Source organism: Lontra canadensis, unplaced genomic scaffold (assembly GCF_010015895.1).
Source record: "Lontra canadensis isolate GAN:19392208 unplaced genomic scaffold, GSC_riverotter_1.0 scaffold134, whole genome shotgun sequence".
Taxonomy (NCBI): domain Eukaryota; kingdom Metazoa; phylum Chordata; class Mammalia; order Carnivora; family Mustelidae; genus Lontra; species Lontra canadensis.
Window position 1 is genome coordinate 2,826,151 of NW_022631128.1, and position 261,084 is coordinate 3,087,234.

The window sequence follows — 261,084 nt, forward strand, 5'->3', positions numbered from 1 at the left end:
CTGGATCAGACCCATGGGGCTTGGATCCACTGGCTCTGGTAAAAGGCTGGCCCCCCACCCTCACCCCTGGGGCTTCCCAAGTCTACTTTCTGGTCCACTCCTTTGGGAATACAGATTTATTTCTGTGGTTGTGGGTGCATCCCCAGTGGGCTCACAGATTTTTCTTTAGGACGGGGTTGTGGCTCTTCTCGTACCTGGAACTGCATACTCGGCCCTGGCCCAGAGTAAGAGATAGTCAAAACACTTAACTGGGTGACTCAATGAAGCAATACACCTTCCTTTCATAACCGAATTTTTGCCAACACCCAGGGCCCATGATCCTTCAGGAGAATATGTCAAAAGTGTTATTTTCGGTATCTTGTAGGATGGGGGAGATAAAACAATGAGAGGCCTCAGGTGTCGCTTGGCAACTTAATGCAGGGTATCTGACCACCTCTTGGGAAGACAGCCATGTCCTCACTCCTCATCTCTGTCACAGGAAGAGCTCAGGAAGCCATGTGCCACCAGCCTCTGATTGCTTGCAGAAACTCTCTTGCATTTTTCAGCTTGTTTAGTTGGAAATGGTTTAAACCCAGGGCTAAGTGGCAAAAGTAAAAATAGTATAGAGAACATCTGTATACCCTTTACCAGATTCACCGATTGCTAACACGTATGCACACTCCTAAGTAAGTGTGTGTGTGTGTGTGTGTGTGTGTGTGTGTCTGGACCATATGATGGTAAGTTACATGCATCGTAGCCCTTTGTGCCTAATGTACCTCAGCATGCATTGCCTACCAATGGGCATGTTCTCTACATCACGGTATATAGGTAAGCGCATCAGTAAATTTAACATTGATCTGGGGGCGCCTGGGTGGCTCAGTTGGTTGAGCAACTGCCTTCAGCTAAGGTCATGATCCCGAGGGCCTGGGATCGAGTCCCCACATCGGGCTCCCTGCTCAGTGGAGAGTCTGCTTCTCCCTCTGCCTCTGTGATCTCTCTTGCTTTCGTTCTCTCTCAGATAAATAATAAAATTTAAAAAAAATTAACACTGGTCCAATGCTATTATCTGATCTCCTGTCTGTACTTCAATTTTGTCTGTTGGCCCAACGACATCCTTAACAGCGCTCCCCTCTCCATCATAGGATCCGGTCTAGAGTGAGGTATTGCTTTTAGTTGTCATGTCTCTTTAGCCTCCTTTAGTCTGGAACACTTCCACAAACTTACTTTGTCTTGTATGGCATTAGCATTTTTAATAGACTGTTCCTCATTTTGGGTTTGTCTGAGACAAAGTGTCTTAAGTACCCTGCACTCAGGAATAGTCCTAGGAGCTAAGAATGGCGCGAGCCGGCTGGGGCTGACCCACCTGTCTCCGCTGGTGCAAAGCACGACCACCAGAGGGAGCAGCTGTGCCTGGCCCTTCCTAATGGAAGCACACACCTCCTCTAGGAAACACCCTTGTCCCTCAGCAACAGGGGAGCCATTCAAGCCCAGCCCTATGCCCCTACCTGTCACCAACCCCCAGATTGAGCCACTGAATGTAACAGCATCAGCCAGGGCCCGCTTGCGGATCACACCACCGTGGGACCCGGGGCACCAGTGTATTAGTCAGGTATGTGTTACCTTGATTTCCAGTGAAGAGTCAGGCATGTCTGGCCCCTTGGGTGGGTACCGCTGTGGTGGGGTCTTCTTGGCGGGGGGGCGGGGGGAAGACCAGGACGGAATGCCCTTGACGCCTTTATCAACGTCCCCCCCCCACCGTGGTGGGCACAGCAGCAGTGGGGAGGGGAGCAGGGAAGGGGTGAGTTCTTAAACAGCACCGGGGGCAGCAGGCAGGAAGCTGGGGCCCAGACTAAGTAAGGAAAAACATGGGTTGGGTCAACAACAGATGGGGTTGTGACTTATGGGTGACTTTCAGACACATCTGGGCTATTTTATGTGACGGCTGGGATTCCGGTGTGAGCAAATGTGGGCTAGAGCTGGTGAAACTCAAGCTAATGTTTAACTCTGACTCCATCTACTTCCACAAGCTGGGAAGGCCAGGGGAACTCGGTTCACATGTAGATTTATGATCTGGGCCCCGAAGGGCACAGACAGCAGGTGAGTGCTCATGACGGGGGTCTTATCCACCCAGCGAGCTCAGAATGAGAGACCAAACAATGCGGCCCTTCCCTTTCACCCCTTGTACATGCCTCCCACAGTTTTTTGGCCTAACCTGGTTGAAAATTCAGGACCCCACCAACTTCCCATTTCTTGGAGTAGCCAAATGCTGAGACTTAGTCTGGCCCACAGTTCACATATGCAACTGCCTCACTTCTTCCCCATCCACGGGGAATCCTGATCAGGGATGCCATCAACCAAGAGTTCTTTTCCAATCAAGAAAAAACAGAGTGGCCCCCATTACAACTCGTGTTGTCATAATGCAATAGAGTGGAAGCCAACAACCTGTGTTTGTGCCAAATGTATATTCACACCCGGAAGTGAAGGCCCATGTCCTCTGAAACTATGAAGGTCAGGGCCCACAGCTGTATGTCATTACACACTGACCTTTCCAGGCAGGTGATCTGATACCATTTTAAAACTCTTGTATTAACGTGTATCAATTATATAGGAGAATACATGTATCATAAGGGTACAATTCAATACATTTCTAGGAAATGAACAGATCCCTGCAAACAACATCCAGGTCAAGAAACAGAACATTGCCATAGTGAGGCCCTACTTCTGCTTCCTTCTAGTCAATAATAACCCCAAAGAGGAATCCCTATCCTGACTTCTTCCACTGTAGATACAGGGCTTGAGTATTGCTTTTTTTTTTAATGCCTTCTATAAATGGAATTGTTCAGTTTGTATAATTTTGTGTCTGGCTTCTTTTGCTCAACGTCTTAGGGGCTTCAGATCTGAAGTCCTTTTGTCAAGAAAAATTCTGGGGAGTGTCACTGTTTCTGTCTAATGAGCCAAAAGTGAGAATCTATACTCCTCCTAGTGATTGCTGACATACTGAATCCATTCAAAGGGACTCAGGCCATTGCAAAGTTGGATCTTGAGAGTATGTCTAATCTCAGGTATAAGAAGATGGTGGACAGAAAACAGTCTTCCAGAGAATCGTGGGATAATTTGCCCCAGAAATGTTGCTCTTGGGCCCTGTTCTGTTTAATAATCTTGGACCCCAGCCCCAGTCCAATAGCTCCTGAATGGGATACCCTATTCTGGTAAATCCTCAAACTTATATGGGCAGCAGAGTCACCTGGAGGGCTTAATACATAGATTATTTGGTCCTGCCCCCAAATTTATGATTTCAGTGGATCTGGGAGGTGGGGCTCTAGAATTTGTATTTCTTTTTTTTAATATTTTATTTATCTATGTGACACAGAGAGAGAGAGAGAGACAGCAAGAGAGGGAATACAAGCAGGGGGAGTGGGAGAGGGAGAAGCAGGCTTCCTACCAAGCAGGGAGCCCGATGTGGGGCTCCATCCAGGACCCTGGGATCATGACCCAAGCCAGGGGCAGACGCTTAACGACTGAGCCACTCCGGCACCCCAAGAATTTGTATTTTTAACACATTCCCTGGTGATGCCTCTGGTTCTGGGATGGCACTTTGAGAACCAGTCATCTATTCAGTTCGTTTTCACATTGTGGTCCTTGGAGCCCAAAGACTCTGTGAAGATACTCCAGTGAGCACCTTGAAGAGCACCCAAAGAACAAGGAGGAGGGTATATTGGTGAAAATCAGGAACTCTTAACCCCGCTTTTGACCAGAGCAGCTCCCCTGTTATTTATTTTAGATCTTGGGGTTCCAAGTAATACTTGAGGAAAAAGTTCTGCCCCTAAAATTTGTAAAAGTTGAAAATCGCAGCGCTAAGGAGCTGAATACCCTGAGGGAACAATGTCTTTAAACTACATGGGTGGTGTATCTGGGAAATAATCCAACATGCTCTGGAGACCTGGCCTCCTGTGTGCCCTTAAACTAGATGGCCCTGGGGGGGGAACTTGATTTCCTTGGAACTTAAAGAGGTGCAGATTTATGAGGATGGAAGTGATAAGGGAAAACGCTTAATTATAAATAAGGTGCCAAGTCATATGAATAAAGAGTTTTTTTTCTGGCAAGAGAGCACACTAAGATGACACGAACAGTGTAAGGGCCTGTTTAGCCAGAGACGCTCCATCCTGACCCTGCCCCTCCCCGCAGGGGAACTTACTTTAAAACAAGTCCCGGAAACCAGTCCCAGGTAACAAAGCCCAAATACAAGGGTCGGTCAGGCCAGGTGGAGGCATTCAATCAGTGGGGGCGCATGCTGTCTCCCTAGCTACCAAGGAGTATGGGCCCCGCCCTTTGGGTGACTTTTGGTCGCCCATTCTGACCAAGGTGATAGGCTAATTCAAATATCTACTATAGGGTAAATTGTAATTCAATTGGTCACTTATGTGTGACCTAGCAGGACTGTGCAGCTTTCTCTGTGTTACAATCTCATTGGTCACCTGTGAGTGGCCAGGCCCAACCACATGGCCTTTGCTCTATAAAAGCTAGTCTGTAAGGCAGAGGGTGGTCGCCTCTTTGCAAGAGACGTCCCTGGCCAGTCAGTTTGATTCTTGATGTTTGGTGCGAAATAAAGCTTTGTTTGACCTTTGCTTTGTATCAGTCTCACTCCTTTGACCATGGACCCAACAAACAGCACTCACCAACTCCGAACATATAGTAACACGAGATACATCATAACAAAAGTTTGCATTTATAGCTGACTGTGAAAAAAAAAGTAAAATCTGCAGAGAAACAATAAGGAAAAATTAAAACCAGGCTAGTTATTGTAAGCAGACATTGTAGTCGCCCATCCTGGTGTTGGTCCCTAGGGTCCGGGGCTTAGAGATGAGAATCTAAAGCCCACGTGGGTACTGGCAACTCCACCTCAAATCCACCAGAGCCCGAGAAGCTGTGACTCAAACCTCGCGATAAGGCCGTGGTAGCTCCTCTGTCTGTCACAACGTGTTTGGAAAGCGAGCAATGAAAAGACATACGCTTTCTCCAAAGCCACCATGAGAAATCAAAATCCCAGGCTTACGTTGTATGTGGATGTGAGGGTCTAAGCGCACCCTGTTGCGTGTTACAGAAACCACGTGCTGGAAGATTAAAATAAAAACGGGAGCAGAAGCATTCAAACCTCTAGAACCCCAGCAAGAGCCAAATATTGTACCTCTTTACAGCCCAGGGCAGGTGGAACCTCACGGAAAAAGACCAGAGCTGCGGGATAGGGGTTCAGAAACAGACAAGACAAATCTTGTATTTGGAAAGAAATGGCGCCGCGGTAAAGGAGAGTCACCAGTTGCCACAAGGAATAGAATGAGCATCCCCAAGAAATCCTGATGGGGACGCCTGGGTGACTCAGTCGTTAAGTGGCTGCCTTACGTGATCCCAGCGACCTGTGATCAAGCTACGCATGGGTCTCCCTGCTTGGTGGGGAGTCTGCTTCTCCCTCTCCCATGCCCCCTGCTTTTGTTCCCCGTCTCGCTGTCAAATAAATAAATAAAATCTTTAAAAAAATGAGAGAGAAGTCCTGATGGGAACTATTTCTCTCTCTCTCTCTCTTTTTTTTGAGAGGGAAATAAGGAGATTAAAAAAAAAAAAAAACAACTAACCAACCAACCTAAAAAAGTTTAGCAATAATAGACTGTCATTAAATAACCATTGAAAGAAGGGGACCCGGGGGGCTCAGTTGGTTGAGCAACAGATCAAGTCCTATCCTGCAATGGGCTCCCAGCTCCATGGGGAATCTGCTTCTCCCTTTGACTTTCTTTTTTTTTAAGATTTTATTTATTTATTTGACAGACAGAGATCACAAGTAGGCAGAGAGGCAGGCAGAGAGAGAGAGAGAGGAGGAAGCAGGCTCCCTGCTGAGCAGAGGGCCCGATGCGGGACTCGATCCCAGGACCCTGGGATCATGACCTGAGCCGAAGGCAGAGGCTTAACCCACTGAGCCACCAGGCGCCCTTCCCTCTGACCTTCTTCCCTCTTGTGCTCTCTATCACTCTCTCTCTCTCTCTCTCAAATAAATAAAATCTTAAAAAAAAGAGAGAACCTTTTTAAAAAATAACTATTGAAAGATATACTTCAGGAAGAAGGAAATTGAAATCAGGTAGAAGGGGTGAATAGGTGGCAAGGAACAGAGAACAAAAATTGGTAAATGTGTGGAAATCTGAGTAAGCATTAGGTGTATGAAACAGTAATAATGTCAAATGAGCTGGAGATATAAAAACAAGCTGGCACCAAAAACACTGGAGCAAAAAACATCTAAGACAGCAGGAGGTTATTAATATTTAAAGCATTTTAAAGCTCTCGTATTGTTTGAGAGAAAGGTACGGGTATTGCCTGAATTCAGACCTTGTTAAGTCAAGTATAAACGTTTAAACATTTAAGGATATGGGCTTCTAATTTCTGGCAATGGCAGGCTTGGTTCTTTGGTTCGACTTGCCTGTTGAAGTAATGGAATATGCTGCATAAAATCTTTCAAAGCGAATTTAAAGGCCTTGATGAGCTGATAGGACAGAGGGAAACTTCTAGGCCAAATTGGGATGAAAGCTTGTAACCACACAAGCAAGCAGAATATGGGCACACACACCACCCAAAGCCAATTTGCTTTGAGGGTGTTTGCCTCCATTGCTCACCTGAGCTTTGATTCAGTGGCCACACAGAGCTAGACAGAGAGAGAGAACTTAAGGCTTAGGGCCAGCCCAGGGTTGGAGTTTAACAAGAGAACCTCTCCACAATGAGCTGAGACCTCCAAGGGCCTACATCAGCTGCATGAGGGCAAACCAGAATGCACCAGCCCCCTGGCCTGACAATCCTAGAGAAATTGTACAAAAGGCTGCCTTGGCACCAAGCAGAAGTCTCTTGCTAAAAAGTAAGGGGAAAACAAGAGGAGGGGATGCATATGTCTTTTTGAATTGGTGTTTTCGTTTTCTTTGGGTAGATACCCAGTAGTGGGATTACAGGTTCATGTGGTACTTTTATTTTTAAGATTTTTATTTATTTATTTGACAGAGATCACAAGTAGGCAGAGAGGCAGGCAGAGAGAGAGGGGGAAGCAGGCTCCCTGCTGAGCAGGGAGCCTGATGCAGGGCTCGATCCCAAGATCCTGGGATCATGACCTGAGCTGAAGGCAGAGGCTTTAACCCACTGAGCCACCCAGGCGCCCCCGGTATTTTTATTTTTAATTTTTTTGAGGAAACTCCATACTATTTTCCCCAATGGCTGCACCAATTTACATTCCCACCAAGAGAGCACGAGGGTTTCTTTTTCTCTACATCCTCGCTGGCACTTGTTTCTTATGTTTTTGATTCTAGCCATTCTGGCAGGTATAAGGTGATATCTTGTTGCGATTTTGATTTGCCTTTCCATATGGTGATTAATGATGTTGGGCATCTTTTCATGTGTCTGTTAGTCATCTGGATGTCTTCTTTGGAAAAAATGTTTATTCAGGTCCTCTGCCCATTTGAAATTATTAATTTATTATTTTTTAAAAAGATTCTCCAGTAAGTTTATTTTGCAAACTATTTGTATTTTGAGTTTTATTGGCTTACATTGTTATACAGAGAAAAAATGTATGCAATTTTGAACACTGAGCTATTTATAATTTTAATATGATCTCACACATATTTTGTTTATTTGTAATTGACCTTCAGCTCTTAAGTTTATTATAAGTATTCTTGCCACCCCATTCCACCCTGTCAACTGAGTCAAAGAGTTCAAGATACATGCACAAAACACACACGTAAACAGACACAAACAAGCCTTTTGTAAAGTAAATAAATATTTTGCCAGCTTGTTTTTATATCTCCAGCTCATTTGACATTATTACTGTTTCATACACCTTTTGTAAAATAAATAAATAAATAAATAAAATAAATAAATAAAGTAAATAATTATTCCTTTTTGGAACTTTCTATACCCAGTTGAAGTCTCTTCTGAAATTGAGATATTCACACTTATTAGACACAATCTTTATAAAGCAAGGTGTTCATCTCCTTTTTAAAAAAGATCTTTTTATTTTTTTATTTGTGAGAGAGAGAGAGAGAGCACGCACAAACAAGGGGAAGGGTGGAGGGAGAGGGAGAAGCAGACTCCACACTGAGCAGGGAGCCCTGGGTGGGGCTCAGTCCTGGGACCCTGGGATCATGACCTGAGCCGAAGGCAGACATTTAACGGACAGAGCCACCCAGGTGCCCCAAGTGTTTATTGCTTTGAAACTCAAGTAATTCTTCTTCTTCTTTTTATTAAGATTTTCTTTATTTATTTGAGAAAGAGAAAGGGCACAAGCGGGGTGAGGGGCAGAGGGAGAAGGAGAAGCAGACTCCCTGCTGAGCAGAAAGCCCCATGTGGGACTCAATCCCAGGACCCTAAGATCATGACGTGAGCGGCAGGCAGATGCTTAACCAATTGAGCCACCCAGATGCCCCTCAAATAATTCTTGAGAGGAATATTTTTCTTATTGATCTAAAAAGAATGGCATGTGGAAGGCCAAAGAGGAAAAATCACTTCAAATGGTCAAAACAAAAGAAGACTGAAAAATAATATATTTACTAGCATAGGGAGACAAATTTTAAGTATAGATTCTATTGATAATACCGATATTCAAAGGAATAGCTTTGGATCCATTGCCAAAACTTAGATTTTTCTCGGTCAGTTAAGGCCAAGAGTGTTGGTTTTATTTAGGAAGATACATTAAGTCTTTGAAGTAAGAATGATTGGGTTATACAACTTAATTTCTATTTAAGTGATAGAATATACAAGGTATCAAATATAAACAGTAGTGTAGAAAGAAAATAAACTAGCAGAAACAGTTACTCAACCAATAGCAATAATTAAGACCACCATTTGAAAGACCTCCTCTACACAAAGAATGAAAACATACTGTTATAAGATTTTACAGCACACAACTGGATTCACCTAATTCATAACTGTTGCACTTCTTTCTTCTTCAGTATGAGAAGACCCATGTTGTTTCCTGTCAATTCCTTGTGTTGATTATGTGAACCATCACAGGCAGGAAAGTCTTTGAACACTAAAACCCACAATAAGCTGCTTTAGTAAGACACACATCTTTGGGGCACTTGGGTGACTCATTCGGTTTAGCATCTGCCTTCGGCTCAGGTCACGATCTCAGGATCCTGGGATCAAGTTCTGCATGTGGGTCTGTGCTCAGTGGAGAGTCTGCTTCTCCCTCTCCCTCTGTACTCTCTCTCTCTCTTACTCTCAAAAAAAAGATCTTAGAAAAAAAAAGACACAAGTCTTCAATTTTTTTAAATCATCATTTTGGGATTTTCCTTTTGTATATTAAGATGAATCAAGCTATCCTTCTGTCATTTTTTATTCTGGAGGAGTGGACAAATTGCAAGATAGCCAAGTAGTGCAAGTACACCGACGAAAGGCAATAATCGAAGCCATTCTAAAACTCTGAGCAGGGTGAACCTGGTAATGCTCTCGGGATGAGAGCTGTTTTAAAGATTTTTTTTAAGATTTATTTAAGAGAGGGAGAGAGAAAGAGAGCACACAGAGGGGCGGAAGGAGAGATGCAGACTCCCCGCTGAGTGTGGAGCCCAACGTGGGGCTCCATCCCAAGACCCATGAGATTGTGATCTGAGCCGAAATCAAGAGTGGGAAGCTTAACTGGCTGAGCCACTCAGATGCCCCTGGGGAGCTGCTTTAGATACACATGGAGCAGCACCTTCATGATAGGGGCCATGCTTTTCAGTACTGTCCTTGCCAGCAACGTCTACTCCTCTCCAGCCACCCGCCCCCCACTCTCCAGTGCAGCTGCCGGGTCTGCAGGGGGAGAACAGAAGTGGCAGGCATGCATCCTGGTCAGGGTTCTGGAGCAGGCAGATCTCTGCCCATTTTTAATCAGATTATTTGTTTCTTTTTGGTGTGAAGTTCTGTAAGTTCTTTATATATTGTAGCTATAAACCCCTTATCAGCTCTATCATCTGCAAATATCTTTTCCCATTCAGTAGGTTGTTTTTGTGTTTTGTTGGATAGTTTCTTTCTCTGTGCAGAAGCTTTTTACTATATGCATTGCAGCACTATTTGTAATAGTCAAGATATGGAAGCAGCCCAAGTGTCCATTGATAGATGAATGGAAAAAGAAGATGGCATATATATATGAAATGGAATATCATATATATATGAGATGGAATATCATGCAGCCATAAAAGGATGAAATCTTGCCATTTGCAGCAATATGGATGGAGCTAGAGGGCGTTATGCCAAGTGAAATAAGTCAGGCAGAGAAAGACAAATACCATATGATCTCACTTGTATGTGGAATCTAAAAAATAAAACGAATGAACAAACAGAATCAGACCTATAAACACAGAGAACAAACTGATGGTTGTCAGAAGAGAGGAGCATGGGGGATGGGCAAAAATAGATGAAAGAGAGTGGGAGATACAGACTCCCAGTTAGGGGATGAATAATTCATGGGATAAAAGATACAGCATAGGGAATAAAATTAATGACATTTTACACACACACATATATATTTCCTAGCACCTAAGTATTAATACATACATTTTTTTTCAAGCATAGTTGGAATACTAACCACATTCTAGGCTAGAAAACAAGTCTCAATACATACACGGCATTAGTTTCATTCAGAGTACCTTCCTTGATTACAATGAAATTAAGTTAGAACTAAAAAGCAACTATAACAGCAAAAACCTGTAAAAAGTTCTTTGGAATGTTTAAAAAACACTTTTGTATAACTCATGGATTAAAGGCAATTCATAATCTGAATTAAGAAGTATTTAGAATTGAATGGGGCACCTGGGTGGCTCAGTTGGTTAAGCGTCTGCCTTTGGCTTCCGTCATGATCCTGGAGTCCTAGGATCGAGCCCTGCATATACGGCTCCCTGCTCAGCGTGGAGCCTACTTCTCCCTCTCCCACTACCCTTGCTTATATTCCCTCTATTGCTCTCTCTTTCTCTGTCAAATAAGTAAATAAAATCTTTGTAAAACACCACAAACAACTTTCTACCAATAAATATAAAATTATAGATGAACAATTTTCTAGAAAATATAACTTTGCAAAACTTACTTAAGAAAAAATAGAAAGCCTAAAAGATATAGACAAATACAGGTCTTCTGCTGAGGTGGGAGACTGGCTGATGATGGGGGAGAGGAGGCAGGTTCTGGGTCTAATTGCTTCTTCTTTTCTGGGGAAGGAACTGACCCTTTATTTTATTGAGGGCTTATGACAATGTCAAGAATTGTGCCAATCCTTATACATGCATTATCTCTCTTTCTTTTTTGAAGATTTTATTTATTTATTTGACAGAGATCACAAGTAGGCAGAGATTCAGGCAGAGAGAGGAGAGGAAGCAGGCTCCCTGCTGAGCAGAGAGCCCGATGTGTGCCTCAATCCCAGGACTCTGGGACCATGACCTGAGCCGAAGGCAGAGGCTTTAACCCGATGAACCACCCAGGTGCCCTGCATTATCTCTTTGAATCTTAACAACTCTTTGAGATTCTATTATTATAATCTACATTTTAATTTATTATTATTATTTTTTATTATGTTATGTTATAATCTACATTTTTTAATTGAGACAGAATGCACATCCTATAACCCCCCCCCCTTTTAAAGTGTACAGTTTGGTGGATTTTAGTTTAATCACAGGATTACACAACAATCAGCATTATCTAATCCCAGAACATTTTTATCATCCCCAAAGGAGACCCTGTCCATTAGCAGTCACTACCATTCCCCTTTCCCCTCAACCCCATGCAACCGTTAATCTAAAACCTGGCTCTATGGATTTGCCCATTATGGACATCTCTTATGCATAGCATCATACAATATGTGGCATTTTGTGTCTGGCTTCTTTCACTTTGCATGTTTTCAGGATTCATCTATGTTGTAGCGTGTATCAATACTTCATTCCTTCTGTAGCTGAATAATGTTCCAGTGCATGTATTCGCCACATTTTATGTTTCCATCCATCAGTTTAGGGTCATCCCCTTCAAGTGGAAAGCAGTCAGCTTGACAAAAACTTTCTACCACAGTTGTAGAGGACCCAAATATGGGCCAAGTGGTATGGGACAGGGCATTAACATCACCCCATTCAAGAGAGTTAGCAGAACTAATAATAGATAGGGCAACTGTGTTGCTGGAGACAAGATCAGTATACAAAAATTAAGTATGCTTACCTACCAGCTACCACCTATTAGAATTTTTTTTTTAAACTTTAAGCAAAAAAATGCATAAGGTTTCGAAGGGATATCTAACAAAAGATGCAAAATGTATATGGAAGATGTTAAAATTTTCCTTGTAGGGGTGTGTGGGTGGCTCAGTTGGTTAAGTGTCCAAATCTTGGTTTTGGCTCAGGTCATTATGGTTGTGAGGTTGAGCTCCACATCGGGCACTGTGATCAGCGTGGAATCTGCTTCAGATTCTCTCTCCTTCTCCAGTTCCCCCCCTCGAATAAACAAATAAAATCTTAAAACAAATAAAATTTTTATTGTAACATGTAAATATTACCTTAAAAATGGAGAAATGTGGCATGTTCATGGATTTTAAAAATCTCACTAATGTAAAACTCAAAGTTAATCAATAAACATCCCCAAAGGTTTTTTCATCTAACTAGAAAAAAAAACTTTAGGATTCATATGAAAAAACAAAGGTCCATAGACAGCCAGAATAATTCTGAAGGAGAAGAAGGTACAGTACGTAGACAAATAGATCAATGGAGCAGAATAAATAAACCAGAAAAGAAAATCCACATATATATGGAAACTTGGTATTCAAAAGGGGTAGCATTACAAATTAGTGGGTAAAGATAGGTCATTTAATAGATCTGCTGGGCAACCAACATGGAAAAATTTAATTCAGCCAATAATTGTCATCATACCCCCCCCACACACAAACTTTCAGATAAAACCTGTATGTGAAGAAAACAGGATGTTTAAACTTTCAAAAGAAAATATAGGAGGGGGTGCCTGGGTGGCTCCGTCTGCCTTCAGCTCAGGTCATAATGCCAGGGTCGTGGGATCAAGCCCCAAGTCGGACTCCCTGCTCAGTGGAGAGCCTCAACCCGCTCACGCTCTACCTCTATCTCTCTCTCTCTCTCTCAATAAATAAATAAAATCTTTTAAAAAAGGAAATATAGGAGAATATTATAACCTCAGGTTCTCCTAAACAGAACACAGCAAGCAAAAAATGCAGCACAAAATATTTTTGATATAACTGGAAGCCAACAAAATCTTATTTGCTTTATATAGAAATTCTATACAAATTCCATCTTTTTATTTATATATGTTCTATCAGTTCTTTGAAGAATAAAGTTTTATTTATTATTGCAAGAGCAAATTCTGTTAATTTCATACAAGCTGTTAATTTTACGTCAAAAACCAATTAAGAAATTTCAAATAGTTAAATAGGTACTTAGGTTGGCCTTTAACGTCAATATAAAGAGAACATATTAGCTAGACAATTTTAGGAAAGTCATTATATGCTTTTTGAGCTAACTGATGTCTATGTTATTTTACATAATAGTCCAAGGCACAATAACAGATATTTGATTATATAATAATTTTATTATACAAAGATAAGAATTGTTTGCCTACAGAGCATTCATATTAAAATAATTTTTAAGATTATATTTAATTTTTAGCTGCTGAATTCCATTTAGACTATAAATCTTTTAAGAAAAAGCCTTATTTGAGAATTTCTCATATCTTGTGAAGATGGAATAAAAGCAAACTGTCATCTTTTCCATTGTCAAAATTTCACGTGATGGAAAAATCCCAAAACCTTGTGCAATATTCACCATAAATCTTCAGTTCATCCTTAATAAAGATTATAAAGAGTTCAAAGAAAGGGAAATAAGTTAGAGAAAAATGAGGATCCCCTCAAATATCTCATTCTTTCATTGATCTCAATTGAAAGTGAGTATTTAGTACTGAACATATGCGCTCTAGTCAGCATAGGAGTCCAGCTGCTGACAGTGTTGAGAAATTCGTATTCTTGCACTATGTCCAACTGTTAAAAGTCCATTAATAAAACTGTAATAGTAAAATGCTTACTGATAACATCTCAGAAGTATGGGACACCTGGGTGGCTCTGTCAGTTAAATATCTGCCTTTGGCTCAGGTCGTGATCTCAGGGTCCTGGGATGGAGCCCTGCATCAGGCCCTGCACTCAGTGGGGAGTCTGCTCCAGAATTCTCTCTCTTACTCTGTCCCTCCCCCTGCTCATCCTCTTACTTGTTCTCTCTCTCTCTCTTTCAAATAAATAAATCTTTTAAAAAATTAGAAGTATTCTTGTATTCCAGGAGTTTATTCTATGATAATGATACTTGGCTTTGGTTTTAACTTTGACTGAGTGTCATTCATATATGTTCTGTGTACCTCTATTATCCAGAATATAAAAATCTCTTTTATAAAGCAGTAAGAAGGATGCACAAGCCCATGGAAAAGATGAGCAACAGATGAATAGGCAATTTGTGGAAGAGGAAACCCAGCTGGACAATATTCAGTTGTACTAGCAATTAGGAAATGCCAACTGAACAATACCAATTAACCATTCTCATACTCATCAGATTGGAAAATTTTAAGTCTGAAAATACCGAGTTGGCATTGGCAAGGATGTTAGAGTAATTGGGATTTTCATATACTGCTGGTTGGAATCTATATTGGTACCCCTTTAGAGAACAGTTTGGAGGGGGGTTTTTGTTTTGTTATTTTTCTCTCACAGGTTTTGAGAGGGACATGGTACCAGCCAGCTACTGAGCTTCTAGGCATAAACCCTAGAGAACTCTTGCATTCAGAATATTGCTTTTTATAGTAAAATTTCCACCAGTGAGGGAAGGGATGAACAACTGTTGGTATCTTAACACAATTGAATGCTTTATAGAAATGAAAATCAATTAACTTGATCTATATGTACCACCTGGATAAACCCTACAGACATAATATTGAGGGGGAAAAAAAACCCAAGTTTGGAGTTGATATGTAGAGTTTGATGTTGTTTATGTAGATGTAAAAATTATACCAAACAGTACAGTTTTTATGGATGCATAGTGGAAGTATAGAAACATTGACAGGAAGAATAAAAACTAATTTCAGAATCATGGTTACCCTGGGAGAGGAGAGAGGGGAAGGTATCTGAAAGGAGTACAAAGGGGGCCTCATCGGTATCTTGAACATTTTATTTCTTTTTTAAAAAAAGATTTTATTTATTTATTTATTTGTCAGAGAAAGAGAGAGCACAAGCAGGCAGAGTGGCAGGCAGAGGCAGAGAGAGAAGCAGTCTCCCCTCCTGTGCAAGGAACCCGATGTGGGACTTGATCCCAGGACCCTTGGATCATGACCTGAGCTGAAGGCAGCGGCTCAACTGACTGAGCCTCCCAGGCATCCCATGGAACATTTTATTTCTTTAAAAAGAAAAACAGGGGCACCTGGGTGGCTCAGTGGGTTAAGGCCTCTGCCTTCGGCTCGGGTCATGATCCCAGGGTCCTGGGATAGAGCCCAGCATCGGGCTCTCTGCTTAGCAGGGAGTCTGCTTCCCTTCCTCTCTCTCTGCCTGCCTCTCTGCTTACTTGTGATCTCTGTCTGTCAAATAAATGAATAAAATCTTAAAAAAAATAAATAAAAAATAAAAAAGAAAAACAATTTCTGTAAACATGACCCAAATAACAAAATTCAAGGTACATAGGTATTTGTTACTGTGTTCTGTGCACTTCTCTGTATGTTTGAAATATTTCATTACAGAAATATGATTTATTGGTCTAACCCACATAAGCAATGCCAAAAGACTGATAACAAACTATGAAAAATAGTTACAACTCATATCACATAGGGCTTATTTTTCTGAAATACTAAGAACTCCTACAAATCTACACGAAAAAGAGCACAATAAAAATGCAGGCAAAGAATATTGACAGCTCACAGAGAAAGAAAAAAATTTGCTCTTACACATAAATGATTCTCAACCCCAGTCATAACGGGAGAAATGCAAATGAAGACCAAGTTGAGATGTCATATAAAGTGGTGAGGATGTGGACAGACAAGACAGAGGGATATCATTTGTAGCCATTAAACTGGTACAGCCTCTGTGTAGAGCCATTAGTCATCTATCAAAATTACACATTCACATACTTATACCAGGCAATTCCGTTGCATATACTTTACCCTGCTGATATACTTGCACACATGCAAAATGATGTATAAAGTTATTTATTGCAACACTGGGGACAACCTAAGTGTCTATCAACAGAAGTCTGGTTAAATAAATTATGGTACCTCCTTCCAATAGACTGAAACGCAGCTGTTATAAAACAAGTAAACTCTTGGGGCGCCTGGGTGTCCCGGTCAGTTAAGCGTCTGACTCTTGGTTTCTGCTCAGGTCTGAGTTCAAGGTTGTGAGATGGAGCCCTGCGTCAGGCTCTGCGCTTAGCGGGGAGTCTGCTTGACTTTCTCTTTCTCTTTCCCTCTGCTCCTCGCCCCTGCGTGCTCTCTCTCTCTCAAAGAAATAAAGAAGTCTTTAAAGAAACCCAAACTCTTTATGTATTCATATGGAATAACTGGCAAGACGTATTACATGAAAAAAAGCAGAGTGCAGAATAGTAAGCATGAAATGCCACCATCACCTGCGAATATATTATCTATCCCAGAGATCCGGTTTTAATTATGTAAGCTGTATATGTGTACCTAGCATTAATCTCTGTCCACAAACTTGTGTGAAATAAAGATAACTAGGTTTTCAATAATTCAGTCTAATTTCTGTCCCTGAGCCCTCACTTCCCCAGTAATCCTATTTTGGACCTATCCCCATCTACCACCCAAGCCCAGATATTTTTAGGTAGTGCCAGAATATTGGAGATTGGCAGTTGGTCCTCAGTCATTTGTCCACGTAGTTTGCCACTGAGTAAATCTTGGCCCTCACAGATCCAAGAATTCTCGTGGCTATCTGATGAATCTATGCCATGTTTGCGACATGTAACTTTCTTTCTTTTTTTTAAAAAAAGATTTTATTTGTTTATTTGACAGAGATAGAGAGAGCACAAGCAGGGGGAAGCGGCACACAGAGGCCGAGGGAGAAGCAGGCTTCCCGCCGAACAGGGAGCCTGATGTGGGACTCCGTCCCAGGACCCTGGGATCACGACCTTAGCTGAAGGCAGATGCTTAACCAACTGAGCCACTCAGGTGCCCTGGGACATGTAACTTTCATAATGTTCCTATCATACCATCTGCTGAGATGCACCACGCGGCAATATAGGAAAAAGTATGATCATGGCTCATTAGAGAGGTAGATGAATAGATAGATAGATAGATAGATAGGCAACTACTGTGTACCAGACACTATACTGAACACTGGGTATAGAGCAGTGAACAAAACATGTGAAAATTCCCAATTAAAGAGACTGTGTTCTAGAGGAAAACGAGAAACCTGGACTCCACAGTACTTTTATGAGGAAGCTGGAGTGGAGGTTGAAGCCTGTCTTTCCGGTGGAGTCCCAGACAGGATTTGGAGGTTGGTAGGAATGAAAAGTGAGATTGAAAGTAGGGGAATGAATTATAGCTGAGCCTGTTTCCCCACCCCGACCATGCCGGCTGCCCCTGGTTGCAAATAACACACAAGCAACCCAGCAAACACTGGGAGGCTCTTTTATAAAGATACTGTGTTGTCAAGGGCTTGAGTCACATGTATCTGATGAATCAGCGGCAAGGGCAGGCAAGAGGTGGGGGGAGGGCAAAGGAGCATTCCCTAGGGGGGGAGGAGTATTTTATCACCGATACTTTTTAGAATTGCTGATGCTTGGGGATAAAAAGCAGACTGACTTTTAGTTGTTTGTTATTATTATTTTTAAATTATCTAAGGACAATACACCCCTTTATTGCCTCACCGTCCTGTGCCGAAAGCTGTTCCCCACCTTTGCCCTTGGTAAGGAATGACAAAGATAGAGGAGAAATGTTCTCCTAGAACAAATAAGCTGATATAATTTGAGATAGACTATTTGGTACAATAAACCTATGTCAAGGATGTGGGATGCTTTACAGTATCTTCAACAGACAGCCCATCAAAATAGGAACAGTAATCCAAAAGCAACCCGTTGAAGACTATGTGTAGAAACTGGTGGAGAAGTGAGGAAAAGAGCAAGGAACATAAGAAACAGGCAAACGGGGGTGCCTGGATGCCTCAGTCCATTAAGCGTCTGCCTTTAGCTCAGGTCATGATCTCAGGGATCTGGGATATAGCCCAGCATTAGGCTCCCTGTTCAGCGGGGAGTCTGCTTCTCCCTCTCCCCTGCTGGTTCCCCCACTCATGTGCTCTCTCTCTCTCAAATAAATAAAATTTTAAAACAAACAAACAAAAAGAAACAGGCAAAAAAAAAAGAAACAGGCAAGTGAACAGTATACGTGATTAGAAGGTTTACCAAAGAAACATTAGAAGTATTACAGATATCATGATTGTATATAGCTATTATAAATATAATAATGATATGTAGTTATTATAGGTATCACAGTCAAGGGGCACCTGGGTGGCTCAGTCTGTTAAGCGTTTGCCTTTGGCTCAAGTCATGATCCCAGGGTCCTGGGATCGAGCCCCGCCCTGTAAGGGGAGAGAGAGCCTGCTTCTCTCTCTCCCCCGTCTGCTACTTCCGCTGCTTGTGCGAGCTCTCTCTCTCTCTCTTTCTGTCAAATAAATAAATATATACATATATATTTTTTTAAATAAAATATTTTAAAAAGGGGGGACATAGTCAAGAAATACAAGGGTTCAAAGAAGACACATCAGACAGGAGGGGTTTAAGAAAACAAGTTTATAAATCTCAAAACAAAATAGAAAAGAAAAATAAATTACAAAGCCACATAAGAAGCAAGCAAGTGATCAAACCCCACAACTGAAAAGATAGAAACATTGTGAAAGGCTCAAGGAAGTGACACTGAACAAAATTGAAAATATCAGTAGCTCCACGATGATAAAACTAAAGCTAATAATCAGGTAGAAGGCGCTGATGTGCGAAATTCTTCATCCCATCTTAGATACATAATGGCTGGACACATGGAAATAAAATATATATACCCATGTTCAGAATTAAGAAAGGGAAATCTCCAAGTACCAGAGACAAAAAGGGAAGGCAAAGTTAGATCAGCGACCTTGAGCTGAAGTGGAAAATGACTTAAGAGGGCATCAGATTTTGGCATACTCAAGCAGCAATAATGAAAGGGAGGTTTGGCGACCCCTGGGGATCTCCAAGACCCTTTCCAGGGCCCATAGAGTCAAAACTATTTTCACAATAATATTGAGACTGTATTTGAATTTATTACTCTCAAGTATACAGCAGAGGTTTCCTAAAGCTACTTGACCTATGATATTAACAACAGATTGAAGGGAGATTGACTCCAGCTGTCTTCTATTAAGCCAGACACGATAGAGATTTGCAAAAATGGAAAACAATGAGATTACGTGTTTCGCGCGTTTTGAGATATAAAGTTTATTTTTTATAAGTATGCTACTTATTTAACATGTTTTCAGCATTGTTTTTAAACAAATTGACAAATTAATATTAAAAAAATTTTAATCACTTTTAACTTCCACTGAGACAAACACTGATAGATATAACCCCACATAAAAATTATGTAGGATGTGTAAGAATTTTTTATTTTTATTTTAAATTGACATATAATAAAATTGGCTTTGCTGACACACCGTTTGGTGAATTTTAACACTCGTGTATGTTCATGTAAACATCACCACAACCAGAATAAAAAAAAAACAGTTCTTCTACCCCCAAAACTCCCTTGTGCTAAAAAAAACCAGACCCTTAACTATAGAGAGCAAGCTGATGGTTAGCAGAGGGGAGGTAAGTAAGGGATGGGTGAAATGGGTGGTGGGGATCTCCCTCTGTCCCTCCCCCGCCTCTCTAAAAGTATAAAATATGATAAAATAAAAACAAATGAGCCTATTAAAAAAAAAAAAACAAAACACCTCCCGTGTGTTATCCCTTTGTCATACTCCCCGCCCCAGAGGCTGACCCGGAAGCCCTGACAACTACTGATCCGTTCTCTGTCACTGTTGTTATCCCTTTTTGAAAATAGAATCATATAATACGTAACCCTGTGAGGCTTGATTCTTTCAGCATAATGCCTTTGAGATTCATTCAAATTGAGATCCATCAATAGTTCATTCTTTTTTATTGCCAAGTAGTACTGCAGTTTGTTTATCCCTTTACCTGCTGGAGAACATTTGGGTTATTCCTACCTTGGGGCTATTACAAATCAAGCTGCTATGAACATTCATGTACAGGTTTCATGTGAATATTTCTCTAAGGTAAATACCCAGGAATGAGAGGGCAGGATCATATGATGAGTATATGTTTAACTTCAGGAGGAAAAAAAAAAACCGTTTCAACTGTTTTCCCAAGTGGCTATAGAACATGTTACCATGCTGAAGAGCAATATAGAAAAGTTCCAGTTGCTCTGGATTCTTGCTGGCAGTTGGTTTTGCCAGTATTTTTTACTTTACTTTAAAATTTTTTTTATTTTTTATTTTTTTAAAGATTTTATTTATTTATTTGACAGAGAAAGATCACAAGTAGGCAGAGAGGCAGGCAGAGAGAGAGAGAGGGAAGCAGGCTCCCCGCCGAGCAGAGTCCAATGTGGGGCTGGATCCCAGGACCCTGAGACCATGACCTGAGCAGAAGGCAGAGGCTTAACCCACTGAGTCACCCAGGCGCTCTATTTTACTTAAAAAAAAAATTATTTCCTCTCTCTTTTTTAAAAATTTATTTTATTTTATTTTTTTGTGATTTATTTATTTATTTATTATTATTATTATTTTAGAGAGAGAGACCATGAGTCAACATGAGCAGGGGTGGGGCAGAAGGAGAGAGTGGGAGAGAATCTTAAGCAGGCTTCATGTCTGGAGCTCCGCCAGGGGCTCAATCTCAGGACGCTGAGGTCATGACCTGGGCTGAAACCAACAATGTGTTGCTGAATGACTGAGCCACCCAGGCACCTGCAGTATTTTTTTATTTTAGCCATTCTAATAAATGTGTAGTTGTAGCTCATCATGGTTTTAATATGTATTTTTCTAATGGTTAATGATGTTAAAAATCTTTTTATATGCTTATTTCTATTCATCTATCCTCTTTGCTGATGGACTTGTTTAAGTCTTTTGGGCATTTTCTAATGGAGTTTTAATTTTCTTACCGAGTTTTGACAGTTCTTTATATATGCTGGATACAAGTCCTTTGTCAGGTATGGGAATTGCAAATATTTCCTCTTGTCTGGAGCTCCTCTTATCATTTTTTTAACAGAATAGAACAAAATATTGTGATTTTTTAAAAAAGATTTTATTTATTTGTCAGAGAGAGAGAGAGTGCATAAGCAGGGGGAATGGCAGGCAGAGGGAGAAAGAAGCAGGCTTCCTGCTGAGCAAGGAGCCCAGTGCTCCATCCCAGGACCCTGGGATCATGGCCTGAGCCGAAGGCAGACGGTTAACAGACTGAGCCACCCAGGCATCCCAAAACTGTGATTTTCATGAAGTCTAATCTGACCTTTTTTCCCTTTTACGGATCATCCTTTTGGTGTCATGTGAAAAAAACTGCCTAACTCCAGGTCATGAAGCTATTTCTCCTATGTTTTCAGTTAGAAGTTTCATGTTTTATTTTTTATATTTACATCAATTTTTGATTTTTAGTTAATTTTTATGTAAGATGGGAGGTTAAGGTTGAGGTTCATTTTTTTTTTCAGTACATGGAAATTCAGTTTTTCCAATGTCATTTGTTGAAAAGACTTTGCTTTCTCAGGGCACTTGTTGGGATGAGCTCCGGGTGTTTTTTGGAAGGGATGAATCACTACATTTGACACCTGAAATGAATATTACACTGTATGTTAACTAATTGGAATTTTAATAAAAACTTGGTGAGAATGAAAACTCTATCCTTTTTCAATTGAATTGTCTTAACACCTTTGTCAACAATCAATTGGTCATACCGGTGTGGTTCTATGTCTGGATGCTGTTCTGCATTGATATGTGTGTGTGTCACCTCACCAGTACTGCACTGTCTTGATTTCTGCAACTTCATAGTAAGTTCATGAGGCCATGAGGCAGGAACTGATTTCCATCCATTAAGCCATGAGCCACCCTTTCACACAAAGGGAACTAGTAAAATGTCACCCACAAGACCAGAAATATGGCAAGGAAATTCACCATTTATTCAGGAAGATAAGCGGAAAATAGTCACCTCTGAAAAAAAAGGGCGGTGCTTATAATGAACAACTTCAAAATCATCAGAGAAATAGACAGGGATTTCTTTTTTAAGTGATTGATCCAAAAGGAGGGAGGAATGGAGCAGGGAAAAGAAGAAAATATGGTTCAAAGAAAACACAGGGACTCGTTTTTTTTCTGATCACGGTGGAGTAAAAGGGGCTGGGTTTAGCTTTTTGTCTTAAACAATTAAAAATAATGGATAAATTATAGAAAACAATGGTTTTCAGGCATTGGACATCAGGCAGCAAAGGACACTGGCCCTTGAGAGAAAGGAAGCAAACAAAGTGAACCCTATGATTACTTCTGCTTACTGTTTGGAGAGTTTTCAGGTCATAGCACAGGCAGGGAGATTCTAAAGAGAGCCTGGCAGTCTCCCTGAATCAAGAACACAGAATGGAAAATTCAAGGAGCACAAGGTTATTAGATTTGCAGCACAGAGTAGTGTGTGTGTGTGTGTGTGTGTGTGTGTGTGTGTAAAAGAGAGAGAATGCCACAAGCTCAAGCACTTTGGAAATATGCAGAAAGTTCTCCTTGGGTCTTCAGCTAGTACTGAGCAGCACAGGTATATAAGGAAACTACCTGAGGCTAGGGAATGCATCGCAAGAAATGAGCATGGAGAAAACATCCTGGAGCTCAAACAGGGCTGGGAGGGGTTCATCTCCCCCATATCCAGAGTGGAGAAACCTTGTAATGCACAGGGTTTTGGGTACAGTGCTCAGAAAATTAGTGCCTCCATAGAGAACACTATTAGCCATAAATGACTGATATGATCTACTGGGAAAAAAATTAAAAATAAAATTTCCTGCCAGTCCAGGAAATCCTCTGCTTGAATATAGAAAAGATAGAAAACAGGTTTATTATTGAATAAACATTAAACCAGACTGTGATACATTACAGACAATCTGCTAATGAGATTGCAAAGCCAGAAATAAATCCCATTCTTATGGATGTAATTTATTCATTACATACATGTTCTTAAAATAAATGGTAAATTGTCCTTATGTAAGAGGACCTGAAAGCACTGTTTGCTATACACTCTTCCATAGTTCATCTGAAGTTCACCTAGTAATTGGAGTAGCCATCTGTGCTGGTTAATTGCCTTTATCTAAAGGAAAAAGAAAACTTCTCTTATTTCTACAACACGCAGGTGCTTACGGCTTAGAGCAAGGTGCTTAGGCTAAAATCCCAGGATGACAGAGAAATATGGGGTCGCTATCTTCCTTGATGTGTACATTTCAAAGAGATGGCTCCCAGTCCCTTAAGAAAAACAGTTCTGGGTTCCAAGGCTGGCAAGAGGCTTATTCCGTCCTCAAAAAGATTTACATGCATATCAAAGGGACAGAGGAAGGATTCACAAACACCACATTTCTCAGGAAATACTCTAAGAAAAAGTAGGGAGAAAAGTGCTCTTTCCTTTTTGGCAACAGGGGAAGTTCCATTTTATTTTTATTTTTATTTACCCTTCCAGATTTTACCTTACAAAGGTTAAAAGCAAGACTCGAAAGGGTTAGACTCTTGCCAAATAACTTGCCTGCCTCCCAGAAAAAGCTAAAAATTATTCAAAGAAATACAAAAAAGTTCAGTACCAAACAACATGAAACTCACAATTTTGGCACCCAATAAAAATTTACCAGGTATACAAAGAAGCAGGAAAATATGACTTATAATAAGAAAACTATAATCAACAGTAATAGACCCCAAAATGACACAGATGATAAAATTAGTAGACAAAGCCATTAAAATAACTGTTAAAACATATTTCATATATGGAAAGCATATAGGAAAGCCTGAGTACATTAAATGGAGAAATGGAAGATATAAGTAAAAATCCACATTGAATTTGCAGAGATGAAAATATATGTTTATATTTTTTTATTTTTTTTAAAGATTTTTATTTATTTATTTGACAGAGAGAGATCACAAGTAGGCAGAGAGGCAGGCAGAGAGAGAGGAAGGGCGGGGGGCGGGGGAAGCAGGCTCCCTGCTGAGCAGAGAGCCCGATGCGGGACTCGATTCCAGGACCCTGAGATCATGACCTGAGCTAAACGCAGAGGCTTTAACCCACTGAGCCACCCAGGCGCCCGAAAATATATGTTTATAATATGAAAGCAACAATGGGACTCAAAAAGAAACACACAGAAGAAAAATCTGAAAATAAATGAACAGGACATTAGTGATCATGGGACAACTGCAAGCAACCTAATACAGTTAGGATTCTCAGGAGAGGAGAGAGAGAAGGGCAAAGAAAAACTATTAGGAGAAATAATGGCTAAAATGATCCCAAATATGATAAATCCTTAAGCTCACAAATCCAAGAAACAACAGACTCCAAGCACAAGAAACCCAAAGAAAACTACAGTAAGGCACACCAACGTCAAGTTGCTCAAAAAAAATACTGGTAAAGAAAAAAAAATTCCTAAAAGGAACCAGAAAAAAAGACACATTATGTGCAGAGGAACAAAAATTAAAATGATTCATATTTTTCACCAGAAACCAGATAAAGGCAGAAAACAGTGATGCAACATTTTTTTTTTATAAACATATATTTATTTTTTCCCCAGGGGTACAGGTCTGTGAATCGCCAGGTTTACACACTTCACAGCACTCACCATAGCACATACCCTCCCCAATGTCCATAACCCCACCCCCCCACCCCCCTCCCCCCAGCAACCCTCAGTTTGTTTTGTGAGATTAAGAGTCACTTATGGTTTGTCTCCCTCCCAATCCCAACTTGTTTCATTTACTCTTCTCCTACCCCATAAACCCCCATGTTGATGCAACATTTTTAAAGAGCCGAGAAAACATCAACAACAACAACAACAACAACAACAACAACAAAACCCTCAATCTAGAGTTGTATGCCTACCCAGCAGTAATATTTTCAAAAAGAAGGACAGATAAAAACCTTTGCAGACACAGAGAAGTGGAAATAATCCTTCACCAGCAGCAGTACTACAAAAAAATGCTAAAGGATGTTTTTCAGGGACGCCTGGGTGGCTCAGTCATTAAGAGTCTGCCTTCGGCTCAGGTCATGGTCCCAGGGTCCTGGGATCAAGCTCACATCCGGCTCCCTGCTCCTCAGGAAACCTGCTTCTCCCTCTCCCACTCCCCCTGCTTGTGTTCCCTCTCTCGCTGTCTCTCTCTCTGTCAAATGAATAGATAAAAATCTTAAAAAAATAAAAAATAAAAATAAATAAAAGGATGTCTTTCAGGAAGAAAGAAAATACCAGGTGGAAACCTCGATCTGCAAAAAGAAATTAAGAGGTTGAGGGGCACCTGGGTGGTTCAGTCAGTTAAGCGTCTGCCTTCAGGTCCCAGGGTCCTGAGATTGAGTCCCTCATTGGGCTCCCTGCTCAGTGAGGAGCCTGCTTCTCCCTCTGCCTGCTGCTTCCCCTGCTTGTGTTCTCTCTGACAAAAGAATAAATAAAATCTAAAAAAAATAGTAAAAAAAGAAAGGCCTCAAGTAAATAACCTAAGCTTCCATTTTAGGAAACTAGAAAAAGAGAAACAAATCAAACACATTAAACAGAAGAATAGAAATAATAAATATTAGGGAGGAAATCACTTATTATAAAATAAAAATAATAAGAAAAAAAATCAATGAAACCAAAAGCAGGCTCTTTCAAAAAAATTAGTATAATTAATAAGCCTCCATTCAGGGGCTCCTGGGTGGCTCAGTCGGTTAACCAACTGCCTTCAGCTCAGGTCATGATCCCAGGGTCCTGGGGTCAAACCCTGCATCGGGCTCCCTGCTTAGTGGGGAGACTGCTTTTTCCTCTACCTGCTACTCCCCATGCTTGTGCTCTCTCTCTCTCTCTGTCTCTGACAAATAAATAAATAAAAATCTTTAAAAAATGTTAATGAGGGAATATTATGAAAAACTTGATGCCAATAAATCCAGCCACATAGATAAAATGGACAAATAATATGAAAGATACAAACTACCAAAGTCCCTGCTAGAAGAAATAGTCTAAACTGACCCATTACTAATAAAGAAACTGAAGTTTTTTTTTTAATTTATTTTTATTTTGACAGACAAAGATCACAAGTAGGCAGAGAGGCAGGCAGAGAGAGAGGAGGAAGCAGGCTCCCTGCTGAGCAGAGAGCCTGATGCAGGGCTTGATCCCAGGACCCTGAGATCATGACCTGAGCTGAAGGCAGAGGCTTTAACCCACTAAGCCACCCAGGTGCCCCCCGAATTTTTTTAAAAGATTTTATTTATTTATTTGACAGACAGAGATCACAAGTAGGCAGAGAGGCAGGCAGAGAGAGAAGAAGGGAAGCAGGCTCCCCGCTGAGCAGAGAGCTCGATGCGGGGTTCGATCCCAGGACTCTGGGATCATGACCTGAACCGAAGGCAGAGGCTTTAACTCACTGAGCCACCCAGGTGCCCCGAAACTGAATTTTTGTTGACAAAGTTCTCTACAAAGTAATCTCCTGGCACAGATGGCTTCATTGATAAATTCTACCAAACATTTATGGGAAAAATAATACAAATTCTAAACAAACTCTTCTAGAATACAGAAGAGGGATACTCTCTAACTAATTATATATGACCAACATTACTCTAATGCCCAAATGAGGCAAAACAAAAACAAAACCAAACTATAGACCAATATCCCTTCTGAGAATAGATACAAAAAAAATAAAATATATCACGAACAAGTAATTCATTTCAAGAATACCAGGAGGGTTTACTTTTTGAAAATCAATCAATATAATTCACAATATTTAAAGATGAATAAAATAACAAGCCATATGATCATAGATTCAGAAAGAGTATTTTACAAAATCCAACATCCCTTCATGATAAAAATTCTCAGCAAACAAGCAAAAGAAAGGCACCTCCTCAATCTATTAGAGAATATCCACAGAAACCCTACATGCAACATCATACTTATGATGAAGAATGCAATACTTTGACCCCAAGTCTAGGAACAAGAGAAGAATATCTGCTCTCCAGTTAGATTCATTACTCTATTTGGGGTCCTAGCTGATGCAAGAAAGCAAGACAAAGAAATAAAAGGTATACAGAGTAGAAGCAAAGACGCAAAACTCTCTTTTTAAGTCAGATGACATGATAGTCTACAAAGACAATGCAGAGGAATTCACAAGAGGCTATTAGGACTAACGAGTTTAGCAATGTTTAGATCAATATACAAAATAGATCAATATACAAAAATCACTTGCATTTCTAATTATTATCTATAATATCAATACCAACATCAATCAGGAATTGAATTTAAAAATCTATACTATTAACTATGGCACAAAATACTTAGAGATAGAAATCTTACAAAGTATGGACCAGTTCTGTGCATTGAGAACAAGAAAACATCAGTGAAAGAAATTACAAATTACCTGAATAAATTGAAAGGTATATCGAGATCATGGATATGAAATCTCAATATTGTTAATTGTCCATTGTCTCCAAATGGAACTAATGATTCAATGTAATCTCAACCAAAATCCTGTCAGAATCTTTTTAGAAACTGACAAGCTGATTCTAAAACTCACATTAATTTCCAGAACTCCAAATAGTCACATACTTTTTTTTTTTAAAGGAAAATGCAACTGATTGATTGTGGGGTTGGATTTTTTTTTAAAGATTTTATTTATTTTACAGAGAGAGATGACAAGTAGACAGAGAGGCAGGCAGAGAGAGAGAGAAGCAGGCTCCCTGCTGAGCAGAGAGCCCGATGCGGAACTCGATCCCAGGACCCTGAGATCACGACCTGAGCCGAAGGCAGCGGCTTAACCCACTGAGCTACCCAGGCACGCTGTGGGGCTGGATCTTAACTTTATTTAAAATTTTATATTTTGTTCAATAGGGATTTTTTAAAAAAAGGTTTTATTTATTTATTTGACAGAGAGAAACACAGTGAGAGAGGGAACACAAGCAGGGGGAGAGGGAGAGGGAGAAGCAGGCTTCCCGAGGAGCAGGGAGTCTGATGTGGGGCTGGATCCCGGGACCCTGGGATCATAACCTGAGCTGAAGGCAGACGCTTAATGACTGAGCTACCCACGTGCCCCATCAATAGATACTTTTTACATTAATTCTGATTTTAAAAAATACTATATTAAACTATTATCTTATTATTGAGGTTTTGGTTTCTGTATAAATCTTCTAAATCTTTTTCCAGCTTGATTGAAATATAATTGATATATAACACTGTAAAAGTTTAAGGTTTACAAGGTAATGATTTGATGCACACAATTTTGGAAAAGGAAAATGAAGTTAGAATATTTATGATGAGTGACTTTAAGGCTTATTATAAAGATACAGTAATCAAGACGGTATGGTATTGGCATGAATATAGGTAAATAGATCAATGGAACAGATTAGAGTCCAAATATAGACCCAAAGAAATGATTTCTGACAAAAATGGAAAGGCAATTCATTAGAGAAAGGACAGTATTTTCAATAAATAGTGTTCAAATACTTAGATCTCCAAATGCAAAAAAAAAAAAAAAAGCTTTGATGCTTGCCTCTTTCCATTTATAAAAACTAACTCAAAATCTCCAGATGGTCATACACCTAAATGAAAAACCTAAAGCTTTAGAAAAACCTAAAACCCCCCAGAAGATATAAAACTTCTCTAAGAAAACATTGTAGAAAAAATGTTTTAACCTTGAGTTTGGCACATATTTCTCATATATAACACCGAAAGCATGGTTCACAGAGGAATAAATTGGACTCCATTAAATTTAAAGCTGTTCTTTAAATTTAGGAAATTTAAAGGAAATTTAAATTAGGAAATTTAGGAAAGTGAAATGTTAGGAAAGTGAACAGTCAAACCTCAGACGGGAGGGGCACCTGGGTGGCTCAGTGGGTTAAAGCCTCTGCCTTCGGCTCAGGTCATGATCCCAGGGTCCTGCGATCGAGCCCTGCATCGGGCTCTCTGCTCGGCAGGGAGCCTGCTTCCTCCTCTCTCTCTCTGCCTGCCTCTCTGCCTACTTGTGATCTCTGTCTGTCAAATAAATAAATAAAATCTTTAAAAAAAAACCAAAAAAACAAAAACAAAACAAAACAAAAAAAACCTCAGATGGGAATAAAATATTTGCAAGTCCATACTTAACAAAGGACTTGTATCCAAAATATATAAAGAACTTTCAAAGCTGAATAGACCAGTAACCATTAAATAAATCAAATTGATAGTTTAAAAAAAAAACACCAAAAAACACGGCTCCCCTTAGAGAAAGTCACAAGACCAAAATGACTTTACCATAGTTTTTTTTTTTTTTTAAACTAGCCTTCAAAAATATAACTTCAACTCTGGTGGTGAATAAGAAAAACGTATCTATTTTTTGAGCCTAGAATAATTCCTTTTTTTTTTAAATTTTATTTATTTATTTGACCGACAGAGACCACAAGTATGCAGAGAGGCAGGCAGAGAGAGAGAGAGCAGGAAGCAGGCTCCCTGCTGAGCAGAGAGCCTGATGCGGGGCTCAATCCCAGGACCCTGAGATCATGACCTGAGCCAAAGGCAGAGGCTTAACCCACTGAGCCACCCAGGTGCCCCTAGAATAATTCCTTTTTAAAGAGATTTGAGAGTGTGAGCAAGCCAGAGAGACTCTGAAGCAGGCTCCAGGCCCAGCTCAGAGCCCACCTGGGGCTCCACGTGGGGCTCAGTCTAAGGACCCTGAATTCATGACCTGAGCTGAAATCAAGAGTTGGATGTTTAACAGACTGAGACACCCAGGCGTCCCATGAGCCTAGAATAATCTTGATACCCAAACCTGACCACGACAGTGCATAAAAAATTTTTTATAGGCTAATCTTGATTTCAAGCATAAATAAAAACTCCTAGGTAAAATACAAATGGTTTTATTTCCTTACATACATTAAAAAAATATGAGCAAGTAGGGGTGCTTGGGTGGCTCAGTTGGCAAGTGTCTGCCTTTGGCTCAGGTCATGATCCCAGGGTCCTAGGAACAAGCCTTGGGCTCCCTGCTCAGCGGGAAGTCTGTTTCTCCCACTTCTACTCCCCCTGCTTGTGTTCCCTCTCTCACTGTGTCTCTCTTTGTCAAATAAATAAATAAAATCTTAAAAAATATATGAGCAAGTAGGGTTTATCCCATTATTTCAAGAGTAAGCTTAATTAAAGAATCTGTTAATGTAACTCACCACATTAATAGATAAAAAGAAGAAAAACCAAATGATCATCTTAGTTGTAGGAAAAGAAATCAGTAAAATTAAACACCCATTCATAATTTAAGAACAAACAACAAAATGCAACGATACAGAGGTGGAAAAGGGTATCTATCTTAAATTTACAAAAGTAGGCATTACCTAGTGTCATGGTCACCCAACATTATACTGCAGGTTCTAACAAATGCACTAAGATAATAAAAAGAAAGAAAACAGGAAGATTGGAAAAGGAGGTAAAAGTAATTTACAGACGACACGGCTGTCTATGTAAAAAATCTACAAGAATCTATAAATGAGCTATTAGAATAAGAAGTCAACAAAGTTGCTAGGTACAAGAGTTTCCTGTAAATGTCAATAGCATTCCTACAGTAGCAACTAGCAGTTAAAATATAATTGTAGGGGCGCCTGGGTGGCTCAGTAGGTTGAGCCACTGCCTTAGGCTCAGCTCATGATGCCGGGGTCCTAGGATTGAACCCCACATTGGGCTCCTTGCTCAGCAGGGGGGTCTGCTTCTCCCCCTCCCTCTGTCTGCTGCTCCCCCTGTTTGTGTTCTTTCTACCTCTGTCTGTCAAATAAATATACAAAATCTTTAGAAAAAAATGCAATTGTAAAGGAAGATCTCATTTGCAATGGAAAAAAACTATAGGAATAAATCCCAAACCGTTATTTTACTCAAAGTAATATATATGATTTCAAATTTATTTCTATCTAATTATCTATACTTTTATGTCCACTTAATCAAAATTTTTAGTACCTACTATGTGCCAGGCACTGTCGTTAGGACCAGAGATGTAGAGGTGAATGTAGAAGTTTTGTAGCTTCCACGAAACTTACATCCTAGCAGGAGTGAGTGATAATAAATAAGGTGAGTAAACTTTATAGCCTTGGAAAAAGTGCTTGAAGAAAAATAAATCAAGTTAAAGGAATAAATGACAAAGGCAGTGGTATTTTAGAAGGAGTGGTAGAAGGGAAGGAGAAGACATGAGCAGGGACCCAGGTGAAGTGGGAAGCTTGCCAAGGCACTGGGGTGAGTAGGGGAGGGAGAACTTTCCAGGCAGAGGGAGTGGCAAGTGCAAAGGCCCCAAGTTGGGAACAGCATGGCAGGTCTAAAAGTGCAACACAGGAGTGCCTGGGTGGCTCAGTCACTGGGCCTCTGCCTTCTGCTCAGGTCATGATCCCAGGGTTCTGGAATGGAGCCCCGCATCGGGCTCCTGGCTCGGTGGAGAGCATGCTTCTCCCTCTGCCTGCTGCTCCCCCTGCTTGTACTTGTTCACTCTCTCTCTCTGTCAAATAAATAAATAAAATCTTAAAAAAAAATAAAAGAGCAACACAAATTGAGTGTGTTTAGAGGAGAATTATGGAAGGAATAGGTCATAGAGCCTTTCTTTTTAAAAGTTATTTTAAAAATTCAAGTATAATTAACATATAGTGTTATATTAGTTTCAGGTGTGCAGTAATGATTCGACACTTCTATACAGGACTCAGTGCTCATCAAGGTAAGTTCACTCTTCATCCCCATCCCCTATTTCACCCATCCCCCACCCACCTCCCCTTTGGTAGCCACATTTGTTTTCTGCAGTTAAAAGGCTGGTTTTGTTTGCTTGTCTCTTTTTCCTTTGTACATTTATTTTGTTTCTTAGCTTGCACCTATGAGTGAAATCATATGCTTTTGACTTTCCATGGAGCTTTTCTTGTAAGCCATGGTAAGGAGTACATATTTTTGTTTGAGCGAGAGGGGTAAGCCATTAAAGGGTTTGGAACACAGCAGTAGCTCAGTTTGGTTTGTGTTATGAAAGGATCACTTTGACTTCTGTGTTGTGAATAGCATATAAGGTGGCAAGGGTAGAATCAGGGAGGCTAGTATAGAGAATATTACGGTAATCTGAGTTGGAAATCATGGTATTTAAGAACAGCAAGGTAGTGGTGGAGGAGATGAGAAGGGGGTAGGATTCTGGGTATATTTTGGAAAGCAAGCCAAAAGGATTTGCTCATAGATTGGATGTGGGGTGTGAGAATAACAAACAAACAAAAGAGAATCGGAGATAGAATTAGGGTTACAGTTATGGCCAAAGTATTTTGGCTTGAGTAACTGGAAGGGAGTTCCCCATCAACCGAGATGGGGCATGTTGGGGATAGAACAAATGTTCAAGGAAAATTCCTTGAAAAATCAGGGGTGCAGTGTTGAACATCCTAAGTTTGAGACATCTGCTAGACATCTGAGTCGAGATGTCAAGAAGGCAGTTAGATGCATGATCTGGAATTTAGGTGAGATACTAGGTTTAGGCAGAAAAGTTTGGAAGTCAGGGTCTATTAATGCTGAATAAAACCATGAGGCTGAATCAACTCACCTGGGGAACGAACACAGAAAAGAGGAATAAGAACCCTTAGGTAGTTGAGCACCCTCTTAACCATTTTGTTCTAGCACAAGTAGGTTTTGAGATCTAAGGGGTGGGCTCTACATTTTTTCCCCATTCACTTTGGGATTTTCTGTCTGTCAGTGTCAACATATTTCCCTACTTGTGTTGGAAATGCCACTGTGTCCCTTCTGTCTGCCATCTTCAGCCTCTCTTTGCTAGATCAATTAATTTCCTTACCTGCAGTCAGTCGTCAGCCCAGTCCCAGTTCCTGAAACATTTCATACTGGAAGCCCAAAGGGTTTCAGAAATATCAAGATCTTAAAAAAAATTGCAAGATCTTCCTCAGTGGGCCTTAGGACTGAGGGACTTCCCTGTTGGCTGGGAATAAAATGCCTTTCTCTGGGATGCTACATCTCCATTAGCAGGAGTGAAGGCCAGGGCCTGAACGCTTACCCATTTCTCCCTCTGAACACTCACACATTGGCCACCACTTACTGTCTTAATAGTACCAGAACCTAGTTCTTTACGCCCTTCAACCTTGTTTATGTCAGTCATCACAAGACCCTAGGACTCCTGGGTAACCCTCTACTCATCTCATGTTCTAATCCCATACAACTTTGTGTATTTACCTAACATATCCCCACCTCTTAGCCCCCTCCAGATCCTGAAATCTCCCTACTGTGCCTTCTGGAACCATAGTCCTGCTTTGCTCAGGACCATTCCAGTTTATCCATGGTATACCCTTGGCCTGACCAATTTTAACATGTGGCATTCTCAAATGTCCCAGATCAGATAATAAATTATACAGTCAAAATAGTTAGCAAAGTTTCCTCTAGTCTTTCGCTGTTTACCAAATGCTTCCCTCACCTTCTTGATCTGACTGAAATCTAGATCTACCCAAGGACCTTATAGCCCAATCCCACAGCTTGTGGACCATCACGGCCACTTCCAAAATCATTCTCCCTTTCTTCTAATTGAAAATCCCCATCTTTGAATTCCCTGTCACAGAATATATTATTTATATGATATAATATGTAATATATATATGACTATATTTTTGTATCCTACCTTGGGGTAGTTCCCTATAGACCCTTAGGTGCCACTCCAATTTCTCAAAGATTTTTGCTTCTGTCTCACTGTCACTTTCTCCAATGAATAATCCTGTTCTAATTCTTTGTGCTTTCAATATCTCAAAAACTGATCCTCCCAACAGCCCAGGCTCCAATTTCTTGAAATCCACTCTTCCAGTTTTGTCTTCTACCTAATCACAGTCATTTGCCTCCATCATGTTATTACCAATAATTTCTACTCCTCTCCTCTATCCCCGGAGCTGAACATGGTTGGAGAAAAACACAAAATGACATTTTCTCTTTAAATTCAAGACCACGAACCTGAAGTGGGCACTTAATGTTGCCAGGAAATCACATAATATTATCCTGGTCCATTTGCTCTCCCGGTTTCCTAGACAACTATTTCATATCTTCTCGTCTCCCTTCAAACCTCTAACACCTCCACACCCGTCCTCACTCTCAGCTCCTGACCTTGCTTCTGATTTCACTGAGCAAGCAGAGACAATTAGAAGACAAAGCCCATGAATTTCCACTGCTGCATCTACCCACCTGCCTAAATCTATGGGTATATTCTACCCTTTTCTCCTGTGACTGTGGATGAACTGTTCTGCTCCCAGCTGAGCCACCCCTCCACTTTTTGCTTGATCCCATCCTCTTCTGGCCGTTCTCTCCTCTGTTCCCCCCTCTCCCCCTCCACATGTTCTTTTCCATCAGCTTCACCATGCTATTAGTACTCCCACTAAAAGATTTAAAATGTCTTCTTTTGAGCCACTTTCCCTTGCTCACAATTGACCCTATGTCTCTCTTCTCCTTTATAGCAAGCTCCTCATTAGAATTATCTATGCTTGATGTCTGCAGTTCCTCTCCTGCCTCTTTATTTTATTTTTTAAAATATTTTATTTCTTTATTTGAGACAGAGAGAGAGAGCACGAGTAGGGCAAAGAGTAGGCAGAGGGAGAAGGAGAAGCAGGTTACCCACTGAGCAGAGAGCCCAGTGCCGGCCTTGATCCCAGGACTCTGGGATCATGACCTGAACCGAAGGCAGCCCCTTAACCAACTCAGGCACTCAGGATCCCCTCCCCTCTCTTTATTTTAAAGATTTTTTTTTAAAAGATTTTATTTATTTATTTGACAGACAGAGATCACAAGTAGACAGAGAGGCAGGCAGAGAGAGAGAGGGAAGCAGGCTCCCTGCTGAGTGGAGAGCCTGATGTGGGACTCAATCCCAGGACCCTGAGATCATGACCTGAGCCGAAAGCAGCGGCTTAACCCACTGAGCCACCCAGGCGCCCCTATTTTAAAGATTTGATTTATTCATTTCAGAGAGAGAGAGAGAGAGAGAGAGAGAGGAACACAAGTGGGGAAGAGGGGCAGAGGGAGAGAGAGAAACAGACTCCCCACTGAGCAGAGAGCCTGAGGCGGGGCTCCATCCCAGGACCTTGAGATCATGACCTTAGCCAAAGGCAGACAACTAACTGAGCCACTCAGGTGCCCCTCCCCTTCTTTTAAAGTATTTTTATTTTGAAATAATTATAGATTCACAGGAAGTTGTAAAATACTAGAGAGGTCCTTTGTAAACTTCGCCCAGATTCCCCCATGAGTCATATCTTACAAACCATAGTAGAATATCTAATCCAGGAAACTGACATTGGGACAAAGTATGTGAATAGTTCTATGACATTTTATCACATGTGTAGATTTGTGCAACCACTGCAACCAGGATACAGAACAGTTCCATCACCATGAAGATCTCTTTGCTACCACTCCTTTGTTGTCACACCCACTGCCCTCCCTCTACCATCCTTAGGTCCTGGCGACCAGTAATCTGTTCTCCATCTCTATATTAATTTTTTTTTCATTTTGAAAAAGTTAAGTAAACAGAATTCTATAATATGTGACCTTCTGAGATTGCCTTTTCACATTCACCATAATGTCCTTGAGATCCATTTAAGTTATTGCGTGTATGACCCATTTTCCCCCTTCCCTCCTCTTTCCATGTGTGTTACACAAAAAAGGGGTGGTGGGGCGCCTGGTGCCTCAGTAGGTTAAGCGTCTGCATTCGGCTCAGGTCATGATCCCAGAGTGCTGGGATCAAGTCCCCCATGGGGCTCCCTGCTCAGCAGCGAGCCTGCTTCTCCCTCTGCCACTCTTTCTCTCTCTCTGACAAATAAATAAATAAATAAAATCTTTTTTTAAAAAGGGCGTGGGGGTGCGGGTGGGAAGTAGCACACGGAGGTAGCAGTGGCAGCATCCATGGGCTCAGGATGAAGTGGGCTGTGACGACTTGGGTCTCCATCAGGGGGTCTTGTTGCTGATCTTTTGTCCAGCTCGAAGTGCTCCATGGTAGAGAGGTAAAGGTTGCAGCCCGGGTGAGGCTGGTCTGCAAGGAGCTCTGTGGGATGTCGTCGTCCACACGCTACAGCCAGCAGCAGCAGGTCTTGTCCTACATGGGCAGCGAGAGCCAGATGCCACCATCCAGTGTGAAGAACCACGCGGCGTGCCCTCTCCCTCACACCACTCACTTTTTGCTGGGCCCCACAGTGGACCCCCCTTCTGCCGGGGATCCTCCAGAACCGGGATCCTGCCGCCTTGGAATTCTGCCCCGTGCAGCAGGCACATGGCCCCAAACTGTCCTTGGCTTCCGACAGGTACATGTGCACCATGAAGTTACTGTCTCAAGCAGACACGCTGAAGCCCAGCTGGGTGTTGTCCACCAGGAAGTCCACGCTGACCACCTCCAGAGGCCTGGGGTCCCGGGACTGGAGGTTCGCCATCTTGCTGTCTTCTCGGTAGTGTAGCCGGGAGGTGCTCCGCATGACGCGAAGCGGGGTGAAGAGCTTCACGCTGATGCTCTGGTGGAAGGATCTCGGGATTTCAATGAAGCCCGTGTCTCTCCTGGCTAAGGACGCACACCAGGGGCCAGTGACAATGACACTGAGCAACGGGGCCCCGTCTGTTCCTTCTCATACAGGACCTTGAACTTTTTCTAGGTCACATGGTAAGCGTATGTTTAGTTTTTTTCAGAAACTGCTAAACTATTTTCCACAGCGGCCGGACCATTTTGCTTCCCACCAGAAATGTCTGAAACAGGGCTTCTGCGTATCCTTGCCAGCATTTAGTATTATTGCTGTTTACTTAGTCTGGCAGTCTCAGTAGGTATGCAGCGATCCTTCATCTAAGTCCTAATATGCATTTCCCTGAGGGCTGGTGTTGTCGACCATCTTTTCATTTGTTTATTTACCCTCTGCATATCCTTTTCAGTCAAATGCTTCTTCCTGTCTTTTGCTCCTTTTCTAATTGGGTTGTTTGTTTTCTTTTGCTGTTCAATTTTGAGTGTTCTTTATATATTCCATTCTTTTAGCCCTTGAAAAGTGCTGTGCCACTTTCTTCAGGCCTCCACGGTTTCTGCTGAGAAATATGCCAATGGTTTTGTCAGCCCAAGTAAGGTGTCCTTTCTCACTTGGTGCTTTCAAGATTTTTACTTTGTCTTTACTTTTCAAAAGTTTGATTACCATGTGTCTTGGCATGGATTTGTTTGGGTTTATTTTGTTTGTGATTTGCTCAGCTGCTGAACCTGTAGGTTGATGTCTTCCCCCAAATTTGGGAAATTTTTAGTTATTGTAGCTTTCTGTCCTTAAATTTCCATTTGGTTCTCCTTAATATCATCTGTTTTTTGGTTGAGACTTCCTATTTTTTCACTGATTTCAAATCTGTTCTGGAACCACTCTTTGAAGCATTTTTATGTCGAATGCTTTAGAAATCCTTGTAATATAATTCCAACATCAGCGTCACGTAGATCTTGGTGTCTGTTTACCGATTTTTATTAGTAAGATTTTCCTGTTTTTTGTTATGACAAGTGATTTTTATTTGTATCCTGGAAGTTTTGGTTGTTACGTTATGAGACTTTTGATCTTTTATTTAAAAATATTTTCTTTATGTATTTGAGAGCTGGAGCGAGAGAGAAAGCATGGGCGCGCTTGCACACGCGCAAGCAAGACAGGGCAGGGCAGAGGGAGAAGGGAATTCCTCGGTGAGCCGGGAGCTCAACCTGGGGCTTGATCCCAGGACCTCAAATTATGACCTGAGCTGAAGTTAGATACTTCACTGAACCACCTAGGTGCCCTGAGACTTTTGATCTTATTTAAATCTTGTTTAGCTGATCTCCCCGATACCCTGTCAGGAAGGGAGTGCCACATTGTTACAGCTAGTTGGATGTAGAAGACAATATTTCCTACCTTGTCTTCACCATGGTCAGGAGAGGCACCTGGTTACTATTGGGAATAGGTGAGAACTGAAGCTCCCCACTAGGCCTCCATTGACACCACTCAAGCACTGTGTCATTCATCAGGCTCCAAGGTCCCTAGTCAGTTTTCTTTCTGTTTCTTTTTCAAAACCTTTTTCACTTTGTTTTATATATACCATCCAGGGGTTTTACTTAGTTGGAAGAGGAGGGTTAGGTGTGTTTGCTTCATATTATGAACTGAAATGTCTCCTTTTCCATTTTCTCCTAAACCCATTCTTACCCAACTTCTATCTTTCATGGCACTACCAAAATTGGTCTTGTCAAAGTCACCAGTAATTTTCACATTGCCAAATCCAATGTTGTCTTTATTTTTACTTGACCCGTCAGCTATATTAAACTCGGTTGATCTCTCTCTTTTTTTTAAGATTTTATTTATTTATTTGAGAGAGAGAGAGAGAGAGCACAGGCAGGGGGATCAGCAGAGGGAGAGGGAGAAGTAGACTCCCTGCTGAGCAGGGAGCCCACCGCGGGACTCCATCCCAGGCCCCTGGGACCATGACCTGAGCCAAAGGCAGATGCTTAACTGACTGAGCCACCCAGGCGCCCCTAAACTTGGTTGATCTTTCTTCCTAAAACACTTTTTTCACTGGTGCCTGGGTGGTTCTGTTGGTTAAGCAGCCCACGCTTGATTTCGGCTCAGGTCAAGGTCTCAGAGTCCTGGGATCGCGTCCTGCATCTGGTACCCCCGCTCAGTGGGGGGTCTGCTCCCTCTCCTGCTGCCCCTTCACCCCCCTCTCTCTGTCTCAAATAAATAAAGAAATCTTAAAAAAAAACACAACACTTTCTTCACTTGTTTCCAGGACACCAAACCACTCAGGATTTTCTTCTATCGCATGGCTTTTCTTTCTTAGTTTTCTTTTCAGTTCCTTCTTGGCTTCCTGATTACTTCCTGTAGAAGTATTCCAGGGTTCCGTCTTGTCCTAGTCTCTCCTGTGTCTCTTTCTCCCTTGGTCATCTGATCCGATTTCATGGCTTTAAACGCCATCTACTGTCAGCTTTCAAATTTGTATCTTTGGTGCAAAACTTGGCCCTAAACTACTATACACAACTTGTATATCCAGCTGCCTATTTAATATCTCCACTTGGGCATATAACACATAATTCAAAATGTAAAATGTAAAAAACAAAACTTCTGATCTCCACCTTCCCCAGAGTTGCTTGTCCTTCATTATTCCTGGTTGCTCAGGCCACAAACCTTGGGCTCATTCTTGACATCCCTCTTTCTCTAACACCTCACATCTAATCCATCAGCAAATCCTGATGGTGCCACCTTGAAAGTAAATACACAGTCTGACCAGTTCTGATCATCCTCACTGCTATCTCTTTGGTCCAAGCTACCATTATCTCTTGTCCGGGTTGCTGAAAGAACCTCTTAACTTGTGCTTCTCCCTCTCACTGAACACAGTAACCACGGCAATCCTTTTAAGAGAGAAGTCAATCAAATCACCCCTTTTTTGAATCTTTCCCATGACTCCCAAGCCGAGGCTCAAGCAAGAGTAAAATCAAAGTCCTGTTCAGCCTCTATGATCCATCCCACCGTGAGTTCTCTGACCTCATCACCAACCAATCTATCTCTCCCATCACACTATCCTCCTCACTATTCCCAGTCACACCAGGCATCCTCCCTTCTAAGATCCTTCACACTTGCTTTCCCTCTGCCTGCTGTACCCTTTCTCTATGTTCCCGCATGAATTATTCTCATGCTTGCTAAAGGTTCTTTTTCAAGTGTCGACTTCTCTCAAAGCCTTCTCTGACTCCTCTATTTTAAATTGTAACCCACCCTCCAGATCTCTCCATACCCCTTTGCAGATTCTTTTTTACCTTACCTCCGACATATACTATATAATATTCTTATTTATCTTGTTCATCCTCTGTCTTCACTGCCCTCCAAAGAGTATAAGCTCAGTAAGGGCATGGACTTCGTTGTTGTTGTTCACTGCTGCATTTTCTGTATCTGGAACAGTATGGCACATGGTAAGTCCCAGTGTATAACAAATGAATATGTAGTCTGACTTTGGTTGCAGTGTCCCAGTTCTTTTTTTTTTATTTTTAAAGATTTTATTTATTTATTTGCAGGGAGAGGGAGAGAGATAGAACACAAGCAGGAGGGCGTGGCAGGCAGAGGGAGAAACAGGCAGGGAGCCTGATGTAGGACTCGATCCCTGGACCCTGGGATCATGACCTGAGCTGAAGGCAGATGCTTAACTGACTGAGCCACCCAAGCATCCCTGTAGTGTCCCAGTTCTAATTGGTAATGGCTGCTTCATTTTTCACGGACTTGGAATCTTATAGTTTTATTTTATTATTATTATTTTACCTCTGTGACATCTTAGAGTCAACTTATCTATTTTGCGACTGTTAGATTCTGAAGGTTGCCAGAATAATAGACCAGTAGTAACAAAAAGTAGAATGCATTCTTGTCATATTTGTATCTACTTTAATAAATCACCATTCTGCATATTATAAAGCACAGTCAGATAAAGACAAATACCATATAATTTCACTCAAAAGTGGAAGTTAAGAAAAAAAAAATGAACAAACGGAAAAAAGAGAGAAACAAACCCCAAAACAGACTCTTAACTACAGAGAACAAAGAGGTGGTTCCCAGGGGGTGGGGGCGGGGTGGGGAGATGGATGAAATAGTGAAGATCGAGAGTACATTTACCTTGATGAGCATTGAGTAATAAATGGAATTTTCGAATCACTATACTGTACACCTGAAACTAATATAACTCTGTGTTAACTATACTGGAACTAACATAAACAAATGAAGTGACTGACAAAAATATATTAAAAATGAGATAATCAAGCGAAGAGATAATACAGATAGGAAAAATAGAACGTAATTCGAGGTGAGGTTAATACAAAACGCAATCTGTAAGCTTCCATTCACTTTTTTTTAAAGGATTTTATTTATTTATTTGACAGAGAGAGGGCCATAGAACACAAGTGGGGGAAACAGTACAAGGAGCGGGAGAAGCATGTTTCCCACCGAGCAAGGAGCCTAATGCGGGGCCTGTTCCCAGGACCCTGGGATCATGACCCGAGCCGAAGGCAGCCGTTTAACCGACTGAGCCACCCAGGCCCCGCTTCCGTTCACTTTTGGCTCTGAGCTGTCTAGTAGCCAAGGCAAAAAGGGAAAGAGAACTGGCAAGCAGGATTCACCGATCCCATTCCTAACGGAGAGCAACGCCCTCCTCCGGGGAGCCATGTTCTTTAACCCACCAGTAGATGGCGGACATTTCACATAGATCACAGAGCCAGCCCTTTCATTCAAGCCTGCTATACTGAGCCTGGTGTCAATAACAACATCCATTCTCTGAATTACGGGCCTGGTTATATGGAGCATTTACTTCTTAGTGCAGTTCTGGGGAGACGCTATTATTATCCCCACTTTAGAGATATGGAGACTGGCTCAGAGATAAAATCTCTTGCTCAAGCCTGGATTCCACACTGGCTCTTGTTCCGGACTCTGCTTTTTCTGTTGCCACGCTGTCAATCTGCTGTCATTTGGAAAGCTAAGGCAGGTTTCCTTTTTTTCTGATTGGTGGAGCTCTTGGGAAGCTGTCTTTGACCCAAGGGCTTTCTTTGTGCCTAAATTCAGGCTCTGACCCTAAGTAGCTGTTTCAGACTAGGCAAATCACTTAATCTACTTGCCTCGGCTTCCTCCTCTGACAAATGGGAGTGCTAACATCTGCTCCATGGAATTCTGAAGGTGGTGTGAGGATAGAAGGGGGAAAGAGAGGTGAAAACGCTCTGCAAAATAGAAAACGCTGTAAGAATGATGAACCGAGCATTTATTTTACTTATTTAAAGACTTTATTTATTTGAAAGAGAGGGAAAAGGAAGAGAGAGAGGGGGAGAGAGAGAGAGAGAGAGAGAGAGAGAACAAATACATGAGTGAGGCGAAAGGCAGAGGGAGAAGCAGATTCTCCACTGAGCAGGGAGCTGGACATGGGGATCGATCCCAGGACTTAGGGATCATGACCTGAGCCGAAGGCAGATGCTCAACGGACTATGGCACCCCTAAACCCAGCGTTTATCAAGTGCCGACTATGAGCTGGGCACGGTGGCAGTGCTGGAAGGCAATACTACTCAAAGTGTGGTCTGTAGCCCAGTACCAGTCCACAAACTGTTTATTAGTGGTCTGTGACAAGAAATTGAGAATAAGTGTTTCAAAACCATAATGATTTGACAGAGTAATTCTATGTTGAATATAATCATGAAAACACTGGGCTTGAATTTTGTATGTGTGTATTTTGATTTGATATTGCTAGTATTTGGTTTCTATTGTATTTCACCAAAGTATTGGTACACGATGGGTTCAGGAGGAAAATGGTCCTTCCTCACAAATGGTTTGAAAAGTACTGCTTCGATGAATAGAAAGGAAATAGAGGATGTGGGCTGTGTCCTCAGGGAGCACTCATGCTCGTGGGTGAACAGGTGTCACAGTGGTTCTGAGACACCATTGCTGCCGTTCCACCTGCTTCAACTCCTTCACGGAACAGTAGGCTACACAGAGCTAGATGTACCTACAGATTTAGAGACCTGTGAGTTCTCAGATCAAACACACTCTCCTATTTGCCGTCTCAGAATACCAGCAGCTTGAATCTAGATAGAATCGGACTTCTCTCAAATAGAGAGCAATCTGATACATGATTTTTTTTTAAAAAAATTTTATTTGTTTATTTGTGTGTGTGTGTGTGAGAGAGAGAGAGAGAGAGAGAGAGAGAAGCAGGCAAAGAGAGAAGCAGGCTCCCTGTTGAGCCAGGAGCCCCATACAGGGCTCTATCCCAGGATCCTGGGATCATGACCTGAGCCGAAGGCAGACGCTTAACCAACTGAGCCATCCAGGCGTCCCTGATTTTTTAAGAGTAAAATTTTTTAAGAGTAAAATTTCTCATGGAAACCATCTGTGAAAAATTATGCTGGGCCCAATTAGAGAACTGTAAAAACTGGGTTTTTGTATATCATAGACTTTCCAGTATATGCTCACAGGCTAACGGCATCTTTCTGTAGCTGGTATTAAGGCAAAAAGCTAACCAACGGTCCTTCAGTCTAAACACTATTGTTGAGGGGCTATTCAAATGTTTTTCCACATTACTTTTCAGATATATAATCGAATAGGTAATACGCTTCCATGGCACAAAATTGAGAAAGTACTCGGCTCCACATCTTGCTTTTTCATAGATCTTTATGTATGAGTACATAAAGAGTTTTCTCATTGGGTAGACATACCAGTATTTATTTGGTCAATCTGCTATTGATAGATCTGGTTGCTTCTCATTTTTTGTTATTTTTTAAAAGATTTTATTTATTTATTTGAGAGAGAGGGAGAGAGCAAGAGAGCACAAGCAGGGGAGAGAGGCAGGCAGAGGGAGAAGCAGGCTTCTAGCCCAGCAGGACTCCATCCAGTACCCTGAGATCATGACCTGAGCCAAAGGTCATGATCCCAGGACCCTGATCATGACCTGAGCCGAAGGTCACTTATCTGAGTGAGCCACCCAGGCCCCCATCATTTTTTGTTAATCAACACAACGCTACAGTGAATAACCAGCCTTGCACACATAACAGTTTAGACCAATGCAAACATAACTGGAGGAGAAATTCCTAGAAATAGAATTTTGGTATGAAAGTCTCATGTATTTGTACTTCTTATAGTTACCGCAAAAATTGTCCTCAATTGACTAGTTGCCCTCCCATCAGCAATTTATGAGAGGACTTCCCCATCCCAGCTTTGTCAACGCAGTGCATTGCCAATGTTTTTATACTTTACCAATGGTATCTCACTGTAATTTTCATTAGTGTTTCTCCAGTCATGAAGTTAGTTACCATTATTGACATACAAACCCTTTGTTAATTTTGATGCTCAGCTGTCCAGATACAGAGCAATTACAAATGATCCCAGATTTGTCAGAATTTTCTAACCTACTGCTTCGATGGAGACCCCAAACTAGAGGACGTTGTTCATTTCCTTTCATTCTGCCCCATTTTTCCAGAACTATCTAAGGCGTTTCTGGGGCACCCCAGATATTTTATTTTAAAACCAGTATTTTAAAACCAGTATAAAAACATGGTGCCTGGCACAACAGGAAGGGTTCAAACAAACTGTGGAACAAATAAATTAAGAACACCACCAGAAACATTCACTCACTACTTCATATGGCTATGTACTTATGTAACTTTCAGTCTGTGTTTGCAATGACGATTTCAAAACTAAAGATAGGGCTGCTTTAGACATGACATTTGATATGCCACAGTGAGCTATTGTTCTGGGGCTTTTGCTTTTGCGAAATTCACTTTCAAGGGCTGCCTTTTATTTTATAGAGAAATTCACTGTTTTATTCTTTCTTTATAGTTAACTTCTAAGAGCACGTTGTGTTTACTTTTTGCTTTATAAGACCTGACATGGCATTTGACCCAATCTGTTGACCACTATGGGGGGAGGGGTGGGAACATTCTTAAAAATTCCTTCCACGGAGGTGGGAGGAAAGCAGAGGACTCATTTATGTTGATTTAGCTACACTCTTTTGGCCAGATTCCTTTGTGACCACGTACGCTCACTTGTGGGACACCTGGCCAAGGATCTCAGGGGGAAGAGAACACAGAGTGAACAGAATCTATAACTCTTGATTAAATTATTAACTTTGCTTCATTAGCACTACATTCTAACCACTTTACTTGGCAAGGTATTGTTGTATAGGTATTTATTACTCGCCACAGAATTAGCTCCTGCAAGTCTTGTGGAGCCAAAGGCTGAAGGAGAATTCATCATTATCATTATCATCATTAACAGTAATACTAACTGACATTTATTGAGTGTTAATCTTTTTCTATTTTACATCTATTAGTACCTTGTATCCTATTATCCCGTTTTACAAATAAAAACCCTGCAACAGAATGGAATTAGGTAACTTGAACGAGGTGACACAACTATTAAGTGTCTGAGTCTATTTGGTTCTGAGGCCAGGCAGTCTGGGTCCAGAGCCCTCTCTCATAACTGTTTTGTTTTGCAATTCACAAAAGGTGAAATAACCTTTTCCTCCAACCTGTCAGCAGTCAGTGGCGACACCAAGTGGTAATATTTGTGTACTGCAGCCCTCTCCAACTTGACAATCACTCTTGCCCAAGCTCTCCCAAATAAATTTATATTTGCTCACTCTACAGAGGTAGCTTCATGACAAGTCTCCTTCCAACCATATTGCTATCCTTCAACCTCTCCTTTTCTTGTCTCGGAGGGAAAGGCATTTTTTCCAAGGTTAGCTTCTGTTTTGCATCACATTTCTATCTCCACGTATTTTACTCCATTATTTATCCCTCCCTTTTCTTGCCTCTTCAGTTTCTGTTTCACCAGTGGCTCTTCCTGCTCAACCTACAAATAAGCTCTGGATTTTCCTATCTTGCAATGAGAAAACCAAACAAATGAACCTCTCTTTGAACAATCACCCCAGATTCACTTAAAAAAAGAAAGATTTTATTTATTTATTTAAGAGAGAGCAAGAGAGAGCGAGAGAGAGAGAAAGCATGAGCGGGGGGAGGTCAGAGGGAGAAGCAGACTCCCAGCTGAGCAGGGTGCCCAACTCGGGACTCAGAGCTTGGGACTCGATCCTGCGACTCCAGGATCATGACCTGAGCGAAAGGCAGATGCTCAACTGTCTGAGCCACCCAGGTGTACCCCCCCGCTGCCAGATTAACTTTTTAAAAAAAGGTTTCATTTATTCCTTTGTGTGTGTGTGAGAGAGAGAGAGAGAGAGAGAGAGAGCGTGAGCACACAAGCAGGCAGAGGGAGAAGCAGGCTTCCTGCCAAGCAGAGAGCCCAATGCGGGACTTGATCCCACAACCCTGGGATCATGACATGAGCCAAAGGCAGCCGCTTAACCGACTGAGCCACCCAGGCATACCCAGATTCAGTTTCTTAAAGAAGAGTTCCAATAATGGGATTCTCTTGCTCAAAAACCTTAATTCTTTCTCAATCACTTTCTGAATTAAGTACAAATCTCAGTCTGACATTCAGGATCCTCCAAAATTTGGCCTGAATTTCTGGCTGTTTCTCCCTGACACTTCCCTACCCTAAGCTTCAATCATACAGGACTACTCACATGTCCTCATAGGTGATTTCCTTTGCACAAGTTACTATCTCCACTTGGATTTACGTTTATCAGAGGACTCAGCATAACTTTCCCTGGATTCTTTCTAGTTACTTATGGGTATATCCCACGCACCCACCCACCCACCTGTTACACTGTGAGTGCCTGAAGGCAGGGACTAAATGCTACCAGGTGAGAAGGTAAAAATTAGCTTGGACCAAGAAAACAAAAATCTGGCTATTCATCAGGCTGGAGTAACAGACACAGATAAAGCCAGCTGCAGATTTTATAGGGAACAATATTTCTCCCAAAGACACAGTGCAGCTGTAAACTGATAACAACCCCCTTTGAGTGACCACCGCCTTTTCTTTATTCAGCAAGAAACTTTGTTCTCTATAATCACAGACTATCAGAGACTTTGCTGTTTGAAATCATATCAATGAGAATAAAACATCCCACATTTGTCTGGAGGACATAAGGTTCTTGGACCCGAAGAGGCAGCCTTGATTTCCTATCCAGGTGTAGAGCTTTGGATAAGGGGTATCTGGACACAACATTCCGCATCTATTTTTACTTTGTGGTTTCCAAGGAAACAGTCCTCTGGGTTCGTTTCACAGTCCAGACCTGATGTTGACCCCTTCACACAGTCCTGCTTCCCACTTCCCAAAAACAATCCTTCATTTAAAATCTATCTAAACTCGACCATTCCCTCAAATTCTGTAGTGACTGCTTTTCTTTGTTTGCTGAAGTGCCCCATGGTTTCTCTTGTGGGTGGTCTTCTTCATTGCAGTGGTCAAAAAGCCTGACTTTTAGATTACCTGGATTGATTATATGGATTCCGATCTCAGTTCTGCTGATAACTAATTAGCAGGATCACCTTAAAAAGCCAATGCACTCCTCTGGCCTATTTTCTTTTCTGTAAAATGAGGGGCTGTTTCTTACAATTCCAGGTAGACCTGGGTTGGACGCTCAGTTCTCCCACTTAAGTGAGGCCTGTGAATTTTTCTTTTTCATTTTCTTTTTTTTTTTTTTAAAGATTTTATTTATTTATTTGTCAGAGAGAGAGAGAGAGAGCGCGCACAAGCAGGCAGAGGCGGAGAGAAGCAGGCTCTCCGCCGAGCAAGGAGCCCGATGTGGGACTCGATCCCAGTATTCTGGGATCATGACCCGAGCTGAAGGCAGCGGCCCAACCGACTGTGCCACCCAGGCGTCTTGATTTTAGCTTTTTCTGAGCCTCCGTGAAAACCGCTGCGTAGATTATCGTGTTGCAATGAAGATCCAGTTGATTGTTAAAAGCATCACTATATTCCATCATTATTCTTACTCCTCTTATGTGAGCTCAGACAAGTTACTTAATCTTTCTGTGCCTCCGTTTTCTCATGAATAAAAGTGGAGAATAATAGTACGTACCCCAGTGCGATTATTGCGGGCATTAAATGAGATGAAAATGAGTTAAGGGCTTAGAGCAGTGCCTGGCACATAATTAGAGTCTCCAAATATGTGAGCTAATGTAACTAGTATTAGATTACTACTAGCTGTTCCGTGGACCAGAAGTTCAGGATAAACAGTTCCATTCTAAAGACAAAACCCCAAAGAACCGTAGCCCAGGCTGGAAACGGTGAAACATAATGGAGCGTTCCTTTTTCAAAAGCAATTGGCACGCCCAGCACTGGGTTAAGGACCCGCCCAGTCCTCATTAAATATGGCAGCAAGCGGGGCCGACCTACTGCGGCTGCGCACGCGGAAACTCCTCCTTCGCCGCTTTCTCCGCCGGGCCGTCTCCCCTGCTCGCCTCACCCCCTGCCCGGGCGGGGCAGAGGTGCGGGGAGAGGGCCGGCCGGGGCGCGCACGCGCAGACCTTGACTCTGCTTGGCCGACACTTGCGAGGCGTCTGTCACATGAGCCGCGCGCCCGCTCCGCTCCCCCTCCTCCCGGCTGGGCTGTGAATGAAGCTCTGCCGGCTACGTGGGGCGCTAGCTCAGCTGGGTGTCCTGGACGCCAGAGCCGTCTGAGCGCTCGGCCGGCCGGCGGCCGACACGGGCTCCGCCGCCCCCGACCTCGGCGACAGGTAAAGACAGATGGGCTGTCGCTTTCCCAACAGGTCCTTCGTGGGCCGCTGGCCCCCTGGCCGGCTCGCGGAGCACCCCCAGATCGCAGCGACACGGGGGAAGCGTTCCTCCGCTGGCTCGGCCCCCCGGAGATGGGGGTTCCCCTTGCCCGGCCGCCGCCGCCTGGCACTCGGAGGAGTTAGACAGGCTAGTTCTAGCCAGTGCAGGGCGGCATCTTCCCGCGAGCCCTGCCCTATTCTGCGAGCCGGGGTCCCTGCGCTGTCCCAGCGAAGTTTTCTCGAGGAGCGGCGCCAAGCCCGTCCCGCTTTTGAATGGGGGCGGGGGGAGGCTGGCTGCAAGGCGTCCCCTTTCCAGGACTGGGGCAGAGTGGTTTTGGTTGGTGAAGCTCTGTCGAGGCCCCGTTCTTCTTCCTCGTGCTCTGGACTCGCAGGTTTGTGTGGGTCTTTGCGAAGTGGACTCCGGGCTCTCAGAAAAGTCGGTGCTGCGCGTTTTCCTCCCCCCCCTCCCCAATTCACGCGGGTAGCTTGTTCTCTCCAGGCTTTCTAGGCTTGCACTGGAGCGCCTTCACCGCGAAGGCGAAAGCTTTACGTTCACGCTGATGCACGTTTACCTTTCTTAATATTTCAGAGCAAATCAGTTTCCTGGAGTGCCAAGCGAAGTTGTCCGTGTGCCCGTGAGATAACGTCAGTGTAAGCTACCCCGAATAAGTGAGGGAAATCGACAACCGTGGAGCATAAAAATCCAGTAAGAATCTGCTTTACAGTCATCTTCATACATTTATTAGCAGCTACCCGGCTTTAACTTCAGAGATGTTAAATTTCGCCTGGTCCCATGAGGCGCGGACCACTACTTAACTGTACACGAAATAAGGGGGGGCGGTGGGAAGACAAACCAAAACAAACTGTCCCAGGTTCCGGATAAGTCATCAGAGCGCTTTTTCCTGGTGAATTCATCATTGGACTTGTGAGTTCCTGAGTTTTCTTGGACTTTGCGAACCTTTCCTTATCCAAAGCATTGTTTTTTCTCTATGGGTGCTTTTGGGACTGTGTACACATTGACACTCTTGTCCTTAAAAAAAAAAAAGTCATTAAGAAAGACCAAAATGATGATTCTCAAGTTCGTATTAGTCTTTAGTGTATGTGCGTTAGCATTTTCACTTCGAGGGTGGAGGTGTTGCTGGTCTAAGTGATGGAAATCGCGAAGTGTAATTTCATGTTGACCAACTCAAAAAGGTGAGGACTTTTTCTTAGACAGAGCTGATGGCTTGTATGCTAAATAAGGAAGACCAGTTTATTAATTAAGAACTTAAGTGGCCAGGACTTTGTTTAATATATTAAGCCTCTGAATCAAATGAAGTAGATACTTCCTTCGCCCCCTTCTCATTCCTAGCTCCTTTCCTATCCTTGCAAATTGTGTTGTCCCTAAGACTGAATTGGACGCTGTAAATTTAGGAATTAGCTGAATTAATTTGGTTGTACTTAAATTAGCATTCTGTTTTTACTTTTTTTTTTTGTCTTTGGTTCTTCTTTCCCCTGAATATGAAAGCAATATATGCTTCCTATAGGACATTGGCAAAGTGTGGGAAAGTATAACGAAGCAGAGAGGAAGAACCATGACCCCAAGGGCATTGCTCTTTAACTTTTCTTTATTATGCTTCCTTTCTTTTCCATCCCGATACAGGGGTTATTATAAAACTTGAAATATTACAAAATTTGTTTTCCTTTCTACTAATTTTTTAATGTAAAGTTGGTTTGGGGGGGTAGGTGAGGGCATTGGATATTACGTGGCTCTTCATTCCCTTCACTGTGGAACTTCAGGGTAGGAAAGAAGATTTAGTGGTTATCTCACTCAACCACCCATCCTTTGAGATTCTGAAACCCATTTACTGAAGATCCAGTGTTTCATGCAGAATTGGACAGCACTCAGTGTCTATAGTAACTGACTCTAGAACTTCCCATTCTTTTTTTGTTTTAAAGATTTTATTTATTTTTTTGACAGAGATCACGAGTAGGCAGAGAGGCAGGCAGAGAGAGAGGGGGAAGCAGGTTCCCCCCTGAGCAGAGAGCCCGTTGCGGGGCTCGGCTTGGTCCCAGGACCCTGGGATCATGACCTGAGCTGAAGGCAGAGGCTTTAACCCACTGAGCCACCCAGGCACCCCCCATTCTGTCTTTTTAAAGTGATACTTTGCTGGGAGAAACTTGACATTGCCCTCGTCTGCATATCCTCAAAAGAGAGGTTCAAAGAGGGACAGGAGGTAACTTTTAAGGATTTGAAATTTTTTTTTCCATTTAGGTATTCATTTTTCTGTTCACATTTTCAGGTTCAGAGCGTGAGCTGCTTGCAGGAAACAAGGCCACGCAGCTGCTGTTCCATCTACATCCCATTCAAGCCTCCTTATAAAACTGGAGGAATTTGGGAAACTGAGTGTGTGACCCCCAACGTGGGAGAGGACAGGATCAAGATGGCCATGTGGCAGGGTAAGAGATCAGCACTTATTTCTCTGACTGGTTTTTCCTCCTTCTCTGTCCTCCATCCCAACCCAACCCCCCAAGCCAGTGGCAGGCAGCCAGCTGTTTCTTTAATTTAACCCTTTGTCTCCACAAGGACAAAGGATATTAATTTAAAAGAAGTTGCTGCTAGCTAGAAGTTTAATGAATTTTAAGGTAGGGGAGGAGGGGTAGGGAGAGGGAAGTAAGCTGGAAAATGTAATGCCAGAAGCATTTCAAAGAACTCCCTTCGTTTGAACATGTGCTTGTGGGGGGTTATATGTGAGGAAACAGAGGATTTTTTTTTTCATATTTGTGTTTTTCATTTGTTTCCGGCAAATTCCTATCATAAGGTTCCCGATAGTGGGGGAGACAGATGTCAGCACCTTTCTGGCTTCCTCTTCCCCATAAAGACTTTAAAGCATATTTACTGTTATAATGTTTATATTTGGTGATACAAGGAAAATTCCTATTTTAACAATGTGAACTACCCAAGAGCAAAACTCAACGATATCTTGCCTGATGGGTTTACATCTCTTGTGAACCTGAGAATTCCTACCACATACGAAGTTATTTTTTATTTTTGGTGGGGATGAGGATTGTGTCTTTGGGAGACTATCAGCATTTCTGGGAGTATGTGGGATTTTTATGTTTCTCCATAGGGCATGTGGGTTTAAGAAATGATAGACAAATGCTGCCCAAACTGGTTTATGACCCATAAAAGGTTAAGGACCACTTAGGTGGAGCAGAATATGCAAGAACTTGAATAGCTATAAATTTTCAACAGGTAGGTTTGTTGGTTGTCTGAAGTATCTGTCAAAACTGTCTCCTGCTGGTTATGACTTCAAGTGTGAAGGCACACAAATGTAACATAGTTTTGATGTACAAGGACTGTCGGTTTGAAGATGTTTATTGAAATGGGATTTGGGGATGCCTGGGTGGCTCAGTTGGTTAAGCATCTGCCTTCAGCTCAGGTCATGTGGGATTGAGTCCCACATCAGGCTCCTTGCTCAGCAGGGAGTCTGCTTCTCCATCGTCCTGTCCTTCTCCCTGCTTGTTTCCTCACACTTTCTCTCGGACAAATAAATAAAATCTTAAAAAAAGAAAAAAGGAATGGGATTTGGCCTGTATTGCTTTGCTTTGACGAACATAGTGGATGCTGATCAGGAGCAGTTTGGAAGTTCCTGTTCAAATCCTGAGACGTTCTTTTATTCAACAAGCATGGTACCGAGATGCATAAAACAGAGACCTAGAGGGCTCCTTGTCTTATGGGAAAGAGCGACATCTAAACAAATAATTGTGTTAGGTTGAATTAAGTGTCGGAATAGGGAGAGGTGCAAAATGTGACGGAAGCCTAGAGAAAAGCATGCCGAATTTTGAATTTTGAGCTCGTCTGAAAAAAATGAGTGGGAGTTTGCCAGATGGGCAAAATGAGAGAATTGCATTCTGGGCAGGACAGAGAAGCACTGTTTGGGAACTTCCAAGTTACTCCGTTTGTCTTGTGTGAGATGTGTGGGCCACGACCTCGGATGAAGCTGGGAAGGTAGTCGGAGGCCAGATAATAAAGAACCTTGTATGTTCTAGGAAGGATTTTACACTTTATCCGGGAGACAAAGATTCTAAACAGGGAAGTAACATAATCAGATTTTGTTTTAGAAAGATTACTTTGGCAGCAGTGTTAAGGTGGAGTTGGAGCTGGAGAGAAAGCAAGCCAAGAACCGGTTGGAAGGTTTCTGGTAGAGTAGTTGAGGGAAGGAGATGGTGGTCTGAGCAAAAGCGGGGGCAGCAGGGGCAGAGAGCCACGGGATGAATTCTAGAACTGTCCTGTGACTGGATGTGGCGGGGGGACAGCCCAGGCCGACACCCAGTTAGGGTGTTTGGGGCTGGTGATGCCAGCCACAGAGCTGACCATGGGAGGAGGTCGCAAGGGCATGGGGATGATGGGAAGTTAGGGTACTGACTTTGGTTTGGCCTCTTTTGCTTGGGACACCTGTGGGCTGTCAGGTCCATGATTAAAAGATAGTGCTGGGAGTAGAGAACTGAAGTTGGTGCAGGTGGGGATCTAAAGTTTTGTTCCAAATGACGCAGAAAGAGATTGTGTTTTTTTCTCTGTTTAATGGGAAACGTCGTTAGTAGTTAATGATTTATTTATTTTCTAATAAAAACATTTTAATGGGTGCCAGTTCTTAATAAAATGGCCCATTTTCTTAATAAATAATGTATTTTGCTCTCTCAGCCCTGAAACTGGATCTGCTTAAAATGACATTGGAATAAAACTGAATTTTCCTACCATTAGTGAAGAGGGGAGTATTCCCTATAATTGCGACTTATTCTTTGTTGTCGTGCAACCTCTGAAATGACAAGTGTAGTATAATGATAGTGTGGCTGGCTGTATGGTATGATAGTTAAAAATACGGTTTTAGGTTCGCTTCTGCTGGTTCTATCACGTGATAGCTGTGAGACCTTGGGCAAGTCCCTTAACCTCTCTGTTTCTCAGATTTCCCCCTTTGTAAAATGAGAATAATAATAGAACTGATCTTATAGGGTCATTTTGAAGATTAATCTACGCAAAGCACTTAGGACTTCGTAAGTGCTGTGTTAAGTGTATGCTTTTATTCTTAGTAGTAAGACATTTAGAATATTGCCCAGCATATAGTAAGTGGTCTTTAAAATTTAGCAGTAGCTGCTGTTGTTACTACCATTACTATGGCTACTACTTATATGACTACTGCTATTGTTGTCACTATTATTTTGCTCTAGCCTGAGGTGGGCCTGAGGCCCTGTTCTGTGGAGGGAGTTTCAGGTCGTCTTTGGAAGCCCTGCCCTGTGGTAATCTGTTTGGGTCTTTAGGTAGAGGTTTCAATTCTTAGAAAACCTCTAAAGCATCCTTAGAAAACATCTAGCCCAACCCCAGAGGTTAAGTGACATGCCCATACTCAGACAGGTTGATAGTGGTGACAGGACTAAAACCCAGGTGTCCTGGTTCCCTATTCCAGTTTTCTTTCCATGGGCTCATGGAAGAGGGAATGTGTGGGTCTGTTCTCAGCTCAAGGACGCTCTGAGTCAGTTTCTAGAGCTGGTTGAGGAACTCTAAGAGCCAGAGGAAGCCAAGTCTCAGCCTCTGGGGTCAATGTTGTCTAGCTCCTCCTTGGAGAATATTTTTTTTCTTTTTTTTAAAGATATTTATTTATTTATTTATTTGACAGAGATCACAAGTAGACAGAGAGGCAGGCAGAGGTGGGGGGAAGCAGGCTCCCTTCTGAGCAGAGAGCCCGGTTGTGGGGCTTGATCCCAGGACCTTGGGATCATGACCTGAGCCAAAGGCAGAGGCTTTAACCCACTGAGACACCCAGGGGCACCCTTCCTTGGAGAATTTTGTCAGAATTCCCATACCTCTTAGACATGGCCGACATTATTGACTTCATTCGATGAAGCCCACTAACACATTTCCTGGCTCCTTTAAACAGAGTCTACTGGGCCAAATTTAATATTTTTGGTAACTCAGGGTCATCATCAATACCATCAGTTTTCCTGGTCTAATGGTCAAGAATTATTGACAAGAGGACTAGCCAGTTTGGGGTGGGATGAGGTTGGAGATGTGTGGTCGGGTGTTATTTCTTTATTTGGTTGTCATTAGGCACCAGCTTGCACCAGGCACTGTGCTGAGCCCTGGAGGTGCTGTGGTTAGTAAAACGGGTACGGTCTCTGCTTTCATGGAGCTTGCCAACTAGGATAAAGGGAACATTTCAAATTCACGAAATGATTTATTGAACAAATGTCCCGAAGTAATTTGGAAAAAATGACACCAATATAAATTTAGAAGATGAAAATAGTGTTTCTTTTTAGGAGGGGGTGCCTCAGAATTGTCTGTAGTGCTTTTAGAAAGGTGCCTGCTCAGGTCTTAGGCCCCTAAATTGTGGTTCAGTCTTGAGACCTGAGCATTTAAAAAGACAAACAAACAACAAACCTCTGTAAGCAATTCTGCTCTGTAATTCTGTTTGGGAACGGCTACATTAAAGAATTAAAACTTTTTTTTTTAAATTTTATTTACTTATTTGACAGAGATCACAAGTAGGTGGAGAGGCAGGCAGAGAGAGAGAGAGAGGGAAGCAGGCTCCTCGATGAGCAGAGAGCCCGATGCAGGACTCGATCCCAGGACCCTGAGATCATGACCTGAGCCGAAGGCAGCAGCTTAACCCACTGAACCACCCAGGCGCCCAAGAATTAAAACTTTTTTAAAAAGAGATGGTAATGGAACTCAGAAATATAGGAGAATATATAATTGTGGGGTAGGGAAGGTATTTGTATGCATAATATTAAAGGTAAAATAATGAGTAAAACAATATAATCAACTATATGAAAATTTAAAAATTCCTCCAAAAACCGTACAGTTAATGAGAAAACTGGAAGCAATTGCAACAAGACTCATTATTCTTAATACATAAAGACTTACAGAGCAATAAGAAAAACATAAGTGTTCGACTAGCAAAGGATGGGAATAGGAAAATACATAAAAAAAAATCTAAATGGCCCATTAATGTGAAAAATGTTCTCAGTGGTAGTCAAAGGAGATTTAGGATGGCATACCATTTTCTCCAATATAATTTGCAAAAATTAAAAAGGAATGACAACTCAGTGCTGGCAAGGACATGAGGAAGCAGGCATTCTGATACACTTCTGGTGGGAACATGAGTTTGGCAGTGTTTATCAGAAGCTTTAAAAACCATATTTACCTTTTGACCCAGCATTGTTTTTTGGGGGGGGAATTTATCCCAAGGAAGTAATTAAGGATGTGCACAAAGGTATGTCAATAAGGATATTCATTGCACCATTTTTAGAGTGGGGAAAAATTGGTAATGTTTGCATTCTGAAAGAGCAATACAGTGGAATACTATAGTTACCAAAAAGGATAATGTTGAGCTCTTCTTATTAACATAGAACATAGGTCCATATTGTGATGTTATGTGAGTGGTGGTGGGGGAAGCAGGTCCCAGATTATCCATAGTTAAAAGTCTTGGTTCCGGGGATGAAAGGCACAGCATAGGGAATATAGTCAGTGGTATAGTAACACACCATTGCATAGTGATAGTTGCGTGGTGACAGTTGCGTGGTGATAGATGAGAGCTATACTTGAGGTGAAGCACAGCATAAGGGATAGACTTGTGGGCTCACTGTATTGTACACCTGAAACTAATGTAACATTGTGTGTCAACCATACTAAAAAAAAAAAAAAAAGAAAGAAAAGAAAAAAAAATGTTGGGACGCCTGGGTGGCTCAGTTGGCTGGGCGTTTGCCTTCTGCTCAGGTCATGATCCTGGGGTCCTGGGATCGAGTCCCGTATCAGGCTCCTTGCTCAGTGGGGAGCTTGCTTCTCCCTCTGCCTGCTGCTCCCCCTGTTTGCTTGCTCTCTCTCTCTCTGTCTCTCTCTCTCTGACAAATAAATAAATAGATCTTAAAAAAAAAAGTCTGGGCTTAGGGATGGGTTGAAATCCCAGCTTTAGCAGCTGGGTGATGTTTGTTAGTAAGAAAGGGAAAAAATAGCAGTGAACCCAATAGTTCCCAACTCGTACACCCACTAGGATCACCTGGGGAGCTCTTAAACCCTCCCAGGTGCAGGTCTCACCCAGCTGATTAAAAGCCATAATCTTTGGGGACTGGACGCAGCCTTCAGGAGTTTTGAAGCTCCCCAGGTGACTTCAGTGTGTAGACAAGTTTGGGAATGGTGGAGCTAACACAGAGAGGGTGGGTGGGAATATGAGGAAATCACAGTGGCTGGCATGTGGTAGTAGTCAATACATGGTAACTATTATTACTTAATAATATGACCCCATTTTTTATAAGATTTTATTTATTTATTAGAGAGAGAGAGAGAGAGGTCACAAGCAGGCAGAGAGGCAGGCAGAGAGACAGAGGGGGAAGCAGGCTCCCCGCTGAGCAGAAAGCCCAATGTGGGGCTCGATCCCAGGACCCCGGGATCATGACCTGAGCAGAAGGCAGAGGCTTTAACCTGCTGAGCCACCCAGGCGCCCAGTATGACCCCATTTTAATATATGTGTTTGTGTCTATGTGTGTTTGATATAAAGAAAAATCTGAGGGGATGTACACAAAAGTATTAAGAAATTACAGTTGACTTTTTTTTTGCTTATTTGACAGTTGTTTTTGCTTATTTGTATCTTCTAATTTTTCTGTAAATAATATGGATTCCTTGCTAATTTTTTTAAAAAAGTGTAACTTCTGAAGGAAATCTTTGATATATGTGCACAGCTTTACATACTGTCATATTTATAATAGTGAAAAACTGAAGACATAGTTTTCATAGTAGTGGAATGAGTAAATTATGGCACGTCCACATAGTAAAACATCTGGCCATTAAATATCAAGACTCATGCTGAGAAAAAGCTTCATGATACAGCAGAAAAATATGGTACTATTCCATTTCTGTCTTTTTAATTTAAGTGTGGTATTATATGTATTTCTGTGTGTTCACATGTTACATATATGCCTATGAATGTAATGATAAATGTGGAATGGAAGGAACCAAAGTTGTTAAAGTGGCTGTCTCCAGGTAGTTGGATGCACTTTTTTCCCCTCTTTTTCGGTCTTTTATTTTCCAGATTTTATACAATGAGTATGTATTACTTTTATAATAAAAAATAAGTTATTTGAAAATGCAATATACAGCAATAGCGTCACGAATGAGGAGTGAATTGTGTGGGCTTCTGGACAATTTCTTCAGGCACTCTCTGCCCTCCTCCAACATTAAAAAAAAATAAAAGAACCCAAGACCCCCAAGTGTTTGGTCAGAGCAGTTTTTTTGCTACTAGTACTTCCTCAAGTACTCTTGTGATTTTTGGCCGTCTCTCCTATTGACTCCAGAACCTCTTTTGGGAGTGAGAGTGGGGACAGGCAGGGAGATTGTGCAAAAATTGGGAAATTACCGTTCATCTGACGTGGGATTACATAATAAGGTGAGGTAGCAAAATATGTCACGGTAAGCATGAACATAAGGCAGAGGAAAACTGTAGTAAAACAGATAGTAGCAATGAGAAACTCCCGATCTAAAGGAAGTATGTTTTGACCTCACAGATTTTTTTTTTTCTTAGCACATCACAGTGTATTTGTAAACACGCTGGTGATTTAGTTAACACATGGAGGCCGGGGGAGCATCACAAAGCAGTTAGTGGATTGATGACAGAGCTTCAGTGTGAAATCAGGATCGCTTTGTGGCTTGAGAGTTGGACCACCATCATCTGGGAGAAGCCATCTGTTCCTGCCTGTTGACCAAAACATTAGTATCTACACAACTCTCAAACAGAAGTCGCGTTGTTAGAGCAGGAGTAAGGACACAGAGCAAACTGCCCCTTTCTCTCTTTATCTGGCAGAGTGTTTCACCTGTGGCAGGTCCAAGAGAAGGGTTCTTTAGTCTCTCTCCACTCTCACCTCCTACAGGTCCTTAGCGGGGCAGAAGAGGTGGGGGGATAGATGGGGGGGGTAGGCAAAAATAATCTTCCAGAAAATATTTCTCTAAGAGCCAGCCATTCCATCTCAAGCAGACAGCTGTGGAAGGAGCATGGGCCCTGGAATCTGATACATCTGAATCCGAACCCAATGCTGCCAGGTGGTGGCCGAAGTTACCAAACTCTGAAAGCCTCGCTTGTCTCATCAGCGGGTCAAGGGTAGCCTCGGGAGACAGACTCCCTGGGTTTGTATATTGGCTGTCACTGCTAGCTGTGGGCAAGTTATTTTATCTCTTCGTGTTTCACCTTCCTCATCTGTAAAATGCGTTAAGAATAATCATACCTACTCATAGGAGGATTGGGAGGGTGAAATGAGGTAATACATCTAGAACCTTGGTACACTGCTGGCCACTTGTTAAGCACTCACCTTTACTATTAAAACGTGCTAAAGGGTATGACAGTATTTGCCCCTCGTGGTCATGCACAAGAGTGAGAATCTCTAAAACACTCACCTGTTGTAGCTGTTCTGATTGTATTATAATTGTGGCAGAAAAAAAAAATCAACTTAGTCTTCAAGAGTTTTTTTTTTTTAATAAAGACTTTCATTTATCCACTTGACAGAGATCACAAGTAGTCAGAGAGGCAGGCAGAGAGAGAGGAAGGGAAGCAGGCTCCCTGCTGAGCAGAGAGCCTGACTCGGGGCTCGATCCCAGGACCCTGGGACCATGACCTGAGCCGAAGGCAGAGGCTTAACCCACTGAGCCACCCAGGCGCCTCTCAAGGGATGTTTTTAAACTGGAAAGGATCTTTCAAGGTGATCTGGTTCAAACGTCTCATCTTTCATGGGAGGAAACTGAGGCCTAGGGAAACCGATTCTGGGTCACAGAGCTGTCGCATGGTACATCGAGCCAGGACGAGGCCCCAGCTCCCGATAATCTGCTCGGCCTAGCGTGCTTGCTCTGTCAGTCTGTCTTCCTGTTTAGCCCTCCTACAGTTACACTGTCTCCCTTAGGCCTGGCTGTTTTATAATTTTCTGCTAAGTGTTAGCCTTCCCCTCCTGCACATTATTGTGACTTTGAAAATATTAAGGTAGTTCACCCTCCCCCAAAGAATTGTTTTCTTTCACTGAGGCTTCCAGAGTATGTATTTTTTTCTTCCAGTCAGTCTCTTGACATTTTTGAAATAAACTATAGGTTATGTTTTAACGAGAATTATGATTCAAAGCTTCTTGTTTCATGTAATGCTATTCTGTGTGTGGCAGGATGGGGGGGGACTAGAAAGTTTCACTCAGGGTGGCAGCAAATGCCAGATTCTCCTTCTTCTTTCTGCCTTCTGTATTTATCGACCCATGGCCAGACCAGAGAAGCTGTTGAGGAGTTAATAAGATGAGGTAACCCCCTTAGTAATGACATATTTTGATGCTTTTCAACCCAATACCATTCAGGCATTAGGTAGTATTTTATTATATTTATTTAGGACTTCTGCCCTGACTACTTCCATGAAGAGTAACCCAGAAATTACAACACAGAGCCATTAGAAATAAATCCAGGAAAGGGACTCTCCAGTGGAAATGAAATGGCTGTTATGAAGCATGCGAGATACTTAGGACACTGAGTTTTTTTCTTTTTCTTCCCTTCTTCTGGCTCACACACAAAAAGAGAAGCACACTAAATTACATTATTATTGTTATTTTTTTAAGTTTTTTATTTTAATCCTAGTTAATTATATAGTATCCTATTAGTTATTTTAGGTGTACAGTATAGTGATTTGATACTTCCATACCTTAAATTACATTATTGACATCTTCTGGCCCCAAAGAGTATTCAGATATAGAGAACCCTCCTGGCCCTGTCTGTGCTGAGCCTTCTGGTCCTTCCACCAGCCTCCTTTGCCCTGGCCTGTGCCTCCCTATGGCTCATCATTGAGTATTCCCAGGTCAAAATCATAGTTTTCCTATTTAGCTTGAGAGTGGCGAGGGGCAGGTGGGCACAGGGATCGCCACTGTCCAGATTTCCAGCTCTGCCAAGACCTCAGGTTCTGTACCCTGGCAGTAAGTAATAATAATAATAGAGCCTCATTCTTCCACTGAGTGATTGTGCCACCATCCACCTGGCTATCAGAGCCGGAAGTCTGAGAGGCACGGCACAGCCCTTTGCTCCTCTCTGCCTGCAGTCGCCTCCTGATGGCCTACATCATTTCAGTGGGTTTGCATTCCAGACAAGTGTCTACTTTTCAGCCATCAGCTCAGGGTCATCTCTTCTCTGTAGTCTTTCCCGTCCTCTGGTAAAATGAGCCTTCTTTCCCTTCCTTGTGTCTTTCTCCGCTGTATCATATACCCCTTGAGGGCATTGGCTGTATTTGTTCGGTACTTTTTTTTTCGGGTCTGCTGTGTGCCAGGCACAGCATTGGGCAGGTGCTGGGGTTTATAGCGGTGAACACAAAAGTCCCTTTTCTTGCCCTCCCTAAGCCTTGCAGCCGTGTGGGGGAGTTGCATTGCAAACAAATACACAAATATTTCACTACGAAGTATTATGAGCACTAGGAAATAAAATCCTATAAAAAGAATAGTAAAGGAAACATAACTTATTGGGAGGAGGAGTCTGGGACTAAGTGACAGGTTCAGCTGAGATCAAACGATGAGCAGGAGCTGTCTAGGCAAAGAGTTGGGGGTGTGTGTGGGTGTCCCAGGCAGAGGAAATGAAGGGGAAGTCCCTGAGGCGCAAGAACCTGGCTTTTTCCCCAGTGTGGTCCGCTGTGGCTGGATGATGGTGAATGAGAAATCCAGGGACATGGGATGAAGCTGGAAGGATGGGGAAGGCTCTGGGAACACAGGGTTTGTAGGCCATGTTACTAAGTATTCTCAGTGCAATGGGAAGGCTTTGGGGAAAGGTCGGATGGGGCAGGGCAACAGTGAATGAGGGGAGGGTCTCATTCATCTTCATATACTGACTACCTAGCAGAGAGTACCCAGCACATACTATGTGTTCATGGAATCTTTGTGAGTAATAATGAGTAATAATTACCTTGCCTTTCTGCCAGGATGGCCATGAAGATTAAATGAGGTAAGATATGCTAAGGTGTTTTGCAAAATAGAAAATGTTAAATAAGTGTCATTCTAGACATGAGTCACTGGATGCTGTGTGGTGATGCTTATCAATGTTCACTCTCAGGGGATGAACCCCGATTCTCTGTTAAACTAGCAATCTCTCAGTCAGATTATTCCATACCACAATATGCTGATGTACTGAGTCTTAAATATTCAAAGTGTGCCTATCATGGCCAGTGACTTTAATTACGCAGGAGTGGAAACCACCTTATATCCCATTATGTCGCACTTCTGATGTTAGTGATCATTGTGGGTGATGTTGCCAGGAGCTGTGTGGGTTTCTTTTCTACACTGAATTCACTCAGTAAGTCTCCAGACCTAAGGAATTCGTTATTTAGGACCTGGATTAATGCTGAGGAATAGCACTCTCTGAACTTGGCATTTGGATGAGGGCAGAGTTCATCACGGTGAGGTGAGGTGTGGGTGCTACCCACTGTGGTGTTTGGTTTTCTAGGGTGTGTTACAATAAAAGACATACCAAATCATCAGCGCTTCGCTATTTTTTTTAAGATTTTATTTATTTATTTGACAGAGAGAGAGATCACAAGTAGACAGAATAGCAGGCAGAGAGAGAGGGGGAAGCAGGCTTCCTGCTGAGCAGAGAGCCCGATGCGGGGCTCAATCCCAGGACCCTGAGATCATGACCTGAGCCGAAGGCAGAGGCTTAACCCACTGAGCCACCCAGGTACGCCAGTGCTTCGCTATTTTTGCATTAAACATCTAGTTCCCTATTTACAGTACAGCATCATTAGACCAGGTGACTGCTTTCAAAGCCCCTGTCTGTGCAGTCAGTGGGAGAATAAATTGTTAGGGCCCTTTTGGAGGACAGTTTGAAAGTTCTTATCAAAATGTAAGATGTGTATGTCTTTTGTCGCAGTGAATCTGTTCTAAAAAGGAACTGCACAAAAGTCACTGTCCATGAGGATGTTAGGTGTTGCGTTGTTGTAACTCTTTCACTCTTGACAGTCTTGGTGCCCATCACGAGAGACTGGTTGTGTTAATCATGGCATATGTACACACTCAGTGGGATGCCGAGCGTTGCGTTAAGATGAGGTAGATGTATAGATCATGAAAGGGAATGGTGTCCAAGATATATTTGAAGTGGAAAAATGGGTGCAGAATATTGTATGATCCCATCTGTACAATGGAAAGGGGGGGCTGAAAGGATAGACAGATATGAGTTTGTATATATGTATATTTACATATGCATAGACATTTTCTGGAAGGATACATGAGAAACAGTTATCAGTTATTACCTTGGAAATTAGGGGTTGGAAGGGCAAGGGGGTTTTCATTTTCACTTGATATCTTTCTATATTGCATGCCTTGTTTACAGCAAGCCAAAATGCCTTTAAATAATAAAATTGAAATAAAACCTATACCTCACTTGATTCTTTTCTTGAACTATTATACTAAGGAATAAAAAGTTATGATAATGGTTGAGGCAGAGTCTGGGCAAATCAAGGGCCTCTGTAAGTTGTCAGGGAATCATCATGGCCAGGGGGCTTAAGGGAGCTGTGGTTTTGTTAAAGCTTCATTTTAAGAAAGTAGGTGAGAGAAAATTAGGTAAAAAATCATGATTTTATTAGGTTTTCCTTTTTTTGATGAAGCAGTTTTAATTATGTCATTAGTTTTGATATGTGGGTATTTTAATACCTAAATTGCACAGTAGTTGTATTCTAGGCCACAATTAAACAATTAAGTGTCTTCGTGTCTAGATAAATAGCTGTTGTTCTTGTTTGACTTGTTTAAATATTGTTAAGTGAATGCTAGGCTACAATTTCTTGAGCTTTTTGCCCAAGGTCCTGATGAGGAATGCAGGTATAGTCTTAGTTTGAAATGAAGAAGATACAAGTTGCTATCTATTTACATAATAAAGTTTCTATTAAATCCTCAATTTTTTTAAGATTTTTTTAAATTTATTTGACAGAGAGAGATCACAAGTAGATGGAGAGGCAGGCAGAGAGAGAGAGAGAGGGAAGCAGGCTCCCTGCCGAGCAAAGAGCCCCATGCGGGACTCGATCCCAGGACCCCGAGATCATGACCCGAGCCGAAGGCAGCAGCTCAACCCACTGAGCCACCCAGGCGCCCCCAAATCCTCAAATGTTTTAAGCTCATTTTAGCTTACTCCCCCCACAAAAAGACCACTTTTCCCTGAGGTATGAGAAGAGGAATGTTCAAATGAATGTCCTCTTGATTTGCTATAATGAATAATTCCTTTACTCAGCTATATGTTTAGAGACCAGAGTCCCTAGGTTGTCTTAAATGACTTTGGTTTGCTAATATTTGGAATTTTAGCCCGTGGATTAAGAAGCAAGACAGGTTTTATTCTTGGATGTTTAATTGTACCTATAAGCTATAATTGGGCCGGTGGCAGAGACTGGAGTGATGGGAACAATTGTGAGAAAAGAGGCTAAGTAATTTCAGGCTGTAGATTGGTATAGAAAGAGGGGACCCATAAAGACTGTAACTTTTGAGAGATTTTCTGCATGTGGAAATGTAGAGCATGAGGAGCTGCCCGGAGTGTGGTTTGAGGTTGAACCTGAACCTGGACCTGGATGTTATGCCTAGAGAACCAGACAGGAAGGTTCTTGTCCTTGCTGGTGATCAGAGAAGCTGTTAGAAACGGCCCCAGCTTGGACTTGGCATAAATGAGGGAGGAACTGAGAGAAGAAAGCAGACATCCTAGAAAGAGACGACCCTGAACCATGAGCAGGCTGGACTTTGTATGTGCTGAGCCTGTACTTGGCTACCTCGTGTAGAGAATGTTGCTGACAGGCCTCACTTGATAGTAAAGTATTCTCATTTGACTGAGGTCAAGGAAGGGAAGAGAAAAATAATAGCTATCATTTATCGATTATTTACCATTTACTTTCCCCAAGTGCTTTATGTGGATTCTGAGCTTATAACTGATAGAGCCTGAGTCCAACCAAGGCTGTCTGCCTCAAGAAGCTGTGCTCTTGGCTCTTCTGTATTCCTAAGTCCATTGCTCCAAGAATTCCTGCTCTGCCATCACCCCCAAGACAGTCAGGGTGGCGGCCAGGTATGAAAGAGGAAAGCTTTCTATTAGAGTCCCCGTGGTACTCTAATGATGGTGCTAATAAGCAAGTACAATGATCTCAGGAGAGTAAGATAGCAGACGCTTAAATAAAGTGTGGATGGAGGAATGAAATGCAAGTCTGTGGCCAAAATTCTGGGTTATTTCTGAATTGGAGTAAGTCATTTAGTTGAGTATCTTCTGTGGGGAAGACACTACTAGGTGTCATGTGTGCGACTGAGAGAAACAGAAGCAGACACTGTCTTCCCCACAGCTAGTCTCTGAGGCAGTTAAAATGTGTGCATAAATTACCATGACCCAAACTAGTGTTAGATACACATTAGAAGAGAAGTTTAGGATGCCATAGGACTTAGACAAAGGGGAGGGGGAAGCAACTGAGGCAGACCATGTAGTAGGGGGAAAGTTCTTCTATAGTTGATGTTATAGATACAATTTCAGGCAGGAAAGCATAAGGTACATTTGAGGGAATGGGAAAAAAAGTATCATGCCAGGCCTGTTATATTTATGTGCATTGTCTCATTACATCCTTCTAACAACCCTTTACTGACCACACGATTTATTGTCAAAACTCAGACACTTCTGAGAGTGAAGTGTGGTTTGCTATTCACATGGGGTAGGCATATAGACAGGGACAGACTCAGAAAAACCAGGATAGATGAGGCAGTTGATACTATCCTTAGTTAACAAATGAGAGAAAGGAGGTTCTAAGTCACACAGCTAGGAAGCGATAGAACCAGAATTTGAAACCAACCGCAGCCCCCACACTAAGTGATCCGTACTTTATTCTGTAAGCAATGGGGGCAGTTGGGCTTGGAGCAGAGAATGCCACGGTTATTACTATGCAAGACAGGTGGGAGGTAGATACCACAAATGGGGTGATTAGTTAGGAGATTGCCCAGAGAGATTTAGACAGGACTTTACAAGGGTCTGGTTATAAGCTGTTGACTTTGGGGATTTAAAGGAGGGGATAAATGGGAGACACATCACAAAGGAAGAAGTGACAAACCTTGACTACTGGTCAGCTTTGGAAGGAGAAGAGTAAATTATGACTCAGGATCTCAAAATTCTTCTAGTGAAAACATCACGTTAGCCAAAAGTAGCCGTCGTAACCTGGAAAGTTTATGTGAGTTTTCATTAGCATTCTAGACTTAAGGGAAAATCTGTTTCTCAGTACAATTGACTTACTGACTTATAAATTATTTGATCCTCCTTTGCCTATATTTACTTATCTGTAAAATGTAATGTTGTCACTAAAAACTCTCCAAAATAGCAGAGATTGTCTGAATGTTTTTATAACCTCTTTAACCTTTATTTTCAAAATTTCAAGTAATGTGAAATTGAATCCCAGCGTTGAGTACAGTCACTTTTATATTCTATTGGCAAAGCAGTAATGATCATATCGGTAAGGATGTGTTGTCTCCTGCTTCTGTGAACACCTTTAACTAATTGCCAGATGAATTCTAATGCCTGCTTTATAACATTTTTTTCTGTAGTTGTTTTAAACTGCTTTTAAAAATATTATGGGGCACCTGGGTGGCTCAGTGGGTTAAGCCGCTGCCTTCGGCTCAGGTCATGATCTCAGGGTCCTGGGATCGAGCCCCACGTCAGGCTCTCTGCTCAGCAGGGAGCCTGCTTCCCTCTCTCTCTCTCTCTCTGCCTGCCTCTCTGTCTACTTGTGATCTCTCTCTGTCAAATAAATAAATAAAATCTTTAAAAAAATATATTATGATTTGACTTTTTATGATTTGACAGCTCCACAGATACTGTAAAAAATACTCGAGGGACGGGAACGTGTGTGTCCCTCTATTCTTCCTAATGCCTTGGAGACACACAGGAAATATTTATTAATTTGATTTGACCAGTTCATTTGGCACAATAAGACTGCTTCTACTTTTGTTTTATACATTATATTTTATTAATATGGTCTCAAATAGCATTGGGTTTTTGGTAGCTACATCTTACTCTGAGCTCATAATGAGCCCAAGGCCTACTTTGTTCTCCAAGTATGTGTCTGTCTCTTTCTTTTTCTTCTTCTTAAAAAACAAACAAACAAAAAAAACCTTTCTGTCTTGGCTTTTACTCTTTTTAAGCATTAATGTAGTTAAATTGTTATTTCTTGTTCCCCTTGTTAGGTTTAGCATTATCATACATATTTCATAAATATCTTTAAGTAATTAAAAAAATATTGCTTGGTGTATTAGTGTTCTGTTGTGGCATAATAACTGACCACAGATTTAGTGGCTCAAAACAGTACCCGCTTATCTCAGTTTCCATGGGTCATGAGTCTGTCATGGCTTAGCTGGGTCCTTGCTCAGTTTCTCAGGCTGCATTCAAGGTGTTGGCTGAGATCACAGTCTCATCTGAAGCTTGGCATCCTTTTCCAAGTTTACGTAGCTGTTGGCAGAATTTTGTTCTTTGCGGTTGGAGGATGAGGTTGGAGTATGGCTCCTTGAGGCCATCTGTTGTTCCCTGCCACATGGCCCTCTCCGTCGACACTTCCAGCACAGCAGCAAGGGATGGAGTCTGTGTCATGCCGGCAAGAAGGAATCCCATGCACAGTGGTCTCGCCTTACCTGTGGTTATGCCTTCTGTGGTTCCAGTTTTCTAGGATCAGCTCAGTTTGGAAGCAGATGATCTTCTTTCTGACATGTAGCCAGAAAGTCAGTTCACCTCCTTTCATCTCATCCTGTAGGCATGTTGTCATTTCATGACATCACAGGATAAAAGGGGTAAGTGTAGTACAGTAAGATACTTTGAGAGAGAGAACATTCACAAAACTTTTATTGTTGTATGTTGTTATAATTGTTCTTTCATTATTATTAACCTTTTATAATTATTAACCTCTTATTAACCTTATTCTTAACTATTAACCTCTATTGATACATTAAACTTTATCACAGGTATGTATGTATGTATAAGAAAGAATATAGTATATATAGGGTTTGGTACTATCCATAATTTCAGGCATCCATTGGGGGTTTGGAACATATCTCCCATAGATGAGAGGGGGGACTACTGTGTACACACACACACACACACACACACACACACATGCCTAATCATGGGGGTAATCTTGCATTGCCATTGCTGTATTCTGTGGGCTAGAAGCTAGTTACAAGGTCCCTCCACACTCAAGGCAAGGGGATTATATAAGGGCATGAACACAAGGAGGTGGGCATTATTAGGGGTCACTATTAGTGTCTGATACACTTGGCATAGAGCTGAAAGAGGCTAACTGAAGACTTAGCAGCTACTATTAATCCATTAATGGACACTCACTGGGTAAGGCTGTCTCTAGCAGCTGTGACTGTGACTTTACTGTCATCCAGCAAATTTTTTTTTATCTTGCTTACAAAGATATAATGAGAGATGATGTTCAGTAATCTGCTTAAAGTCATCATGTGGGGCCTTTGAGATAGAAAGCACTGGAGCAGGAGTAGAATTGTGGAGAGGAGAATTTCAGTTTGGATGCCTATAAATATCCAAGTATAGATTCATCTTCTCTGGGTCTGGGGCTTAGGAGAGGGTTTGGGCTTAAATAGAGATTTGGGACTCTTTCGTGTATAGATGGTTAATGGAGCCTAGGGTCTATGTAGAGTGTGAGAGAGGAAAGGTGGAGTTCTGGGGAAATCCAGGTACTCTGAGTGATTCCCCTGACCTTCAACAACCCCCCAAAAAGGAAGCAAATCATTTAGTTTCAGAGGAGAAGTTGGCTTATTTTTGTTTGCTTCTGTCTTCCTTTTTCCTGTCTTCTGTCTGTTCCAGGTACTACTTATCCCATTAGCCCCATTTTCTCCTGGTATCTTCCTTTCCACTGGACCCATTTGCTAGCCTGTCCATAAACATGTGATCTCCCTTTGCGGTGCCCCCTAGCTACCAATACCTGTCTAGCTAGCCACTTAACCTTTCTGGGCCTCGATTTTTTAAGATTGAGGGACATGACGTAGGGAGAAGGTTATGATTTTTAAGTAGCCTCTTTCAGATCTGAATTGTCTTGCCGTGTTGTTGTTCTCCCCCTTTCCCTTTTTGGTTCTGTTGACAGTTCAGTTCCTTTTTAAAACTTCCCTCCCTTGGCCACAGAGTTACTGTACTCTCCTAGTTCTCTTTCTGCCTGCCTTTCCTGCTGCTCCTTTGCTTTTGCTTTCTTCTGCCCGCTAATTCTTCCCATATTTGGGAGTGTCAGCTTCTTTGCCTTTTCTCTATATTCTCTGCCTCTGAGATTTCATCTTCTCTCCTGGCTTTAGCTTTTTTGGTTTTTAATTATAGAAGTAATACACAATTACATGTTTATCTTGAAAAGATGATATAGAAGCATCTTGAGCAAATAGTGAAAGTGTCCCTTCAACCTCCTCCTCACAGGTAACCACCATTGATCATGCTGGTGTACTTTCTTCTAGGGGTTGAGTCCCAGACCCATAAATTGAGCCCTAAACTGTATTTTTTTCATCTGTGGCTGCAATCAAGATACCGTTATGCCTCGCTCTTAGCATGACAGATTTAGTTAGCTGAATGAGTTTGGGCATGCAGTTGATGTGATTCTTTCTGTGGTTATTTCTATTCTGTGGTTCTTTTGTGTCTAATATGTATTTCTTTCTGTGTCCCCCATACATTAAAGAGTAGATCTTCCCTATATGTTTGGGTGAGCCTATTATTTTATGGCTGATGAGTTCTCAATTGGCTTGTATGAACAGACCCAAGAAAACAGAATAACACTGTCAAAACTTGAGATGAAAGGGTGGTTGAGTAGGCATAGGGCCCAGTCATTGGGAAGCAGACTTTGATCAGTAAATGAAAGCCAGGGTGCTACCATTAAAGGACTAAATCATGGGCTTTAAAACTTAAATATCTTAATCTAAAATATTAGCTGCCAGCACCACTGTTTGTGTGGAAACATTTTGACTCTGTAAAAGATGTATGGATAATCTCTGCACTGTAATGGGTCACTTTACAAAATTACTAGCCACTATATGTGTACTAACAGCAAATTAACTGGAAAGGTTATGCCTTTTGATGGTCCAGATTGCTAATGGATGTTGATCACTCCATATCCTATTAACGAGGCTGTGTGACCAGTAAGGATGCACCGAAAATTACAGGTCTCTGTATAATTTTTTTTTTTTTTGGTCTCTGTATAATCTTAATTACAAAGGTGTTCAGGGTATCCGTGGTGGGGGATCCATAGTAGTAGTTCTCACCTGGGAGCAGTTTTGCCTCTTCGCAATGTACGGAGGCATTATTGGTTGTCACAACTGTGGGGAATGTTACTGGCTTCTAGTGGGTAGAAGTTGGGGAAGCTGCTAAGTATCTTAAAATGCCCAGGCCAGTGCCCCTCCTCCCTGGACAAAGTTACCTGACCCAAGATGTCAGTGCTGCTGAAGTTGAGAAACCCTGCTCCAGGGCATTTGGGATTGGGGGGAGATCCATGGAGGTGGTCACTGATGCCCCTTTGTGTTTATGCTGATATCCTGTAGTTCTTAACCTCGGAGGATATGATGATTGGATCTCAGTGACAGCAGCATAAATATCACGTAGGTGAACGTTACTTTTCTAGGTATTTTAATTACTTGGTTATTAATGGAAATTATCTCCAAACTTTGTCCTCATCCTTTTTTTAAGAGGAACTTATCGCCAGAACACTTAAAGAGAGAAAAACAAGAATGCTAACACCTGATGCAATTTCATCTTGAGTTATTGCTCTGGCGTACTCCATTTTAATTCTTAGTCCTGAATATTACAGGTGACCTTATCTTAAACTGAGATTATAGCTCTGGAGTTTAAATGGGTTGTCTGAGGTCATATATTGATTGGATCATAGAACCTGGTCTAGAAATCAGATTTCTTGATTTCTTGATTTCTAGGCCATTGTTCCTTCAATTCTGCCGTTGTTTCTATATTGCTGCTTCTCTGCTTTGAGTCTCCTGAAGAGCCGGGTCAAGTATGTCAAAGATTGGGTGGTCTCAGGTGCTGGGCATTTTGCAGATGTATGCAAGAATATTCAATCTTACTGGTCATCTAAAACAACGACAGCAGCAACAGCAAAAATAACCCAAAATAAGGCAAAGTGAAACTTCAGGAGTCCTGCCTTTTTCACTGATTAGCATGGATGCAGTATGACAGCAAATGGGGGACAGAGCCTCAAGGAAGTGGTAGGGGTAAAAGGGTGTTAGCATAACACAGCTGGATGGCATTTCTCATAGCTGCCATTTTGAAGAATGTTGCCTTTTGGGTCAACTCCCAAACTCCATTTGGCTTGCACTTTGGAATCTTCAGTGGGAAAAAAAAGAAGATTTTCCATTGCTCCCAGCTGCCCTGCATGGTTTAATAGACAACTGTTTGAAAGAGAATAGAAGCAGCACTGATTTACTTCATGAGCTTGGAAAATACGCTTTGTGTCTTCATGTGCTCAGTTTCTTCAACTAGTAAATGGAGGATGATGATGATGAAGGTAGTTGATGTTTATGGAAGACTTATAATTTTCCAGGTACTATTCTTAAGCCCTTTTATGCATATTATTAAAATTCAGTACAGCTCTGTAAGGTAGATGCCGTTTTTCCCATTTTTAAATTGAGGACGCTGAGGCAGAGAGGTTAAGGTACTAGCTTTTATAGCTAATAAACAGAGCCTGCTATGAATCGAGGTATGCTGTTCATGAAAAATACACACCAGATTTCAAAGAATTAATATGACAAAAAGAATATATAGCATTTTAGTAATTTTTAAAGTATTGATTACATGTTGAAATGATAATGTTTTGGGTATATTGGGTTAAATGAAATTTATTTTTAAAATTAATATTACCCTGTTTCTTTTCACTTTTTAAAAAAGATATTAATTTATTAGAGCAAGAGAGTACAAGCAGGAAGAGCAGCGGAGGGAGCGGGAGAAGCAGGCTCCCTGTTGAGCAGGAAGCCCAATGCAAGACTTGATCCCAGGACCCTGGGATTATGACTTGAGCTGAAGGCAGATGCTTAACTGACTGAGCCACCCAGGCACCCCTCTTTTCCCTTTTCTTAATGTGGCTTCTGGGAAATTTAAAATTACACACATGGCTGGCGTTTTTATATTTCTTTTAGAAATGGCCCTTGTTTTATCAAGCTCCTGGAGGTGGGTGATCTCGTGCCCTATTGTGTAGTTGAGACTAAAAGCTGAGGGAGGTTTAAAACTTAAAGCTTTAGGCTAAAGTTTGCCGCTGTGGTCAGTAAATGTCTAAGGTAGATATCAGGCCAATTCTCTAATGCTTGCTTTATTCAGAGGTGGGGAGGGAGGGTGCTTTTAAACATATATAAATTCTAAAATTTCAATCTTGTACACATCTGTTGAATAACTGTGTAAGACGCTTGATAATGTGGCTCAGATAAAAATCAGTGACTTGGACTTCACCATCAAGGAGCTTATAATCTAGAAAGAGAACATGTACACACTCAACTCTACATTAAATCATATGTAATGAGTGGTAGAAACAAAGCACTTGGAATCCTAAGTGAACAAGAGGCCATTTGCCACTACGGTGAGGAGGGAAGGTATGGGAAGGAGGTGACATTTGAGCTGGTTGGAGAAAGATGGATAGGATTTTAATAGAGGTCCCCTCTGTATTCAAAGGGACTTGCAGAAATAGGGGACAGGTCATTGAGCTGGCATGGTTTTCTGCTTGCCAAAGGAAAGCTCTGTATCGTACAAGAGGGAGAGAGGCCTGATACATTGAAATGGAGATTTTTAAGGACCCATTTATGTTGTTACGCCTTGCACAGCAGACCCCTTCTTGCATATACATACAAATTTCCAGCATGAAACGGACTACTTACCTAAGTCTTTCTGGTTTCTGATCTCCTGGATCAGCCAGGCAGCAAGTGTCACTTAAGCACAGAGCTTGTCCCTATGCATATGCTTTTAGGTATGTATCGGCAGGCAGATAAATTGTGAACTATGGTTACAGTGGGCCAGCCTTGAAATTAGCTTTAACGTGAATTTATTCTTCTAAGTTGTTGTCTGATATCTCTAGCAAATAATTATAGCATGGGAGCAAGAAGTACAGGGGCAGAAAGAGTCCAGAAATGTTGTTCTAACAGAAGATTCTCCACCTTGAAATGGAGGAAGTGGAAAAAATACTCTCCTCACCCCCCCACCAATACTACTATATTGAATTCTGACCTTTCCTTCTACCTGCCAGTTCATTCATCAAATTGATTGGTTTAGGTTTGTGTGGAAGTCATTTGGCATGAAAAGACTTTGGGATATTACTTTCAAGATAAAATCCAGAAAGGAAAGAACTGTAGAGCCTTAAGTATGGGGACTGCAGACTCTGTATTTGCAGTGCCTTTGTCTTCTAGGTGGATTTTTGTTTGTTTTATGCTAATAGAGTTTTGTCCCATTAATGTTGAAGATGCTTCAGTGAGTCCTGCTTTCAGGAGATTATCATACAGTTCATTGGCTTTTCTTTTCCTAGAACCCTGAAGTGTTAAAGCTACAAAGGGATGCTCTTGTAGAAGGTTATGAAGTCCCTAGAAATGATAATCCATCTGTCCTCTTAAAAAAAATGTAATATGTTCTTACTATAACCAGGAAGAAGTGGGGTTGGGGGAGGGGGGATTGTGAACCTACAATTATTTCTTGTCTCTGGCTTCACAAATGTCGGGAACGGACCTGTTTCTCACAGTAATATTTATGATTTTAATGACATTTAAATCTTGACTCCATCTGGCATTTCTTTTGGGATGAGCTAAAGTAGGGGTGCCTGGGTGGCTCAGTCGGTTAAGCATCTGCCTTCAGCTCAGGTCATGATCCCGGGGTCCTGGGATTGAGACCGCTGTCAGACTCCCTGCTGAGCGGGGAGCCTGCTTCTCCCTCTGCCTGCTGCTCCCCTGCTTGTGTATGCACGCTCTCTCTCTCTCTCTGACAAATGAATAAATAAATAAAAACTTAAAAAAAAACCCAAAACCAAAAACGCATTCCACCCCCAAATGTCAACCCTCTTGTTTTATAAGTGGGGAAAGTGAGCCTTAAGTTGTAATTTATCCGGAGTCACTGGGCTGGCTAGTGGTAGAGCTGTTTCTTATGACTGACAGACTAGTGCTCATTCTTTTGAGACACATAGATTTGGGCTTGACTTTGGGGTCTGGTACTAACTGACCTTTCACTGGGTATGTAAAACCAGTCTCTGCTAATTAGACAGGAGAATCCTGCCCACCCATCTGCCCCTGCACACCACCCACTGTTTCACCCAGGGGGCTGCATTTTCTAGGTTCTGCCCCTTGTGGTCAGGCCAGACCTCATCCTCGTGCTGCAGCCTGGCTGTTGCCCATGTTTATAAAGCAGTCAAAACTTTACTGCCTTTTGTATCAAATTCTGCTTTTTTAAAAAAGGCTTATTTATTTATTAGAGGGGGGATGGGCAGAGGGAGAGGGAGGGAAAGAGGGAGAGTGAGAATTTTAAGCAGACTCCCCCTGAGTGCACAGCCTGCCACCCGCCTCAATCTCAGGGACCCATGAGCTGTGATCTCAGCCAAAATCAAGAGTCGGACGCTTAACGGACAGCCTCCCAGGCGCCCCACAAAGCTCTGCTTCTTAAACTCCAGCCAGAACCCAGGAGATGGGAACGCAAATGTCTGTAGAAACCCAACAAAGCCCTTCCCAAGATGAGTACTCTAACCCCTGAGCTGTGGAGCCTTCTCTTCAAAGCACTTTTATTTTACAGGATCGGCATGTTTGTTTGAAGGCTTCTGACAAGCTTTTCAGACAGTACCCGCCCCAGCTCCCTTGAGATGCCATAAACGTGGCCATTGGTAAAAGTCTGAAATAACTTGGCTGCTTCTGAAAACAGGTTGCTTATTTTCATGACCTTGGTTTATTTTCCTCTAATTTATTTCTCAGACATTTATCTAGATTTGACTCAGCGTTTTATCACCTGTCTCTTCTTTTAACCACGTACTGCATATTCCAAAGATAGTTCAAGTTAGCGACTGTTAAACTGACTTTCAACCTGGCAGGTTTCATTCTCTTTTTAATCTTTAATGAAGGAAAACCCTACTCTGTTTCCCCAGAGGTAGACATCTCAATTTATGTGGTTCAAGCAGAGAAAACCTGTTAATTAAAACTGTCAAAGCTTAGTGAGCTTTGAGATGTCAGGGTGTGTTGCATCAGTCGATGGGGAAGGGGTTGGGATAGGAAATAGTTCAGAACACTTTTGTGATTTGATTATGATGACACTAATCTTCTGGTGGATTTTCAAACTGCAGATTTTGGAAGCCAAAACTGACCCAGATGTGTCTAGAATTGAGCTGCTATCTCCACAGTCTGTCTTAGCTCTATTAATGCTGTTGCTTTCACTCTCAAACAGCCTATTTTAGGGCCTTATAGTTAATAGTTTCTGTTTGTTTTTCTTTGTCTTAGTTGTTTTCAGCCTATGGCCTTTGTAGACTGAATAGGCAACAACGTAGCTCATTTTATAACTACACATGTGGTATTGTGCCCCCCCACCCCACCCCGGCCTCTTAAATCTAGGATAAAACCAACACTGTGGAAGTATGGTGAAAAATACTCTGCAGGAAAAAGCAAAGGAGAGCAGAAGTTTAGGGAATCACATAAACAGCCATTACAAGACTAAATATAGATGTGGAATAAAGATTTTGGACAGCAATGTCCCTTACCTTCTTAGTAAACTATAAATTTTTAAAAATGGTTCTTCTTCAATGACGTGGAGGGAACTAGAGGGTATAATGCTAAGCAAAATAAGTCAGTCAGAGAAAGACAATTACCATATGATCTTTCTGATGTGAGGAATTTGAGAGGCAGGGTGGTATGGGGGGGCGGCAGTCGCGGGGGTGGGGGTAGGGAAGGAAAAATGAAACAAGATGGGACTGGGGAGAGAGACAAACCATAAAAGACTCCTAATCTCAGAGAACAAACTGAGGGTTGCTGGGGAGTGGTGGGGAGGCATAGGGTGGCTGGGTGATGGACATTGGGGAGGGTATGTGCTATGGTGAGTGCTGTGAAATGTGTAAGCCTGATGATTCACAGACCTGTACCCCTGAAGCAAATAATACAGTATATGTTAATTAAAAAATGGTTCTTCTTTTTGTTTTTGGACCAGAGCCATACCACTTCTAGGAGGGTATCAGTTTGTGTTTCCAGTCCAAACCAGCCCAGCCTCCAAAATTCCTAGAATCCTGTTAGCTTAGGTTTGATCTAGTGCAGCTGCTGACGCAGGCTAGCAGTCTGCTCAGCCTGCAGTGGCCTTACTGGGTCATCGTTTCTGTTACCCCACAAGTCGTGGTTCTCGAGTGGGGCTGCCTGAATTTGGATTCTGGCTCTGACACTTGACTAGCTGTGGTTATAGCCTTGGGCAGGTTATTTAACCCCTCTGTGCATTAGTTCTCTCGTCTGCAAGATGGGGATAATGGTACCCACCTTACAGGACTCTTGTGAAGATTAAGTCAGATAATGAATCCTTATTATGTTTACTAGCACAGTCTTGTTGCTGTTACCGTTACCGATATTCCATTGACATGAGGATTGAAATGTTTGAAAATCCTTCCTTATTCTGAGCTGCAGTCTCTTTGTGATTGCTAACCATTGTGCTGCCCAGAAAAAAAATCTACCCCTTCCCTGACTGGCCAGCTTTCAGGTATTTGGACAGGGAAGGAGACAAGTGTGAAAGCAAACCAAATTGTGAAGCATCGTGCTATCTACAATGGAGTATTTAGTATTAGTATATCATGGTCTATATTGCAGTTATTATCTAACCTGTCCCTTCCACCTGCCACATCTCATCTTTTCCAGGCTAAATATGTTGGGTTCCTTCTAGTGTTTTTCACCTGGCAGGATTTCCAGATAACCATCTTAGTTGCCATACTTGGGATAGAGTCTCCTTTCTTCATGTTTCCTTTAAAACGTGGCACCTAGGACTTGACTTGGGCCTGTATATGCAGTGAGAATCATGCAGAGCATAGCGATAATGTAATATTTACCTCCTCCCTCCCCTCCCTTAAAAACTTATACTTTGTTAATGAACTGGAGTATTGTGTCAGTGAAGGGAATATTATCATTCTTTTGGCTAAAGGCCCTTTTCAGATGAAGTCCCATTAAACCTGTTGAATATTTTAAAAACAGCATTCACTTATTTTTTTCACCAGCTAGTTTTTTGGACCCACTTCTTTGTGCCAGGCACTGTGCTGGGTGCTGGGGAATACAACGGTGGGTTCTACCTTTGTCTCTGTTATATTTAGTCCCCGACTAGCCTGTTGGTATTTTTGGATTCTAGTTCTATTTGAAAACAGATTCACTGGGTCTGTATTGTATATCATTCATGAACTTGGTGAACATGTGCTCTCTGTCTTCTTTAGCTTGTTGGGTTAAAAATGGCAAAGCAGTAGTGCCAAGTACAGAGCCCTGAGATGAGCAACTGAATCTCAGTTGTACCAAATTGCTGTTGGTATAATCCATAGAGCTTAGTTCAGATTGTGTGTAGGTGTGAGTGTGTGTGTGTATGGCTGTATGGAGTTTTAGCACATGTGTGAGTTTGTGTAACCACACCATCAGGATACTCAATTTTACCATGACTGTGAGACTCCTGTGTTCCACCCCTTTGTAGCCATATCCCTTCCCCTCCTCACGCCTACTCCCTGACAGCTGTTGGCCGTCTCTAAAATAATGTCATTTCACAAATGTCACATAAATGGAATCATGCGATATACATCCTTTTGAGATTGGTTTTTCTCACTGAGCACAATTTTCGCAGGTTCATCCAAGTTGTTGTATTTATCAGTAGTTTGTTCCTTCTTATTGCCGGGTAGCCCTCTCATAGCATTCTTTTTGAGTTAAGGTTATTCTGTCAGTCATGAGTCAGCCTTCCCGTATAACAGTGCAGGGCACGTCTCACTGCTTTAAATGCGTGTGTTTTATGGGGAGAAATGTCTTCAGTGACTTACTGAAGCTCAGAAACACTTAGTTGACAGCATTCTTTCAATCGACGCATCTTGCTACCTGATCACAGCTCATAACCACCAGCTGAGCACTCCACCGAAGACGGGTGGTTGTTGTTGTTTTTTTTTTTTTCATCAAGATCAGCAGGCTTTGATTTCTGAGCTGTCTTAGAAATGTCTGGGTTTTGAAAGTTGGGCTGTTGTCAAACTACAGTCTTCCTTCAGTTTGGTAGTAGGCCATGATTTTTCAGAGATTACCAGCAGTGGCTTCTCGATCAGGAATGTTGGTTATCTCAGTAACACAGGGTATCCTTGATGGGGGCCCATGGGCCCACATTCATCTTCAGCTGCTTGCTGTTCTCAATATCTCAGCATCTGTTGGGCCCCGAGGAACTATTATTCATGTTTATGCTACCGTTTCCAATTTGAAAATTATCCTTGTGATTTAAGTGGAGTAGAAATAGGAACCCAGTCATCTCACTGGTGGTGTTGCTTGCTTGCTTGTGCTCTCTGTCACCTGTTCGCATATATCTTCTATTTAGGGTCAGTGATCTTACCTTGAAAAATCCAGGGTTGCTGTAGCTACATTAGTTCCTGTAGCCTGCCAGCCGGTTTCCTGTGTTGCTCCATTGTGTTCGTTAGCTGTCTCTCCTTTTTTTTCCCCCCTCCAAGATCATGGAGAATTGATGATATTATGGAAAACTCCCCTCCCCCCTCACAGATGTTTTATTCTTAAACAGTAGTCCACCGAAGAGCCACTGTGGTCTCTTGTAGAAACTTTCACTCCCAGTATCTGGGGAATATCTTGGTACCTATCACTTTTTTTGTCCTTGGGCATTGCTGAATAGTAATTGAGACGACATGGCCCTATTTCCTAAATTTTCTTTCACTTCTACTTTTACCAGTCAGTTCTTCTTTCTTGATGAAACTCTATGTTGTAGTTCCCCTTGCTACTTCCTTGGCATCCTAAAGGATGAAATGTCCCTTTGTAAGTTCAGCATAGCCCTGTCCGTTTCATAGGCATATTGTCTCGTGGCTGACACTCCCTTCTAATATATCCTGTGCTTGGTCATTCTTTGGTCAATCAAGAAATGTCCATATATCCTCAACCCTTTTTCGGGATCTCTTTGTCTCGATGACGCTATTTTTTTCACAGAAGCTGCTCTTTGTTGTAATTTCTCAGCCTCAAAGCTAGCTTTGGGTGCCGGGACATTGTTCATCAACTTTCCTTTCTCCTTATTCTTTAATGTATGTGCCATCAAGTATTATGCTGACTCTCTTCGCTGGTGTAGACCAACCTTTGAGTTACTTGCTCACATTCTTTGAGGCCTCTGGCACCTAGGTTAGTATTCTGTGCTGTCCTGACTCCTGGCATCGTCCTAGACCATGTCAGCAGCCACACGGGTACTTCACCAGATGCTCCCACATAGCACTTCCTGGAACTGGAACTGGACCTTTTCTACTTCTGATATTTCAAACTCTGAAATGCAGCTTTTGACAATGTCTCTCTAGCCCTCCACATTGCCTGTTCTCTTGCTCTTACCTCATTGACACTTCCCAGTCCCTTTTCTTTTCTTCCTTGACTCTCAGTCCTCTCCTGCCTCGACCGTCTCCCCGATTCAATCCGCCATTTCCCACCCACATTCAACTCAGCTGGCCATTTGATATTAATCCCCACCAGTATCCTCAGTTCCCTTATGCCCCTCTTGTTTCCCTGCACCTGCCCTGCCAATCCCCAGACCTAGATGGACTTTAGCATCTGTTTTCTGCTGTCCCGTTCCCAGGCTGCCGAGTGGTACTCAGGGAAAATCGTCTCACCATGCTGATTATATCCATGACCAAATTGTGATTTCTAACCACAGCTGGATCCTCAACGGCTGCTCACTAATCCTTTTTTACACATTCCTAGTTGGTTCCTTTTCCAGTTTCCCACAGCATCTGTTGCATTTTCTTGCTATACCCCTTTGGTGCCCCAATTTAGCCCTCTATATCCCCAGCTCCCCTCAGTAGATAATGTAGTTACATACTTCCCTGAAAAGATAGAGCCTATTGGTTACAAAGTCTTCTCTTTCCCTCAGAAATGCTTATTTCCATGGCTACTTTTATCTTCATTTTTTTGGTATTGTCTTCTCCAAGGCTAACCCATCTTTTTGCATATCCCTGGATGCCTCCTTACAGATACTCTGTTCCATTAATCTCTCCTTTCTCTCTCTTAATATCTTTAGTACTTTCTCCTCAAAGAGCTCCTTTTCTTCTGTCTACAGACATACCTAAGAATCCCTCTTCTACCTACTTCCCAAGCATCTTTTAATCCTACCATCGTCATAGACTAATGGCATATTTTTTATACTTCATCTTTCTGTTGTCAACTTATAGAATTTGCCTTGTACACCCTTCCCTCTATTAAAGACTGACCTTTCGTAGGTCAACAGGGACTTCAAAATTCAGATTGGGTGGATTGGATGCCCTGTGATACAGAAAACAGAGGAGGGAATGGGTGTGTGTGTGTGTGTGTCTGTGTGTGTGAATGTACAGACGTATGTACATACATACACATACACAGAGTTGCCTATGCCTGTTTAAGAGAGGAAAAGAAGTATGAGGGAGGGGGATAGAATTCAATACTGTACCTTTCTTCTGTTCCATGGAAGTTCATAGCATGATCTAATAGCATCACTTCTTTCTCTTTGCTTTTATTCTCAATCAACTGTTATTCACCATGTTTTCACCATCTGGTTTGTTGAGGACCATAAGAAAGTACCACCATTTTACTATAAGTGGTGACGATGATGATGATGATGATGATGATGATATTGTCCACCTTTTGGGTGCCCACTGTGTATCGCACCCTGTGATAGATACTTAAATGCATTATAACCTTTCATCTTCATAAAAGCTAAGTATGGACTTAGTATTCTGATACCCATTTTATGGATGGGCCAATGAAAGTTCAGAAAGGGTAAGTGTTTTAGCCAGGATCACATGCCCAATGAGAGGCAGCACAGGGAGTTGAGCCCTGGTCTGCCAGGCTTCAAATTTCTCTTTTTACTCCACTTTCCTGCTTCCTGTGATCTAGTACCAGGTGCCATCTCACTAGCTCTTGGTGGTGGTAACTGTGAGATCATATTTGCTTTCCTGTGTTGCAAGTACCCTGTGACTTTTTACTGTTCCTCTGTTAAATCTGTCTGTGGACTTCTTCAGCCCTAGGAATGACTTTGAGCTCTTTTGTCCAGTTTTCTCCTGAAGAATAGTAGGTATCTCTTCCACTCTGGTTTTTCTTTCTGTGTCACATTTAAAAAAAAAGATTTTGTTTGAGAGAGAGAGAGTGAGCGACAGAGAGGGAGAGAGAACAGAAGCTAGGGGAGAGGTTGGGGGAGAGGGAGAAGCAGACTCCCCACTGAGCAGGAAGCCTGAAGTGGGGCTCCATCCCAGGACCCTGGGATCATGACCTGAGCCAAAGTCAGATGCTTAGAAGACTGAGCCACCCAGGCACCTCTCTGTGTTACATTTTTATTGGTGGTATTTTTACCCTTCCATTAACCTTTTTCTTTGAGTCCCTATTTATCATGTAATGAGTCTGTAGAAAAATCATTTTTTTTCCTGGTCTGTATGAAATTTTCTCTATCCCTTGCTGCTGGAAGTCCATCATTCTGAGATCTTAAATAATTGTCCGAAAACCACATCATCTAAGTAGCAAGATATTCTTTGCCCGTATCTTCCCTTCTAGTCAAAAGTTATGACCTTCAACAGGAGGAAGGGGTGAAAAGCTTCCACAGTGCCCCTGAAGTGTTCAGTTTTCTACCCAGGCTTTCAGAGTCTGTAGATAACAGTCCAGGTTCTTCTTGGTTGTATGTTTGTTCCCAGAGCTAAAAATTTGCAGGACTAAAAATAAACTGGAAGGTGGGTAGCATGCATGTCCCTCTCAGTGAAAGAGTCAAAAATGTCCAGGATGGGAGAATCAGCTGGTACTGAAAAGAAAAAAAAAAAAAAGGCAGCCGTGATGTCACTTAGGAGGACAGACACAGATAAAGACAACCGCAGACTTAACAGGAAACACTGTTTCTCCCAAAGTCATGCAGGAGCTGTAAAAAGCCATAAAGACACCCTCTTTCAGTGACTACTGCTTTCTTGTCTATGACGCCCCACACCCACTGAGCTGTATGTCCCTCTGTTACTGGAGACTCCCAATTTCTGTGCTTGCCTTGCCTCAGAACAATAGTTAGTCATTCTTTAGTTCATCCCAGCTTCGAATCTTGCCTCAGAGATAATAACCAATCCAGAACTGACCTCTGCTTTCCTTGTATCTTCCTCAGAATTATTCAGCAGGAACCCCAAAGATACTTCCTTCCTCCCATTGGTTCCTTCCTTTCATGGTTCCTCTGGACTCCCTTCCCTTATGATGAGTAAATAAATGTGACTTTGTTAGACTACAGGCTTGTCCTTGGTGGTCTCTGGCCGATTAAGCTTTAAATGTCACTCTCACCTTGAGAGAACGTCCCCAAAATGAAAATTTAGCCTATTTGATAAGTTCAAGCCTAGCCCACTTCCATATTTCCTGCCTTGAGGATGAAGGCCCCACCCCCCTCCCTGGCTCAGCCCAGGAAAGGTGCTGATAACAGACTAATATGGTACCATCTTAGCTTAGCAGCAATAGCATGAGCTAAAACCCCAGTATTAGAACAATATTAGGGGCTTGAGATACCCAGTTCAGTACAATCCATGGTGGTGAAAGGGAGACAGACTTAATGAGCAGCCAGACAGTGACTCCAGAAGGAGGTGAGCAGTGAAAGAAATGAGGGACATTTGTTGGCTTGAAAGTTATTTTTAAGGAAGTGTTTGAGTTGGGGTGGATTAGCGGGACAAGAGCAAGTACTTCTGGGTAGAGCAGAATGTCTTGTGTAGAAGGAGGGAAGGCAGAATGAATGAAGAGTCATGATGGAACAATAGCCCTTCTCTTTTGAGATTGGAGAAACAAGGAACTAGAGAGCTTGCATTTGGTGACCTTTCTTCTCAGTGAAGTGTATGGTTGGAGGGCTGGGGAGAGGCTAATTGCAACCGATGGCCATCAGAGTAACATAAACCTAGGCTAGAAGGGAGGAGGAACAGTAGTGTCTAGCAGTACCTAGGGCAGAGTGGTAACCACTTGGCGGCGGCTTTATTTGTTGCCTGTGGGGAAGATGCGTTCACCTTCTGCTCACCTGGCTCACTCAGAGCAAGCAGGTACTACTTTCTGCTTGACCCTGGTCTTACATTAAGAAAAAGGGACTACAGTTTCCCTCCTTAGAAGGGATCTCAGGACAAATATTACAGACCAGGTCAGTATTGTCCTTGAAAGAGAGATGACAGGTGAGTTCTGTCAAAGTTACCCTGAAGACCTCTGTGGTTTCCCAGTGAAGCCATTTAGAAGAGGGCCCACATTCTTCCTGTTTGTGGACCATTCAGTCTTGCCTTTTTTCTAGATAATTTTTTTTTTCTAAGTAATCTCTGCACCCAGCGTCGGGCTCGAACTCACACCCCAAGATCAAGAGTTGCATGTTCCGCCGACTCAGCCAGCCCGGTGCCCCAAGTCATGTTTTTTAACTAATTATCACCAGAAAGTGCTAAGGAATGCCTGCGTGGCATCTTCATTTTGCTGAAGGCAAAGCGGTAAACTAGCACCTTTCTTACCTTGGGCAACTTCAGTGAAGTTGGCTAACTGGTTAGGTGGTTAGGCTGTACTTCTTTTGAGTTTTTTATTCCCTATTTGGATGTGATGCATGTTGCATTTTTAACTCTGACTTTAAAAATGATAGTATTAAGTATGGTAAATTTGCCATGGTCTAGAAGAAAAATATATATATATATATATATTTAAAGATTTTATTTACTTATTTGACAGACAGTGATCACAAGTAGGCAGAGAGGCAGGCAGAGAGAGAGGGAAGCAGGCTCCCTGCTGAGCAGAGAGCCCGATGCGGGGCTCAATCCCAGGACCCTGGGATCATGACCTGAGCTGAAGGCAGAGGCTTTAAGCCACTGAGCCACCCAGGAGCCCTAGAAGAATATTTGTTCCATAACCATTTATTGAGCACCAGCCATGTGCCAGAAAATGTCAAATGAAGTTTTGAATAATTGAGCTGCTTTTGTTCAAGTCAGAGTGGCAAACTATTTACAAGTTAAGTTCTTTAGAAAGAGTTGTCAAAGGAGAAGTAGTTGAGAGAGGACACCGTGAAAAGAAACTTCATTAATCCCATCCAAATGTGAAGTAAAATCAGTGTATTTTAGCAAAAGGTGCGACTTGAAATAGACTTTCCAGTTCTAGTTTTAGTGAACAAGTAGCAATTTAGTGCCAGGCTCTATTCTAAGCATCTTACAAATATTAACTCATTAATCCTCACAACAGCCCTTTGAGGTGGATACTATTTTCAGTCCCATATAATAGATGAAGAAACTGAGTCACACAGAGGTTTGGTAGCTTGCCCAAAGTTAACAGGGCTGTTAGGTCGTGATGTTGATATTTGAATGGGGCAGTCTGTTTCCACAGTCCGTGCTAGCTGTGCTGAGCTGCAAATAGGTTCTTTCTTGAGGGACTCATAAGGGTAATTTGTTCCAGTGGATTTGTCATGCCCCCTGAAATCCTGCTTATGCAATTGATGTATTTATCAAACTCCTTTATCCCTGTGTAAAGATTTTTCTACCCAACTCTAATCCAGATTATAATGAAGTCTGAGTTAATGGTATTTATTTTTCAATTTTGTTATTTTTTGCTATGTTTTTGAGTACTCATTCTGTGCCAGACACTTGTCTCCAGGTCTCATGCTTTCAGCCATCACACTGTTCAGTTCCTCAAGCCCTCCCTTCCATTGTTCCCTCAACAGTAGATTCCTATGGCTCTCATGCGGAATGACTCTCTTGAGTCAGTGTATTGGTGACCCAGTCTCCAGAGTTCAGGGAAAAACCTGAACATTTTAGTCCTTGTGTCTAAAGACACAAGGACTAAAAATTGTGTCATGTACAACAAAATATATGTGCTGTCCGGGCCCCCTGCAGTGGGATTGAAATAAATCAGTCACGGTCAAGTGTTGCTCCTTCCACTTGGAAGGTGAACACATGAAATCCTCTTCCTCCTCAGCTTAAAACCAGGAGCATCGAAGTAGCAAAAGGGGTAAAGAATCTGCTTGGGCTTGATCTGATGATTTGTGGGATTCTGTTTGGCCTTGAGAATATGTGATTTTTATCTATTTTTTATCAGCTTTATTGAAACATGGTGACATACAGTAAATTGCACATATTTATAATCTACAATGTGATAGCTTTTGAAATATATATAGACCTGTGAAACCATCACCATAATTAAGATAAACTGTCCTTTACTTCCAAGTTTCTTTACAGTCTTGTGTCTTTTTTCTTAAGATATTATTTATTTATTTGAGAGACAGAGAACACAAGCAGTGGGGAGTGGCAGGCAGAGGGCAAGGGAGAGTGGGGCCCAATGCGGAACTCCATCCCAGGACCCTGAGATCACGACCTGAGCTGAAGGCAGCTGCTTAACCGACTGAGCCACCCAGGTGCCCCTTCCTGGTCTTTTCTTAATTCCTCCCTTTTACCCTTCTCAGCCAGCCACCAGCCAATCTACTTTCTATCACTATGCAATAGAAATGTTAATTTGCATTTCTTAGAGTTTTATGTAAATGGAATCATATAGTATGTAGTGTGTGTTGCTTGGCTCCTTTTGTCCAGCGTATTTATTTTGAGATTCATCAATGTTGTAGGTATCTGTGCGTTGGTTTTTGTTTTTCTGTAGTATGGACATACCACAATTTGTTTCCCTATTCCCCTGTTGATAGACACTGGAGTTGGAGTTGTTTTTGGTTTTTAGCTGCTATGGATAGTGCTATTGTGAACATTTGTGAGCAGATCTTTTTATGGCCATATACTTGTATTTCTCTTGGGTAAATAGCTAAGATCAGAATGACTACACCATACAGTAAGCGTATGTTTAACTTTATTAAGAAACTGCCACCCCATTATCCAAAGTGGTTGTAATGGGAAAAATGGCAGAGTCAAAGACTTTCATTTGCTCCTTATCCATACCAATGCTTGATGTGGCCAGTGTATTTAATTTTAGTCATTCTAGTAGGTATGTAGTTGTATCTCACTGTAGTTTTAGTTTGTCTCTTACTTTTAACTTGTGTCATAGTTTTTTAAAGATTTTATTTATTTATTTAACAGACACAGAGAGATCACAAGTAGGCAGAGAGGCAGACAGAGAGGAGGAAGCAGGCTCCCGGCTGAGCAGAGAGCCCGATGCGGGGCTCGATCCCAGGACCCTGAGACCATGACCTGAGCCGAAGGCAGGCAGAGGCTTAACCCATTGAGCCACCCAGGCGCCCCCTTGTGTCATATTTTAAGTGTTGTTGTTTTTTTTTTTTTAATACACAGCGTATAGTGCATAAGTTCTTGCTTTTTTAAAGTATATATCTGCCTTTCTTTGGTTTGTTTAGACTATTTACATTTTATTTTTATTTTTTAGACTATATTTTAAATATAACTCTTCATACAACTCACCTGTTTGAAGTATACGATCTAATAATGGTTTTTTTTAGCATGTTCAGAGTCGTGTGGCCATCACTACAATCTTATTTTCGAACATTTTCATCACCCTGAAAGAAACCCTGTATCCATTAGCAGTCAGTCTCACTCTCCTTTCCCCCACATCAGCCCTAAGCCAGCCCTAATCTACTTCTTGTCCCCATGTATTTGCCTATTCTGGAAATTTCTTTTAAATGGATTCCCACAGTGCGTGGTCTTTTGTGACTGGCTTCTTTGACTTAGTATAATCTTTTCAAGGTTCATCCATGTTGTAGTATGCGTCAGTCCATCACTCATTTTTTGGCTGAAAATTATTCCATTGTGTAGATATGCCACATTTTGACAATCAGTCGGTGGACTTTGGTGTTGTTTCTGCTTTTTGGCTATTATGAATAATGCCGCTATACACATTCACATGTAAGTTTTTGGGTGGCTATATGCTTTCAGTTCTCTTGGCTGTATACTGAGGAATGGAATTGCTGGGTCGTGCTGTAATTCTGTTTACTCTTTTGTGAAACTGCCAAAATGTGTGTGTGTGTGTGTGTGTGTGTGTGTGTGTGTGTTTTTCCTAGAGCAGCTGCATTGTTTTCCATTTCCAGCAGCAATGTACGAGGGTTCCAATTTTAACACATCATTGCCAGCACTTGTTATTGTCTGTCATGGGATGTCCCTTCCATTTATTTAGGTCTTGTTTAATTCCTTCTAAAAATGTTTTGGAGTTTTTGGAGTACAGATTTTATACTTCTTTTGATAAAGTTATTCCCAAGTATTTTACTATTTTTGATGGTATTATAAGTGTAATTTTTTTCTTAATTTCATTTCAGCTTGTTCATTGCTAGTGTGTGAAAATGCTGTTGATTTTTTGTATGTTGACCTTGTGTTCTGCAGCCTCGCTGAACTCATTTATTAGTTCTAATAACGTTCTGGTGAATTCCTTAGGATTTTTCTACATACCCAATCGTGTCCCCTGTATTTACAGATAGTTTTATTTCTTACTTTCCAGTCTGGGTGCCTTTTATTTATTTTTCTCCTAATTTCCCTGGCTAGAACTTCTAGTAGAGTGCTGAATAGAAGTGGTAAGAGCGTACATCTTGTCTTTTTCCTGATTTTAGGGAGAAAGCATTTGGTCTTTCACCATTAATTATGATGTTAGCTCCAGGTTTTTTTTGTAGTGGGTCTTTAATCATGTTGAAGTTCTCTTCAACTCCTAGTTTATTGATGGTTTTATCAGAAAAGACCCCAAATAGCCAAAGCAATCTTGAAAAAGAAAAGCAAAGCTGGAGGCATCACAATTCCAGATTTCAAGCTATATTACAAAGCTGTAGTCATTAAGATAGTATGGTGCTGGCACAAAAAAACAGACACATTGATCAATGCAACAGAATTGAAAACCCAGAAATGTACCTATGACTATAGGGTCAACTAATCTTTGACAAAGCAGGAAAGAATAACCAATGGAAAAAAGTCAGTCTTCTCAACAAACGGTGTTGGGAAAACTGGACAGCTATATGCAAAATAAGAAAGTGGACTACTTTCTTAGACCACACACACAAAATAAATTAAAAATAGATTAAAGACTTAAAGGTGAGACAGGAAACCATAGAAATCCTAGAAGAGAATATAGGCAGTAACTTCTTTGACATTAGCTATAGCAACTTCTTTCTAGATATGTCTCTTAAGGCAAGGGAAACAAAAGCAAAAATAAACTCTTGGGACTATACGAAAATAAAAAACTTCTGCACAGCAAAGGAAACAGTGAAACTAAAAGGCAACCTACAGAATGGAAAAAGATATTTGCAAATGAAATATCTGATAATGGGTTAGTATCCAAAATACATAAAGAACTTCTAAAACTCAAGACCCCAAAACTGAATAATTAAAAATGGGCAGAAGACATGAATAGACATTTCGCCAAAGAAGACTTCCAGATGGCCAACAGACACATTGCTTATCATCAGGGAAATACAGATCAAAACTACAGTGCAGTGTCACCTCACACCTGTCAGAATGCCTAAAATCAACACAAGAAACAACATATGTTGGTGAGGATGTGGAGAAAGGGCAATGGGAATGGAAACTGTTGCAGCCACCGTGGCAAACAGTATGGAGGTTCCTCACAAGTTAAAAACAGAAATAGCATATGGTCCAGCAATTCCATTACTGGGTGTTTACCCAAAGAAAATGAAAATACTAATTTAAAAAGATATGTGCACCCCTATGTTTATAGCAGCAGTATTTACAATAGCCAAGATGTGTAAGCAGCCCAATTGTCCATTGGTAGATTAATGGATAGAGAAAATGTGAGATCGATCTCTCTGTCTATCTCACATAGAATCTTACTCAGCCATAAAAGGAATGAAATATTGGCATTTGCAACAATAAGGATGGAGCTAGAGAGTATTATGCCAAGTGAAATAAGTCAGAGAAAGTCAAATACCATATGATTTCACTCATATGTGGAATTTAAGAAATAAAACAGATGAGCAAAGTGAAAAAGAGAGAATGGCAGACCAAGAAACAGATTCATAACTATCGAGAACAGACTGATGGTTTCCAGGGGGGCGGTGGGTGGGGGACGCATGAAATAGGGGATGGGCATTAAGGCGTGCACTCATGATGAGTACAGGGTGTTGTATGTAGTGTTGAATCACTATATTGCACACCTGAAACTATTACATTGTATCTTAACTAACTGCAATTACAATAAAAACTTTAGAAAAAGGTTGTGGCAGCCTCTGCCGTAGGAGTGAGCTGGGGTGAGGGTGATTAGGGCCCAGCGTTCTTGGCCTGCTGCACCTGGAGCAGAGTTCCTGCCCGACAAGTGGGAACTGGGTAAGGGAGGGGAGATTTGGTCTTTTTGGCTGTGCCTGATGGCGATACAACTTCTGCATCACCAAGGGGTGGGGGTGATGAGAAACACTAGTGACCTGCCCCTCTTGGGGTGAAACTGTAGCCCCAGACTGGGAGTGGAGAGGGGAAGGAGCCCCCATCTTCTTGGCTACCCAGGGTAGAGCCTCTGTAACACAGAGCTGAGATTTAATAAATTTTCCTCAATGTATGTGTCTCTATTTGCTGATTGCCCTTAGGACCATTTCCAGAGACTTTAAATGATTGCTTTTAAAAATAATTTTTACCAGTTAAATTGTTGCTTTGCTGGGGAGAGAATGGGCCAAGCTCTTTACTCTGCCATTCTGTAGGTCCAATGATTAGACCTTCCAATTAAAAAAAATTATCTCGAAATAATTTCAAACTTACGGAAAATTTGCAAAAAAATTAATAGTACAAAGAACACCCTTGTACCCTTTACCCAGATTCACCTGTTGTTAACATTTTTAACTCCATTTACATGCCCTGGTGTGTATATGCCTATGTACACATATTTTCTGAGCCACTTGAGGGTAAAGTACGTACATCATGGCTCCTTACCCTAAGTAACTGAGTGTATATTTCTTAGGAGTAGAGATATTCTCTTGCATAATCACAGCATAATTACCAATTTCAGTAAACTTAACATTGATTCTTTAACCTACCATGGGAATTCTAATCTTCTGTTTTTATCTAATGCTTTCTCTCTCTGTTTTTGTATGTGTTTTATATTGCATATAATATTAATACAGTAGTACGTACATGGGAGTCCATGCTTGAATGCTTTCTTCCTGATAGACCTGTACCATAAAAAGATTTGTGAAGCAACCAATCCAGTTTGACAATGTGCTTTCATCATACTGGCTCAGCTGATCCTACCACCACCTTGTGACATAAGCAAGATATATTTCCCCACCTATATCAAATGTGAAGAAACACTGAGGAATTCACTAAAGATATAAGGCTTTGCAAGTGTTAGACCTGGGCCTCAAAGTCAAGATTCTGACCCCAGAGCCCATATTCTTTCTACACCAAATGACCTTGTGGGTAAGCTCTCAGCTGTCTCCATGTGACTTTCCTGCTTGAGAATTCTAAAGCAATTTAAAGTCATATGACTCTCAAACCTGTGCCAGGTGCTTCCAGTGAATAGATTTAAAGACACTGTGGCTCAATGAGGTCAAGTGGTTGTCTTTTCCTATCCACACTGCCCCTCTGCCACTGCCCTAAGCAAAGTAGGGAAAAGGAAATCTTACTGCCATATCCCTTCCTCCTCTCAAAATGACCCCCACATAGCCTCAGAGATGTTTGGCTTGGTTGCATAACAACATGTATATGGTTCTTTACTGATCCCAAAGCATTTGAATACGTTCTTTCATTTTAGAGCCACAATAGCCTGTGAAAGTGGGACCCCAGGGTGATGCGTGTGTACCTTCATTTGAGCAGCGCTTCTTTGGGGGCACTGACCCTTGGCCTCTACTCGGACCTGGTGCTCATTGTCCCCTCACCAGATTTTCTGGCCATGCCCACAAATTCTTGTCACGGCCAGAGCCAGAGAGACTTTCTCTACAATCAATTTCTCTTTAGTTGAAGGTGGCAGTCTTTGGAGTAGGATATAGAAGATAATCTACTAGGAAGTAGGAAAGAAATAATACATTTTTTGGCCATTTCTCTAGCTGTTCTTTCATTCTCTGTATCTTCTTCTTTAATAGCTTTATTAAAATATAATTCACGTTCTGTCAGCTCACCCATTTAAAGTGTATGATTTGATGGTTTTAAGTCTACACTCACTTAAGAACATTTGTGTCTTTACCAAAAAAACCCTGTGCCCATTAGCAGTCACTGTTCATTTTCCTCAGCCCCCAGCCACAGGCAACTGCTAATCTGCTTTCTGTCTCAATAGAATTTGCCAGTTCTCAACATCTCATATAAATGAAATCACACAATATGCGATCTTGTGTATCTGGTTTCTTTCACTTGGCATAATGTTTTCAGGGTTCATCCGTGTCATGGTATGTAACAGAACCTCCTTCATTTTTGTTGCCTAATAATATTCTCTTGTGTGGCCAGACCACATTTTGTTTACCCATTCACTAGTTGATGGACATTAGGGCTGTTCCACTGTTTTGCTGTTATGAATAATGCTGCTATGAACATGTGTGCACAAGTGTTTTGCTAGACATATGTTTTCATTTCTCTTGGATATTACTGTGTTCCTTGATTAGCATAAGTGTTATGTTTTCAACTCTGAGAGGAAAAAGAAAAGAGGAAAGTGAATGTGGCTCTTGTGGTGTATAAAATTTTTCTTTTTTGGCTTTCCATGGCTTTTTTGGCTTTTCTTGGCTTTCCCTCTCACTCAGCCCCATTCTATTGCCCTTCCTATTTAGCTAGCTTTTTCCCTATCTTCCTGCCTGCTTTTTACCCCTGCCAGGAATTCTGTGAGGTGCAGGGAAACATTTATGTAGTAACATCGGGGTACTGAGTCCTTCACATTGAACTTCATAACAACCTTTTATAAGGTTGGTGCTGTGGAACCCATTTATAAATGAGGAAATTAAGCCTCGGAGGCCAGGTTGTAATGTGTTCAAAATCACCTAGTGATTGAGAGGCAGAAGTGAGATGCGCTCACCTCTACTTGATTCCAGAGCCTGTGCTTTTTCCATCTACTGTCTCCCAGATGTTGTACTTATTGAGGTTCAGAGGACAGACCTTGCTTCTCACTGGAAACACCAAGGTGGATGTATGGAGTGAGAAAAATGAAGTGAAGATAATGCCCAGATTTTGATGAGACTACATGAGTGGGGTATGTGGGAGGTGGAGGGGATGGTGGGAGGATCCAAAAGAAAAAGCTGGTTTGGGGAAGGAAGATGCTGGTGAGTGCTCAGTTTGGGTCATAGAGAAGAGGGGATCTTTCATTAATTTGAGTGGCTTGTCTGTGCCAGGCACAGCACAGGACACTGGAGATACACTGAAGAGCATGGCCATGGTTCCTGCCTTAATGGCGCTTGTGGGCTTAGTAGGGCAGACGGACAAAAACAGTTCTAATCAGGTGTAGTGGGCGTCACACTAGAAGAGAGGAGAATTTAATTCAGGCATCTGCAGAAAGTGATTCTGTTAGGCTCTGAGGTGAGCAGAATTTCAAAATGACTATCGCCTAAGATATAAATTGGGAGAAGGACAGAGAATTACCAGAGATGGGCAGGAGATAATAAGATGTGGTAGTCCTTCACAAGAAAGTTGAGAGTGGATAATATTGTTCCCCTCTACTTTCCCTCTTCCTACGAGGGGGAACAGATGATGGCCTGTAGCCCCGTGGTAGGACTGGTAGTTTTCTGACTCTTATGCCTTGTTAGCCCCATGCCTTTGAATATGCCACCCCGGCAGTAGCAGCATCACCCGGGAACTCTTGGAAAGGCAAATTCTAGGGTCCCATCCCAAAGCCACTGAAGGGGAAATGTGGGCTGCAACTCAGTTCAGTTTGGACAAACCCTCCAGGGAATTCTGATGCCGGCTGAAATGGGAGAAGCACCCCTAAAGTCCAAAAGCTGGTTGGCAACAGAGCCAGCACTAGAACCCCAAGAGAAGTCAGAGTGGGAGTGGCTGAGGAGTAATGGTAGAACAGTCCACAGGAAGTGCAGATTTCCAGCCGGAAGTGTGGTCACTGGTAGCAGCTATTCCTGAAGGGTGGCTAAGTAGGCGAACAGGCAAGGGGAGGTGAGGCTGCTGCTGATAGCTAAGTCTTCTGAAATGGAGGGAGGCGAGGATCATGTCATTAAGTGGCACGCTGGAGTGGGAGGGGTGTGGGGAGGGGGACCCGAAAGCTTTTAGTTTGCAGTCATCTTTGCAGCATAAGAGCTTTTTAAAAATGTATCTTTCAGGTTAGGCTTGTGGGGATAACTTGCCAGTACTCTCATGCCTGTAGCACAGTGGCTCTTATTTGTGTGTTTTCTTGTAGGCTTTGCCCATGTACAGAACTGTTTTTACAGGGGAGCATTCTGCTGTCACAATAAATAAAAAGGCGTTTTCGAAGATTATGCCAGAGCAGTAGGCAGTGTTTTGCTATGGCAGTGAAGGTAAACTTGATTTCATTGTCAGTTTGTTCTGCTCGGGGGCAGGGCGGTTTGGTGGAATTTGAAGTCCTCGGAGAAGCCATCCAGGTGCACTTAGGCTGAAATTTTGGTGATGTGGGAAGTAAACAGCAGAAAAACCGAGCTTCAGACCAGAAGTTTTTTTTGAGCCTCGTTAAGGAAGCTGAGAATATAGAGCTGACAGCTGGGAGGAAGGTCTCCTTTAGGAGTCCAGCTCCCCTGATAAACAGTAGAGGCTCAGGGTGCTATCTCAGAGCCATGCTGTGGATTTCCTTTATTTTATTTGGGTTGATACTTGGATTGAATAGTTTTTTTTTTTAAGAGGATTTTTACTGAGTGGGGGCGGAAGAGAAAAGGATTTTACATCCTTGCCTGTTTTGCGGGAGGGAGAGTTAGAACAGGTGCTGGGGTCAGAGATTTGCTTCCCTAACAAGTTGAGTGTCTTAGGGAAATGCTCCCTAATGTTGAATATAATTTTTGCTTCTTTAGAAAGTGGTTACTTTGCCCAGATGGACACAGGGGAAGGGAAGGAAAACTAAAATAAGACGAAGTCAGAGAGGGAGACAAACCATAAGAAACTCTTAACTCTAGGAAGCAGGCTGAGGAGTTGCTGGAGGGGAGGGGGTGGAGGGATGGGGTAACTGGGTGATGGGATGGAGGGGAACTGGGTGTCATAGGCAACAGATGAATCCTTAAATTCTACCTCTGAAACAAATAATACATTATATGTTAATAAAGTTAAATTTAAATAAATTTAAAATAGCAGTTTGCCTAATGGAGTTTTCCCTATTTTTACTTTTTATTTTTTTAAGATTTATTTATTTATCTGACAGAAATCACAGGTAGGCAGAGAGTCAGGCAGAGAGAGAGGAAGGGAAGCAGGCTCCCCGCTGAGCAAAGAGCCCGATGTGGGACTTGATCCCAGGACCCTGAGATCATGACCTGAGCCGAAGGCAGAGGCTTAACCCACTGAGCCACCCAGGCGCCCTTTCCCTCTTTTTAAAGAAAGGTTCATAATTATATGTGTGTCAGGCACAGGCCAGTGCATCTTTAAGCACACTTTACAAGCCCGAGAAATTTATGGTGGCACCCTCAGTTTATAGATGAGGAGACTGAGGCTCAAAGAAGTGAAATGCTGTGACCAGAGTCAGACAGCACGTAAGCGTCAGGAGTTTGAACTCAAAACCCTGGTATGTTTCTCCAAGTGTATTGCCGTTTCCACAGGAATAGCTGCCCTAGTGGTGTTTCCTGGAGGCACCTGAGATATCTTCATAACTCCCCTTATTAGACTAAAATCGGTACCCAAGGTGAGATTATGAGGACCAAGAGGGGGGACCTTTTTCAAAATATATGTTGAGACTGGCCCTGGAGAGGATCTATGGAGGGAGACTTAAACACACAGACCCAGGAGAAGAACCACCTCCCCCCATTTCCTCCCAGCACCTCATCTTTCCCAGAAGCCAGGGTGTGCAGAAGCTGATTTTAGAGTGTGGAGCAGGTGGTGGGCAGGGCTGGGCCAGCCAGCAGCAAGCGGGTTCAGCTGTGATGGTGACAGCTGCTCCGCTCCAGGAGCCTGTAACTAGCTGATCTCTATCACCTGGAAGAGGGACAGGGCACAGAAGGGGCTTTTGTGGCCATGGGCAGCTGGTGTCAAGCTTCTGGGGTTCATATTTTATCTCCGTTGCCAACCAGTGGTGAGACGTTGGGTAAGCCGATCCCTTCAATTCCCGAGGAGACAGAAGAAAGTAGTGACTCAGTCTAGGGATTTTGAGATTGGAAGAAGTGGGTTTGAGTGTGAGCTCCGTTGCTTGCACTGATGGGACGCCCAGGCTCGACTCTGGGTATTTGTGACCTGCGCAGTGCCCCCAGAGCCTACAAGGCAAAGGCCTTGTACTTGGTTTAACTGTCCACTGTTGGAAACTAGAAATTCTTCAGTTTTGAATGAGGGACCCTGTATTTGCATCTTGCAGTGGGCCCTGCAAATTACTCGGCTTGCCTGTGTCACCTTTGGGAAATGACTTAGCTGTCCCGAGTTTGTTTCCCCTACTGTTAAATGGGGCTTGTACTGAGGTTGGTACAGAAGACATGTGTGTAGCATTTAGGTGTAGGTGCAGAGTATGGGGCGGTTGATGTTAGCCATCCTTAACAAGGCACTGGGCCTCGGTTTCTTCATTTGTAAAGCAAAAGTGCTAGATGAGAGCATGTCTGAGATTTCCTCTACAATATACAGTATACCAGTAACATTCCCTAACCCAAAGGAAAGCACTTCGAAAAACATAGTGGCTGCTATTGTAATTAAGTATTTGTTTCCTTTCTTTATGGTCTGGACTTAAAAACAAACACAGGGGCAGCTGGGTGGTGTACTTGATTAAGCACCTGACTCTTGGTTTTGAGATCCAGGTTGGTGAGATCGAGACCCTCCTTGGGGCTCCTCGCTCAGCCCAGAGTCTGCTTAAGACTCTCTCTCCCTCTCCCTTGTCCCTTGCCCCCCCTTCTCTCTCTCTCTCTCTCAGATAAAGAAATAAAATCTCTAAAACAAACAGGTTCACATTCATCTTCTCTGCTTGTGGCCCCTACCTGCCAGTCTTGAACTCTCCTTTGAAAATGCTTACATAATGATTTTAACCCCTCTTCAATCTATTTTAAATCTGCCTTATCAGCTATAAGATGAGTAAGGTCTGAGGATCTAATGTATAACATGGTGACTATAGTTGATAAGTGTATTATATACTTGAAATTTCCTGAGAGAGTAGAACTTAAATATTCTCATTTAAAAAAAGATAAATACGTGAAGTGATGGGTATATTAATGAACTAGATGGTCAGAATCCTTTCACAGTGTATACTTAAATCACCACAATGGACACTTTAGAGATCTTACAACATAATTTGTCAGTTATACCTCAGTGAGGCTGAAAAAAATTTAAAAAATGTGCCCTTTATTTAGTGAATGTGATATGTTAAGTGGGGAGATTTGACCTGTAGACTCTTCCAAGAGGGTAGACATTTTGTCAACCAATGTGTGAGATAAAGGCAGGAGCAAGGTGTCTGTGGAAGCCCGGGGGCGGGGGGTGGTCCTAGAGATACAGCAAGATTAAAGGAGTGTTTGTGGTTCTGTTTTAAATGGGAGAGGTGGACCACATGCTTCATTGTACTTACAGGGGTCCCACAAAGGCTAGGAAGAGGATTGTGGAAACACAAGTTAGAGGGCCAGCTTTGGAGCGGATGGGGGGACTTCCTCCTCTGAAATGAGCAAAAATCGGATGAAGATACTATGATTTTTTTTTCTTTATCGTATACTGCAATACCTTAAGAGAAAAGGGGGCAGTGTCTTCCCCACAAAGTACCAGATATTTATACAACTCTGTAATCTCTTTGTGTCCTTGTCATTTTTGCCAAAAACACATTTGTGTTCTATATTTTATTAAGGTCTTGCCTACCGCCCATCTCTCCTAACATCCCCCTCCCCACTTTGGCCACACGTTTATCATTTTTGATGGCTAGATTTTAGTCCTTCACTAACACACTAGAGTTTATTTAGCCAGCGACTGGTTTTTAAAACATTTAGGAACCGGTTGGTTTATTTGAGAGAATGCACTTAAACAACAGTTTTCACGTATTGCTTATTTCTGTGTACCACAGGGTAGTTCTGAAGATTTTTACCTGCCTTGAATTACTTCTGTCCATTCTTCAGACTTAACAAAATATAATTCAGTTTCAGCTTATCTACTTTACTTGTTTGGCAATATCTTTCTAAACTTTAAAACAGTTCTCTCCATTATTAGGTAAACTTTCAGGTGATTTTAAAAATGTTAACCTCTCTGCTTGCTTTACCTCTTTAGCTATGCTTTCTCCCCCATTTTTTTTCTTTTAAGATTTTATTTATTTATTTGACACACAGAGAGAGATCACAAGTAGGCAGAGAGGCAGGCAGAGAGAGGGAAGCAGGCTCCCTGCTGAGCAGAGAGCCCGATTCAGGGCTCGATCCCAGGACCCTGGGATCATGACCTGAGCTAAAGGCAGAGGCTTTAACCCACCTAGCCACCCAGGCACCCTCTCCACCTTTTTTGTTCTAGAATTCTTTTATATTGAAGCAGCATTGCTTTTATAAACACTAATTGGTCCCATTAAAGGTTTAGTACTGTCTAATATATGTAGGATTAAAGATACAAATATTCTTGTTATCACTATGAGATACTGAATTAATGATATGCCTGTATATGTCTCTCTTGGTTTTATATTACAGAATTAAAATAACATATTTATTGCTATAATTGACATATAACAGTGTGTGAGCTTATGGTGTATAACATGTTGATTTAATACATTTATATATTGCAATTGATTACCATTTTAGTGTTAGCCAATACCTCTATCATAAAAGAACATTTAAAATCTAATGCCACTTTTAGGAATACCCAACAATAAATGTAGCCAGTCCTTAAACCCTATTAAAAATTTTGTTTTTCGGGGCGCCTGAGTGGCTCAGTCATTAAGTGTCTGCCTTAGGCTCAGGTTATGATCCCAGGGTCCTGGGATTGAGCCTGATATCTCTGCATTTCGGCCTCCTTGCTCAGCGGGAAGCCTGCTTCTCCCTCTCCCACTCCCCCTGCTTGTGTTCCCTCTATCGCTGTCTCTCTTCTGTCAAATAAGTAAATAAAATCTTAAAAAAAAAGTTTTGTTTTTCTATGACATGGGATTTTATGAAGGAAAATAATCAAAATAGTCCATAATGCTTTTTTTAAAAGTCTGTTTTAAATTGTGTAAAATCACCAGAGAGTGTACAAAATTATTTATCATAAATAAGCTTGTGATTGGAAATATTTATCACCAAATTTCTAAAAGCATTTTCACTAAATGGCAGAGATGTAATGGAGAACTATTTAGGAAAGACTGCCAAGCAAATACGTTTAAGCATATGTGGCTAAAAATAAACCTGAAATTTAAAAAAACTATGAAAGAAACTGAAATGTTCAGAACATATACTAAAAGTCACAGAACTATCCTAGTGGTATACAGAAATGGCCAGTACATAAAATGTCAGTGACTGAAAATACAGATTTTTCTCTTATTTGTTGCTTTAACTAATTCACCTGGAGCCAACAGAGTATTGTATTGTTAAAAAACTGGTATCGTTAGCCAAGTGAATAAACTGTGCATGGAGCATTGAGTTTTGTTATAAAGTTAATAGGGATGCAGTGTTTTAATTGCTGAGGAAGCTCAGCAATTAAACAAAAAATTAAATTAAAATTAAATTAAATTAAAAAACACTGAACATTTTTCAGTGTTCCTTTCTTGTTGCCATAATATTTTATAGTAGTATTAACTATCGGTTTGTATCAGATTTTTTATTATTTTCTATATTAAGTTCTTTTAACATCAGAATTGTGGCTGCAATATTGTTTTTCTTTTTTTAATGTACAAAAGCTATATTTTTATTTAGTCATATTTATCACCTATGGGTGATAATTTCTTCCTTCCTTTCTCCTTTCACCTCCCTTTTCTTTCCTTTCCCCTTCCTCCCTCCCTCCTTCCTCTCTTTCTTTCTTTGGTAGTAATAAATCTCTTACACATTGAGTATAAACGCACCATACCATTTTCTTACACTTTTTAAAAATAATTTTTAAAAAAGTTTGAATCCTTGACTCATCTGGAATGAATTGTAATCGTTTCCACAAAAGCGTTTATTAAAAGTTCCTCTCCCCAGTGAGCCATCTTTTCTCACACTGTAATCCAAAGACATTGTGTGAATTCTTTTTCTGCTCTCCATTGGCTCACATGGTTGAAGTTGCTTGAATCCTATTCTAATTTCTGATTTCACGGTTAACTCATTCCTCTGTCTCTGAGCCTTATTCATGTCTTTCTCTACTTTTTAATCTGGAGACTCAACCCTTATACTGCACCCTAATGGAAAAAGAATGATAAACCAAAAACTGCATCTTGAAGTTGGATCGAAAGCCACCATGGATATTTAATTTCATTTTTCCATGCCTCAGCCTTAGAGTCTCGTCTCGGCTGGTTTTCCTTTCATTTATTTACTTGTTTTTTTAAATGAAATTTTCAAGTGCCAAAGTCAAGTCTTTCAAGGTTCAGGGTTTAAATCTAAATATTATGGAATCCATTCCTTTCCTTTTTTTTAAGATTTTATTTATTTATTTGACAGAGATCACAAGTAGGCAGAGAGGCAGGCAGAGAGAGAGGAGGAAGCAGGCTCCCCGCTGAGCAGAGAGCGGGATGCAGGGCTCGATCCTGGCACCCTGGGATCACCACCTGAGCCGAAGGCAGAGGCTTTAACCCACTGAGCCACCCAGGCGCCCCTCCTTTCTATTACTAGTAGCTAGAGAAAAGCAGCTGTTGAACTTTTGAGAGACTAGCAAGAGGACACAGACAAGACTGAATTTGGACTGCAGTTAATTGTGTTCAAGCTAAATGCGAAGCTGAAACCAATATAATAAACCTTCTCAAGATTAAATTCACCAAGCTCCCTCTGGTATCATTAAGGAAATTAGCCTGAGGCCTTAGGTCCAATGCTCTTTGCCTCTCTCAAGTCTGAAGGCTTTGTGATGCTTCTCTTCTAACTGGAGCTAGTGGGCCAAGCATGTGAGGGATTCTGGGAGAATTATCCTGGCTTTAGTGGCAGTTCCTCTTCCCTTTGACTGCCATTGTCATGCGTGCTCATTTCTGTCTCTGTTTTGGGTCTCCTAATTTTGAGCTGTTTTTCAGAGTGGCAACAGAGACAAAACATTGTTTTTAATGCAGGTGACATTTAGGAACAACATAAGTTGGAAGTTTAAAGAATAAACGTAAAATCCCTTTAAATGTCTTTAAGGGCCTAAATGTAGAGGCGTCCCCTGCCCCGCGTTGGAAAACTTGTCAAGTTTTCTTTTTATATCCTAACAAATAGCGTCATATTAAATAGGATAGGGGAACTTTTTTTCTATCAGGGCCAATGACCCATTGAAAGAATTCATTTAAGGCTCACAAGTTTAAAAAAAAAAGCGACTTTTGGAAAGTAAAGAAATATAACATGTTCCATTCATCTTGTTTTAAAATGAGGAAAAGGAACATAAATTCCCCTATTCAGTAAGAGCAGCGAGTAATTTACAAGAAGTACTTGTGTTTTATGTTACTGGCAGTCAAAAGAGAAACAGGAGAGGGAAAAAGGGGTATACTGAGTTACCTATACATGAAGGCTGTTCACCTCTAAAAAATACAGGAATAGAAGCAACTACATAATGCCAGACTTTGCTATTGAAAATTTTATGAAAGTTGCAGTGTAAGTTTTGTGTAGAAAACGATTGCACAGATTTAAAACACCCAACTATTTACATTGTCTTTTTTGTTGTTGTTGTTACAGATTCTTTTCTCTGTTTATGTTTGCATTTTAGAGAGACAATCCTTTCACACTGCTGTCATCATCGGCTATACAGTTTTTTGTTTTTGTTGTTGAGAGAAATGATCAGCTGACTTTTTCTGTACATTCCTTTTCATGTATCAGGTAGCATGATACAAACACTTATTATCATTTTTCTTACAAACGCTTATTTTAATGGCTGTGTTAAATGATATCACGGAAGTTCCTCGAGATCAGAGACTGCATGCTTTGTTCATGTGCATATCCCTTGACATGAACACTCAGGGAGTGAGGGGAGTAAGTGCTCAGAGTTGATTTAATCACATCTCCGAGATTTCAAAAAAAATATATTATGAATACACCTGCGACAAACATCTTTGTTTAAGAGAAAACACTCTTTTTGCATGGGAAGGGAGAGGAGAGGTCTGATTCGAAGGGTACCTGATCCTGAACTGGGTCCTGGCTCAGACCGTTGGTCTATGCAGTAGTATGGTCCGCAGAGTCTCGAGTGTCTTCATTATTCCAGTAGCTCTATAGTTATTTGGCTTTATTCTTATTTTTTTTTCTTTTACTACCACAAATGTACTAGATAATCATTTACTTGTGGTTTGTTTCATTCATTCCTTTGATAGAAAACATCTGTCTCTAACCTCATGTTCTGAGGAGCTTGGGCATTAAGTTTATAGTTAGAGGACAAGCTTTTTGTACATCATATCGTTACATTACAGAGCTAAAATTGACAGGAGTTGGAACCTGTCTAGGTAAAAATGAAGGCCTAAATGCTTCTGCATTTTATTAAACTGTTGTCATTTTTGCCATACTTAATCCCCACAGCGTATGTCCAATTAGGGTGATTTTCAGGTTAATGTTTATTTTGTTTTTTTTTTGTTTGTTTGTTTGTTTTGTTTTGTTTTGGCGGTTGTTACCGTGGTAAAACGGATTTCTGTCTCAGTTGTGTTTGGTAGATGTTTATTATTGGAGTAGGAGTGCAGTCGACTTTTGTGATTTTATAGTTTACCCTTTTGTTCAACTCATTATTTTTAGTGTGGTTTCTTCAGTATCTTGGTCTTTCAGGTTATATAATTGCATAGTGTGCAAATAGTGCTGTTTTAATTTTATTTCCTTATATAACGCATTCATTACATACTTGATCACAAAGGTCAAATTTTCTAACATGGTTAATTAGGAATGGTTACTAGATATCTTTCTATGGTTTTTCTTTCTTTTTTTTAGATGAATACCTCTAATTGTCTCTGTTACATATGGTGTTGACTTCTTTTGGACATATCATATATATAATATTTTAAAAAATCCATCTACTTTAAAGACAGATGAGTTTTGGATTTTCAGATTTTTTTTTTTTACCATATCAGTTTATTTTTGTTATTTCTTTTGTGAATCATTGGTCTTATTTAAAATCAGCCTTGCAGGCTCAGGCTAAAACCTGACAGAACATGAAGAGCAATTCTTTTCAAGTGGTTTGTTAACATTTCATTTCAATTTTGCATCTAAGTTTGCAAATAAAACCAATCTGTAACTTTCCTTTTGAGATTTTAGACCTAAGTCTGGTTTAATAATCAGGCTGACATTCACCTCATGAAGATGAATTTGATAGAGCACTTTCAGGAACCACTTCTATAAGAGGATGAGCATTTATTTAGTATTTAAACATTTAAGTGAGATTTTTGTTTCTTTTCAAGTTTGTTGATAATATTGCTTATTTCTTTGGTCTCTTTAGATTCTTTATTTCATTTTAGACACGTGTTTTTTTTCCTTTTTGAGAAGTTTATTCTTTTCCTTTTTTTAAAAAGCGTTCTTACATATGGAACTCCCTAACAATTTAATTTTTGCGTTAACTGTATATCTTTGAAGTCAGTAACTTGTATGCTTTTCTGTTTTGTTTAATTGTATTAGCAGTTTATCAATTTTACAGTTTTTTCAAGTTGCTCTTAAGAGAGACATGTAGAGCTATGAATATATTTTAATTCACTATATTTTAAATAGTCCCTTTCTGTTTTGATTCACTTGTCATTTAAGAAAAATGTATTTTTATAATTTCCATGTGTCTTGATTATGTTTATATTCCGTTTATCTTACTGCTTGTGCTGTGTAAAAATCCTGCAGTATTATACTTACTGAGAATGTCTGTATCTGAATATATGATAAAATATTGTGAAGAAATGTTTTCCCAAAAATTCTGCACTTGAATATTATGATTAACTTTATGATTATATTATAGTATTGGTTGTTTTGTTTAGATATACTGAATTCTTTCATTGTTGTTTGTGTTGCAACTTTGATTCCTCATATTCAAATGGTAGAATAGTTTTTCAGGTAGGATTGTGTTTGTCATGTTAAATTTATGAGTGTTTTGTAAAAAATCATTAGGTTTTCTTTAATTTACTGGATATTTAAAAAAAATCATTGGTGCTTTATCATTTTATGTCTTTTTTTGGTTTAAAATTTGCCTTTTTTCCCCCTAGATTCTGTGACTAATGTCTGACCTCTTACGTTGCATTAGCGAATCTAAAAGGAGTAGTCATTTTTAACATGTATTTTTATAAACAGTTAGGGTCAGATTTTGTTTAATCCAGCCTTTAATTATTTGTATTATATTCACTGCATGGTATTTAGCATTATAATTACCTTATTTCTCTTAGCAGTGGACTGTTTTTTCCTTTCAAAATTCATACTCTAGTAGATTTGAGGGATGGTTCAAAATGATGTGAAAGGATGGCTTTAATTCCTTAATTTATAATATTGCTCTATTTTCTTATTTCTGTGTCCAGCGTTTCTTTTATTTCTAATAATCTAGTGGTTATTTGCCATAGAACTGTAGTCTTTCTTATGTACTTGTTAGACCATCCATCCTATTCTACTTGTCTTTTTTTTTAAGATTTTATTTCTTTATTTGACAGAGAGAGACATTGAGAGAGAGAGGGACCACAAGCAGGGGAGTGGGGAGGGAGAAGCAGGCTTCCCACCCTGCAGAGAGCCCGATGTGGGGCTTGATCCTAGGATCCCAGGATTCCAGAATTCTAGGATCTGGGGACCCAAGCCAAAGGCTGAGGCTAAACGACCGAGCCACCCAGGCGATCCTCAACTTGTTTTTCTTATGATATCTTAATTGCTGTGGTTTTTGTCTTATCATCGTACCTTTGCTTATTTGCTTTTCGTATTGCTAAACTTTTTAATTGGACGTGGTTTGTTTTTTTAAAAAAGCATAATAATTGAGTCCTATCTTGATTATTTTTTATTACTAATACTTGTTATTCTTTGAGACTAAAAAAAAGTTGATATGTTTAATTTCAAAGGAGCTGTTGTGTGGCCAGATGTGTGGCCAGCTTTTCTCAATCCTTTTTTCTATTATTAACAATTAACGTTATGTTTTTAAAACACCTATATGGAATTTCTTTTCTAGGATATGAAAATAAATAGCTTTTCCCATAGTCAAATATATATAAGGATTTGTTTGTTTAAAAAAATCCATTAGGTGTTTTAATCTTTCTGTTCACAGATGTGATATTTAGCTCATTCATATGTGGTAAAACTTTAAGGATGATTAAGTTTCCCTTTGCATTTATGGTTTAATTTTCCATCCTTTCTCATTTTTAATTTAGAGAAAAGCAGTCAGCTACTGAAGGAAACAGAGTATTTAGAAATCTTTTCTTTCTCCAGTAGGAGATATAATAAATTATCTAAATGGTTAACAAAAGACAGCAGTTTTTTTTTTCTCAAAGCAAAGTGACCGTATTGTCTTCCAGCTTGCTTTCTCTGTAACCTAACATTTAAAAATGAAACTATATAGAATTATATTTATCTATATATTTATAAGCCTTAAAAATGTATCCTCAGTCAAGTCCATGTATGAATGGGCTGTTTGTGGCTAAGTTTACATCCCATCCCACTTGCCTGTCTTCTGCCACCTATCTGATGTTTTAAAAAATGCTGTCCCCCACAGTCAGGAATAAAAACAGAAAGTATGAAAAGTGCAGCTGGGAAAGTAAATGTACTTTGAAAATATGAACTTAACTCTAATGCTTAAGATAAATGACTTTATAAATATCTGCTCTTTTAAAACAAAATTATCTTTGTTACCCTTTCCACCTCATTCAAATGCATCTGAAACATTTAAATTTTGGTCAGTGTAATAGAAAGTTAACAAAGATACAGTAATAGTAATATATATTTTCTCCAGAAAATTCACATGGATCTTTTTTTTTTCCTTCTCATGACCTACTTCATTTAGTTTTTATTTTAAATACTGATTTTAACTCTGCCTGGGCAAGGCAGTAGTTCTGCATAAAGCACAGTGTTTGCTGTGAAGATCATAAACATTCTGAGAAGGGGAAAAAAGCTTTTCTGGTCATTTCCAAAATTATAAGGTAAGTAAAAAGTTTAATGAATTTCTTCACTGCAGGACTTCTTGAAGTTTTTAATATGTTTGTAGGTTTCCCAAACTTTTTTTTTTTGATCATAGGACAATCATACTTCTTTTTGTGAGGAAATACACCAACATTTCATAGAACCAAGTGGTCTGTAATTCGCAGTTTAGAAAATGCCAGTCTAGGGAATATATACTTGTATTCATTCAGAAGAGGCTGCTGGCCGGGTATGATAATCTTCAGAAATGAAAGATTACGTATTAAGGAAAAATGCAAGGCATGTTCAGGAGGTTAATGCAGGCATAGTGTAGGCCAGAAATTTCAGTGCTGACAAGAAAGAGAACCAGCTTATATTGGCAACAAATTTTTTTTTTAATGACATAGTGTCATCCTCATAGGGACCCCGACCCTAATCTATGTCTCTGTTTATTGAAGTTTCTTGAAGTTTGACCTCTCAGGAGACTGTAACTCCAATCGTCCTTCCTTGGCTTCTAAACCTGTCCAAGGTTGTGGTTAGTCCTCTTATCTTCCATAGCCTTGGGGTGGGGGTTAGGGTAAACAATGCATTTCTTACCCAAGATAGATAGTATGTTATCTGGTGAAGCATTTTTTCCCCAACCACATTCTCAGAGCAATTTGTATATCCTTTTGGAAACTTACTAACAGTAATATACATATATAAAAACAGTCTCATTAAATACTGCTTATTACATTCATAAAAATCAACCCCTAACAGGTCCAAGTATGACAATGGCGGGGGGAGTGCAGGAATCACTGCCCTTCATAGAAGATACCCTTGGAAGTACTTAGGTACGGCAAACTGAACGTTAACAGATCACTGGTGTCATCGTTGTAAACTTTATATGAGGGTATTTTCAAGGCACAATAAAACATTCTTGGTGGAAGTCCCAAGCTGAGGTCATCTTAATTAGATTCTGTTAAATCTTAGGTCACATTCCGTTGCCTGTGCCTGTGAGAAGGAGCTCAGGGAAGCTCTTGCTATTTAATCCTTTACAGAAAGGCTCCTTCCCTACAGTATCCTCTGCAGATGGCCATTTTAACATACACTAATTCCAGTGCAGAGGAATCTCAGGATAGAAACCATGTGTGTAAGTTAGTTTATGGATTATACAGATTTGATGAGGTACTGAGAGGTAGTCTCAGTGTTTAAAGTGTGACTTTTCTAGACTGTTCTTATTTTCCATGATTATACTTTTGCCCGCCCCCCCCCAAGAAAAACCTCTCTCCATCCTTAAGTAATTCAGTGTTTTTGGGTCCCCCGCATTCCTTACTAGCCTGTCTTTACTTGTCATCCTTGGTCAAGGCTTAGCTTTTCCTTTTGGAGAAGTGAGGTCTCTGTGTTCAACTTCCAGCAAGAAACCTTGGAGCCATTGTTTCTCTCATCTTTCACCCCCAGATAGCCAGTGTCTCTAAATTTTGCCCCTTGATCTACAGCGCGACCATCTATCCCTCTGGGCCGAGGGGATTCAAATTCAGCCTCTTTGCCAAGATTTCTGAATTAACTCTAATTCCTGTACTTTCCCGGGAGAGATTGGATCTCCCTTCCAGTCAAACCCAATCAACTGTTGCCAGACTCTGCCTCACAAAATGACTTCTTTCTTCACACAACTTCCGTATTTGTGAACCGGGGAAGACTTTCCAGCGCGTCTTGTCTCCAGTATAAATTCCTCCAGCTGCTTGGGTTTCAAGGCCTCTGTTATCTCGCCTCCCCCACTTCTCCTCCACACCCCAGCTGTTTGAGTCAGATCTGTCACTCACGCTTCCCTACCAGTGCTTCTCAAAGTTGTGCTGGGAGACCCACGGCTCGGATTTGTATTTTTTTTTTTTAACTTCTAACCCATCATGGACTGATACTTTTGCATAATACAGTAAAAACCATTAGGAGAATGAAATAATAAAGATGTATAAAATGTCAGCTTCATACTTACTAATTAGGTTCACAAAACGTAAAATTACTCTGTCACATTACAATAAAAGTTTCTAGATGCCTCTTAATTTCTGGACCTGTCTTCGTGAACACTGGTCATAAAAAATTGGGGGCTGGTGCTGGGCCTTGAATCACACTTCGAGTGGTGGCGCTGGTCTGCCTCCTGCGATTCACATCACTGCCCTTTGCCTAGACTGTACCTGCCCTAGCTTGGAATGCCCTGTCTCTTTCAGTGGTCTTACCTGCCCATGCTAGAAGGCCCAGACTGTGCCCCTTCCCCCCCCGCCCCTACAGCTATGCTGATCTGTGCCAAATATACCCCTTCTTTAAGTTGCTGCAGTTAATAACTGCACTGCTTAGCAACTGATAGACATCACATTTTACTTTTCGGTCATTGTTGTATCTCTGTTAGTACCCCTCACCCCTCTGCCTTCCCAAGTAGCCCGAGGTCCTAAAGAGCACAGTGTGTCTTCCAAGAAAAATATTGTGTCCTGGCACATAGCCATGTAAGTCCTTCAATACATATTTGTTAAAGGAATAAGTGAATCTTCCTCTAGCCAAATAAAAATAACATTTTTCTACTCTCAGAATGAATCTTCTGTAATACAGAGGAGGCACTTGATTAAAACATGCATTTAAAAAGTCTGTTAAATTGAGTCTAGTCTGGGGACACACAGAGTGCTCACTTTCCACTTCTGCCCTGTTACACTATCTTTTAGCTGCCGTAGGGGGTTGTAACCATGGCAGCAGGTTTGGGTTGGGTGTCCTGCTTCTCATAGGCATTTTCTGCTGTTTAGTTCAGTTTTTCTCGGCTCTGATTTTATGATTATGCTGTGTCGCGTGTTAAGAGTGTTTTGAAACTTCAAAAGTGGATTCCTATTGACCCAATTTCTATTAATTTCTGTTACACATGCACACACCATGCGGTACTCTTTCCCTTTAACAGTTAGCGTAAACTTTAAACATAGTGAGTATTACAGTCGTCCCACATTTGGAAATTGCTGAATTAGCCTGTTTTAGGTTAAGTGGTCCAGTCTGAACACCCCTAAATTGACGAATAATTTCTCCCTTAGACATTTAGATGCGATGTTGGTTCTTAGTGCCCATGAGCCAGTAGTCTGCAAGCACTTAACGTTTCTATCTCAACTAGGCAGTTTATTCCAAATGATTGACTGGAATGCTCTACTGTTGGTCGAAGTATTTCTGCTGCAGTGTTTAATGGTGCCACTAGTTTAGTTGAAGGGTGCCGAGAAGTTTTTAAACTTTTCTATTAAGATATAATACAAGTACAAAATAGTGTGCAATTCCAAAGTTACAGCTCAGTGATTTCTCACCGAGTGAACACAGCTGCATGACCAAGGGCGGTGAGAATTTGACTGGGAACTGTCTTTCCTTTCTTTCACAACCCCAGTGCCAGTTCTTAAACATATGGCGTTAGCAGAAGTGTACGTTATGAAGTGTAAACTGTAATCCGTGTGCAGAGGCGCTGCTCAGCTGAATGAATTAAGTCTTTGACTTTTCTCATTGTCCTGAGAGCATTGACGCCATCTGTCTGGCAGCACACAGATTCTGACAACTGCCTGACTCTGTAGGGTCTTTCAGTTCATTTTATTCAAAAAGCTTTCCAGGTGTTTTGAATTATATTTAGTTGTGGTTAGTGGCAAATTTATGAGCTGGCTGGCTACATCTTCTTGACTTGTGCCATAGAATATGCAAAAGGGTCTTGGGGTTGGTCTCTCCCGCCCCTATTTTTTTTTTTTTTTGCCTTCTGAGTTTCAGCTTGGAAAAATTACAAAAAGGTTTCCATATCCCCATTTTTCCACTATTACCACTTTCTTTGGGCTTTCCGCATCTCAGAGTTTTGACATACTATTTTAAGCATCTTACTGTAGGATTAGACACAGCCTCCCCTTAAGCACTTAAGCTCGAAGGCCTGTTTTCTTCTTCAGGGTCCTGTGCGGCTTGGAGGGTGGGCATTTTAATCAGTGCCCAGACTGACTACGCAGTGACTGTCCGGCTACCTCAGGGACAGAATCTCCAAGACCTGGTTTTAGGAATAAAAACGAAACAAAGAGAAGTACGAAGTACGGAGAAAAATGGCCACACAGGGAAAGTCTTTTGCAAAAGAACTAGGACTGCTAGGCTGTATGCTGAGTATTCCATATGTTGTTTTCTTTCTTTTTTTCCCCCCTAGCAATAATTTCTTCACTCAATGATATATTAACCTTGTGGCAAGCCAGCAACTTTTTTTAGATGGTTTTTAATGCAAGTAATTTCCTTGCCCTTATGATTAATTCAGGGGTGTATTGAAATTATAAAGGTTTGCATATATATGGAGCTATAATTTTTCCTTGGCTTATAATATAGTTAATTAAGCTCTGCCGGCCCACAAAAACCTAAGTGTTGCAGTTACTCTTGAGCAGAGCATGATAGGGTACGCGACTTGGTGTGCTGTGGTTTCCTTGAACCAACTAGGATGGCCTTGTTACTTGGTGGCTGGTGGGCAGTAGGGTAAGCAGGACAATAGCTTAAACAGGTTTAAGAATAGAGCAAGACAAGTTAAGAAGTGAGATTCCCCCTGCTTCAACTGATCCAAGTTCAGTCTCAGAGCAGCATTTCCCCAGGGCCCTGAAGAGGAAGGGTTTCCGGTTATCCTCGCCTTTTAATTTAAGGGCTTTGTTTAACCTGAATGCTGTGGGGAAAAACAGTTTTTCACATTTAAGGGAAGTATCTAGCTGGATTTTGTGGTCCTTTGTTATTAAAGTTTTCAAATTACAGAACTTTAAGTATCATATATGCTGTGTGTTTTTCATGTGTTGGATTTCAAAAGGGGAGAGAGGAGAGTAGGGATGGGAACCAGAGTGTCACGACTCTCATGGGTTCTTCTGAATTCAATATGCAATCACTGAGAAGAGGAATAAAAGCAGAAGTTTTCAAATTAAAAATATAGTTTGAACCTTAATCATTGTAAAATCAGAAAGCATTACTTGAACATCCATTATGCATCTGGCACCACAGATGAGGATATCAGGGAAAAATGTCCCAAACCCAGCTTCTTTCATGCTTATTATTTAAGAAACAATGAGGAAGCCAGATGCGGGGCTTGATCCCACAACCCTGAGATCATGACCTGAGCTGAAACCAAGAGTTAGATGCTTAACTGAGTGCACCATCCAGGTATCCCAGGGCCTTTACAAATGGTCAGCATGGTGCGCCTGAGTGGCTCAGTTAAGTGTCTGCCTTTGGCTCAGGTCCTGATCCCTCGGACCTGGGATCCAGCCCTGCATCCAGAGCCCTGCACTGGGCTGGGCTCCCTGCTCAGCGCAGAGCCTGCTTCTCCCTCTCCCTTTGCTGCTCCCCCTGTTTGTGCTCTCTGTCAAATAAATAAAATCTTAAAAAAAAAGTCAGTCAACATTTGGCCATGTAGAAAGGGAGGGTGACAGTCCAGTCTGGCCTAATAACACAAGTCTGGTTGGGGGGAGTGGAGGGCTGACCAGGAGGAAATTGGCTTGACTGGGCAAGAGGACTGTGGAGAGTCTGGGAAGCAGATTGAGTGTGGCCAACAGTGGGGGAACCAGTCTTGGGGAGGAATAACAGATAATGAAAGGTATAAAACAGTCAGGGCCAGACTCCAAAGGGAAAGGTGGGTATAGACAGTAAGGGAACAGATACGGTCTATTGCAAACCAGAAAGTTTGCACTTGGTAACAAATTAAGTACAGGGATTACAGTAGGAGGGAAAAAAGGTAATGTTCTAAGTTGGTAAACTCAAAAATAGCAATAGCGTTTGCAAGCAGTCTGGGGAGTTGGGAATTAGCTTTGCAGAGAGGTAATGAATTTAGCTTTAGGTATGTTTTTTAGGTATCAACCTTTTTATGTTGTGACAAATGGTTTGCAATATCCTGTGGCTTGGATGGGAGAGCAGGAATGGATACTTAGCAAATAAAGATGTGTGAAACCCATAGTAGAATTCAGAGAGCATGATTAGCAAGCTGAAGATGTATTCTTGCTGGGGGAGGGGGCTGGGGAGGTGGGAGACACACAGGAACTTTGAACATGGAAGAGGTGGCGGCAAAGATTGGAAAGAAGGAAAGATCAAAGAGGTAGCAGGAGAGTGAGACTACTGTAGAGTATAATATAAATCAAGACAAAGGCATTTCAGGAATTAGGGGTGTCACCTTATGTCAGATGCTAGAAAAAGAAATTGAGGAGGGTAGGAAGTTAAAATCCCTTCCACGGTGTTAGATCTTGTGTATATTACACCCTCTTCACCCTGTGGAGTTAGAAGGTCACTATAAGGCAACGGTGATAGTACAGAATTTGATGCATACCCCTATTCAATCCTGTGTTCCCTTCCAAGAAGGTAGCTGTCTCTAGAAGAATCTTACCCATGACTCTAGTCTGTTGCATAAACCCTAGGGACAGTGTAAGATAGTGGCTTATGCATATTCTCTTCAAATATATACAATAGGTCACAAAAGTTAAACAGGATTGGGTGAATTCTTCCACAAAGTTCTAGCAGTCTTTTTTCTCCCCCACACAAAGGTTTGTTCATGTCTCTGAGGGTATGAAGCAGCTAAGACACTGTGGTGTCAGCCACTTTCTCGAGTACTCCAGTGACAGGGTTCGAACTGGATCCAACTCACCAGATTGTTCAGTTTATGTTTTTTTCTTCTCTAAGAAGCCCATTGAGAGAACGAAGGTGTGCCTTCAGCTCAATATATCTTGTCTCTTGGACCTAAATTCAGATGAAGCTTATTCATAAGCTTACAACTTAGAGTGAGGTGTGTAGGTGGTATTTGTCTTGGTAGTAGTCGCCACGCCTTAGGTGGGTGGGGGGGCAGAACAGTGACTGAAGGATGGAGTGTGTGCCCTAAAACCTGACACACCCTGAAATCTTCCGGAATTAGTAAATAGTTTTATCCATATCTTCTTGCACAATCATGGTGGAGGGGAAGTAATCTGGGTATGCTGATAAGACAATTTTGGGCCCTTGAAATGGCAGAACTTCAAACAAACTGGGAGTGGCTGTACTTAGCCTAAAAGCAAATAGATTTATTTCACAGAGCTTCTACCCTAGGTCTGAGGCCTCCCAATGATGTCAAAGTTAGTCTCTTTCCTTTGGAAGAGATAAGGCGCAACGCAAATCACTGAATGAGGGGTGGGATTCGTGTAAGTGCTGTGTGAGCTGCTCAGAGAGACATTCTTAGAGGGGGTTCTTGGAGGAAATGTAGAGTGCAAAGGCTTGACAGCTCTTAAGAAAAGCATAAATAAAGAGATAATGAATCTATTCATTCTGCCCGTTCTCCAGATTGTAAGACGTAATAAGTTTATGTACCAAATGAATGGTGTAACTGTGTCTATTTTTAGAGGGGACTTGAGTTCATGAGTAAAGTCCTTCCAAGTTGTCATTTTTTGTTTAAATTTCCCTGGAGCAATAAAATCAAATCCACTCAACTGCCAGTTTTATCATGTGTTATATCTTGACTTTAGAGCTCCAGGGGTGGAGAAATGAGGGGAAAAATGTGTGCTTCATCTTGGGAACGCCAGCACAGGGTAGGTAGCTTGTTCAGAATTCAGAGTAGCAAAAGTATCTTAAATGTCTTGGTATCTGCAGTACAACAGCATTCTGTTTCCATTTCCGTGAAGGATGTGACCCTTTCAGGGAAGGGTGCTAAGGCCGCCAATACCTAATTCTTAGCCCCAAGCCATTATTTGTGTGTTAATGCTGGAATCTTTGGCATTTTCTGATGAAATCATGCCCCTGCTTAATTGTCCAGGTTCTGTAGATTGTTTAAAGTGTCCCTCATGCTCCTCTCATTTTTGTTGGCTCAGCAGGTACCCTCATTCAACTTGTTCTGAACACGGTCACAAGATTCACTTTCAGAAAAGTCCTCCTATGATGAGTTGCCAATTCCAGCTCTTGAAATTTGCTGAATCCCTCCTCACCACCCCCTCGGCCCCTCTCTGTTCTTCCATCCACTCAGCTTCGCTCCAGCCCTCCTGAACTCTCTCCTGTGTCGGTTGCGAGGGCCCCACTTTAGATGGGTCTCTCTAGTGCCAATCCAGATTGCCACTTGCTGCTGGACTAAACTTCCCGAAGAAACATTTTTTGTTCTCCAGCTTTTCCAACTTTGGTAACTGCCCATTCGTTGCCTGTCGCCATGTTTGTGGCCTTGCCAGTCACTTGTCCTCAACGGTCCTCATGTCCGTCTGGACTTGCTGTCTTATTTCGGATCAGCTAATTTTAAAAGCTAAATTTCTAGGCGAGTCTCATCTTAAGCAATACACTCCACACAGACGTGAGTTGGGGTGAGATTTAGTTCAGTCCTCCTCATGCGCAAGTGGACATATTACGAGAAGCTAAGTGAGCCACTTAAAATTCCCTTCCTGGAGTGGTTTGTTCACCACACCGAAAGTCCAACTCATTTTTATGCTTGTGCCATTTTAGGACCACAGGGTGGCACTGACCTTATTCCCCCTCATCTTCCCGGCAGAACTTTCCACTCCAGCCCAACTGGTTTATCTGTGGCCTCTTAGGTAGCGCCCTTACAGATTCTCCTCTCTATCTTCTGGAATACTCCCTCCTCCACTGCCTCTTTTCATGGCCCATTGGCCAAGAGGACTTTCCGGTCCTCTTTGTTCGTTCTCCTCTATAACCTATCTCGACTGCAGCGGTGTCTATCCTCTTTCAATTCCTGCACTTTGCGTCTACGGCCTTGTGTCACCGATTCGGCTTTTATTTTATCTGGCTTAAATCTGTCTTCATGGCATCACCTAAGTCTCAGAGTGGGATGGAGCTGAGAGAACGTTTTGCAGGACTCTTCTGTGGTGCAGACGGTTCAGGCTTCCCGAGGACAGCAGTCATGTTATAAACATAAAGCCCCAAATGTGTGTCTCCTTTTTAGAGTTTCTTCACTCTGGATGCTACTAAGTGTATCATTACCTCGTGCTTTTTTTTTTTTTCTTTTTAGGAGCTCATTATCTATCTTATCCTGCTGATCACCCGTGTTTCCACTAGAGGAATCAAAGCCACGAGTTCATTGTCTCACCTCCCACATGTCACGTCCCTCTTGTACAATCTGTATCTTCACACCTTACCTCAGTACCTCCTCACTCACCTCCTAACACGTACACGCAGATGTCTTGGTCTTCAGTCCGTTTTGACACTTTCTCCTTTACTTCAGAATTATAATAATGAACATTTTAAAAAAGATTTTATTTAGTCATGGTCAACAGAGAGAGAGGCAGAGGGAGAAGCAGGCTCCCCACTGAGCAGGGAGCCCGACGTGGGGCTCTTTCCCAGGACCCCAGGATCATGACCTGAGCCGAAGGCAGACACTCAATCATCTGAGCTACCCAGGGGCCCCATAATGAACGTTTTTATGGCAGATTCCACCTCTGTGTTGTCTCCTTAGTTCTTGTTCACTCTCCCCTGCCCTTACTTCCAGGTTGCTGAACACAGAGGAAAGTCTGGGACTAAGCATCCTTTAGCAGTTCCTTCCTGGCCCCTGACAGAGAAAATGAACAGTTGGGGTCACCCTTCTTACTCTCCCACTGCACCGCTGCTCCTGTCAGTGCGTGGGTACCTCCACAGAGCAGGCTCCCAAGTGAACCTTATCAAGAGCAGCCGCATGAAAAAGGTGCAGATCAACAAGACTTCTCCTCACATCTACAAGCACACCCACATTCTGACCTGCTTGCTTCCTCACAGGCCTTGTATGTGTCAGAGTGTGAATTTCCTGAGTCCCTCTCCCACACTGAAGGTTTGCAGGTAAATGAACCTTTCTGTGACTTCTCTCTCTCTCTCTCTCTCTCTCAGAGTGCCAGAGAGAACCTTCTCACCCCATCACCCTTTCATAGGCTTTGACTGGAGGTGAGTTCCAAGTCCTCCTCCCACTTGTAGACTTTACCGGAGAGCGAGCCTGCCCCCGGCATGCAGGATGGAGTTTTTCTTAATGCCTTTCTTATGGGCGTGGTGAACAAGAGTGGGCATTACCACAGTGACACCCTCCCTGCCCCAGCACACACGTAGATGAAGCACACAGGTGTGTAAGAGGAGGCGCCTCCTTATTACCCTTGGCCTGCCCGTACCTGTGTCTGTGCACGTTCTCTGTCCTTGAGGAGCAGGAAGACTCCTGACCTGTTTGGGCTCACCAGGCTCACATGCCAGGGTGTGAGCTGTCTCAGTTCCCCTCCCACACACAAGCTTTCCTGATGTGTAAAATCTTTCTGAGCTGTGCTCCATCCCTTGAACCCTGCAGGCCTTCTCAGTTCCCTTCCTACAGCGTGCTTTGTAGGATAGCGGGCTTTAAAAAAGTTGGTTCAGACCCATAGGTACGTATTTATTTGGATGTGTACATAGACACGTGCACACAGGGTGTGCAGTGAGGGAGAAGAATCCTTCATTGTCAGTGTTTGCCTTGTATGATAGGGTATTTGAAGGAATTAAAAAAAAAATATCTGCCCCTCTTAGGGCAAAAACCAAAAAATAACATCAGAAACTGGAGGAGTTTATCCTTCAAGGATGGCAGACAACTTCGAAGGTATAATTTGTTGGCCAGCAAGATTGAAGCCTAATGAGAAGGTGTTGACATGAATACCCATTTGGCTCTTTGTGCGGTAATTAGTGTTGTCAAGCCAACGGACATGCAAGGAAAAGAATATGAGAATTATCCTATAGTTAATAAGCTTGTTTGCTTGGTCTGTACATTAAAAGACCTTTGTCTTTTAGTTGTTTCAAAGGTTTTGGAACATTGTTCAAATGATGATAGTGTGGATATTTATGACATTTGAACATTTTTATAGACTTCATCAGTAAGTATTCCTAGACCTGCTCCATTTCCGCATCTGCTCCCCGCTTCCCCCCACCGCCAGTTCCCCCACTGTCTAAGCAAGGGTGTGAGCCTCTTGAGCTGTCCCATGTTTTCCACCTTGAGCATGCAAGATTATGAGCTTGTTTTCTTTTTCTTTTTAGAAAGATTTTATTTGTTTATTTTTCTGAGAGAGAGGAGAGTGTGAGAGGGGGAAGAGCAGAGGGAGAGGGACAAGCAGACTCCATGCTGAGCATTAGAGCCCAGCGTGGGGCTCGATCCCACGATCCTGAGATCATGACGTGAGCTGAAATCAAGAGTCGACACTCAACTGACTGAGCCACCCAGGCGCCTGGAGGTTGTTTTCTTTTGACATGTTTTCCCAAACACACACACTCACTGAAGGAGAGTGAGGCTGCTGATGTGGTCTCTCTCTTCTGTGCCTATCTGTTGGAGTGTGTGTTTTCCCATGCTCCCCTCCCGCTTGCCTCTTTCATCTTGCACGCCTCTTTCTTCTTGCACACCTCTTTGACATGCATACACACGTGGTGTGTGTGTCAGAGAGATGCCTGAGTTCTCCTGTTGCATCCTGCATTGCAGGACCGTGAACCTTCTGGTGCTGCCCGCCTCCCACCCTGCATGTGGCTCAAAGTCAAGTTAACCTTGTTATTATGACCTCCCAAAGCACACACTGGCGGTGCTCAGTTTTAGCTCCTCATTACTCCTTTCTTTGTGTGCACCTACATCCACAGTCATGACAGCAGCTTGAGCCTTCTTATTACACATTCGTGACCTTTATCTCTTTCATCTTCCCCCTCCCTCTCCCGTACACATCCCCCAGGATGTGCCAGAGAATGACTCCTTACCCCTTTAGTTCCCACACACGCATGGATACACACACTGCTCGGGGCTTGGTGGTTGGGCTTGCTGTCTCAGCGGTCAGGTTACCTGTGGTGGAAGCCTGCTGTGATCCCTTGCCAGCTCTGTGATCCCAGACCAGCGACTTTTTCTCTTTGTGTCTCAGTTTTCACAATGTATATAGTTTGAAAATTAAACTAACAGAACAATCAAAGGGCACTACCGCCTCCTTTGGCCCAGAGAGTTGCTCCAGTTCCTACCCATTTCTCTGTCACACTTCACTCTTCATGCTTCTTTCATTCTCTTTGGAACACCCTTCAATTAAGGCTCTACTCTTCACCACACCACTAAAACAGCCCTTGTCAGGACCTCTGATGCCCTTCACGTGACCCAGTTCATGGGGCACTTTCACCATCTGACTTGACAGAGTCATGCATGGTTGCTCATTCCCTGTGTCTTGAGACTTTCCCTGGTTTCCAGGACTCCACACACTCGGTTGTCCTCTTAGCTCACCAGCCTTTCTTTCTCAGCCTCTTTTGATGGTTTCTCCTCTTCCTGAATTCTATACAGAGGGATTTAGGACTTAGTTTGTGGACAACGATGACTTCTTTCTACTCCTTAGCTGTCCTCATTTGGTCCCGTGGCTGTAAATACCATCCTGTGTGGATGACTTTCATAATTCTATTTCCAGACTGGACCTCTCTCCTGAGTTCCAGATCCACGTATCCAGGTGAGTTTCTCAGCATCTGCCCTTGGATGTCTAGTAAGCATCTCAAACTTTAACACAAAGAAGACCGGAGTCCTGATTTTCCTCTCCCCTCCCTCAAAAAGTCTTACTCCTCTGTTAGTGTTCTCTCAGTCAATGGCACCACGACCTGCCCCCACCGAAAAATTGCTCAGGCCAACGATGCATAGGATTTTAATACGTTGAAGTCTTTGGATTCATTCTTGACACCCCCTTTTTTTTTCTCTGCATTCCAAATCCAGCCCATTATCAAATCTTTTGGGCTCTCCTTTCAACATACATGCCTAATCTATTTTGCATCCAGCCCTTTGCCACCTCGTCTATTACTTGCACCCTAATCCAAGTCTTCTTTGTGCTGACAGGAGAGTGAGTCCTCCACTCCCACTTCTTTCCCTCTTTGACTGGCTCTCTTTCCTCCTGCCGTCCCCTTTTTCCACACTCTGCATTCCTCTAGTCCCTCCCCTACCTGTAGGCTGAGCAAAAGGGAGGCTTCTTACAGTTCCTCCCCTGCCTCCCAGCCACTATTGCGCACACATGGTGTAGGCACACGTGTGATCCGGACAGTGAGCCACTGTTTTGCCCCAGGCCCTGGCCTTGCTTGTCCACCTGTCTGCCCGAGGCTTACTCTGCCGCCTTCCTGTATCTCGCTTGGGACACACACATGTGCATACCCAAGCGCGAGCCATCTCACCTGCTCCTGTGCTCACATCTTTTGGCAGGTGGAAGGTGTGCTTTCTGAAACCACTGCCATTATGCAGGAAAGGGAGCCTCTGCTTACCTGGCTCTCATGCCCTTTCTCACACATGCAGGCGAAGAAGTCTTTTCTTCTGTTCTCTTTTTCACATCCTTAGATTGCAGAAAGCTGTACTTCTTGAATCTCCTTCTTATGATTTGGCACGAAAGCGAAACTCCTTAGCGAGTGGATCATCTGGTTTCTCCCCGTCACTCTTGCACTCTGTCTTTGCACATGGGGACCCTGTCATTTTTCATGCCTCGTGTGTGGTGCTGTGGACTTTGTTTAACTTCTGACACGAGCAGGCACGCAGGAGAATGAGCCTCCCTGCTACATCTAGCACACACATGCAACCCAGATCCCCTCCACCTCACTGCCACACCTGCACTTCCTTCCCTCCATGCAGCATGAGGAGGGATGAGCCCTTCTCACATGCTGCATGGCAGACGCTCGTGTGCTCATGCTCGAGCAAGTGCGCATGCACATACACTCTCTCTAGCTCCTGTGCATGTGACGGTCAGGAGGGTGAGCCTTCTTCATTGGGTCTTCTTTCTGTGAACACAAGCAGGTAAGATTCTGAGCTTTCTTACCATGTGTCCTCTTTGCATCGTCCAGCATTGTGTCATCTGTCAAATAGGCATAGTGGTGATTTCCTTGTAGATATTTTATGAGCATTAATTGTGTTAACATATGAAGAGCACTCAGAACAGTGCCCTGTAAAGAATAAACACCATTAATGGCATTTGGAATAAAAATAAAGGAAAAAGAAAGCAGGAAAATGGGGAAAAAAGTAGGTAGTAGATAGTGAACATTTCTGAAGGTACATATGGGAATGTATGTACAGACATACCTTCTCATTCTAGCATGTCTGGGGCATGATCATGTACATACCTGTCCAACTGGGACACACACACTCACGCACACACAGGGTACAGGAGAGGGAAACTCCTGACTTGCTTTCTCTCTTACATGCCTTGAGTGTAGGACCGTTGGTGTCTTAATTACCCTCCCACACCCAAGGCTTGCAGGAGGGCAAGCCGTCTCCTTCCTCTCCCATGCACAGGCAGGAGCGCGCACATGCGCGTGCACGCGCGCGCGCACACACACACACACACACACACACGGCAGTTGAGGTCTTGATGGACCCCCTCCCTTATAAACCCTGCGTGTGGAACACAGACCACTACCACCAAACCCCCCTCTGGATGCCTGTCCCACTCCATGCGTGCCCCTCCTGGCTTACCCACCAGTGCTCTCCTTTGGCTTCCTTACTGCCTGTGGGTGCCCTCCAGGCTGATGCACCTTGCTTTCTAGAGCACACCCATGCGATGTGCCAAGAGAGTGAGCCTTTCCCTGCTCCCTCTCTCACATCCCTTGCATGGTGGAGGGTGAGCTTTCTGAAACCCCTCCCACATGCAGGGTTTGCAGGATGGTGAGCCTCAGCTTTCCTTGCTCTCTTGTGCATGTGCGCATACACATACACACACCTTCACAAAAAGATAGACACGCACAGGTGGTGGGATGGAAAGCAGCCCTGTGCCCTGTGTTCTTTCTCCCATCTCCATCATGGGTAGATTTGCAGGAGATCGATGAGCATCCTCTGTGTTGGGTGCTGCCCCATGCACCAGGGACACAACAGTGATCAAAAGACAAGAATCCCTGCCCTAGTTGGGGGAGACAGGCAGTGAACAAAGTGAGTAAATGAAATGCATAGTGTGTCCATTGGCGGTCACTACTCTGAAGAACCATAAAGCAGGAAAGGGGTTAAGGAATGGCTGGGGCTGTGGCAGTGGAGATGGTGGTAAAGAAGTTTCAGGATCAAACAGAGCAACCAGGAAAGGCCTCCTGTATTCTAGGAACAACAAAGAGGCCATTGTGGTAGGAGCAGAGAGGTGGGAAGTAGTAAGATACAGTGGGTGAAACGGAAAGCTGATGTAAGTATCCCCAGAAGTTGAGAACTCTCCATTTAAAAAGCTCATAACCGGGGCACCTGGGTGGCTCAGTTGGCTAAGCGTCTCCCTTCAGCTCAAGTTACAATCCCAGGGTACTGGGATCAAGCCCCGTATTGGACTCCCTGCTCAGTGGGGAGACTGCTTTTCCCTCTCTCTCTGCTGTTCCCCCCTGCTTGTGTGCACTCTCTCTCTCTCTCATACTCTTTCTCTCAAATAAATAAAAAGTCTTTAAAAAAGTAAAATCATAACCATAATACCACTCTCACGCTTAATAATTAGTAATAATTAACACAATCAAATATCCATTGTTTAAATTTCTCGTTCTCTCAAAGTATCATAAATTAGGATCAAGATAAAGTCCATATGTTGCGTTTGCTTGATAGGTATTTGAAGTTTTTGAATTATAACTTCCCTCTTTATCTGTATTTTTTTTTCTTGCTTGTAGTTTATTTGTTGGAAGAAAGTAGGCCATTTATTTTGCGGTTTCCCACAGGCTGGATTTTTCTGATTGCATCCCTGTGGTGTAGTTTACATGTTCCTTTTCCTTGTTTGTATTTCCTGTAAACTCATACTTGTTTCTAGAAGCCTGATTGGATTTAGGCTTAATTTTGGGGATGGGGGTCAGAAGTACTTCCATCAAGAGGCACATAATGACTCGTCGTCTCTCTTTCTGTGATGTTAGTAGCCACTGATGCTCAATTCCTAGAGCCATTATTTTATTAGGTTTGCCAAATGATGATATTCTAATTCCATTATTCTGTCTTCACTTATTAGCTGGGGTACTTCTTATCAAGAAAAATTTCCCCTCATCTGTTTGATTATGCAGTGCTACAGTTGTTTTAGGAAAGGCAGGATAAATGCTTCATTCTTTCTGTCAGTACTCAAAATAATGAGTTGGTTCACTAGCTTACTCCAAAGAGGATTTAACACAGTTATTATGATAAACTCATGGATTTAAATATATTTGATCTTTCAATCTGTTGTAGTTCTTATCCTCAGTGAAGCTCAAATTTCCATCTTTAGCCAGGGGGAGCTTCTTCAGATTGACTCCCAAGTAGCTTCTCTGCCTTCTGGATTGAAAAAAAAAAATGTTCCAGGCTCATCTCAGACCTCTCTTTCCCCAGACTTGGAATCTGCCGTGTCTTCAGTAAGCCTTGGTTCCTTTTATTGGATGTGGTATTTAGAGACCACATTCTTGGCACCAGGGGTGCTCATTGCCTCCAGAGTGGTGATTGATTTCAGCCTTCTTCCATGACCATATCATAAAAAAAAATGTTTTGTTGTTATTGCCTTTGTCTTGTTTTGAGATAAAATATATGAGTTCATTCTTACATTTCCAATTACAAATGGGATTACAGGGGTTCTATTTGTTTCTGTTTCAGAAGTATCATTGTAACTGTTGCGTGGCAAGTAGACTATAAGGGAGGTCTAGTGCAGAAACAAAGAGAACAGAATTATTTCCCCTGAAATAATTCAGGTGAGAAATCAATGGAGACATGTAGTAGTGTGGAACTGTGAAGGTGGCTAAAACTGGTTAGATAGGGATTATATTTTACAGTTAAAGCCAATTGAATTTACTGATATATTAGATGTGAGGTATGAGGGAAAGAAGAGTCAAAGATTGAACCTTTTCTTTCCTCTCTTTTATGTATGATTTGGGCACTTGTGCAAACTCTGGGCGTGTGGGTGCCTGCGCCTTCTACTCTATTCCCTCTTTCTAATCTTAGTACCCAGATGCAGGTGCTGTCCCAATGCAGTACACTTGGGCAAGGATTCCCAGGAGGTGAGAAATACGGAGTGCCTTTATACCTCTCCTCAGATTTTTCCCAGATCTTCCTGAATGTCTCTTGGATTTGGGCATCCAGTAGTGAGCAAACATTAGGGGCCCTAGGCTTACTGTCTCATGAGCTCGTGCCAGAGAATCAAACTCCTCACTCCCATTAAGCCTGCCTTCATGTGTTCAAGGAGCTGGGAAGTGAGGTTTTTCTGTGGTTACTCCCACACCACCCCTGGGAGCCCTCTCATTGCTCCTTCTCTCTAATCCTTGATACCTGATTGCTGGTGCTTTCTACATGCAATGCCCCTGGGCAAGATTTCAGAGCAGGCTGAGTGTTACCTGCAGATGGAAGAACAGAGTACCTGTCTATCACCTCCTTCTCTTCCCTGCCTGTCATTATTTATTTACTTATTACTTTGTGCCAGACAGTGTGCTGGCTGGAGGGAGCCAGCAATGAACAGGACAGTCATAGTCCTCTGAGTACATGGGCTAGTGGGAACATACGGGAAGATGAAGCTCATTTGTACCCACTGTACTGGTGTGCCCACCTGCTGAGGCTGCTGGTGACTGAGTTTACACTTTAGTCCCCACTTGCTGGGCGCCCTGTTGCATCCCCAGGACAGGTAGGTGTATCTCAGGGTGTGGACCTGCGTGCGTGGATTCTCAGAGGTGAGCAGGGATAGAGCCTTTCTGCCCTGATTCCTTACCCTTGAGCTGTCTTGGTGTTCTTCTCCTGAGAAGTTGTTGAATGAAGGTGCACTGGCTTGTGAGTGCTTTCTCCTGCGTTCACAGATGACACAGATACCTGGACACACACATACATGCTAGCCAGTTAAACAGGAGGATAGGAGTGCATGAGAGGCCCACATGTAGCTACATGCACAGCACATACAGGCAGATGAGTGTTCCGAGACAGGAGGCACCACAGTTTTTCGGTTTCATGCCCACAGGGGCAGATGCCCTCATTTTCACTCACTCATTTGTATTTTTTCCTCTATTTCTCTCATACACTCACTCACTCACTCGAAGAATTCACTCTCTGACTCATTCTCTCTCTGGGAACTCTAATGCATGCGTGCATGGGAAACATTCAGGAGAGTGAGCCATCCCACCGGTTCCCTCACATATCCCTTCCCTGGGGGGAGGATGGGATCCCTACAACTCCCTCCATCGTCCAGGGTTTGCAGGAGGGCAAGTCCCAGCTTACCTCGAGGTCTTGTATGGGCAGCACGTGCTCACTCCCCCCACCCACACAGAACTGTGTGTACGAACGCTTGCCTAGTATGAAGGCCCAGGCCCTCTGACTCAACTGTTGTTGAACTGGAAGTTGAACTTGAGGTTGCTCTTGCAGTTAAACTCCTGCCTGGTGAACAGTGAGTCCTCCAGACGCCATTCCCAGATGGTGCTTTTGCAGGAAGGTCCATCTGCTTATTGCAATGGCTGTGCGTGAAGTTCAGGAACCTTGTCTCTACTTCTGTGTCATCCCAAGTAAGCACCTATCTGGGGAGAAGAGTGAACTCACTCTTGTGAGTGAGCTCTGTCTTGTTAAACCTCTGCGGGGCCTTCTGCTCTGCTCCCCCTCTCTAATCCTTGCTACCTGGGTGAGAGTGCTTTCTGAATGCAATGCACCTGGGCAAGGATTCCGAGAGTGAGAGCGCCATCTTCATTTAAGGACGGAGCATTTTTCCATCCTCCTTCCATTCCATGAGTAATTATGATCACCCCTTCTATCTGTAGTAGTAAGCTGGGCGGCGAGCATGCAGGCACACCTGGTCCCTGTCCTTGTGTTGCTTACAGTCAGGGGAGAAGAGCAGAATTCCTCATCAGTCACTGCTCCTACTTGGCCTGAGGGTGGGCGGGCCACAGTGTGGACTTCTCATTGCCATTGTCACCTGCAAGCACACAGAAGCATGGCGTCTTTTCTGATCTGACACAGAACAGTGCAGGAGAGAATAGTTTCTGTACGTGAGGACAAGACTCCTTATCATAGCTCCACATACACATACACACATATACACACATGAACGGGAGGTGCCTGAGCCTTCTTCGCTGCTCCCCCTCTCGAATCCTTGGAACCTAGGTGTGAGTGCCATTTCAGTGCAACACACCTATTCAAGGATTCAAAGAGGCTGAGCCTTGTCTGCATGTAGAAGGACTGAGTACCTGTGCACCACCTCGTCCACGTTCTTGCAAATATTTGAGTTTGCTTGGAGGTGCCAGCCCCCGCCCGGGGTGTTAGAGCTGCAAGGGTCAATAAGATGGATGAAGTCCCTGGCCTGAGGTCCTTATGCCTGGGCTCTCTCGGGGACCCCTGTGGGAGAATGGACATGTTCCCTGTAGACAGACTCACCCCTGTGTCAGGGCATGAGCTTTCCTTTTCTTTTGGCTTCCTGTGTGGCAGACACTGTAATGATGAGACGTACCTGATAAGACTCACACAGCCAGTGGTTGCCCTCAGTGAGCTCACAGATCAGCAGAGGAGTGGAAGGGAAAACTGTCCCCTTTACCATACCATTCTCCAGCACGTATACGCACAGGAGTGCCCATGGGACAGATGGTCCCAGCCTTGTTAACCCCCAGCCACGCCACCAACACATGCAGATGCTCCGGTTCGATCTGAGAAAGGTACCATTCCCAGCACATGTTCAGAGAGACTGCCTGAGAGAGAATGGCTGTGTGACTTTGTGCATGCGGACAGATACATGTGCACACCTCGGGGGAGCTGCATCAGTCTTACTAAATGCACGTGGTGGTGCTTTGCGGGAGTGCAGCTGTGAGAGTTACGTATGCGTGTGCACACACAGAGCGCAGGTGTCCAGGCTCTTTGTTCTGTTCCCTCTTCCTCATCCTCTGTCCCTGGGGGAGGGTGCTTTCTAATTGCAGTGCACCAGGGTGAGGGGTCTGGAGGGCAAGCATCCTCTGCATGGAGAAGGACAGATGATCTGTGCACCTCCTCTCAGCTGCTTGCTGCATGCCAGCCTGCCACCTATCCCTCATTTGTTCTTGCCTTCCACAAATAGTATTTAGTAGGCGTCATGCTGGGCATTGGTCATGGCAGAGTGGACAGGACAGACTTGGCTCCTGCCCTCCTGGATATTATAGTCCAGCGGGGAGAATGGACTTTGTAATCACCCACCACCCCTGCATGTGCTGAGAGTGAGAGTGTCACATAGGGGACTTCTTATCTACCACCCCTCCCCCAACTTAAAAGCACATGTGGCTGATACGTATAGGAAAACCTTCTCTTCAGTTCAGTCCTACGTAAGTGCAGTGGGCGAGAGCAGTAAGCCTTCTTGTTAAACACACACACACTCGGCATACAGGTGCTGGAATCCTCTGGTCTGGCTCCCCCTCTCTAATCCTTGCTACCTGGGTGAGAGTGCTTTCTGAATGCAATGCACCTGGGCAAGGATTCCGAGAGAGAGAGCGCCATCTTCGCGTGGGACAGAGCACCTCCACACCCTCCCTTCCCTCCTTCCTACAACTGCCTACCGAGGAGGACCTAGTCTGTTTCAGGTGCTGTGCTGGGCAATTGGCCCACAAGAGAATGAGCCACATCTGGTCCCTCCCCTCAAGCTGGAGAATGGATTCCCTCTCATTTGTTATGCCTGCATGTCCTGGGGGCGGGCGGGTTATAGGATGGGACTTGAAACATCCTGCCTTGGGTTCTGGTCTCACAGATATGTGTAGGAGAACCTTCTGTACCTCAGTACAATCCCACATAAGTACACTGTGTGCAGGGGAAGGGTCCGACTGGGTATACACACACAGACACAGACATGTACCCCCTGAGTTGGCCCCCTGACCGGGCGCCTCTCTTTCTTTCAGCCTAGCTGCCAGTGCTGTCTTAGGTCGCTGTCCTTGTTTGAGGACTCCAGGGGAACGAGCCTTGTCTGCATTTAGAAGGGCAGAGCTCTTGTGCAGCAACTTTCTCTTCTCCTTTTTGTTCCTTCCACAGATAGCCAAATGTCTGCTAGATGCCAGGCACATAGGTCAGTCACAGAGGATGAAACGGATCAGAACGGACAAGGTTGCTGTCCTGACATTTCTGGTAGGGGACCGATAAGCCCACTATGGCTCACAGATGCTGTGGACTACTAGGCCACTCTTCAGAGGACAAAGTAGGTCTCTATGTTGCTTGCTGGCCACTGTGCAAACACGGACATGCGCCGATGATGCTAAGAGTGGGATTTCTTGCCCCCCTGGCTTCCGGGACACAGCCAGTGACACGGACCTGCCTGCAGGCTCAAACTTACAGAGAGGGCAGGGGAGGGAGCCTGCTGTGCTGCCCCCCACTCCCCCCTACCCTGGCAGCATGCAGACCAGCGTACTTTCCCCGCCCTCCTACCCATAGCACCCATAGGGACTCCGTGAGAGAGGCCTCACTGCTCTCTTTCTTCCGCTGCTGCATGCAAAGAGATCTTTTCCTTTACCTTGCGGTACAGTCCCATGTGAACCCATTATATGCAGAAAGGGGAGCCTTCCCTGTAAACACACCCCTCCCACATACACCCATAGTACCCAGGTGTAGAAACACAGAAAGCGTGTCCTCTGCATACAGAACTGCATCCACAGTGTATGTGGGGCACTGAGCCACAACAGGCTCTCCCTGTCCTGACAGGTGGGGCAGTGAACTTTCTGCCTGCTCCTTCCACAGCCAGAGCTCGAATGAAAGTAGCCCTGAAGGCTTATCTCACAGGTGCAGGAAAAGCACTTCCCTTTGTACAATCGTTGGCAGTCACCTGTGAGCACAAGAGTGATGGTTCTTGTACACATATGCACAGTCTGAAGAGGCCTGAGACTTCTGCTCAGGTCCCAGTGTGGTCCCAGGCCATTGCCCTTGTGCAAAAATTCAGAGGGAATCTCACCCATATTTAAAAGCAGAGAGTTTTGCAACATCCCTCTCATTCTTTAATTTCTTTAATGTCTGTTTAGAATGGTGGTTCTCCAAGGGTGCTCACTGGCCCAGTGGCATCAGTGTCACCTTGGAACCTGTTAGAAATGCAAATTCTTGGACCCCACTCCTGACTGAGTAAATGATGAACCACAGAAGTCTGTTTTCTATGCCACTGATTCTGATGTCTGCTCAAGTTTGGGAATCACTGAGTTAGTGGGAATGCTCGGGGACGAGGTGAGAAGCAAGTCAGATGGGGGCTCAGCCCTCAAAGGACTCAGTCTGGCACGGGTGGCAGAGAATGAGCTTCCCCCTTGCTCATGACATTCTTAGTGCCGTGTCCCCACACACAGTGGCAAGGAGTACGTCTGCTCTTGATTCTCCCCGCCTCCTCCAGAACTGCACACTTGGCCAGCCTAGGAAGTTAAGTGAGCTTACAGCTAAGACTGTATCGGGAAAGAGGCTAATCGTTCCTTCTCAGGGCACGAACTCAACACTAGGCATATACAGACACATGTGCCTACTCAGGCTTTGCAGCAGAGCGATCCGCTCCTTCTCCTATACCCATTGCATATCGGAGTTGTGAATTCTTGAAGCACCTCCCGTGTGCATGGATTACAGGAGGGTGAGCCTTGTCGTCATGAGCCTCCTCCCAAGCGAGTCAGCCAGCATATGTTCCCGGATCGCATTTTAGGGACCGTGGGACCATGCACTATGCTGAGAGTTTGTTGCTGAGCAAGAGACTTCTTTCTTTGCAGGACTTCCTGTCCAGTGGAGGGGCCTAGTGAGTGCACTTCCCCAGGCCTAGGACACAGGCAAGCAGGCTGTGCCAGGAATTGAGCCTTGTACATACCCATGTTCTTCGTGTGCACGGCCACACGTGCACACACGTGTACACACATTTCTGGCCCAGACTGAGAGGCAGGAGATAGACTTCGTTATCCGTCATCTCTGTCTGAAGAAGTGTGCGCTTCCTCAGTGTACACGCACTCAAATGCACGGTTGTTAGGTGTCTGCACCGTGATTTTTGTCCCTCCCTTCCCCTATCCTTGCAACCGAGGCTTGAGCGCTAGCTGATCAGTGCGGTGGGCTCATTGCAAGGATATGAGATCGTGAGCCTGGTCTGTGTGTCAAACAGAGCCTCACGGGGGCTTCACTTGTTCGTTCGGTTCTTTGTATGTGTGGGTCTCGGGCTATCATTTCATAAGGGTACTGAGTTCCTGCTGTGTGGGGGTGTCATGTAAACGGAACTGCTCAGGTACACTGGCCTAATGTCTAGCAGGTTCCTGGAATGTCAGCTTCCTCCCGACAATGCCTATGGGTACTTGGACTCAGGGTGCAGGAATCGGGCTTCTCCTTAGGTCCCTCACCCTAGATGTGCATGTGGTACGCGCATCCCCAAGCCTTCAGCTCTGCTCCCCCTCTCATATCCTCTCGACCTAGATGTGAGTACTCTCCGGGTGCAGTATACCTCAGGACTCTAGGAGGAGCCCTTTTCTACTTGTAGAAGGACAAAGGACCCCATGACTCACCCCTCCCTCTCCCTTCCACAACTATTCATTGAGCAAATGTGCTGACCCTGTGCTGGGCAATGATGGTACACAGGATGGGCTTGGCCCTCATCTCCAAGCATATGTGTGGGAGAGTGGACTTCCATTTCCCTGAATATCCCTGCGTGTGCTGAGTTTGGGTGGGCCACAGAACAGAACCTCTTATTAATACCCCTTTCCAGTGCCCACACATCTCGAGACTTCTCCTTCCTGCTCCCACGTGGACCTGTGTAACAGAAAAGTTGTTCCACCTCGAGCACTGAAGGTGCTTCAGCCTTCTGCCCTGCTCCCCCTCTCTAATCCTTGCTGTCTGGGTGCTAGTGCTGTCTCAATGCAATGCACCTGGCCAAGGATTCAGAGAGGGTGGGCTCGACTGCACCAAGAAGGACAGAGACTAGACACCTTCTTCCCTCCCTCTCTCCCTCCTTCCCTTCCTTTCTTCCCTGTGTTTCTTTTTCTGTCCTCTTCCCTCCCTCCTTCCCTCTCCTCTCCTTCCTGTAGTAAAAGTTTTTCAGTAACTGGTGGGGGGTGGGGAAGCACTGAAAAACAGAATAGTTATGGATATGTGCGGAGTTCCTGGAGTATGTCAGGCTCTGTGTTGAGTGTCAAGCACACCGTAATGAACAAGACAGGCAGAATCACTGGCTGTGCCCTCTGGTGTCACCTTGAGGAGATTGAACTTTGTCCAGATCCACAGTGCAGATGGGCACAGATGTTGGAGGCGGTAAAGAGTAAGTCTTGCCATCCTCCCCAACCACTGACGTCACCCTCACGCCATACCCTCTGAGGACCGGGTGATGTGCCTATTGCTGGAGAACCATCACACCAACAGGATGTGTAGGACTTTGGGCTCATAAGCTGTCCCTTATCTCCCAGGATCTGCAGGAGGGACTATGAGCTTCCTTAAGATGCCTACCATAGACTGTTCTTGAATTGGAGAGGGAGTGAAGAGCAGGGGCCCTTCTTATTGCTGATCTTGTACACTACATGTTATGGAAAGGAGAACAGCCTGTATCTTTATGTTACCAGACTACCTGTCTCTCTGTTTCCATCTCTTGCCTTGTCTGTCTGGCTCCGCTGGGGCATGTAGGTGCCCCATATTCATCTCCGTCTCTCCCATCCTTGGTCCCTGGGTCCCAGTGCTTGCAGTACAGTGCTCTGGTACAAGGACTTTTAAGAAGGTGAGCCTCATCTGACATGGACAGGCCCAGAGTGCTCTTAGATTGCCCTTCTCTCCCATTCATTCATTTCTTTGATAAATATTTATTGGGTGGTCTCTGGGTGTTGGGGATCCAGTGGTCTTACTGGCCAGAAGTTTTGTCTGAAGAAACATTATCATTATGTCTGCATGCTCACTGTGCAAGGAGATGAGTCTCCCATTTCTTCCTCCGCAGGCACAGAAAGGTGAATCTTCTTTGTAGCAGACTATGGGAAGCATACAGAAGGGCAGATTTCACATCTAGGGTGTATGAGGTTGGGCCTTGTCCTTGTAGACAGGTGGAGGGACCTGCACATGTATGCACGCGCACTCACCCAGGACCAGAGCCTTCTGATTGCGCTCTCGCTGTCATAGGCCTTGCACACAGGTGCCCTGCTTTCTAAATCCATCATCTATATTCTTCTGTCTAAGAAAAGTGTGCATTGTGGTCGTAGAGGAGGACTTCACCTTTACGTCACTTCCCTTGGATTTGGTCCTTCTCTGAGCATTTATTTAGGGAGCATTTCCCACATGCTAGCCACTGTGCTCCTTGCTAGAAATACTGCAGTGAACACAGTAGAGGACATTGGGTGTTTGGCCTTGTGGGCACATACAGGAGCTTCTCAGAATCTCCTACTATGTTCTCTGTTCACTTTTTAACTTCATGTTTGTGTGTAAAGGGAGGTAGAAAGAGGCAGAAGAGTATTGTTCTGGAGTTCGAAGTTGCATGTCAGCAGCACGTTTGGTCTCCTGGAAATGAGGGGACAATCCAGTGAATTAAGTGGTCTAGGATAAATCTTTAAGAGAAAAGGATGGGGAGGGGTTGGGGAATTTGGATTTAACATAGGATTTTTAGCCTGTCCCCACTGTGGCTTTAGCACTCTTCTCCAGCACTGCCTCTTCCCTTCAGCTTGACTGATTTGTTTATTCCGACTTTCCTCAGTGTCTTTGCTCATTGCCCGTTACAGATTTGTGATTTTCAGGTCAGCAGAGCAATAGAGGATTACAAATGGTGAGAAAGAGAGACAGGCATTACTTTTCAGTCTTCTTTTTGAGTTCTTAAACATGGGGGACTTAAAAATTCTGACTCTTGGTCCTTCTCTCTCAACTTTTCCCAGTATATTCTATTTTTAAAAAAGATTTTATTTATTTATTTGACAGAGATCACAAGTAGGCTGAGAGGCAGGCAGAGTTGGGGGGCGGGGGAAGCAGGCTCCCTGCTGAGCAGAGAGCCCGATGCGGTGCTCGATCCCATGACCGTGAGATCATAACCTGAGCCGAAGACAGAGGCTTAACCCACTGAGCCACCCAGGCGCCCCTTCCTAGTATATTCTACAGAAAAGACTCAGGTTATTTAGTATGTGCCCCTTCACTTCTGTCTACCCTAAAATCCTTTTTGGGGGGATTGCTCAGTTTTGCTCTTATTTTTATCAGACTTTATTATCTCTCTTTAAATTAAAAAAAATTCAAGTATAATTAGCGTACAATGTTATATTAGCATCAGGTATACAATGTAATGATTCAACAATTCTATACACTTCTATCTCTCTTGATGTGCCGGGCCGGCTGGCAGCATCAGTGTTCCCTAGCACCTTGTTGGAAATACAAACTGCAGGCTCCACCCCAGGCCTAGGGAATTAGAAAGTTGGGGGGTAGGCAGAGGTCTGGGTTTTTTTAAGATTCTGTTCATTTGTTTGTTGGAGAGAGAGAGAGAGAGAGAGAGAAGCACGGGGCCCGACTCAGGGCTTGATCCCAGGACCCTGAGATCATGACCGGAGCCAAAGGCAGGCACCCCAAAAGTCTGGGTTTTAACAGGCACTGGTCCAGGGGTTCTGATGCATGTTGAACTTTGAGAACCACTGGTTTAAATAATTTTAATAGCAGATTCTGCTTTACACAGGATGGTTTTTAGAGTGAAAATTTCCTTATGTGTAAACTTCTCTTAGTCTCCTTTGATTTTTTTAAATAGGTAACACTTGCTATTTCTTTTTTCTTTAATAAAAATATTTATTTATTATTATTATTTTTTATGTCATACAGAGTAGTTCACTATCCTAAAATCCTCTGTGCTCTGCCCAGTCAGCCCTTCCTTCCCTAACCCCTGGTAACCACTGAACTTTTAGTCTCCGTATATCATATAATTGGAATCCTACAGTATGTAGCCTTATTTAGAATGACTCCTTTTATTTCAATTAAGACTCCTTCTTATCTTTTCGTGGTTTGATAGCTCATTTATTTTTCTCATGGAATAACATTCCGTTATCTGGATGTACTGCAGTTTGTCCATTTACCTACTGAAGGGCATCTGGGTTTCTTTTCAGTTTTGGCAGTTATGAGTAAAGCTGCTATAAGCATCTGTGTGCAGGATTTTTTGTGGATGTAAATTTTTAAGTCATTTGGGTAAATACCAAGTAGCACAGTTGCTACATCATATAGTATGTTTAGCTTTGTAGGAAGCTGCCAAACTATCTTCCAAAGTGGCTCTACCATTTTCCATTTCCACCAGCAATGAATGAGAGTTTCTGTTGGTTTGTAACCTTATAAGCATCTGGTGTTAGTGTTTTGGATTTTCTACCATCCTAACAAGTAGGTAGTGGTATCTCATTATTGTTTTAACTTATAATTATCTGAGCACATATGATGTTGAACATTTCTTGTTAGGCTTATTTGCAATCTTTGTATCTTGGTTAGGTTCAGATCTTTTGCCCATTTTTAAATTGGGCTGTTCCTTGTTGAATTCTAAGAATTCTTTGTGTATTTTGGATACTAGTCCCTTATCAGGTGTGTCTTTTGCAAATATTTTCTGCCATTACATTACTTGTTTTTTCATTCTGTGAGTACTGGCTTTTGCAGAACAGAAGTTTTAGTTTTATTGAAGTCTAATTTATCAATCCTTTTTTTAAATCATAGATCATACTTTAGGTGTTATATCTAAAAAGTCATTGCAAAATCCAAGGTCACCTATATTATCGTCTAAGGGTTTTATAGTTTTGCATTTTACATTGAGGTTTGTGATCCATTTTGACATAATTTTTGTGAAATTTGAAGAACTATGTCTAGGTTCTGCGGGTGTTTTTTTTTTTTTGCATGTAGATGTCCAGTTGTTCAAAAAACCATTGGTTGAAGAGACCATCCTGTCTTCATTGAATTGCCTTTGCTCCTTTGTCAAAGATCTGTTTTTGTATGGGTCAGTTCCTGGTCTCTCTGTTCTGTTTCATTGATCAATTTGTCTATTTTTTTCACCAGTGCTAAACTATCATAACTATTATAGCTTTATAGTAAGTCTTGAAGTCATTTAGTATCAGTGCTCTGACTTTGTTCTTCAATATTGTACTGGCTATTACAGGTCTTTCACCTATCAATATAAACTTTGGAATCATTTTGTTGATAACTACAGAATACTTGCAAGTATTTTGACTGGGATTGTATTGAATCTATAGATAAAGCTGGGAAAAACTGACATCTTGACAAGATTGAGCCTTCCTATCCAGGTGCATGTATTATGTCTCCATTTATTTAGGTCTTTGATTTCTTTCATCAGAGTTTTGTACCTAGTTATTTCATTTTGGTGCTGATGTAAATGGCATTGTATTTTTAATTTCAAATTCCAGTTTTCCAGTATTAATAGATAAGAAAGCAGTTGACTTTTGTATATTAACCTTGTATCCTGCAACCTTGTTATAGTCGCTTTTTTCTTCTAGGAGTTTTGTTGTTGATCCTTTGGAATTTTCTACATAGACAATTATGTCATCTGTAAACAAAGACAGTTTTATTTTTTTCTTCCCAATCTGTATATTTTTTTCTTTTTACTGTCTTTTGCATTAGTTGGGACTTAGAGTAATATGCTGAATGGGAATGGTGAGTAGAGACATCCTTGCCTTGTTCCTGATCTTAGCACAAAGCATCTAGTTTCTCACCATTAAGTATGGTGGTTGACAGAAGAGAGGTTGGTGAAGGAGGAGTGAAATTGATAAAGGGGATCAAATGTACACTTATCTTGATGAGCACTCAATAATGTATAGACTTGTTGAATCATTATATTGCATACCTGAAACTAATATAACACTCTTTGTTAAAAAAGAAAGTATGATATTAGCTCCAGGTTTTTTTGTAGATGTTCTTTATCCAATTGAAGAAGTTCCTTTCATTCCTAGCTTGCTCAGAGATTTTCATCATGAATGGATGCTGGGTTTTGTCAAATGGTTTTTTGGGCATCAATCGATATTCTCCTAAGTTTTTTCTTCTTTAGACTCTTAATGTGATACATTAATTGTTTTTTTTATTGCCAGACATGCCTTGCATGCCTGAAATAAATCAACCTGGTCATGGTATATAATTCTTTTTATACATTGTTGAATTCATTCTGCTAATATTTTGATGAGGATTTTTGCAACTACGTTCATGAGACTTACTGGTCTGTAGTTTTCCTTTCTTAAAATGTCTTTGTCTTTTTTTGGTAATAAGATATTTCTAGCCTTGTACAATGAATAAATAAGTACTCTCTCTGTGTCTCTTATTTGAAAGGGATTGTAGAGACTGCTTTCTGTTTTGGAAGGTTGCTAATTAGTGATTCAATTTCTGTAATAGATATAGGCATATTCACTAATGTATTTCTCTCTGATTTTTGACAGATTGTGTCTTTCAAGGAGTTGGTCCATTTCATCTAGGTTATCAGATTTGTAGGCATAGAATTGTTAGTAATATTTATTATATTTGTAATATGCGTGTGATGAGAAGTGATGGTCCCTGTTTCAGTTTTGATATTAGTTATGAATAACTTCCCTGGTTTTTTTTTTTCTTAGTTAACTTGGCTGGAGGTTTTGTTGATTTTTCTTTATTGGTTTCCTATTCAATTTTATTGATTTCTGCTATAATTTTTCATATTTGTTTTCTTCTGCTTAGTTTCAGTTTAGTTTTCTCTCCTTTTTCTAGTTTCCTAAGGTGGGAGCATAGGTGAATGATTTTAGATCTTTTCTTTTCTAATATATTCATTTAATGCTCTCAATTTCTTCTGAGCGCTGGTTTTGCTGCATCCCACAAATTTTGAGAAGTTATTTCTTCATTTTCGTGTAGTTCAAAATGTTTTTAAAATTTATCTTGTAACTTTTTCTTTGACACATGTTTTATTTAGAAGTGTGTTGTTTCGTCTTTAGCTATTTTGGCTTTTTCCAGCTATCTTTCTGTTACAGACTTCTAGTTTAATTCCGTTGTGATCTGGGAGAAGACTTTGTATGATTTTGGGTTTGGTTTTTTTTTAATATGTTAGGGTCTGTTTCCTGGCTCAGAGTGTTATCTATCTCAGTGAATATTCCATGTGAGCTTGAAAAGAATGTATATTCTGTTGCTGTTGTTAGATGAAGTATTCTACTGATGTCAATTAGGTCTAGTTGATTGATGACGCTGCTTCATTCAGCCATGTCTTTACTGATTTTCTGCTGCTGGATCTCTCCATTTCCAGTAGAGTGGTATGTTGAAGACTGCATTTTAACTGTGGGTTCATCTGTTTCTCCTTGCCATTCTATCAGTTTTTGCTTCATGTATTTTTAAAAAAATATTTATTAGAGAGAGAGAGAGAGTTGGGGGGAGGGGCAGAGGGAGAGAATCTTTAAGCAGACTCCCCACTGAGCACAGAGCCTGACATGGGGCTTGATCCCAAGACCCTGAGATCATGACCTGAGATGAAATTGAGAGTTGGATGCTCAACTGAGTGAGTCACCTAGGTGCCCCTGCCTCATGTGTTTTTTTTATGTTCTGTTATTAGGCATGTCTATGTTAAGGATTATTATAATTTTTTAGAGAATTGACCCTTTATCATTATGTAGTGCCCCTTTTTATTCCTGATAATTTTTCTTCCTAAAGTCTGCTTTGTCTAAAATTAATATAGCTACTCTCGTTTCCTTTTGATTAGTGTTAGCCATGTTATATCTTTCTCCATATCCTTGATTTTAATCTATTTGTGTCTTTATATTTAAACTAAGTTTCTTGCAGAAAGCATAGTTGGGTATTGTGTTTTTTTAAAGATTTATTTATTTTAGAGAGGGGGGCAGAGGGAGAGAGAGAGAGAGAGAATCCGCTCCATCTCATGACCCTGAGATCATGACCTGAGCCAGATCAAGAGTCAGAGCTTAACCAACTGAGCCCCCCCCCCCCAGGCACGCCTATTGTATTTTATCTACTCTGATGGTCTCTGTCATTTAATTCAAATATTTAGGCTACTGACATTTAAAGTGATTACTGATATGTTTGAGTATCCATATTATCTACCATATTGGTTGCTTTTTTTCTATTTGTTGTCCTTGTTTTCTCATTTTGTCTTCCACTCTTTTGCCTTCTCTGGTTTTAATTGAGCATTTGGTGTGATTAAAATTTCCCCTTTCTCTAGCACATTATTTATACTTTATTTTTTCAAAGATTTAATTAATTAATTTGTCGGGGAGAGAGAGTGTGTGTGTTCATGAGCACAAGCAGGGGGATGGCAGGCAGAGGGATCAGCAGGCTTCCTGCTGAGTAAGGAGCCTAATGTGGGACTTGATTCCGGGATCCTGGGATCATGACCTGAACCGAAGGCAGAGGCTTAACCAACTGAGCCACCCAGGCATCCCTTATTCATACTTTTAAAAAAACTTTCTGTAGTGGTTACCCTTGTGTTTGCAATGTGCATTTACAACTAATCCAAGTCTTCTTTCAAATAACATACTACTACTACATGGGTAATGCAAGTACCATATAACAGAGTATTCTCACTTTCTCCCTTCTGTCCTTATAACATTGTTGCCTTTCATTGTACTTACCCATAAGCTATCATCACTGAATGAATTGTTGCCATTATTATTTTAAACAAATTGTTATCTGTTAGATCAATTAGAATAAAAATATAACGAGGTGTTAACTAGACCTTTTGTGATCATTTTGCAATACATACAAATACCAAATCATTACATTGTAAACCTGAAAGTGATATGTCAGTTATACGCAAAGAGAAAAAGGCAGGTAGGAAAAAAAAGGATGAGAAAATACTTCATTTTACTTTCATTTATCCTTCTCTAGCACTTGGTATTTATGTAGATCCGAGTTTCTGACCTCTATCATTTTTCTTCTTTCTGAAGAATTTATTTTAACATTTCTTGTAAGGCAGGTCTATTGTCAACAGATTCCCTCAATTTTTGTTTCCTTGAGAAAAACCTTTATTTCTCATTCAGTATTGAAGGATAATCTCTCTTGATTAAGAATTCTTGATTCATGGTTCTTTTGAACATTTTACGTATTTCACTCTTCTCCTTTGACTGTATGGATTCTGAAAAGAACTTTGATTGCATTCTTATCCTTACTCCTCTATAGGTAAGGCATTTTCACCCCTCTGGCTATTTTCGGGAATTTTTCTTTGTCTTTGATTTTTCAGTTTGGATATGATAAGCATGGTTGTAGATTTTTTTTTTAATCCTCCTTAGTGTTCTCTGAGCTTTCTGGACCTGTGACTTGGTATCTTTAATTTTAGGACATTCCCTTTAATTATTGCTTCAAATATTTCTTTTATTCCTTTCTTCTCCTGGTATTCTCATTATGCATATGTTATACTTCTGGTAATTATCCTGCAGTTCTTGATATTCTGTTCATTTTTTTTTAATTCTTTTTTTCTCTTTGCATTTCGGTTTTGGAAGTTTCCAATGACATGTCTTCAAGCTTGCTGATTATTTTCCTCTGCTTTGTCCAGTCTGTTGATGAGCCATCAAAGTCATTCTCCATTTCTTTTCGAGATCTTTTCCATTTCCTTTTGATTTTCTGTTCTTGCATGTTGTCTGTCTTTTCCATTGGGGCCCTTATTAATTGTAGTCATTTAAAATTGCTGATGTGAAATTTCTAGCATTCCTTCTGTATCATACTATGGTTCTGATGCTTGCTCTGTCTCTTCATGCTTTTGTGTTTTTTTTTTTTTTATCTTTTAGTATGCCTTGTAATTTTTTTGATAGCTGGACATTACATATTGGATAAAAGTAACTGATTAGGTATATAAGCCTTTAATGTTTATCTGGATGGGGGTTGTTATGTGTTTACTATTTGCTGTAGCTGTAGCTGTGCGTCAGAGGCTAAAATGTTCTCTAGTGTCTGTTTTGGTCTCTCTAGTGTACTTGGGTTTCTCTACAGATGACTTCTTAAAGGCACTTTTACAGTTGTGGTGGTAAGTTGGGGGGAATAGTGTTTCAAGATCTTATGATTAGGTTTCAGTCTTTTAGTGAGCCTGTACCCTGTAGTTGAGGATTTCATAAGTGCTTCTCAGTTTTGTTTTGTTTTGTGCCTTTCCATACTTAAGTCAGACAGAAAGGCTAGAGAGAGCTAGAATTGAGTTTTTCTTTTCCCTAAGTTGATTAAGCTCTGGTAAAATAGTCCCTTTTGAGGGCCAGCCTTGATAAGAAACACAGAATGCTCTGGTTCATTTCTATGCCCTTATTGAGAAGCATAGGGGATTATTCTCTGGTCTTCACTGAGAACTAATAGGGCACCTGGGGGTAAAATTTATGAAAGCTTTGGGTTTCTTTAGGACTGGGCACCCTCAAGTTCTTAACTCTCAAACTTGTACACACTGAGCCTCTAGCAATTCTTCAGTTATATCTCAAGTTCTATTCCAATGCTGGTTCTCATGGAGGTTTTTGCTGTGTAAGCTGTGATTTTTTATATCCACATGTCTGTCTCCCCAGTTTAGGGAGCAGCAGTTTGCCCTGTGACCTCAGTTCTCTGACGGATCTAAGAATTGTTGGTTTTCAGTTTCTTCAGTTTTTGTTTTCAGATCATTCTGAGAATTAGAGTGATGACTTCCAAGCTCTTTACATGGCTGACCAGAAGCCAAAGTTGTTCTCTTATTTTTTTACTTGGATAATGTATCTGCCTTTTCTGTTACCTTTATTAGGGATGACATGGATATATTCCAGTTCTGTTCCTTTAACTTCATTTTATTGCACGCATTCCCTGATGCAAAAAGTTGCTTATTTTAGTACCTATGAATTAATCCATTTTATATCTTTCCATAGTCAGAAATAATTTTGTGTATTGTCTACATCTGGAATAAATATACTATTGTGTGTTTAAAAAAAATCAACTTAAAGCCCACCCGCCAGCATAAATACAGGGCTATTAGTGGGAGGTGGGGCTGCACAGACACTTGATACATAACCTGCTAGCAGTATGCCATGCCACCAGTTCTGCTGGGGGCTCACCTACTTCAAGCCTGCTCATCTCAGCCCAGGCTAAGGGCAAATTTTGTTAAAGCCATGAGTGTGCCCCGTCCAGCTGCAGCGTGCATAGCTGCTGCCCCTCCACCGTGTCCAGCCACTGTGCTGCCCCCAGCCACCTTTGTGTTCAGATCCCAGCCATGCCCAACCATTGGTGTGCACTATGTCCAGCCTTGTGCCCATGACTGCCCTGATGGCACAGTCCCCAGCTGCCACAGTGCTTTGGGGGATCCAGATTAGGACTAGTGGCCCAGCACAAATTTTGCTAATACAGCCATCCCACTCTGAAGTTCCCCAGCAGGCATGCCCCATCAGAGCTGGCCTGCCTGGCTCCCACCAACACCACAGAGAGCAAGCCTAGCCCACAACAGGCAGAGAAGCAGACAGATGACAGCACTAAAAGGAGAAGTGTCTCAGAAAAAATAGGGCATAAACAACACACATAGGATACTCTCCTGAAGTGTCAGCTTCTGATGGTCAAGGGACACTCCACTGCAAGGCACTCCAGGATCTCTTTTTCATAAAGTCACTACTTTGAAGAGCAGAAGACAGCTGATTTTCTTAACACACATAAACAGACATAGGCAGACAAAAGGAGACAAAGACATTTATGCCAAATGAAAGAACAGACAAGGCCACAGCCAGAGATCTAAGCAAAACAGACATAAGTAACATGCCTGATAGAGAATTTGAACCACAGTGATCATAAGGTTACTCGCTGGAATTGAGGAGAGTGGAAGGCATGAGTAAGACCCTTAATACAGAGATAAGGAATCACATAGCAGACATAAAGGGCTCAATAAATGAAATGAGAAATACAGTTGATGAAGAGCTGGATGGAAGAAGCAGAGGAATGAATTAGTGGCCTGGAAGACAGAGTAATGAATATAATCAAGCTGAACAAAAGAGAGAAAAAAGAATTATGCAAAACAAGAATAGACTCCGGGAACTCAGTGACTCTGTCAAGCATAATAACATTTGTATTCTAGAAGAAGAAAAGAGAGAAGGGGGGAGGCAGAAAATTTATTTGAAGAAATAAGAGCTGAAGACTTCCCTAATTTGGGGAAGGAAACAGGTATCCAGTTCCAGAAGGCACAGAGAACTCCCATCAAAATAAGTAAAAGCGGATGCACACCAAGATATATTGTAGTGAAATTGGCAAAATATAGTGATAAAGAAAAATATTTAAAAGCAGCAAGACAGAAAGAAGACAGTAACTTACAAAGGAAAACCCATAAGGCTAACAGGAGATTTTTTAAAAAAGATTTTATTTATTTATTTGACAGAGATCACAAGTAGGCAGAGAGGCAGGCAGAGAGAGGGGGGAAGCAGGTTCCCTGCTGAGCAGAGAGTCCGATGCGGGGCTCGATCCCAGGACCCTGAGACCATGACCTGAGCCAAAGGCAGAGGCTTTAACCCACTGAGCCACCCAGGCGCCCCAGGAGGAGATTTTTTTAACAGAAACTTTGCAAGACAGGAGGGAGTGGCATGATATATTCAAAGTAATGAATAGAAAAAATATGCATCCAGGAATACTCTATCCAGCCAAAGTTGTCATTCATAATAGAAGGAGAGTTTCCCAAAGAACAACTAAAGGATTTTGTGACCACCAAACCAGCCCTGCAAGGTATATTAAAGAGGCTCTTTGAGTGTAAAGGAAAAACCAAAAGTGACAGTATAAAGGTAAGAAACACAAAAACACTAAAAATGAATATTTCTGTAAAAAATCAGAAGGGATAGAACTAAAAGGAACTAAAAAAAATAGAAGGATATAACATATAAAAACATGTACCTGAAATGTGGGGAGGAGAGGAGAAAAGAATGGGTTTAAGCCTAAACAACTATCAACTTAATATAGACTGCTATATGCAGAAGAGGTTATATACAAGCCTAATGGTAATCGTATACCAAAAACCACCAATAAATATGCAAGAATAAAGAGAAAGAAATCCAAATATATCACTAAAGAAAATCATCAAACCATGAAAGGTAAGAAAGGATCAGAGAAAATCCTTAGAAGCAACCACAAAACAAGAATAAAATAACTAGGGGCGCCTGGGTGGCTCAGTAGGTTAAGGCCTCTGCCTTCGGCTCGGGTCATGATCTCAGGGTCCTGGGATCGAGCCCCGTTTCGGGCTCTCTGCTCGGCAGGGAGCCTGCTTCCTTCTCTCTCTCTGCCTGTCTCTCTGCCTACTTGTGATCTCTCTCTCTGTCAAACAAATAAATAAAATCTTTAAAAAAAGAATAAAATGACTATGCATAGTCATTTTATTCTTTTTTATATATAAATATATATATGTACACACACACACACACACACACACACACATATTTACTTTGAATGTAAATGGACCAAACACTGCAATCAAAAGACATAGGGTGACAGAATTGATTAAAAAAAACAAGACCCACCTATATGAGCCTACAAGAGACTCATTTTAGACCTCAAGACACCTGCAGATTGAAAGTGAGGAGAAATATCTATCATGCAAATAGATGTTAAAAGAAAACTGGAGTAGCAATACTCATATCAGACAAAATAGACTTTAAAACAAAATCTGTAACAAGAGGCAAAGAAGGACACTATATAATAATAAAGGGGACAATCCAACAAGAAGATATAACAATTATAAATATTTATGCACCCAATATGGGAGCACCCAAATACATAAAACAGTTAATAAGAGACATAAAAGAACTAATCACTAGTAATATAATAATAGTAAGGGACTTTAACCACTCCACTTATATCAATGGACAGATCATCTAAACAGAAAAATGAAGAAACTATGGCTTTGAATGACACACTGCACCAGATGGATTTAACAAGTATATTCAGAACATTCCATCTTAAAACAGCAGAATACACATTCTTTTCAAGTGCACATGGAACATTCTCCAGAATAGATCACACATTAGGCCACAAAACCAGCTTCAACAAATTCAAGAAGATCGAAGTCTTACCATGGACCTTTTTGGACCACAATGCTATGAAACTATAAGTCAACCATAAGAGAAAATCTGGGAAGACCACAAATATATGGAGGTTAAATAACATGCTGCTAAACAATGAATGGGTCAACCAGGAAGTAAAAGAAGAAATAAAAAAGTACATGGAAACAAATGAAAATGAAATTCGGTGATAAAAAACCTTCAAGATAAAGCAAAAGTGGTTCTAAGAGGAAAGTTTATAGTAATTCAGGCCTACCTCAAGAAGGAAGAAAAATCTCAAACAACCTAACTTGACATCTAAAGAACCTAGAAAAAGAACAACAAACAAAACCTGAAACCAGCAGAAGGAAGGAGATGCGAAAGATTAGAGCAGAAATAAATAATGTAGAAACTAAAATAAACAATAAAACAAATCAATGAAAACAGGAGCTGGTTCTTTGAAAAAAATAAATAAAATTGATAAACCTCTAGCTAGATTTAACAAGAAAAAAATGAGAAACGACTCAAGCAAAATCACAAATGAGAGAAAAGACATAACAACCAACACTACAAAAATGCAAATAATCATAGGAGAATATTATGAAAAACTATATGCCAACAAATTGGACAACCTAGAAAAGATGGATAAATTCCTAGAAACATATAAACAACCAAAACTGGAACAGGAGAAAATAGAAAATTTGAACAGATCCCTAACCAGCAAAAAAATTGAATCAGTAATCCAAAAACTCCCAAGAAAGAAAAGGCCAGGACCAAATGGCTTCATAGGCAAATTCTACTAAATATTTAAAGAAGACTTAATACCTATTCTTCTCAAACTATTCAAAAAAATAGAAAAGGAAGGAAAACTTCCAAATCATTCTATGAGGCCAGCATTACTCTGATACCAAAGCCAGATAGAAAGTCCACTGGAAAAGAGAAATATAGTCCAATTTCCCTGATGAGTATATATACAAAGTACAGAATCCATTCATGGTGAAAAGCCCTCAACAAAGTAGGTTTAGAGGGAGCATACCTCAACATAATAAAGGCCATATATTAAAAAAAAAAACAAAACCCTATAGGTAACATCATCCTGAATGGGGAAAAGCTGAGAGCTTTTCCTTTATGGTCAGGAACAAGACAGGGATGTCTACTCTAGCCACTTTTATTAATCATAATACTGGAAGTCCTAGCCACAGCAATCAGACAACAGAAATCAAATATAAATCGGCAAAAAAGAAATAAAATATTCACTTTTTGCAGATGACATGGTACTCTATATAGAAAACTTGAAAGACTCCACCAAAAACTGCTACAACTGATAATTGAATTAAGAAAAATCACAGGACCCAAACTCAGTGTACAGAAAACTGTGGCATTTTTATACACCAATAATGAAGCAGCAGAAAGAGAAATTGAGAAAAGAATCCCATTTATAGTTGCACCCCAAATAATAAGATACCTAGGAATAAACCTAACCAAAGAGGTAAAACACCTGTACTCTGAAAACTATAAAACACTGATGAACGGAATTGAAGATGACACAAAGATATGGAAAGACAACTTACAGAATGGGAGAAGATATTTGCAAATGACATGTCTGATAAAGCATTCCCATTCAAAAATGTATAAAGAATTGACACGACACCCAAGAAACAAATAACCCAACTAAAAAAATGGGCAGAAGACAGGGTGCCTGGGTGGCTCAGTCGGTTAAGCATCTGACTTCGGCTCAGGTCATGATCTTGGGGTCCTGGGATTGAACCCTGCATTGGTCTCCCTGCTCAGTGGGAAGTCTGCTTGTCTCTCTCCCTCTGCCTCTTCCCCCATTCCATGCACTCTCTGTCTCCTCTCTCAAATAAATAGAATCTTTAAAAAAAAAAAATGGGCAGACAGTTCTCCAGAGAGGATATCCAGATGGCCAACAGACACATAAAAAGATCCTCAACATCACTTATCAGCAGGGAAATGCATATCAAAACTACAATGAGATATCACCTCACACCTGTCAGAATGGCTAAAGTCAACAACACAGGAAAAAACAGGTGTTGGAGGATTTGGAGAAAAAGGAACCCTTGTACACTGTTGGTTGGAATCTGGTGCAGCTACTGTGGGAAATAGTACAGAGGTTCCTCGAAATTTGAAAATAGAACTACCCTACTATCCAGTAATTAACACTCCTTGGTATTTACCCCCAAACTACAAAGACACTAATTTGAAGGGATACATGCACTCTGATGCTTATAGCAGCATTATTCACAATATCCAAGATATGGAAGCAGCCCAAGTGTCCATCAACTGATGAATGGATGAAGAAGTGGTACATACACATAATGGAATATTATCCATAAAAGGGATGAAATCGTGCCATTTGCAGTGACATGGATGGAGTTAGATAGTATAATACCAAGTGAAATAAGTCAGAGAAAGACAAATACCATATGATTTCACTCATATGTGGAATTTAAAAAAACAAATGAGCAAAGTGAAAGAGAGAGAGACAGGTAAACCAAGAAACAGATTTAACTATGGAGACTAAACTGATGGTTACAAGAGGGGAGGTTAATGGGGGGATGGGTTAAATAGGTGATGGGGATTAAGGAGTGTACTTGTGATGAGCATCAGGTGACATATGGAATTGTTGAATCACTGTATTGTACGCCCGAATCTAATCTAACACTGTGTGTTAACTGGAATTAAAATAAAAATGAAAAAAGTAAAAATCAACTTCAAAACCTTACGTGGAATTATTGCAGTATTGTATATGCTGTAATTTTATATTGTTTTCCATTTTGATATCTGGCGATCTCTCAACTGTTTACCAAAAAGCAGTTCTCATATTTGTGTTGATTTTGATTTATTAACACTTAAATTATTATAGTAATTTGTATCCATTGTTAGAATCTCTATTGTTTTTCCAGTGCCACAAAATTTTAATGATTGTTTCTTTGTAGAAGTTAAAATCTGACAGGATGTTTGCCATTTTCATTTAAGAAAATGGAAAATTCATAAATATGTACAGTTTAAATAACATGCTACTGACCAATCAGTGGGTCAATGAAGAAATTGAAAGAATTTAAAAACTACCTTGAAACAAATGAAAATAAAAGTGTAACACACCATAATTTATGGGATGCAGTAAAAGCGTTTCTAATAGGGAAGTTCATCTAAAGAAACAAGAAAAGTCTCAAGTAAACAACTGAACTTTATACCTGAAGAAGAAAGAAAGCTGAAAGTTAGTTGGAGGAAGAAAATGACAGAGATCAGAGCAGGAATAAAAGAAATAGAGACAAAAATATAGTAGAAAAGATCGATGAAACTAGAACTTGATTCTTTGAAAGGATTAACAAAATTGACAGACATTTAGCTTGCCTCACCAAAAAAAGAGAAAGAAAGAAAGAGAGAACTAAAATAAAATCAGAAATGAAAGGGGAGTTGTTACAAAACTGATACCACAGAAAGACAAAGGATCGTAAGAGACTACTATGAACTAATATACATTAACAATTGGACAACCTAGAAGAAATGTATAAATTCCTATAAACATATAACATACCAAGACTGAATCAAGATGAAATAGAAAATCTGAACAGACCAATTACTAGTAAGGAGATTGAATCAGTAATCAAAAACCTCCCATCAAACAAGGGTCTTGGATCAGGGGGCTCTACTGGTGAATTCTAGCAAACATTCAAAGAAGAATTAATAGTAACCCTTCTGAAACTCTTTGCAAAAAACTAGAAGAGGAGGGAACTCTTCCAAATTTATTTTATGAAGCCAGTCTTAGCCTGATCCCAAAACCATACAAGAAAAGATTATTATAGGCCCATATCTCTGATGAACATAGATGTAAAAATCCTTGACAAAATATTAATAAACCAAATTCAGCAATACATTAAAAGGTTCATACACCATGATCATGTGGGACTTATTCCAGGGATGCAAGGATGGTTCAACGTCTGCAAGTCAGTCAGTGTGATATACCTCATCAACAAAATGAAGGATAAAAATCATATTATTTCAGTGGATGCGGAAAAAAGCATTTAACAAAATTCAGCATTCATTTTTTACTAATACTCTCAACAAAGTGAGTATAGAGAGAGGGAACATACCTAAACCTAATAAAGACCATATATGAGAAGCCTACACCTAATGTCATACTCCATGTTGAAAACCTGGAAGCTTTTCATCTAGTATCAGGTGCAAGACAAAGATGCCCTCTCTCACCACTTTTATTCAACATAGTTTGGAAGTCCGAGTCAGACTAGTTAGGCAAGAAAAGAAATAAAAGGTATCTAAAGTGAAAAGGAAAGGCCTAAATGCTCAGTATTTTATCTTTATATAAAAACTGATGAGAGGGGTGCCTGCATGGCCCAGTTGGTTAAGCATCTGCTTTTGATTCAGGTCATGATCTTGGGGTCCTGGGATGGAGTCCTGCATTGGGCTCCCTGCATGGTGGGGAGCCTGCTTCTCCCTCTCCCCCTGCCTGCTGCTCCCCCACGCTTGTGCTCTCTCTCTCTTTCTCCCTCTCTGACAAATAAATAAAATCTTAAAAAACCCCCCCAAAACAACTGTCGAGATATATATCACTAAAGGCTCCACCAGACTGTTAGAACTAATAAATGAATTCTTTAAAGTTGCAGAATACAAAATCATCATACAAAAACTTGTTGCATTTTATAAACTAATAATAAAGCATCAAAAAGAGAAGTTAAGAAAACAGTCCCATTTACAATTGCATCAAAAAGAATAAAATACCTAGGAATAAATTTAACCAAGTAGGTGAAAGACCTGTATATTAAAACCAAAAGGACATTAATGAAAGAGCTTGAAGAAGACCCAAATAAATGGAAAGATATTCCATGCTAATGGACTAGAAGAATTAATATTGTTAACATGCCCATATTACACAAAGCAGTATACAGATTCAATGCAATCCCTATCAAAATTCCAATGGCATTTTCACAGAAATAGAACAATCATAAAATTTGTATGGAACCATAAAAGACCCCCAATAGCCAAAACAATCTTGAGAAAAAAGAACAAAACTGGAGGTTATCTTGCTCCCTGATTTAAAACTATATTAACAAAGATACAATAATTAAAATATGATATTGGCATAAAAACAGCCATATAGATCAATGGAATGAAATTGAAAACCCAGAATTAAACCTGAACATATGGTCAATTAATTTATGACAAAGGAGGCAAGAATATACAGTGGGGAAAGGAGAGACTCTTTAATAAATGGTATTGGGAAAATTGGATCGCTACATGCAATAGAATGAAACTGAACCACTGCCTTATGCCAGACACAGAAATTAACTCAAAATGGTTAAAGATTTGAATATAAGATCTGAAACCATGAAGCCTTAGAGGAAAACATAGGTAGTAAGTTCCTTCCCATAGGTATTGATGATGTTTGGTTAAACTGATACTCTCTGCTCAGCAGGGAGCCTGCTTCCTCCTTTCTCTCTCTGCCTGCTTGTGATCTCTCTCTCTGTCAAATGAATAAATAAAATCTTTAAAAAAAAGTTAAAAAAAAAGATAACACTATTTTGCAGCTTGGTTTTGATTTAAATATTCTATATCATGTCAGTAAAGAAATCCTCCACTAGGAATATTTTAAAAATTTTAATCCGGAATAGATGTAAATTAAAAAAAAATCCATTCTTGACATCTGTTAAAATAATTATGGTTTTTATAAGGTATATTGATAGTATATATAAAGTATATTGATAGTTTCCCTTGTGATACCAGTCTTATGGTCTTGGAATAAATTCTCATTATTTATAGCATGCAGCTCTTGCAAATGTGATGCTGTATTCGGTTTGTTAAAGTTTATTTAGGAGTTTTACTCGTATACTCCAAAGTGAAAGTGATCTATAAATTTTGAGCGTTGTCTTTGTCAGGCATGATAGACCCTTGTCCTTGAACCACATGGTGCTTCTCTAGCCATCTTGTTCATTTCTCTCTTGAAAGCTTTAATAACAGGGTGTTCTCACATGTGAAGAGTCTCTGAAATAAAACCATGATTTTTTTAAAAGATTTTATTTATTTATTTGACAGAGAGAGATCACAAGTAGGCAGAGAGGCAGGCAGAGGGTGGGAGGCAGAGCAGGCTGCCTGCTGAGCAGAGAGCCGGATGCGGGACTGGATCTCATGACCCTGAGATCATGACCCAAGCCGAAGGCAGAGGCTTGACCCACTGAGCCACCCAGGTGCCCCCAAAACCATGATTGTTTTAATTTTAGTTTCTCTGACTTTTTAAAGCCCCCTTTTTCCTTTTCTTTAATAAATTATCTACTAATATATTTTTGCTGTTTATCTGTTGGGATCCAATTTTAATGGTTCGAAATATCTCTTTGTATATCATGGCTATTATTCCTTTGCAAACAAATTACGGAAAATTTTTCACTTGTTTCACTTTCCCAGCAGTCAGAGTGGTCTCTTCTGACTGGCTTGTTCTCTTCCTCTGTCTCACAGGGCATGGGTGTGGCCCAGATACAGTTTCACCGTTCAGTGTTCTCTTGTTCAGCAATTCTCAAAGAGTGGCCTGGCACTTCCCGAGACCCTTTTGAGGGGTCTGCAAGTTCAAATACTACTTTCATATTAAGATATTATTTGCCTTTTTCACTTTCATTTTTAAAGGATGTTATTTATTTGAGAGAGGGAGGGGAAGAGAGAGTGAACGAGCGCATGAGTGCGGGGAAAGCAGAGGGAGAGGGAGAAGCAGATTCCCCACTGACTTGAGTAGGGAACCCCATGCGGGATCTGATGCCAGGCAGCACCCTGGGATCATGACCTGAGCCAAAGGCAGATGCCTAACCAACTGAGCCACCCAGGCGCCCCTTTCACTTTCATTTTATCGTGAATATACAGTGGAGTGTTTTAGAGGCTGAGTGACATGTGATGATGTGATTGCTGTGATGGTTAATGGAATATGTGAAGCAGGATCCAGCTGTCCTCTATGAAAGCAGACATTAAAATAATTTTCAAAATGCCTCTCACTAATTTTGTTTTGGAAAATATAGGCTCCCCTCCCCAAATGTTAATGTATAGTGATTGGAGTAGTATTATATTTAAATACATTAATAAATATTTATTTTTAACATTCCTGGGTTTTACTTTCTCGTAAAGTAAATAGCTATAGCTAGAACCTGTATACATAAAAGCTCTTTAATCTTCTCAGTAATTTTGAAGACTAGGGGCACCCAGGTGGCTCAGCAGGTTAAGCCTCTGCCTTAGGCTCAGGTTATGATCTTGGGGTCCTGAGATCGAGTCCTGCATTGGGCTCTCTGCTCATCAGGGAGCTTGCTTCTCCCTCTCCCTGCTGCTCCCCTGCTTGTGCTCTCTCGCTCTCTATGTCAAATAAATAAAATAAAATCTTAAAATTTTTTTTGAAGACTAAAGGGATCCTGAGACCAAAAACTTTGAGAGGGGCTATTCTGGTACTGCCTGCTTTGAGTCATGTCTTTGCTCATAACCCGTACTTATCTGTGAGGATGACTCCCAGGTGAAGACTACATTGTGAGGAGCAGCACTATTACTTCCTCCTGGGATTTTTTACCTGCAATTTTGACAGATAGAGAAGGTGCCTTGGGTTAAGGATTGGCCCAAACCTCTGAAATCAGTACCTCCTATGGCATCTTAGAGACTACACTGCAAGGTTTGCATTTCATTCCTGCTTCTCAAAATAAAGTAACTAAAAGTGGAAATTGTACTGAGAACTAGATGGTTTACTGAGCTCTCTTTCTGTGTCTGGCACTTGGGAACAAAGATTTACGTTACCCCGTCCTCAGGTAACTCAAAGTACAGAGGGTAGACAAAAATTGATTTTCTCATATGCATGTCAGTTTGTATCACTTTTAGTGTTATACTTAGGATTGTCTTAATTTTTTTTTAAATGATATGATAGTATTCGTATCTTGGTACATTCTGTAATGACCCTCTCAAGCTTTTCTTCCTCTTGCGTTCTCCCTTTTCTGCTTTTGCAGCATCTGGCCTCTATTACTTACACAGAATGCCATGTGCAGGTTGACAGATATTTTTGTGGAGCAAAAATAAGAAATAGAAAAGTTTATTTACTTCTTTGGGCTTCTTAGCATGGGAATGTGTGGTACATTTTTATATTTTCACTGAAGGGCCCGTGTATCAGCCTACCTATTGGTTTATACATTTGTTTTTACCAAATGGGCTAGTTGAGATGGAATTGTTAATTTATTTGAACCAACAGATGTCAGTGTCAGTAGTAAAACAAGATGTCCGGGGTGCTTGGGTGGCTCTGATGGTTAAGTGTCTGACTTGGGCTTGGGTCATAATCTCCAGGTCCTGCAGTCGAGTCCCACATCTGACTCCCAGCTCAATGGGAAGTCTGCTTCTCCCTCTCCCTCTGCCTCTCCCCCTGCTTGTGCTCTCTCTGTCTCTGTCTCTGTCTCTCTCTCAAATGAATAAATAAATAAAATCTTAAGAACAATAAATAAAACAAGATGTTAGGAAGGTATACCATATACTAGCACCCTCCTTTGCCATGAGTACCTGGCTCTTTCAGTACAGCCTTTGGGAAAATGCACCCCCCGCCGCCTTCTGAAATCACCATTTTTTTTTTAAAGATTGATTGATTGATTGATTGATTGATTTGACACACACACACACACACACACACACACACACACAGAGCGATCACAAGTAAGCAGAGAGGCAGGCAGAGAGAGGGGGAATCAGGCTCCCAGCCGAGCAGAGAGCCTGACGTGGGGCTCGATCCCAGGACCCTGGGACCCTGACCCCAGCCGAAGGTAGAGGCTTAACCCACTGAGCCACCCAGGCGGCCCCCAAATCACCCACATTTAAACAGGAGGTAGCAAACTGCCTTCCTATAGCCCTTTACTCCTCTCTCTTTCAGCCCACTGCTGCTGCACTTACCTCTTAAAAATCATGTTGTTGTTGTTGTTGTTTTAAAATCATGTTCTTCCTCAAAAACCACAGTGATTCCATTGGCTTCCCAGGTCCTTCACGATCTAGCTCCATCCTTTTGCTTACAAACACCCTGTAGTCAAGCACAAATGCCAGCCTCCTTCTCAAGCCTTTGGCCATCCCCCCCACCCCCCACCCCAGGTCTGGAATACCTTCTTTCCTCCAGGAAGCCTTCTCTGGCTTACAGTGTCCTCTCTGTTTTCTGAATGCCAGTTGCACTTTTATTCTAACAGTTTAGAACTTAGGTGTTGTGTAATCACATTATATGAAAGTTCTTTCCCCAACTAGATCATAAATTCCTTGAGAGTAGTGACAAGGTAACAAATATTTTTTTGTATCCTCAGTTCCCTACCATTGTGTGCAAGGAATAGATTTATTGAGTGTTAACCATATAAATATGTTGATTGGCTGTTAACTCTTCTTCCCCAACTGGAATTCTCCTCAGTAAGCATTTATTGAACACCTACCCTGGAACAACACTAGAGTTGCTGGGACAACGGAAATGAAAAGGACATGTGGTAGTCACAAGACTTAAGTGGAAGAGATTATGCAATCAACAGACATCTGAACAAAGGAGGTGTTGAGGGAAAAGCTTGTTTGAGCTTGCTCTAGGTGGACTGAATGGGATTTCATCAGGCTGAAAAGAGGATGGGGGCCTGGATGGAATTGTAGATAGGGTCTGAGCAAAGGCATGGAGGTGTAAAAGTAGGTGGCTTATAAGGAGTAGAATAAATTTGTGGCAGAGGGTAAGTCTAGCCGAGTAGATGGGATCTAGATTAGGGCCCTGAACGCCATGCAAAGAAATTTAAACTTGACCCTATAGGCACTGGGGAGCCAGCTTATGATTTAAGCAAGAAAGTGACAGAAGGCACTAATGGCTTTAAGCTGAGAAAGTCAGCTGTGTAACACAGATAGCAACCAAACATTTTCTGGATTGCCTCCTCCCTGGCCCTCCGTTATGTGACAAGCCCTATATGTATGTAAACCGCTAGTTGGGATAACATATCAAATCCCCATACTTTGTTCCTCTCCTACCCTAAATTCTGGCTGATTTCAGGTTTGTGGCCATGTAGAAGTTTGATTTATTCTAGATGTGCTATTCTCTGGACTGACATGTCATAGTGAAGCCGTAGACTGTCATGGAAAGAGCTCTGGGCTTGGAGTTTTAACTGTGTATGGGTTCAAACCTCAAGTGTAAGGAACTTCATTTCCTCGTTATTCTGCTGCTTTAACTTTTTCTCTTGAACTTTTTTATATCTGCAGAGTAAAACCAACAGTTGTACCGAAATGGATTATCCATAAGCAAATGTCAGCCTTGCGTTTTACCAATTGTGTTTATTTCCTTTGTCGGACTCTTGTTTATAGCATCTGTTTTGCTCTATTTACTTGCTACTTCTAATTTTCTTTTGTTGACCCCTTATTCCTGTGTATTTATTAAGGAAGCACTTTATAACCTAAACAGTGAACCAGATAGCTGCTCCAGGAAATGTTTAGAATGAGGCAGCTCAATTTAGCTGGATTGTTCTGTGTCAGTGGGTTACAGGAAAGAGTTTGTAAGGTCCCCATGGGGAAACTGAAAAGTTTTCCAGCTTCTCCTTTGTGAGCCCTCATCCTGTAGTGTCATTATTTTGTTTTAATGAATTCCCAGAACAATAGGTACACCCATCTGAAAATATGACCACAGGACATATTCCAAAGCCAGACATAAATTATTTTTGGACTCCCCATACTTTTTCTTCCCATGATTTGTGTGGCTAACGTAAAGTTGCTGGCACTGTGTATTTTACCTCATTTCCTGAATGAAACATGCAACCAGCGGGGAGAGAGGAAAAGGATTCTGCATTATTTTGCAAATTTTCTTGCTTTTTTTCTTAATCAGTGCTAGTCACTTTATGGGATTCATGGGCATTTAGTAAATATAAACAGAAAGAAAACCTCTCGAGTTGTACTACCCTTTTAACCTGAGCCTCTCATCAGCTAAAATGATGTTTGTTTTTAGCAAAGATTTCTAGAAACCCAGAATACCTACTCTTGAGATAAAGTGCTTTTTGTAGGTTTGTTGAAGGTGGTAAATCCAGAGTTAGACAAATATTAACTACAAATATTGACTCTGATGCCATCTGCATTTAAAAAGGAAAGATGATGTGGAGGGTGAGGGCAGGGAACATGTCTTTGTTTGGATTTTATGGGTTGTGTTTTAGGTGATGTTATTTCTGGTATATTTTTAATTTTCATCCTGTTGAGTTTGAGGTAGCAATAAGTGTCAGGCGGAGTTCTTGGGAATTCAGGACTAGAGCTCGAGGTGGAGATGAGAGCTAGGGATAGCAGGTTTCTTTAGAGGATCCACTGAAATAAATCAGATTAAGGTGGAGAAGGATCTGTGATCTCAGTTAGATCCAGAACAAAGTAAAGGGGCCCTTACTTTTTCTTTTTTTTAAAAGATTTTATTTATTTATTTGTCAGAGATAGAGAAAGAGAGAGAACACAAGCTAGGGGAGCAGCAGGCAGAGGGAGAAGCAGGCTCCCTGTCAGTAAGGAGCCTGATGTGGGACTTGATCCCCGGACCCTGGGATCATGACCTGAGCCAAGGGCTGACGCTTAACCAACTGAGCCACCCAGGCGCCCCTCCCCGCCTTTTTTCTTAAATAAAAAGTAAAAATACTTCTTCCTGTATGGCACGAGGGAAGACAGAGAAATTCAGGATTTTCCCATGTTGTTAGTAATAGGGAAAAAAAGCTAAGGGTCCTGTGGTAGGTCAGTTTCCCTAGAAGCAGCAACTGAGACTGGGCATTCTGTGTATGCACAGTTTGTTGTGGGAGGTGCTCAGAGAAGGGGAGTGGAGGGAGCAGTAGAGCAGGGGAAAGAGTCCTGTGAGAGTGAAGGATTGGCATGCAGCTGCGAAGGAGCCCAGCTGAGGCCACGGAGCACGGATTCTTAGTATCCTAGGACCCACTTGATCCACAAAGCAAGGTTAGAGTTCTTGTAGCTGAGGAAATGATTTTCCTTTTTTTGTTTTAAAGATTTTATTTATTTAGTTATTTGACAGAGAGAGACAGTGAGAGAGGGAACACAAGCAAGGGGAGTGGGAGAGGGAGAAGCAGGCTTCCCGCAGAGGAGGGAGCCCAATGTGGGGCTCAGTCCCAGTAACATGGGACTGTGACCTGAGCTGAGGGCAGATGCTTAATGACTGAGCCACCCAGGCACCCCAGGAAACGGTTTTCTGATCAGTAATTTTGTACATTATTCATACCTTTGGATACATGGCGCTACCTTCCCTACCTGACCATACGTCCCACAAAAGCATGGTAATGTTCCTGGGGAACTTCTTATTCATGTCTGTACAGAGTTCACGCTATTTGTGCATATTAAGGGAGGGTGCTGGGAATGCATTTCTTTTCTTTATATTTGTCCTTATCCATAAGTGAATGGCAGATTTCCTTCGGGATATCTGTTCTCTTGGTTTCGACTATCACCTTGATGTTGATGACTCTCAAATCTTTGTCTCTCAATCTTCATCTCATCTGGCCTACCCAGCTTCATTTTTGTATCTGTCCCACTGTCCTGCAATGATTTGTACATAACAGGTGGTTCATAAATGTCACTCATACTTCAGTCAGGCTGGTCTCTATTAGAAGCGAGTTCTTATGAAATTGAACGCATGATTTAGAGCTTGACTTTTTATGAAATATTAACTGGGCAAATACTTAGCCTCTCTGCGCTCCGTGAATTTCCTCATCTGCACTAGGAGTGATAATGCTACAGCATGGAAACATTGGAAAAGTTAAGTGAAAGAGTTCAGTTTAAGCATATAGCCCAGTGCCTAAAAATTGATAAGTACCTGGTAAATATTGGTTATTTATCCTTTATGCTCAGTGTTTAAAATATTTATCTATTATTCCAATTTTCCGGCCCTTTTGCTTAATTTATCCCATCTAATTTTTCCACATTCATCATATATAATTCTGATAACCTAAAAAAAGTAAGAAGTTTCTTAAAAGAATTGGAATACTTCAAAAGGAATATTATTTGCCAAACCCAAAAGAATTCTGCTATGATTTTGGATCAGTATTTCATTAAAAAGGGGGGGGCAGGATTAGGTGAAATAAAGTTGACTATAATGCTATTTTTAAAAATCAATATATTAAGATTTTTAAAAAAAGATTTTATTTATTTATTTGACAGAGAATGAGAAAAGTAACATAAGCAGCGGGGGTGGAAGAGGGAGAAGCAGGCTTCCCACTGAGCAGGAAGCCCAATGTGGGTCTTGATCTCAGGACCCTGGGATCATGACCTGAGCCGAAGGCAGATGCTTAATGACTGAGTCACCCAGGCCCCCCAATATACGAAGATTTTTTTAGTAATATTTATAATCGAAAGATTCACACTTGGGATATAGGAAATGTTTCATCTTTAATATTAAATTCTTGAACACAGAAAAACATTAAACAGCATAGCATGCCTCTTTCCCCCAGTATTTCTGAGCATCTGCATTGTGTTAGGAGCTCTGGGAGAGTCAGAGCCATGAGATAATATTTCTCTACTCCTAAATGGCCCACACATTTCTTAGTACTGATGTGTAGGTTTTATTTCCGTTGATTACTTATGAACTCCCAGGAGTTTTGTACGCATGTCCTCATTTGGTTTGCCCATTTGCATGGTTCTCAAAAAATGGCCATCAACTACATGGTAAGGGTAGAGGCACACTACATCTGAATGGTAACTGAATATACTAAGTAGTTTGCATGTCTATATTGTCCAAGTAAGAGGATGAAAGATGACCTAAGAATAAGTGGTAACCCTGAATAGACATTTTCCCAAAGAAGATACACAGGTGGCCAACAGACACATGAAGGTGCTCTGCATCACTCATCATCAGGGAAATGCAGAGCAGAACTACAGTGAGATACCACCTCACCCCACTCACAATGGCTAGTATCAAAAAGACGAGAAATAACAAGTGTGGATGAGGATGTAGAGAGAAGAGCACCTTTGCGCACTGTTGGGAATGTAAATCGGTGCAACCACTGTGGAAAACAGTATAGGGGTTCCTTAATTAAACATAGGAATAACATATGATCCAGTAATTCCACTACTGGGTATTTACTTAAAGAAAGTTTAAAAGCACCAATCTGAGAAAGATATGTGTAGTTCTGTGTTTACTGCAGTATTATTTACAGTAGCTATGATGTGGAAGCAACCCAAGTGTGTCTATCGATAGATGAATGGATAAAGAAGATGTGGTATATATACACAATGGAGCGTTACTCAGACCGAGAGGGTGTTCTGCCAAGTGAAATAAGTCTGACACAGAAAGACAAATACCTTATTATTTGTCTTTTATGTGGAATTTAAAAAACAAAAATGAACAAAGAAACAGACTCAAATCCAGAGAACAGGTGGTTGCCAGAGGGGAAGTGGGTGGGCGATGGGTAAAATTGGTAAAGGGGATTAAGAGGTACCGGCTTTCATTTATAAAATAAATAAGTCACAGAGATAGAAAGTACAGCATAGGTAATATAGTCAGTAATATTGTAATAACATTATATGGTGACAGATGGTGACTACATTTACTATGGTGAGCACTGAGTAATGTATAGAACTGTTGAATCGTTGTGTTGCACACCTGAAACTAGTATAACGTATGTCAACTATACTTCAGTGATAAAAAATAGAGTTGGTAGTAACCCAAAAGGGGAAAACTACCCGAATGTCCATCAACCGATGAACGGATAAACAAAATGTGGTCTAGCCGTACAATGGGTACTATTCAGTCTGAAAATGGAATGAGGTACTGGTACGTGCCAGAACATGGATGAGCCTTGAGAACGTTATGAAAAGTGAAAGAAGCCAGACACGGGTCACAGATTGTATGATGAAATTTATATGAAATATCTGGAATTGGCATATCATGGAGGTGGAGAATAGCAGTTATAAGGGGGTGGGGGTGGGAGGGAGTTATGTTTACTGGGTACAGAGTTTCTGTTTGGGACGATGAAAAATTCCTGGAAATGGAGAGTGATGATAATTGCAAAACATTGTAAAGGAGCTTAATGCTACTGAATTGTCTAGTTTAGAATGGTTGAAATGGTAAATTTTATTTGTATTTACCACATTTAAAAAAAGAAGGATAAGTGGTAAGGGGCTTGAAGGTCATTGTAATAAGCCTCCTGTTTTTCTTTCTGTGCAGGAGCCATGGATAACAGAGGCTTTCAGCAGGGGAGTTTCAATAGCTTCCGGAGCAGCTCCAGTGATGAAGACTTGATGGACATTCCAGGGACAGCTATGGATTTTTCCATGAGAGATGATGTTCCTCCCTTAGATGGAGAAATAGAAGGTATTATTACTGTTGATGACAATTTATCTTTTTAAAACTTATTTTTCATGTACACACAGTAAAATTCATTTTTTTTTCTGGTGCAATCACAGTTTTAACACCTGCAGAGAGTTTTGTAACCTCCACCACTGACAGGTTACAGAACAGTTCCATCCACACCCCAGAGAGCTCCCTCTTGCTGTCCCTTTGCAGCCAGACCTCCTCCACCCCCAACCCCTGGTAGCCACTGATCTATTCTCTGTCCCTGTATTTTTTTCTTTGCTGGAATGTCAGATGCATGGAGTCACATAGTATGTCGCCTTTGAGACTGACTCAGCCCATTGCCTTGGAGATTGATTCAGATCGTTCATCCTCTTTTTTTTTTTCTTGCTTAGTATAGCCTGATGTGGGATCACGGGGTCATGTGGGAACTGTATGTTGAACTTCCTAAGAAACTGCCAGACTGTTTTCCAGAGTGGCTGTACCGTTTTATGTCTGAACTAGCTATGAATGAGAGTTCTACTTGTTCCCCATCTGCAACAGCTCTGGGTATTTTTTGTAATTTTTATTTTAGCCATTCGAATAGGTGTGTAGTGTTATCTCATCATGGTTTTAATTTAATTTCCCTAATGCCTTATGATGTTGAACATCATTTCATGTGCTTATTTGGCAACCTTATCCTCTTGGATGAAGTGTCTGTTCAAATCCTCTCCCTTTTTTTATAATTGAATTTTTATTATCTGGAATACATTTATTTTTTTAGAAGTTTTTTTTTTTTTTTGAGAGAGATAGAGCATGCACAAGAGAGCATGAGGTGGGGAGAGGGAGAAGCAGACTCCCTGCTTAGCAGGGAGACTGATGCGGGGCCTGATCCTGGGCCTGAGCTGAAGGCAGACACTTAACTGACTGAGCCACCCAGGCGCCCCTGGAATACATTTCTAGAAGGAGAATTCTCTTCATCTATTATTTCTTTATCCAGTAACATCGTTCTTTTCAATAACTGCATGTAAGTTCATGGTGTAGCTGTACCGTAGTTTATTTAACCAAGTTTCTATTGATACACATTTCACTTTCCAGTCTTGCTATTACAAACAGTGCTGCAGTGAATAACCTTGCGTGTGTGTGTGTGTGTGTGTGTGTGTATCTTTTAAGTATATTAGAACATTTCTGTAGCATGACTGTATGAGTGCTTATTTCCCCCACAGCCTTGCTGGTGCTGAATACTAGAATTTTTTCATCTTTACACTATGATAGGCAAAATAAATAAATCAAATTTTTATCATTATTTTAATTTTCACTTTTTTTAGATTAATGAGGTTGAGCACATTTTCATATGTTTACTAGCCATTTAAGTTTCTTTTTCTGGAAGTTTCCTGTTTATGTGGTGTGCCTGTTTTTCTGATGGGCACATCTTTTCTAGGAGACTTTCATATATTCTTAATGTTTTGTCTAAGGCAGGTGGAGTGTATTTTTTTCCATTTCTGTTTTGTTTTTGTCTCCTTTTAGAAAAATCTACAAATATTAAACACTTTTACATTGCCAGATTCATTACCCTTTTCTTTTCTGACTTCTGAGTTTCTTGTAGTTAGAAGGGACTTTAATATTAAATTTGTCCAATTACTTAAAACTATTGTCTGGTTCTTTAACTGATCAGGATTACCATTTTCAACATAAAGTCAGAGGACAAGAAACTGTGTCAGAATTTATTATTTAGCAAATTTGTAGTGGAGGCATATGACACTGCAGAAACTTTGCTAGGTTCTGGGAATTAGCAAGGCTTTAAGGCACCCACCCTGCCTTCACGAAGTTGATTCTAGCTGGCTAAGCGAACATTAAGTACTTACGAAAACACCTAACTCTTATAGTTGTTTTCAGGATTAAATGAAATAATAACATAAAGTGGTTATAATTGTACCCAGCCTCGAGCTAATACTCAATAAAATGTTAGCTCTCATTATTGTTATTTATTTCTGTTATAACCGTATAATGTAAGTGTTGTAACTCTTGTAAGGACTCAGCAGAGGAATGTGTGTGTCTAGGATTGGAGAAGATTTCACAGCAAAGGTGTGTTTGGAAAGGGCCTTGAAAGATAAGTTATTTGGTGGGAAGAAGGGCTTTCCAGGCAGAAAGCGAGCTTCTACAGAGACATCAACAGGCATAATATACAGAGGTATGAAAAGGTAGGCTATAAGCCCAGATAAATATATTGGGGCCTTGAGTGTCATGCTAAGAAGTTTGAGTCAACTTTATTGTCACTGTGAGGACAAACTCCTTCACCCATTCATTTGACAAATACTTTTTGAGTATCTGCTATGAGGTAGGCACTGTCCTAGGCAATGCAGATACAGTGGTGGGATTAACATAGGTAAGATCCAAGTTGATCTGAAATTTAGATCTAGTTGCGTAAATGAGTAAAACTACTTAGTTATTTACCCATTATAGTAAGTACCAAGGTGGAAATAAAATGAATGACAGTAGACGATAACTGAGGAATAATTCTTTAGAAAGATTAGAGAGTTCGAAAGGTCAGGGAAGGCCTCTCTGAGGAGGTGACCAACTTGGGAAGAACATATTAGTATGCAAACCACAGGTTCAGAAGGATAAGAAGAAATTGTCTAGTAAAGGTGTCTCAAGACAGGAACAGTAGAAGAGAGACCCTGAATTTAAAGTTCCTCACAGAAAGGCACTCATGGTTTGGTATTTAATGGTTTTTCCTATTGGCCACCTTCTGTGAAAGGCATGTGTGTTTGTGTATCCGGTCCACTTACGTGTAGTTATAACTCTCGCACATAATTACAGCAGTCCCAGGCTCTAGTGAAGCAGTCAGTTAGGGTTTCCCCTGAGCTTAACCTGGACACCTCCAGGAAGCCTTCCGGCTAATCCAGAGTGGTTTAGCTTAGTTCTCATCATTGCTTCTAATCGAAGATGCTAGCATATAGCATCCATATCACCAAAGTACTTGTTCTGTTCATAGCGCTCTCAGTAGGTGATGGAGGCAAGCGAGTCTCCATCTGTTATTCCCATTTAATAGACCCGAAAGCTGAGGCAGATGAGATTGGCATTGCTTGTGATTGTAGAATGTGTTTTTACATGAGTAGTCCTTTGCCACTCTTCACTTGCCTTTACAGGAGAGTTCCTGCTTGTGGTTTACAAGGTCTGACCGTAAAACGGCGAAGCTTTTGACTGTGAGCCACACGCAGAAATTGTTCCATTTACCATACTCTGTAGTGATACGATTTTCTTGCTTTGCTTTTTAATTGTTCTTACTTTATTTAGTGTTTTCACCTGGGATTTCCTAATGTACACAACAAGAACAACAACAGAAAAAAAAGGTCATAAAGTCCTTGATGTCTGTGGTGCGGCTGTGCATAAAATACTACATTTTGTACCAGGCACAATAGCATGTTCTAAAAAGATTAGTTAAAAGGAGCTTGAAAGGCAGTAGAAGTGGTTCTTGTTTTCCAGATGGCTGGAAGGATTGATTTATGAGGAATGAATAAATAAATTCTGCGTGGCATGATTAAATGCATCTGTGGTAGTGTTCTAGTAGTCTGTAAATGAGAAGAAACATAAACATGGAGGTCTTACAGAAGGGGAGGGGGAAGGAGATAGAAAAAAAAAGGGGTGGGAGTCGTAGGCAAAAATTCAGAGCTGTGCTTGTGGTCCATCATTTTCACTTGCCTGCCTCTGCAGCCTGGACCTCATGGTTGGCAATTTATTTATTCACCCATTCAGTTATTCAGTATTTCTGGAGCACCCCCCGTCTCAGGAACCCTGTGAACACTGTGCTGCTTTTAGTAATGCTTATCTGCACCCTTGTTAACCTCACCTCCTTGTCTTTCCACTTCGCTTGCCTTCCTACTGCCCTCGAATTGTTGCGTGAGGAGACCTTCCTGGCAAGAGAGAGGCACACGGGTATGGGCACGGCAGCACGAGAGAACCTGTTCTCTTCAGGCAACACGGAGCCTGCGCATCTGGGGTCCGAGGCTCCTGAGGGCAGAGATGGTGACAGTTGGAGCAGGAGGGAAGATAGCAGGGGATAGGGCGGGAGATCTAGTTAGAAATCTGGATGAGGTCTAGGCGGTCTGGGCTTCTGGACCTTATCCTGTAATCAAGAAGTCGTCAAATTATTTAAAAGCAGAAGAATGATATGATCAGACGGGTGTTTTTGGGAATTTCTGGCAGTGTGGAGGATGGAAGAGTGGGTTGAAGACTGGAAGACCAGTTCAACTGTTACGTGAAAAAAAAAAAGTCTAGGTAAAAGATCAAACGGCCTGAATTAAGTCAACAGGAACGGAGAGGAAGGAACAGTAACTTCTGGAGAAATTTCAAAAGGGGGATTGATAGGACTCATTTGATATGGGGAATACACTGGAAGAGCCACAGGTAACTTCAAAGCCCAGGCAGAGAGTGAGAGCTGGCCGAGTCCCGCACGTGTGGGAGAACGTGCCCAGACCACCCCAGCAGGCCTCAGCATGACCTCCCAGTGTCCCAGGGAGGGGAGGATATCTTTGAAAATGAAACACACGACAGTCTGTGAGATCCACCAAGGAATCTGCGAGACAGTTGTGTTTGTTCTGCTGTGCTGCAAGGAAGGATTATAGTATTCCTCCAGAGAGAATGGGCTCCTGTCAGCCCTCCAGTTGACTCAAGCGATTGTGTAGATGGCACAAACTTTTTTTTTTGTCCTTATGTTGACATAGAAAGGGAATTCAGAATCCATCACCCTCATCAGACTCAAACTTCCCCTAAATACTTAGCCTGGGAGGATGGCGATTATTACTGCTGCTTTTTGAGCTTGGAAAAAAAAAATGGCTTGTTGGGGCTATAAAACATAGCAGTTCTCTATGATGAATCCTCAGAATGAGGCTTATTAATGATGGCCACAGGCTCTAAGGGCTTCCTTCAGGTTACTTGATAGGAGAATACCTGGTCAGATATTAGAATTCGTGCCTTCTTATTTCTTCCCACTTATTTATTTACATTTTTGTTTTGTTTCAAAAACATGCATTATTCATATGTATTTAGTTTTTACCTGATGTCCCATCCAGGATACCACATGGCATTTAGTCTTCATGTCGCCTGGGGCTCCTCTTGGCTGCCATGGTGTCTTAGACGTATTTGTTTTTGATGACCTTGACAGGTGTTTTTTTTTCCTGTAGTTTTTAAGCTTTATTACATACCTGTATTCTCCACCCCCCAGTTTTATTGAGAAATAGTTGATACACATCGCTGTAGAAGTTCAAGGCTCATAGCAGGATGGTTTGATTTATGTATACTGTGAAGTGATTCCTACAGTAGGTTTAGTTAACATCCATCATCGCCTATAGATAGAAACAAAAGGGAAAAAAACTTTCTGCTTGTGATGAGAACCCTTGGAATTTATTCTTTTAACAACTGTCCTATATATCATACAGCTGTGTTAACTGTCAGCTGTAGTCCTTCACATTGTACATTCCATCCCTAGCACTTATTTATCTTGTAGCTGAAAGTTTGTACCTTTTTGACCACCTTTCTCCAATTCTCCACCCTCCCACCCCTTGCCTCTGGCAACCATAAATCTGATTTCTTTTTCTATGAGTTCATTTTTTTTTATTCCACATGTAAGTACAATCACACAGTATTTGTCTTTCTCTGTCTGACTTATTTCACTTAGGATAATGCCCCCCGTGTCTATCCATGCTGTCACAAATGGTAGGATTTCCTCATTTTTTTTAGATAGCTGAATAATATTCCATTGTATATATATATGCCACAGTTTCTTTATTCATTCATCATTGATGGACACTTAGGCTATTGCCATGTCTTCGCTATTATAAATAATGCTGCGGTAAACATGAGAATTAGTGTTTTCATTTCCTTTGGTTATATTCCCACAAGTGGAATTACTAGATAGTAGGGTAGTTCTGTTTGTAATTTTTTGATGAGCTGCTATACTGTTTTTCACAGTGGCTGTACCAGTTTACAGTTTTCAGGATGACTGGTCAGGTGTTTTGTAGAATGTCCCTCAGTCGGGATTTGTCTGATGTTTATCTCATGATTAGACTGGGCTTATGGATTTTAGGGAGGAAGAGTAGAGGTAAAATGCCTTTCTTATGACATTGACATTGTATCAAGGCTATATATTGTCCATACGACTTATGGCTGCTGATTTTAACCTTGGTCTTCTGGCTGACGTAGTGTGTGTCATCTTTCCCTACTGTAAAGTTATTGGCTTTTCATCCTTTCCCTGATGTACTCAATGGAAGGAAATCAGTGCACGACCCACACTTAAGAACTAGGGAGTAATGCTCCACCTCCTTGAGGGTCAAGTATGTCCAGAAATTAATTGGAATTGTTCTGTATGGGACATTTGTCTCTTCTCTCCCTTTTGTTTATTCAGCTACTTATTTATGTCAGTAGGGACTCATTTGTTTAAACTTGGGGTTATAATCCATTTCTACTTTATTTTGTTCAGAGTTTTCCAGCTTTGACCATTTAGAGCTCTTTCAGTTTTCTGTTTCCCTTTGAAGCAGCCCTGTCACTGTGGGGTTTTCTTGAGCACTTACTTACTTTTTGGGACTGTAATATGCCATTTCTCCAAGGAGCCCTGGTTCCTATTAGTAGAGAATGATCAGAGAAACGAAGATACGGGCAGTAGGTGTGCTCATTTCTACTGGGGCATTATTGCTTTAGGTGCTGTCAGTCACCCAGTAAAAAAATGTGTGTGTGTGTATACTGACCCATATCTACGTATACATCTATAAGTAGATATATTATCTACACGTGACCATCCGTGTCTACGTTAAGCTAAACATGAGATCATGTGTCTCTAATTCTGCTCCATCAACACATGGATCATTCTAGTCTCCTCCCCTGGCATGTTTGTAACCTCCCATTCCAGGTAATGAGAAATTTGGCTCCCACCATCCACCATCCATTATTTAACTGTTCTCTTCCAGTGTACATGTATGGTGCTTTTTAAAAATTCTTTTTCTTAAAAGGTATTTTTATTTATTTGAGAGAAAGAGGACACAGTGAGAGAGAGAAAGCACAGAAGCTGGGGGAGCAGCAGAGGGAGAGGGAGAAGCAGGCTCCCCGCTGAGCAAGGAGCCCGTTATGGGGCTCAATCCCAGGACCCTGGTATCATGACCTGCACCAAAGGCAGACGCTTAACCGACTGAGCCACCCAGGTGCCCCTGTAGTGTCCTTGTTTTTGTGTCACCTCTTGATTTTGAGTTTCCTTTAAGAGCAGCTTGTTGAAGCAGAATCAGATCTATAAATACAGAGAACAAACTGATGGTTGTCAGAGGGAAGAGGGTAGGGGGATGGGCAAGGTGGGTGAGGAGAAGTGGAGATACAGGTTTCCTTAAGTCATGGGAATAAATGGTACAGCATAGGCAATATAGTCAATGATATCATAATAGCATTGTATAGTGGCAGATGGTTTCTACACTTGTGAGCACATCATCAGGGATAGAGATGTTGAATCCCTAGGTTGTATACCTGAAACTAATGTAATGTTGTGTGTCAACTATACCAAAAAAAAATTTTTTTAAAGTACAAGTACACTGATGTGATTATAGCTCTCTTCATAAGAACAATTAATCACAATAAGGCACTGTAACTAAGGCTTTGTAACAGACACTGCTGAAGCAAAGATATGTATATGTCGATTGAATAAAAATCTTCAAGGGGCAAAAAAAAAAAAAAAAAAAAAAAAGAGCAGCTTGTTGAGAAAGATTCTGTCTGTGGCTCTGTTCTTTCAGCTTTAATCCATTGTCATTACACTGGAACTCTATTGGCGCTGTGGTAAGGTATGTGGGAGCCGGCCATTTTATAATTTTCTCTTAAATCTCAGGGTCTGTTGGGTCTGTGTCTTCTGGCTGTGACCTCCACACAGTTTCATCCAGTGGTACAGTTTTTGTTCTCCCTGCCCCATACTTCTGATCACGGCATTCCCAATCCATTTCCTGGAAGCCCAGGCCCCCCTTGACTATTTCCTTTGGTTGAGACGAGAAGGCTGGTGGGAGGGGTGTGTGTGTGTGTGTGTGTGTGTGTGTGTGTGTGTGTGTCCCTGCCTGCCTGCTGAAGTGAGAGGAATGCCCTTCCCCCAGCTAGGAGAGGGCTAAGGCAAAGTATTTCCCCCTGGAGCATAGGGCCTTTGGTATAGAGAAAGCTCTGGGGAATTTCACAATGATTACTCTTCCCCCTCCCCGCATCAGAGCCAGGAGGGGATCTTTCCTTATCTTCCCTGTGAGAACTTGGTAGGGTTCCTGGTGGTAGATCCCACAGGCGTGCAAGCCTCAGAAGTTTCTCACCATTGCGCAAGTCTGCCCTCAGTCTTCGGCAGTTGGGCAGCAGCGCCCTTCTTGTCCCCGCAGCAGTTTCTGGGTCCGTTGGTCTCTACTTCAGGTGAGCAGATCTCTTCACCTCTTTTTGGATAAACCCGGCTCTGAAGATTTGGGCGTTGTAGTATCAACCTTCCTTCTCAGGCAGGTCTGTGAAAAGTTCCAGATTTTTCAGTTTGTCCAGCTTTTTCTTGTTGTGGGGATGGGAGTGACAACTTCTAAGCTCTTCATTTGCCAGGGCTGAATCTGGAAGCTCCCCGTGTGTTTTGCAGTCAGTGGAACCACTTTGGTCCCCTCTTGAAGGAAAAGAAAATATCTGTAGAGGCCCTTTGGCAGTACTATAAATCCAGAGTGGGTTCTTTTTAACCTTACCTTGTTCCAGTTTACAGCATGGGGGAAAGGCTGATGTAACATTTTAGGAGCGTATGCTCGATATTTCTGGGGTCTGTGGCCAGCAGCTACTGCACAGATCCTGTAGCCATATTGGTAGAGCTCTAGTTAGCCATATGCCAGAAGCCTTGGGTCCCAGGTTGTTGTATACTTCACTCATGAGCTGTCTTACTTTTCTTTTCTAAGGATCATTAGTGCCATTTCATGATCCTACCAGAAGAGTGTTCTCAGTTAACTATGCAATCAAGATACCATTTGGAATTCTTCAAAGCTTAAGGTCTTCTCAAGTCATGCAGCACAATGTATGAGTGATCAAAAAAAAAAATCATTGCTAAAATGATAGAATATCAGAGTTGGAAGGGACCTTAAAAATCATGCCTGCAAATCCTTCCTCCTTTTATAGACAGAGAACCTGAAAACCACAGAGATTAAGGTAATTGCCCAAGGTGATAAAACTAGTGATTTGTGGAGCTAGGGTTAGAATCTGTACCTTCTCACTGCTGGACAAGAGGGCCAACAGCAAAGCCTTTCTTTCCCTTGCCTTTCATTTAAAAGCTTCTTCAGCCACCTTCCTGTCAGTGCTTTCCTCCTGGTGTTCTCCAAACGCTGTCACCTGCTTTGTTTCTAAACACCCCAGTGGTCTGCCTCTCAGAATGCAAGCCTTCCCTGTGAAATGTCCTGTCTCTGCTCTTCTAGCTGTGCTATCATTTTTTTGGTCATTATTTTTCTTTTCGGAACCACCACATAACACATAGATACACCTCACTATTAAAGATTCAAACAGTGCACATGTATATAAAATGTGAAAGGTGCCCTGTACTTCCCACTCCAAAGGTAACCCATAAAAATAATTCAGTGTGACTCTTTGAGTTCTTTTTCTCTCCAGTCAACACATAGGCACACACGCTGTTTAAAACATTATTATTTTGTGACTTGCTTTTTTCACACAATGTGTTTGAGACATTTTTCTATTTTAGTGCACGTCAGTCTCCTTCTTCCTCATGCTGTTCCCCCATTACTGGACTCTTTCATTGTTTCCAGGTTTTTGCTGCCACTACAGTGCTGCAGTGAATAATGTACACACATTGGTGTGGCCAGGTACATGTATTTCTTTAAGAGCAATCCTTAGATTTTATATCCATAACTCTTTTTTTCTGTCCGTGACATCACACTGTTTCCATGAGTCCAAGAAGAATCTCCTAATTGGTATTTCCTCTCCAAGTTTTTGCCCCTGCCAGAGAATAGATCTAATCTCTTGTCCCCAGCTTCTTTCTGGAGATTAATAGAACCCAACACAGACTTAGGACAGAAGAAGCGGAGAACCGCTGCTTTGGAAACAATAATTACAAGTTATTACACAGGACTGTGCTAGCCAGGAGGTTTCCCAACCCTGGGGTACGTTATTCGTGTTTTAGGGCAGCGTCTCCCTACCCATGGCATTTCCCAGTCCTTTTGTCAATCCCATAAATGTGTAAGTTTGAGAAGGAAGGAATGAAGAGCAAGTAATGGAGCTGAGAGATGTTTTCTTTATGTGGACAACACCCTCAGCAACTTTGTCAAATCTAGCCCCTCTACTTCCAGTTCTCTATTGATTTTTGTGGCATTCTAGTCCAGTGGGAGCCTGCGGACACCAAGCCGTAAATCCATATGCCGTTTCTGCCAGCTTTGGTGGCTCTGGTAGTTCACACTCTGGGTCCAGTGGTAATGAAAGTGGGTTGGGTTGGGAACTTCCAGATTAGAGCAGATGCTGGGGATAAAAGTCACACCCCCATGCAAATGTCTACAACCCAGTGGGGCCAGAGCTCTACCCATTGGGAAACAGGGAATCCAAAAGTGGTCTTAGAATCTGGATTCCTCTTTGTCTTCGGAGTCTTTTCCCTGTCTTTCTGCCATGCCTCATCTTCCCATGTACTTCTCAGAATCCTCAAACTTCACTTAGTAGATTTGTTGCTGTTTTTGCTGTCCCATTACCCGCGTCTCTCACCACCTTATTTTCAAATATGTATTTTTTAAAGATTTTATTTATTTATTTGTCAGAGAAAGTGTGTGCACAAGCAGGGGGAGCAGCAGGCAGGGGGAGAAGCAGGCTCCCCGCTGAGCAAGGAGCTCAGTGTGGGACTCGATCCCAGGACCCGGGGCTCATGACTTGAGCCAAAGGCAGACACTTAACTGACTGAGCCACCCAGGCGCCCCTCACCACCCTTTATTTGGTCTAGCTTTCAGCAGAGTTGGGATAGAGAGCTTCCTCTTTGTTGTCCTTCCTGCTTCTTAGGCAACTTCAAGTTTTAACCTGCTGTGAATGGAAACCAAAGCAGTCAGTCCTGAAATGAAACGTATGCAAACCAACAGGCACTGACCAGTCAGACCGGATGCCAGACGTAGCACTAGGCAGTGTCCTGGGGCCTCCTCACGTTCTAGCTGCTGAATCATGGGAACATTCAGGAGCTTTCTAGGGGATGGTTGGCGGGGAGAAGCATCCTTGGGAAAAAGTAGTCATTTGCCTACAGGGCTGAAGGTATTTCAGTATTTAACAATCAGTATGGCTCTATAGATGGGTATCAATGGAAAGTCTCCTTGAATACGTGCCCCAGGGGCCAAACTAAGATAGTATATTAAATGTGACATGGCCCTGCGATACCCTCCAGGGCTTGGATGGGAGAGCTGCTCCACCAGCAGTTGCTTTTTAGCCCCTGGGTCTGGGTGAGTGGGAAAGCAAATTGGAAGTGAAATGGAGGCACACATTGATTGGCCTTAAAAGTATTGACTCATTATTGGGGCTTCAACTTTAATGCAGTCTCAAATCTGGGGATGAATGAAATGTGGAAGGGTTCATAACTTTCTGGGAGATCTCGAATGGATGAGCCAATAAAAGAAGGGAAGAGGCTGCAGGTGTGGAAGTGAGAAATGGCATACAGTAGGCTCTTACTACATACTGTTGAGTGAAGGTAAAATTTAAATAACCACAGGATGAATATCTGCTGCCATACACTAAGTAGAGTGTTGGATTTTTTTGTAGGTGTCATTTCAGCCTTGCAAACATACCATATATCCCTGTAAAAATGGAAATACATTTTTTTTTCTTGTTTTCATTTTTATTATCAACAAACTTCTTTTTTTATTTTTTTTTAATTTTTTATAAACATATATTTTCTTCCCCAGGGGTACAGGTCTGTGAATCGCCAGGTTTACACACTTCACAGCACTCACCATAGCACATACCCTCCCCAATGTCCATAATAACCCCACCCCCCCTCTCCCAACCCCCTCCCCCCAGCAACCCTCAGTTTGTTTTGTGAGATTAAGAGTCACTTATGGTTTATCTGGAAATACATTTTTAAAAAAGATTTTATTTATTTACTTTACAGAGATCACAAGTAGGCAGAGAGAGAGAGAGGAGGAAGCAGGCTCCCCACGGAGCAGAGAGCCCGATGTGGGGCTTGATTCCAGGACCCTGAGATCATGACCTGAGTCGAAGGCAGAGGCTTTAACCCACTGAGCCACCCAGGTGCCCTAGAAATACATTTTTAAAAATGGGACTTTTTTTGGGTCCTGTGATATATACCAAGGGCCCTGCCCCATTTCTCTTGAGTGTTTCTTTCTTCCTTACAGCTGCTGCCAGTGAGTGAGCCCTCCTGCAGCTGCAGTATCACCAAAGCAGTGTTTCAGGGTCTGTGCCCGAGATTTCTTTCTCTCCCCTTTCCCCTTGTGTTTTGGTTAGTGTTTAACTAGTTCATTTAATCAGTTACTATTCAGCCCCCCAGGTAAATTTCTAGTGGCATATTGGTTAGGGATTGAAATAAGCATGACTCTCAAATCGGAATTTCTTTTCTTGTATTTTACAAGGTTGTCTAGTTTCAAGCATCATGTGATTTGTAGAAAAAAAATTTTAGAAAGTAGTTTCCATAAAGGGAAACAAGCTAAATGCATTCATTTATATGCCTCCTCATTCAAGCAGTGTGTTTCTAAAGACCCATTGTTAAGTTTTTAGACCTAAGTGTAACCTTTACTGGGAAAGCTGTTTAAATGTTGACTTTTTTCTGACCGGTTTTCTGGACATTTTTTCCCAGACTCAAGCAGTGCAAATTACCCTTTAGGGAATTTTTAAAAATTATTCAAATTGAGATCTAATTGTACTTTACCTTGAATCATTTTCCTGTTAGAGTATTAAAATTGTTTTATGTGTAACTTAGAGCCCACCGTGCCTTCAAAACTTACTTGGATTAAGTTTTACCTTTTTTCGGTATAGAGGCAAATACAGACTTACTCAAGTACCTCAGTATGACACGTAGGGTACTTGTTTAATTTTACTCTTCCTTCCTTGGCAGAAAATTTACACACCAGAAGCGTAACTTTTAATACACTGTTTTTTGAAAAGCCCCTTTGCATTTTGTGACTTTCTTTGTACCTCAGGAATTGGTCATGAATGGGATAATCTCTGCTGTCTTTCTTGAGAATTAAGTTTTATAAAGTTACCATTTCTTTTTAGTAAGTTAAAGAAAATGCTAAGAAAAGAAACCCGTTGGATGTGGCATATGACCCACAGTTTAAGACGTTTGTCACCCAGTCAGGACATACAGGTATGTCCGTGAAAGAGTAGAAACAACTTAATCCCTCTCATTGATGAAACTGAAAATAGTTGTAATATCGTTATCATCATTATTATTATACACTTTCAAGTATTTTATTTGTCCTGTTCTAAAAATTATGATGGGTATTTAAAAATTCCAGGTCTACACTTGTGCCAAATGCCCATTAAGTGGCCTTCCTATGCTGAAAGTTTTAAAAATGATTACACTGTATGTTAACTGCACTGGAATTAAAAAACAACATTGTTATAGGAGGCACTGACATTTTAGAAATCAGAAGGTGATCTGATCACATCTGTGTTCCAGAAACATAACTCTGCTTGTTCCCATATGTTAGCTGTATTATTGGGTTTTTATCACAGGCTGCGTTACAAATTGGTAAGCATTTCTTTGTCTTATTTTCACAACAATATCAGTTGACCTGCGCCTGGCAGTCTGTATCACGAACATATGCTAGAGATCACAAATTTGGCAGAAAAGGGAATTGTAAATTAAATCTCATTTTAGTACAAGGACTGCATCATAGCTACCAAGACCTAGTTTTCAAAGGAAGTAAATTTACATGGAATAATAAAGTCCCTCCCCTAGATGTAACATTTGAAAAACACATGAACTTACATCAAAAATTATTATAACATGGTGCCAGTACTACAATTTAGTCACTGTATGTTGAAGAACTATGCATTTTATAAATACCAAAACATATAGTATCTTGAAGCGTAAAATCATCTAGTGAGATAACGTAAATCTTAGTGGGTGATGTTAAGTGAATTTTGCAGTTACCTTCAGGAACTGCAGGTAGCATCCTATTTAATAAAGAATGACTTTGAAGGAGACTTACAAGTTTGGGAACGTTCTTCTCTTTGAGTAAAATAGACACACTTTTCTAAAAGTACAGTTGTGTAACACAGTCACACTTGGGCCACAAATCGCTTTTGATTTTCAAGCTTTGCAGTTTATTGCCGCAGTACTATCAGTTGCCCCTTCATTTTCATTCTTCTCATTAATGCTAGTCGAGTTCGTCAAGAGACTGAGATGTTACGATTAATGACCGACGGGGCCCAAAGCACACAGGGTTCACCATGTCCCTCACAGACTTCATAAGGTTTTGTTGTACTAACATTGCAGGCTGCAGCGGGCCGTAAGAAGTGATGAAAGTGATCACAGCCTTTCAGAGCCCTACGTTTAGGTCTGATTATTGGAGCACACTGACTGGATTAATGTTTAACAGCAGCTGTCCTGTGGATTCACTGAGGGAGTTGAGAGATGGCTATTTCATTCTCCTTTACTCGACTGGCCTTTTTGCACAGTTAATTAAGACCCGCTGAAGAACAGCCTTAGGAATAGGGCCTGGGAAGGGAGAGCCCTTTAAATAATGCAGATGTAATAGTGCATTTATTTTCAAAGCCCAAGTAGCTAGTTTTACCCAGTTTGGATTAGTGGGATCAGATTTGATGTTGCTTTCTGGGTAGAGGAACTAATACTAAGAAACGACTAATTTTCTTGACTGTGATCTGAGCTTTTAAGTTACTAGGCGCTGTTAAAGAGCTGAGCTTGTAGAGTAAGTTCACACGCAGTTCCGTTTTCATAATTTTCTCTAGTTACAATATATACACAGAAAGAACATATGTATACAGTTTAAGGACTGATTATCATGTGGACACTCAGGTAAGTAGGGCTCAGATGGAGAAAAATTACTAGCATTCCAGAAGCCCCACGCTCCCCATGTGCTCCATTCAGAAGGCGACCCCCCTCTCTCCTCTGGGTGGCTATCATCTTTACTTTTGTCATTTCCTTGCTTCTTTTTCTAATGTGTCAACTTATATTTGCACCCTAAAATGACATGATTTAGGTTTGCCTAGCTTCAAACTTAACACGAATAGAGTTGCATTATGGGCCCCTGTGTCTGGCATCTTTCACTCAGCATTACATGTCTGAGATTTTCTCCTCGTTTTTGCTTGCCAGTGTGTTTTTTTAAAAAAGACTTTTCTGTATTTGCCCCTCTCCCTTTTTTACTTAGGATTCCTGTAACTCTCTAAACGCTCTCAGATAGTCCCACTTTGCCTCCCTGGATTTTCTGCTAAATAAGGTCTAACAATTGAAACTCGCCTGGACCCCGGTTTTGTGAACTGACCCGGCTGCCCCCGTTTGACGGCCTTCGTTTAGATGAGACTACATCTTTAAGGCATCTGTGCTCCGTTAAAAACCTTCCTTTCTCCACGGCTGGTCCAAGGGTCTGGTCACGTGACTCCCCCAGTGACATCACATTCTGACCGCCGGGGAACACTGGTGGTGCTTTAGGTGGCATTTGTTCCTGCGAAAGGCAGGGAACGCAGCAAGTGCCCTTCTAAAGCAGTGCACCCCAGGGCTCCTTCTGTAAATGGCCAAATGCTGGCTGCCAAGGTTATTTCTTCCTTGAGGCAGAAAAAAAGAAAGCTGTGATCGCAGGTAAGCAGACTTGAGCCCAGCCCAGCACCGAAGTGTGACCCCAGGGAGAAGGGGGATCTGGAGAATCACAAGCAGTCTGTTTGTCGGCTTCTAATCACTGCCTGCTCTTTTCGGAGCCGCCTGACAATTTGCGTTGCTAACGGGAGACTGTCTGCGAGGCAGAATGATGCAGTGCTCATGTTACCTAGTGATGTAATAGGAGTCTTTCTTTCCTGTTGGGAAGCCGTTGCAGGGCTTCATGTTTGTCTTAATGTCCGTAGAGCTGGGCGCCTTCTGTGACATACAGTGTAACCTTAGATAGCTCTCGGGTGCTTTTAAAAATCAGTTGCACTCAGTTGCACAAAATCCTCTCCTAAATTTCTCCTGAGAGGAGAGCGCTTGAGTCAGAGCAGATTCATTTGAAGCATTAACCTGCTTTCAAAAGTAAAATTCTGGTTGTTGGGTGTCCTGTGTGTTCATGTCAGCATTTGTCTTGAGAATTGAAACAGCTTGGTTTTCTTTTTTTTTCTTTCTTTTTTTTTTTTTTGCCCCTCTCACCATACTTCATTTTCTTTCTGCCCTCCTTTCCTAGCTTGCTGTTTCCCTCCAAGCTCTCAGACACACCAACATTAATCTTTATCAGTATGCCACTGACAGGATAGGAAATGCTGGGCTGGTGATTCAGCAACCAACCATTTCACAGCCAGGTAGGCTTGAAGATACGGAAAGGACTTTGGTTAGGAGTTTTAAGATTAACTGGTTCCCCACCTCCACTCCAGCCCCACCCGCCACCCTCAATAGGATCTGGATTCTGCAGAGCTTTTCTTTTTAAATGTGTGTGTTGCCGGTGAAAGGTACGCCATCCCCCATCCCAGGGAGGAATTTGGAAGACGGACAGTTTGTAAATCAGGTACAGCTTGAGGGTTAATTCCCATTTACCCTAGGAGAGTGCTGAAGTTGTCTGTGGGAGTTTGGAGTGAAGATGGGGACGCAGTTGGCGGGTGGGGGAGCTGGGTGTCCTCTCAGGGCCCACTTTGGCCTTCTCTGCAGAGGGATTCATCACCAAACAGTCTAGATGAAGCTTTGTCCCTGCCAGGGTTGACGCTGCAAATGTGAGTTTTGGCTGGTTGAGTTCAATGATAGCATTACTCTGCATTTTTCCTCAGTGCACATTTGCATAAATTCCTGAATACTGTTTTGCATTTTGTGTTTAATAGAGAAGTACTGTTTCCCCAGAGGACGGTGTGGAACAAGTTTGTCAAGCAATATTAAGTAATCTAGTTTGTGTACTGCTCCAGAGTTTGAATACTTCATTCTCATCCCCACGGTTCCGCAAATAAACTTTGATTCCGCTGTTATTTCTTGAATCTTGGATATGTGTTAAATGCAAGAATGCAATGGCGACTCAGAGAGCTGCCCTCAAAGAGCTTCGGGTCTAGAAAGGAAGACAAAAATATTTGCATTAAGTGATTATAATAGAAGTGCTGAAAGCAAAGCAGAGAAAGGACTGGTTGGGCAAGTGGGTATGTGGCTTCCATGGAAGGATCAAGGAGGGACATTCCATTGCGTGGCCAGGCACTGGTCTTTGAATCTCTGCTTGTAAGTCTTAGACTGTTCTGCCATGGTCGAAGTTTCTAGGAGCCCATTACATCAAGGATCAAAGTCTTCAACCTATTGAAGGCTAGTATGTACATTCCAGCCGGCTTAACTCTTGAAGAGCCCGACATGCTTTCTTTGGAGTTCCCACTCAGGCAAAAGCCACCTCCCAGAATTGAATTACTGCCTTACACATGCAAAATAGTTTCTGGTGTGCTCTGTCTGCAAAGACCTTTGGTCCTTTTGTCTCCCTTCCATAAAAGAGACTGAAATACCTAAGCTGCTTCAGTGTGCTCCAGTATTTTGTTTCAGAAATCCTTTTCCCACTACACTTCAACTCCTGCCAGTTCTCCCCTTTGTACTGCCCTGCTCATCTGTCCCTTTCCATTTAGACTGCCTTAAGGCACTCTTCGTTTTGTGCCTAGACCACAGAAACCGCTAAATATGATGGATGTTCCCACCAATGATTATATTGCTTTATCAGCACACCCTAACTGTAATCATCCGATGGTTTAAGGACTCACCTTTTGGTGCTCATCAGGGAGGTGTTAAAGTGTTTAGAGTGTCTGAGGTGCTAATGTCTGCTTCCTGTTCAATACAGAGGACAAGTCATACAATGGTGGAGGAATAGGTTCTTCAAATAGGATGATGGACTTCTTGGAGGAGCCGATCCCTGGTGTGGGGACCTATGATGATTTCAACACAATTGACTGGGTGAGGGAGAAGTCTCGAGACCGGGATAGGCATCGAGAGGTAAGAACAAAGATGGTACGCAAGTTAAGTGTCAGGAAACATCAGGGGAAGAGGTTGAAGATACGTATTCTTTATATGTCTCTTTTCTTTTGGCCTTGGACGTGGCTGAATCTGGTGTCTACTGGCAATGTAGGGTTTTTTTTTTTAACTTTATTTTTAGGGCATTTTGTGTCTGATTTTAAAAATTTCTATTTAATGGTGATTTATTTTCCTATAATAAAGTAGTTGGAAAGGATCCTCACAGCCCTGATGTGGGTATAAGTGCCTATGTAAAGAGGTAAAAACAAACTTGGTGGAGGGGACTGAAGTACGTTTCAGAGGTCTTCTTCCTCGATCTCATTTCCCTTTTATGGTTTTCCCTGAAACAGGATTTTTAGAACTAAGAAAAGAAAGGGGGCTTCTTTCAAATAAATAAAAGGAAAAAAAATTCTCAGCGCCCTGGTGTTTACTGAAGCCTACAGGATAAAGTCCTTGTGATTATGGCTCTTGTACAACCATAAAAGAAAAGTACGCATTCGACTCAAACCCACAAGACCAATCAAATTCAAATTAAGGATGTTAATTTAATGTGACAGGTAATAAGATGGGGCTCCCAGCTATGGCACAGATTCCTTTGAATTTGGTGAGAGAATTGCCCCACTTTTCCCTTTCCAGAGTCCATGAAAACCTCTTAGAGCAGTCTGCCAAGGTCTTTTGCCCTTAACTTGTTGCCGTGCATCATTTAAATCAGGGAGTCACAATTTCTAGCTCCTCTCAGGGCCACGTGGAGAGCTTACTCAAAAGGGAGGGCCCCCTAGCCCCAGTGATCCAAATTCAGCGGGTGATCCTCTGGTGAGACATTTCTTCAGCCAGCCTTAGGTGTGGTTGTTTCTTTCTTATTGTTTCTGCTTTGAGTCCAAATTTAAAACATGATTTTGAAGTCAGTCCCACTCTCTCCTGAGTTCATGATTTCCTTTGCTCAGAGCCAGGCAAGTCTCCTGAGCAGTGAGGGGCAGATCGCTTTTTATTCTTAAGCCCTTCCCGTCTCCTGACTGGTTTTCTCTTAATCACCTAAGCCTAGCAGTCAGGTTGTCCCTGGTAGAGGTTTTGAGAAATGCCTGCGTAATCCTTGGATTTCTGATCATCTCACTGAGTTTTCTGTCCTAACTGAAAAAAGGGGATCTCTACAAAAACACTCGCTGTTTTTCATAAGGTTGCCGCTACTTGGGCACACACGCACATGTTCTGTCATACCAGTTCATCAGGCAGGCTTTAGAATTTCTGCCATCCGTAATTCAGAGTTCAGTTTGTCGTTCAGCATGGTATTTCCATTGTGAAAGTCATCTGGGATATGACAAGGGCATATTTCCCACTATCTGAAAATCGTTGCATCCAAGACACATTATGCCAATTACTAATAATTCAAAACCAGTTAGAATGTGTTTATCAAGTCTTCAAAAGGGACTTTTTTTGGCATGTTCATCATTAGACTGGAAACACTGTTGCAGAGAAAAATATCGCCTTATCTACTTTAGGCACTAAAACTGGAAACTTAAGGTCATAGGTCGAAATGAGTTGTTGAATGCTAAAATGTTTTTAGTAATTTATCATTATTTGCGATAGTGCTATAGATGAAGATCGGATAACGAAGTCACAGTTTCAAAGATAAGAAATAGAGGTGCAGAGAAGGGGACAGTGACAAAGCTGTCTGAATGCTTAATTTTGAAGTGTGGGCACTGAAGGGTTAAATTGAGGAGGCTAGGGCCTGAAATGTAGACTTTTCTGCACCCTTCTCAATTAGCCTCAGTATTCCCAGCAAGTTTTTTTTTTAAAGATTTTATTTATTTATTTTTAAAAAAGATTTTATTTTTATTTATTTATTTGAGAGAGAGAGAGAGCACGAGCAGAGAGGAGAGGCAGAAGGAGAGGGAGAAGCAAGCTCCCTGCATTGTGGGGCTCGATCCCCGAACCCTGGGATCGTGACCTGAGCCCAAGGCAGACGCCTAACCAGCTAAGCCACCCAGGTGCCCTTCTGCCATTCCCAGCAGGTTTTTGGAAATAAAGAGATGCATCTGTAATATCATTCAGTATCTGTGATCAGTGCGGGGAGCAAGTCTTGGAACTTGCCTGACCTGAAGTAGCGCCCCAATAGGAAACCTCACACTGTACTTTCACCACTCAAATAAGCCCATGTTTGTGGAATGAGCCCATGTTTGTGGATTGGAAAAACAATCAACTTATTGGCCGTGAGTCAAGAGACCATCCTTAGAATATCGGATGTCTAGGGCAGAGACCACTGCAAAAAGCAAAACAAATTGAGGTGATAGAGAATTAGCAGCTGAATGGGGAATCCCTGACTAAGGTACTTGGAGCCATTGCTATACTGCAGAGAAAGGTAGGGTTCAGTAAGACGGGCTCAGTAAAACTCCCAAGTTCCTGATGAGGTCATTTCAGCCCAGAATTATCTGAGAAGTAACTCCACCATTGGTCTCTATGCCTAATGAACAGATTTGTCTTTGTGTTTCTTTACTGTGCATTTAAAGGTGAGAAAGCAAGTGTGTGTGTAGAGTGTGCCAATTTTTTCCCCTCATTTCTCCCTAGATTACCAATAAAAGCAAAGAGTCGACATGGGCCTTAATTCACAGTGTGAGTGATGCTTTTTCTGGCTGGTTGTTGATGCTACTTATTGGGCTTTTATCAGGTATGGTAAACTATGTTTATTTTCTTAAAAAATCTAAAATTTTGTGGTGTACCCTTCCTCAAATCATGAACTGAGTTGCGTGCTGTTTTTTTTCTGTTTTCCCACATGAAATAAATTGCTGGTGGACCTCGAGGAAGCTCAGTGTTCCCATCTGTAAAGGGATACTAATACTTGCTTCCCCTTCCTTAAAGAAATGCAGTTAAACGAGGAAATGTATCTAAATGCATTTATACACTATAAAATATTATATCCATTTTAAGGCGCTATTAGCACTGCCTTTCAGTGATTGTCGTGAGGAAGAGTTCTTCTAATAGAGACAATCAAAGTTTTTTGTGTTAAAAATTTTATTTATTTGAGACGGAGAGAGAGAGCATGAACAGGGGACGGGCAGAGGGAGAGGCAGACTCCCTGCTGAATATGGAGCCCCACGTTGGGGCTCCATCCCAGGACCCAGGGATCCTGACCCAAGCTGAAGTAGATGCTTAACCGACTGAGGCTCCCTCCCAGGTGTCCTGAGACAATCTGTTTTTCTTTTTCTTTTTTTTTTAAACACATACTACATATGGTTTCTTTTCCTTAACATTTATTTATTTTTTATTTTGTTTTTGCAGTGTTCCAAGATTCATTGTTTATGTATCATACCCAGTGCTACTACATGGGTTTCCTAGGAGGAGATAGAGAACTTCCTGGGAGCTTTTTGTAGCTATTCTTAAACATCTGCTCTCTCATTTGGTGGTGAAGAACATCAGAGAAGATAGGGCCCATACCCTCAAGAAACTTATAATGTCATTCTTCCATGCTGGCTGACAAGTGGGATGACCCTTCCTTTTCCTGTCATCTCCATCAACCTCCCAAGCCATGCCAAATAATGCACAGTCTAACTAGGAATAGTGCACTTGCTAAGCCCATACATCTTTAAAGCAAGCTCCCACGCAGTCTTCCCCTCCCACCGAGGAAGCAGAAAGCCAAGAATACCTGGGAGAGATGCTAAGGATTGTATCCTTATGGTAGTAAAAGTTGGAAGACCTGGAATACTGAGCTGAAAGAGAAGTTAGGTGGGAAACCTGGAGGTAGATGGGATAAAAAGACTTATTAGCATGGGCTCTTCTTTGCAGCACTTGAATCCCAGCCCCGCCGCTTACTAGTTTTGTGACTTTTGGCAAGTTTCTTAACTGTTGGCGGCTCTAGTTTACTGATCTGTAAAACGGGGCTAGCAGGAGTACCTGTAGTCCACATTTGCTGTGAGGACAGAGTAGTAGGTAGATGAGATGTAGCACACATAGTGCTCTGCACGGTGCCCACAGTTGTTAACAGCACTGTTGCTGCTGTTGCCTAGGGAAGATTACGAGCCACAGAGCATAAGATAATTGCTACACATGAAGAAAGGCTCAGCCATAACTGGGTTTTCAAAGATTACCTAGGGAAGGCGTCAGCAGTGTTTTTTGTTAAAGGACTGGATGGTCCCTGTAGTATGAAAGTAGCCATAGACAATAGGTAAAGAAATGAGCGTGGCTGAGACCAAGCAAAACTTCATTTACAAGCATGAAGGCGCATTTGACCCCTGGGCCATAGTTTGCCAACTGTGGTCTAGGGTGTTAATGCTACCCATTCTGGCCAGTTTAGAGGTGGCTGATGACGGACCGAGTGGTCTGTAATGCTAAGTATTGCAAAGAGGCTGAAGAGGAAGGAAGAGGGCTGAGAAAGGGTTATATAGCTGAGCAGTTAGTAGGATAGCAGTGACCTTGGAAAACTATCTCATAAATACTAGGAGTCAGATTTCAAGGCGAAGCAACCATTGTAGAGATTTCAGAGCTATTAGGTGCCCATTGGAAGGCAAGAAGGGCCAGAAGCTTGGGATGGTAATGAGGACAGGGGAAAGCATTTTGTTCTGTAGGACGGGAAACCTGATAAAAGTTGTAACCGAGGAAGGGGCTCATTAGGAAAGGAGAAATAGCAGGAAGAGGGAGGATAGGATTGAGGGTACTGGTGTTAGATAGAATAAGGATAGGCTCACGTGAAACAGCCGGAGAACAAGCCAAACTCTGTAACGCATGTGAATTTTCTGAGTCTGGGCAATCTGTGCAGTTAAGAGAAGGAAGAGAAGGTGGGCGTGGCCAAGAGGCGTCAAACAAGGTGTTAGATTTGACTAGGTTATTCAAGTATGTAAATAACTTCTGTTAACACTTTTAGCACCTACCCAAACATACACACGGCATGGCCTCCAGCCTGTTGGAATGTAGGCGTAATATCCTCAACTTTTTAATGTATTTCTTGTCACTAGGTGGCCAGTGAATGTTTTTCTTTTCCCTCGTATACACAGGGCATTTTGTTTTGAGACATCGCAGAGCAACAAGAAGCAGTGTGTCTGAATGTAGGAACAGTCTGGGAATTCAGGGGCTGTGAATTTTATGATGTCTTTGCTATTTCCCTAAAGCATGATTCTAGACCATTTCATTTCTTTATGTCAGAGTTTCTTCATCTGGACGACAGAAATGATGAGAAGGCCAGAATCAAAAGTACTGTAACGATCTTAACCCTACCAGGCTATTAACTGGAGCACATAATTCCCCATTCACTATTCATTTTCTCAGAATTGCCTTTGGTGGCTGCTCTGCACATAATATAGTTTGCTCCTGTTTCAATGAGAAAACTTCTGGATGGTCACGTCCAAGGCTCAGGAGGCTTCGACATGTCTGTAGCTTCATGCACTTGCCACGTGCATCACGGTCTGTGCTTTCTCAAATTTGCTTTTCTCAGCCTCGAATGCCTTCCTGCCCTGGCTCAGGTTCCCTTGTCCACGGAGCAGGATTGCTAACAAGGTTGAGCTCTCCTCTCCATGGTCTTCATCAGCTCCCTTACCCTAGCCTCAAACAAAGATCATGTAAGAGTCTTCAAGGAAGGCAGTTCACATTTTCTCAGTCTTACATAAATAGTGAGAACAAAATGATCTTTAATAAGCTTGACTGTCTTCGGGGTTCAGGATCCATCAGTTGTGAGGCAAAGCAGAGTCTTGGCCACGTAAATCAGTTAAAAGGCAAATCCACTCAGCCCTTGCTCCCTCCCAACCACTTTGCCCTCCCCCAGCTCTCCCTATGTAGAAATTCTACAGACATAGTATTCAGTGCAGTCAATGCTTTGTGGTATTTTCTCCCCTTTTTACCCCCTCTTGAATAGGTATTTAATGACAGGCAAAATCTCTTGGAGGTGATAGGTGGAAATCAAGCCGACAGAACATCAGAAAGAGGTTGCAGGGGGAGCCAGAAGGTTTATGGCTTGTCCATTATTTTGTCACCTTTTCCCTCATTTTCTCTTAATAACTTTGACCTCCCCTTCCCTCACCTCAAATCAGGTTCCTTAGCTGGCTTGATAGACATTTCTGCTCATTGGATGACAGACTTGAAAGAAGGCATATGCACAGACGGATTCTGGTTTAACCATGAGCACTGTTGCTGGAACTCCGACCACGTCACCTTCGAAGACAGAGACAAATGCCCAGAGTGGAACAGCTGGTCCCAGCTTATCATCAGCACGGATGAGGTACAGTGTTGTGAAGATTCCCGAACCGCTGTTATTCTTACACTGACTGAATTTCTTATACTATACTCATGGCACTTGTGGAATGTGCCGCTATTTTCCTCTTCATGGAAAGGGAAACCCGCTCCAGCTTCCTTTCTCTGTGGAGTAAGTGCGGCCCTATTTCCCTCACTTCTGCCACGTGGAATCCTTTGATGCTTTACATAGTGACTTAACGTTTTTGCTTCTTGTAAACAGTCCCGGTGTTTCTCCTTAGTTGTTAGTACGCAGTGTGATTGAATCTGCCCTTCTCTAATAATTTCGGTAAAGATGTCAGAGCCAGCCAACAGGGACACTATAATTTCTAACAAAAACAGAGTGGGTTAAAAATGTGTCTGTTGTATGCACTCCAAAAGTAATTTTCCCCTGAGCATTGCATTAGAACATTTAAAAAAAAATTAGAATACATTCCATAGGAAAAAAACAGAAACGCAGAAGTAAAATTGCCTGTAGTCTTCTTTGGAGATTAAATCAATATTTTCATTTGTTCTTGTCTCCCAGCAGATATTTTTCAATGTAAAAGTAACATTGTTTTTCAGTTCCTTCCCTTTCTATTACCACTTGGGCTGTTTGTTAGGTCTCTCCTACTAAAAACAAAAACACACAAGACAATATAACAGCTCTCAATTCCCAATTCCTTTCTGGCATCTACCAACCGAAACAGGTGCCATCTCAGCTCACTCCTCATTTACCCTGTTGGCGAAGTGACTGAGACTAGGCTAGGATCTATATTTATACATTTGAAATGCATTTTTATTCCTACTTCGGTCCACAGATGATTTGAAATGGGGCGTGTGGATGTGCAGGTGCACATGCACCCCCCCACACACACACACACAGTCAAGGGAAAAGAAGGATGGGAAAATAATAAAGTCAGAAATAAGAGTCTTTATGTACATAAATGACTGTACACATTGGCTCGGGGAAAGAGGTCAGTAAAAGGGTTGGATACATACCATATGTGTGAGAGGGTTTAGATCTATTCTTCTCAAACTGGGCTAAGGTTGGATGCCAGTGGGTGGCTGAAACCGCAGGATAAATGCTGTGTGCCATCTCAGAAAATCAGGGGTTTTTTTGAATATTTTTTTAAATTACATTGAATTACAAAGGGATGCACAATTCCCATGTTTATTAAGATAACACAATCTCTGTTTTAGCTCTGCTCCTGCGTAACCTACCCCCTACCCTCTCTCCTAGATTAGGAGTACTGGAGTTTAGGGTGAACGTGTGTGTGTGTGTGTGTGTGTGTGAGAGAGAGAGAGAGAGAGAGAGAGAGAGAGAGACGGAGGGAGGGAGATTCCCTTGCCCTTTTTAAAATTCTTTTATTTACTTATTTATTTTAAAGATTTTATTTATTTATTTGACAGAGAGAGAGATCACAAGTAGGCAGAGAGAGAGGAAGAAGCAGGCTCCCTGCTGAGCAGAGAGCCCGATATGGGGCTTGATCCCAGCACCCTGGGATCATGACCTGAGCCAAAGGCAGAGGCTTTTACCCACTGAGCCACCCAGGTGCCCCTTTATTCTTTTATTTTTGAAGTACTTATAGATTCACAAAAAGTTGCAAAACAAGGGAGGTCTCCCATACCCTTCACCCAGGTGTTCCCCAGTGGTAATATCTTCTCTGACTAGAGAATAAGTAGCAAGACAAGGATATGATCCACAGATTTTATTTCACCAATTTTACGTGCATAGATATGTGTGTATGTATACCTGTGTATGTGTGTATGTAATTCTCTGCAATTTTACTGCCTGTGTAGATTTGTGTTATCACCACTACAGTCAAGGTCTAGAACTGTTGTTCATCCCGGCAAGGCTCTGCCGTGCTACCCCGTGTGTGTGTGTGTGTGTGTGTGTGTGTGTGTGTGTGTGTTTAAATAGTCCAACTGTAGCTCTCAAACGGGAGCTTGAGATTTGCTCAAGTGACCTATTTCTCTGGTCATCCTTTTTTTAATGAATGAAATCCTTGCCTGGAGAGAGTTCTAGATTCTAAGAGTTCTCCAGCCAAGTACTTAGCCTCCAGGTTTGTGCCCCTAGCCACTTCTACCTACTTGCCTTTTCACTCCCCCTCCCTCTTTGTTTCCCCCCTTTGGAAAGTCTTCTTCCTCCCTAGCTACATTTGAAAGGCCAAGAGAGCAATTATCTATTCCTCTGAGGGACTAAAATAATGGAAAACTTGTGTCAAAGCTATAACTTAGGAGGGGAAAAAAAAAAACAACCTTGAGCAGTTTGGCTCTCCTTGTCTAGGTCAGTGAATTATTTTAATAATGTTTTATGTTTTAAGAAGTCAGAAGTACAGTGAGTTTTGTGTTTCATGTAATTTGAGTGAGTTTCAACTTCTACAGTTTTTATCAGTAAGTATGATCTCCTGATGTTCAAAATAGCTTTTTTTGGCCGGTGGGTTGGGTGGGGGGGGAGATGTAACTGTTTGCCAGCCCTTTATGTTGGTGACTCCTTATTACTGGTCAAAATTAGATTTATTTTCTGGCAGACTTCATTAGCATAGGAGGACAGTCTCAAAAGTATATTCACTCCATTTTAAAAAGAGGGGTTGCTGTTTTATTTTTTGGGAGAGCTGGCATCTTGGTGGTGGTGTTTTATGGTCAGAGCCTGAAACTTTCTGCTCACATCTACTTGTTGCTGAGTCTGTGATAGCCGAATTCTCTCAAAGAGAGAATTCTCTCTGCAGAACTTAATTAACTGTGTATTTTAAGGAAACCGCTCAGGAATTTTCGACACTATAACCTCCCATGAGAATCTGACACCAAGGTAGGTAGAGCTGGTCTTCACTTCAAATGTGTAGCCAATAACAGAGCTGTCAGGATTCTTAATAAAATTGACATAAAATGAGACCTACTTGACCCCCAAACCTGCCAGAGGTCTCATGTTGAACCTGAGTTTGCTTAGGGTTCTGTCTGTTCTTCCTTCTTGTCGATCCTCAGCAGCTGGCGTCCGTTTCCTTGGGAGGGAGCAAAGCCTCGCATTTTCGCTTCCAAGTGGGCTGACAGTGTTTCAGGGGTTGCCTTGCTGCCCGTCTTGGAAGGAACGTTTTGAGCGATGTGATACCGGTCTTTTTCCTCCCGAGCCCCTCTCCCGAAACCCTTTTCGTCAGCAGTGCTCCGTGCCTCACTGAGGCAGCCTGGACTAAAACAAGCTTCTTCCTTTTTTCCCCTGTTCTAGGGAGCCTTTGCCTACATAGTCAATTATTTCATGTATGTCCTCTGGGCTCTCCTATTTGCCTTCCTCGCCGTGTCTCTTGTCAAAGTGTTTGCACCTTATGCCTGTGGCTCCGGAATTCCTGAGGTGAGTCTCTCAAACGGTTTATAAACGGTTAACAGTAGTGAATCCTTCCTGGTGAAGAGCCTTTAATAGGTATTCCAGCATATCCTGCAATTCGAATCTGAAACAGGATCAGACCCTGAGGAAATCTGGAGTTTCTCTAGGTCTTCCCTCAAGTCTCCCAGCCTGGGCCACCTGGACACGAAAGGGGGTGGGTTCCTAGCCCCCTTGCGGGTTCCTGGGGAATCAGGCCTCTTGAAAGCCAACCCCTGCTCCCTACCCAAGGAGATCAAGGGTAGACCCCAGGCTTCTGGCCTGAAAAAGTACTGGCATTGTCAACTTTGTTTGAGCAGGAGAAATAAAACTATTTTGCTACATTTCCTATAGTATGACTAGGGCTAGAAGGTTGGGGAGGGGTGGCTGAAGTCCTGTTCCCTACTACTTTTGGCTTAGATTGCTTGACAGTGACCGAAACCACTGAGATTTGAGGTTACCCAGATGACCTTGCCCCTCTCTGTTTCCTGACCAAGTCATAGTTACAAATTTCTTTGGCAGAGAATCAAGGCTCTACTGGCCTGTAAGGATGTAAGTAAGGAAAACACCCTCCCACTCTGCCTCCCCTTCTCCAAATACACACACTCTCATGCTTGCAGTACTCTCTTGCCCAGCTAGCACATGGCTGGGGGGCGGGGGAAAGGAACTTGAAAGCTTAAAGAACAGTTCTTGCTTTCTTGGACTCCCAGGCTCCCTCCCAAATTGGGGTCATGTAGGTCAAACATTTATATGTCACTTGTTTGAAAGGTGCAGTTTCCATAATGAGGTCCAGATTATTGCTTCCCAGCCTTGTTTACTTGCCTAGTCTATATTTAATCTCTCTGTGTTTGACCTGCAGATAAAAACTATCTTGAGCGGTTTTATTATTAGGGGCTATTTGGGTAAGTGGACCCTGATTATCAAAACCATCACATTGGTGCTGGCCGTGTCATCTGGCTTGAGCCTGGGCAAAGAGGGCCCCCTAGTGCACGTGGCTTGCTGCTGTGGGAACATCCTGTGCCATTGTTTCAACAAATATAGGAAGAATGAAGCCAAGCGCAGAGAGGTAATTAACAGATGGCCTGAGTTGTCTCTTTTTTGGTGAGCATAAATGGTCCGATCTTAGGGATGAGGATTTAGGGACTCTACCAATATCAGCACAAATACCCTGTGACCCGGTTGTTCCACTTCTAGGAATTTATCCTACAGACACCCCAAGTGTGTGTGGGAACCAAGGTATGTGTGTGGGGCTAGTCGGTGCAGCATTTGTCGATATCGTGGTAAAACCAAATAGTCACAACGTCCATCAACGGGACCGATCAAATAAACGATATTCTGGTCATACTGTAGAATACTAGGCAGTCGTTAAAAAGGATAGCCTTATGTATGTTGATGTGGATTGATGGCTATAGAAGATCATTAAGTTTCAGAAGCCAATTGTGGAATAACACGTGTATAAAATAATTCAAGTACTGTTTTTTTTTAAAAGTATGTATATGCGCACCTAGAAAGAAAACGTCTGGAAAGTAGTTTTACTCCAAACTGTTGAAAATGTCCACTGGTGGTGACATTTCCCCACTCACGGTGGTGAGCGGGAAGGTGAGGTGGTAGTGAGGGAGAAGTAAGGACTTTAAGAACTTCTAGTACATATAACTCTACACAAATTGTGCTGTTTTATTACAGAATAAGTTACAAAAACAAGAGATTTTTTAAAAGAAGTCATTTTTTTTCCTGTGAAAGAATATAAGCCCCGCATATGTTTCAGATACCAGCTTTTCCATCTTTTATTTCTACCTAATGCCACGCTAAATGAGTTTCTCCATGTATAGGATCTCTCTCTGCCTTCTGCCTCCATCCGGCTAAATTAGTCCTGCCACAGAGTCTCCATAGCTGTTCTCATGTTCATGCAGTTCTTAATGTATATCGTTTTGCGGAGGAAGAACAGATTTTAGAAATGTTCCACATCATTGGTTACTTTTATCCTGCTATAATTAAGGATTTAAGGAAATAATGGTTCTTGCTCTGTTTTCTTTGAATTACACAGAAATCACATACGAAATGGGTCAAGGCCAACGTCATTTTATTAGAATGGATTTTTCACAAAATCGCAACCTAGTGATTTATTTGGAAAACAAAACGAAGCAAAACAAACCATAAGGCCCAGAAGGAAACTCAGAGATGTTGAAATTTCAAATATGGAATACATTTAGATAGTTCAAGGGGGAAAGTTCCTGGCAGGAGAGGAAGGCTAGCAGGAAAGGGAGAGGGAAATCTGAGTCAATTGTTTAGCTCCCGTCAGATGGTAGCGGGGCATAACGGCAGTGTGAAACTGGTATGGTTGTTAGATGGGAATAATGGACAACAGAAGCCGAAGAGGTGAAATCCGTTTGAGCTGGCAGGAGGAGAGTGTTATTCTTGCTGGTTTTGCATGGGTCGGGGTGACTTTGAAACTATAGAGGGCCGGTTACTGTCATGCCATAAAACTGGCATTTTTGTTCACAGTTCCTTATAAAATGAGAGGGGAGTTCTGGACTGTTTCTCTGTATAGATGTCATGTATTTCTCTAACTAGACTCATGACTATTTGCATCTTGAGTTCACTTCCTATTGTTTATTTAGACTTTCTAGTTATTTTTTCCTGTCCTTCTCACCATCAGCCGCAACCCTTTTGTGTCCCAGGGCCTTGTCAAAGTGGGCAGATGGTGGAGATTACAGATTTGAGAAGGAAGGGCATGGACAGACTCCACTCTGTCAGCAAAAACTTGAAGCAAACTAGCCATCATGATTCTTTTTTTTTTTCCTCATAATTCATCCTGAAAAGTCATTGAAATCCGCCTGTTTGTCCTCATCCTTTTAGGATGAAAGCCAATTTATAGGCACGAATTTTGAAGTCCTACCTGGCTAGCCCCAAAGACCTCACTCCTTCCTTCCCTTCATTTTCCTGCACCTTCCTGCATTCCCAGGGAAAGCTGCCTGTTTATTTTGCCAAGAACCATTTTATTCTGCAGAAACTCTTAATTTTTATTAAACTTTTTTCTAAAAGTTTCCTTACTACCACAAATCACTTATCACTCCACAGCAACCAGAATCCAGTGAAAGGACTTTATCCTTCCATTAATTCTGGTGTGTTGGTTACACATTTTCCATGCGCATGAGTGTGCCTATGTACTGAGGTAGAGCTAAGTATCACTTGCTCTCTTTCTCTCCTTCCTTTTATTTTTTTATTTCCCTCTGACAGCTTCTTCCCCTTCCTCTTCCTCTCCCACCTAGCCCTTTTCCTGGCCTCAGTGAAATACACTTAGGTCTTCTTTTCAAAATCTATCCCCTGCTTCTCCTTGCTTCTAGTTTGCTCCCTATTTCTGTTTCCACTGGTCACTGGGGATGGAGTAGGGCACTGAGTACAGGAAACCCCAACTGCCTATTGTCTGAAGATTTGCAGCTCCCGAATGGCTGTGAGCCAGTTGTTACTTCGGTTTTATATCATTACAGCCGTCTCTAAAATCTTATTTAGAAAAGCATTCCTTAATAAAGAAAGCACTATGTAAATATGTCACTGAAAATACTTCATTTAGGTGGTTAATAGACCTACAGACTCAAAATCAGTTAATGAATTGAGAGTACCGGAAGGGAGGGGAATGATTCGGAATAAAGTCCATGCCTGGATTCATTACAGAGGAAAGACCCTCTACCTGTTCGAGCATTAGATCCATGTGTTTGAAATGTAGCCCGCAGCGTTTGCTCTCCAAATCAGTAAATATGAATTGAACTTCATTTTTGATCTATTGGATATGGAGCATGTATAGTTGTTTTTTTTTAATGTTTACTAAACACTAACATTCCCTTTTAAAAATGTGATCGTCGGTAGAAAGGTGTCATTATTCCAAGACTAATTCTGAGTTTTGGATTGTAGGTCTTGTCGGCTGCAGCAGCAGCAGGCGTATCTGTAGCCTTTGGGGCACCTATCGGCGGAGTGTTATTCAGCCTAGAAGAGGTAACTACTTTTATCTGTCTGTAGAATATGTGTGTTGCTTTCATGTCAGGAATTCTGGCTGGTGTCTGTGGGACATTTAGACCGGAGGTGCTCCGCCCAGCTCACATGTTACCATTTACTGTGTGACCAGAACTCTCTGGGTAGTTCTCTTGTCCTCAGCTCTCCTTCCTACAGCACTAACTGTTCATCTGAAACTGTTCTTTTTTTTTTTTAAAGATTTTATTATTTATTTGAGACAGAGAGACAGAGAGAGAGCATGACAGTGGGGAGGGTCAGAGGGAGAAGCAGGCTCCCCACTGAGCAGGGAGCCTGATGCGGGACTTGATCCAGGGACCTGAGCTGAAGGCAGACGACCAACTGACTGAGCCACCCAGACACCCCATACCTGAAACTTTCTGCGTCCTGGTTTATGTTTGCTTTCTCACCCTCTTTCTTCTAGGTCAGCTACTATTTCCCCCTCAAAACGCTGTGGCGCTCATTCTTTGCTGCCTTGGTGGCAGCATTTACTCTACGTTCCATCAATCCCTTTGGCAACAGCCGCCTGGTTCTATTTTATGTGGAGTTTCACACCCCCTGGCATCTCTTTGAGCTTGTGCCCTTCATTCTGCTGGGCATATTTGGTGGTCTGTGGGGAGCTTTGTTTATCCGCACCAACATTGCCTGGTGTCGGAAGCGTAAGACCACTCAGCTGGGGAAGTATCCTGTTGTAGAGGTACTCGTTGTGACAGCCATCACTGCCATCCTGGCTTTCCCCAATGAATACACCCGCATGAGCACAAGTGAGCTCATTTCTGAGCTATTCAATGACTGTGGACTTCTGGACTCCTCCAAGCTCTGTGATTATGAGAACCGTTTCAACACAAGCAAGGGGGGTGAGCTGCCCGACAGACCGGCTGGTGTGGGAGTCTACAGTGCCATGTGGCAGCTGGCCTTGACACTCATACTGAAAATTGTCATCACTATATTCACCTTTGGCATGAAGGTGAGGAGATTCTTTTGCTACTCAGTGGGTAGATGTGTGGCTATGGGTTTGGGGGGCAAAGCCAAGACATCATACAGTCTTCAAAGCTCATGTGGCACTTCTGGCTTCTGGCAGCATTATCCCCCCACCTCAGAAGGCCCCCGCCAACATGTCCTCAACTTCCTAGACAGTAGCACCTCTACCTAACATCATCCAAGCTGACTTTCAGGCCTCATGCAGACCTCAGTGATGAGATTTAAGAAGAAATGTTTTCTCCTTTCTGGTGAAAAACAGATTTTGCCCCTAGAAGAGGGGTGGTGAGGTATTTGTTCACGTGCCTATTGTATTAAAGCAATATCTGACCACCACATCTGTGGTCCTTATAGGGTGGCTTTAGAGTTTGCCAACAGAGCAAAACATCAAATTGAATCAAACGAAGTAGCCGTTATTCAACCGTTTTGACCACTACAATGGCAGTGTCCCATGGTTCGGCCCAGTGGCGCTAAATGTATTCTTTACCGTCGTTATCAATGTCCAAGGATCAGAAACTTCACAGGTGATCCCAAGTTAATATGGCAACTGTCAAAAGCAGACATCAGGCCAGCATCTTTTATTTTTAGTACCTGTTATCATTGCCATGTTTCAGAAGAAATCAGAAAGGAACATTTGTTAAGGTATTTTCTTTCTCCTCCCTAGGTTATTTGTTTGTCTTTCCTCTGGCACCCAACTACCAAGTCAGTTCTCTCTCTTCTCTAGGGAAACAGAAGCTCAAACTGGGAAAGAAGATGTCGCAGCATTATAGTCTCTGAGTTGATATGTGTCCTCCTCTACACTCCAGAAGGTTTTACAGTGCTTCTTGAGTGATTTCTTTTTCCCTGTCATGGCTTTATTCTTTGATTTAAAGTGCTCATGTTCAGACCATCCAACCCACCCAGATTCAAATGTATTTCACAATTGAACACAGGCTATTTAAAAATAATCTGCTGTTTCATTTTGTCCTTGGCATCATTTCTCTCCCTTCGCACAGAACATTGAGAATTCACTGTAGATATCCTAAGAGTCAGGAAAATAGAGGGGGAGACAGCCGAGAGGGTCTTTTGGTGGGAGTGGCGGTGTGGTTGTTGTGTTTTGTTTTGTTTGGATACTCACACAACCACAGTTACTGCTGCATTAAAAAAATGTAATCATTTCATTTTTCTTTATACTATTACAAAATAAAATGTGACCTCGTATACAATCCTTTTAATGTGACTAGTGGGTTAAGATTCAGTACACGGGAGTGGTTAGGAACACCGATTGTGTTTCATCCCTGGCGCTGGTATCTACTGCAACTTGACCTTGGGTGAGTTGCTTCACCTCCCTGAACCTTGAGTTCTTTGTGATTGGGTAATCATGATGCCTGTCTCCCCGGGGTGGTTGTCTAGAACTGGGGGAATCCTGTCAGTTGAGTATCCAGCATAGAACATGGTAGGTGGTCAATAGAGGGGAATTTTTGTTGCTGAGAATTCAGAATGGGGAAAATGTCTGCATATGTGAGAAATTCCATCTATTTTCCTTTTTCTTTGGGAAAGGCTTAATTTCTGCCCTCCAGTTCTATGTTGGTCTGGAGAGTTCAGGCTCTTGCCAGATGGACCCCCAAATCAGGGTAAGCTTCTTTGCAGTCTTACTTGCCTGCACGTCCCAGAGAACCTCTAGCCCATGTAGCGTTACACACGTCTTTATGGCCACTTGCTAGCATAGTGCATAGTTAAGTTGGCATTGGCCTGTTCGCTTCGCAGAGGGTCAGTCCTCTAGCCCTTACTGTATGCCAGGCGAGTGCATCATTCCTCCCTAAGCACCTGTTGCTTTCTCTTTGCAGATCCCTTCTGGCCTGTTTATCCCCAGCATGGCTGTTGGTGCTATAGCAGGTCGACTTTTAGGAGTGGGAATGGAGCAGCTGGCTTATTACCACCACGACTGGGCCATCTTCAATAGCTGGTGTAGTCAGGGAGCGGATTGTATCACTCCAGGCCTTTATGCGATGGTTGGGGCTGCAGCCTGCTTAGGTGAGTAGTATCTGCATTGACCTTGAAGAAGTTGCCACCCAGGTGACGTAATAAAGAAGCATGATATGAAACACGGTTCACTGCAGATTTTTTTTTTATGACCATTTCCTGTTGGGTTTGCCATTTTTTCAAGTGCTTTAAGGAAGTATTCTTTATCATATAGCTATTTTCCTCCCTTTGGGGAGCAATGTTACTCTCAAATTTCATCATACTAAGGAAATGATCAGAAACTTAGAGAAGGATATCTGTTCAAGAATGTTCATTGCAGGATTATCTATGATAGCAAGAAGTTGGAATCAACTTAAATATGTACAGGAAGGGACTGGTTAAGTGGATTATGGTCCATATAACCGGGTAATATTATATACTATGTATCTGTTTGGGGCATCTAGGTGGCTCAGTGGGTTAAGCCTCTGCCTTCGGCTCAGGTCATGATCTCAGGGTCCTGGGATCGAGCCCCGCCTCAGGCTCTCTGCTCAGCGGGGAGCCAGCTTCCCTATCTCTCTGCCTGCCTCTCTGCCTACTTACGATTTCTCTCTCCGTCAAATAAATAAATAAAATCTTTACTATGTAGCTATTAAATGTGATCCTAATATTTAATATTTTTAATATAACATTAAATAAATTTGTGTTAATACACAAGATGTTCCTGACATAAAGTGGGGGGCGGCATGGTGGGGATTTAAATGTGTAATATGAGCTCACTTACATAAAAACATGTATTTTTACATCATGAAAAACTTGCAGAAGTCATTCAGAATTTTTACTCAGCTTATTTTAGGGAGTGAGCTTATGGATAATGACTTTCTTTTATAGACTTTCTTTTTTTTTAAAGATTTTACGTATTTATTTTGAGAAAGTGAGAGGGAGAGCACAAGCCAGGTGGGGCGAAAGGCAGAGGGAGAAGCAAGCTCCCTGCTGATCAGGGAGCCCAACTGAGGGCTCGATCCCAGGACCCTGGGATCATGACCTGAATCAAAGGCAGACGCTTAACCGACTGAGCCACCGAGGCGCCCCATCTTCTATTGACTTTAAAAAAGTGTTTTCTGACTTTTCCACAAGAGCCTGTATGTTCCAGAGAACCTCTCCTCTCAGTACTGTTACACAAATTGTGGATATCTTTTGCAATGACCTTTATAATTGGGGGGAGAAAGCAGTGCACAAATAAGAAACAAAAGGAGAAAAATGTAGAAGGCCTCTCGCACGTTTGTAGATGTTATTTTGAGAAATGTAACTCGTGTCCATTATAAACTTGCTTTAATGCAGTTGCAGTTAATAGGGGAGACCTCCTTTTAGCAGTGTTTCTGGCAAGTAAGCTGTCCCTGGATGGGGGTCTGTCACAGGCCCTTACCTGGCATGAATGAACTGTTCCTGTTTTCAGTGGCCCACGTCTGTTTCTTTGCAGGTGGGGTGACGCGGATGACCGTTTCTCTCGTTGTCATAATGTTCGAACTAACTGGGGGCTTGGAGTACATTGTGCCTCTGATGGCTGCAGCCATGACAAGCAAGTGGGTGGCAGACGCTCTTGGGCGGGAAGGCATCTATGATGCCCACATTCGTCTCAACGGTTACCCCTTTCTTGAAGCCAAAGAGGAGTTTGCCCATAAGACCCTGGCAATGGATGTGATGAAACCCCGGAGAAATGATCCTTTATTGACTGTCCTTACTCAGGACAGTATGACTGTGGAAGATGTAGAGACTGTCATCAGTGAAACCACTTACAGTGGCTTCCCAGTGGTGGTGTCCCGGGAGTCCCAAAGACTTGTGGGTTTTGTTCTCCGAAGGGATCTCATTATTTCAATTGGTAAGGATTTCAGAAAGAGGATCATGAGATCCACGGTGGAAATAAATAAATACATGCCCAAAGGGTGGGGAGACAGAGGGAGGATGGGATGAATTAGGGGCCATCAAGATAGAAGGAGCACCTCCATTTTCAACATTTTCCCCCCCCTACTTCTCAAATAGAAAATGCACGGAAGAAACAGGATGGGGTTGTGAGCACGTCCATCATTTATTTCACCGAGCATTCTCCTCCCATGCCGCCATACACCCCGCCCACCCTGAAGCTGCGGAACATCCTGGATCTCAGCCCCTTCACTGTGACTGACCTCACCCCCATGGAGATTGTCGTGGACATCTTCCGCAAGCTGGGACTGCGGCAGTGCCTGGTTACGCACAACGGGTGAGAGCTCCCTGGGGGAGGCACATTGGATTGTGGGAGGAAGGAGACTGTAGAGAGAGAAAGAGAGAAGAACCCAATTCATTTGACCCTCAGTAGCACTTACAGGCCCTCCTGAAGCTCCGCGACGAAGATGGATGTGTTTCTTTTATCATCATCATGAATGGAAAAGGGGTTTGGGGGAAAATGTGTGTTTGAGAGATGGGAACTCCTGGCTGCACATTATAATGTAGTCTCTGCCCCGCAAAGGAAACGGCTGTGTCCTTTTGAACAGACAGCACTGAAGTTATGATGGTATTAGGTAGTATATGTATATATAGTATTTGGTCCTTAGAATACCTTTATTTTTATTATTTGAAGATGAGAGAAGCAAGTTTCTGTGAGGTTTGAAGATTTGCACAAGGGCCCCCTGTTAATACACAGTAAAGAGGTACAAGTCTTTTGACTCTCAAGACCAAGGCTCGGTCTTTCTGGGACATTTCCTTATTATTTTTTAATTAAAAAACTTTTTTTTCAGTCCCCCCCCCCCGGGACATTTGTCATGCAGTAAAGGAAGCCCTGCTATGTCTATTGGAAAACAAGGGAGGTGGAGGAGGAGGGTGGACTTTTTTTTCTAAGCATGCTATGTTAATCCAGCAATTATGTAAGAATTTCACTCTGTACGATTTCTAAATGTTGTAACAGATGTCTTGCAGGATTTGAATCAGCAAGGGGATTTTCCCTAACTGATTCATTCAACACTTACTGAATCCCCTATTTCATGCAAGAAGGTATTCCGCTAGATGCCAAGGAGACACAAAAAAGGTCCTTCTCCCCCCTCAAGGAGTGTGCGATGTCCTAGGGAATCTGAGAATACATGAACCCGTATCACATGACAGCAGATGGGACAAGGGCATAGGTCAGGCCGTTGCTGCCACGAGGATGCAGGCATTGCCATCCTGCAGGATCAGGGAGGCATTCTGGAAGAGGAGCGCCTGAACCGGGTGGCAAACGAGAAGATTCAGATATGTAGGGAATATTTAAGCCACAAGAGGTAGCAGGATTTGAGACCGGAAGTAGAAATGCTGGCAGCCTGTCTGGGGACCCGTGCGCAGTCCCGTTTGCCAGGCACGTGTAACCTAGTCCTGTGAGTGCCTCAGGCTGTAAGCCCGGACGGTGTTGAAGACAGAGTTGCAAAGGACTTGGGGTGGAAGGGTGTCACCTCAGAGAATGTTAACCCCCGATTTATTTTTGTTTTGTTGTCTCGTTTTGTCTTGCAGGCGGTTGCTCGGAATCATTACCAAAAAGGATGTGTTAAAGCATATAGCACAGATGGCGAACCAAGATCCTGACTCCATTCTCTTCAACTAGAATCACAGGGTTGTGCTGGATATAAAACAGGAAGGACATTGCAGACCATGGATATATTTTGTTAACTGGGTACCCAAAACACATTTCCCGTATTTGGAGGGTGAAGTTATATTATTAGTGTGTTGTCCCTTTCCTCTAAGTTAACCAGTTGCACTACATAATCTCTGGAATTTAATCTTCTCTTTAGGAGAAAATACAGTTAGGCTTCTGTGATATTGCATTAGGAAGATTTATGAAAGAGTCAACGAGATTGCTCTGGTTTCATTCTTTTTATTTTTTTTTAAATTTAAAACACAATTGTTAGCCAATATGCAATCACTGAAAACTATGCAAGAAAAATTCCAACCGTCCTGACCTATAGCCTGCAGGAAACTCATGAAAAAGTCACTTTTTTTGGACTCTAACTGTCGTTGGTGGAAGATGAAGTGTAAGCTAAGGGGCTTTGCTTTTCCAACCACAGAAAGGAAAGCCAGAAGGAAAATAGTAATGGTGTTTTCCAGACTGTGAAAATTCAGTTCAAATGTTATCTTGTTCCTGTTACACTATTTAGCATTATTAGTTTGTGTGTGTGTATGTGTACGTTAATTTTAATATCTGATTATAAGACAATGCTGCTTTGGTTAACCTTCTCTAAACGAATTTAGAGAGGTTGACTTTTATAGCTTGCTTGTTCCTGGTACTCTTTTGAAATGCACAAAGATAAGTCATGGAACTTTCTCCTTGTCTGCAAAAAGGGTAATTTTCCTGATGGTATCTGTTAGCCAGTAGACAAGGACTTCGTCATGAATTTGTTAGTAGCAAGGAATGATTTCTTCAGCTTCCTTGGAATGAATGATTAGTAAAGTTCTAAGCAAAATCAATGACTAGGAATTTCACATTTTCTTGTGAGGTCCCGACTCATTCTCTTAGCCAGATGCCGCCTCCATGAGTGATGGTGCTTTAGGCTTCTGGAATATGTAAGAGTAGTAAAGGGAATCACTTCGAGACTGCGTACTGATAAACCGGGGAAGATCCCGAGCTAAATCTGCATACTCATGCATTCCTTTGTGAAGACCACCAGTACTAAAATAGCTGGGGGCTCATGCCTCCTCCCAGTGTTAAGTACATATAACAGGCCAGTGTTGTCCCTGTGAACATGAATTTAGGCTTGGGGTACATTCAAATATATTTGAGGCATTGGAATTAGGATAGGCAGCTGCGACTCCCTTGAGGCTCCTTAGAATTCTAAGTAAAACGCAGAGCTATCCTAAGACCCAGGGGTGTGGACAAGGCCTGGTGACACCAAAGGTGCTTGTTTATCCAATTGCAAAGGTGCCTGTCTCAATTTTCTACCACCTTTACTGCAGTAGAAAACATCACACTGTAGGGATACCTGGTGGAATCACAGAGCCACCACCATCGCCATCATTCCGACCGACGCCTGGTTTCATTTTCTGTTGTTTCCCCCATGTGCAGCTGTCCCCGCTACCAACCTTGTGTTCCCCTCCATTCTTTTCCCCTACCACTCCTCAGTCCCCAGTCCTCTCTTTGGTATTGGGCGCCATGCCTGGTTAATCATTCCTCTCTCAAGAAAGAACTCCCAGGGATAGTTAAATTGTAAACTGGGGCTCAGCAACCTTCTGGCATGGGGACCCGAGGTAGTGCACAGCCGTCTGCTTTGCTCTCTAGCGCAGTTGCTGCCGCCATGCCTCCCTCCCTCTTTGTGCCGATGGCCAGGGCCCGCAGCAGCGGGACTCAACTGCCAGGGCTGTGAGTTCAGCCTTTCCTGTTCTGCAGGTCCGTCCCCCACACTGTGCGCCATCCTCCCAGCCTAGAACCAGCAGTCACTCAGCGCAGCCTCCCCTTCCTTCCACCTCCCCTCCCCCAACACCTCAGCGTTCCTCATTTTAAAAGTTGCTGAGCCCTGAATCTAGGATTTTTTTTTCTTACCCTTAGTTCTTTCCAAAATCTGAAATTCTTTTATTTCCCAGACCTGGGTAGCTAAGGCTTGTATTGATTTTTATCTTTCAGCTATCAAAGCACTCACCAGAGTTTTGCTTCGTTTTTCTTTTTTTTAAAGTATATCATGCTAACATTTTAGAGAAAGAGAAAAAAACTCTTTAGGTTATCTTTGTTATAGTCATGACTTAGTCACTTTATGTCTTCTGTCCCTTCCATGCCACTGATTTCCTCATCTGAGATGAGGCCGTGGGCTAAAACCGCCCCTGTGTATTGTGCAGAAGTCATTCTTATCTGTATATTTCTGGTTCACTACCTATCTTTTCTTATTAGCTGTCCAGCTGAAGTTTGCAAAACAGGAAACATTAGTATTTCTGGTATTTGATGAGACAAAGGTTTGGTCGCATTTCATAGTGCAGCAGTGCTATGGAGGACGTCTGAGTTTGCCTTTGTGTTTCTTCTAGGGTCTGTTTTTGATTTCAGACAGATGAGCCAGTGTTAAGGTGCTACTTCAGAGAACTAATTTGAGAAATCAGATAACACTGTGCCAAGGTATACTTTCTAGATGCTAAGCACCGATTGGCCCTCCAGAGAATAATATCCTTTTGATACCTCACTCCTGATAAATCTCATTCGTTAACCTCAGCTTCTCAGGAATCCTTGTAACACGTAGGCTAGAAGTAGCTATAGTGTATAGTATTCATTATATGTCCAGTCCTATGGTTTGGCTCAAAGGTTGGCTAATTGTGGCTAGAGCTCTCTGCTAGACTGTTAGCTCTGCACCTAACACTCAAGGGTTTCTTGTCCTCAGGCAAAGGAAAATGCTTTCTGCCATTGCAAAGTCAGCAGTTGGACCGACTTAACCAACAAACAAAGCTGATACAGGGAGGCCTCTCTGTAGCCTCAACTGGCCACATACCTCAATGGCAAAAGACTAGATGATCTGTGATTTAAAAATTAATTTGAGTTGAGATGAGTGTGTTTGGGCATAAAGAAAAGAAAATTGCCCAACACAAGGGAAGGCTCTACAAAGGAATGCCAGTAAGTGCTTTGGGGGAGAGGATTTTCCAAGGAGAAAGATCTGGGAGACATCCAGTCATGAAAAGAATGGGGTTGGTAGGTTTGTAGAAGTCTAGCTGCTACACTTTGTAGAGTCAGATCTTCAGTGTAAAGAATCACAGAGGCCAAAACCGTTTATGCATGGTTAGACCACTGGAAGCGGGAAGCAAGGGACCGAAAATGCAAACTAATGGCCACTTTCAAGGTCATTTCTATTCGGATGTTTGTTCAGACGCTCTCCTCTTTTCTGGCCCCAGCTTCCTTCTGGCTTGGGCCAGCTGTGGAATAGAGGTGGTATAATCCACAGAATTGATATCCTCTGGTGGATAATCTGACATTGATGACACTTCGGATTTGCCAGCTGGCAGAGCAGACGATTAATTTGCTGATTGAACAGCAAAGCAGCTCAGTTGTTTTGGCATCAGAGGCTGAATCTGAAGCCCTTACCAGAAGAGCAGAGCACAACAGAAATTCCTGTAGCAAGTCTCCATTTCCGTTGGAACGTGAGAAAGATAAAGTAATGGGGATTTAGTGTGGTCTAAGACTGTGAAGTAATTCTTACCCATCATCTTTTTTTTTAAAGGTGGGGAGGGGCTGAGGGAGAGGGGGAGAGAGAGAAAGAGAATCTTAAGCAGGCCCCATGCCTAGCCTTGAGCCCGACGCAGGGCTCAATCTCAAAACCCCTTACAACCCTGAGATCGTGACCTGAGCTGAAATCAAGAGTCGGACGATTAACCGACTGAGCCACCCAGGCGCGCCTTAACCATGATGTTAGGAACTCATTCAGGTGTGGGGGGAGCAAATATAAAAACTTGTCATGCAGCAGAGTCCATCATGCAGAGTAATCGAGCATGTTATACATTTTAAGTATTTGCATCGCCTGTCCTGGTTGGGTCTCTATCTTGGTTTGTTTTGCGAGGTGATGAGGAGGACGGTGAACTTGTTTATCCTGCAGTATCTTTTTTTTTTTTTTGTAAATCATGAGGAGTGCAATTTTTGAAGTTGAGTTTTTAATGATGATAGTGAAGACAGTATTGAGAATCTGAAATGACCAGTGTGTTTTACATTGCCAAAGTGCTTGCTGAGGACTGTCCGTCCACATAGCCACCAATAAATTCAGGGAAGGCAGGAGGACATTTTTTCAGGGTAGTACACAGAGTATTGAGCTCTTGAAAACCCTGAGAAAAACTAGAGCTTTAGAAAGTAAATGGGAAGTAGGATATTCAGTTCTTTAAAAAAAAAGGTCTAAATATGTGGTCTGAACTTAAGTGTCCTAAAACCTTGATTTTTTTTTTTTTAAACCACCTCTGGGTTTGCCTGGACTCCCTCTGGAGAGAGAATTGGAAGATGCGGCAGTGGAAAAACCCTAGTAAGAAAGTATATGAGTTCTTGCAAGATGGTGTTAGGAAGGCCGTCCTATGCCCCAAGCCATACAACCTGGCCTTTATAAACTGTTTGTTCATGTGCCTGGGTAGAGAACAAGTCAAGTAGTCTTTCAGAGACCAGGTTTTGCAAGTAGAGGAGAGGCTCTGAGCCATGTTTTGCTGGAGGCAGTCTGCTTGGATGGGGAGGGCTGACCTGAGACCAGACATCTGCTCAGGAAGGGGGCCGGCAACCGCATGCCATTGCCTAAATGAGAAGCTTTAGGTAGACTGTCTTGAATTTTGATAGCAAGACATTTAAATAAATCTATATTGTAGCCTCCTGAGAATGTACTTCTCGTGTCTTAAAAAGAAAAACAGGGAGGGCTTCTCGGATCAGAGCCCAGGGAGCCGTGTAAACTTGCAGGGAAATTAATGCGGTGGTCCCCGGGCGGCCCTTTGCTCTGCCTCAGTTTTGGTCGTTCACTTCGAGGAGAGAACTTCTTGGAATAGTAGGTCTTAGCGACCTCACGTTACTCCACAAATGTTTGCTGGCCACAGTCTCACTTCTGAACATCTGGATCTGGGCAGTTTTGAAGCGATGTAGGGAACAGAATTGATTTTTCCACTGTGTAGTCCGATTTTGCCAACTCACCCAAGAAAGAAAGTCTGTGATGTGCAGAGTTTGTGTTTCTTGGATGGGACCCCGCAGGTCCCCCTGCCCAGTCCCACAGTCATCAATTCCTACCTCTCAGTTCCTGCCAAAGGGTCTTTAGCCTCTGTGTGCACTCACTAAATGAATGCCTTGCCTAAAGTTTGGCCTCTTTAAAAGCAGAAACGGCATTTGATGGTGTAAAAATAGGAGGGTTTAAAAAAAGCGATCTCGGCCTCTCTTTCTCTCTCCTCTTCCTCCCCCCTCTTTTTTTCCCCTGTTACCCTCTCCCTATCCCCAGATTCATTTTTTTCTCAGTTGTTAACAAGTATGTTGTTTTGAATGTGGACCTTGGGGGAGGGACGACGTCTTTCTGAGGACAGAGAATGGAACACACTTCGGAGCTGCTGGGCCACATGGGGTTCTGCTCTGCCGTCGGGGCCAAAGCCACGGCTGTTTCTTGAGAGCATTGAGGGTTTTAGCGTCTCAAGGCAGACCTATGAAGAATTCGTTGCTAAACCTGATTTTCTACTAGTCCAAATCTGTTGAAAGTCAGAGGCAGCCTAGGATTTGGTGAGTGAAATGCCATCTGGCAACATGGGGACAAGGGGGTGGCCCGAGATGGTTTCATCAGGGTGGGAATGATCAGTCTAGTCACATTGGGTGTGACCTCAGAACACACGGTCCTTCAAGAGTGCTCATTTTCCCTTCTCCGTTTTACTGTGGCCCCTTTCTCTCTCCCTTCTTGCCCTTTGCCCTGCCTTTTCAGTACTCAGCTTTTAAATAAATATTTACATTTTTATTATATATTTGGTCCTTTGGGACTATGTAATGGTTAAGAATTGATTTCATTCTAGATTTAAAAACCCAACGTGTTTAGTATTTTGTTCTCTTAAACTGTCTTTTGGAGCTATGCTGCTAACCCGGTACAGGCCAGAAAGGAGTTGGGCCTGCCAGATAGCATCCTGGTCATGTCACCTAAGGATGACATTGATGTTGCCACGGTGACTTCTCTGTTTGACCAAGGCCAGCCTCCTGCTCTTACCTCTCTAATTCACCCCTGGCTCCGGGAGAATTGCTACCCACTGGGTGAGCCAGTGAGGCCAGGAGGATCAGAAAAGCCAGCTTTCAGCCCACGGGGCTCCTCTCTGAATTCTCCGTAATGCGCTCATTTGTAAGGCCGGCTCCCTACCACAGTAGCCAAAGAAAACCCGTCTGACCCGACATTTTAGGTCCTCAGCGTTGGTAAAGGTCCCGCTGAAGCTAATGCACAGACAGCAGCAGCAGCCAGGCGCGTACAGAAGCTAGCATCAGCCAAAGCTCACACAGCCTGAGTTGCATAGGGAGCGTGGTGCCGAGCTGTTCTGAGCGATTATTTATTCGAGTGCTGCCAAGCCTTACGTCACGCTTTCTTAGCTTTGTTCTAGCTTGTAGAGGGGTTGGTCCCCGTTCATAGGCACAGCCTGTACCAAAGCTGTGGCTTACTGCTTGCTTCATTTCGCTTCCTGGTCATGCATAGCAACATAGTCTAAAAAGGAAGACATGGGCTGGGGAGTTAGGAGACCTGGTTTCTATTCCCTATGCTTCTACTAACTAGCCTTGAGATCTTAACCGCTCTGTGCCTCAGTGTTCCCATCTGCAAAATGGGGATAGCGTTAATTGCCCTACCTACCTCACAGGGTTGTTGTGAGGATAAACCAAGACAATGAATGGAAAGTACTTTGACAAGTAAGTGCTATGCAAACTGTAAGAGATGGAAACAATCACGTTAAAGGCAATGGAATGGACACTGGCAGAAGGTTTAAGGGGCTCGTCCAGCCCTTTCTCTGTGTGGCATAAACCCGGGTCGCCATTGCTTTATACATTTTCACCTAGCACAGATTTGTAATTATGCATGTAATAAAGCACAGCCTTATCCTACCTGGTGTCTGGTGTGTTCTTGAAACCCCCAAGGTTTCTAACTACTTACTGATTTCTGATCATAGCAGCAAGGCGGCAGGGTGGGGGGGAGGGGAGGATTGAGGGAGGATGGTATAAAAGGGACCTTCAAACCCCTACTGGGAGGCTCGCTTCTTAAAAATGATTTATTAGATGCTTAATTATTTTTACAAGTACAGGTTCAGTAATACCTTTTTATTATAAGGAGACAAATGAGGGGCAGCTTGCTCTTCAAGACTCCAGATACCTCGTTCCTTCTGCCTCCTTAAACGTTCCCATCTCATAGGTTGGTGATACTTTCTTGATGACATGAGGATTAACTGGGAGCTGGATTTTATTTTTCTCTTTTTGAGCTCTTAATGGTGTCAGATGATGGGCTTTGACGGGCCTCTTGCCTACAGTCACTCCTTACTAGGAGCGGGGTGGGTGATTGAAATGGGCCTCTGGTGGAAAGGAAGGCTAGTAGCACTCTCTTCATGGTGTCTTGAGATTAAAATATCTCCTGTGAAAAACCCTCTGAGGTGACTAAGGAGAGGGACTCTTGGGGGAGGTGGTCGAATATGCAAACATTTCCTTTTCACACTTTCATGGAACATGGAAAACAAAGGAAAGCCAGACTTCGAATTCAGTAATACCTTTTCCGGCATGTGACTCGTCCCTCCCCTTTCTGTTAACCAGACTCTGAAGAAGGCAGTTTACCGCGTTTCCAACTTTTTGTTGCAGAGTTTCTCCAGTGGGTATCCCTTCACATCTACAATGGCATTGCCTTGCTGCTACCAAGAACTTGAAGGCCGTTGGCCTACTTGGTGTCATCTTAGGAAGGACACCTCTGTATAAAGATAACCTCCTCATAAGCCTGAAATTCCACAAAGAAATTTGAGTTTCTGATGTTTTTCTCATTTTACTGGATCCCTTCCACACCATTACCATCCCTGCCTCTAATCTAAATACCTCTTGAGGAAAAAAGCAATACATCTAGGCGTTACTGCCGATCAACAACTTACCAGGAATTAGAGTGTCATGTCTGATCGCTGTGGGGCTCAGATAAAAGTGGCTTTGATGGAGTATGACGTAAGATGGATCCATCACCTAGTACCAAAGAGGCCCAGAGAAACACCTGGAAATGACCACCAGATGTCAGTGCGATCATTAAAATATTGAGATAACTACACTTTGGTCAAAAGAGAACCTCGTGTCAGAGGGCAGGTGAGGCAAGAAGGGTGAAGTCGTCATACACAGCTAGAAGGTGGGAGTACAAAATTCAGTAACAAGGTGTCTAGCAGACGTTCTCTTTTTAATGTGTCTAAGAAACTTTATGCTTTTGTTATTATTCAATTGATCACGTGGCAGCCCCTACCTTTAAGGAGATCCTTGTCCTTTTGTTGGAAAGTTGTAGCTGCTTTTTCAAAGCAGTGTCCTAGGTAAAAGGGAGGGAAGAAGGACCCCAGTTCCTCCCTCACTAGGATGACCTGATATTGGATGATTAGGACACATCTGATGATGGGGTGGTGGTATTCATAATTACCCAGAGACAACAGGTGTAGGCTGGAATTACTGCATATGTCTTAGTTGGGCTGCACTATAACAAATTATCCTAGACCAAGTGCTTAGAAACAACAGAAAGTTATTTCCCACAGTTCTGGAGGCTGGAAGTCCAAGCTGGCATGGTTGGTCCTCCTGAGAGCCCTCTCCCAGGTCACAGGCTAGCACTTCTCATTGGATCCTCCCACGGTGGAAAGAGAGCTAGAAAGTTCTCTGAGGTCCCTTTCATAAGGGCACTCATCCTGGCCATGAGGGCCTCATTCTTCTGACCTCATCACCTCCTAAAGGCCCCACCGCCAAATACCATCACAGTGGGAATTAGGATTTCAACAGATGTTTCGGGGAGGCATGCAAACATTCTGTTCCCAACACCAGGCAAAGCAAGAAGTGTAGTTTCTCGCTTCCTCAGGGATCTCCAGTTCTTGGCCTTTGGACTCCATCTAGCTCCAGGTCTCCAAGGCTCCTTCCCTAGGAGCTCAGACTCTGCCTTTCCCTTGAACTCCCAAGGCCCCTCTCCTGGCCTCTCTTCCCTCCTTTGTGATAAGCAATCTCATCTTAATTGCTATGGGATGTGAGGTAAGAGAGGTGTTTGAACAACCACAGGTAAAGAAAAGTCTTGCCCTCAAAAATAATAGTAGGACTCTGGGCAGAGAGCAACATTCAGGGGAGAAAAAAGACATTTTTGGCCTCTGACTCCCCTTAGGCCTCCTTAACCTGTGGAGTTGAAGAGTTCACTATCTATGCATTACCCGCTGCTGGTGTCTCTCAGTAGACATTTTAGGATCTTGAGTCAGGAGGCTGCAGATAGGTGAGAAGACAGAAGGGAAGAAGCATAGGGTTGGGAGCCAGAGGACCTAGACTTGAGGCTTTTTGCAGGGGAATTGCTGTGTTTCTCATTCAAACAAAACTTGGGATCTCCACAATGGGCCCTAAAGGCAGGGTCTCCTCTTGAGAAGTTGCTTCTGGATCTCACAACATGGTTTCGAGTTCCACAGGATTCTCCTTATCATTGAGCCCATTTTTCCAGTTATCTCACTGGCCTGGGGGCGGCGGGGGGAGCTTGGGAGACCACTATCTAAAGATTCCGGCCTGGAGTGTGCCTCTATAGCACAGCTGAGAGGGAAGTAGAATTTTTCATCTAAAAACCTGGGGAAAATAAAAGGGAGCCCACGTGGCATGCAACAGAATCATCCAGCTTATCCTGATGATGTATCAGAATCATCTGAAAAAGGTCTTAAAATACAGATTCCTGGAGGTTTGGTGCTAAATTTTGGACCGGTATTTAGAAAACCATACAGGAGTGTTACAGGCTTCACTCACCCCCTGCCCCCACACCCTGAAGCCTTACCAGCCTCCTACATGGTGGGCCCCGACTTAGCACCGCCTGGGAGAACTCACTGTCCTGGTCCTTCCCTCCTGTGTCCCAAGTAGCAGGTATAGGGCCCGGCACAGTGTGGGCCCTCTGACAATACGGTACTGGTGGGACAGCTGTTTGTGTAAAGCTTGCCTTTTTTAGTTCCTGTTTCCTGCCTGAAGACATGTCTCTTCTCTAGACGTACACCACGTTCCAGGGACATAGCACTTACCCGCCCACAAGCAATTCTTCTAGCTGAGTTTATAAATCATGACCTAATAATCACCATCTCATACAACCCTTGGGAAGTGATGGAGGGCATGTTTATTTCAGGCTCTGCTACTCATTTGGCTCATGATATGACTTCTCTTAACCTCAGGAACCTCATCTGTAAAGTAGGAATGATGAGTAAAACTGCCTCGTTGGATTGTTGAGATGAATTGAAACTGGGTATAAAAACTGGGCTTTACAAGTTGGCTATACAAACATTGTTTATTGTTCAATTGTCATGATGGCTAAAAGATAACACATGAGAATAGTCAGTGTTTATTGGGCACCACTAGGCACTAAGGATTCAATGAAAGAAAAAACAGGCCCATTCCCTAGGTGGCAATCCAAATCACAGTCCATTTAGAATGCCATAAACCAGAAGGCTATTCAGTGATGAAATACTTTTTTCCAAGCCCAGTATCTATGGGATTGTCAGCCTCTCCTGCATATTAGCAGAATCTTGGCACCTCCTTGCCCACAAAAATATTTCTTGGTTATTTTTGCTTCTGAAACTCTGAAATATCACATTAAATCAGGACGTCCCAGGTATGCTCAAACCAATCTGTCAGCTCTGGTTCTCAAGGAGGATACACCCACTTCATTCCTTCTGGCTCCAACTCCCACTTAGCCACATCTGAAGCCGGCAAAGCCACCTGGGAGAACTGTTCCTCCTCCCAGATACTACCCAGCCTGATAAAGCCAACTGTACCTCTTTCCTCCTTGCCCGTCCTCCAGCATGACTCCTCTTTATAGTTCCAGTTACAAAACAAAAACTCCATTGTATATGGATGAATACCAACAGATATGGCTGTGTGTATGTGGAGAGTGGAGGATTGTCTACACTAGCAACAATATACTGGAGCTGCTTTATTACACGAATACCCTTGAACTACACAAAACCCCCCGAGACAGGCAAAATATGAGGAAACAAAGATGAAGACTCTGTTGGGATTTGTTTACTATCTCAGAGGCAGGAAGGGTTGGAACAGAAACTGGAGCTCAAATCCAATGACATTTCTACTACTAATCTTGTGGCTAAGTGCTGTTCACCTGGACTATTTCCAGGCCAGTTTATGGGAAGGAGGTAACAACAGGAACCCGTCTGGTTGGGCAGTTGGCCTAGTGTTAAAAATTTACCATGGGTAAGAATCTGTATAGAGATGTGTAGAGATTATCAGAAACAATTGTAGGAAGGGAATCTCCAAAGTTTCTTTAAAAATGTGGATGTGTAAAGAGTGAGAGGTGGGGATGGATAGGGGTGGGGGGAACAGTGGGATCCGGTGTTTACTAATTTTCCTCTGTCAGTACTATTTAAAGCTTTTACCAAGATCTTGTATCACTTCTATGATTTTTTTTAAATGTAAACATCCAGGAAAGAAAACAGTATTTGTATATGTAGTTATAAGGAAGTGTTCATCTCATCAACTGGAAGCTAAATTTTTTCCTGGGAACAAATGGTAGATAATGAAAACTAAAACCTCAGGTCCAGTAAGTGGTTGTTATGAGAATTCCCATTCCTAGCAGGGGGGCCATATGACTCATGCAGGCACAGGAGGCTTTTTTCTCTCATAGTCTAACACAGCAGCCAGAATGAGCCTTTTAAACCATAAATCAGATCATGCTGCTTGCCTGATGTGAATGAAACCCTTCGGTGACTTCCCATTACAACCAGAGCAAATCCAAGCCCCTTACCCTGGCCTCTGAGGCCTTCCATACCCTTCACCTGGCCTATCTTGCTAACCTCATGTTAGTTGTTGAGTTGTTTGTACCTAAAATTGATATGTTAAAGTCCTAAACCCCAGAACCTCAGAATGTGGCCTTATTTGGAAATGGGGTTGTTGCAGATGTAATTAGCTGAATTAGTATGAGGGGGTAGGGTAACTGGAGTAGGGTGGGGTCTCATCCCATATGACCCATGCCCTTACAAGAAGGAAAACTTTGGAGACAAACACACATATGGGGAGAGTACCATGGGAAGATGAAGGCAGAGATCAGGGTGATACTTCTAGAAGACACCTCAGAGATCGCCAGAAGATCACCAGAAGCTAGGAGAGAGGAATGAACAGATTCTTTCTCACAGCCTTGGAAGGAGCCTATCCTGCCAACACCTTGACCTCAGACTTCTGGCCTGCAGAACTGAGACAGTGCATTTCTGCTATGCCCCCCGGTTTGTGGTACTACTTCATTATGGCAGTCCTAGCAAATTAATACACCCCATCTCTTAGCACGTATCCCCTACTCTCACTTGCTCCTAGCACACTGTCTTCTTCTATCTTCTTTTTTTCTTTTTCCAATTTGTCACACACCCAGTTTATTCCTGCCTCAGGATCTTTGCATGGGCTGTTTCATTTCTCTCAAATGTATGTCCCGCAGACTTTCATATAACTAGCTCCTTCTCATTGTTCAGTTTAAATGTCCTCTGTTACAGAGGCCTTCCCTGACTTCCCAGTCATTCTCAGTTGCTTCGTGTTCTTTTTTCTCCTCTGGACTCATCATAATCTGATGTTTTCTTGTTTCTTTGTTTGTAGTATATTCCCCCAATTAGAATGTAAGTGCCATAGGGAGTTTGTTCACTATTGTATCCCTGGCTTCTATCTAGACATACCTGGCACACATAGGCACTCAAGTATTTGTTCAATGAATGAAAGAATGAACGAGTGGGAAGAGTTCTTTACTGATAGATTCATTTATTAAACATCTGTTGAAGCTCTGCTACTCGACAGCCACTGTGATAGAACTCGAGGCACAAAGTCAAATAAGATAGGGTCCCTGCTCTTAGACTTTCTGAAAGTCTGTGCATTTGGAGTCTGACAGGTCTAAGTTCATGTCCTTGCTCTGTCGCTTACCAGCTGTGTGATCCTGATCAAGATCCTGGTACAGATCCTCTCTCTAATCTCAGTAATCTCTCCAGCCAAATGCAGATAATATGAATACCTGACCCAGAAAGTTGTGGCAATGAATTAAATGAGATAAATAATGTGTGTAAAAAGCTAAGCAATGTCTGATACTCAGTAGCTACTTTAAAAATGGCATTCTACCTCTAATTAGAAAACTGAGGTTGGCCTGCTTCCAGCTATTTCCCTCCCTCTGGGGGAAATTAGCAGTTCCCCAGGACAGCAGTAGAAATACTCCAGCATAAAGGGAGCCCCTGGGCAGCGCCAGTGCTTCTCTCAGGGATCTCTGAGGAGACATTCAGGTGGAGGAACCACATATTGGAAGTAAACACCCAACTATTTCTCTTTGTGTCCCATACGTGAGGTGGTCATTCATTCATTCATTTGTTCATTCATTCATTTATTTAGCAACTACTTACTGAACATCGATTCTGTTTCAGGCATTGCACTGGGTGCTATAGATAGAGTACAAACAACATAGGTATGGTTTTTGTCTTCACAGCGCTTAGAGTCTGGTAGAGGTGTTTCTGTTTTGTTTTCCAGGTACTCTTTCATCAAATATTTATGGGGCCTGGCAGTTTTTCTCTATCTAGTGGGGAATGGTGGCCATGGTCACTAGTTGCCGGACAACTACCAGCTGTTCCCCCAGATGAATGAGTGGTCATGGATCTGGGGCAGGGGCAGGCAATGGTGCTTGTCCTTGGGAACCCTCTGAAAATTATCTTTAGATAAAGCTCCACATATTGAGAGTGCTTGCTCTGTTTCATGCACTAGACTCCTTGTGTCCCATCTATTATTTCATTTAATCCCCATGACAACCTTGAGAAACACTGTTATTAACATCTGTTTTAAAGATTTTATTTATTTGACAGAGAGAGAGTGTGCATGAGCTGGGGGGGAGGGGCAGAGGGAGAGGGAGAAGCAGACATTCTGCTGAGCAGGGACCTCCTCCCCCATCAAGACCTAAACCAAAGGCAAATGCTTAATGGACTGAGCCACCCAGGTGCCCCTAAAATCTTTTATGTCAGATGAGGAAACGGAAGCTCATGCTGCTGAGAAGGGGAAGTGACTTGCCATAGGTTACATGGATAGGAAGTGGTAGAGGTGGCATCCAAGTCCGGGTCTATATGACTTCTGAGCCTCTTTCTACAATACCACAATCCTTCAATTTTTTCAAAGGATATTTCGGCTAAGAAAGCACTGCATAGGGTTGACTTCTGGAAGCTAGGAGATCCCTTGAAAGAAATAGTAAGAGTCAACTCCATAGACAAAAGTCCCCAAGTTTCCATATCTTCTTGTATTTGTTATCTATTCCTGCATAACACCATTACCACAAACTTAGCGGCTTAAGACAAACACACATTTATTATATCACAGTTTCTGTGGCTCAGGGGTCTTGACACAGCTCATCTGGGTTCTCTGTAAAGCCTGCAGTCAAGATGTGGATCAGGCTTGGATCTCATCTGAGACTCAACTGGGGAAGAATCCACATCCAAGCTCACATGGTTGTTGGTAGCGTTCAATTCCTTGTGCGCTGCCAGACGGAAGCCCTTGGATCCTAGCTTGCTGACAACCAGAAGGCCCTCTTGTTTCCTTGCTGTGTTAGGGTTCTCCAGAGAAACAGAAGCAATAGTGTGTGTGTGTGTGTGTGTGTGTGTGTGTGTGTGTGTGTATGCATGCGCACACACGTGCGCATGTGCATGAGTGGTGGGAGTGAGATGTTTTAAGGAATAGGCTCATGAACTTACGGAGGTGGCAGGTCCAAAATTTGCAGGGTGGACTGCCTGCAGACCCAAGGAAGAGCCAATGTTGTAGTTTGAGTCTGACGGCTGTCTGTGGGCAGAATTCCCTCTTGCTTGGAGGAAGTCGGTCTTTGGTTTTAGTCAGGCCTTCAACTGATTAGATGAATCTTCAGTGGATTTGACTGGGGCTCAGCCCAGCAGAAAAAGACACACCCACAGATCTGTTGGAGATAAGCCCTTCTCTATCTCTGACTGGTTAGATACACAGCCTTAAGCTTCCTAAAGGCCTGTTGTTTGAGAGGTTCCATGAGGCACACCCTTAAATCTCTTAAAAGGGCCTTTTGTGTGACCAAATACCACTCTGATGCTTCGATCTTTCTGAGGATGTAACAAAAGGTTGTATAGTCACTCCCTCAGCTTTTTTCCATGTCATCCTTTCCTAACAGTGTTTGGAAACCATTTCTTAATTTTAGCATCTTCTACCATCTGGAGAGGCTGAGAGTCATCAAGCCACGGGTCCTTTTTGATTTGACAGTTCTTCCCTCAATTTATCTTCCTCCTTTCACATTCTATTCTAAATAGCAAAAAGAAACCAGGCCACGCCCTCACCATTTTGCTTGGAAGTCTTGTTGAGTAAATAAGCAAGTTCATCACCTATGTGTTCTATTTTCCACATGACTTCAGGCAACAATTTCAATATGTTTGTTTTCTGCTACTTTATTTTTAATAATTTTTATTTTTTTTATAAACATAATGTATTATTAGCCCCAGGGGTACAGGTCTGTGAATTGCCAGGTTTACACACTTCATAGCACTCACCATAGCACATACCCTCCCCAATGTCCATAACCCCACCACCCTCTCCCTAACCCCCTCCCCCGCTGCCCCCAACCCTCAGTTTGTTTTGTGAGATTAAGAGTCTCTTATGGTTTGTCTCCCTCCTGATCCCATCTTGTTTCATTTATTCTTTTCCTTGTTTTCTGCTACTTTAAAGGGATTCCCCCACAGCGCAATGCCTGCCACATGGTAAGTGCTTGATAAATTTGACTATTGCTATTACTACGTACACACTAGGAAAAATAACACCTAACTTCCAAAGTTGTTCTGAGATTTCATGAGAGTATTGTGAAACTGTTTGGCATAGAGTAGGTGCGTAGATCCCTTCCCTTTACTTCTGTTATAGACTAAACGTTTGTGTCCTCCTAAAATTCATATGTTGAAGCTCTAACCTTTAGTGCAGCTGTAATTGGAGTAAGGAGGTAACTAAGGTTCAATGATGTTGTAAGGGTGGGGTTCTGATCCAATAGGATTAGTGTCCCTTTAAAAAGAGATGCTGGTTGGAATGCCTGGGTGACTCAGTTGATGAAGTGCCTGCCTTCAGCTTCGGTCAGGATCCCAGGGTCCTGGGATGGAGTCCCAAATCAGGCTCCTCCTTACCCAACAGGGAGCCTGCTTCTCCCTCTGCCTGCTGCTCCCTCTGCTTGTGTGCTCTCTCTCTCTGACAAATAAATAAATAAAATCTTAAAAAAAAAAGCAGAGAGAAGATTGCCATGGGAAGACAGAAGCAGGTAAGGGCGTCGTACTGTCACAAGCCAAGGAATGCTGGGGCCCCCAGAAGCTAAAAGAGGCAAGGAAAGATTCTCCTCTAGAGGTTGTGGAGGGAGCTTTCTTGGTAGACTTCTAGCCTCCAGAATTGTGAAAAAAATAAATTTCTGTTGTTTTAAGCTAAGAAGAAGAGGAAAGAAGAGCAGGAGGAGGAGGAAGGGGAGGAGGGAGAGAAGAAGAGGAAGAAGAGACACCAGAGGGCTCACTCTCTCTTCCCTTTTGTGTGCATTCACTGAGGAAAGGCTATCCATGTGAGGACATAATGAAAAGGCAACAGTCTACAAGCCAGGAAGGGAGCTCTCATAAAAATTGAGCACGTTGGCACCCTGATCCCATATTTACAGCTTCCAGTACTGTGAGAAAATGAATTTCTGTCATTTAAGCCAGCCCTCTGTGGTATTTTACTATGGTGGACCAAGTCAACTGACACCCCTTCCTTGGGTGAAGACATTAGAATTCAGAGATCAGAATCCACTTCCCTCAGTTCCTAACTGTTCAAAGGAGGACATTGGGACATGTGAAAAGCAACAATCTGCTTTTTAAATTCTAACGTTTTATTTTTTCTGATTATAAAATATAGGATCACTCTAAAAAAAATAAGAAAATGCAGAAAATCACAGTGGAAAAAGTAAAACTCTCTACAATTCCTTCACTCACAGATACCACTGTTCAGGTTTTGGTGAACATATTTTTGTTATTTTTCTATATATGACAGTTTGTACATACACACACGTATGCATAGAATTAGAGTGATGCTAATCCATAGTGCCTTATATTCTTCTTTCCCCCCCTCCCATTTAATATTTATTGGAGCAGATGGCTTTCCACAGATGTCTTTTCCTCCAGAATGATTTCTCTCCTGGGCTTTTGACTTCCTGTTCTCCAGTCTATTCCAACCCAGCTTTGGCCTGTTTCAGGCCCTGGCTCCAAGCCTAAAGGAGCTTTGCCCCTGTGGACTTGCCTTGGGCCACGTGACTGCTCAGTGACTGTTTTCACCTGCAACCTAGCTGGGGAAAGATGACAGGAAATGGCGGCTCTGGGGAACAGGTAAAAGGAGCAAACCAGAATCTGGGACTCCCTTAAGTCACAGATTCCAGGCTTGCTTTACTAAAGCACAGCAATTAGAGCCAAAGCAACAGGCTGAGATTATGGCCAAAGGAGTAAGGGAATGCAAATGGGCACTGGGTTGACAGAGAAAAATCCAAGGTTAATAATGATCCAGTGATAAATGCCAAAAGTGAGGCACCAAATTATACCCCAGCTGTGATTACAACTTTGGCCAAACATGCATGAGTTACACAAAGGTGGGACTGTAGTTCTCCACCTTTAAGCGTGGTTTCGTTAGCATTCCATTGTGTTTTCTGTTTCATTCACTATTCTTCGAGAGAATGGCTTTTGAAAAGGAAAGGCTTTTTAAAATAGCTTGCTTTTCATATTAAGAATGACAGCAAGTATGATTATAAAATAGAACATTTTAAGCAAATGATGAGATTAAAGCCTCAAATGGTGGAGATATATTTTGAGCCTGCTTTTTGAGCCTGAGATACCCTGGAAGGAATTGAGAGTGGGTGTAGTTCAAAACATGACTGGTAGGGAAGTGATGCATGGGCAAAAAGTAGAAATTAGCAGGTCATAGAAACAGCACAAATGGCCAATAATTACTCGAAAAAGCCATTCGATCTTGCTCACAGTGAAAGAAATGTAAATTAAGATTTATATCAAAGATTGAGGTTTTAGGTTGGAAAGAGTACAAGGAAAGGGACACCCCCAGACACTCTAGGTTGATGCAACCTTTATAGAGGCCCACTGGGCACAATCTCGCCAAGTGGGAAGTGCATTTACCCGTTGTCCCTCGTATTCCTATTCTGGGAAACATTGCTACAGAAATAAACAATTGTGCAAAGCTTTATGTAAAGGCGTATTTATCTCAGCATTGTCTCTATCGTGGAGAAATAGAGCCTAACTATCTACCAATATAGAAGTGATTAATGAATTATGGTACAGCCATATACTGAAAAGAACAAGGTAGATTGGTATGGGCTGGTATGGAAGAATAGTTGTTGCATGTAACTGCACAAAAAAGCAAGTTGCAGAAGATTAAGTACAATATAATCCCACTTTATGGAAAACAAGACCAACAAACAAAAACCTGGATTCGTATATAGTGATGTGAGTATCTGGTATTTTAACAGCTGGCACTAGAATTCTCTTAGGGAAGGGAAAGAATGCAATTTTTAAGGAAAATAACTTGGTAAGCCTCCTGCAATGTGGAAATTGAGATCCTGGGGCATTGGGCAAGATCATAAGAAGACAGTGGAAATTTTCTACTAGGAAGATGGACAAAGGATTTTAAGTACAAGGGCATCAAATATTCAGTCAAGTTTTGTTTTGTTTTTGTGTTGCTGTAGTATCAATTCCATCCATTGCTTCAAACTTTTCAGTAAAGTCTGCTACACACACGAATGTATTTTGTGAATAATTTTGGTGGAAATTGAGAGACTGATCCCATGTAGTGTTTCCTTCAGAGAAAGTAGAAAAGTTCAGCCAAAAGAGGTAAAATGTAAGAGGGATACAGAATAATTCAGCAACAGCAGATTCTTCAAGCAAAAGTGAGCAAGTGACATTGAGAATATAGACACCTTGGAGAGAACATTGAACTTCCCAGCTATGGGATAGGGGAAATTTGTCAACTGACATATGGAATTTAAGCCTGTGGTTTCTGGAGTCAGACACTGGGAAAAAAAGTCACTCCAATACTTACTAACTATGTGTACCTGGGCAAGTCAGTTAAACATTCTGTGGCTCAGCTTCCTTATCTGTTAAATGGGGATGATGACACTACCTGTCTCATAGGTTTGTTGCAAGACTATACATTATTTTGAAGGTTAAATGAGATCCTATCTGGAAAGCGCTTTGCTTCAGTCCTGAAACAAAGTAAATGCTCCATGAAAGTTTATGTTAACTATTGTCATCACCATCTACTTGGGTCACAAAAGTAATAGATGTATTTACTGAATATATAACTACCATGTTTCCTCAATTCGAATTATTTGTTATTCTTTCAAATTTCTGAAATTGAGACTCATCATATCATTATTTTACATTTACACTTAAGGTCATTTTTCTCCCCTCTTGAGAATATTCCAAAGAGTATCTGACTCCCCAAACGATGCTGTAGTTCAGTGCTTCTCAGACTTTAATATAGGGACCTTGTTAAAATGCAGATTCTGCCTCAGCTGGTGTGAGGTAGAGCCAGAGATTCTGCAGTTCTAATGGGCTCTAGGTAAGGCCAGTGCTGCTGGTCCTTAGACCACACTCTAAATAGCAAGGGTCTACATCTCTGAATTATAACCCACCAGAGCCCAGAGATGCTGCAGGTTGGAATGGGAGCCATATTGGAATCAGACCTCCGAAGCAGCCTTCTTGAAGTAGCAAACTTCTGGTCCCACAGGCATGGGACTGAGGTTTTGGAACAGTCCTGAAATCTGTAGGTGAAAAACAAAATCTGAGGAGAATAGTGAGTATTCCTAAATTAGCATCTTTGGTAACATGTAATGGTTGGGCTGGCCATTCTGAATCCAAACTATTTAGATGTCAGAAATTCTGGAGAAGAGACCCAAAAACCTTGGCCTTGTTGGTTTTCCCTCCAGTGAAAGCTTACTAACTGGAGTCTTCAGCAGTCACCTCACACATATGCAGTATGCTCTCAGTCTCAGGTCTCCACCTAGAGTAAAACCAGCCCCTCCAACTAACACTATCGATTTAACAAAGTAGTTTTCCCTTCTCCCTTCTTTCCCCATACCTTAAATAGTCAGGCATCATGGCCTGGGCAGTCTTAAACTTTTTTAAAATTCTTTTAATTTATTAAGATCACTTAATGTACCTACCCTCTTAAGAAATTTTTAAGCGTTGTTGACTGTAAGTAAAATGTAGTATAGCAGATCTCTAGAGATTATTCATCTTACTTAACTAAAGATTTATGCCCATTGATTAGCAACTCTTCACTTCCTCCATCTCCCAGCCCCTGAAAACCACCATTTCCCTCTTTGATTCTATGAATTTGACAATTTAAATACCTCCTTTAAGTTGAATGATGTATTTGCCTTTCTGTGACTGGTTTCTTAGCATAATGTCCTCAAGGTTCATCCATGTAGTTGCATATTTTAGAGTTTTCTTCTTCTTTTTTTAAGACTGAATAGTATTCTATTGTATGCATATACTGCATTTTCTTTGTCTATCCATATCAATTCACAACATTTCTGCCATGTGTTTCCTCCAGTGTTAGTATATCTATTACCTCTCTCCTGGGCTGCCACAGCTTCCTACTGCTCCCACCAACTCCCTGGTTTCCCCATCCCAAACTGTTCTACTCACTCTTCACATGATTTTTGCCTAAAATATTTCCATTTTCCTCACCATTTCAATATCTTTCCTCAGTCATTCCTTCCCCATCTACTGCACAGATCATCCACTTTTACTCAGCGTTCATCATTGTGCTTCTGGACACATCATCCCCATTCCAGAACCCAAGCTTTGATTCATTCTGTACTTCCCACTCACAGTACCTTCCCTCTTCCAGGAAAGACTTTAGGAATAGCTAAGAATAATTACCATTCATTGACGACTTACTTGATGCCCAACTCTGTGCTAAGCAGTTTATGTAGATTATTATTCATTATGGTATCTCTATAAGCTACATATTTTACAATTATTCCTATTTGATGTGAGGAAACTAATTTATCCCAGTGTGTCTGTCTCTAGACATGTAGACTCTAGACTCTACCTCTGTCTTTTCTTACTGATTCCCCCTGCCATTTCTATTTAAATACCATCCCACTACTTTCAAAGATATAGGAAATAAATTAACTATTTATTTAGTTAATAATAATGTGTAGGGTGCCTGGGTGGCTCAGTGAGTTAAAGCCTCTGCCTTCGGCTCAGGTCATGATCGCAGGGTTCTGGGATCAGAGTCCCATATCGGGCTTTCTGCTCAGCAGGGTGCCTGCTTCCCTTCCTCTTTCTCTGCCTGCCTCTCTGCTTACTTGTGATCTCTGTCAAATAAATAAATAAAATCTTAAAAAATAATGTGTAAATGTATATATAAAATATATATTTAATAATATAAAAATGTAAATATATAAATATATAAAATATAATAATAATAACTATATTATTTAGTTGGAATCTTTCTGCATTTTAATTTAATAAACTCATTATTTATAGCTTGCATGTTTGTTGTAGGGAAATGATGCCTTTAAAGCTTTTGAAAGACTTTTAAGCCATTTTGTTCACATAGATTGTTTGGACATTTTCTCTGCTGTCTTTATTATTGTTGCAGTGCTCAGTCTTTATTACTATTGAGGTGCTTCTTTCTGGATATGGTAAAGCTGAACCTCAACTATGCCCTTATGACAAATATTCCAATCCCAAAGAAGAGACATCAGAATGAGGGCCTGATATCTTTGCAATTAGCAGAGTGAAACTCTTGGGCACACAGCAGTGTCTCTACAGCTCTGGGGAAGAATGTGGGACTGATGGGATTGAGGTGGGGGAATGACCAACTGGGACTGATTGGGTTTCCTTTTTTACTCTCTATATTTCTATATTGTTTGGTTCTTCTTTTTATAATAAATGTTATTTATTACTTGTGTAAGAAAAAGCAATGCAATTATTTATTTAAAAATATATGACAATAGGGGCTCCTGGAGGCTCAGTGGGTCAAGCCTCTGCCTTTGGCTCAGGTCATGGTCTCAGGGTCCTGGGATCAAGCTCCATGTCGGGCTCTCTGTTTTGCATGGTCCTGCTTTCCCCTCACTCTCTGCCTGCCTCTCTGCCTACGTGTGATCTCTGTCTGTCAAATAAATAAACAAAATCTTTAAAAAAATGAATAATAGACAAGGAGTAAGTTTAGAGAGAGACTTCAGAAGAATCATAATGATCCAAAGCTAGTTATCTCTGGCAATAATCAGGTGATGTGATTTGTTACCTATCAGAATGGCAAAAACAATTTAAAGTTTGATAATGCTCATGGATAGCAAGCATAAAGAAAAATAGGTGCTATACTCTACTGTTGGTGGGAGAATGAGTGCCTGATGTCTTCTGATGTGGGAGACTGCACAGGGTCTTTGGAGGAAATTTTGCAGTGTGCATCAGCATTTACATACATGTATCTTTGGCCCAACAATACTACTGCTAAGAATTTACCATATGCACATATACTCAAAAGCATGTCATGATGTAAGTATTCAAGGACGTTTACTTCAGAGTTTGTTCATAATGGTAAAAACTAAATGTACATCATTAACGATTGGTTATATAGACTGTGGTTCATCTATTAATATAAAGAACAGTAATCAGAGACAGAGAAAGAGGAAGATGATGATGGAGTAGGAGGACCCTAGGCTCATCTCGTCCCACAAACACAACTAGATAACTATCAAATCATCTTCAATATCCCAAAAATCAACCTGAAGAATGACAGGACAAATTCTACAGCTAAAGGGAGAAAAGAGGCCACACCAAAGAAGGTAAGACATGTGGAGACATGGTTAAAGGGAGAAGTGGATTGCGGGTGCTGCAGGGGAGGGAGATGTGGTCACAGAGAAGGGCAACAGAGGAGCACATAGGGGAAAGCACAAGGAAAACATTTCCCTAAAGCCACTGGCTTGGAAAACAAGAGGGACTGAATTTTGAGAGCTTGCTACCAGTGGGGCTTAAGGTCTGGAGTTTTAAAAGTCAGAGGGCTTGGCTGGGATAGAGCCCCAAGGTCACTGCACTGCTCCTGGAGAGAAGGCAGGTGAACATCCTGGGAGCAGACAGCTTGGAAAGTGATCTGAGGAACGAGTGAGGCACACAGTGGGGAGATTATTTGCTCTTGTCAGTGCAGTCTCTGAGAGGCAGTGTTCACAGAGAAACCTCTGGGAACAAAGAAGCTGGCTGATCCCATTTTCCTCCCCCACACCTCAGCATAAATACAGAGTTACTTGCAGGAAATAGCACAGCAATAATACTGGCTACCTAACTTGCTTACACCAAGCCCCACCCCCACCCACCTGTACTGGTGGGGATCACCCTTTTCAGTCAAGCTTGTCTCAAACCAGTATAGTGGGCCCCTCCTCCAGAAAACCAGCAGAAATCCTTTTTCACACCATGTCTCCATCTCTGGACCAGAGAGTGGTTCTGCAGTGGTCTGTGGGGCCTCAGTTTTGGTGGAAGTGGTGTCAGTCTCATTTTACAAGCAGACCAGAGCACACCTAGTTAAAACACACCACATTCAGGCCAGGGACCAAACACTGCCCAAAACAGGCAAGGAGAGTCTCTGCAGATGACTAGTCTGAAGGACAGAGAAGCCAGAAAACAACAGCAGAGCTCATGCAGCACACACCAGAGACATTCCCTGAAGTGCCAGGTGCTAGACCCCAGAGCCCCATGGGCTCTTCTTCTTAAGGCCATTACTTTCAGGAGTAGGAGACATAACTGGCTTTTATAACACATAGGAGGAGGCAGGGACTTAGACCAAATGCAAAGAAAGAGGTATTTATCCCCAAAGAAAGAACAAGATAAAGCCATGGCCAGAGATCTAAGCAAAACAGATATAAGTAACATGCCTGATGGAAAATTAAAAACAACAATCATCAAGATACTCACTGGGCTTAAGAAAAGAATAAAAAATGTCAGTGAGACCCTTACCACTAAGATAAAAAAGTTAAAAAAGAACCAGAGAAGGATGAAGGATACAATAAACAAGCCTGGAAATGGGCTTGATATGATGAACAGCAGGCTGTAAGAAGGGAGGAATGAATTAGTGACCTTGGGGACAAAATAATGGGAAAAGATGAAGTTGAACAAAAGAGAGACAGAATTATGCAACACGAGAATAGACTTAGGGAACTAAGGGACTCTATCAAACATAATAACATTTGTATTATAGGAGTCCCAGAAGGAGAAGAGAGAGAAAAGGGGACAGAAAATATATTTGAAGAAATAATAGCTGAAAACATCCCTAATCTTGGGAAAGAAACAGGCATCCAGATCCAGGAGGCACAGAGAACTACCATCAAAATCAACAAAACAGGCCAACATCAGCACCTACTGTAATTAACTCTGCAAAATATAATGATAAAAATACTTAAAGGCAGCAAGATGAAAGAAGTCCTTAACTTACAAGGGAAGACCTAGAAGGTCAGCTGGACATTTCTCAACAGAAACTTGGCATGCCAGAAGAGAGTGACATGATATATTCAAAATGCTGAATGAAAAAATCTGTAGCCAAGAATACTCTATACAGCAAGGCTATCATTCAGAATAGAAGGATAGATAAAGAGTTTCCCAAACAAAAACTAAAGGAGTTCATGACCACTAAACCGGCCTACAAGAAATTTTAAGGGAACTCTTTGAGCACAAAGGAGAGACCAAAAGTGACAAAACCAAGAAAAGATCAGAGAGACTCTCCAGAAACAATGAAAAACAAGGACTAAAATGACAATAAATACATATCTATCAATAATTACTTTGAATGTAAATGGACTAAACCCACCAATCAAAAGACATAAGATATCAGAATGGATAAAAAATAAGACCCATCTATATGCAGCCTACAAGAGACTCATTTTAGACATAAAGATACCTGCAGATTGGAGATGGAGGAACATTTATCATGCAAATGGCTGTCAAAACAAAGCTGGAGTAGCAGTACTTAGACAAACTAGACCTTAAAACAAAGACTGTAACAAGAGACAAAGACAGGCACTATATAACCATAAAGGGAACAATCCAACAAGAAGATATAACAACTGTAAATATTTATGTACCCGACATGGGAGCACCCAAATATATAAAACAGTTGATAACAAACATAAAGGAACTAATTGATAACAACACAAGAAAAGTAGGGGATTTTAACACCCAACTTACGTCAATGGACAGATCATCTAAACAGAAAATAAACAAAGAAACAATGGCTTTTAATAACACATTGGACCAGATGGACTTAACAGATACATTCAGAACATTCCATCATGAAACAGCAGAATACACATTCTTTTCAGGTGCACATGGTACATTCTCCAGAATAAATTACATATTCAGCCACAAATCAGGCCTCAACAAAACCAAAAAAATAGAAATCATACCATGCACCTTTTCTGACCACAACACTATGAAATGAGAAGTCAAGCACAAGAAAAGGTTTGGAAAGACCACTAACACATGGAGGTTAAACAACATGCTACTAAACAATAAATAGGTCAACTGGGAAATCAAAGAAGAAATTTAAAAAAATATAGAAACAAAAGAGAATGAAAACATAATGATCTAAAACCTTTGGGATGCAGCAAAAGTAGTTCTAAAAAGGAAGTATATAGCAATACAGGTCTACCTCAAGAAGCAAGAAAAATCTGAAATAAACATCCTAACCTTACGCCTAAAGGAGCTAGAAGAAAATGAACAACAAATGAAGCCTAAAGCCAGCAGAAGGAAGGAAACAATAAAGATCAGAGAAGAAATAAATGATAATGAAACTAAGAAAACCACAATAGAACAGATCAATGAAACCAAGAGCTGGTTCCTTGAAAATGTTAATAAAGTTGATAAACCTTTAGCCAGACTTATCAAAAAGAAAAGATAAAGGACCCCAATAAATAAAATCACAAATCAGAGAGGAGAAATACCAACACCACAGATACACAATTATAAGAGAACTTTTAAAAGATTCTTATTTATTTATTTGATAGAGAGAGCATGAGCAGAGGGAGAGGGAGAGGGAAAAGCATACACCCTGCTAAGCAGGGAACCCAACACAGGGCTCAATCCCAGGACCTTAGGACCATAACCCAAGCTGAAGGCAGACAGTTAACTGACTGAGCCACCCAGGCACCCCTGGTTATAAGAGAATATTATGAAAAACTATATGCCAACAAATTGGACAACTTGGAAGAAAAGGATAAGGTCCTGGAAAAATATAACCTGCCAAAACTAAAAAGGAAGAAATAGAAAACTTGAGCAGACCATTGATCAGCAATGAAATTGAAGCAGTAATCAAAAAACTCCTAACAAACAAAAGTCCAGGACTAGATGGCTTCACAGGTGGATTCTACCAAACATTTAAGGAAGAGTTAATACTTATTTTTCTCAAACTACTCCAAAAAATAGAAAAGGAAAGAAATCTTCCAAATTCATTCTATAAGGCCAACATTAACCTGATACCAAAACCAAATGAAGACTCCACCAAAAGAGAACTAAAAGCCAATATTCCTAATGAACATGGATGCAAAAATTCTCAATAAAATACTAGCAAACTGAATCCAACAATACATTAAAAAGTAATTCACCAGGATGCCTGGGTGGCTCAGTCGGTTAATCAGCTGCCTTTGGCTCAGGTCATGATCCTGGGTCCTGGGATTGAGTCCCGCATCGGGCTCCTTTCTCAGCGGGGAGGCTGCTTCTCTCTCTCTCTCTCTGCCTCTGCCTGCCTTTCTGCCTACTTGTGATCTCTCTTTCTCTCTGACAAATAAATAAATAAATAAATCTTAAAAAAAAACAAAACTAATTCACCATGATCAAGTGAGATTTATTTCTGGGTTGCAAGAGTGGTTCAATATTCATAAATTAGTCAATGTGATGCACCACATTAATAAAAAACAGTTAAGAATTATATGATTATTTCAATGGATGCAGAAAAAGCACTTGACAAAGTAAAACATACATTCATGATAAAAACCCTCAACATAGTAGATTTAGAAGGAATGTACTGCAACTTAATAAAGACATATATGAAAACCCACAGCTAATGTCATTCTTAGTGGGGAAATTTGAGAGCTTTCTCTCTGTCGTCAGGAAAAAGACTGGGATGTCCTCCTTCAACACTGTTATTAATCATAGTACATAGTACTTAGCTTCAGCAATCAGACTACAAAAAGAAATAAAATATATCCAAATTGGCAAGGAAGAAGTCAAACTTTCACTATTTGCAGAAGACACCATACTCTGTATAGAAAACCCAAAAGACTCCACCATAAAACTGGTAGAATTGATGAATTCAGTCAAGTCCCAGGATATAAGATCAATGTATAGACATCTGTTGCATTTTATACACCAATAATGAAGCAGCAGAAAGGGAAATTAAGGAATCAATCCCATTTACAATTACACCAAAACCAGTAAGATCCTAGGAATAAACCTAACCAAAGAGGTGAAGGACTTGTACTCTAAAAACTATATAAAACCCTGATGAAAGAAATTGAAGATGACACAAAGAGAAAGACATTCCATGCTCATGGATTGGAAGAACAAATGTTAAAATGCTATGCTACCCAAAGCAATCTACACATTTAATGCAATCCTTATCAAAATGTCAACAGCATTTTTCAAAGAGCTAGAACAAACAATCCTAAAATTTTTATGGAACCACAAAATACCCTGAATAGCCAAAGCAACCTTAAAAAAGAAAAACAAAGCTGCAGGCATCACAATTCTGGACTTCAAGTTATATTGTGAATGTGTGGTGATCAAAACAATATGGTACTGGGACAAAAATAGATACCTAGATCAATAGAACATAATAGAAAACTCAGAAATGAACCCACAACTATGTGGTCAATGAATCTCTGACAAATCAGGAAAGAATATTCCATGGGAAAAAGTCTCTTCTACAAATGGTGTTGGGAAAATTGGAGAGCAACATGCAAAAGAATGAAAATGGACCACTTTTTAGATTATACATAAAAATAAATTCAAAATGGATCAAAGGCTTAAATCTGAGATTGGAAATCATAAAAATACTAGAGGGGAATGTAGTAACCTCTTTGACATTGGCCGTAGCAACTTTTTTCTAGATATGTCTCTTGAGGCAAGGGAGACACAAGCAAAAGTAAACCATTGGGACTACATCAAACTAAATAGCTTCTACACAATGAAAGAAATATTCAACAAAAGTAAAAGGCAAACCTATGGAATGGGAGAAGACATTTCTAAATGACATATCTGATAAAGGGTTAGTATCCAAAATGTATAAAGAACTTATAAAACTCAATGCCCCAAAAATAAATAATCCAATTAAAAAATGGACAGAATACATGAACAGACATTTTTCCAAAGGAGATATATAGATGGACAACAAACACAAGAAAACATGCTCATCATCACTTATCATTGGGGAAATACAAATCAAAACTGCAGTGAGGTTTCATCTCACACCTATCAGAATGGCTAAAACTGACAACACAAGAAACTACAGGTGTTGGCAAGGTTGTGGAGAAAGGGGAACCCTCTTGTACTGTTGGTGAGAATGCAAACTGGTGCAGCCACTCTGGAAAACAGTATGGAGGTTCCTCAAAAATTAAAAAAATAGAAGTTCTCTAAGATCTATCAATGGCATTACTAGGTTATTTACCCAAATAATACAAAAACACTAATTCAAAGGGATACATGCACCCTGATGTTCATAGGAGCATTATCTACAATGACCAAATTGTGGAAAAAACCCAAGTGTCCATTGATTGATGAATGCATAAAGAAGGTGTGATATATATATATCACGTATATACATACATATATATTGTATCTACAGTGGAATATTACTCAGCCATTAAAAGAATGAAATCTTGCCATTTGCAATGACATGGATGGAGCTAGAGAGTATGATGCTAGGTGAAAGAAATCAGTCAGAGAAAGACAAATACCATATGATCTCACTCATATGTGGGACTTAAGAAACAAATGAGCAAAGAGGGGGGAAAAGAGAGAGAGAAAAACCAGGAAACAGACTCTCAACTATAGAGAACAACCTGATGTTACCAGAGGAGATGAGTAGGGGGATGGGTTAAATAGGTGATGGGGATTCAGGAGTGCACTTGTTGTGATGAGTACCAGGTGATATATAGAACTGATGAATCATTATTTTATGTACCTGAAACTAATAGAACACTTACTGTATGTTAGCTATATTATTACATAACACTTATTATATAATAATAAAATATTTAACACTTGTTATATAACACTAATATAACACTTATAGTATGTTAGCTATACTGGAATTAAAAAACATTATTGAAAAGAAGTAGGTTAAAAATAATGTATAAGGGGCGCCTGGGTGGCTCAGTGGGTTAAGCCTCTGCCTTCCTCTCAGGTCATGATCTCAGGGTTCTGGGATCGAGTCCCACATCGGGCTCTCTGCTCGGCAGGGAGCCAGCTTCCTCCTCTCTCTCTGCCTGCCTCTCTGCCTACTTGTGATCTCTCACTGTCAAATAAATAAAATCTTAAAAAAAAGTAATGTATAAGAGGGGCCCCTGGGTGGCTCAGTCAGTTAAATGTTTGCCTTCAGCTCAGGTCATGATCTCAGGGTCCTGGGATTGAGCCCCAGATCGGGCTTCCTGCTGAGTGGGGAGTCTGCTTCTCACTCTCCCTCTGCCCACCCCACTCATGTGCTAGCTTTCTCTCTCTCTCTCTCAAATAAACAAAATCTTAAAAAAATAATGTATAGAAAAAGATACTGATCAAAAAAAAGATACACTGATCAAAAAAAGATACACTGATCATGGTTATACTAATATCAGATAATGTAGACTGGGCCAGCTTCTGGAAAAACATGCACTGTCAAAACTCACCCAAGGTGAAATAGATAATCTTAATAGTCCTACAGTGATTAGAAGACTTTTTTGTTTTTAGATTTTATTAATGTATTTGATAGAAAGAGTGGGCAAGAGACAGCATGAGCACAGGGCAGAGGCAGAGGGAGAAGCATGCACACCACTGAGCAGGGAGCCTGAGGCATGGCTCGATTCTTGGACCCCAGGATCATGACCTGAGCTGAAGGCAATTGCTTAACTGAGCAGCCAAGGCACCCTAACTAGAAGACTTACCATAATCTTTAAAGCTTTGGACAAAGATAGCTTCAAGCCCAGATGGCTTTTCTAGAGTATGCATCCAAACACTTATGGAAGAATTAACATCAGTTTTAGAAAACCTTTTCCAGAAAATAGAAGAGGGGGAAATGGTTCCCAATTAATTTTATGGGGCTAACATCACTCTGATGTCAAAACCTAAGATGATGCTTTTTTTAAAAAGGAAGAAACCATAGATCAACATCCCTCAGAACATAGACACAAGGCTTCATAACAAAATATCAGCAAACAGAATTCAGAAATACATAAAAATAATTATACACCATGATCAAGTGTAGTTTATACCAGAAATGCAAGGCTCATTCCTATTTACAGACTAAAGAAAAAAAATCACATAATTATATTAATTGATGCAGAGAATGCATTTGACAAAATTTAACCTTCATTCCTGATAAAAACTCTCAGCAAACTCAGAATAAAAGAGAACTTCCTCAACTTGATAAAGAGCATCTATATAGAAACTATAGCTAATGTCATACTTAATAGTGAAATACTGAATGCTTTTAACCTAAGATCAGGAACAAGTCAAAGAAGTAAATTTTCATCACTCTATCTTATCATACTACTAAAAGTCTTAGACAGTGATACAGGCATGAAAAGGAAATATAAGGCATATGGATAAGAAAAGATGAAATAAAATTGCCCTTTTTGTAGATGACATGATTTACTATGTGAACAAACCCAAGTAGTCTACAAGAACTCCAAGAACTAATGAGGAAGTTTAACAGCATCACAAGAAACAAGGTCAACAAACAAAAAGTCAATCTATTTCTTTATTCCATTGATGAACTACTGGCAACCAAAATTAAAAACACAATGCACTTACAAACATTTCGCCAAAAATAAAAGAAAAAAGAACCCCAGACATACTTAAATATAAATCTAAGAAAACATGAGAATCTGTATATTGAAAGCTACAAAACCTTGATGAAAGAAATCAAAGAAGATTTAAATAAATGGAGATGTGCCATGTATAGATTGGAAGGCTCTACATTGTAAAGGTATTAAATCTCCCCAAACTGATTTGTAGATTCATTGGATTTTTTTGTGGATAAAGACAAGTTTATCTGAAAACCTATCTGTAATGGCAAAGATGCTAAAATAGTTAAGACAATATTGAAATGGAGAAATAAAGTTGAAGGAATCTCACTGTCAGGTTTTAAGACTTATTATACAGCTACCATCAACAAGACACTGTGGTATTAGATGAAGCACAGACCCACAGAACTATGGAACAAAATACAGAACCCAGAAATAGACACACACTAATACACTCAACTAATTTTTGACAAAGAAGAAAAAACAATCCAATGAAGGAAGGATAGTCTTTTTAACAAATGGTGCTATAATAATTAGACATCAAAATCCCCCCAAATATGAGCCTCTATCTGACTCTCATATCTTAAACAAAGATGAACTCAAATGAATTATAGATTTAGTTGTAAAATGTAAAAGTGTAAAATTATTTTAAGAGACCACAGGAGAAAATCTTTGTGACCTTGCATAAGAGGAAGAGTTCTTAAATAGGACATCAAAAACACAATACAGGGGCGCCTGGGTGGCTCAGTGGGTTAAGCTGCTGCCTTCGGCTCGGGTCATGATCTCAGGGTCCTGGGATCGAGCCCCTCATCGGACTCTCTGCTCAGCGGGGAACCTACTTACTCCTCTCTCTCTGCCTGCCTCTCTGCCTGCTTGTGATCTCTCTCTGTCAAATAAATAAATAAAATCTTAAAAAAAAACACAATACATTTAAAAATAAATTGACCTTTTTTAAGATTAAAAACTTTCTCTCAGTGAATAAACCATGTTAAGATGATAACAAGACAAGCTGTAAACTGGAAAAAAATATTTGCAAATCCCAGATTTGCAAATCAACAAAGGACTTGTGTACAGAATATACAAATAATGCTCTAAATTTACCAGAAGGCAAACAATCTCTCTGATTCAAAAATTGGCAAAAGACTTGAGCAGACATTTTACCAAAGGAGATGATATGGATCTAAAAACTCATGAGGAGATTTTTAACATCACTAGTTATTAGTGAAATGCAAATTAAAATCATAATGAAATATCACTACACACCTATTATAATGGCTAACATGAAAAATACTGACAATACCAAGTGCTGACCAGGAAAAGGAGCCATTGAAACTTTTATGCATTCCTGGTGGGAATGGAAAATGTTAGAACTACTCTGGAAAACAGTCTGGCAATTTTTTAAAAAAGATTTTATTTATTTATTTATTTAAGAGAGTTTGAGAGAGAGAGAGAGAAAGCACAAGCAGGGAGAGTGGCAGAGGGAGAAGCAGACTCCCTGCTGAGCAGGAAGCCTGATGTAGGGTTCCATCCCAGGACCCCAAGATCATGACCTGAGCTGAAAGTGGACACTTAACCGACTGAGCCACCCAGTTGTCCCTACTGATGGCAGCTTTATGTGTAATAATAGCCCCAAACTGGAAACAAGCTTCCTTCAATGGGTGAATGATTAAATGAATTATTATACATCCGTACAATGAATTACTATTTAGCAATAAAAAGAAATAACTACTGACGCAGGCAAAAACAGGGATGGATCTCGAGGGACTCATGCTGAGTAAAAGAAAGCTAACCCCTAAAGATTACATACTCTGTGATTCCATTCATACAACATTCTCAAAATGACAAAATTATAGAGATGGAGAACAGCTAAGAACAGATAGGGGAGGAGAGAGATTGTGTAATTATGAAGTGGCAGCATAAGGAGTTCCTTTATTGTGACAGAACACGTCTGTCCCTTGATTGTGGTGATGATTATATCCATCTGCATATGTGATAAAATGTAATAGATTAGACACAAAGATACACCAAAAAAACGAGTATGTGCAAAAACTAGTGAAATCTGAGTAAGAGCTGTAGTCTAGATAATTGTATTGAACCAATTAATTTCCTGGTTTTGATATGCACTTTACTTATATAAGATGGCACGATTAGGGGAAACTGGGAAAACGGACGCAGGATCTCTCTGTGCTAATTTTGCAACTTCTTGTGAGCCCATAATAATTAAGAAATAAGAAGTTAAAAAAAAGGAAAAAACCTAGAGTTGCCTACTTAAAGCTATCCCCTCATGTTCTAGCACTCATATGGCTTTTGTTTGCTAAAGATTATTTGCCCAATGGTGACTTTCCAGGGTGTAAACCTTGCTGCAAATGTCTCCATAGAGCTCTTGATTTTGAAGAACTACCAGACTGAAGAAATGCAACATTGAATACTTCGGCAAATTCTTTCTCCTAAAATAAAGGTGTTTTTTTTTTTTTTTGGTAAGGATTTTATTTATTTATTTGACAGACAGAGATCACAAGTAGGCAGAGAGGCAGGCAGAGAGAGAGAGCAGGGGAGCCTGATGCAGGGCTCGATCCCAGGACCCTGGGATCGTGACCTGAGCCAAAGGCAGAGGGTTTAACCCACTGAGCCACCCAGGTGCCCCTAAATAAAAGGTTTTTAACCTGGTTCACGGGCCAGACTTTTCAAGTCTGGAGATGACTTCTTTGATATTTTAGAATGGTGTTTTGGGGTTTTACTTAGAAGCTATAAGCACACATGATAAAATATTTGTGAAGTTCCTTTTTTTAGGATTTTATTTAATTATTTGACAGGGAGAAAGAGAGAGAGAGAGAACAAGTAGACAGACTTGCAGGCAGAGGGAGAGGAAGAAGCAGATTCTCCACTGAGCAAGTAGCCCGACACGGGGCTTGATTCCAGAAGGCAGTCACTTAACCGACTAAGCTAAGAGAGAGGGGGAAGCAGGCTTCCCGCTGAGCAGAGAGCCTGATGCATTTTGCATTTGCATTTGCTCGATCCCAGGACTCTGAGATCATGACCTGATCTGAAGGCAGAGGCTTAACCCACTGAGCCACCCAGGCACCCCATACCACTTCTTCTCTATCCATTCATCAGTTGATGGACACTTGGGCTGCTTCCTTACCTTGGACATTGTGAATAATGCTGCTATAAACATCAGGGTGCATGTATTTTTTTGAATTAATGTTTTTAAAACATTTTTAATAGGTTTCATTTATTTATTTGCGAGAGAGAGAGCATAGAAGGAGAGGGAGAAGCAGACTTCCTGCTGAGCAGAGACTGTGACTCAGGTCTCAATCCCAGGACCCTGAGATCACGACCTGAGCTGAAGGCAGACGCTTAACTGACTGAGCCACCCAGATGTCCCTGAATTAGTGTTTTTGTAGTTTTTGGGTAAATATCAAGTAGTGTGATTACTGGATCATAAAGTAGTTCTATTTTTAACTCTTTGAGGAAAGTCCATACTGTTTTCCACAATGGCTGCATCAGTTTGATTTCCCACCCACAGTGCACGAGGGTTTCTTTTTTTCCACATGCTCACCAACACCTGTTGTTTTTTGTGTTGTTGATTTTATCTATTCTGACAGATGTGAGGTGGTATGTCATTGTAGTTTTGATTTGCATTTCTCTGATGATGACTGATGTTGAGCATCTTTTCATGTGTCCACTGGACATTTGTATGTCTTCATGGAGAAATGTTTGTTCATGTGTTCTGCACATTTTTTAACCGGATTATTTATTTTCTGGGTGTTGAGTTATATAAGTTCTTTGTATATTTTGGATACTAACCCTTTATCAGATATGCCTTTTGCAAATATTTTCTCCCATTCCATAGATTGCCTTTTAGTTTGGTTGATTGTTTCCTTTATTAAATAGTGGCTTTTTATTTTGATGTAGTCTCAATCATTTGTTTTTGCTTTTCTTTCCCTTGCCTCAAGAGACTTACCTAGAAAGAAGTTGCTACTGGGGTGCCTGGGTGGAGCCATCAGTTAAGCATCCAACTCTTGGTTTCAGTTCAGGTTGTGATCTCAGGGTCATGAGATCAAGCCCTGCATCAAGCTCCGTGCTGAGGGCTGCAGGTCTCACTTTGCCCCTGCCCCCTCTAAAATAAATAAATACATCATTAAAAAAGAAAGAAGCTACTACTACTGCCAATGTCAGAGAAACTACTGCCTATGCTCTCTTTTAGGATTTTTATATTTTCAGGTCTCACATTTAGATCCTGAATCCATTTTTTTTAAAAAAAATTATTAAAGATTTTTATTTATTCATTTTGGGGGAGAGGGGCAGAAGGAGAGGGAGAGAGAGTCCCAAGCAGGCCCCATGCCCAGCATGGAGCCCAATGTGGGGCTCCATCCCACAACCCCAAGATCATGAACTGAACTGAAATCAAGAGTTGGTTGCTTATCCAACTGAGCCACCCAGGTGACCCAAGGTCCTTGATGCATTTTGAATTAATTTTTGTGTATGGTGTAAGCCAGTGATCCAGTTTCATTCTTTTGCATTTGCTGCCCAGTTCACCTAACACCACTTGTTGGAGAGACTTTCTTTTTCCCATTGCACATTCTTTCCTCTTTTGTCAAAGATTAATTGACCATGTAAATATGGGCTTATTTCTGGGCTTTTTACTCTTCTGTTCATCTATGTGTCTATTTTTGTCCCAGTACCATACTGTTTTGATTACTACAGTTTTTAAATATAACTTGAATTCTGGAATTATGATACCTCCAGCTTTTTCTTTTTTGAGATTGTTTGGCTCTTCAAGGTCTTCTGTGGTTCCATACAAATTTTAGGATTGTTTGTTCTAGTTCTGTACAGTGCAGGGCCCCCCATTCCCCAGGATCTGGTGCTTCAAGTCTATCTCTTATGTGTGTTGCTTTCATCCTGATGTTGTGTCTGAGCTGCTTTTTCTTTCAGTCCAGCCATCAGAACTGACCCTCTGCCTGTTGTGGGCTGTGCTTGCTCTCCATGGTGTTAGGGAGACCCAGGCCGTCTGGTTTGAAGGGAGCGTGACCACAGGAGGGCTCAGGGACAAGGCAGCAGTATTAGCAAAATAGGCCAGATTCCTTGAAATGTGGTGGCCAGAGGTGCTGTGTGTATGTGCAAGGTGGCTGGGCAGGGCATGTGCACAGTGTTACCAAAATTTGGGCTGGTCCCAGGGCCAAGGTTACCAGGCTCGGATTATGGCGGGTCCTTAGGAGAATGTGTGCGTGGGGTGACTGTCTTCATGCAGGGAGGCGGGGGAGAAAAATGGCTCCTGCAAGCTCCTGTGTTCCTGGAGAAGTTCCCAAACATGCTCTAAAATCATTATAAACATATCTTCTACTGTTTGCCCCCTGTGTTGTGCAAACTGTCCAGGCTGGTGTCTCTTTAAGGGTGGGGACCCCACTATCACTTGCCCTCTAGACTTGGGCAGTGCTGAGTCAGCTGACTTTTAAAGTTCCATGCTCCAAGTTCCACTGGTTATACAAAATCACAGAATTCAGGTCCTCTGGTTTTTAAAACATGACTTTATGGGTTGTTCATCCCCTGTGGGCTCCCTGGTGGGAGGCCCTGTTTCTCTCCCCTCTGCAGGTACAGCTCCCTCCCACCTGAGGGCTGCTTCTGATCATGTGTCTGCCCTTTCTAACCTCTAAGATGGGGCTTCTTCTCTTCATTTAGCTGTGGAGTTTGTTCTGCCAGTCTTCAGCTTAGTCTCTGGTATATTTACACAGATGTGAGTGATATCTAGTTGTAAATATGGGAGAGAGTAAGCTTAAGGTCCTCCTACTCTGCCACCTTTCCAAGCTCCTCCCCTATTTTTAATCTACTTCTATCATTATATTTGAAATGAGTTTCTTGTAAACATCAAATAGTCTTAAAAGAAATGACAAAATAGAAAGTCCCAAGCAAAGAAATCAAAATATAAAGAAAAGTCAAATGGAAATTTTAGAACTGAAAAATATAATAACAAAAATTTTTTAATCTCACTGTAATGACAGAATGGGGACAATAAAGAGAAGAATCATTGATCTAGATCAATAGAAATCATCCAGTAAAACCAACAGAAGCAAGACAGATTTTTTTAAATGGACAGGCATGTGGACATGTTCTACAGACATGTGGAACAATGATAAAAGTTACAACATTCATATCATCAGAGTCCCAGAAGGAAAAGCTAACAGTGAAGCTGAAAATATTAGAAGAAATAATGGCTGAATTTCTACCCCCTCCCCAATTTTGCCAAAAGATATAGCATACAGATTCAAGAAGCTGAGAGAGAACAAAACAGGATAAACGCAAAGAAACTCATGCCCAGACACTTCATAATAAAACTTCTGAAAACTATGGGGCACCTGGGTGGCTCAGTTGGTTAAGTGTCTGCCTTCAGCTCAGTTCGTGATCTCAGGGTCTTGGGATCAAGCCCCACATTGGACTCCCTGCTCAGCAGGGAACATGCTTCTCCTTCTCCTTCTGCCCTTCACCCCACTTGTGCTCTCTCCCCACCAATAAATAAATAAAACCTTAAAAAAAACTTTTGAAAACTAAAGACAAAAAAATCTTAAAATCTATATAAGATCATAGATTCAAATGATAGTGGAGTTCTCATCAGAAACCGTGGAGGCCAAAAGGAAGTGGCCTAACACTTTTTAAGTGCTGAATAAAAAATGATGATCAACACAGAATTATCTATCAAAAGTATCCTTCAAGAGGGCACTTACAGTGATGAGCACTGGGTGTTGTCTGTAAGTGATAAATCACTGACTTCTATACCTGAAACTAATATTACATTGTATGTTAACTAACTGGAATTTAAATATAAGCTTGAAGAAGAATTCTTCAAGAATGAAGGTAAAATAAAGACATTTTCAGATAAGGAAAGTTAACAAAATTTGTCACTAGTGGAACTGTCTTTCTTAACCCATATGCCAGATTAGTGCTCATTGCCTTGTCTATCTCAGTCAGTTGCCACTATCTGGTGAAAAAATAACATTTCTGGTCCATGTTTATGGGTTCAAGAATGGCTGAAACAGAATGTTTGGATTTGAGTTGTTATAAAAAAGGAGGTCAATGGCATCATGCATTAAAAAAATGACCAAAAGAAGTTCTTCATATAGAAAGGAAATGACAATGAAAGAAAACTTGGAAAATCAAGAAGAAATACCAGCAGTACAGGTAAGTATAATAGACTATACATCTTCTTCTGAGTTTTAAAAATTATGTTTAGAAATACTTTTAAGTTTTAAGAAATTGATATATTATTGAAAACAAAATTTTATTGTCTGATATGGTTCACAATGTATGTAAAGGAAATATTTAGGATAACTTAATTATAAAATGGGACCAAAATTGGACCAAAATGGACCTCTATTTCACTTGAAGTCGTAAAATGACAATACCAGGGAAATACAAAATTATCGTTATTTGTAAACAATATGATTGTTTACATTAAAAAATCCAAGATAAGCAACTGAGAAACCATTAGAACCAATAAAAAATAATTAAGCAAAGTGGCAAAATTCAAGAGCAACATACAAAAAAGCAATAGTATTTTCATATGCCAGCAATAATCTGCTAGAAAATGTAATGAAGAAAAGATGCCAGTCACAGTAACTCTTAGAACTATCAGTTGCCTAAAGGGAGAAAACTAGCAATAAATGTATAAAGTCTAGATGAAGAAAAATATAAGACTTTACTGATGGACATAAAAGAATATCTGAACGAAGTGATAAAAATAAGGTATTTCAGTATGGTAAAATCAATATTGTAAAGATGCCAACTACCTTAAAAAGTTTATAAATTTAATCCCAGTCGAAATCCTAATGATATTTTTAACAGAGCTCAACACATTGATTCTAAAAATCCCTTGGGATGAATATTAATTTAGAAAAAATAATTAAAAATCCCTTGGAAGGGAAAAATGTACAAGAATACCTGAGATAATTTTGCAAAAGAACAATGGCAGGAGACTTGCCCTACCAGACAATCAAAATATACCATAGAGGTGTAGTAATTAAAAAGATGTGGGGCACCTGGGTGGCTCACTGGGTTATGCCTCTGTCTTCAGCTCAGGTCATGATCCCAGGGTACTGGGATCGAGTCCCTCATCGGGCTCTCTGCTCAGTGAAGAGCCTGCTTCCCCCTCTCTCTCTGCCTGCCTCTCTGCCTACTTGTGATTTCTCTCTCTGTGTGTCAAATAAATAAATAAATAAAATATTTAAAAAGATGTGATAATGAAGCAAAAATTGACAAGTAGATCAATAGATCACAATAAAGAGTCCAAAAAAATACAAGGATATATGGGAATCTAGTTTTTGACAGGGCAGAAAGGATGAAGTACGCCATGAATGGTATTAAGAAAACTGGTTTTCGGAAGAGGAGTCAAGATGGCGGAGAAGTAGCAGGCTGAGACTACTTCAGGTCGCAGGAGATCAGCTAGATAGCTTATCTAAAGATTGCAAACACCTACAAATCCAATGGGAGATCGAAGAGAAGAAGAACAGCAATTCTAGAAACAGAAAATCAACCACTTTCTGAAAGGTAGGACTGGCGGAGAAGTGAATCCAAAGCAACGGGAAGATAGACCGCAGGGGGAGGGGCCGGCTCCCGGCAAGCGGCGGAGCAACGGAGCACAAAATCAGGACTTTTAAAAGTCTGTTCCGCTGAGGGACATCGCTCCAGAGGCTTAACTGGGGTGAAGCCCAGGCGGGGTCAGCGTGGCCTCAGGTCCCGCAGGGTCACAGAAGGATCGGGGGTGTCCGAGTGTCGCAGAGCTTGCAGGTATTAGAACGGGGAAGCAGGCTACAGAGACAGAGCCAAGGAGTGAGCTCACAGCTCGGGGTTACCTTGAACCGGTCGCAGGCTCGGTCAGCTCGGAGCGTGGCCGGAGGCCAGGGTGACGGGAGTAATTGGGCGCTGTTCTCTGAGGGCGCACTGAGGAGTGGGGCCCCGGGCTCTCGGCTCCTCCGGGCCAGAGACTGGGAGGCCGCCATCTTCATTCCCGTCCTCCGGAACTCTACGGAAAGCGCTCAGGGAACAAAAGCTCCCAAAAGCGAACCCGAGCGGATTACTCAGCCCGGCCCCTGGTAAGGGCGGTGCAATTCCGCCTGGGGCAAAGACACTTGAGAATCACTACAACAGGCCCCTCCCCCAGAAGATCAACAAGAAATCCAGCCAGGACCAAGTTCACCTATCGAGGAGTGCAGGTTCAATACCAAGGAGAGCAGCGGAATTCCAGAGGAGGAGAAAGCAAAGCATGGAACTCATGGCTTTCTCCCCATGATTCTTTAGTCTTGCACTTAATTTAATTTTTTTTTCTTTTTCAATTTTTTTTCTCTTCTTCTGCTAAATTATTTAACTTTTACCATTTTCTTTTTTAACGTTTTTTAACTAGTTTATCTAATATATATATATATATATATATATATATTCCTTTTTATATTTTTTCATTATTGGTTTTCTTTTTTTAATTGTTTCTTTTCTTTTTTTTTTCTTTATGAACCTCTTTTTATCCCCTTTCTCCCCCTCACGATTTGGGATCTCTTCTGATTAGGCTAAAGCATATTTTCCTGGGGTTGTTGCCACCCTTTTAGTATTTTACTTGCTCCTTCATATATTCTTATCTGGACAAAATGACAAGGCGGAAAAATTCACCATAAAAAAAAGAACAAGAGGCAGTACCAAAGGCTACGGACCTAATCAATACAGACATTGGTAATATGTCAGATCTAGAGTTCAGAATGACGATTCTCAAGGTTCTAGCTGGGCTCAAAAAAGGCATGGAAGATATTAGAGAAACCCTCTTGGGAGATATAAAAGCCCTTTCTGGAGAAATAAAAGAACTAAACTCTAACCAAGTTGAAATAAAAAAAGCTATTTATGAGGGGAAATCAAAAATGGAGACTCTCACTGCTAGGATAAATGAGGCAGAAGAAAGAATTAGCGATATAGAAGACCAAATGACAGAGAATAAAGAAGCTGAGCAAAAGAGGGACAAACAGTTACTGGACCACGAGGGGAGAATTCGAGAGATAAGTGACACCATAAGATGAAACAACATTAGAATAATTGGGATTCCAGAAGAAGAAGAAAGAGGGGAGCAGAAGGTATATTGGAGAGAATTATTGGAGAGAATTTCCTCAATATGGCAAAGGGAACAATCATCAAAATCCAGGAGGTGCAGAGAACCCCCCTCAAATCAATAAGAATAGGTCCACACCCCATCACCTAATAGTAAAATTTACAAGTCTTAGTGACAAAGAGAAAATCCTGAAAGCAGCCCGGGAGAAGAAGTCTGTAACATACAATGGTAAAAATATCAGATTGGCAGCAGACTTATCCACAGAGACCTGGCAGGCCAGAAAGAGCTGGCATGATATATTCGGAGCACTAAACAAGAAAAACATGCAGCCAAGAATACTATATCCAGCTAGGCTATCATTGAAAATAGAAGGAGAGATTAAAAGCTTCCAGGACAAACAAAAAGTGAAAGAATTTGCAAATACCAAACCAGCTCTACAAGAAATATTGAAAGGGGTCCTCTAAGCAAAGAGAGACCCTAAAAGTAGTAGATCAGAAAGGAACAGAGACAATATACAGTAACAGTCACCTTACAGGCAATACAATGGCACTAAATTCTTATCTCTCAATAGTTACCCTGAATGTTAATGGGCTAAATTCCCCAATCAAAAGACACAGGGTATCAGAATGGATAAAAAAACAAAACCCATCTATATGTTGCCTACAAGAAACTCATTTTAGAACCGAAGACACCTCCAGATTTAAAGTGAGGGGGTGGAAAACAATTGACCATGCAAATGGACATCAGAAGAAAGCAGGAGTGGCAATCCTTATATCAGATCAGTTAGATTTTAAGCCAAAGACTATAATAAGAGATGAGGAAGGACACTATATCATATTCAAAGGATCTGTCCAACAAGAAGATCTAACAATTTTAGATATCTATGCCCCTAACGTGGGAGCAGCCAACTATATAAACCAATTAGTAACAAAATCAAAGAAACACTTCAACAATAATACAATAATAGTAGGGGACTTTAACGCTCCCCTCACTGAAATGGACAGATCATCCAAGCAAAAGATCAACAAGGAAATAAAGGCCTTAAATGACACACTGGACCAGATGGACATCACAGATATATTCAGAACATTTCATCCCAAAGCAACAGAATACACATTCTTCTCTAGTGCCCATGGAACATTCTCCAGAATAGATCACATCCTCGTCCTAAATCAGGTCTCAACCAGTATCAAAAGATTGGGATCATTCCCTGCATATTTTCAGACCACAATGCTCTGAAGCTAGAACTCAATCACAAGAGGAAATTTGGAAAGAACCCAAATACATGGAGACTAAACAGCATCCTTCTAAAGAATGAATGGGTCAACCAGGAAATTAAAGAATTGAAAAAATTCATGGAAACAAATGATAATGAAAACACAACGGTTCAAAATCTGTGGGACACAACAAAGGCAGTCCTGAGAGGAAAATATATAGCGGTACAAGCCTTTCTCAAGAAACAAGAAAGGTCTCAAGTACACAACCTAAGCCTACACCTAAAGGAGCTGGAGAAAGAACAAGAAAGAAACCCTAAACCCAGCAGGAGAAGAGAAATCATAAAGATCAGAGCAGAAATCAATGAAATAGAAACCAAAAAAACAATAGAACAAATCAACGAAACTTGGAGCTTGTTCTTTGAAAGAATTAATAAGATTGATAAACCACTGGCCAGACTTATCAAAAAGAAAAGAGAAAGGACCCAAATAAATAAAATCATGAAGGAAAGAGGAGAGATCACAACTAACACCCAAGAAATACAGACAATTATAAGAACATACTATGAGCAACTCTACGTCAACAAATTTGACAATCTGGAAGAAATGGAAGAAAACTGGTTTTCCATTTAAGAAGAAAAATTAGAACTTTACCTCACAACTTTTATAATATATGTAAATTTCAGATAGATTGATGGCCTGAACATAAAATATAAACTTATAAAAGGATATATTGGAGAGTATTTTAAGCCTTAAGGTAGGATAGGCATAAGACAGGGATAGGTAAATAAATTTGACTGCATCAAAAACATAAGACAACTTTGAGACAAAAATATGAAAACAAAAGTGCCTCATAATGGCCAAGGACTTTGGATTACCTAATATTTGTTATTTTATGAGTTGAATATTAAAAATGAGTTTGACTGATTTTGTTTTGTTTTGTGCTTTGTGGCAACGAAGAAACAATCTTTGCCTTATATTTTAAGACAGAAATTCCTCTTTATTTCGGAGCTATTTGAAAATTGCACTATTTTTATGGATAAAGACTCTTGTACAATAATGGATAAACAATTGTAGAGACTTTCAGAATGGTTGAACGGGGAGCTTGGATAACTCTCCCTACAAAAAACAATGCTTTGCTTCTCAAAGACAACTCCTTAGGGACTCTAGAAAGGTGACCAAAGGCAAAAAACATATTGAGAAGCATTAATTTAAGAAAAATGTGGAACCTTGGTTAGAACAAAGGGAATTTGGCAAATATCACATGTAATCTGAAATATCTGTACAGGCTGGAGAAAGCAACAGACTGGCAAACCAGCCAGAAATCTAACAGAGGGATCTGAAGAACAAGACAGGCAGAGTGGGCTTTCACAGATTCCTGGAGTCTGTAAGACTGTGTACTTGCACAGACCTGCACACATGCTCTGAAGACAGCAGACAGGGCCCTATTTCTCCCAGGATGAGTATGAGGTCTTGCACACAAAGGAAATAAAAGCTTGGGGCAAACTTGTAAACTGCCTGAATGTCAAATGTGTTCCTCAACCCCCACCAGATTGATTGGCAAAGAGTGGAAGTCTTAATAGCTAAAAATGTTTAAGCACAACTTCTGATCAATTACAGGCTGGCCATTAAGCTATGCTTACTCAGTAGTAGCCTCTATGAAGCCAGGCTTAAAAAGAAAAACAATAATTAAAAAAAAAAAAAAAACCTCAGCAGATATCAGCAGCTACACACTGCAGGAAAGACAGACTCTACAAAATGCATCCAAACAAGTCACTAAATAAATGAGCAAACAGCAATGACAATGGCTGCTGGGGGTAGGAATCAGAATTCAGATTTGATGCAACATATTATGTAAAATTTTTAGTTTTTAGCAAATAAATATTCAGTTTTCCCTATCAATCGACCTATCACCTATTTATTTATATTTTATTTTAATTCCAGTGTAGTTAACATAGAGTGGTGTATTAGTTTCAGTTATATAATACAGTGATTCAGCAATTCCATCCATTAGTCAGTGCTCATCAAGACAAGTGAACTCTTAATCCCCTTCACTTATTTCACCTATTCCCCCCACCTACCTCTCCTCCAGTAGCCATCTGTTATCTATAGTTAAGAATCTCTTTTTTTGGTTTATCTGATTTCTTTTCCTTTGTTCATTTATTCTGTTTCTTAAATTCCCCGTATGAATGAAATCCTATGGTATTTGACTTTCTGCGGCTGGTTTATTTTGCTTAGCATTACACTCTCCAGCTCCATCCACGTTGTTGCAAGTGGCAAGATTTCCTTCTTTTTTAATGGCTGAATAATATTCCATTGTATGTATATACCACATCTCCTTTATCCATTCATCTATCAATGGATAAATGGACACTTAGGCTGCTTCCATTATTTGGCTATTGTAAATAATGCTGCTATAAACATAGGGGTGCATATATCCCGTTGAATTAGTGTTTTTGTATTCTTTGGGTAAATGCCCAGTGGCATGATTGCTGGATGGTAGGGTAGTTCCATTTTTAACTTTCTGAGGAACCTCCATACTGTTTTCCACACTAGCTGCACCAGTTTCTATTCCCACCAATAGTGCACGAGGATTCCTTTTTCTCCACATCCTTGCTAATATTTGTTCTTTCTTGAGTTTTTGATTTAGCCATTCTGGCAAGTGCGAGGTGATATCACATTGTAGTTTTGATTTGCACTTTCCTGACAATGAGTGATATTGAGCATCTTTTCATGTGTCTGCCGGCCATCTGGATGTCTTCTTCTGAGAAGTTTGTTCATGTCCTCTGCCCATTTTTACATTGGAATATGTGTGTGTGTGTGTGTGTGTGTGTGTGTGTGTGTGTTGAGTTGGGTCAGTTCTTTATATATTTTGGATACTAACCCTTTATCAGATATATCATTTGGAAATATCTTCTCTCATTCAGCAGATTGTCTATTAGTTTTGTTGGTTGTTTTCTCTCTGCTGTGTTGAAACTTTTTAACATAGTCTCAGTAGTTTATTTTTGCTTTTGTTTCCCTTGCCTCAAGAGACATATCTAATAAGAAGTAAGGCCTGTGTCAAAGAGATTACTGTTTGTGTTCTTTTCTAGGATTTTTATGATTTCTTATTTCACATTTGGGTCCTTAATCCATTTTGAATTTATTTTTGCGTATAGTCTAAGAGAGTGGTCCAGTTTCATCCTTTTGCATGATGCTTTCCAGTTTTCCCAACACCATTTGTTGAAAAGACTGTCTTTTCCCCATGGAATAGTCTTTCCCATTTTGTCAAAGATTCATTGACCATATAGTTGTGGGTTCATTTTTGAGTTTTCCATTCTGTTCTATTGATCTAGGTCTATTTTTGTCCCAGTACCACACTGTTTTGATCACTACAGTTCACAATATAACTTGAAGTCCAGAATTGTGGTGCCTGAAGCTTTGCTTCTCTTTTTTTAAGGTTGTTTGGACTGTTTAGGGTCTTTTGTGGTTCCATACATATTTTAGGATTGTTTGTTCTAGCTTTGTGAAAAATGCTGGTGGTATTTTGATAGGGATTGCACTAAATCTGTAGATTGCTTTGGGTAGTATTAACATTTAAACATTTGCTCTTCTAATCCATGAGCATGGAATGTCTTTCCATTTCATGTGTCATCTTTAATTTATTTCATCAGTGTTTTATATTTTTCAGAATATAGGTCTTTCACCTTCATGGTTAGGTTTATTTCTAGGTATTCTAGTATTTTTGATGCTTTTATAAATAGCATTGCTTTCTTAATTTTACTTTCGACTGCTTTATTATTAGTCTAAAGAAATGCAATAGATTTCTATATATTGAATTTGTATCACGCAGACTTACTGAATTCATTTATCAGTTCTAGAAGTTTTTTCTGGCAGCTTTAGGGTTTTCTCTATATAGTATCATGTCATCTGCAAACAGTGACAGTTTTCTTTCTTCCTTACTAATTTGGATGCATTTTATTTCTTTTTCTTGTCTGATTGCTGTGGCTAGTACTTCCAGTATTAGGTTGAATAACAGTGGTGAGAGTGGACATCCTTATCTTGTTCCTGACTTTAGGGGAAAGGATTTCAGTATTTCCCCAGTGAGTATGTTGTTAGCTGTGGGTTTTTCATATAAGGTGTTTATTATGTCGAGGTATGTTCCCTGTAAACCTACCTTGTTGAGTGTTTTTATCATGAATGATGCTGTACTTCGTCAAATGCTTTTTCTACATATTGAAATGATCATGTGGTGTTTATCCTTTCTCTTATGGATGTGATGTTTCACTTTGATTGATTTGCAAATATTGAACTACCCTTGTACCCCAGGAATAAATCCCACTTTGTTGTGGTGAATTATTTTTAAATTTTTTAAGTTTTTATTTTTTTTTTCAGTGTCAAAAAGGTGGTTTTATTAAAACATGGGGACCAGGGGCACCTGGGTGGCTCAGTGGTTAAGCCTCTGCCTTCGGCTCAGGTCATGATCTCAGGGTCCTGGGATCGAGCCCCACATTGGGCTCTCTGCTCAGCAGGGAGCCTGCTTCTCCCTCTCTCTCTGCCTGCCTCTCTGCCTACTTGTGATCTCTGTCTGTCAAATAAATAAATAAATAAAATCTTTAAAAAAACAAACAAACAAACAAACAAAAAAACATGGGGACCAGATTCATGGGCAGAAAGAGCTGCTGTGAATGATTTTTTAAAAGATATTGTCAGATTCTGTTTACTGATATTTTGCTGAGAATTTTTGCATCTATGTTCATCAGAGGTATTTGCCTTTAGTTCTCTTTTTTTGTGGTGTCTTTATCTGGTTTTAGTATTAGGATAATGCTGGCTTCATAGAATGAGTTAGGAAGTTTTCCTGACTCTTCCATTTTGTGGAAAAGTTTAAGAAGAATAGGTATTGCATCTTCTTTTAATGTTTGGTAGAGTTCACTTGTGAAGCCTTCTAGTCATGGACTGTTGCTGCTTGGGAGTTTTTTGATTACTGATTCAATTTCATTGCTGTTAATCTGTCTATTCAAATTCTCTCTTTCTTCCTGCTTTGGTTTTGTTAAGTTGCACGTTTTTAGGAATTTATTCATTTCTTCTAGTTTGGTCAATTTGTTGGCATATAGTTTTTGATAATATTCTCTTACAAGTATTTGTAGTTCTGTGTTATTGGTCATTATTTCTCCTCTTTCATTTCTGATTTTGCTTATTTGAATCTGCTCTCTTTTTTAATGAGTCTGGCTAGAGAGTTATCAATTTTGTTGATCTTTTCAAAGAACCAGCTTCTGTTTTCATTGCTTTGTTCTATTATTTTTATAGTTTCTATATCATTTATTTCTGCTCCAAACTTTATTATTTCCTTTCTTCTGCTTATTTTGGATTTTGTTTGTTCTTCTTCAAAGCAGTTATTTTAAATATGTTCAAGGAACCAGTAGAAACCATATTTAAAGAATTAAAGAAAATATGATGACAATGTCTCATCAAATAGAGAATATCAATGAAAAGGTAGAAAATATATATCCGTCTGTATGTATGAACCAGTGGAAATTCTGGAGTTGAAAACTACAATATTTGAAATGGAAAGTTCACTAGAGGGCCTAAAGTGTAGATGTGAGTTGGCAGAAGAAAGAATCACTGAATTTGAAGATAGACTGATAGAGATTATGTAATCTGAAAAACAAAGAAGATAGCCCCCAATATTCCTTCTGATGTACACCCCTTATATAGTCCTCTTTCCTCTAGTACAAGCAGAACATGTAAACATGATGGGATATCACTCCTGTAATTAGGTTAGTCTATATGACAAAGATTAAGGAATTTTGCCACTGTAATTAAGGTCCCTATGCAGTTGATTTTGGTTTAATAAAAATGGAGATTGTCCTGGCTTGGCCTTGTCTTATTAGATGATCCCTTAAAAGAGATAATCCAATGTTAGTGTTGAGGAAGTAAGCTGCTATCTTGTGAGAGGGCCTGTGGAGGGGGCCACATGGCAAGAGGGCCTATTAAAGATGGCTCCTAAGAACTGAGAAAAGTCACTGGCAGACAACTAGGAAGAAAACAGGAATATTAACTCTACAATGGCAAAGAAATACATTCTGCCAGCGACCAGTGTGCTTGAAAGGAGACCTTAAGCCTTAGATGAGATTGTAGTGCCAACGAATGCATTGATTATAGCCTGGTGAGACCCTGAGCAGAGACCTTGTTAACCCATACCCAGAATCTTGACCCTCAGAAATCATGAGACAATATATAGGTGTTGTCTTGACCTGCTACATTTGTGGTAATTTGTTATAAAGGAATAGAAAATACAACCTTGAACTTAGGTCTTTCTTATACTTAGTCCACACACTTGACCATTGCACTATACATCAAAGTTCAGAACCTGGCTGTTAATGTGCTACAAAGGCCTATGGACTTTTTTCTTGTTTGGCTCAGAAAGTATTTTAAAACGTTTTCTAAAATTAGCTGCTGATGTTTAAAAATTAGAAGATTTCACATATAAGTCACATTTCTTCCTTCTCTTGAAAAGTTGAAAGATATGACATCATTGGGCCCATATTGCCACCTAGCAAGAACTACCTTGGAGATGAAGATGCCTTGTTTAGACAGGGTCTGAGCTCTGTAGTTCAGCACAAGCTAGCTCTACCTAACTGGCATCATTCACTTAGGGTAGGTAGAGTGTGAGGCCCCAATTAGGTATTTGAGTGTGGAATCCCCAATATACAACTTCAAAGCTAATAACTGATCACCTCAGTTTTTCTTCCAGTGCAGTCACTTTTTCCATTAGATCTCTGTCTCAAACAGTGCTACAAGAGTTTGGTTTATGAATCCTTTAGGAATGAATGCCTGGATCAGAATTATGCATATTTTATGGATTAAATTTAATAGAGACTGAGAAACTCATCTTTTCATCAAACTTCTTAGTGTAAGATTTCAATTAAAAAAATAAAATAAATTCTTGGGCACCTGCATGGTTCAGATGGTTAAGTGTCTGCCTTTGGCTCAGGTCATGACCCTAGGATCCTGGGATCGAGTTCCGCATCAAGATTCCTGCTCAGCAGGGAGCCTGCTTCTCCCTCGGCCTCTGCCTCTCTTTCTGTGTCTCATGAACAAATAAATAAAATTAAAAAAAAACATTCTTTTGGAATATAAGGTAAAACCAGCAGTATGTTTTGTTTTATTTTTCTTTTCTACTGTGGGCTGTAGGGGGACAAAAAGCTTGAGGGCCAGCAGATAGAAAGTCAGGCTCCATTGACATAGTAATGTACAAGGAATGAATGCTTAAGTTTTTGAGAATGTTGTAAGTTAACACAAAGTATAAAGCACATTTTGGATGATGACATAAGTCATACCAATTGTGGTAACTCATGATTTTATTTTTGCTTTGTTTAGATTTCTATTAAAAGTTAATGCAAATGACCCACATGAAGTTTAACACATGATCTTTGGACCTAGTTGTAAGCAAGTCTTTTGGGAAAAAAACATGTGAGTGATATGAAATATTTGTATGTGTATACACATATCCATACTAACTTAGATTGGAATTCCATATATGTAGTTGTTTTTAAGAAACTGTTTTGAGTTTTAGGATTTATAAAAGTTTGAAAATGTTTTACCATTTATATTTAATGTTTTATTGTGCTAAAAATTACTTCTACAAATCAATACAAGAATACCAATATCCTAATGAAAAAGTGAACAAAGAATATAAATTAGAAATTCACCAACTAGGAAATAAAAATGACCAAAGGAATATGGAAACATGTTCAATTTTAATAGTGATTAATGAAAGTCAAAATATAAACAATGAGATTCCCCATTAGGTTTTCAAAAGATTGCTTATATCAAGTACTGGTGGTACAGAGAAGTGGATATCATATATCGTTGCTGGGTATGTAAATTGGAGCCACCCTGAAGTGCAACTTGGCAGAAACTACTAAATTTTATGAGAATGTATTTATGCATTACTTGTGGAAAAAAAACTTTTAAAATAAAGAGCTGATTCTTCTCTGTTTCTTCAAACATTCCCTTTGGCGATAGTGGTAGGTTCACAAATATCTTAGCCCTGGCCTAAGTCAATTAACACCTAACAGTCACTTGGCCACAGTGATTGATTCAGATGTAGGGTTAGGACATAAACCAGTCCAAAACTGAACTTCTGCTGGGAATGTGGGTGGGACATTACTCTCTCTTCTAGCCATGAAGAAGGAAACATAGCTTTGGGAGCTGCTAGTAACTTTCTTAGGACTTTTAGGGAACAACCTTCCAGAAATGGAGTCAATGTTAGGAAGCATTGACTTACTTATACTTATCTTAAGCCAGCTCTACCTCTGTTCCTATGAGCCATACATTTTCCTATTTTGTTTAAACCAGTTTCAGTTTTTCTGTTACTTGCAATTGGAGGGATCTTGACTGATACAGTAATCCTTGACAAATTTCAGTTATTAGGGTCTGTGACAGATCTTGTTGATTGATTCACTCAGCATCCATTCCAAGCCCCTCATTGTGTCCTTTCCCATATTTTGGAGGTTTGAAAGGGCAAACCTTTATTTCCCACACTTACTAGCAGTTAGGTTCTTGATATGACATAAGATCTGCTAATCAGAACTAGCTCAAGACTTGAATTTGGATGTGAGGTTAGTGGGCAGAGAGGCAAGACTCAGAATCAAACATTTATGGTGCAGATCATAGCAAATGTGGTGCAGTCTGGGAACCAGTTTGCTATGGTAGTAGCTCTCCAGTTTGACAGGCAGCTTCTTGATTAGAGTGGGAGTAGCAGACACATACATGGCCCAGTGCTGTGGTGTGAATTTGGGAACATTCCTGGAAGCTCTACCTAGATCTTTTTTCTTCATACCACCGATGATTCTATAAGCCATCACTTATAAATAAATCTCTTTCTGCTGAAATTAGCTGGAGAAGATTCTGATCTTTGAAAAGAAACTCTAATCATATAGGACCCAGGATTGTGAGAGCCAGACTGTGTAGCAGAAATAAACCAAAAATCTAAAAAAAAAAAAAAATTGTGCTTGTTTCTAGACATTTGCAGTTGTCTCTACCCCCACCACCTGAAACTAGGATTTTTTATATCCTGTATGGGGAAGTCCTAACCAGTCTGGTATTTTAGGAATAACTTCTGTATAGTTCCAATATCCCCTCCCTTTGCTTGTACTTTCCTTTCAACTCCACCCTCAATGGTATAACGGACTCCTTGGTTGAGGAGCATCCATCACAGTTACCAGCGGAGAGAATTATAGAGGATGGGGGACCCAGGAGGATGTCTGTGGAATCTGAATGTTCTCAAGCATTGATGAGACCCAACAAATGTCAGCTCTGCTTGGCTAGAAAAGATGATGCTAAGCAGTTATTTACAGGAACATGAATGTAGAAGGTTTAGTAAATGACTCACACAGATGAATCTTCCCTGCCAGAAACTCAGCATTGGATTATGCTTTCAATTTAGATTTTGCTTCTTTGTACTCCAGGGTAGGATGCACAGTGAGAAGTAAATGCATGTATCTTAGATAACTGAATTTTATACCAGCTAAAAGTTCTAGGCTGATGGGGCTGGGACAGAGCCAGACTCTGGGTTTAGCCAATAGAGCTAGTCTCAGAAGGCAGTTGTAAGAACAAGGCCATGAGGGAAGGATGACTTTGATAGCCCCAATAAAAGCCCATCATTCATTCAACAAATATTTACCAAATGTCAACCACAAAATTCTGATGATGCCGAAATGAAAAACACACCATTCTTCTCACAAGGAGTTCAGTCCAATATTGGGAGACACACAAAAAACACCTAATTCCAATTCATTGTGATCAGCACTGAGATTTGCAGAGTGCAGGGAAAGGAACCATTAATTCTACCTGAAAGAGGACTAAAAGTCAAAAGACAGGAGTCTGAGCCAGAAGGCCTGTCAGTATTGTATCCAGCGATGTGATGTCATTCACTTAGGGCAATAGTGGGTTATCTGCATAAACAGGTGCCTAGGGCATCAGCAAAGCAAAGGTATCACAAAAACTGAAATCAATTTTACATTATACATAAAATGTAGAAAAATCAGAAATGGGTTATATTTTATTCCATTTTCTTAATGGCTTAGTAACATTTTAATTTGAATTATATATAGGGTGGGAAGTGAGGAACATAATTTTTCCTAAAATATATGTTTTGTAAAAATTAGTAGATAAATATAAAATGTATAAAACACACGTGTACAAGTAAAAGTCATTATAAAGTAAACATCATGGGTTCACCACTCAGGCAGGGAATAGAACATTGCCAGCAGCGTTCCTGGAACACCACTTAGGATGGCCAACTGCTTGGTTTGCCTTGGACTGTTCCAGTTTTAGCACTGAAAGTCCTGAATCCCAGGAAACCCCTCCTTTGGGTGGGAAAATTCTCAGTTTTTAGTGAATGGTACAGAAGATTGGAGAGGGAGAATGTAAACCCCATATGGTGACCTCCAAAACAGGAGATGAAAACAACACAGTTTTTAGTGTCAAATGGATATGGTACAGATTATCTGTCTTCTTCTGTAGTTGTTGTGGTTAGTTTTTTCCCCTGACTGCTAATATGGACAAATGTGATTTTTGGTTCACAGTAATGGGTAATTCATTGATGTATCACTCTGAATGATGCCACTTCAGTATGTAACTTCAGTGTGTTGTAATTGTGAACGTTAACAGTCTTCGACTTTCCCTGTGTATCTCCTGTTGTGATTTGTATCAAAATGGTGTTGGTTTTACCTTTAATGTCATGAATATTGTCATGATGCGTCTCAATCTGCTTGGGATCCCGTGACAAAATGGTACATACAGACTGAGTGTCTTAAACAACAGAAATTTGTTTTCTCACATTCCTGGAGACTAGAAGCTATAAACAGGTTTACTTTCTTCTGAGGCCTTTCTCCTTGGCTTGTAAATGGCAGCCTTCTTGCTGTGTCCTCACATGGCCTTTTCTTTGTGTGCACACACTCATGGTACCTCTCTGTGTGTCCAAATTTCCTCTTGTTATAAGGACACAGTTATATCAGATTAGAACCCATCCTAACAGCCTCATTTTAACTTAAGAACCTCTTTAAAGGCCCTACCTCCAAATATAGCCACATTCTGAGGTCCTGGGGGTTAAGGCTTCAACAAATGAGTTTTGGAGAGACACAATTCAGCCCATAACACCATGTTTTGTAAGAATGCAGATAAGGAAAATGAGAACCATTACAATACCAATGCCAGAGTCATTGAAGAGGAAGGTTAAACTACTGGGTTATTTTAATGACAGGTGAAGACCTCATACTACTAGATTATGTAGGTAAATAACCCAAACAGAACCTACTGAACAACATAGAGAAAATAATTTGTGATCAGGCATGGTAGAAAAGGATATGTGAAGGCACATATGGAGACCGAATCTCATAAGCCCAGGATGAGACTGGCAAGTACTTCTAAATCAATAAAAGTCTTCCCCCAATAGTGTTTATGCTCAGTTGTCAACAGCGGTTGCTGAATTAGCTTGGGCATACCACCCAAGTGAACATGCATTATCATGTTATTCCCTTGATTGCTTCACGAAACTGACAAAAGTTACATTTCCTGATTCAGTGGTTGTAATTAAAATGTCCTGTAGATGAATGAAAGGGGGAATTTTGATAACAGATGTTGGTCCTTACAGCATAGAGCTGATTCTGTTGGATGTTAGCAATGATCACGCTTTCTACGTGTCTGATTGCAGCAAGAAAAAAATCGTTCCCCCCACCTATTAGGTACTTTGATTTTTACAAAGTGGAGTCTCATACTGTCTTCTTGATTTCTATGAAGATGTTAATGAAATTACAGAAAACATGAAACAATGCAACCCAGACATTGCTCATCTACATGCGTATTCAGCAAACAGTACAAATGTAAATTTTGAAATTCCATTCAGTCTCTAAACTTCGTACGTACTAAAGAAAGTGGAAAGCTCTTACCTGTTAAATGTCCTGCACACCTTATACACAACACTGATTAAGAGCAGTGTGTTTTGCTTGTCTTTAAAATTAAAGCTTTCATAATGAACGTTTTGGGTCATTTTCAATTTCTTCAAAGCTTGCAGTTGTACATAAGGAGGTTTTTACTTTATAGAAATGGAGGTAGATCACCTCCTTGGATATGTGCTTACAAGATGCCTATCATTGTTGCTGGCCATGGAAAACATGTTGAAAGGTCACCCTGTTATAAAATCATAATTTCAATATGCAGGACAAGAAGAATATCCTTCTGTAACTTGGAAATACATTGAGAATATGAATGGAGAAAGTGAGTACAGGGAAACAGAAATTTATCTGCTGTTTCTCTGAAACTGTTTGAAGATCTTTGAAGAGGTCATGAGAAGCCTAGAAAAGAATGAACTGACTGTACCTAGGCTGTTGGATGTTATGTATACATTGCAACAAAAATTCATATGGCAAAAAATGCCTCAGTTTTTGAAAGAAGACTACTTCAGAACTTAAAAAACATGTTTCCAGGAAACTATGGCCACATTAAACGGGACTTTCTCAATTTCTTTTTTTAAATTGAAGTGTAATTAACAAAAAATGTTATATTAGTTTCAGGTGTACAATATAGTGATTTGACAATTTGCTACATTATTCACTGCTCACTATGATAAGTGTAGTCACCATCTGTCATTGTACAACATTATTATGGTGTTATTAGCTATATTCCCTATGCTGTACTTTTCATCTCCATGACTTATTTATTTTATAACTGGAAGTTTGTACCTCTTGATCCCCTTCACCTTCTCTATTTCTTTTTTTTTTTTTTAAGATTTTATTTATTTATTTGACACAGAGAGAGCACACGTAGGCAGAGAGGCCGGCAGAGAGAGAGGGGGAAGCAGGCTCTCTGCTGAGCAGAGAGCCCAATGCGGGACTCAATCCCAGGACCCTGAGACCATGACCTGTGCTGAAGGCAGAGGCTTAACCCACTGAGCCACCCAGGCACCCGACCTTCTCTATTTTTTAAATAAAACTATAACTTATTTGAAGTCCAAATTCAATTTCACAAGTTCATATTACCTTGTGTTTTAGAGCTATTTTTCCCAAGAAAGAGAGGTTTAGCTTCTGACATCTACTTTGCTTCAGAGTATTTAAAAATGATTGGCATGTTAAGATGTGGAGAGCTTACATAAGAATTTAAAGATGGCAAAGACCAGGTTGACAAGTAGCTGGTTTACCAAAACAAATTTTTCAGTCCTTACACTCTATAAGTCTTTGTATTTTTTTTAAGATTTTATGTATTTATTTGAGAGAGAGAGCACGTGCACATGAGTTGTGGGGTGGGGGCCAGAGGGACGGAGAGAAGCAGAGTCCTCGCTGGACAGGAAGCCTGACAAGACATGGGGCTTGATCCCCAGGACCCTGAGATCATGACCTGAGCCAAAGGCAAACACTTAACTGACTGAGCCATGCAGGTGCCCCTCAGAAGTTATTTATTTATTTATTTATTTATTTATAGATTTTGTTCATTTATTTGACAGAGAGAGAGAGGGAGAGTACAGGCAGGGGGAGTAGCAGGTAAAGGGAGACTGAGAAACAAGCTCCCTGCTTAGCAGGGAGCCCCACATGGGACTCGATCACAGGAGCGTGGGATCACGACCTGAGACAAAGGCAGATGCTTAAGGACCAAGCCACCCAGACACCCCTTTAGAAGTCTTAATTTGGTTTTGACCTAGTGTGTGACAAGTGGAGGGTGAAGTGTGTGTTGAAATTTGTCTGGCTGGTAATCTCAGGAGGCAATTTTACACCCCTCTCTAGGAAGAGTCCTAGTTACAAGGGGGAAAACCAGGAGCTGGGAATCAATCCTCATAGCCTTGGGTTCTGCTACTCTTCATCTGAGCTAACCTCTGAACTTCTGTGGATTCCATTCCTATATATTAGTCAAAGGCACATCCATACTTCCCTCTGAGAGTAGCAACGGGGTCTCAGAAATGTAGAAAAACATAGGGTGGGAGTAACAAAGTCACTACTCTCCCTTGCTCTTGGCCTCTTCCTCCTGGAGTAATATTTTTCCTGTTTTGAGAATCACTAGACATTTATTCAACAAGTCTGAAGTGGGGTGAGAGATTTCTTTTTTACTCCTTAGAAATCAAAGTTTTCATTGAGGAAGGGGCTGAGTGTTTGTGTGTGTTTGCCTGTGAGGAGTGGGAAGAATGAGGTGGTTGGAGTTGGTGATTAATGAGGACTTGGTTTTCTTCGGAGGGTACCCAGGTTAGCTAATAGGAGAGTGGGTTAGTTTCTTGTTTTTTTTTCTATAGGAGGGAAATAAATTCCAACTTCAGCGGAAACCCACAACTCCTTGGAACCAAGAGTCAAAACATAGCTCTGGGCCCGAGTAGAAAGCCCTTCCTTGTCTGCGGTTCTCTGCTCTAACCTGTTGTACTTTGACTCCGCAGCAAGGGGCAGATAGGACACTTTTGATATTTTGCTGCTCAGGAGTTGTTCTTTCCTCACTGTGTTGCAGACTATGAGGTGGAGAGGGGCACTGGCTGGGAAATCAGGAGACTGAGCTTTTCCCTTCTTCCTTCCCTCCCTTCATCCCCCACTCCCTCCCCACCTAACCCCATCCCTTTCCCCTGATTTGCTAAGAGATATAGCTGCAAATGGGGCTGATAATACACACTTTCCTGGGTTGTCCAGAAGATTGACCGCAGGCATGAGTGAAGCCCCCGGCACACCAGATGCTCAATGTCTGTTGGCTCTATGGGAATCAACAATGTTCAGGGCCAGGTTCTAGAAAACCAGGATGTTTGCCCTTCTTTTCATTCACAATGAAAAACAATAGCAACACACACAAAACAGACAATCATATCAAAAAAATAGGCAGAAGATATGAACAGACACTTCTCCAATGAAGACATACAAATGGTTATCAGACACATGAAAAAATATTCATCATCACTAGCCATCAGGGAGATTCAAATTAAAACCACATTGAGATACCACCTTACACCACTTAGAATGGCCAAAATTAGCAAGACAGGAAACAACATGTGTTGGAGGGGATGTGGAGAAAGGGGAACCCTCTTACACTGTTGGTGGGAATGCAAGTTGGTGCAGCCACTTTGGAGAACAGTGTGGAGATTCCTCAAGAAATTAAAAATAGAGCTTCCCTATGACCCTGCAACTGCATTACTGGGTATTTACCCCAAAGATACAGATGTAGTGAAAAGAAGGGCCATCTGTACCCAATGTTTATAGCAGCAATGGCCACGGTCGCCAAACTGTGGAAAGAACCAAGATACCCTTCAACGGACGAATGGATAAGGAAGATGTGGTCCATATACACTATGGAGTATTATGCCTCCATCAGAAAGGATGAATACCCAACTTTTGTATCAGCATGGACGGGACTGGAAGAGATTATGCTGAGTGAAATAAGTCAGGCAGACAGAGTCAATTATCATATGGTTTCACTTATTTGTGGAGCATAACAAATAGCATGGAGGACAAGGGGAGTTAGAGAGGAGGAGGGAGTTGGGGGAAACTGGAAGGGGAGGTGAACCATGAGAGACTATGGACTCTGAAAAACAATCTGAGGGTTTTAAAGGGGGGCGGTGGGAGGTTGGGGGAACCAGGTAGTGGGTATTGGAGAGGACACGGATTGCATGGAGCACTGGGTGTGGTGCTAAAACAATGAATACTGTTAACGCTGAAAATATATAAAAAAAAAAAAGATTGGTGAGTAGGGAGAGGGTGGTGGAGTTATGGACATTGGTGAGAGTATGTGCTATGGTGAGTGCTGTGAAGTATGTAAACGTGGCAATTCACAGACCTGTACCCCTGGGGTTAATAATACATTATAAGTTTATAAAAATATTAAGAAGAATAAAATAAATTAAAAAAAAACAATAGTAAACATCACTTTATTTATAGCAACACGTTTTAACCCTTAATTAGGAACTATTATCTCCCATTTACAAGGAACCCGTGACATGGAACTTGAGGCAGAGAATTAAACTAATTTTCCTAGAGTCACACAACCAGTAAGTGATGGAGTCACTGTTTGAACACAGGCAGTCTGGCTGCACTGTCTGTTCTCTGGGGGATCCTGGGCTAATGTACCTTCTGCTTTCACCTGTGTCTGCAGAGTTCACCCCCAGGATGTAGTAGCACATAATGTTCCCGCCTTGGGAGTAGGAGCCTACAGGCTGCCCAGGGACCCTACTTTGCCCACTGGTCCTTTCTGGGCAAGACAAACAAGCTTAGCCTCATTCCTACTGATGCCCACTCACTAGGCCACAGCTAAACCAAGGTCTGGGTCCTGCTCCAGCCCAAGTTCACATTAAGGTCATAGAGAGGGAACCTCTGAAATCCAGGTTCTTTGGGAGGAATGCACAGAGGGAGTGAGGTGGGACAAATGAGCCCCAAGAAGGCAATAATTGACCTCCACCTGTGCTAGACCGTTCCCAGGGGCACAAGCCATCCACACTCTAGGGCTCCCAGCTCCCTTCACTGAGAAAATGGACGTTGCAAAATAGACAAGCAGGTAGCAAAGGCAACCTGCAGCACCCAAATGACTTTGGTCACTGTGGTGACCCCCATGGAATGGCACAACTCTGCCTTCCCTCCTCCACCAGGCCTCAAAGCTGCCTCCTCCTGCTCCCTTGGCATTGTCCAGCCTGCAGGCAGATGTGGCACCCAAAAAACCTTTTTCTTTGAGAGAGAGAGAGAGAGAGAGAGAGAGAGAAGGGGGAAGGGAGAGAGAGAATCCTTAAGTAGGTTCCATGCCCAGCACATAGCCCGATGTGGGGCTCAATCCCAAGACCATGAGATCATGACCTGAGCCGAAATCAAGAGTTGGACTTTTAACTGACTGAGCCACCCAGGTGCTCCTCCCCCATAATACTTTTGACAGCCAGCCACTGTAGGGGGAAGCAGAAGCACCCTGGCCAGCAGGGATATGTTGCCTAGCAGCCCTCCTACAGCACAGTGGCCCCAAGGAGTATTTGTCCCTTCTTTTGGTCTATTCCCCATACAAAGATAGAAAGGGAAAATGTAGGAGGTCAGGGAAGGGAACTGGTGACAGGGTCTCTTCTTGACCAAACTTTAGTCAGCCTCCTCTCAACTACCTTCTCAACTAGGCTCTGGTTTTTGAGCTTCTGTATTTGTCTCTGCGTTGTCCAATTTTAGCAAAACTTCGCTAAGTCCATTTAGCCAGAATCCCCCATTCTTTTTTTAAAAAAAGATTTTATTTATTTATTTGTCAGAGAGAGAGAGAGAGAAAGAGAGAGCACGAGCAGGTGGAGCAGCAGACAGAGGGAGAAGCAGGCTCCCCACTGAGCAAGGAGCCCAATGCGGGACTTGATCCCAGGGCCCTGAGATCATGACCTGAGCCGAAGGCAGACGCTTATCAGACTGAGCCACCCAAGCAACCTGAAGAGTCCCCCATTCTTGTTATCTGATTACCCTTGATATCTGATTGGGTTCCTCATCCTCAGGTGATATCTGATCACTCTGGCCTGACTTCAGCAAGAACCCTGCTTCTAGTTATAAAATAAATAAGTCACGGGGATGAGAAGTACAGAATAGGACAAAGAGTCAATAACAGAAAATTTTGTATGATGACCAACATTTTGTAATATATAGAATCGTCAAAGCACTATGTTATACACCTGAAACTAACATAATATCCCATGTCAACTGTACTTCAGTTAAATGTTTTTTTTAAGGCTTTATTTATTTGACAGCCAGACATCACAAGTAGGCAGAGAGAGAGGATGAAGCAGGTTCCCTGCTGAACAGAGAGCCCGATGCGGGGCTTGATTCCAGGACCCTGGGATCATGACCTGAGCCAAAGGCAGAGACTTTAACCCACTGAGCCACCCAGGGGCCCCCAGTTAAATGTTTTTAAAAAGAATCCTGTTAGGTCAGTTTAGCCAGAATCCCTTCTTTATCCCTGATGTTTCCATCACTACCACCACCCTACCAATCCTGCCTCTGGGCTAAAAATTCCCACTTTTCCTTGTTGTATTCCAAGTTGAGCTCAGTCTGTCTCCTCTCCTATAAAACCCCATTGTAGTTGTCCCCCTGCATAAAGTCTGCCTTACTGTCTTTAATAACTGTCATGATAATTTTTTTCTTCAACAGTGGCATGATTGTTCTAAGATGAGGAACTGAAATTACCAGGTGCCCAGTGAGACTTTCCTTACAAAGAGCACCATTTAATTAAAGTTTGTATATGGTAAAATAATTTTTAACAACTACCAGCAGAAGCTTTGCTAGCCAGCTAGCTACATATAGCTGGCTCCCCTTGGAGCCCTTCTGTGGGCTTCCAGGCTTCTTGAAAATCCAGAAGCCAGGCTGGGTCTTTTCTACACATGTCCAGCTTTTTCTGTCTGAAGCTCTTGCTGGCCTTATTATACCATCGTCTTGACTGCGACATTCACCTTGTGCACTTTCCTACCAGATATGGAGCTCAGTCAAGGGATGAGAATAATAAGAATAAGAAACTTGTGTCTAGAATATATAAATAACTTTTACAGCTCAATAATAAAAAAATTAATAATCCAATCAAAACATGGGCAAAGAAGTTGAATATATAATTCTCTAAATGAGATGTACAAATGGCCAAAAAGCAAATGAAAAGATACTCAAACATTGTTAGTTATCAAGGAAATGCTACCAATCAAATTCACAATGAGATACTACTTAACATCTACTAGGATGGCTAAAACCAAAAAATCAGATAACAAGTGTTGACATAGAAGATGTGGAGAAACAGGAACCCTCATACACTGTTGATGGGAACATAAAATGGTGCAGGCACTTTGCAAAATGGTCTGATGTTTCCTCAGATGATTAGACATAGAATTATTCTGAGATCTGGCAATTCCACTCCTAGGTATATACCCAAAAGAAATGAAAGCATGTGTCCATACAGAAACGTGTACACAAATATTTATAACAACATTATTCACAATAGCATAACGTGGAAACAACCCAAACATCCATCAACAGACAAATGGATAAACAAGGGGTGAGGGTATAGTCATACAATGGAATATTATTCAGCTGTAAAAAGGAAGAAAGTACTGATATATATGCTACAACATGGATGATTCTTGAAAACATTATGCTAAGTGAAGGTATCCAGTCACAGAAGACCACATGCTATATAATTCATTCATATGAAAGTTCAGAATATGGAAATCCGTAGGGACAGAAAGTAGGTTACTGTCTGCTTTGGCCTGGATAAGGGGATGAGGGAATATGGGGATGATAGTTAAATGGTTTCTCCTTGAGTGATGAAAATGTTCCAAAACTGATTGTGATGGTTACCACAATTTTTTCTTTATCCATTCAGCCATTGATGGACACTTAGGTTGCTTCCATATCTTAGCTATTATAAATAATGCTGCATTGAACATGAAGGTGCATATATCTTAGTGTTTTTATTTTCTTTGGATAAATACCCAGAAGTGGAATTGAGGGATCACATGGTAGTCCTAATTTTAGTTTTTTAAAAACTTCAAAAAAATTGATTCTCATATAGTTTACATACAGTGCTCTATTAGTTTCAGGTGTACAATATAGTGATTCAACACTTCCACACATCACCTGGTGCTCATCATATAAGTGCTCTCCTTAATTCCCATCACCTGTTTCACTGATCTTCCAACCCACCTCCCCTCTGGTAACCATCAGTTTGTTCTCTTTAATTAAGAGTCTGTTTCTTGGGGCATCTGGGTGGCTCAGTGGGTTACAGCCTCTGCCTTTGGCTCTGGTCATGATGGGATGGAGCCCCGCATAGGGCTCTCTGCTCCGCAGGGACCCTTCTTCCTTCTCTCTCTCTGCCTGCCTCTCCCCCTACTTGTGATCTCTGTCTGTCAAATAAATAAGTAGAATCTTAAAAAAAAAGAGTCTGTTTATTGGCTTCTCTCTCTCTCTTTTTTCTTTGCTCATTTGTTTTGTTCCTCAGATTCCATATATGAGTGAAATCATATGGTATTTGTCTTTCCCTGAGTGATATCTTTCATTTAGGATTATATTCTCTAGATCCATCCATGTAATTGCAAATGGCAAGGTTTTATTCCTTTTTATGGCTGAATTTTCATTTTGGTGGGAACCTCCATGCTGTTTTCCATAGTGGTATATTATTTGCAATAGAATATTACTCAGGGGTGCCTGGGTGGCTCAGTGGGTTAAAGCCTTCGGCTCAGGTCATGATCCCAGGGTCCTGGGATCGAGCCCCGCATCGGGCTCTCTGCTCAGTGGGGACTTCCCCCCATCTCTCTCTGCCTGCCTCTCTGCCTACTTGTGATCTCTGTCTGTAAATGAATAAATAAAATCTTAAAAAAAGAATATTACTCAGCTATATAAAAGAGTGAAATCTTGCCATTTGCAACAACATGGATGGACCTGAAGGGGCATTATGCCAAGTGAAATAAATCAGACAGAGAAAGGCAAATACCATAGGATCACTTTTACATGTGGAATATATAAAATAAAGAAATGCATACATACATACATACATACATACATAAAACCAAGCTCATAGAGAACAGATTGATGGATTCCAAAGGCGGGGGTTGGGGAATGAGAGAAATGAGTGAACTGTTTTTGTTTTTGTTTTCAAAACAAATTTATTTAAACAATAAATTTGATTTAAAAAAAATAAGGGGAAACTAGGTGAAGAGTATACATGAGTTGTTGGTACTGCCTTCGCAACTTCTATGTAAATCTAAAATTATTCCAAAATAAAGAGTTTATTAAAAATAAAAAGAGGAGGGGTGCCTGGCTGGCTCAGTCAGAGGAGCATGCAAATCTTTATCTCAGGGTCAGGAGTTCGAGCCCCATGTGGGATATAGAGATTACTTAAATAAATAAAACTTAAAAAAGAAGAGGAATAGTCTCAAGATTCCTTTAACAGGATCTAAAGGATCTTAGTTCAACCATCTCTCCAAGACTTCTGTAGGGAGAGGCACTAAAGCATAATGGCTGAAAGTTGACCGAGTCCCAGTTCTGCCGCTTATTAGCCGGGTGACCCTGAGCGAATGACTTAACTGCCTCCATGCCTCCGTTTACTCAGCTCTAAAATGAGGATAATAATAGAACTTACTGCATAGGTCACTTGTTAGTGAGGTTGATATTTGTTAATGAGTTAATATTTCAAAGTCCTTAGAATGCCCAGCACTAGTAAATGTTATTTAAGTATTTGTTAAATAAAATATAAAGTAATACCCCACAGAAACTTCTGGATAGGCCCTACCTACCCATCATATACCTCCATGCACTTGCATCTGGTTCATGTAATTGATCCAGAATACAGTTTAGGGCTATTTCTGAAACTATCAACCTGTGAGGTAGCCTTCACGATCCCCAGAAAGGTGACCAGAGAAGTGACTCTAGTATCCCAGGCTGCCTTAGGGACCTGGGATGGAGCTTAGCAGGTAGTTACAGATGATGGTATGTCAGGGAGCACCGGACTAGACACTGGTGTGCCCTAGGCAGCCTTTGTATTCCTTCCTCTTCATATTCACTTGGGTTGCTTTCTTCTTCCAGTGCTCTCCCCAGTCAATCTCTGATTAAGTAAGACTTTTATTTCTCTAACACCCAAGTTAAGTCCTACCTCAGCTATGAGGCCTCATGGGCTTGCTGCAGTCCTTCCTCTGAACTCAGACAGTGCTGGCTGGTGCCTTCACGTGGCGGAGAGAACACACTGTCTTGTGTATTTCTTTGTCTCCTCTTTCATAGCAGAAATACCTCCAGGGCAGGCACTGCCCCTGTACCCCTCACAGGACAGCATCCCCTGGGGAAGGAAAGCAGTAATTAGTATTTAAGACAAAATAGAAAGTCCACTCCTCCCTGCATTCATCACAGGCTGACTTATGAAGCTCTGGGCTTGGGGCAGAAGATCTGGAAGATCCAAGAGTGGAGTCATTGTCCTCAGGAAGCCAATCTTGGATTAAAACTTTACACACCAGATTCACAATATTGTTTGCCTCTGGTGGGGGTAGGGAAAATGGGACGGGGGAGACAACAAAGGAGGCCTTGTTTGACTTTCTCAGCAATGTTCTTTAATACATAATTATCTGGAGAGAAAGGGAGAAAAGGCTCCTGAGGGCATAAAATTGTGGCAAAAGTGAGGGGAGGGATAATTTTGATAGTAGAGAAAGAGGAATTTGGAGTGTGGGGAGAACGCAGGACAGGGCGTGGGAGAGAAGCAGTAAGGGAGCGACAGGAAAGTGTGTCCCTTCCCCCAGTCTTTCCACATCTTCGATAGATTCTACTCCCAGCCTCTAATTTTTTAAGAATAAAATCTTTGGTGTAATCGGATTGTGTGTGGGAACCACAGAGAGCACATGTAATAACAAATAAATGTGCCCCCACCGACTGGGTCTCAGCCACAGCAGCTCTGTGTCAACGACCTCCATCTCTCTGTAGGCCCCAGTCTAGCCCTGAGACAGATAACACATAAGCCAACAAGTAAATACATAATTGCAAATTGTGATAACTGCTAGGAAGAAGAAATTCCAAGAGAAAGTAAGAGGGCAGATGGTTTACTTTAGACCTAATACACAGAGAAGGCCTCTCTGAGGAGGGGATAGTTAAGCTGAGACCTAAAGACTAAGTTGCCAGCAGTACAAAGTCTGGGCTGGGAGCTGGGGAGAGTGCTCCAGCTGAGGGGGGCAATGAAAAAGCAGAAGATTACAAAGAAGAAGAAGAAAGCATGAGGGAGAAATAAGTAGCGGGAGATATTATGTCCACTGAGACTCAAGGTAAATGACTTGCTCAGGATTATACAAATGAGAAAAATAATGAGCCCCATCCTGAGAGATAAAATGGAACAAAAGGCTCCTGGGGCTTCAGAGGAGCATCCAGCAAGGGACCCAGGAGCAAAACAACAGGGACAGGGACTCAGAGAACTTCCCAAGATTCTGGAAATTTTGTCAATAATTTAGTGTTAGCGACTTTTGTTAATCCCTCTCTGTTTCCCCGAAGGGGTGGACATCAAAACCTTTGACTGAAAATCATGAAAAGTACCAGATTAAGAAAAATTTCCAGGTGCCAGGTCATGGCCCCCTGTCTTTGGAGGGCAGCAAGGAAGGGGGATCTGCAGACCTGGATCCCACACCTCAGTCAATCTTGGGGAAGCTGAACCCCAAGGCAGAGAGTGAAAGTTGACAATTCCTGAATGAGAGAAAAGCAAGCTGAATGCTTGTGGAAGAATTCAAAGCAGGGCGGCTAAATGGCTAGAGACATGGTAGGGGGTATTAAAGGGATGGAGGGGGCTTGGCAGTTTATCAGAAGGCTCAGACAGAGAAGCTATCTTGCTCAAGGTCACATAGCAAAGTTGAGTGGAACCCAGCTCTGACATTTCACAGCATTTCTTAGTAACTCGCCTAAGATGATTTTTCCCACACCTCCTCTTTAACGTTGCTGTTATGTTGCTTTGAGAATAATATTTTTATATTTTTAAAATATTTTTAAATATCTTATTTATTTATTTGAAGAGAGAGAGAGCATGAGCAGAGGGTAGGGGCAGAGGGAGAGGGAGAAACAGTCTCCCCACTGAGCAGGGAGCCTGATGCTGGCTTCAGGGTTTGATCCCAGGACCCTGGGATCATGATCTGAGCCAAAGGCAGACACTTAACCACCTGAGCCAGCCAGGCACCCTGAGAATAATTAAAAAAAAAAAAAAGTATGAGTGTGTGCGTGAGAGAGGAGTGTGAATGTGTGTTGAGGAGAGACCAAATTAATATGGATATGCTTCTGTCCTCTTATTTGCATATTTCCTCCATGTTTACCTATGACCTGGTGGGATTATTACACCAATGTATTTCTTGCAAGGAAGGCAACCTAATTCCAGAATCAGGAAATCCCTAAACCTGAAGAGAGGAGCCTGAGGAATACTGAGGATTCCCTGCTGGTCGGAACCTTTGGATTCTTGGGAGAGCTGAGCAAGAGTGAAGGGGAAGCATCCAATGGTGTCCACAGGCAGAGGTCATGAGTTGTAGGCTGATGCTTCATAATTGAGCTTTTACGGGAATATAAACCTGGAAGGAAGGTCAGACAGTGACAGAGGGAGACTGCTGTCTGCCGGTGTCAGGAGAGACACGGCAGTTGAATTTC

The 261,084-nt window shown here is 41.6% G+C and overlaps 1 protein-coding gene and 1 pseudogene across 6 annotated transcripts; one reads left to right on the forward strand and one right to left on the reverse strand.

Annotated features, from left to right (window-relative positions):
- Positions 1 to 8,918: 8,918 nt before the first annotated feature.
- On the reverse strand, positions 8,919 to 9,823 carry LOC116858286 (annotated as a pseudogene).
- Positions 9,824 to 48,097: 38,274 nt separating this feature from the next.
- On the forward strand, positions 48,098 to 195,500 carry CLCN5 (chloride voltage-gated channel 5). Of its 6 annotated transcripts, XM_032843044.1 has the most exons (15): positions 48,098 to 48,277; positions 48,906 to 49,022; positions 50,599 to 50,755; positions 156,346 to 156,492; positions 174,402 to 174,553; positions 177,134 to 177,233; positions 180,583 to 180,770; positions 183,984 to 184,106; positions 184,975 to 185,181; positions 188,025 to 188,105; positions 188,545 to 189,087; positions 190,925 to 191,111; positions 192,517 to 192,915; positions 193,077 to 193,293; positions 194,550 to 195,500. In XM_032843044.1, exons 3-15 carry the CDS (start codon positions 50,740 to 50,742, stop codon positions 194,638 to 194,640), a joined length of 2,451 nt encoding a protein of 816 aa, XP_032698935.1. In that variant the 5' UTR covers positions 48,098 to 48,277; positions 48,906 to 49,022; positions 50,599 to 50,739; the 3' UTR covers positions 194,641 to 195,500. The 6 variants fall into 6 exon arrangements, with proteins under 6 accessions (XP_032698935.1, XP_032698936.1, XP_032698940.1 ...); XM_032843048.1 differs by lacking the exons at positions 48,098 to 48,277; positions 48,906 to 49,022; positions 50,599 to 50,755; positions 156,346 to 156,492 and adding exons at positions 171,817 to 172,225; positions 172,797 to 172,911; XM_032843046.1 differs by lacking the exons at positions 48,098 to 48,277; positions 48,906 to 49,022; positions 50,599 to 50,755; positions 156,346 to 156,492 and adding an exon at positions 171,817 to 172,225.
- Positions 195,501 to 261,084: the final 65,584 nt, after the last annotated feature.

Bases quoted from the DNA above. Each gene is read 5' to 3' on its own strand.
- CLCN5 (XM_032843044.1), top strand. The intron at 156,493-174,401 runs GTATTATTACTG...TGTTCAATACAG, and splicing joins CTTAGATGGAGAAATAGAAG to AGGACAAGTCATACAATGGT. The intron at 189,088-190,924 runs GTGAGGAGATTC...TTCTCTTTGCAG, and splicing joins TATTCACCTTTGGCATGAAG to ATCCCTTCTGGCCTGTTTAT.